At 47.9% G+C, this 288,358-nt stretch overlaps 2 protein-coding genes and 1 long non-coding RNA gene across 11 annotated transcripts in view; 1 reads left to right on the top strand and 2 right to left on the bottom strand.

The window, feature by feature from the left end:
- LOC132653156 (uncharacterized) overlaps positions 1 to 6,831 on the top strand; it is a 22,374-nt gene extending 15,543 nt beyond the window's left edge. The window contains exon 4 of the long non-coding RNA XR_009590892.1: positions 6,363 to 6,831. This is a non-coding gene — a long non-coding RNA (uncharacterized LOC132653156). The remainder of the gene's footprint in view (positions 1 to 6,362) is intronic.
- Positions 6,832 to 16,969: 10,138 nt separating this feature from the next.
- Svil (supervillin) lies at positions 16,970 to 202,397 on the bottom strand. 9 transcript variants are annotated; one of them, XM_060380646.1, is made up of 39 exons: positions 202,259 to 202,397; positions 154,394 to 154,477; positions 92,573 to 92,630; positions 90,188 to 90,279; positions 84,721 to 84,778; positions 84,470 to 84,621; positions 81,918 to 82,512; positions 77,100 to 77,180; positions 74,311 to 75,174; positions 73,646 to 73,819; positions 72,971 to 73,005; positions 72,380 to 72,441; positions 71,656 to 71,795; positions 68,568 to 68,811; positions 67,557 to 68,142; positions 66,684 to 66,903; positions 59,157 to 59,274; positions 55,324 to 55,371; positions 50,194 to 50,341; positions 46,725 to 46,814; positions 46,554 to 46,640; positions 44,516 to 44,693; positions 42,823 to 42,995; positions 41,064 to 41,219; positions 39,464 to 39,600; positions 38,701 to 38,848; positions 38,453 to 38,598; positions 36,361 to 36,536; positions 34,839 to 34,983; positions 33,625 to 33,901; positions 28,502 to 28,653; positions 26,494 to 26,599; positions 25,553 to 25,760; positions 23,951 to 24,084; positions 22,401 to 22,556; positions 21,159 to 21,302; positions 20,322 to 20,446; positions 18,104 to 18,259; positions 16,970 to 17,998 (listed from the first exon to the last, which is right to left on the bottom strand). In XM_060380646.1, exons 5-39 carry the CDS (start codon positions 84,726 to 84,728, stop codon positions 17,912 to 17,914), a joined length of 6,456 nt encoding a protein of 2,151 aa, XP_060236629.1. In that variant the 5' UTR covers positions 84,729 to 84,778; positions 90,188 to 90,279; positions 92,573 to 92,630; positions 154,394 to 154,477; positions 202,259 to 202,397; the 3' UTR covers positions 16,970 to 17,911. The 9 variants fall into 9 exon arrangements, with proteins under 9 accessions (XP_060236629.1, XP_060236626.1, XP_060236632.1 ...); XM_060380643.1 differs by having other exon boundaries at positions 154,389 to 154,477; XM_060380649.1 differs by having other exon boundaries at positions 202,226 to 202,339.
- LOC110554706 (large ribosomal subunit protein eL43-like) lies at positions 161,904 to 162,273 on the bottom strand. Its single transcript, XM_021647513.2, has one exon. The coding sequence runs from the start codon at positions 162,259 to 162,261 to the stop codon at positions 161,953 to 161,955; it is 309 nt and encodes a 102-aa protein (XP_021503188.1). The 5' UTR covers positions 162,262 to 162,273; the 3' UTR covers positions 161,904 to 161,952.
- Positions 202,398 to 288,358: the final 85,961 nt, after the last annotated feature.

A 288,358-nucleotide genomic window follows, 5' to 3' on the forward strand; every position in this document is an offset into this window, starting at 1 on the left:
AAACAAACCCTGAGCAGCGCTGACCCTCATTCCTTTCTCAGGGGATGAAGTAAACACGGCAGACCTTGGCTTGCAGGGACGAGGGCTCCATCTCCCAGGAGGGGTCCCTGCTGGTCCTGGAGAAGGAAGCTCTCTCAGCAGCTGGGCCCAGCCAGGCCAGAGCAGGGGGGCAGAGTCTGTGTGCACAGGCTGGGGGGTCAGGGTGTGTGCACAGGCTGGGAGCCCTCACATGGCCCCTGACGCTGAGCACGGCCCGAAAACCCTAATCGGTAGTTGTGTGACTGTTGTCCCCTCTCAGGAGTTGGGGCCACACCCAGAAGCCGGCTGCTGGGGAGACTAAAGGAACAGATCTGTGGGCAATCTATGGACGATCAAGAGCCAGGGAGTGAACTCTGCCAATCCCGGTGACCTCAGTTTGATTCCTGGAACTCACAACTTGTCCTCTGAACCCCAGATGCACCAAGGCAGGCGGGTAGTTTGCACTTATGTGCAACTGTAACAAAAAAAAAATGTTTCTTAAAGTTGCAAGTCAAATTCTCACCCTAAGGGATGTGTTAGTTTCTACATCTGCACCCAGAGCTCACGGGCTCACAGAGGAGAACTCCTAACTCAGGCAGGACACACTAGTTACAGACCGTGGTGGCTCGCGGGGCTGGCATGGGTGCCTCTCAGCCTCCAGAGGGCTGCCCGTCACAGCAAGGCACCTGAGTGCAGCCGCGCCCCGTTTTGGCTGTGGCCCCATGGGTGAGTGTTGCCAGAGTTTCCCGATGAATTGCACATGTTTGGGGCGCAGAGCGTCCAGTGCACAGCTCACCCTGGTTTTATTCCGTTGCTTTTTTTCTGCTTCTCCACACAGAGCCTACCCCAGGCTTTAGGTCACTCGGGCCTCCAGCTTCTGGTCTTCCCTATGCGACCACACCCAGGCCGTCCTGCCTCTTCCGGTCTCTCCAGCTCTCCCTTGCTGGAGCTTGGATCGTTTTCAGTGGGTCCGCTGGTATGACGGGATCACTAGTGCGGCACTGGGAACATTCCTTCCGCTGCCCGAAAGGCTGGGGGCGCTGCCAGGACTAGACAGAAGACAGAAAGGCCATGACCCTCACCTGTCACACGGGGGTTGAGGGTAAACACTGAGGGGTGGGTGGCAGAGGCCTCAGCGTCCTTGTGTAAACAGAGGTCTGTGTGGAGAACTGGGTGACGAGGAGGATCACCAGCCAGAAGCAGAGGAAAACTCAGGGAGGATGTGGGCCTGCTGGTCCAGAGCCGGGGGGGGGGGGGGAAGCAGGGACCCTCTGAATGCCAGGACTAAGGGTCCCAGGAAACGAGCCAGGAGGGTCACTGCCATGCAGTCTAAACATGACAGCTTTGTGCTGGACCCAATGCTCTTCATACCGGGAAGGGTACGCTGTCTGAGACCCCATACAGAACAGGAATCCCGGGTGTTGGTGGGTTAAGAGAGGGGTGTGGGGAGCCTGTCGCCGTATTTACTTTACCTTGAGGAGGAATGGCAAGGGAGCAGAGCTGTAAGACAGACATGGAGAGAGAGAGTGGCAGGCACTCGCCGAGCCTGGCCTTCACTTGCCTGTAAGCACATGGCCAGCCTGGATTTCCGGAGAGCCTGGCGGGAGAAGGCAGTTCAGGTGGGCGTATAATCGCCATGGAGAACTTTAGGCTGCAGGCAGCCTCAGGCCCTGGCATAGCTGAGGGGTAGGCTGGATCTCTGTGGAGCCCAAAACAGCAAAATAGAGGCCCAGAGGCCAGAGGCCAGCCACCCCGGGGCCACATGCCTCAAACTAGACTCTGCGCCCTCCGAGCCAGATGCAGGAGTGGGCCGAAGGGCGGTCTCCAGCAGCCCGCAGACTGCTACAGAAACCTCTGTATCCCTTAGCAGAGGAAGAGGCGGGAAGGATACTGAATTCCTGACGCTTTGTTCCTTGGTGCTCCTCCGCCCAGCTTCCATTCTCCATAGGTCACAGACCGTTTTATGAATGCTAAATGAGGGATGGTGTTTTCACATAATGTTGTTTTAGTCAGAAAAGATGCAGCCAGCAGTAAGCCCAGCCTTCTGCTGTGGTGGAGAGCACAGAGACCATTTTGTGTTCAACCATGACTGAAGGGCCGACGAGGTCCTAGCTGAGGTGGTTGTGAGCGTAAGCAGTCAGGACCTGGTGGTGGCTGGGCCAGGTTTGGAAGATGGCCAGGCTGAGTGCTGTCTTGTGAGGCCCCCTAACAGGTACCCTGATGCCCTGGGTAGAAAGGGTAAGGCTCTGCCTCTGTTCCCCAGACAAGCCATGGGGGGTGCCCCCAGCTTGTCTTCAGGAGCGCTGGGCCAGAACTTGTGCTCCGTCTCCAGGAGTCACCCATTTGTCCTGAAGAAGGCAGGCCTCACTGATGAAAAGTCTCAGTGCAAGGCCCCGCGCCGAGCCAGGAAGATGAGGGCTGCTTTTCTGCATGGTGTGGGGATGGGTAGGGGCGACTGTCAGAGCAGATTTCTGTCCCAGCGTTCCTGGGATCTGTGTCAGGAGATCTCAGGGCACGAGAAGCCGAGGGCTGCCCTCTGGGGCCAGATAACACAGGCTTCTGCCAGTCAGGTTTAATCGTCTCCAGCTGTCACACCCCCCAGGCTCGCAGCCCCTGGAGGACTCCCAGCCCTGCTGAGAACCCCAGCCTTGTCCTCACCAGCTCTTTGCCCTATGTCAAATAGCTCCTGCCCCTGAACCCTGGCACAGAACTGTCCGAAGACAGCAGACTACGGCTGCTTCACCCTGCTTATTCAATATGCAATTTCATTCTGAATCGCCAAGGGGCAGCCTGATAGAGGAAAGGTGGGGGTTTCCAGAGGCCCGACGCACTCTGCCAACCTTGGCAGGCCTTGGCGCGTCTTGGATGCACCGTTAGGAAAAGGGCTGCCCACCTGCCAGCCAGCGCTCGCTTCTTCTTCTCGCTGCTCTGTGGGCATTGCTAGCATGTTCCATTGGCTGTTAACAGGTGGCTCCTGGGCAAGCAGGGCTCAGGCCCAAGGGCTTTCTGATGAACTTGGTTCAGTCTGTTGACCCCGGGCTCTCTGACACCGGTAACCTTTCTCCCGCTGGTGGGCTGGCTCCCTGGCTGGGCCTGGAGTGCCCTCTGCTGGCAGCGTGCATCCACTGCATCCTATAGAGGCCCCAGTCGGGGTAGCCATTCAGCACCTTACCCAGTCACTTTCCCTCAGCTCTCTAAAAGGAGTTCAGAAACAGACAACTCATCAATGCAGCGCCTTCCACATCGATTCTTTTCTTCTTGAGACATTTTGTTTCCAGGTGACCCGGGCTGAGCCGCTTCAGCCTCCTTACCTCCAGGATTACGGGTATGGCCGGCCTCTCTGAATTTGAATCATTTCATACTGAACCGTCTGGATTTGGGGCATGGTGGCAGTGGAGGCGGGCGCTGATAACACAGGTAACACATGGGGATTTAGCTCAGTGGTAGAGTGCTTGCCTAGCAAGCACAAGGCCCTGGGTTCTATCCTCAGCTCTGGAAAACAAAACAAAAACAAAAACAAACAAAAAAAAAAAAAACAAAAAAACAAAACTAACAAAGTAAACAAACAAACACAGGTAACACAGGTCAGAATCCCATTAGCAGGTAGGAGCGCCTGGCTGTGCTCTGCTCGTCTCGCCTTTGTCATTGTTATCTTCGATCCAGCAGGAGCCTGGAGTTGAGAGCACAGCCATTGCTCCGTGTTTCTGGGGGAAAGTGGGGAACATTTGCTATCACCGCCTAGAAGATCTGTCCATTTATTATCTCAAAGCTCCTGGTGGGGGGGAGGGTTGGCAATTTCTTTCTAAACCTGTGCGACCTTGTCCCTCACTTTGACACCAGATCCGATCACCAGATCGTCCAAGCTGCAGTCTGGGTACAGCCTCCTACACACAGGTACTGTAGACCTCCTCACAGGCAGTGACTCACACTAGGTAGAACCAGAACACCCAGTGCCTCTGCCTTGCAGTGTTTGGTTGTCTCCAGAGCCAGGCTTCCTGGGGTGTGGGAGTGAGAAGGCTCTGAGCCATTTTCATTTTCGCTTGGCTGGTGAGAACAATGCCTAAGCGGTAATTAGCCATCTTCAGGGGAAATCTTCTAAGTCAGCAATGAACTTAGAGCCCAGACTGGGCTCCCTCCCTGTGGGGGCCTACAGCTGTCCCTGTACTCTTGATTCCAACTGGCTTTTTATCCCTACGAGGCCAGCTTTTTGCAGGCCAGGTGTCAGAAGTTGGAGCCGGAGGAGGGCCCACCTTCCTGTCAGGGGACTGCTGTTTCAGCTGAGTCATACCTGTTAGGAAGGTTCCTTTCCACCTCCTCATGGGTGGGGACCATCCCTGGCCAGCCCTCTGAGCCTGACTCTTGTGTCAGATTCAAAATCCACCCCAGTGGTTCCCTGGGACCTATGACCTCTCTCCCGTGCCCTGTCCAATCCTTCTACTTTGTCGTGACAGCACAGCCTCTGTCCCTGCTCTTCTCAAAGCATCTCTAAGTATCCTGTCCTGACTGAGCTTGCAGGATGGCGTTCCCGTGCGCCCTTTTTACCCGATGATGCCCCAGCTCTGACAGCTGACCTTACTGGATATTTCCAACCTGTGGTCTTTACTAGACCTGTGATGTCAAAAATCTCAAAATATCCAAGGAGGAATCAAGGCCACAGTATTTTAACTCCCATGTTTATCCATTCATTCATGAAATCAATATTCGTCATGAAAACCCTACTAATTGGACAATGTGTTGGTGCCGAATAATGAGCAGAGAAATCAATCAGGGAGCCTCGCTGGTCATGTGCCTTTGCAGACTGAGATGCCCAGTCCTGGGAAGGAGAGGAAAAGGTTAAAGGTTTATGCTATAACGGAGCCGTCTAGACTGAGCGATCAGAAAAGGCTTTTAGCAAAATGAGTCTAGAGCCAAAGCCAAGCTCCAAGCCTCCTGCTAGATAAAGGTATTTGTGGTGGCATTTGATCATCTAGATGGTGGCAGCAGCTAAGCCCATTTGGGAACCTCTAGAGTACGCAGGACTGAAAGGAGCCAGAGTGGCAAAGCACGGAGAACAAAGGCCATCTTCACAGGAACCTTGGAGGCTGATTGGAGAATTGGTATTTATTTTAAGAGCAATAGAAGCTGTCGGAGAGCTTTAAACAGAACTATAGGGATCAGATACGTACTTTAGAAACAATAATCAGAGAGAGTATGCGAGGACCAGGTTGAAAGAGAATCCAACCTGATCTGTGAGACCACTGCTCTGGCCTGGCAAGAGGCAAGCACAGCCTAGACTAAGACAGCAGCAGAGACGGTGAAGGCTGGCTGGAATTAGGAGCCTTTTAGGAGCGACTGTGGTTAGTGCTTTGGAGATGGGTTGCTTTGTGTGGCATGAATAAGGCAGCGGTAGGATTATTCAGTTTTCCTCTTTGAGCAGCCTCAACGGTAAGTGCTGATGTAGAGCCCCGGAAGCCGGCCCATGAGGCTGGCAGAGAGGGGTGGGTAAAGCACAAATTAACTTTTGGACTTGGTGGGTTTGAGGTTGGGATTGCCTGGCTGCGGCAAGGGTGGGTGCAGATAGAAGAGGCCAATGGGCACACTGCAGCACCAGGCTGGCAAGCCTTTGAGAGCGTCTGCCCTCCGTAGCGCTTTCCCTTTTCTGATGGCTCTTCCAGGTGCTGAGGGTTGGGAGGTGGTCTCCCGCGTCAAGCAGCGAGGGAGGCGGAGTCGCCCCCGCGTGAGCAGAGCAAGAGGCAGGAAGAGCCCCTGTTTAGATACAGCTTCAAGAACAGGGAAGTAGCTGTGCTGGTACTTGCCTGGAGCGTGAAAAGCCCTGGCCCAGTTGGCAGCATCGTGCAGAGATGAGCGTGGCGGCACGTGCTGGTCCAGCACTCAGTTGACACCGGAGAATCAGAAGTTCAATGTTCTCTTATGCTACAAAGACAGCTTGAGGCTAGCCTCGGATCCATGAGAATGCCGTCTCAAAAGCAGATATTTAAAAATAAAGATATCTTCAAAACATAGTGATAGCATGCTCTTTAAAAACCCAGGCTAATATTATAGCATGTAGATAACTTAGGGTTGTTTAATGACCTGGCAATATTGATGAACTAGGGATTAAACTCTTTAACGGAATACAGTGCTACAAGCCTATAATCTCAACCACTCGAGAGGCAGAGGCAGTAGGTACCCTGGAACCCAGAGTTCAAGGTTAGCCTGGGCAACATAGGGAGGCTGCTTCTTAAAAACAAACAGAAAAACAAAGGTAGCAATCCCTTCAGTGTCTTTAGCTGAAGAGACTTGTGAGCCAGAGGGACACAATTCTGTCCTTGGAACAACTCTGTCTCCTTTATTCAAATCTGCAGGTGCTCGGACACCATGGCCCCTGCAAGCTGCCCTCGGCACCTCATTCCGTCCTGGGAACTGCTTTCAGACTTCCTGGTTGCATCCTCAGCTTTTCTGAACACTCATGCTGAAGCTCATGAGGGGGAAGCTGAGTGAGGCCTGCAGCCTCTCGGCTCCGTTAGGTTCCCACTTCCCTTCTCAGACTCGTGGACAGCCTCACTGCTATTTAATGTGCACATGCCACGCTGTGATCTCCCCTTAAAGACGTGCATTTCAGAGGCACGTTTCCATGTATGGACACGGGCAGCGTGCCCGCCTATTCCAACGGCTCTGCAGTGGTCTGGCATGGGAACAGCTCCGGCCGCGCTTAGTAATTGTAGGATCGCTGTGTCTGGGTGGTGGCCAGCACCTGGCTATCAAGCCCAGCGCCGCTGCTGCCTCCTCTAGGTGGCGTTTCCACTGGCAGCTGCTTTGCTGCTCCAGGGTTTCCAGGGGACAGTCTCTCCTCGCTGATGGCAGAGGCAGGATGTAACGGGGGGGGGGGGGGGGGGGGAGAGGGCGGCGTGGTGCGGGGGGGGGGTTGTTTTCTCCTCGCTTCCCACAGGGGTGCTGAGGCCAGGAAAGAGCTTTATGAGGAAACTAGCCAGACACTACAGGCCCAGCTCGGCTCAGAGGCACAGGATAAGCGATAGGCACCCCACATCTCACTGCTCCAGTGAGCAGAGCTGTCCTACGCCAGAGGGACCACACTCTCAAGGAGGGAGGCTGAGGCTGGCCGGCTTCTCTCGCTATGTAGCGTGGTCAGAACACTCCCGGGGGCAGCCCTTTGCAGAATGGCATGCCTGAAGGGTGTTCAGGTGCCTTTGTGTTAATTCCAGGCAGAAGGCCAGCCCAGGGAGCCTGCATCTCTCTCCTGAAATCGGTGTGTCTGGGACAGCCTCTCTGTTGCGCTCATGACCACATTTCCATCCAGGCTCTCGGGAGGTCCCAGATGGAATATTCAAAATAGAAGACAGGCTCATCCTCTGACTCACCCAAAGGAGGGGAAGGCAAGGCAGGAAGGACGTGGAATTCCACTCTACACTTGAAGTATTTTAGTGGAAGGAAACTGCAGATGCGGCCCCACTAAAGAAGCTTTGAGGGCCAGCATCAAATGTCTCTGCGGTGACAAGAGCTGGCAGCGTGACAGCCGGAAAGAAGAAAGGACAGAGCTGGGGCTGGCTCTTTCTGAAAATTCCACCGAAAACTGGCTGGCCAGGCACGGCCTGGGCAGCTGCAGTCGCTGAATTGGTCCTCTGTCATCACCCGTCAGTCCCAGAGGAGAAGGGCACACAGCCTCTGTGCTCTCCACTCCCTCAGCCAGCCGGATCCTAACCACCACTTCCCAAGCAAGGAGGACCGGGAGACGCCAGGGCTAACGAAGCATGGCATGTGACACCTGCTTTAACCACCTCGCTTCAGACGGGTGCCAAGCAGGTTTCCCATTTTATAGACGAGGCTGCTGAGGTCAGAGAAGCCAAAAGGCAGTTCAGTGGCGAGCCTAAGGCCACATGACCCATAAGCTACCTGCTGGGCTTTCCTAGACGACACACCTAGGCGAGCCCTGCAAGACAGCCATCCGTGGTCAACTGACTTGTTAGGCAGCGCCATTTTTCCTTCTGGGAAAACCGCACTCTCATTTTACCCAAGAGTGAAAGGGCCGTAGAAGAATGAGAAGGGAGGGAAATGAAAACATCTGTTTTTATTCCCCCCCCAGAAAGAACACAGAATCAACGCTTTGCTTTATTAAGGTAATCTTTTTATGCACGTACTTTTTACATAATTATGCTCATTTACATAACTTTTTATAGACTCCTCTTTCTCGCTGAGCACTGCACACGATCCCTCTAGTCATTAAGAGAGCCTTATAAATGTGTGTTTCCATAGAATCACATCTATTTTGTTGCTACCATACCTAACTTAGAGGAATTTGTCTTTGGGCTGGAGACATGGCTCAGTCAGTAAAGTGTCAGCCGCACAGGCGTGAGAACCCTGGGTCCCCAGCACACCAGCAACCCCAGCAATGGAGAGGCCAGGGACAGAGGATGGCCAACCAGCCTCGTCAAATAATGGCCTCCAGCTTCAGGGAGAGGGCCAACCTCGAAAAGGAAAGTGGAGAGCGGACCTTCTGTTGTTGACCTCTGACCTTCACCCATGCACACGTGTGTGTGCTGGCACCCACATGGCACCTGTACATACACCCACATGAACATATATATCACACATACACATACATTCTCTCTCTCTCCTGAGGTGGCCAGTTCCAGTTTCCTGCTGTTGTGCATGACGTTGGGGGAGCGAAGCTGTCTGCGTAGTCTTGAGCTTCTACCGTGCAGATCCCTGAGAAGTGAGTGATTAGATGAATGACGTGAGCGTTTCCAAGTCCCTGGTAAATTTTACCCAAATACTCTTAAAGACACAGAAATTGTTTCATACAGCTACCAACAGCCCCTTCTCTTGGAACGCTCTCTAGTTCGAGGGGCAGTTAAAGAGTGAAGCAGCTTAATAAAATGATTACACCGACATCTTTAGTCATATTTCCTGTTTGGCTTCCAGTTCTGTTGGTCATTCCTGACTCTGTTTCCTACCCACCAGGCCTCTGTGCCAAGCACCCTCATGCACATCTCATTTAACCTCTCCAGCAGCCCTGGGCCAGTCTTAGGATTACCTCTGCTTTGAAAAATCTGAGACACAGAGAGGTTGAGTGAGTTTCCCAAAGCACACAGCAAGCGAGTGCCGAGGATTCAGAGCGGTAGAGGCTGAGCCTGTCCCTGGGGTGACCCCCGCTTTCATCCTGGATATTACCATTGACCTGGACTGCTGTTTTCTGAGGTTGGGTGGGAAACCCACTAGGAACTTCTCGCTGAGCTGGGATAAGTCACCGGCAGGATGGTGAAGTTGGGGTTGAAACCGGTCTGGAAATCAACAAAAGCAGCCAGAGCTTTCTGCTCCGTGAGCACACTCACCTCCTCACACGACTGAGTGGAGCTGGCCTCTCTGGGTACAGGAAAGTCTGGCATGTAGTCAATGCTCAGTATGTATTTACTGAATGAACGCAGGAGTTGAGTTTACTTTGGTGCCAACAGCTCTCTATCAGCAGATTCGTGTGTGTATGCCCCACGGCACAGGACATTTCTTCCCAAATGCCGTAGCCCATGGGAGACATTTTTATTCAAGCCACCACAGTCTCTGTGTGTGTGTGCTCGAGCATGTATGTTTGTTCTTTTGGCACAGGATCTAGCCGTGTTACCCAGGCTGATCTTGAAATCACAGGGCTGGAAGATGGCTCAGCAGGCAAAGGAATTTGCTGCCAAATCTCATAATTAGAGCTAAATCCCAGGACTACATGGTGGAAAGAACCAACTATGATAAATTGTCCTCTGAGCTCCACTCCCAAGGTGTGGCATGAGTGTGTGTGTGTGTGTGTGTGTGTATGTACATACATACATACATACATACATACACACACAAATATGCGCATACATACAATACATACCAACAACAATGGATTCCTGGCTTAAGCGATTCCCTCAGCTGTGTTTTCTGAATGCCTGGGATTACAGGTATGCCCCACTGAACTGGGTTCTTTCATAAATATGTTGACCTTTTTTTTTTTTTCATATCAAACATCAATGATACCTTTATTTTGGGGGAAAATCCAAATTCCTGAGCAAGGCTCTCAAGGGAGTTCAGTCTTTAATCTGCTGTCCTTAGCTGGCCCAGGGTTTCTCCAATTCCAGGTCCAATCTGTCTTGTCCCCTGCTATCAGCAGTGGGGTCTAGGGAGGTCCCCTTGCCCTCCTGTCTCCTGCCCAATCTGCTTTCACTTAGTCCCTCAACCTGTGAAGCGGCTGACCTGTGGCTGCCTCGTGCCCCTGATATGGGCTGACCCTGGTATAACGTTTACCACCTAATATTTTCAATAGTTTTCTCCTGTGTCTCTGTTCCCCTAGACCATGAGCTTCCAAAGGAAGGGTTAGTTATCCAGAACTTGGAGGGGTGGTCCAAAAATGCCTGGGTGCATCCTACCACAGCACATACACTGAGTAGCTCATGTTCTAGGGAATATGGCCATGTCTGACCTACAGTTTACCAATGACGAGGTCCAGACTCTACAGTTATGCCTACCCCAGTACAGTGGTTTGGATGATACGGATCCCTACAGGGCTCATGTATTTGAACTTTTGGTTCCTAGTTGGTGACACTGTTTGGGGGAGGTCTCGGAGGTGTGGCCTCATTGGAGGAAGCGCGTCATTGGAAGAAGGCTTGGCGAGTTCAGAAGCCCTGCCGTTCCCGGCTCACTCTCTCTGCTTCACACTGTGGCTCAGGCTGTGTGTGAGCCCTCAGCTTGCCGCTCCAGTTGCCATGTCTGCCTGCTGCCGTGTCTTCCTGCCATGGTGGTGACGGGCTCTTATTCCTCTGTGAGCCCGAATCAACCCTTTCCTCCTTCAGTTGCCTTGGTCATGATGTTTTATCACAGCGGGAAAGCGATAAGCTGCAAGGCAGGTCCACAGACAGGGAGGGAAGGCCTCATATGTGATTGCTCTGTCACCTTGAAGGATGTTAATCAATTTGGATGAACATTGGTAGCTTCATTCCATTCTTTCATTTCACCATTCTCCCTCATATTTGTCTGTGTATCTATAATCTGCCCTCCCGCCTCTTCTGAACTGTCATTTACACTCCTGCAATTCCATCCTTAGCACTGTAGTAGCTAAGGTAAATGATCATGAGGCAGCCGTGGAAGCTAGGCTGCTCAGCAACCCTGAGGAAGACCCAGTCTGGGCCCTGGGACCAACCAGCAGCTTCTAGGTGTGATGTTTCTGGACCTAGCGCAGAGTTCTTGTCAAGGTCAAGACCGCTAGAGACAGAGACCAGCTGGGTACTCAGGCTTGGTCATTCCTGCCCAATGATCACTGCTCTCAGGCTCAGTGAGTAGAGGAAGTCCTCCTCAGCTGCTTCTCCCTCAGCTCTAGGCCAGAGTCCTGCCCTCTGCAGCCTCCTGCTGCCTCCTTTAGCTCCCTGGCTCCTCCCCAGTAAATGCTCCTCTTGATGGAGGTCCTGCACACTCAGCCGGTGAGGCTGCTGCTCAGATGAGCAAAAATGGCACCAGATCTGTCTGCAAAGAACTTTGCTTTTAACTTTTGAATATTTTTCCTTGCCAGAAAGTCAAAGATAATAGTCTGTGCCAGTTTGGCATACACATCTACCAAAGCATTTGTGTCAATGTGCTCATAAATATTCCTGGACTGATGGATGATGGTGAGCAACAAACCCACTTTGCTGCTGGAGGTTTGAGTTCAGGTGTAATACTGCCCTTCTGGCGTGTGCCAGCCCACATGTAAGGGTCTCCCTTCAGCGCAACTGGAAACTCAAGAGTCATGGCGAACCCTGAGCTGATACGAAAAAGCTCGTGCTCCCATTTTCTCTGTGGAAGCTTTCGGGTTTGGGATTCATTAAAGCAGTTTTTACGTCACCGGTAGACTGCAGACAGCAGCAGGGTGGGGCCCCTCTTTACATCTTTCACAGGGAAGTGTGTGAGAAGGGCACTGGAAGATTTCTTTTTTGGTCTGCACTGACTGTGTGAATGCTCAGTTAAAGAATATTAGGTGGTGGAAAAGTTCATTCCTGGGCAGCCATTAATGGGGGTCTCTGGGGCAGGAAGGCAGTCTACAGAAAATAGCCACTGTAGGGCTAGTGACCAAATCATGGCAGTCCAACCATAACGGAAGACTTGTACAGGGCCCTGGCTATCAGCCTGATTCTTCCTCACCACCAGGGAAGACTCACCACCAGGAGTGAGGACCACAGGAAGTGATGGGAGCAGCCTAAGCGGGAGAGAGGAGAGGAAGCTTGGGGTTGCTAAGCCTCTTCCTGTGCTCCCACCTCCCGGAAGCGGCTGCTCTTCCAGTTGATCCCAGGTCAGGCTAGGGGGAGGGGATGGGTGGCAGAGGTCAGCTGACCAAGAAGGGCGCCTGTTCCATGGAAATATGCTGACAGTCCTGACAGAGGCCACATGTGGGAAAACCTGCATTTGAAATCGCCTATGTGACTCTGCCCTGTATCTTTTCTCCGTTACTCAGAGATAGTTATGAATCATTCCCAAGTGAGGCTAGATAGTTGATAAACAGAACTCTGGGATTTCACACATAAAGCTTTTCTGACATTAATGAACTGAGATTAGCAAGGTGATAACCTTATCTTATAGAGATAAACCAAAGGGTTTATATAGAAAACCAAAGGGTTTTTACAGTGTGTGTGTGTGTGTGTGTGTGTCTGTGTGTCTGTGTCTGTGTGTTTATATGATGCAGGAACCCCAAGAGCAAGATGAGGTAGTCCCCTACTTTGTGGGACGTCTCTCTTAATCTAGCAAGGAAGCAAGGTTTCCACCAGAGCCATGCAGCTATGATTTTGGAGATTTTCCCTGGAGTGCCAGCAAGAATGAACTGAAGGAGGCTACAAGACTGTTTTGCCTTTGGCAAAATTCTTAGTGAGATTCAAGTTTCCCGTGCTAGAAACAAATCAACTAGAGAGGCACTGACTGACCAGGGTCTTAGGAGGAAGGCCTCACCCCACCATAATGGCCTGCAATTTCCTTTGGAAATGGTGTTTCTGGTTTGTGATGCTTGGGCGGTTGCCGACCAGCCACAGTGCCACCTGCTGGTCATCCAGCCCTTAGCCCTGCAGACTCCAGGCTCAAAGTCAATTTTCCTCTTGTCTCTTCAGTATTTCTTTTTTCCCTGCAGGTCCCAACTGGGCTCTTTGCTTCTCCAGAACAACAGCTGATAGGTTATATATATATATAAAGATTTATATATGGGGGCTATTTCCACAAACACCTCCTCCTATTCTTGTCCCCTGTGGATTAAAATCTAAGCCTTGACTGGACTGTGGGAGCAAGAAGTCTACAGAATAAGCAGAGTAATTTCTGTCCTGGCGGTTGTTGGCAGGGGATGTGTCTGAAATCTTTTTGCACAAGCAGCCATTCAGGCCCCTCTCTGAGGCAGTGCTTGTTCAGGGTGATTGAGGGAAGGAAGGGCTGATGAAGATCTTAGGGCAGACACAGCCACTATTCTCGTTTGTCGATCCTATATCTCCTTCCAGGGCTGCAGGGTTATTTTTTGTTGTCGTGACAAAATACCAGAGAAAACAAGATAGGAAATTTTATTTTGGCTCATGGGCTCAGGGGTCCGGAGTCACTTGGCTCTATGCACATGTGCCCATGGGTAATGAGGAGGAATATCACAATAGAAAATCAGAGCTGAGGAAAGCTATCCACCTCACAGCAGTCATCAGGATACCCAGCATTCCGGCTAGCCAGCAAGCCAGCAACAGCAAACACAGCCGCCTTTCTCCTCTGACTGTGTCCTAGAATTGTTTTGTTGTTGTTGCTGTTCTCTCTCTCTCATTTTCTCTCTGGGCTCTGGTATTTGTACCCTCTTAGAGTCTTCGGACTGCAGTTAGAATTCCACTAACTGCAGCTGGCAAAGACCACACCCCTCTCTGAGCTGCACGAGACACTTACTAGCTGTGGATAAATTAAGGCAGCCCCATATCGCACACTTGGGATTAAAACAAAAACATATTTACATAACATAACTGAGTTTAAAAAAATAATTTTATTTAATTTATTTAATTTTATATGCATTAGTGTGAAGGTGTCAGATCCCTAGGAATTGGCTTTACATACAGTTCTGAACTGCCATGTGGGTGCTGGGAATTGAACCCAGGTCCTTTGAAAGAGCAGGCGGTGCTTTTAACCACTGAGCCATCTTTCCAGCCCCATAACTGAATTTTTAAGGAGACAAAACTCCCGCTACGGTAGCCCCTGTGCACGTGGCCACTGGGATCGAAGAAGGCAGGCAGGCAGAGTCCTTAGCAGCCGGACATCGGCAGAATGCAGCGTGCTCCAGTGCTGGGGATAGGGAAAGGCTTCCCTTGCTCCACCAGCCTCGGGAGGATGACTCTGCAGCCAGTTGTCCTAGGCTGCTACAGCCCTGCCCAGGCCCCGCCTCCCTCTCCCACCTCACACATGGCCAGGCCATCCTCTAGGCATAGCCAAACTGTGGCAATGTGTCAGCGAAGCACAGGCTTGAGGCCTGCAGGTAAGGCCAGCGGTGCACATCTGTGGAGGAACGCACAATGCCAGAGCGCCAGCTGAGGTCCTGCCTTGATCAACTTTCACATACTCCCTGCTGGTAGGGTCCAGCCGCAGCCAGAGTCCTTAGGAGAGCTGACCATCTGGGGAGACTGTCAGCAGGCTCCCTGCCTTCTCCTGTGACCCAAGTCCCTAAACGATCCAGTTTAAGTGGGCAAAGCATTTCTAAGATTGTGCCCTTCCCGCATTCTTCAAGAGCCACTCCTGTGTCCCAGCACAGGGCTTTGCAACATGTGGTCTTTCAGCCTCGCGCAGTGCTGGCGCTGGTTTTTACCAACCCGTGTTGTAGACCTGACTGAGGCAGAGGAGCGGGGAAGTAAATGCTAAGATGATATCAGACGACAAAGCTGGACTTACGGTAATTCCCAGATCAAACAAGTCAGTTCTAACATTGTCCACAGGGACTCCCGAAGCCCATGGCATACAACTTCAAGAATGTTTTACACAACTCTCCTAAGACCGTGAAGGGATATCAAGGCTGGGTGTATTGGGCACTGCCTTCCATTAGATGACATCGCATCCATTCTGGGTCCCCTGAGTCAGGGTCCTTCCATGTGTGTCAGGCTGGCCTTGAACTCATGATGCTTCTGCCTCCAACTTCCAAGTGCTGAGACCACGAGCCCCCACTACCAAGTCTGCCTTTGGAGGTTTCCTTTTCATCCTAGCAGCGTGGCAGAGAAGCTCACTATTAGATACGAGGGTGCTGGACTGGCACCCTTCCTTCTCCGTCAGTCCCCAAGGATGAGCCGCGCTTAGCTGTTTGAACTCAGAACGTATAAACCCGTGAGGGGCTGTTCCAGACAACACAGCTGTTAACACGGCTCTTTCTCAGCCTTAGGTATTATAAGTCATCTCGAGATGAATTAAGCTAAATGGAAGCTATGAGAGGACCTGAAAATTCTGGCCCAGAAGGCTCTCGTTCTGGAAGTAGGGAAGAGACGAACAGCGAGCGGGGACCCAGGGCGGTGTCCATCAGAGGACATCAGGCTGGCTGCTCACGACTGTGGGACAGTGTTTGGTACAAGTGTGGGTGCAAGAGTTCAGAGCACCCCGGAGCAACCTGGCTTTGAGGGCTGATGACAGAGACATGAATTACGCCTCCTTGGAGGTTCCTCTAGCCACTGCTGTTACTAACCCGGCTGGGCTGACTTTGTGCCACAAAGATGTTTGCAGAGGAGAAAAGCGTATGTCTGAGTGCGGATGGTCTGCAGGGGGAGCAGCTAAAAGATAGACCAAGGTGAGCTCCGCTCTCCCTCAGGCAGCAGGAACACTGCTCCTATGTGACGTGGCCAGGTTTGGTGCTCTCTGGGCTCTGGCGCGTACATGTCGTCCCGAGATCTCAGGCCTTAACCTTGAGCTGACACACTTTTCCCAAGCTCCAAGGCCCAGGCTCAGGCAGCTAAGCAGTAGTTCTGCGGGGGCTGCAGGCTGGACGGTTGGGACAGTCAGTCTTCCCAGTCACGGGGTCTATCCCCTGTTTCCCATCCACGCATGCACGATGCAGCTACCTCTACAGACAGCTGGTTCTGTCCGGAGTACCCCGACTGGAGCCCTGTGTCTGAGATCCCAGTTGGCTTTCTGAGCTGGCTGCAGATCTGTCTCTCTATGACATCTTCAGGTCACTCTACTGCTTAGAGGCCCTAGCCCATGCCTTTGCTGCTGTTTGAGGGATGCACTTTGAGCCCCCCCCCCCGTTTGCCATCATTTCTGGGTGCATAGCCCCATCCTTTCACTATAACTCTGTACTCTCCCATTTCAGCTCCTGTCACACAGCATCAGCACCAGATGGGCCACCGCCCCGGGCAGTGTTCAAAGCCCACCTCCTCGACCCCTGCCCAGAGCTCTGTGACGCTGGAGAGGGCTGTTATTGTCTCATCTCTTAAGAAAGGAAGGCAGGGAGGTTTGGTGACTGGACAATGTCGCATAATCCACGAGCAGCTGACAGGCTCCAGGGCCTGGTAGAGTCCCACAGTGGGGCATGGGAGAGGGCTAGAAGGTTTAAGACAGACGGGTTAAACTAGACGGAGCAGTGCGTGAGGGGAAGAGTTTTAACGACTTACAGCCCATCTGAAGAACGTGCTCAGATCACAGTTTTGGCTTTTTTCCATTTCCGGCAGTGCTGGGCATTGAACCCACACAGGGAAGGCGAGCACTCTCCCACGAGCTATATGCTGCAGTCGCACAGCGTGTATTTGAACGCCTTCTACATCGTTCGTATTTTGAGAGAAGGCCCTGAGGTCCCGAGTGGAGAAGCAGCTCTGCCGTGCTTAGAGCAACCCTATGGCTCAAACGCCTGCTTATTCTATTTAATCTTCCACCCTCACCCGGGATCCTCGCCCTGTGTGAAGTCCAGAGTTACAGCAGCCCGTGCTCGAGAGGCAGCTACGTAGTTCTTTCCACACAAAGGAACAGGTCGATGTGAACTGATCAATGAATTGTGATTATTCTGAGCTTTTATTTTGGGGTCCTGTGTCACAGAACGACATGTGCACTGTTCACAATGGATACAAGGAACTGAGATGTTTTTATTTCTACTATCTGAGAATAAAATGGTAGATAATATTCCAAACCAGCATCAAAAAAAAAAAAAAAAAAAAAAAAAGCAGAGCGAACTTTTCTGTATATAAACTGTACATAAAAGAAGGCACTATACATTTCTCGGGGAGATCTTAAGGTAGAAAGGTTGATTCTCATAGATTCTTCAGAGTCCACACTGGGAAGCACTGAGGCTTTGCTTGTTTTAGCACCGGAAGCACAACTCAGCACAAGCCAGACCTAAGGCTGAAGGAGGCACTCCTGAGCACGGAGGTGGGGGCGGACAGACGGACGGGGGTGGGGTAAGGGCAGACTGGTGGCAGGCCTAACTCAACAGAGGTGACGCCGTCTAGTCTACCTTATAATATTGTTTTGACACCAAAGAAAAGAACTGAAGGTGGATGAATACATATTGCTTTGTTAAATACATATTTGATTTATATGATGTTTATATAAATATATATATATATATATATTTAGAATCCACAAACTATCAAAATAACACTTTATAAAGAGAATTGCTTTAAAAAAGGCAATGCCGAGCCGGAACAGGAGGGCCGGGCTGCAGCGGCCACTGAGGCAGCGCTCAGCTGAGGGAACGGAAAAGACGCTTTTCTTTCAGTTTACCTGAACCGTGAAAAAGAACGATTCCAAGATTCCAAGAGTTCTCCTACACATTTACAAAATGCTCGGCTCCAGAGCAAGCCACAGAGTTCATAAGGTCAGGTTCTGAAATACTCTGATTCAAAAATACTTTCTTCTTTGACAGAAAAAAAAATACCATGTTCTGGTCTAGCGGCCTTGAACGTGGCCTCCCTGTCGCTCTGTCATACTGCTCTCAGAACAGGCCCTTGGCTTTCTTCAGGTTCACTTGCTTCCAGGTGGGCAGTGCGTTGAATTCGTCTCTGCTCATGTCAAGCGCAAACTGGAAGAAACGTGGGAGACGCCTGGTGAGTGGCTGAGGGAAAGGCACCCTCACCAGTGCGCCATCACCCTCACCAGTGTGCCATCACGGTCCGGGCCCACTCACCTCAAAGTCTTCATCGGTGAGATAAATCTCAAGCTTTAGCGGGTCTACGCCCTCTGGGAGTGGCCTGGCCAGCAGATCCGCCAGCGGGTAGATGGTTTTACACAGCTTGGCCAAGACATCTTCCACCAGGGTGATCTGGTTGGAAACCGCAGTGTCCTGGAGAGAGGGAGCAGAGAACATTTGAGCAGATACGTGTCGTCTATGGAGAGCTACAGACCCCCACGCCTGCCCCACCTCTCCCTCCGCCGCCCAGTGAGCTGCACTGAAGGTAGAAATCTGAGGCAACCTCTGTCCCCGGCTCAGTCTATGAGGCAGCGGCCATGCTGTGATCCTTGGAGCCATGGCCTGAGACCCACACATAGTCCAGGGGGGATCAGAATGCATACGCTCCTTCCCTACATGGATGATAACTGTTTAAAGGTAGGTTAGAGGGCTGAGGCTGCCGCACACACGAGGCCCTGCGGTCCTAGCACTGCCGAGGTCAGCTGAGCAGACACACGTGTGCATTACACAAGATCTCGACTGCTACACAGCAGCAGATAGTTTTACTTGTTTGTGTGTTCAAAATTATGTATAAAATGGATCCAGGCCTACCGACACTGACACCTGTTCACACACACGCATGTATACGTTATAGGTTAGGACCTGCATATTAGGGGGAATCTATTTTCTGAATTTGGGTTGACTTTGATTCATAGTATTTGTCCACGTCCGTCTGTCTTCCTGCAATTTTTGTGATTCCATTTTTCTTCCCAGCTGAATGCTACCCATTGTGTATCTGTGCCGCATCTTCACCATCTGTTCGCCTTTTGATGGGCGCCCAGGCTGGCTCCATTTCTTAGCTACGGAAAACAGAGCGTCAGGGAACATGGATGTGCATTAGCTCTGTGGTGTGACGTGCAGTTTTGGGGTACATGGCCAGCAGTGGTAGATCTGGGTCATATGGTAGGGTCTGTCTTTACTTTCCTGAGGAAGTGCCTGCTGACTTCCATAATGCTACGGTATCTCCACTCCGACCAGCAGCAGATCGGGGTCCCTCTTCTCCCACATCCCCTCCAACACCTGTGCTCAGATTTCTCCTCCCTCCCTCCCTCCCTCCCTTCCTTTTTCTTTCACAAAACTAAATAAGGGTTTTATTTATTCATTTAATTAAAATGTTTTTATGGTTTGAGGATTTCACACCATAGATTTTGGGCACATTCTTTCCCGAAGACAGTCATTTTGACTGGGGCGAGGGGATGTCTCAAATTAGTTAGTTTGCATCTCTCTGATAACTTTAAAAAAAACTTATTGGTCATCTTTTGAGAGCCATCTGCTCATGCCAGTAGCCTGTGTGCTGATCGGTAGCTTTGTTTCTTGGACATTTAATTTCTGAAGCTGTAGATTCTGGATATCAGGTTTGCTTCCTTCCTGGCACCCCCACAAAAGCCGCTCTCTCTTACAGAGTAACAAAATCAAACTGGGAAAAAATTCCTACCTTCCACTACTAAATCAAAACAACCCTTGGAATTCCTGTTGCCAGCAAAGTTAACTCACAGGCTACGCAATTCTACACAGTAACACCAAGCCTCCTGGGGGTTAGGGGAAACAAAATGTGTGTGTTCTCTGGGCAAAGAAATGAGCATTTCCTTCCATAACCCCATGGTACTCCACAGTTGCATGAGCTCCATGGTGGGGCCACAATGCTCCCTCGCTTAGCTACCCAAGCACACACTTGCACCACAGTCTCTCTCTTCTACACGAGCTTAGCTTGGACATGAGAGGGCACGGCTATGCATGCCACACACCTTGAGAAGCAGTGGGCTTGGTGCTGGTAGAATGAAGTGATGCTGGCTTTTATTTGTAGCCCTTGCTTGTATTTAAGATCTAAAATTATGTGTAGAAAATTATCCAACTACTTCAACTGATTTCCCACAAGGCTTCTCCTAAGCCAGGTCCATGCAGCCTGGGCAGCATACTTCAGGGGTAGGGCCCCATTCTATTTACTTATCAATTTTTTTGAAGGAGGGTCTTGGCACATAGCCCAGACTAGCCTAGAGCTTGCTATAAAGCACAGGCTAGCCATCAAGTGCTAGGATTACAGGTGTATGCCACCACACCTCGCTGTCTGGCCATTCTGAGACTGCTGTTTGACGTGTCTCTCTCTCTCTCTCTCTCTCTCCCGGGAGTACAGGAGTACAGAGGCTGGTGGAGGCCTGGGTTGGGGGCGGGGCCTTACCATTTCTGTGATCTCAGCAATGTCTTCTCTGTGTTCCCAGCTGGGAAACATGTTGGTGAACGTGAGGGGCTCTAGCCCGGCGTGGATAAGGTAAGACTTGGGGGGCGGCTTTTTGAGGTTCTTTCCTGTAGGGACGCAGAATGTGCGGGTCAGTGACCAAGGAGCATGTCCTCGCTGCCTTTTCTTGGGCTCTTCCACTATCCTCAGAAAGCTTGGCTTTCGTGTTTAAGATGTGGGTTGTGAGCCGCTCCTAATGATGCAGGGCTCTTTACCGAAAGACGACTCTTACATTCACCCCTAACACAGACGTGGCATCAACCTTACCACCCACTTCCTGAACATGAAAAAACGTTTCTGGACCCCTGTGGGGACAGAAGGCTCCCCTGGCAACTGCCATCAGGCATGGCTGCTTCCCTCTCCTTTGCCTGTGGAGGTTTTCCCTGGATGCCCTGAAGCAGGGACACGCTTCAACAGCACATGAGAAACAATGGCGGCATCAGAAGAAATGCTAGCACTGGCTTTTAGCAGTTTGGGCACATCTCTCTTCTGTAATGCAGGTGCTGCCTGAAGAGAAGTGTGCCAAGGCCGCTCAGCCACTCACCCATGTTCAGGGTGGGTGTCAGTACAGGAGGCTCCACAGTCTACCACATGGGTGGCCTCGCCGTGTGAAAGAGAAAGATGGCCTCTCCTTTGTCCTGATTCCCAGAGAAGGTATTGATCCTAAGATCGACAAGCCTCTAGAGTGACAGAAGGGGAGTGCTTGGCGCCTTCTCAAGGCTGAAGACATCACAGAGGGGCATGGCTGGGCCTGAGGCGGCTCCCCACCCCCCTCCTCACCTCGGCAGTACTGCAGGACTGTCTCCATCGCACTCTTCCGATCCGAGGCCCAGCGAATTCGGGCAGAGCCGGTTATCTTGTTCTCAGTGGGCCACCAGCCTTGCCAGAGGTAGACCTCGTGGTGATTGTCAACAAGGAAGAGAGCTGTGAAGGGCAAGGAAGAGCAAGGCCATGAGGTACTCCTGCAATGCCCAGCAGAAGCCCTCGCTCTGCCAGCTGCCCCCACAGCCCTGTCCCCAAGGTACACAGCCATGAGTCAGTGGGGTCACCTCCATACTCAGCCCTCTGAGATTAAACCATGAAGGTGCCTAGCAGGGTGAGGAAGTGCCCCGAGAAACGCCTCCTTGTTTCTTTCCCTTCCCCAGCTCATCCACAGTTTGCTGGTGGCCTTTTCAGATGTCTCCAGGGCTGTGCTGGAAGCCATCTCCAGGCTCCAAAGGGCTCCCATCTGGCTTGCCCTCAGACCCCACAATACTCTGAGCAGTGACGGGTTTCTCACAGGGAAGGGAACTGTAGACAGAATCCTCCCGCCTCTTCCTCCTCCTCTTCAAGCCTCCACCTGACTCTTGTTCTGTGTGGCACGTTCTCTCCAACTTGCCAGCTCAGTGGCCCCAAGGTCCCTCCGAACGTACATTTTGGGATTGCTCTAAAAGCCAGTGGTTGTCCACGATCTAGCCAGAGCCCAGGAACGGCAGGGCGCAGAGCAGCCTCTTCCTGTAGCTACTCGCAGCTGCTGCCCTAGAATCATGTCTGCATCTGCTCTGCTGAGAGCTTTCCCATGCCCCTTTCCCTAGCCTCTTGCTTTCCCAGGCTCCTTTGCAGCTGGAGTGGCCCCCTGACATCTGGGCAGCGGCATGAAGAAAAGTCTACGGGAGCAAGAGGGGCATAAGAAAGCGCCACTTTCCCCTTTCCTCAGTTTGGAATACAAATATGAGGAAAGGAGCAAGAGCAGCTCACAAGGGACCATGGAGCAGGAAGACGGAGAGGAAGGCCAGGAGAAGGGCAGGGATGCCATGGGGTACTGTCAGCTGTCTCTTTGGATGTAAGAAGTCACTGAATTCAGCTCCTGACACAAAGCTACACGCTGATTTTCCTGTTTTCTTTGGCGGTGGGTTGGTGAGGTGGGCCATGAATGGTGAGATGAATGGTGACGTCTCAGGTGTGCTGGTTGTGCACTTGTCAGATGGGGGCTGCTGACAGAGAAGGGGAAGGAGGCTGGCGGAAGGGGCTCCCAGGCCTCACCTGGCTGCGGTGCGCTGTACAGGTCTTCCTGCAGGAAGGGCATGGAGCTGACGGCAGAGGGCGCCCGCGCGGGGTACACGAACTCCGTGGCCGAGAAGTCCCCCGAGGAGCTGCTGAGGATGAACAGGCGGGGCGCGAAGTTAAAACTCCCAGGATCTTCCAAAGAAAAGAGAACAAAGCTAAGGACACCGTGTGAACCAGCTTCTGGGAGGGCCGGATGTCGAACACGAAGCAACTCAGTGAACAGGCAGGGTTCGGTTTATATTCGCTTTCTGAGAGGGAAGTCTGGTGTTAGTCATTTTTGCAGTGATGGGCATCAGCCACAGGCTGACAGTGAGCGGCGACTAAAAGTGTGTGTATAAAGATATACACACCAGTCACACATACACACACACACACACACACACACACACACACACACACACACACAGTAAGCATAAAAGTTCACCCCAGCATTCCTAGCCACTAAATTGTACAGAAACAGTGCTTTTCCCAGTTTTTCTGGGTCTGGGAGGATACTGTGCTCTGTTTATGAGTGTTGAGAACTACTTCCTTTTGTTAATATCTGCTAAGAAAGGAAGTTGGCCTGATGTCCTGGGGAACACTGGTTGACAGAGTCCCACAGGTAGGAATTTAACTTAATCATGGATAAATAACTATTGTTAAGGGTACAATAGAGGAAACATTGGACTTTATTCCCCAGCGATGGGAGGAGGGCAAGCAGATTGGAATATATTACGATGCCCTGATGTCACCAACATCTCGGTGGCAGCAAGGGGGCACTGAGGCAATAAAGGGAGAGGACAGTCACCCTGATCGTCCCTTTATGGAGAAGTGGGTGAAAGCACAGGAGCGCGTGAGTTCTGCTTATCCCTGAGACCTGTGAGTTGCTGAACCAACACTGCTTCTCATCAGAGATGATTAATGGGAGAAAGTTTGTTTTACGGTTTTTATGATTATAATAATGTATGTTTAAAGGAGAGACAGGAAGACACACGCTCATGCCTTAACTTTGCTCTGGCGAATGAGGATAGCTATTCCTACTGTTTTTGTTAAATCATGCCAGCCTCAGAGGTGCCAGGCAAACATGGCTTCCCACGGGGCACGCGTGAGTTTCCTGGTGGGAAAAACCCCATTCTCACTCTTGATTACACATCTCTCTTATTCGCATGAAAATGAAAGTGCAGATCGGCTTCCTTTTGAGAATCGGCCCTCTGTTTTATTCGCTGTGTGTTGTACATAGCATATGCTCAGTAAACCTTTGTAGGGGTGTGTGTGTGCACGGTATACATGACACACGTGAATGCATGCATGAGGAGCCAGCGCTCACCAGTTAGGCTGGCTCTCAAGTCCCAGGAACCCTCCTGCACCTCTCCCCGAGTTCTAGGATCTCAAGGGTACGCCACTTGACCCTACATTTTCACATGTTTCCTGGATATTCAACTTGGCTCTTCAAGCTTGCAAGGCAAGCGCTCTCTGCTGGTGGAACCCGGACCTTGATAAATCTCCAGTGAGGAAAATCAGTGAGTGAATGGAGACCGTGGTGTTACCTTGGAGCATGCAGTCGTAGGCCTTCCTGTCCCTCCTCCCCAGGGCATCCCAGAATCCCAGGGGCTCGGATCCTTCATCACACTCATGGATAGTCACATTGCTGCTGCTGTGGAGCCCTGCTTCCAGGGGACATCTGCATGGGAGGCAAGCGGAAGGTTACAGACACCCAGGAGAGTCCACAGCCGAGACTCAAGACCTCGCCCACAGACGACTTCATTCTGCTCAAGACCACACCCAAGGTGACATCATACTATTTGGTAAAAATTTTTACCAGCGCCTGTGCTGGAAGGAGATGGGCCAGTGTGCTCCAGGGAAGCTTGTACAGCTATACATGTCATTAAGACCATGTGCATTTCATACGAAACATGTATGTGTTTCATACGAAACACAGCATTTGTCTGTTCATTGTCCTCTCTTGCTACAACACTAATTTCATTAGGAGAAAAATGTGTTTATTCACTGCTGACTCTCTGGTCCCTTGTTTGGTACCAAGTAGTTGCTTAGTAAGTGTTTTCCAAACGAGTAAATGAAGGAATTCACTTATTTGTTCTTAGTGGCCCAAGTGAGAAGCCTCTTGAGGCATGAATGCTATTGGATTTCTCACAAAACATCTCTTAAATCCCCCACCTCCACCGACCACTGAAGGATGTTCTGGTAGCCTGGTTTTTCTGCCAGCTGGAAGGTCACTTGTCTTCCTCCCATCTGCCCTTACTACGGAGCACGGACCTTCAGAGGAGTCGGGAGGAAAGCAGCTCCCATCGTCCCATCTCAGGGCCCACAGAACGGGCCCTCTGCTGGGATGTGATGCAACACTCCATTTTTTAGGAAGGAACCCAGCTGTTGTCAGGGAACTGAGACTGCCCAGGCCGCTGGTAAGAGCAGAGACACAGTGGCAGGCCCTCTCTGACTATGCTGCTCCTCCTAAGAACCTAGCCCGCCAGGAAGACCCCAGGAGAAAACCCCAGCACTGCTGTGCCCCAGTGGCGGACCAGTGGTGGGGGGCGGCGGGAGGGGGTCTGAGGACTCACTGCTGGCTTCTCACTTGCAGTGGGGTGCCCCTGCTTTCTAAAGAAAGGACATGTTGTGGTCCCCCACTGGCCATTCCGCCATTCTACTACAAGACACTCAGACCCCTACGAGACAGGGGCACGGGCCCTCTGTAACCGCGGAGGCTGCGGGCTCGGGAGCAAGTGGCGGCTCGGGAAGAAGCCAAAGTGTGACTGTGCTTGCTTGGGACATCTGCCTTGCTGTTGCTCTCTCTCTCTCTCTCTCTCCCCCCTCCTTCCCCCTCCTTTCTCTCTCCCTCCTTCCCCCTCCTCTCTCCTCTTCTATCCTATATCTTTTAAATGAGATTTTACTATATAACCCAGGCTGGCCCTGATCTCTGGGGCTGCAAGGCTACACCTCAGCGCCTGGCTCCATTGCCTTTTACAGAGGCAGACATGTCCTCAGAAAGCTGGAAGAGCACCTATGACAGAGCCCTGGCTGTCACTCTAAGCATATGGGACATCCTTTGTTGGGGGATCCCTTCCTGCCTCAGCCTGCCTGCATCCCTCCAGGAATCCCCTGGGTGTAGAGCCGGCCAGAGGACCAACACTCACTGTTCCTTGATTTTATTCGCTGCAGTCCTTCCAACCTCCTTCGTATGGCCTTGAGCTTTACATCCATGCCACAGGTAAATGAGGGCCTTGTTTATGTTCAGAGCAACCATGGAAGTCCTGGACCTCAGGCTGCTACAGTGACAGGCCACCTCCAGCAAGTTCCCTTCCATGGGCACCTCTCCTCGCACACAATACAGCCTCCATTCACCTGCAGGGGAAGCAGCGGCGCACAGTTACGGAGGAGCCACGGAGGAGTGGCCCTTCAGGCTCCCTGGATGCCATCAAAGACATACATGTAGGGACTGCAAGACCCGTGGCTGAAGACTGCCAAGCAGGGGCAGCAGTGGGTTGTCGGGTGCGATAAATAGGTTGCCAAAAGTTCACATGGTAGGAAAAAAAAAAATCCAAGATTTACATAAAATAACTAAAGAGAGAAATCCTAAGGATTTAGTGGTAGGGTGCTGGCCAATGAAAAGATTATAATAGAAAATCCACTGGCTTTTAATTTTCTTGAGAAGTGTAGATAGTTACTGAGAATTCCGTTCAAGGCAATGAATGCTCCTAGCCTCACTTACGGAAGGACAGATCAGGAAGGAAGTGCTCTGCAGGGTTGGGGTCCCCAGGATGCTGTACCAGGCCAGCATTAGTGGGAAAGATACAGCTATATAACGTCAGACTTACTTTAAGGTTTTATTTTTTATTATATACAAATTTCATTATGTATAAATATACTTTAATTATATATATTTAATTAATATAGACACGGGGGGGGGCATTGCACTCATGAGTGCAGTGCTTGTGGATGCCAGAAGGGGGCATCAGATTACCCCTGGAGCTGGGGTTACAAGTGGGCCAGCCTCTGGATTCCTTTAAAGCCCTCCTACCAAAAACCTCCAGGGAGAAGAGACAAAAGCTGAATGCTAACACTAGAAATAACTTACTTTGCACATTTTCTTCTTCCTCTTCCCTTCGTCCAGAGTGCACCACCATCCCTCCCTGGAAACACTGAAGGAAACAGGGGGGCTCCTTTCCCTGCAGAACCTGGACCTTTAGATTTAAGCATGGGAAAACAGGTCAGAGGAAGGGGCTGCCAGAGGCCTGAAAACAATACTTGCCTGTCTCAGGGAGTCTGGCCCGCACCGAGAGGTTGTATCCCCACTGCCATCTGAAGGTAAGCAGGACTGGAAGTGCAAGGCAAAGGCTTGCTTTCAGAGTACTTTTAAGTATGTTTTTCCTGTGATAACAAAACAGGAATGTTGTTCTCTGCTACCTTCTTTCCTCACTAACTTTGGCGTTCTCATGGTATTTTATGTATGGCCATGACATGATGGATTAAATGTGTTTAAAGAGGTCTACCTCTTAGTGTGAAGATCATGAATTGCTGACTTCGTGAATCTGGGGTTAGAAGGATGCCCTTCCTGTAGCATCTGTGGTAGGTTAGGTCTTAAATTCCCCTCTGAGCCATGCCCTCAAGGCTCAGCTCCCCCAGGAAGTGCACGGACAGTCTGTGGTACCTAAGAGGTGGGTGGGGCCTCATGGGAAGTCTTGAGGTCACTGGGAATACATCCCTGAAGGGTGTAGGAGACCCTTGCTTCTTCCTCTTCATCTCTTTCACTTTCTGGCTTTCTGGAAAGGAGCCAAGTGGTTTCACTGACATGTGTTTCTGCCATGACATGTTGCCTCCCTACAAGCCTAGAACCAACATGGCAGAGAACCAACTATGCAGAAAACCAAAAGAAACAGTTCTCTATCTATCACTTGGGGTGTTTTTCAGAGGGACAGGAAACTGACTCTGTGTCTCTGTGGTCTCCTGTGGGGTGGCATGGCTCGCTCTCGTGTTCTCTCAGCAGGCCTAGTAGCAGCGCTTGCTCTCACTTTGGCAGATGCTAGATAACTCCCCTTACAGAAGGGATGTTGATCTGAAGGTCCAGGTTCTGAGCCTTTGCACATCTGGCATCCAGAAAGGTAGAGGTATTTCTACATTTCTGCCATAAGCTACCTTATGAAACTCAGGTCTGCTCAGCACAGGCACGTGGCATTTCATGGCACTGTCTTATGTGCCTATCATAATTTTCCATGTGTTGGATTAGAAAAATAAAAAAAAGGGAGGGATTAACCTCAGACTCCAGGTGTGCTCTGAACACAGGGTTAAAACATATTCATTAGTGGTTTTTATAAAAACAGGCAGCTGAAATCACCCACTGTTCAGAATAAGTTACAATGCCATTGTTGCTAAGGTCTACCTCTAAAACAAAATTTATAGTAGAAAATATTCATTCTGTCTTAAAATTATTTTTAGGGAATGTAATTAGTTCTGAGGACGGACTGCAGAAAGCTTAATGAGCATGGCTCCATTTCTAGAAAAAGTTTCTCTGCTCTCATCCCTCATGGTCTTGCCAATTAATCATTCATTCAAGATGGTGAAAATACTTGCCCATAGTGTCAAACTACAAACTCCAGAGCCAGGCACAGATCATCCAAACATTAAAAAGACACATTTGGGGCCATGCAGCTCAGTTGGCTTAAAGCACCTGCCTAGCACACACAATGACCTGAATTTGATTCCCCAGTGCCAATGCCACAAGGCCCTACAAAACAGCTTATAAAGTCTTAAAGTTCTTGGACTTGGTACTAGCCTGCCAGGCACAATGCAGGCTCCAAGGTCACAAACCTGTGAGTTGGGGTGTCTTTCTTGGTCACTGGAAACAATAGTAATAAATAAGTAAACAAAGCAGCAGTGTGGTTTTAAGCCATGGAAACAGAAGGCACAGTTAAGGGGCCCAGGGAAGGGAGAGGGAAGAGGGGCTTGCAGGAAACAGGAGGGGACAGCTGAACAGAAGTGTGATTGGCTGCAGGGGAAGAAGCAGGGCACCCATGCTTTGGAGGATGCTGTGCTCAGAGGCCAGGCCCATCATCACAGTCCCTGAGCAATGGCTCCCTAGAGCTTACCTGGGCCCCCCTCTCTTCATCCAGCTCCACTGTCATCAGAGCTGATGTCCCCTTCTCACTCACGGTTGAGTGCCGGCCTTGCCAGAAGAAATAGACACACTTCTCTTTGCCGGCCACTCTCACCGGATGCTCTCCCTTTTGTCGGCTTCCCACTGCAGAAACAATGGCAGAGGGTGAAGTGAGCTGGGACACCAGCGGGGAAGCAGATGAATGCCTGGCCTTCTTTCCCCAGAGTCTGTGAGGGCCAGATATTAAAAAAATAAAAATAAAAAGGGGGTGGAGCCAAAATGGGGTACCTTCTTTCTTCTCAGCTGACTGAGGGGTCTTCTCAGAACCCCAAGGAAAACTCACATCATCTTAGGCAGAGGCAGAGGCCCTCTGATCCCAGTGCGTGAGCAGGGAACACAGGGACTGAGAGCAGGAGCAGGCTCGCATAGACTCACTTTCTTACATTCTACCACTCTTGGAAGAAGATAAGCAGACGGACAAATGACATCACCAACAGCAGGAGGAGCTTCCAGAGCAAAGGAAAAAGAATGGACCATTAAAAGTAATGGTGAGGGCCTAAGCGTCTCCCTTTTCATGTCCCAGCCATGAGACATGGAGCTTGTGCCAACGAAGTCCTCTGTGCAGGTGTGCTGTGTGGGCTCAAAGGCGCACAGTAACAGTCATAAGCTAGCATCTCCAAAAGCGAGAGATAAAACAAGCCTTCTCTTTAAAAAGCGGTTGTTCTAGGAATTTCATTACAGTAACAGATAATAAGGGGTCAAACAATGAGCCCCTGCAAACACACATACTTAAAAGTTAAGGCTGAAGCTGGGAGGGCATTGAGCATCTATAACGCCAGGGCTGGTGTGTGGGGAACAGGCAGATCCCTGGATGCTCATTGGCTGGTGTGTGGGGAACAGGCAGATCCCTGGATGCTCATTGGCTGGTGTGTGGGGAACAGGCAGATCCCTGGATGCTCATTGGCTAGCCAGTGTAGCTGAATCCATGAGCACCAAGGTCAGTGGGAGACCTTGCCTCAAAAAAAAAAAAAAAAAAAAAAACAAAAAAAAAACAAACAAAAAAAACCCCCAAAAAAACGAAACAAAAAAACTGAGGAGAATGATTAAGGAATACACACCTTCACACACCCACAGGTATGTGTATGCCCAATGGCACAAACACACTCACACATACATACATTGCCTCCAAATATACAAAATACACATACAATACAGTTACATATAAAAGAAAATGAATGATGCCCCATCACATCTGTCGTCTGGCCGCCACAGGTTGAAGAATGCCTGCGAGCTGTACATGAGCCTGGGCTATCTACCAGGACCAGACTCAGGGGGAGTTCCCATTGGGCTGCACTGCCTCATTTGCCCTTTACTCCAGTCTGCTGATGAAATTGCCACTGCTTTAAGACCCAAACGTGAGAAGAAGCTCACTTAAGTTATTTAGAGGTCAGGACATCTTTACCTGTTTTGGACCCTTCTTTGCTTAGCAAAATAGTCCCATGTATTTAAAGTGAGTGGTTCGAGGATTCTAATGATTTCTCCAACTAATTGCCTCAGGCTGGACTTGAGTGCCGTCCACTGTGGGTCTGAAATGGTTGTGTCTGCACCATCTCGCGAGGATAAGATGTAAGTACGAACCACCCAAGAATCATTTACAGACAGCCATAGCTGATTTAGATAGAAGCAAAGCCCCTGTCCAGTCTAACAAAAAGCCATGCTGTTACTGAGGTTCCTGGAGAAAGCTATGCTTAAAGCGATCATGAAGTCACACACCCCTTGGACCGAGCCCTCCCATCCTCCGTGTGAATAGTGTCAACAGGCAACTTTTCACCCTGGCATCATAAAGCAGGTGCCGGTGTATATGCCCAAGATACACCCTAGTTCCTAAAGCATACGTTGTGACTAACGTCCGTAATGGTTTCCTCGGTATGCCAAACCCAATCCTACATACAATAACTTCATTGTCAATATATTTGCTTTTAACTTTAGTAATGTAAAGGTTTATTAGGAGGTATACTAGAATATCGTCATTACAACTCAGATCCCTAAATTAAAGTGTTGATACTTCACACCATCAAAGAATTTTCTTCCTTCCTTTCCTTTACTTTCCTTCTTTCCTTCTTTCCTTCTTTCCTTCTTTCCTTCCTTCCTTCCTTCCTTCCTTCCTTCCTTCCTTCCTTCCCTCCCTCATCTTCTCCTGGTCCCTCCTTTCCTCCCTCCTCCCCCTGTCCCCCCCCTGGCATCTGTTAATAAAAGAACTTTCAAGAATAAGTCTATTTCTGGGCTGTGGAAATAGCTCAGTTGAAGGAACCACGTCCCATCCTTAGAACTCATGCTAAAAGAGATAATAATAATAATAATAATAATAATAATAATAATAATAATGCCCCATGTGGTCACCTGGGGAGATGAAGACAGGTGGATCCTTGGAGCTTGCTGGCCAGAAGGCTTAGCCCACTTATGAGCCCCAGGACGGTGATGGTGAACGGTGCTGAGAACAGGGCCCTTTGGCCTCCATGTGTCATGTACTGGCACATACAGATATGCACAAAAGAGCAATGTTGGTACCAGTGCTTCTATATAGCAGTCACAATCACTCTCAACTGAGAGAAGAGAACTGCTCCAACTTCCTGTCAACCTCCAAAGCAGCCTGACCCTGCCTCTGGGGCCTTCACCCACAGGGTGTATGGCACCCATGATCCTCCAGGGCACAGACCATGCTGCACCCTGCAAGCAGTTTCTGTGCAGGACACTGATCCAAGTAGGCTGGGGGTGTGTGTGTGTGTCATTTTGCTGCCAGTGAGGTACCACTGTGCTCCCTGGGAAAACATGCATCACAGGAGGGGTTGCCTGCCCACATCACTGCTGCTCAGAGGCCTCCAGTTTATAGAGGCTTCGGACACCTTGGATCCTTTTTCTAGTCACTTTCTTCCTTCATCATGATTCCTTTTGTCTCATAGCTAGAAGCAGGTATGAAGATGTCTAAATATATTACATTATCCCTTTATGCCATTTCCTTTCTACATTATGGATGTGTTTGTCCCCTACTCTTGGGAAGTGTCATTACTTTGGCTAGTTCCAAGTCATTTCCAAACTGTGTGGTGATTTTGCTGTTTCTGATGAAACTTTCCATGGAGGAGTCTCTCAACACTGACAGTATGGACAGGTGCCAGGCACCACACATACACAGTACACAGCCCTGCTTCAAATGTTCTCTGGGCCCGGCACTGCCTTTGTAAGGAGGAACCAAACTGAAGCCATTTTGAATACAACTTTCATTTTGAATATGGGTCAAATAAAGTGTACATCTCCAAGACTTCCCTGGGTAACTGCTGTCCTGGGTGGCAATTTCAGACATGAATGCTAGTCAAGTTGGCCCCGACACAGTTGATAACCCAACCAATGGGAACAGGATACGTGTACCACAAAGACACATTCCTAAAGACGTCCCCATCCCTAAATCCTGACTGGTGGAAAATGTAAGTGTAACTTGGCACAGATGTTTGTGGTTTCCAAGCTTCAAAGCTCTGTAACATTCTGGATCCTGGCCTGGGGGTTGGAGGTGTCACAGTTCAGGTCTCAAGTCTTCTCTGTGGCCCTGATCAATCAGTAGTGGCTTGATGACAACAAATCTTTGTTGTGCTTTGACCTAGTGTTTGAGCTGGATCTAATCAGATCCCATAACACCCTCCCTGTTTCCTAAGAGAGAAGGCCAGCGCTAAGGGAGGTTGAGCATCTTTACCCAGCATGCTCAGCTGGTAAGCAAGGCTTCCTACTCCAGCTATAGGTTCAGACACCCGTGGCCTCTTTAGGGAAGGGACAGGGCCAGCTCTGATGTCTGCAGGATGAGCAGCACAGAGGGGTCACAGCATCGCTGGCTCTAAGAGGCCAGGTCAGACATCAGTCTGTTGCTCTGCTGTCTACAAACCACGTGGTTGTCCTGCTCTTCCTCTGAGAAGTCAGAATAATGACCTCTGTTGTGGGGAGCAGGGCAAAGGCCACAGCATCTCACCAGGGGAGGTGTCTGTGAGTGCTCACCACACAAACCAGGACCTCACAGCCACCCTAATCATGTGGTGGCTACCCAGGCTTGTTTTCTCACTGACTGCAGGCCCAAGGTCACGGTGACCAGCTCCCCTAGTCCAATGGCCTCATGCTGCTCTTGTCTTACTCTCCTTCCTGCCATGTACTTCCCAGAGAGTCTGCTACTCAGCCCTTCTGACAGCACCATGCACAGGGCAGGTAGGCATGAAACACTGCCATTGCGAGCTGAAGTGGCACTGTCTGCTTTCTATGAAGACTGGGTTTTGTCATGTGTTGTTTTGCCCAGGTTGGTTTGTGAGAGGGCATGTGATGTTCTGCTGTGATCCCTCACGTGTAAGGGGCGTGACTTTGGCCAGCTGAGAACATCCGTGGGTCAGAGGTAAGTCCCGTGTCTTTCTCTGTCACTGTCCACCTTACTTTTAGAGACAGGGCCTCTCACTGAACCCCGAGCTCACTGGTTGGATACACTGGGAGGCCAGTGAGCTGTGGGCCAGAGAGCTGTGGGCATCTGCCTGTTTCAGCCTTCCCAGTGCTCGGGATACCATCACCACATCCAGCTTTAATGTGAACGCTGGAGATCCAAACTCAGATTCCCACATTCGTGTGGCGGGAGCTTTACCCACCGAGCTCTCTCCCTGGCCCCAAGAGTTTATTTTTATTGAGGATAAAACCCAGAACCCTGAATATGCTAAAGCAAATATTCCAGCACCTCTACATTTCTAGAAATACATCTTTTGTTGTACATTTACTACCAAGCTGAAGCACCATTTAGCTTCAGTTTAAATGGCTCTCATGTGCTGCACTCAATGACTTGTTCAAGCAGCACACAGGCCACATGGCAGTACCACGTGGAAGCAAATCATGACTTTTCCAGAAACCATTCCAGGGCAGTGCAAGCACGGGGAGTGTTTCAGCACTTATTACTATCATTATTTTTAACGGAAGTGAGTGTCAGTGTCCTGGCCAGGCCGGCTGCCAGGAGTCCCACTGTTCTTGTCTCCTGGCCCTTACCTGCACTTGGCAGACGGCACCACGCACGGCAGGGGTGAGGGAACACGCGTGCTCACTAACCTGCTGTGCTCGCCATGTATTTCCACTTGACCACATAGGTGTCCCCCTCGTGGAACTGCCCGATGCTCTGCCTGGGGAGCCGGCTGTAGTCAAATTCCAGGATGTGCCACACGTCCACAGAGACGGTAGCAATCTCAATCTGCCTCCCGTCGTCTCCTTCCACCAGGCCATAGCCCCGGCCCACATTCACCCCGTCCAGGATGGTGCCGGCTGTCATCTGGGGCAGTGCCACCATCCGTGTCACATCGTAGGGCTTGACGTCAGCCCTAGGATCGTCCTACAAGGGAGCAGAGATGTTCGGTATCCCCCTTGCTACAGACGTCTCTTGTCATACCCAGTGCGGTTTGGATTGTGTAGTGAGACTTTTGGCGTCTGTAATAGCCCAGCTGTTATGTAAACATGCTTTTGTTTTAATCCCAGGAGTGGGGTGTGGGGCTGCTTCAGACTGTCCACAGCAGCAGGCTGTGCGTGCTCTGGCAGGGGCGTGGTTCTGCTGGCTGAAGATAGTTTAATTCTGGGGACTCTAAAGAGGGCATGACAAGGTCAGAACCCCAAGAGTAGGCGTGGCTGTTCCTCCTGCTGGTTCCTGATCCTGCTGCTGCTGGTCTGTCAAGTGGTCAAGAGAAAAGAGACCGTAAGAAGAAACTGGAGATATCCTGATGAGAGGAAGATTGGACTTGTCCCAAGGAATTAACATCCCTAATCAACAGGAAGTAGTCTAAAAAAGATCTCAGCACTACCTCTCTCCAGTAACCTTCTGTCTCTCCTACCTGCTGTTCAGTGTTGGAAGGGACTGGGGTGGAAAAGGATAGTAGATACATGAATCCAAATAAAATAGCTAATAATAATAATAAACCAATAGGATTGCTTTTCTTTTTCCTTTTCGGTGGTGCTGGGGGTGGACCCCAGGGCTTGGTTGCCAGCCATACCACAATTCTACTATAGGACTATATCCTCAGCCCTATTTTAGCTGATAACGGGACAGTGCAGAAATACAGCTTTCTTGGCATCTCAGGGTCTCTGACAGTACTTAGAAGATGCTATGTCTGTGTTAGAACCTGGGGAACCGGGTTACCCACTGCCACACAGTGAAGGTGAGAATGGAATCGAAAACCACTTTGCTGTGTCACTAGTGTAGCTGGAACCTTTCTACCATCATGGCTATTTCTGCTGATCTCCACAGCAGGCCCGCTCTCCCGCCTCGATCACTGTACCTTCTGCTGGACAACTTCCCCGGAGTTCCTCTCTGTGGGCCTCTTCAGTTCTGTCCAGTCGAGGAACTTCTCTTTGAACAGAATGGTCTCATTGTGCTCCGTAACTCTCCCAAATATTGCCCAGTCGGGTCGCCCCTGTCCTTTCCTGCAGCGTGGGGGCAGACAAGAAGAGGGTCCAGATTCAGCCATGTACTGCTGGAACAGCAACCACAACAAGCCCTCACCCTCACTGAGCCTCAGACAGCTGCTCTGCAACGTTCCTCTGCAGACTTCTCTAGATGTCTAGAGAAGCAGGTTCAGCCAGCTTTGGAAATCTGCCTCATACATGCTGTGAAAACGGAGTAGGAGACACAAGAGCTTTGGTGAGGGCCTTAGGAGCAGGGCCTCGGCTGCTCGATCTACTTCCTCTTGTGACTTACACGACGGTCAGGGCCTAGCCATTTCAACTTGGTGGTGTCAGCTGCTTGTGTGTTAGGAGGGGCCGGGTGACAATCGTGGCTGCAACTTCTCATCCCCAGGACACGCTGACACATAAGCCATCCTGTTCCAGCTGTAACCCCAGGGGCCGTGCCTGGCAGGAGCACGTTTGTGAAGCTCCTTCCATGCATGACTCTGTGGCACAGATAGCGGAAGCCAGCGGGGCAGGTGCTTGGTCAAATAGGCATGTCACAGCTAGGTATAAATCAGCCATGATAGCGCTTCTATGCTCCAGCATGAGAGAGTACTCCTGGCTTTGTCTCAGGCCTTCGCAGTCCTGCTTCTTACAGTATTAATGCACATTTGCTTAAAGATTTAATTTTTTTTCAATACATTGATAAAATATCTAATTTATGTTCTTTTCTTGCTTTTTCCAGACAGGATTTCTCTTACTCTTTAACTCAGGTTGGCCAGGGACTCATGTAGCCCAGGATGGCCTTAATCTCATGAGTGAGCCTTGTGCCTCAGTTTCCTGAGTGCTGGGATTGCAGGGCTGGCTTTTAGTTACTGAAACCAACTACCAACAAAACCAGTTCTAAAAACCAGATTTTAAAGGCAGAAACTATGCAGGAAACTCAAAATCTGTACATTGTCTTATGCTGTTTCATGACAAATACATGACCCACACAGTTGTAAAGCATTTTGGAGGGTCTGGTAGTTAAAAAACCATGGTTTTTAGAGTGTGCCTGCTCTGACAATTTACCCAAGTAGTCTTTAAAAATCTCAATCATTCTCTCAATATAGTACCCTCCTCCTTTCCTCTACCCCAAAACCCACTAAGAGGGCAGCACAAAGTGCCCAGCACTCAGGGCAGGAGGACACCTTAGATGCCCAGGAGATACTGACTTAACACAACAGGAGCAGAGATGTTGGGGTAGGGAGAGGCCGTGTTCTTAGAATTACAGCCTTCATCCTCATTAGCTGGCTGAGAGCCAAGGGAAGGTCTGTCATGGGGCCCTTCCAGCCCAGCCCTGGTGTGAGGAGGGATGCTGGGAGCCTGTGGGAAGAGCAGGCCAGCGCACCACCCACAGGGCAGCAGGGGCACCTGGGAATGAGCGGGTTGCACTCCCCCGGGTCCAGCGGGTTGATGTCACAGTTCTCGTAGTCAAAGGTCCCGTTCCATAAGTGCTTGGCCAGCTGGAACGCCACTTTCCGTTGTGCTAGGCTGACTTCCTTCCCATGCCACACGTAAACTTCACTGCCAAAGTCAAACACCAGGACCTGGAGCAGCACAGGAAGGACAGGTGAGCACCACGGGTGGACTCGGGGGCTCGGCCTCTGCTGACGAGCTGGAGCTTCTGAACACTCTCACCACCAAAGCCTTAAATAAAGTTATGTAAGTACCCCCATCTTCTTCCCTCCTCTCTTCCTTGCTTCTCCCTCCAACACTCACACACACACTCACTCACTCACTCATTTAACATGCAGAGCAGGTGCTGAGCGGCCATTGCTGTCTCTCCTGTGTACAGGTCTAAGACCTCTCGGGCAGAGGTGCGTAAGACCACGCTTGCATTAGGGGCTTAGAGCTAAGTGTTTGCTGAATGAACACAGGAATGGATTGCTGCCTGTTGCTCCTGCCTTCATTTCCAGCACTCTAAATTCTGCTTTAACTCTCAGCGAGGCTCCATTTCATTTCTTCTTAAAATTATTTCCTTTTCTGTGACTTTCCACTTAAATGTACACATAAATCGTATCCTCAATCTAGCTTTGGATGACACTTTTCCTCAGTTTACTCTTAGAACATATTATTATATATTTGAATGTTTCCATAACACGTACAGCAGGACAGGCAGTAAGGGGGTGCACCAGCGCAGTGATGGACACAGCCCCTTATCTGTCCTTCACTTCTTCTGCTGTCTTAGTGGCCAGAGCAGCTAAAACCTTATCAGATACCTCGAACAGCTGTGCCCTCACACCTGCTGCCCTCTGACCCTCCTCCCCTGGCCTTTCCTCCCCCAGGCCTGGCCCTGGAAGCTTCTGTTTGCTTTTCTGTCTCTGTATAACTGACTTTATTTCCTTTAGGGGTAAGGCATATTCCACATATAGGTGATATCACACAGTATTTTCCTTTCCATGCGTGACTTATTGCACTTATTCTAGAAGCTGTAAGGGTTGCTTTCTTTATATGTATTAGAAGCTTTAAAATTACAATATTTTCTGTATGTGCATGAAATATAAATGAACAAGCTCTCTGCTCAAAAGACAGAGTGGCTGGAGGGGTCACTTAAAAAAAATGGGGCTAGAGATGTGGCTCTGCTCTTCTAGAGGACCCATGTTCGAATCCCAGCACCTACATGGTAGCTCACAATGCCAGAGGATCTGATGCCCTCTCTTGACCTCTGTGGGCAGTGCATGCATTTGGTATAGAGACGTGCAGGCAAGCAAAACACTTATACACATAAAAATAAAATTAAAAAGAAAATCCTGTGACTTTTAGAATGAACATCATCTATCTCTATCTACCTACCTATCCATCTATCTATCTATCTATCTATCTATCTATCTATCTATCTATCTATCTATCTATCTATCTATCTGTTCATAGGAAGTCAGAGAATATATCTAAGGAGTTGGTCTTCTCTGTCCACCATGTGGGACCTGGAAACTGAACTCTAGCCTTAAGGGCTGGCAGTAAATGCCTTTACTTGTGAGCCATTGTGCTGGCCCTGAATTTCTAAAATGCTTCTACCCAGTGCAGTGTAAAGGCTTTGTGTGTTTCCCCTTTTCTCTCAACAATTATGACATTAAACAGCACTGGAAATACATGCAGTTAATTCATAGTTACTGGGGTGACTGAAAGAGATACTTGACAAATCTGTAAATTGTATCAAATATATGTAATTAAATATACTCACATTAATTATTCTTGAAACTATAGGTCTAACTAAAATTTACTTTAATCTTACATAACCTGAGACAGACGGATAATATTTGCATCTTACATAAAATATAAAAGCATTCAATGATCCACACCACTTCTGAAAAAAATCTTCTGAACTTTGTTAGTACTTTAGATCGCAGTAATGTTTTGAAATAGCCAATAAGCATTCTTTAGCAAATGCTGTGTTCGATCGTCAGTACGGAGCCGGTTACAGCCCTCTGCCCAGGGCAGGGCGCTATACCCTCGAAGCTGGTACCTCTTTGGACTGCAGAAGGGAGCACTTGGGAATCTTTCCCCAGTAGTCATCATCAGGAACCAGTTTGTCGTCAATCAGACGGTAGACACAGTTTGTTTCGATGATGGCTGTCTCATACAGCTCATCTTCCTTTGGGTCTCCGGCAGCTTTAGGGGAAGACAGGACATTAGAAAGTAGTTGGCTGAAGAGGACCAGTTAGGAGACGGGGTGTTCAGGCCCCCTCACTCGGAAACGTTGCAAACTCTTACACTGGTAGCAGGTCTTGCCACCCAGGAGCTTCCAGAAGTCCTTGGCTGCGTGAGTATGTGTGTTAATGCCTTCCTCAATGGTCTGGACGTATGTAGCTCTACAACCAAGCTCCCTCTTTGTCTGAATTAATGTTGCAAGTTCAGAAGCCTGGAAAAGAAAAGGACAATGAGCCAGGAAGCAAAACCAGCATGCACAAAGGGGCACACGCTGCCCTCAGAGGGGAATGGATGCATCGGGAAGGACTCAGGCGCAGGCTGGCGGGCATCGCTACCTCACCCGAGGAAACGCAACTGTGGGAACGGAAGTATCAAGTCTTTGGAGCAATAACCCTCAGCCCCGTGGATTGGACACTATCCTTTGTCTGCGGCTGCATGAGTATGCATGCTAATTCCTTCCTGAATGGTCTGGATGTGGGAAGCTCTACCACCAATCTCAGTGTGGGAGATCAACAGATAACTCATGCACTTTGAACACTATCCTGGGGCTTCCCTCACAAGGTTCCCATGAAAGAGCAACAGCAGCACTTCACAGAAATGTTAGTTACTTAGCAGTCAGCTTAGACCCATGGCCTTCAAGCTGGCCTTCACTCCAACACCTCATGGAAGCTTCTTCAGAGACACTGACAAAGGAAATGCTACCCGCCCCTTCCTGCTTGAATGAGACACGGGGTATCTGAGAAGCTTGGCATGGGCCAGCTGGTAGAAAACCCAGGACTGTATAAAGGACACAATAACGGAGGCATTTTATCACTGGGATACGCACCTTTGCATTCTCGATGACGTTGGAGAACTCTCCGACCCACAGGAAGCAGTACTGAGGGGACAGCAGAAGGAAGCAGTCCCCACTGTTGAGTGAAGAGGCTCGAGGCTCCACCAGCCTTGTCTGCACGTGTCTTCTTCCTGTGGACAAGCCCCAGAGTCCTTTACCCACCACGAACACACCTCAGCCACACACGTCCCGTTCTAGAGACTCCTGGCTACCAGTTCCCAGGACCAGCGGGATGTAGAAGTCAGGACGGCCCACATGACAGGAACATCTCAGCTGGTGTGGCTGCTTGCCTTCAGGTCTCCATGCTTCTTAGTCTCGGCCTCTGAGCCTTGGCTTTTAGCATGTCTGTGGAGGCAGTGAGGCTCTCCCGTGGCAAGGACACCCTGCCCCCTCTTTCACACTCATGCTGCCTTTTCTTGACCCTGCCTGCTCCCTGTGCCGAACACCTAGCCTTGGTGCGGGCACGGCACGCCTCCCCGCAGGCTCTTCCTCCACAGGCACAGTAACTCCCAGAGCAGCCGGGTGGGGCCGGCTGGGGGGCAGCACTGCCTGTGACAGGGTCAACCCCTTCTCAGAGACTTCCTGAGCAGGAGCAGCCCATGACTGCACGTGGAGTGTAACTTCCACATCAGAGGTCCTCTTGTGTATGTGTGTCGCGCACAAGTATGTGCAAGTGTGCACACACATGCTTATGTGGGGATCACAGGAGGACTCCAGTAGTTTTCCTCCCTTGAGCTTGAACCTAGACTGGCTGGCCGGTAAGCTCTTGGGACCTGCCTGTCTCTGCCCTACAGTGCTGGGGTTCCAGGCGCATACACCCACGCCTGGCTTTTCTGTGGGCATCAAGGGCTTCAAGCATGGGCTTTTATGCTTACATAAGAAATAGTCTTACTCACTGAGCCACCTCCCCACTCTTCATTCATCTTTTAAATACAGCTAAAAGAATATGGCTTTGTGGAAACCTGCCCCAGAATCCTTGGTGGAGGCAGAAGCTACTCCATCCATTCTCGCCTTGATCCAGCTACACAGGAGTCACCTCTGAAGAGGAGCCGCCCTCCCTCCTCACAGCCCTAGCTTCCTGCTGCGCTTCCAAGTCTCAGGTGTCATAGACATAAGGGGCAGGGGAGTGGAATCCGGATGGGTGAGGCTCATTTACTCCTGCCTTCCCTTCATTCCTTCCCCAGGGATGTTTTCTTACTCTGGCTGACATGGTCATGGCTTATCCTAGGAGGGAGAGCCAAGAAGGGCGTGCAGGCCCCCGCTGGAGACTTAGGGCATATGTGGTAACACACGATGATGTTAGAGGATGGGCAACCAGGCCAGAGGAAGCAGGAGCAAAAGCTGAGGTTCTGGAAGGGTAAAGAGCTGAGTCCAGCTCAGGTCGACCCACTCAGCAGCTGGCACGTGTTCATTCACACATTCCCAGCCTCACGGACGCTGTGATGCCACAGTGAGGGAGGCAGTGTGCACCCAGCGAGGGAGACTCATAGAATGCCTGTCCCCCTTCCCAGACAACAGCAGATGCTTGCGGAGTGCTACATGGCCACAGAAGCCACAGGCTGCCGCCGACCCTCCGGACCGCTCCGGAGACTACCTTTGATCTGCAACAGCATGAGCTTCTTGTAGGGCACGGCGCTGTTGTTGGAGTTCTGCTCCGTCAGGTTGACGCTCCGCAGGCTGATGCCGCTGAAGTTCTCCCTGCTGGCCAGGCCCGCCAGCGTCACGGCGGAGAAGTTGGAATTGGAGGACACTGTGGAGAGAGGGTGCACAGCTGAGAGGCAGTGTTTCCAATCACAGACCACTCCTACCCAGCAGGACCCAAGCCTGCGGGGCTGCACAGCTTGAGGCCCGGTCGCCGTGTACAGGACTGAATGCCGTACGGAACACACCAGCTGCTGCTGACAAGTGTCACAGGAGGCCAGGTCACTGACACAGACCGGAACCACCTAGCCAGCTGACAGCCACATGCTACCAAAGGTGCTCACAGCTCCTAACCCCGGGGAGGCTGCAGGCATTTCTCGCCAGGTCTTCACAGGTAGAAAGGAGACGCCCTGTAGGGGGTGATTTAGGGCGAAGAGACCAATCTGTGTATCTTGAGGTCCTCTGCCCTCAGACCTAAGGCTGTGGTCACAAGATGCTGGGTTTCCAGTGTGGACCGAAAGCACAAGCCAAGCCCTGAAACCCACAGAAGTACAGGCTGTGGAGAGATACATGGAAATTGTGCCAATAAACTTTTCTTTCTCCCCAGCTTATTGTTTTAAAAATGCTAATGCTGGGGCAAAATTCAGTCAGTGAACTCAACCAGGACCAGATGCTAACACTAAAATCAGAACCCTGATGCCACTTGGTACTTCAGACAGCTCCGGCCTTTTGGGAAGCATTTCTCAGTCAACCCAGTTAGAATACAAAGACAACTACTTCTTCTAAATTCTCCCCCTTTCTCCTTTTCTCTTCTCTTTCCTTCCTTCCTTCCTTCCTTCCTTCCTTCCTTCCTTCCTTCCTTCCTTCCTTCTTTCCTTCCTTCCTTCCCTCTCTCCCTCACTCCTTCCATCCCTCCCTCCCTCCCTCCTTTCCGTTCCTTAATTTTGGAGATAGGGTTTTACTGTGTAGTCCAGGCTAGCCTGGAACTTGGGGCTCTCCTGTGTTTATACCCTGAGTGCTGGGATTACAGGCATGCATCGCCACTAAACTCTTAAAACAAAACAAAACAAAACAAAAACATTTGGCAAATTAATTTATGAATGCTAAAAGGAAAATAAAAACTACAGCAAAAAAACTATTTAAATATCAAGACTATTACTGCCATGAAAATCACTGTTTTACAGTAATGGAACCCACATTCTGGGCTAGATAAAAGCCAAGACATGAAGCTCAGGGTTGGGGTACAGTCAGGGACCAACCTCTCTCTCCATTCCAAGCTGCCCCACTCCCACCCATCTAACCTCACCCTATGCAGCCCCGGGACCTCTCTCAGAACAATCTGAAAACCTTGGTTTAAAACTCTGGGGCAAGGAAAGAAGTGAGTTTGGACACCGCAGGAAATCTCCTAAATCACTCTTGACTGAGATTTCAGTGGAGAATTGCTGTGCTTGGGTTTGCCAGAGGCGAAAATTGGTGGAATTACAAAACCCAGAAACACTTCCATCTAAAGACCCAATTCAGCAAAACAGCATCATTTAAACAGCAATTCAGTGAGAAATCTTTAAATGCTAGGCAGGCATACCCATGAATGTGTGAATTCACTCTTGTTAATGAGTGCTCTCTGAACACCCACTGACCCCACAAGGCAGATTAAAAGGAAATGGCACGGCAGTGCTCAGACCTGGAAGCAGGTGGCAGCTCCCCACACTCACTCTTTTCCACTTTCATCCTCTTGGATTCCATGAAGGCAACGTTGAGCCTTTGCTCCGTGTATTCCTGAAGGAGGTCATCTCTTGCTGCCAGCAATTTGAGAGGGTTCTTGGAGGCCTGGACCCGGCGCTTGGGCCTGACTGAGCGTTTATGCTCTGCCACCGAAGAAGTCAACCTGTGGGCAAAGCAGACGTGGCTCAGGCTGTCACCTTACCCTGTGGACCCAGGACGACAGACTCCACGGTTTTACTTCCTGGTTTCTTCTGGGCTAGAGAGCCTGTGACATTCAGCACACACATGTCTACTGCTGCTGTCACCGCCAAGTTCGCAGGGACTCTGCAGATGGCCTTGAAGCCTCTTTGCCCCAGACTAAATTTTCTCTTCAGGTATAGCTTTTCTTTCACACGGAGTTAATCCCAAGCTGCCAGCTCGCCGAGGAAAATAACCACACTTGTGAAGAATATACTAGAATGAAACAGGCCTTCAGTGTCATCTCTGGTCCTCAAGACCGTCCCAAATCTGGGTCGAGCAGCCTGGGGAAGGGATGTGTCAATGATATGATCTCCCGGGAGACTCCTGTGGTGATACTCAACTGCCGAGTGTTTAGGTCTCTGTGCCAGGAAGCCTTTGTATACCAACACTGTCCATGTGAGCACACACGCACATTTGTTTAACTGCTGCATGTCACAACTCTCTATAACAACTTCAGCAGTGACAGCTGGACGGGGAAGAGGCGAATTGAACAGAAATGTGCAAAGGAGTACTTTGCCTCAGGAGTAGTTTATGGAAACTTTTACCTCGAATAAACTCACCCTTGGAAGACATGGTTGCTCTGTTTAGGGAAGACGAGCAATGTGTGCTGGGTGGCTGTGTGCACTTTCTCAGACAAGTGCCCCTACTGCTGGTCACGTTACAGGGGGCTTCCTCTGGGTCGCATCACACCCCGCTGGTTGGCGGACATTCTGTCCCCTTGACTACACCAATGGTTTAGGGATGAGCTTATGACCCAGGCTGGAACAAGGAAGACCACACCTGGATTGGAGGATCTATTAGATCTATCTGGGCCTGACTGAGTAGCCTGTCAATTTAGTGAGAGAGGTGTTCTTTCTTTACGGTTGCAGTTTGACTCGGCGGGAAGCCAGCCTTCAGAGAGGCCAAGCTGCAACTGCCTCTGTACACTCAGCATGCACCTGATCTGAACTGAATTCCTCCGAAGCTGTTGTTGTGGTTGTTTTTATCTGATCTCAGTTCACATGCATTTACCTGGCATCTGCCATGGAAGGAATCCTAACACATAATCACTTTTTATAATGTTCCTCTGACAGAAAGCCCATGGATATGCTAATTTTATACACTGCCGAAAGCAAAGAAACTATGGCTCCCGATTTTCTAATCAATTGTGCTACCCTGAGCTCACGTCATCCAAATACCTAGTTATGAGTAAGCTCAGCATTGTCCTGTGGGGCAGTTGTGGGGTCTGCTAAGCGCAGCGCCTCAAGTGTGAAATCCAGTCACGGCCTTCAAGGCTGCACAGACATCCAGGACACAGGAAGTCCACCTGCCAGGACAGCAGGCTGACCACGTGTGTGCTCTCTGCCCCAGGCAACATGCATCTTGGGCCAGAGCCAATACCTACGGAGATGTTTCTGCTCACCAGACTTGGGAGCATGTGAAGGGAGCTGCTCTCAAACTCACTTGGGAGCGTAAGGGTCAAAAATGACATCAAAGTCCTCCTCCAGCTCCACAGGACTTCTGGGTATGTTGTAATCCACGCTGCGGTAGAATTTGGCAAAGGTCTCATCATCATCCAACTTCATCACCTCCTTGACAGATTTGCCAGTGACCGTGAGAACGGTTTCCTGCATCCCAGCAACTAACAACGGTGGGAACAGAAACACCGTGAGGTTTAGAGAAGCGATTGCTGTGACCTTCCTTTGCAATGCTTGGCTTCCCTCTCCAAGTTCCCAGAGTGGGGGAGGTGCAATGAGGTTCAAAGCCCTCCTCCTCTGTAACCCTTGTACCCCAGTTCTCTGTTTACTCTACTCCCCTGTGCAGTGATGGTTAGGATGAGAAGCAGGCTGACCCTGCCCACATAAGCACGTTTGTGAACCTGACCCATTTCTACTAGAGGGAAATTAACATTAGCCCTGTTTCATATTAAGGTTCTACAAACCCTTTTCTTTAACGAACTAGGAAGCACTTGGGACTTCTTTGGGGGAGAGTACATAGCTTATGATGCAATGCCTCAATCCTGCTGTTAGAGTGCAAAAGCAGCTATGAATGGCAGGTCAACGAAAGGACATAGCTGTGTTCCAATAAAACTTTATTTTCAAGAACAGGTAGAACACTGGAGTGGTCATGGCCACTGCCAGCTGACCGCAGGCTCCATCACTGTTACGGCATCATGTTGGCTAGTTCTATGTCATCTTGATACAGGCTGCAGTCATTTGGGAAAAGAGAGTACCAACTGAGAAAATGTCCCCACTAGACTGGACATTTTCTTGGTTAGTGATTGATGCGGAAGGCCAGCCCACTCTGAGTAGTGCTTCCCCCGAGAAGGCAGTCCTTGGTGCTATGAGAAATCAGCTGAACGGGCCACGAGGAGCATGGCAGTAAGCAGCACCCCTCGTGACCTTTACATCTGCTCCCACTTCCAGGTTCCAACCTTATCTGAGTTCTTGCCCTACTTCCCTGGATGATGGACGACAAGCTATAAGAAACAAAAACAAACAAACAAAAAACAAAAAAACAACCCTTTCCTCTCCAAGTTGCTTTTGGTCATGTTACTTACCAAAGCCATAGAAACCCTAAGACAATGGTGTAACAGATTTCATTGTTAATATATCTTACCCAGTCACATTAACTATTATATTAGTCTTTATAGTTCTGGTTTTCAGTATTTGTGTAACTTTCAGCCATTAGGGGTAACTGTCAACAGCAAGGGCTCCTGGTATCTGATACTAGACGAATAAGATATCTTTTATCAAGCCAGAAAAGGCTATTTCCGCATACTGCCTTTAAAGTGTTTATTGCATTACCTTTTTAATAAAATTTTCTTTTAGAAATTATTTGGGATTATAAGAAAGAAAATACCTTTTGCCTTAACAGAAACGATGCCTACAATTCAAAGCTCATCCAAAAGTAGGTTGATTTTTGTACTTGCATAGTGACTGCTCTATAGCATAAAGGAAAAATCACTGAGTTGTCCTTGGATAGGATGGCACCCCAAGATCTGGAGTCATTAGCAAGTGTGCTCACTATTGGGTATCCCAAATTCAGGACATTATTGAGTGGATCCAATTTAGAACTCTAATTAGTACCGACAACAATTTCATTTTTTGAAGAATAACAACAGATTTTAAGGGTGTGTGTGTGTGTGTGTGTGTGTGTGTGTCTAAATTGCTGAAAGGAGTGAAATTGACTGAAGAGAGAAAGTAATCAGAAATAGGATTTGAAGAGCTAGCTACAGTGGTGCATGGCTGTCACTCAGCACCTGGCGGGAGAAAATCAGGAGTTCAAAGTTGGCTATGAAGTAAGTTCAAGCCTAGCCTGGTCTACATGAGACCTTGCTTCAAACAACAAAACAACAGTAATAACAAAAACAGCTGCAAAACAAAACAAAACCCCCAAAGTTGAGAAGCTGAAAGTTGGGACTTGGAGGTTCTGGGACAGCAGGGACCACGGCGTGCTGAGGCAGAACAAGCTGCAGTGCCCCTCTGGCTTTGGCACGAACCTTTGTTGTTCAGTCTCCTTAGGAAGGTTTCCAGCTTGTCCAACTTCAGGTCCGATTCCAGCTGCATATCTGGTCTAGCTTCGATATCTAAACAAGTAGAAACCATCAGCGAGCAACCACCCCAAGAGTCCCCGTGCACACGCTCACGTCACAGTGGACAAGGCAACATACCTTCCAAGGGCTTAGAAACCGGAGTTGTGCCCCTTGACCTGTTGCACAGAGGGGATGAGACTGGAGTTATGGCTGTGGGTGATGCCAGACCTGCAGATCACACCAGGAGACAGGTTAGGATCTCCAAGATGCTGGAAGTTCACAGACGCCGGTGAACCTGTACTTGTCCCTACAGTGTGAGCTTACACAGGCGTGCACAGGGTGGCCACCAAATGCAGCCATACCTAGGGTTTTCCTATTCCCAGCTGGCAAGCCGACACTCCAAAATGAACAGTGAAGGCATGAGAAAACATATCCACGGTGTGTAAATGGACTGAGAGTGTACGGGCTTCTAGAAGACACTGGGATAAGTGGGATTTGAGGGCTTTTGGGTTGGTGGGGTCCACGGAGGAAGAAGCGAATTTGTACGCTCTCCCACAGAAGAGGTAAGAAGTAAGCTGCCTCGTCCCAGGCAGCAAGGCCCTGGGCACCAGCATTCTCTCCCGTCTGTGAGGAGGCACTGACAATGTGATCTTACGGTGCTGTATAAAGAATAACGAAGAAGGTCTGACCTTTCAGAAGAGAGACAGGCAAACACACATCACACCCATGTGGGACTGTGGGCGGGACACACTCACACAGCTCACGTGTGCTGGAAATGATCACATGTTCCTTGATGCACAGAGTGGGAAATGCTTGCTCAAGCAAAGCCCGAGGGACACATGAAAAGTAAGATGGGGACTTTGCGTGCAGAGAGGGAACTCGGCTGAAACAGGAAACTTAGATGCCCTCCGCCATCTAAGTAGAAGAGACTGGGGAGGGAAATAAGTGGAGTGTCTGTAAAGAATGGGATGAGCTGCTCCTGTTCTCTGTATCCTTTACAGTGTGTGTGTGTGTGCATTTGTGTGCATGTGCGCTTGTGTGAGTGTCTGTGTGTGCACATGTGTGCATGTGTGCGTGTGCTCTTGTGTGAGTGTGCGTTTAAGAGGACACAGCCCTCTCCTGGGACGTACTCTCCTGGAACAGCTGGAGAACAATCCTATGAGCTGGACAGGCAAATAGAGCATAAAAATGCAGGAAAAAGGCAGCAACTGCAGGAGGCTGGAAACACAGCTCAGTCTTCATTTCCATATATATTTGCAAACAAACATGCATAAATTCTGAAACTCATTTCTACTACCAGGTCAGCATCAAGCTCGTGTCCACGAGAAAGTAAGATTTCTTGAAATACAGTGCTGTAAATAAAACCGGGTATCACAAAATCAGACAGATCAAGCCATTACCTTGTAAAGGGGTGACTGAGAGTTTTCAGAAGAGTCCACTGGCTCTAAAGCCAATAAGCTGGACTCACTCAGCAGGCTGATGGTCCCAAAGCAAGTACCCAAATCTGCCCTTCTACATGGACACTGAACAAATCCTACTACCATCGCTGCCAGTCAGGTTTCCTGGAAATGGACTATTGCATCCCCAGCTAGAGACATTAAGGATTCCCCCATAAAGCAATAGGGAATATAGGGTGAAGTTTCAAAGTACTGAAACAATCAAAGCTCTCCCCACAGCTCTTTTCAGTGAATTCTAGCAGCAACAAACAAGGACCTCCTCTCTGGGGACATTTTCACACCTTTCATTTGCAGCATGCTCTGAGTGCTTTTCCTCCCATGTTAGAGTACTAGTGAGACCTTGTGGTGTGGTGATTGTTAGAGTATAAGAACACAGAAGGAGAGAATGTCCAGAGGAAACCAGGAGCGCTCAGAGCCTCCTGGGGAGAAACAATGAAACCCCGAAACTGTGTGAGTGTGCCTTGGAACTGAAATGAGAACCTTTGTGGCTGTTGGGTTGAGTAGGGCCAGGGACTGCTGTGTTCTTCAGTCAACAAAAACCGGACGCCATGTAATTGCACATCAAAAAGAACTAATAGTTCAAAAATGGACGTGGTCTTTTATATTAGATTAAAAGCAAGAAAATTATTACCCCCGGGAAGATTTATGACTTACAAGAAAATACACAGCTTGTGCAGGGAAATAGGAATGAACATTCTCACTGTGGGGTAACTGCTCCGTATCCAACCCGGCAGTGTAGGCCAGGACACAAGGGCAGGGGTAGGTGGGAAGACCCCAGTTAGGACTCTTCAGAGGAGATGGCAAAATAAATTAAAATGACAACTGAGCAAATTGCCATCAGGATACAAGTGGGAGCCAGCAGCAGAAGACTTGAGCTCTGTCAGTTTCTGGTTGCCTTTAACTGATTTGTGCCTGGACCCCGCCTTCTGTTAACACAGGGGGAGGGGTGAAGGGTGAAGGGTGAAGGGTGAAGGGTGAAGGGCGAGGGGCTGGGCTCAAGATTACACCTGACCAAACAGTTCTATGATTCCATGAAGAAAAGCCAGGACCTGCCTCATCCAATGAGCGTAAATGATCTTCTGGTGTCCTTGTTTGTTTCAAAGGCTTCTTCCAATAAGATTCAAGTAAACACTCTCCCAGATTTGCCCTCTTTCCCCTTCCCTCCTCCATTCTGCAAATAGCTCTCGAATGCCAGGAACCAGTTAGGCTCTATTCAGAATGGAAGGGTTGAGGAGAAGGAATGCTCAGCTTAGGAAGTGGATGGCAGAACGCAAAGACTGGGGGTATGTGGAGGCTTCTGCCAGTAACAGGAAGTCTGCTTTTAGATATAATAGCTCGAGAAATGGGGCTACTGCGTATGTATTTAACCATGTGCCACCGGACACAAATTAAAGCCCCAAACACCCTCAAACTCTTTGGAGGGCTCTCTGGAGGACCACTGACCAGGCTGGCATGCGACTCAGTGCTCGGCTTGCAGTGTCTCTGAGTTTAGCCTCATAGCAGTTCTGGCAAACCTGAAGCACTAAGTGATCTGCACCGTGCGTGGCTTCCTGGAATTCAGAACACCTTTCATACACGTGTTACATGCCTGCATACTGACCTTTTTGAGCCAGAGCTCACAAAGCTAGGGCCAAAGGGACATAAAAGTTGACTTAAAGAACAAGAGGGACGCCATGCTAAAATGCCTTTGTTACCAAAGGCTTCCTTGGCCGTGGTGAGATGATGGGAAGGTGTGTCTGGAGGTGTGTCAGGCAGTAAGAAGATGGAAACAATGTAAAGAGAGCTATGGAAAATAACTGGTTAAAATGGAGTCTCTTTCTTTTTTGTTTCTTTGTTTTTGTTTTTGTTAGTTTGTTTGTCTGGCAGAGCTGCAGTTGCTTCTGAAACCTACGGTTGCATTCAGTTTCCAAACAGGTGAGTTCTGAAATCGTGACAGACTGAATCAGGCTTCCTACTCGGAAGAGGGCAGGGTCTGCAGTGTCTGCAGCAGAAACACCCCACACAACCATCAAAACCCCTCACCCAACACCACGGCAGTGTGAGGCACAAAGACCAGGCCTTCCCCCTTTCTGCTGAGCTGTCATGTACCATTCTACCTCCACTGATGCATGTGTGCACAGACGCATGCACGCGCACACAAGGCCTCTGACCTTTCTTCACCATTCTTCCTGCCACGGTGAACTGGGTGGAATCGTTGGCCGCGCCCCTGCCCTTCGCCTTCCATGCCTCCTCGCGAACAGTGATGAGGTGCTTCCGCTCTTCAATCGTCATCTGGCACTCTCGACTTTCCGAGACCCGCTGTTTACGACATGCACAGAAGGGAGGAGAGGAGACTGATGGAGCTGTAAACTTCAGCCCGGCAGCGCCCCCCAAGAGAAGAAACAATCACAGGTTATCCCCGTCTCCCGACGGCTGGGTGAGTGAATGTGTAATCCATCCCGTGCCCACCAGGATAGCACTAGTCTAGCATTTCATCCAAGTCAACTCCCCAAGAGTTTCAGTGACCAAGCAGGAAAGCTGGCTAGAAGGAATGTGAGTTGTAAGATTCCTCAGGACCGGTGGGCCTTCTGGGCACCTGGGGACTCAGGTAGCCAAGAAGCCCTGGAGGTGGCTTGAGATCATAGCAGAGCTGACACAAGAGTTCACCTGCGGTGGACACAACCCACACAGAGAACAACAGTTCTCAGCATGTGAGCCGCTAACGTGGGTGATTTCAGTGGCCAGCTTTCCTGTCATCTGACCCACGAATCTTCCTTGCACACGATCCCTCAGCACACCCTCATGGCCAGAAGTGATGCTGATGTCCTTGGTACTTCGGATGACTAGGACAGCTAAGTGCAATGCATGATCCTAGCGTGGGACTGGGGTAGGCCTACTGCGAATATGATTGGAGAAAACTGACACAACTCAAACGCAGATGTGGGCTTGGCAAACGTGATGCCAATGTTAAGTCTCTTGGCATGGCATCACTCCACTGTGACCTAGGGAAGTACTTTCTGAAGTACTGATGGTGCGCTCACGGCCTCTCCAAAGCACAGGGTGTGGTTAATGACTCAGAAAAGACTTTCCTCCAGTCAGCAGCTGAGCGCCCCGGAAGCACCTCAAATGTTCTCATGGAAGGATGAAGGTTCTGAGCTTGGCATAAAGCAATCAACCCAAAGCTTCCATTGTCTCCACAGAAAGAATCTTTTACTTCCTTCCAAATGCAAGTATTAAACATAGAACTTTTTCTGTCTCAGGAAATTTTTATATAACTTGGTTATTTGGCATGTTTGGCCTGGGAAACCCCCAGTAGGCTCCCCTTGACCTTACAAGCTCTAGATATGTAGTTGTGTATTCTCAGAAAAGCCTATAAAATCTACCCTAATGTATAAAATCTCTCAAAGTGTGAAAAAATTTTTGTTTGTCCCTTTCTTTTTTGTCTGTGCAGATTTTTCTTTTCTTGTTTGGTTCTGATAAGTTCCGTGTCCTGTGCTATGGCAGATGGATGCTCAGCTGCCTGGAATAGTGAGAGGAGAGGCAGAAGAGGAAGAAGACCTACCCAGCTGTAAGTCCTTCTTTTCAACACAGACGCCATCAAAATGGCGGAGAGAAGCACGGTGGGGGGATGAAGAGAGGATGGGGAGCCAGGGTAGGAGACAGTGACACAGTGGGGGAGACAGGAGGACTAGAAGCAGCTTCGGGACAGCCCACGTTACCAGGATGCTGTGATGGCCTGGTTCTTCTCCTAACGTACTGAGAACTCACAGCAAATCTCCACATTCTACCCTCAGGGATAAGATAGGACAGGAGAGTGTAGTCAGGTAGCATAAGGATCAGCAGCAAATTAAGAGACAAAATCCCTCCGCAGTTAACAAGTTTCACAGGAAGAACTATTGTGATCTGGCTTGTAAGTCTTCACCTTACATTGAATAAAATTCAACAGCAGACATGATAGGAACATATGCTAAGTAAGTAACGGAGATAAGGCCAAACCATGAAATTCGGCGAAATGGTAAAGAATTGAGCTTTGCCTTCCCCTGAACAAAGATTCTGATCCATGTTCACATGCAGTGTCAAGAGACTTGAAACTGGAGACAGTGATGAAGAAGCCCTGTGCTCTGAATTTAAGATTTCAGTCTGATCCTGTTGTCAGCTTCTGATGGACGATGCACCTCACTCTGAGCAGCCTCAGGGCAGGAGAGGAACCAGCACCTCACTCTAGCAGCCTCAGGGAGGAGCCAGCACCTCACTCTAACAGCCTCGGGCAGGAGAGGAACCAGCACCTCACTCTGCGGCCTCAGGGCAGGAGAGCGCCTCACTCTAAAAGCCTTGGGGAGGCAAAGAAGCAGAGGGCCCACGCCTCAAGGAGTTTCTGCCCTGTTTTAAACAGCCTGTTTCCTTCTCTGTGCACGCTATCATGAAACACCAACACGCCGCCACTTCTGGGGCAAAGCAAAGGACTTCCTTGATCACTGAGAACACTGAGAAATGCCACCATGTTAGCACGTTTATCTGGTTAAACTGTTAAGAAGTAAAAACACATGCTGAACATGTCCTAAAGTTTGAGGTCATAAAAACTTAAAAGAAATTCTGAACTTGAATGTACATGGAGAAGCAAAAGCCTGTGACAGCCCACAGAAACTGAAGAAGAATGACGGGAGAAGATTCAATTTTAAGACTCATAAAGATATAGAAGTTAGGACAGTATGGCACTGACTATATCAGCATAACAGAATAGAAGCCTAGACCCATACACCTACAGTGACTGAGCCTTGAGCAGAAAAGGGATAAAAGCAATACAGTGGAGAAAAGAGTATTAGTAAGAAGTCGTGTGCTGCAATGTTTGTAAAACAAAAACGAACCTAGATTAGATCATATATAACTCACAAAAACTAAGTGGCTCGTAGACTTAACTGTGACATATAAGACTATAAAACTCCTAGAAGATAACAGGAGAAAATTTAGACACGAACTTAATCACACTCACATACACACCGCTCCACTACTGAGATCAGATCTACGGCCTCAAGCATGTTATTTTTCCCAGGCTGGTATGATCACCTTTTAGGTAGAATACCAAAGGCACAGTTCATAAGAGAACTAGTTGGCAAGTTGGGTTTCACTGAGATTAATAAACTGCTTGGTGAAAGGCTTTGCCAGAAGAATGAAAGGATAAACCACAGGGTGGGAAGAAATATCTGCAAAACTTATTTAACACAGGACTGTTATCCAAGACACACAAAGAATTCTTCAAACTCGGTGACCAGGAAACAAACGAACAAAGCCTCTGTGTAGGTACGTCACCAAGAAGATACACACACAGAAAATAAGCACACGACCATCCATTCAACACCACTGTGAGGACTCACATATTAAAATGAGCTTCTGGGATGTGCCTTTTGGAATGGCCATAATCCAAGACACTGACACGAGGTGCTGTTCTAAACGCTGAGCAGCCTGACCATTCTCTGGGTGTTGAGGAATGCGTGACCATACAGCCACTGTGAGCGGCAGCTGGGAGCTGCGAGCGTGCTCTTCCTGTGCAACTCCTCAGTCAGGTCCGTTAATATCTGGACAGTGAGGCTTCTGTCTTAACAAAAATTGCACGAGGGCTTTTGCTTATAGCTGCTCTACCCACAATTGCCAAAACTTGAAAATAACCAAGGTGCCACCAAGCACGTGAATGGCTTGGTCCATTCAGACCCATTTCTCCTCCCCAGCACTGAGGAGAAATGAGCTGTGAAGGAACAGGGCCAAATGAATTCCCTGTTTGCAGCTCTAGCAGGTGGGAAAAATCAGGGAGGCAAGAATGGTGGTTAAGGGACACAATCCTGTATGGTAGCTTAATGGTGGACAACGTGGATCAGAGCTGAGTGAGGGCTCACCAACAGTGAGCTGGGCAAGAACACCCTTCCTAATCCTGCCTTAGGACTGAAAAGTTGGAGACTTTAACCGTCCTCATGACTGTGAGGGGAATCCACACTACTGAATCCACCTAAAAATTTGGAATGAAGGATGGGGTGTGGGTTGACCTACTTTGAAAAATATGAAAAAGTTAAACACATGCATGATAACATACGTACACACAATCGCGCCCTTTCTCTGCACACACAGTGAAATGCCACAGATTGCTGCTTAGTCCCCAAATAAAGCCTTCTCTACCGCCCAGGAACTGCAATGAGGCTTAACATGTTACAGGCATTTCCTCACCTGATTAACAGATAGGAAAGACAGGTGTTTATGGGCAGCAGGCATAGCAGGAGAATAAGTAGAAGCAAATACAGGTTCCTATAGGGCAAAGCAAGAGGATTAGAGGGAAAACCAGAAGAAGGGCAAGGGCAGGAGTGGGCGAGGGAGCAGGGGAGAACCCAGAGAAACAACACATTTTCTGCCAGGCTTAATTTTCTCATTGCAGTTTTGGTTCTTCCTTAGAACCTTCCTTTGAATGTCAGTGCTGAATGACATTCATCCCACACTGCCCGGTCCATGCACCTGAGGCAGGGTTGAGACTGAACAAGCTAATGGCAGACGACTGCAGTTCCTGTGTAAGTACGTATGGATACTTACTTAGGGACAAGACCGGGCTTTTCACCAATAGTTTAAACACTTAACGTAAATGATTAGTTTCTTTATAGAATTTTCATTATGTGATTTAAAAATAGTTTAAGGACACAGGATCAGCTTCCATATTGGATACAAAAACAGGGATGGACTGGGGCAAGAAGCCATGTTAGCTCCCTTAGGGACATTTACGTACAACTACATGAGCAGAAAGCCTCTGCCCCTCCGAGTGACTGGCAGGCACTGCTCCTTCAAAGCTGGTTGCTTTGGTTTTCATGTTTCAGATAAGGTTTTCATAGAGCTTTACAGGGAGCCAGCCAAAATTACAAAATTACTGCGACACTGTCCAGATGGCCTGCGTTTACCTGAGATGCTCCCTTGACATTAAAAAAACAACACGCTATGTAGGACCATGAACGGAGTACTCAGGATGTGTTAGCTGCTTCTATGTAACAAGTTTTTTCCTATACTATGTATGTGTGTATGAGTGTGTGTGTATGTATAACACATATATACACATAAATATGTGAGTTTTCCCCCTAAAATTCCCCGTTTTTTTGTTTTGTTTTGTTTTGTTTTTTCCCCAGAAGCATGGCTCTGAGGATTCTTTGTAGTGTTCTCAATGTAGAACCCTCTCTTTGCTCTTCTGCCTCCTCGCTGTGTGTCTAAGCTTTGGTCCACCAGGGGAACCCACTGTGTTGGTCTTGGAAGGACACCTGCATTAGAGTCAGGCTTACCCAAAGCAGATTAGAAATGGCATTATCATCTGTAAATCCTCCTTCTTCCTATAGGTTAAAACAAATAGGAGACATTGTAGAAGCCCGAAAGAGTAGAGTCTGTGGGCGTGACCACTCTGCCTGGGTTCAGTCAGTCAGAAGCATGCATGTGCTCGCATTCCGGGGCTGTGAACAGCAGGCAAACTCTCTCCTCGGGGACAGGACGATGACCATGAGCAGACATCGCCCAAAGCTCGCTCTGCCTTCTATTCTCCCCCATCCACCTGCTTTCTCCTCAGCCGTGACAGACAATTCCAGCATGAATGTGGCAGGGCTTCCTTCCTTGACTCCCAGGCCTTTTTGGTGATATCTGGGATCTCAACCTTAGCTGACCTCATTAGAGCAGCAGCAGAAACGGCAGCCCATTCCCACCCGGGACTCATACAAATACAGAGCTGAAAACAGACAATTCTCTAATGGGTTTTGACTTCCTGGGAAAAGTCCCAGACACTGGATGACCGCACATGCCACAACAGTGACCAGGCCAAGCAGGGCTGGGATTTACTCATGATTTGCTAGAAAGAAAGAAGATGCCTGGCAGGCTGCTCTTGAGGACCTTGTTTTGTTTTCCTCTCTCTGGATGGACATGGAAACAAATCCTGCTCAAGCACACACATGTCCCTTGAAGTGTGACCTGGTCTGTGCCACGGCTCTGTGGCTTTGGACCCTTACTGCTAGTATATATGCCATATCACCCAGACTTACGCTAACTGTCGTCCAGGGGCCAGGCATGGGCTGTGAGGGGCAGAGGAGGAGAATGGCCTGGCTCATTTCCATGGGAAGCGAGGCCAGCTAGGGATAATTGTGCTCTTAAGAGTCATTTCATTAACCTTCATTTGGAGGAACACAATTAAAAGGCAAACAACTGCTCCCTAGGGCTGATATTTGAGAACAAAAAGGGAAATCCTCACTTTCTTCATGAGCCCAAATAGGACCATATTATCATATAGGACCCAAATGAGGCCTGGGTGGGAGCACCCTGCTTTCTTTGGGGACAGCCCCCTTTGACAGAGGAAGTAATTACAGATCGTCAAGGCACTTACTTATTTTGTTCTTGTTTCTTTGAGGAACAAAGAATCATTCTGTAGCCTGGGAAGGCCTGAAACTCACTATGTAGCCTAGGTTAGCCTTAAACACACAGAAATTCTCCTGTCTCAGCCCCGAGTGCTGGAATTATAGGTGTGTGCCAACAGGCCCACTTCAGCCCCTAACGTGTGTGTGTGTGTGTGTGTGTGTGTTTAAAATAATTTCATCTTGTTTTTTTGTATATGGGTGTTTGCTTGCATGTACACATCTATGCACTGAGCGCATGCCTGATGCCCACAGAAAGCCAGAAGAGGGCGTCAAATACTCTGGAGCTGGAGTTACAGACTGTTGTGAGCCTCCATGTGGGTGCCAGGAATTGACTATGCAGTCCCTGAAAGAGCAGCCCATTCTGTTAACCACTGAGCCATCTCTTCAGCCTGCTAGTGTCTTCTCTAGAGTCTTACCAAATCCTCAAAGTTTTAAATGATCAATATGGTATTAACATAAATAGGAATTGATTTTGCTTTTATGGTGTGTGTGTGTGCACACAGAGGCCAGAGGTCAATATTGGGTGTCTTTCTCCATTGTTTTCCACCTTTTATTCTGAGAGTATGAATCACTGAACCTAAAGCTCGATGCTTTGAACACTACATGATCAGCAAGTGGGGTGACAAGCACAGGCCAGCAGGAGTGACAGGCACCCACACCTGGCTTTTATGAGAGCGCTGTGGATCCACAGTCAGGTCTGAATGCTTATGTGATGAGTAGGTACTGACAGTGCCAACTCTCAACCCCTATTTTTCTTTTTATTATTTTTTAAATGAAGTCTCACTCTGTAGCCAAGGCTGGCCTGAAACCCACTATGAGGCTTAAGTTACCCTTGACCTAAAGCAAGCCTCCTGTCCCAGCTTCCAGAGTGGAAGTGCTGGGACTCCAGGTATGTGTCACCATGCTGGAGTGTGCTCTTCTCTTATGATGGCTGCTGGGACATTTAAATCCCCATGTGGCTTCCATAACATGCTTTGTTCATGGGAGAGATGAGACCTCCCTCATGTCTTGCCTGTTGTATGTCTCTGGAGCGGCAACCCGTATCTGTGCACCAAATACCATGAGCTAGAAAACATTTGCTAATACGTGCTATTTGATGGATTGAGAACTGGGGTGTGAGTGACCGGGAGCTTCTCTGTGCCTGGCTGCAAAACTGGACAGCTGTAGGACCTGGCCCCCTGCCAGCCACCCATGGGCAAGCTAAATCTCGCTTTAGGAAACAGGCTGCCTTCTGCATGCTCATGCCACCCATGTCCTCCCTTCTCCAGGGTGGCTTTCAGACAGGCACTTGGAATAACTGTTCACGCATGCCTAGGTGGGCACCTCAAGAATCACCAGCTTGAAGGCACTTTGCCCACCTCATCTGAGCACCATCAAGTACTGCACTTAAGTACACTGCCAGCCCCCGGGAAGAAATGAGCCCGCCTGCTGTCTGAGGCACCACTTGACCTTAACAGAACTTGAGACTTCCCCTGCAAGGGACAAGAGCTGAAAATAGACTGGCTTAGCGTAACTTCAAAGAGTTTATTGTCTAAGCCAAAGTGAAGTAGGCCAGCGAGGAGCCTAGGAACAGCGAGTTCACCATGGCTGCAGAGGCAGGGGCCCAGAGAGCCCTGGGTGGCCCCAGCACATGCAGGTGTAGGCTGCACCCAAACCCTTGATGTTTCCAGCATTGGGTTTTCCATCCCAAGAGTGAATGCAGGGGAAGCCCAAGTCTCTCGCCTATGGGAGCTCAGCCAAGTGTCTGGGCCATTCAGACCCACCATGCTCCGGAAATAACATGAGCCCTCACTCTCATACGTGTTTGAAACACTTCTGCGCCACCATAGGGAATCCATCTCACTCTGAGCTTCGTGCCTGTTGTCACCTGACTGAACGGGTCTGCGTCTTTCAGAACAGCTGCCTGGGAAGTCCCATCGTGCGCAGTGGGAAGCTCTGCGACTCAGGTGTGTTCTCTGTCTGAAGACTTTCGAAGATTCTAGAAGTTGGATGGGTGGGTGTGGCTCAAGTGCGTCATTCTGCCTCAGCCGGCAAGCACATGTGTACCCACAGAGCCAGTCAGGGGACAGGACATCGTGGCTGAAGCTTGGAGAACCAGGCCAAGGATGATGACCACTCCGTTTGTGATTCAACAGTTCACTGATAGGCCCACACATGACATGCTCGCACATGCGACTTAATTGATATTCACGTATAGGTCTTCAATAAAAGCCTTACCTCATCATCACGAAATAGGTTTAAAATTAGGCAGAAAGTTCTCATGGACCAAAGTTACGCCCTTCATTTTTGTAACTAGGTCTTAAATTTCTGCATAAGAAATTTAAGTCCGTGTTTGATAGGTATCTTATAAGCCGTGTGTGAGAAGTTGTCTCATTTGAAAGACTTTACTCACGTCCTAACATCAGACTTTATTTAAAATTCAATAGTGCACCACACTTGGAAGCTTAGACATTTGTTTGCTGAGTGTGGAGCTGGTATGAGGCCTCGGGCCCCAGCCTGGACCTCAGGGTTAGTTCTAGCAGCATTGTGACAAACTGTTTCCTAAAGGCAAGCATCACTAGTGCCGTGAAACAGGCATCCTTATGCCACACTTGGTTCCTGAGACACACGGGCATGTTAGTGAGGTAGGCAAGGACATGCTAGTGCCGTAGAGCAGGAGGTCCTTAAGCCACACATGGCTCCTGAGACACACATGCATATTAGTGAGGTGGACAGGGTACCTTCCTCAGAGACTGCTCCTCCTGCATGTGCAGGCCGCTGGCGGCTTTGCCGTATTCCTGCTTCCGAAGCAGCCTGTTCTTCCAGTCTTCCTCACCACTCTTCTTCAACAGCGCCAGCCTGGAAGGACGACACACCAATGGAGAATTCACGTTCTCAGAACTTACAAGAAAACTCCTTTCCAAGACGGTCCCCAAATTTCTTAGTTGGCCGGGAAGAAAAGCTGAAACTGACTTGCCAGGTAAGAGACGTCAGGGAAGAGACATACCGTCATCCCAGCAAGAGGAGAGACAACGCTGCCTTCCTCGTGCCCTGGGGCGAGAGAGAGCAAGGCCAGAGGTAAAAATAACTATCCTGGTAGTGAACCGCCTTTCAGCGACGCCTTCTGGCCGCCTCAGGAAATAACACCTGAAGCTGAAAGCTGCAGTTCTTTGCAGACAACATTGATTAAAACATGAAGAACGGGAATGAGTAAGGGCAGAAGTTATTGCCAAACAAAGTGAATTATACTCAGGTGTGGAAATTTCAATATGAGACTCTGCTTTGAACAATAAATATACACTAATCAAAGCATAAAGATAGGGTATGTCGGTATCACACTTCAACAAAAATGTCATCAGCTGTCTTCTGGTCTCAGCTCTGGTCTTTCCCCTAGATTAACTTTGTCTCTACAATGTATCCTCACACAAAAACACTTTCTAAAAACCCACTTTGAAAAATTATCAGTTCAAGGGAAAAAAATCTAGCAAAAAAAAGAATCTTATTAACGGAGACTTTAGCTCAGACACGGCAAGACTCTGCCTAAAGCTGCTGGCACATTTTGTTTTCTCTGCAGAGTCATTTTCCAGAACAAGAGGCTATTTTAGACATCTCAGCCATTTAAATTCAACAGAGTGGGAGAGGCAAAGGGCAAAACGGGGCCTAGGAGACTCACTGAGGCTGTTCAGGGAACCTGAAACCTACGGGGAACAAGCGAGGTGGTGAGCTCCTGCCCCCATGCTTTCTGACAGGGTACACCTGTGACCACACATATGACCTGCAACAGTGGCTGCCAGGAGCCAACGAGCTGTGCTCTGGGTTTGAATTGGTGTGACGGGGCACGAAATATCCCCACCCACATGAGCTCGGCCCTTGGCTGGTGCTGCTGTTTGAGGAGGTTGTGGAACCCTTCGGATCTGGGGCTCAGCCGCCTGAGTAGAGCTGTAGGGGCAGGACTTGGGGTTTGTAGCCTGACCCCAGTACTGGCTAACGCGTTCTGCTTTCTCTGAAACATGAGCAAGCTATGGCACAAGCCCTAGTCGCTGTGGACGGCAGCTCCCTCTGTGTGTGTCCCCCACAGTGGACTCTACCCTCCCCTCCTCCATCTTCCCGGTGGCTTCTTATCAGGTATTCAGTCCCACCCATAAGAACAGTGGTTACTTTAGCTGTCACGATCTCCCCTCAGGCACCTTGTCTTCCCTGCCTTGTTTGTCATGCATGACCGGGATAAGGGGCTCTTCGAGACCCCAAGTGCTAAATTTCCTGATTCTATCCAGTAACTGAACTGGAGGCGGGATGCCCTACACTCTGATAAACGCTTGTTCGCTCATTTGCTGGTGTTTCTTGGATGGAATCCAGGGTCTCAAACCTGTCAGGCAAGTGCCCAGCTGCTGAACTACATATGATAAAAAAGGTCTGCTGGGCAAATAAGCAACCAAATTCTCTATTGAACAAGAATCCATCATATTTGTGCATCATCATCTTTTAGACTTTCTGTCTCTCTATCAAATAATGTAAAGAAGCTCTGAAGAACTCCCTGAGGGACACAGAACTTTGCCCGTTGGGTCTACCTCTCTTCAGGCTCTTCCTTCTTTCGTCATCTCTCAGTCCAATGTGGCAGCAAAATAAGACCGCCTTACTGATCTAATATGTAATCAGGTTCATATAGCTCCAGGTATCAGTTAATCTTAACTTCCATGGTTCTACAATGCTAGCATGGCTACTTCATGTATTTGAACACAAAATCTGAATTTCTTCACGTCTTAACTTTAGTTCTTATCAAATGACTATTATTTATTCTGCCCCCGTTAGTCTAAATGTGCCTATTTGAGTGCAATAAGGACCTTGAAAAAAATCAGATTATTAAAAGAAATAATCACATCTGTGAAATCTGAAAGTGCCAGGGAACGTCTTCCAGCTAGTTAGTGTACTGGGCCTTCATACACAAAGAGGGGTATGCCCAAGCATCGCCTGCAGGAGGCACCCACACTCCCACGCACCCTGCAAACTGCTCTAAGAACCAGCCACCCTCACGTTACCTCTGACTCAGAGCAGGCGTTCTCGGGCTTCACCAAACTGGATTTATAGAGTCCAAACCCTTACCCTCAGGAGCGAGGACCATTGCAGACAATGTAGCCCACAAACGCTCCTCAACAGAAGCATGGCTTACCCTGATGCTCCTCTGACGGACAGGAGACTAATTCACAAAAAAGCAAACTGTACAATCTAGAATCGCTGTCGCCTTCCTCATAATCCCCTGATGTGCACAGACATCTCTGAGAACCGCATGTGTGTTCTCATCACACAGAGTCTGAAAGCAGCTGCAGACAGGTCAAGGTCCCACTGAGCCAGGGTCCACTGCATGCTCTTGGGAGAGGTGGTGTGATTCCAAATCTTGCCCCTCAAAGTCCCGGCTGTTTCCTCCCACGAGAAGTGGCGCTGAGCAGACACACAGTGCTTACCTCTGTCTGGAAAAGCAGAGCTTTCCACGTTTCTTGTAATGTTCTCCCTCGCCCCATCACTTCCTCAGAACCATCCAGATGCCATTCTAAGGCCCTGGTAATTTGCTTCTCAATATGTTGGCTCCTTCCACATTAGAAACTTTCAGGGACCCCAGAGCAAGCAAAATAATAAGGGAGAAGCTGCTTCAGCTGAGCCCACACAGTCCTTGGCCCGGCCCTCTCAGAGGGCAAATGATGAATAACCTCATAATAATACACAGTGAATCTGCGTGTGTTATGCCGTCCCCTCTCATTTCCTACTTAGTGTTCAACAAGCTGGGGAGGGTAGCAGGTATGTCTAATCTTGTTCTCTGCTATGGCAATCTCACAGTCCCTCCTTCATCACCACTGCAGAGGGCTAAGGTCTGGGCCGACATGTGATGTAAATCCCCTTGTGCCGTGCCAACAACTGTCGGCGCTTTTAACCTCTGCCAAGTCTGAGGGCTGTTTGTGGGCTGTGATATGGAGGGCTGGGGCATCTGCTTAGTCTGCGGCTCCGTACCCCACGAGTGGCATAGCATTAGCCTGCTAACATGCCTGCCTGGCCCGGGGCCAATGGGACATGTGCTCACCAGGCTGCCGTGGGAATGTCTACAGCCCCTGCTCTTCAGCCTGCTGGATGAGGACAAGTTTTTCCAGGCTCATAACTGTCAGGGCTGGGTCAAGCAGGGGACAGGCAGACCACGTGACCCTAATATCAACTAAGGTATCTGCATTTCCTCTTGAGACATTTCAGAGAAACAGAAGCATCGTGGACCTGGGCTGAGCAGCACTGATGAGATTCTGGTCTTTGCTAATGAGGAAGTCAGAAGAGTTAACTACTAATAACAAGCTTTTGGTCCACATTTGGTTCTTATCTGGAGCTGAAGACGGAACCCAGAACCTTATACATCTAAACATGTGCTCCACGCTGAGTCCTGGTTCCAGCCTCTAGTTATGATTCTTTTTCTTCTTTTTTTCCTCCTTCCTTTCTCTTTCTTTTCTTCCGATGTTATGCAGTATGCATGAGTGTGTGTGTGTGTGTGTGTATGTGTGTGTGTGTGTGTGTGTGAGCTCTGACATCTGCCTGCCTTCACCTGTAAGCACTGGGGTCACAGATGTGTGCCCCATGCCCAGCTTCTACCTTCATGCCAGGGATTCAAACTGAGTTCCCTGGCTTTGAGCAGCAAGCACTTCGCCTGCCGAGCCGTGCAGCCAAGCCCTTGCTGTCCATGTATCTGAACGTCTCTGGTGCTGAAGACCCAGGCTGGAGCTTGTAGCTGCTAGGCGTGCGCTCTACACCGAACCAGCCCCAGCCCTTCTTGTCTAGTCAGTGTGAGACTGCTCTGGTTTGAGCACAGTGCGCTTTCTCGTGTTAACTGTCCATACAGCGGTATCTTGCGTGGACCTGCAGGGGATGAAGAGACTTAAAACGGATGGCTGCCTTTTTCTTGGGAGTGAGTTTATGCTCTGAACTCCGGATCGGTGATCAAAGAGCTGGCTCTCTGGCTTGTGGCCCCTGCACAGGTGTTTTGGCTTTGTAAAGCTCAGGCATGAAGCACCCTTTAAAAGGTCTGCTGTTGAAGGCCTGGTCCCTAGCTGGAGTCAGTCCTGGAGAGTTGGTGGGAGCACTAGGAGCCAGCCTCCCTCACTACATGAACTCACCCCCTGGCGATTCAGGATTTAATGGCATTTTTAGGAGGTGGTAGTCATTTCTAGATGTGTGGGGTCCAGTGGGAGAAAGCAGTGGCAATGTTCCTACAGGTGCTATCTTGTCCCTGGCGCACTTCCGTTGGCTCTCTAGCCAACCAGAAACTGAAGTCTTTGAGACAGACAACGTAAATCTCTTCTCCGTCAGATCAGGCCTCCCAGGCAGCTGTCACAGGGAGGAAAGGTCTGACTCAGTCAGCCCCAACTTCCCTGCATGTCCAAAGGTGGCAAGAGGCCCTGGTGTGGCTGCTGATGTTCGTCTTTGATTTCAGCAACTGTGAGCCAAGCACATTGTTTTGCTTTCCACAGTATTCAACCCCAGATACTCCTTGAAGCATCAGAACTGACAGCTGAATCAGGACAGATAAATAAAGGTGGGACCTCTCTCTGTTCTACACCAGCATGAGGACTTGCTGGGAGCTAAAAGCTTCCATCTCAAAGTGGGGTGCAGAAGAGCAACAGAGGGGCTCAGGGACTCTAGCTAACCCACAGCAGGAAAGGTGGCTCTCCTCACCTTTTGGTCATCTTCTCCCCAGAGTGGAAAAGGGCAGATGAGGTGGATTTGCAAAGGCCTGATGGACTTCATAAGTGTCCTTCTCTAGCTTATAGAGTTATTTGGTTCATAATGCTGTTTTAAAAAGTCTTTACAAAGGCCATTTGGTTAATCCACTGGAAAAAGTATCCCAGATTTCACTCTGGCAATGGTTCAAACTGGACGCTCTGGACATTGTCGTTGCTTTTCTCATTGCTGTAACAAAGATACCCAATGGGGGCTACCTACAGGAGCACTGATCTCGGCTGATGGTTTGCGAGGGAAACAACCTGTCATGGTGGGGGCAGAGCTCATGGCAGGGAGTGTGTGGCCGGGGCTCCTCACACCTCAGCAGACCAGGGCACGGGATGGGACTAGGCACGCAGCTGGGTTGCAATCTTCAAAGTCTTCCTCTAATGACTTACCTCTGTCAGCCAAGCCTCCTGCCCAACAAATTCCCTGAACAGTGTCACTAGCCAGGGACCACGTGCCCAAACTCATATGTATATGGGGGCACTTCAGACTCACACCCTAAACCCCCCAATGTCAGAAAGATGAAGAGAGGAAAGGAACCTGGGCACATGCTTCCCTATGCATCAAACACATTCTTTAAAATGAGCCCAGGGGTTGTGATCTTGCCCAGCGTATTGAGTACTCAGTGCTGAGGGTGCTGGGACTCAGTCCTTCCTGTGTCGTAGGAATGAAAACGGCCTCCACAGGGAGTAGCACTATTAGGAGGTGCGGCCCTGTTGGAGTAGGTGTGGCCTTATTGCAGGAAGTGTGTCCCTGGTGGTGGGCTTTGAGGTTTCAGATGCTCAAGTCAGGCCCAGCGTTTCTTTCTCTTTCTGCTGTCTGCTGATCCAGATGCAGAGCCCTTGGCTGCCTCTCCAAAATCATGTCTCCCTACATGCCACCGTACTTCCTGCCATGGTGACAAACGGACTAAACCTCTGAACTGTAAGCCAGCCCCAGTTAAATGCTTTCCTTTATAAAATTTGCCATAATCAGAGTATCTCTTTATAGAGATGGAAATCCTAACTTAGATGCCTCCTTTGGTAACTCGCGGCATCAGAATAGCTGGACTAAGGAAGGTTTGAAGGCTCTAGAAGTTTATATGTCACCCTGGGAAAGGAAAGCAAAGCCCCAATAAATGTTTGAACAACACCCTTATTCTCAATAGGTCAAACTTCACATTTAACAAAGAGAAGGGTCAGAGGCACACTCAGGGGACCTCCTCACCTGAATGGTAAAGATAGACACATGGGTATTTTCAGTGATGTACACACAAAAGCACCATCAAAGCCTGGGGAGGGAGTAGGAAGGGGGTGTCATGGGTGACATATTTCCTATTGACATAGTTTCTGATAGCCAACATAACTGCTAAATAAGGGGACCTTGACCTTTTAAAAAGCATATGCTAACAATGAAACAAAGTAGCTGAATATTTGGCAAGTATTCCTAACAGGATTCAGGATTCCTGACTTGGGTCAGAGATCTGTCTGAGGGGCTAGGCAACAGCTGCAGAAACCCATAGACTGTGTCTGGACTCACTTCCAGGCAGGTCACAGAAGCACAGTATCACCTTCTAACCCGCCCACAAAGTGTGGTGAAGAAGCCATATTCTACAGGAGCTCAACTTTAAACAGAAGAGTTCCCCCAGGGTGAAACTCACAGAAAGATACAAATCAGCCAGAGTTTACTGAAAACACACAGGTGAATCAAGAAATCTCACAGCTGCTGCCTAATATACAGTTTTAGGGCCGGAGCTGGAGCTCGGTGGTAAAGGGCACAAGGCTCTGGGTGGCATCACCAGCATGTGGTGGGGTAGGGGAGGGAAGAGGAAGGAAGGAGGGGTAGGAAAGAAGAGAGGGAGAGAGGAGACGGAGGATGAGTGAAGAAGTTAGCAAAAGAGGAAGGGACAGAGGGATAGAGAGGAAAGGAGGGAGGTAAAGAGGGAGGAAAGGAGGGAAAAGAGAAAATTTCTAAGTGTTCAGAACAGTCATCCATCTTTGGCTGGTGAGATGGCTCAGCACACCAAGATCCACAACCTGAGGTTGATCCCAGAACCCATGTAATGGAAGGAAAGAAGTGGTTTCTGCATTTCTGCAAGTTGTCCACTGACCTCCACATATTCTGTACCACACGTGTGAGTACACACAAACACACAAATAAATAAATACAATAAAATTTAGAAAAAAGCAATTCATCTTAATTCCTATAAAATATACCAAATAGATTCTAATCTCAAAGACACTGACCCTCTATGTGACTTTATCTGTCTTCACCCTGTATTTATTTTACCAGACAATCAGAGGGTGATTGTACCTGCAGACTGATGTTTCTGCAGGAAAACGAGGCTGGATCTCGGTTCCCAGAGAAGTGGACACGGAATAGAAACACAGGCCATGGACAAATAAGGCGCCCCAGCCTCTGGACTACTAAGCTAGGTGCAGCTCATGTCCATACGGCCTGGCCTCCTAGGGTTATTTTAGCATCATGGCACAGCCCCTCCCAATTCTACCTGCCAGTCACCAGAGGGGCCTGCCTACCTTTCTTTGATTGACATGGTTTTGCTGGGTGAATCCAGGACAGTCTCGCCTGCCGGCACTTTGACTTCTCCGGCGGCAAACATGGCAGAGGGGTTCTTGAAGAGCTTCTCCGCTATCTGCTCGGAAGGATCCTGCTGCTTCCAGGACCCCAGCGTTGCCATCTGAATGGAGGCTTTCCCGGCAGCCGGTGCCGCCTGCTCAGAAGCAGGCTCTCCAAACTCTGAGGATGAGAGGGAGTCAGAATTGCCCCCCCCAAACCCCGCCCCGGAATCTTCCCAGTTGTACCCCTCCCCACAGTGCGGCACCAGAGCCTGGCTGTGGGCACAGGGCAGCTTCCCCAGGCTTTCTATGCAGAACCGCAGTGCAGCCCACTGAGAGAAACAGCCTGAGCCAGCTGGGCTGCCGACGCTTCTCTTGAACAGCGCACCCTCATTTCTAGTGAGCTGAACTCACAGCCCAAGCCTGTCTCAATTGACAACTCTCAGTGTGTGCAAATGGAAGCAGCTTGGTGTCTGCGCAGACAGTGCACTAAACTGTATGATCAGGAAGCACGAAGAGTTTGGAAACCTGGCCGGTTCAAGTCCTTATTCTCTGTGCTTGCTGAGCGCAGGAATTTCGTGCCGTCGGTTTTAATAAAAGGAGTCACCACAGCTCGGCGCTCGGAAGGCTACCGTGCACGTTAATGTCACTGGTCACCTGAAACCCTCACCAAGGGCTGTTAAGAGCTGCAGCCACTTTTGCTGACACCATCAGTTCACTGACCTGTCAGATTCGAGGGGAAGAGGGATCTGGGGAAAGGACTAGGCTCACTCAAGTCCTAATTCACGAGTCTGCCAGACAGCAAAGCCTCAGAGAGCCTGGGAGCTGCCTTACCTTTGAGCGAGAACTTCCTCGTGACATTCCCCACATCCAAGCTCTCCTCCAAGGCCCGCTTATCCTCCTGGTCCAGGTTCTCCTGCCAACTGCCTCTAGCAGTGGAAGATCCCTTCAGCTCATCACCCAGGTGGGCGACAGGAGGAGGACCAAGCTCCGTGCTTCCTCTCCTCAGGATGGTGTGTTTCAGCTCCTTCTGCCCAGCACCACCGGCGACTCTGCCAGGGATGGGGTAGGAGGGCCCTGCCTCCTCCTCCGAGGCCCCGAGTGTTTGGACATCACTGTCTCCCGCGGTCAGAGCGTTGCTGCTCTCCAGCTCTGCACACTCCCCCAGCATTCCTTCGCTCCCACGGCGCTCTGCGCGAGGCCGCCAGGCTTGTGGCTTGAGAATGCTTCTAACCGGAGAGTCCAACGTCTCCTCGGAAGGGGGGGACTTATAGTCAGGGGCGGCCACACTGTCTTCAGCAGCCGGCTTCGTGCGAAGGTCCCCGGCATACGTGGGGGCAGCTGCAGGCGTGCTCACAGCTGTGCTCACAGATGTGCTTACAGTGGGGGAGAAGGAGATGAGCTTCCCGCTGCTCTGCACCTGGGGGGACACGGTTTACCAACACCGTGGCGGGCACAGCTGGGCACCGCACACCTGTACTTCCACCTGCAGGCCCACCATCCCGGAAGGCCAGCCTGCACGCTGGCGGGGCACGCGGGACACAGCAAGAGCCAACCTTCCGAGGAAGCGGCTTGCCTCTGCCGTCACCCACTCCCGAAGCGGACTCATCTCAAGGGAGCTATGAAAACGGCTGAAGAAAAGCGAACCCGGGTGAGGCTCTTCCTTAGAGATGAGGAGATGAGGCCGCTTACAAGCCTGTTGACCCTGTCCTGTGTCACGAACCCAAGAGCAACACTGTGCAGCTGTATTCAGAGCACATCCCCACCCCAACACATACATGCACAGATACTCCACACACCCACTCACACACACATACACTCTGGAGTCACATCGCATGAACTCACCTGCTCCACCTCTCCGAGTGTGACCGGCTGAGTCTGATACCTGGCATTCAGCCTCCTCTGCCGCACGGCTATTCTGTTTCTGGTAGAAATGGCTTTGGAGACTGGCTGGGACAGTTTGTTAAACAAGGCCAGCTTCTCGGCTAAGCTCAAGGAGGAGGAATCGGGTTCGCCCGGCTCAGCAGACTCTCTGCCCTCGTTTGCCTGGCCCCTGGTTAAAGCCTTGTGGTGAGCTGAAGCCTGCAACCTGGAAGGGAGGAGGGAGAGGCAGCCCTAAGAGAAAGGCAAGCGGAAGCCCACTGCCAGGTCACATGTTCATTCTCCTACCTATGTCACTTATTTTGTCAAGGGTTGGTCCTGCCCCCGTAGATCTGGGAGAGGGCAGGCAGCTGTTTACCGACTGAAGGAGACAGAGAGCAGGGCCAGCAGCTCTGGAACCGGCTGACTCTTAACTGTGAACCCTTTCTATGACGGAAATTTCCTGCAGAAGCCACCAGTGCCAGCCTGGACCTACCTTCCTAGAGGGAAAAGCCCGGGTGGCTCCCACCACAGGGACGACACATAAAGGCAGAAAATCACACACCCTCCCCCACCCCCGGGGCAGACATCCTCTATGGATGCAGCTGGGGGAGGTGCTGTCTTCATTTTGAGTGGTTAGGGGAAATATGGTCTCCCGCCAATGACAGATCCTGTGAAGCAGCTTTTTCTCTGTCAAACACGTGGTTTTTAAATATACTTTTCCCCCAGGTTTCTACCAGTTTCAAAAGTTACTTAAATCTCATTCTCCGTAGCTTGAAAGGTGAAGAAAATTTCAGGTGGTTAAACCTCCCCCAACCCACGCTGGGCACGTGCAGGCCAAGGAGCTGCAGTAGACCTCCTACATGGGCAAAGCCTGCAGGGGCGCGATGCTCAGAGCTAGAAAACAACAACAATAATAATAGCTCCCACAGCAGGGAGAGGAGGAGGCTTCCAGCCCAGGAGGTCAGAGCCGCCTTGGAGACAACGCTGCCTCTGCCCCGGCAACACTCTCGTAGGATATTCTGCCTTTGCTGTTACTGAGCACTGATCCACAGGCAGTCCTAGACCAGAGGCAGTCTCCGTGTCCAGATATGTCACCAGGACAGCGGGCAAGTGAGGACACCTGAGATTAGAGCCTTCTGGGGTCCAAGAGTGCAAACTAGAAGGGCAAAAATCATCTTTCCCCAGACAGCCCTGCTTCTGGATAAGGCTGGTTATCTATTATCTATTATTCTAGTTCTGTCATTTTACATCTCTGTCTTTTTTTTTAGCTTTTTGTGTTTTGGCTCAACACAGTTAAGACAAAGGGGATATTTATATGGTTTATGAGCATAATTTTAAAACACCACAATTTAAAACTGAATCCTATAATATCTATAGCCAATCTTAAAACCTAATGGCATCATCTCCTTTCTCTAAATTAGAAAACAGGAGTATCTGGCTTAGGTCTAGATTTGCGTATACACATATTTTAAAAATAACTACACCTTACCAACACTTCAATATTCATGCTAATGCTCCACTTTTAAATTAGTCTTGACCCGTTAGTATTTTAAATGAAAAATAAGTTTTTGAAGAATGACCATTTTTATGGAAAAAAAAAAGTGTTAAGTGAGTTAGTGTGATCCTAGCATCAACACAGGAAGCAGGCAGATGAAGTATGGTTCTCACACAGCCATGACGTTAATGGCACCTTGCACGGTATAAAACATTTTGGGACCACTCACTGCACTGACTTGTCAAACACATGAAAGTCACTCAAGGCTCCAGATGCACCCGCTGCCCAGCACCTCGGCACTGCGTGCTACATGCAGCTACGTGTGTCCAGTACCTGGCAGGCTGCCCAGGGCTTCTAGCTACAGTGGGGCTAGGAAGTCTCGCCATTACAGGATGGGTGACCCCCGGGCAGGAAGCAGGGATAGGTTCACTTTAAAAGCAATGGCCAAAGGAGGAGCATTCATGAGGAGAGAGAAGAAAAGAAGCATTAAGGAAAGCATAGCTATAAATCCAGAAATGCAAACAGCAAATATTTCACCAAAAATATTTGTTAAACACCTTTGAGGGAAAACGAGTCACAGAAGAACTTGGGAAAGGAATACAGACGGAGGGAAGAGGAGGCACAGGCTGTCCAGAGGAAATTGGGACAAGCAGAGGCATAAGCTTAAAGGGTCAGCTTACAACAAACTGCCTCGTTTTAAGAAGTCATTTAAAACTGTGTCCACCACAGCTGGTCAGGAGAGCCCAGCCACAGCCTACAGTGTTCTTCGCAGTGAAGCTCTTACAAGTGTCTGCTGCTACAGCATTTACCAGCCAGTCAAGGGAATTGTTTTGTAAACTAATGGATATGCTGAGAGTTGCTGTAAGCGCACAGATGTGCACATCCACACATCAAGGTGCCTAGCCTGGGGTGCAGCTCAGTGGTAGAGCACTTGCCCAGCATGCACAGCGTGGGTGAACCCCAGGAAGGCTGCTGACCTCACAGCAGGTTCCAGCAGCAAACCTGCAGAGCCAGGTTCTCAGGGATGCCGCCCCTCCGCGGAAATGACTGTTTTTAAACTAACAGATCCTCAGTTGATTTTGAATGCAGCAGTCACAGCGATCCGATCTGAGCGCACCTGAGCAGATGGCCCCGGTGCAGGCCTCTCGTTTGAAAAGTGCCTACCTGCCAGTTACCTCTTAGACACTTTGACGATGGCTTAACAACAAAATATAGGCTTATCTCTGAGAGGCGTGTACTAGAATATTTAAGGATCAAATGTCCATGCTGTGACTGAAAATAACAGATGTGGAGAGTGACGGCCTAGGAGCCAATAACTGCCGTAGGTCAGGCCCACTGCGGTTCATCTGCTTTCATGTTTGGTATTTTCATTGTGAAAGATAAAACACGAGGATTAAAATGTTTCAAAGGTAACCTATAACATGTACATCCCAGAAAAACCAAAGCAAAAATGAGTGTGAGATGAGTGCCTCTCTATGGCTTCTAGTGAAACTGCCTCATTCTTATAGAGCGTTCTTGAATGTCCCTGTGGGGATGACAGCACAGGCCAGGCTAAGAACACCCCCAGAAACGCACGTGGCTGCAATGACCACTTCCTCTGTGGTGATGGGCTGAGTGTGTGAGCGGTCCTGCAGGCGACGCAGCCTTTGCTCCACGGCTGCATTTCTCGAATGCCTCTTTGGTACGCTGTGCTCATCGAATGATCTCTCCATTTCCTGCAGTTAGAAAACATTGTGCAATCTGCATGAATTCAAAGAAAAAAACGGCGCTGGCAGGTGTGCGTCTGCCGCTATTCTGAAGGAGCCACGGGAGGGGACACCAGCGCCATCAGAAGGGAACACTCCAGACAGCTGGGTGGCCTGAACCAGCCAAACAGGTTGTGATTCCAGAATGCCAACTGATGCTGCCATCGGTCCCACCCAGGTACTTCGGAAAGTGAGAGGTGGGGCTGGGCGTCAGGACATCTCCCAGCCCTCAGAGAAGGTTCTAGAATTCTGTCTCTTCCTCCTTCTCATCCCTGCCTCCAGGTGGTGAGCGGCTTCCTCCGCCACCTGCTCCTGTCACAGAGGGCTACCCCATCCCAGGCCCAAAGCCAGATGCTCACAGAGTAGAACCTCTGAAGCAGTGTGCTGAAATGTGACAGATGTGCTCACCTCGCCCTCTGCTACAGTAAAGGGCCCCGACTGACTCAGCCTGGGAAGAGAGCAGGTGCTACAGGCAAGGGGAGCCCTGAAGCTCCGGGAAGGGTGGGAGGTACCAGGGCTACAGTGTCTAAGCAAAACCATTTGGCATGCCTTACCCTGAAAAGCAGCCTCTTGGCAGCAACACTCAGCTTGGCCCGTTCATCCACCTTTTCTTCATCTGTAAAAGCCACGAAATAAGAATGGAACATGATTAGAAAGCATACGCTTAGCCTCCGAAATGCTTTTCAAGACTGACTGGGCAATCGCTTGAATCCAAGAGGAGGTGAGCTGACATTACAGCTGGGCTCTCCCATGTAGAGAGGAGCCTATGCTGTCTCTTCAGGGACTAACACTAACACCCATCGCAATTCAAACTGTGTACCGGCAGCCATGTTTACTCTAATAGTCTGTCTAAGAACAGACCCTAGGAATAGACTGCCTTGCTGGATAAGGTGCCAGTCACCAGTAAAACCTGCTTCTTTAGTCACAACGGCTGTTCCATACTGCTCACTGAACAAGCCTCTTAAATTCTATCAAAAGCTAAGGGAAGGCTTATCTGAGAATTTCAGCAAGGGTTCACAGCAAGGCAACTTGAAAGAAAGCAAGAAACGGATAGGCTTCAGGCTTCCTCTCCCACAAAGCCCCAAATCTTGTCTTACATCATCTGGACGAGATATGAAAGAATAAAAACAAAAAGAGATACTCGCCGTCAGCCACCGGCATGTCTGAACCCGAAGGGTACCTAGGAGAGACAGGGACAGAGAATGACAGTGATTAGTGGTGGACACCCAAGCTGCCCGTGAAACATAACGCTGAATGGAAAACAGATGCAAGCGAACCATCCTCAAGATTTAAACCACACACTGGCTGTGGAACTGCCAAACAAGTGTGAGCTGACACTGTGGAGCGTGCACACACAACCCCGGCCTGGTGCACACCTTGGGGAGAGAAAGTAGCACTGACAAGGAGCTATTGTGTGGGACTAGGGGCACGTTCCTGTGGACTTCACAGTTTCTACACATTAGCTTATGATCATGTCATACAAAAATGTGAACATAAAAAGTAAGCTGTTTATATGAAGAATACGAAATCCCTTATCTCGGTGGAAGATGCTCAGTCCAGACACCAGTTTGATAAAAGCATTCAAAGAACCAAAAGCCCAAAGGAGAGCTTCTTCTCCCCCGATCTGTGGGCAGTTTAGAACTGTAGAGTGGTGCTAGTTAGACAAAGCAACATTCTCTGGAAATATATTGCATTAGCAAAATAAGTTTTCCTCCCAGCTGATACGGAGTAATCCTGGAATCCTATGCAAATAGCATGGGGCCAGCCAGGGTAGTGGGCTCTTCATGTTTGAACTGCTAATAGTACACACATGTGCCTACCTATCAGATTCCTTCCGCTCGGCTGACGTTATAGGTTGAGTTCTAAATCGTTCAGAAGTTTTTCTATTTTCACCGGGAGAAAGATAGCGTCTTGGTTTCCGAGACCCTCTCTCCCGTTCCATGGGCAAGCCAATTCCTTCAGCTGACCTCTCAACCCGGGATTGGCTTTTAGGACTACAGGGCAGTGAATATAATACAGGGAGAGGGAGAGGGAGGGGGAGAGGAGAAGGAGGGGGAGAAGGCAGGGAGAGGGAGAGGAGAAGGCAGGGAGAGGGAGGGGGAGAAGGCAGGGAGAAAAAGGGGAGAAGGCAGGGAGAAGGAGGGGAGAAGGCAGGGAGAGGGAGAGGAGAAGGCAGGGAGAGAGAGAGAGAGAGAGAGAGAGACAGAGAAAGGAGAGGTTTATGCATTTCCGTGAGTCACGACAGAGTGCTCGGGTCTACATGCTACCACCATGCACATTTCCACGTGACGTTCTACAGACCCGCTCCTCCAGACCCCCGTTAGTAGGCAGAAGCAGAATGGTAGTGTATGAGCCATTTCTTGTACACTCTGCCCTGCACACAGTTGTGAGCTAAGCTAACAGGACACACCACAGGTGAAGAAGTGACTTGTCTGCCAAGGACGTGCAAGTGACATATTGGAAGGCCGTCGGGAACGTAACCTACAGTTCAGGTCTCTTGCTGGCTCTGGCCGACTCCAGAAACACATTTCTGAGCTGGGCGACAGACACTCTGGTGTCCAGCACACCGGCTTCTGCACCAGGCCCCTCTGCCCTGGAACTCCGCAGCTCCAGCTCTTGCTTTGTGGCTGCATCCCTGTGTCGGGGGGCCTGGAGCTGAGGGGGACCCGTGTAATCTGACAGGGAGCGGGCCAGGACCTTACGCTTCTTTGGAGAGGCCTCCTTTGTGTGACTGGTGAGTGTGGCATCCTGGGACACAGGACCACTCTGGACATACAGAACCATTTCACTCCGGCCAGATCTCTGAGTGGGCGGATGGTGAACTTGCTGCTCTCTCTCAGGTCCTACGGCGATGGAGCGAGCCGTGGGCTTATCTAAATCTTCAGAATGGTCTTCGTGGCCTCTCACAAGCCTGTCATCTTCGGAGGTCAAGAGTGATTTGGGGCTCCTCTCCAGGGTTTCAGGGGAGAGCACATCTCCTGATTTAGATTCACAGATATGGAGGACGGGAGCATCCCTTGAACCACCTTCTAGAATCTTCAAGGTGGTAGATTTTATGACATTTGGGGTGGCTGGTCCCACCCAGCTGCATTCGGATGCACTTTCTGGGGTGTCCTTGGTCACCAGCTTGATGGCATGAACAGGGTCAGCTGGCAGGACACAGCTCTGGCTTGGCCGCAGCGAGCTCACGGCTTTGCTGGTGACCCTGTGAAAGGCGGAGCTTTCTGACTGGATAGACAGGAAATGCGCTGGTACTGGCTGCTGTCTCCTTTGAGTTAAGGACTCTGAAGTGAGTTCGGGGCTGCTGCGAGCACTCTCCTCCTTGACCAATTTTTCTCTAACTTTAACTCTTAAGAAAAAAATAGGATTTATGTTTTGATGTGCAGTAATCAACAGAGGGGAGCAAGCATGCACAGACCACAGACTCTGGAACCAACTCGGAGAGAAGTGTGAGAACACTTTTGGGCACTGAACACAGACACCTAGCACTTGCCAGTGAAATGGAGGGAAATCTCCAAATTTGCACTCATATTCTAGTGTGGCCCAAAAGTTCCATTCCCTACAGAGCTGAGGGTCGCATGCTCTCCTGGGGAGAACGGGTTTACTCTAAGGAAACACCTCACAGCCCTAGGAGGCATCACTCATATGTGCCACTGAAAGCGTGAGGATCAAGGATGCTGTGCACAGGCCTAGACCCAGGCGTGGGCTGTGGGTGGCTGGCTGCTACGAGGTAACTTACGCTCTTGGAATAGACACAGCCACGTCACTGGCCACTGGACACACGTGGGCGCTTCTGCTTTCTACTGAACAAGCATCACCTCCTGTGAAGCGCTGAGCACACACTCACAGGCTTTGGCTGCTAAGGCGACTACATCATCTGACCCCGAGACAGGGCCCATTTGGACACCGTACCTCACAGCAACATCAGGAAGAAGTACTTCAGAGAATCCTGGGCCCTCATCTCCCTCCCGTTGCTGTTACACCCTAATTAAAAAACAACCTAAGGAGGGATTGTTTGATGTTTTCTAAGTTTTAGACATTTGAGAACAAAACAGAAGTTATTTCAAAAGCTCTGCAGAGGCCCAGAACCATGGCTGGGCCCCACCTGCCCTCTCAGCTCAGGGTTTCACCTTTACAGTGGAAACAGTGGGCACTATGGGACATTGCTGCCCGTGTGTGAGGCCTTGTATTTGGTCTCTACCACAGGGAAAGAAAGGACTAGTGCCACAAGCAATGAGGCTTCTGCGGGACAGGAGACTTCCTACATAGCAAAGATGACACATTCCCCAGATGAGCACCCCGTCCGGTTCTTTTTGAAATGCCAGCCTGTACCGTGCGAAAGGGCAAGCCATTTGACCCGAGGTGGACTGCTGACTAGATAGACACAACTTTCAAAAGGTACACAGACCTCTTGGGAAAACATAAAACTTTCATTTCCCTTGGAGGAGTGAGCAAAGGTGATTGCTTACAATATACACATTTTAGAATTGCCTTGCTTAGGCCTAGGTTGCCCTATCACATTCATGAAACATGCTCTGCTTTCAAATAGGGCATCATCGGTAGACTTCCCCGAGGAAACATTAAAGACACACATAAAGGTAGTCACTAAGCTCGGGGAAGCGCTCTGAGCCACCGCTGTCTGAGAAGAGGCAGCCTTGGAGGGCACTGGCCAGGACAGCGAGCTGCAGGCAGGCTCCCTGGAGAATGCGTGGTCCTTGTCTGAGGGGATCTCAGGAGAACAAAGTCACTGTCAAACTCAGTACACAGGACCTTTGTCTGGCCAGTGACTTGTTCATTCTTAATTCTTCCGCCTCTCTCCATCGTGAAATGATTGGAGTGTTTGTCTGGGCTTAGGCCGCAGGCCCTAAATTTAACTACTGAAAACTAGCTACTGGTTTAGGAACAAGGAAACTGAAGCTGGTGCAGAAAAGGGGTGTGGGCAGGGTAGAATGGCCCCGGAGGAGGGGTTCTTTACTGCCCTCTGTTGGCCAGTTCCGTAGCGGGTTGGTGAGAAAGTGAGCAAGCAAGGAAGTGTGTATTAAGTTAGAGACAAATGAACCAGGGAGGAGAATACTGTCAGTGCGGACAGGGCAGTCCAGGAACGCGCGTGATTAGGAGGCACATGCGTTCTTTTTGAACAGGTGATTTTTCAGAGGTGTTACAAAGAGGGAAGAGCAGCACTAGCGTTGGTTAAGTGTGGCAGGGCAAGGAGGGGCGACAGGAGCAGGAGAGCACCGCCGTGCGTCAGCCACACACTTCCAACCTGGGATGTACCTGGAAGGCCAGTTGATAAGTGAAGGTGTATCCCCTTCGGAATCTTTCTGCAGAAACCACTCATGCGTGGGCTTCCCTGTACTGCCATGCACAAGAAACGAAACTTTAGCACACTGCTAGTTCAAATGGCAATGCTCACGCCCACATCATTTTACTGTAAGCAACACCGGAAGGTTGCTTTTAGGTAATAGATATTCAAGCAGGCTTCTAAAAAGACATTAAGTACAAGGTGCTTTAGAGTTTAAATTCACTTTTTGGAATTTTTTTTTTTTTTTTTTTTTTTTTTGTCATTTGACTCTCTACAAAAAAACAAGAAGGGAAAGTAAATAAATCCAAGGCCACCAGAAAAAAAAATGGGTTTTACTCACAGAAGAGTCTGTTACAGTCACGCTGTGTTTCCACTTGTGAGAAGTTGGAAATAAAATTTATGGCAACTTAACGTCCATAAGTTTCATCGAGGTACACAGATAAACAGACAAATCTAAAAAGTGTCCATGCGAAAGGATACATGCCAAACAAAGGAAGTAAATAAAAAGAAACTTGGTGAAAGTGAATCTCTTTTATATATTTACCTTTCATTTTCTTTTTTATCAGTTACAAATGTCAATTTGCAACCTGGGTCACTCAGACAAAGGTCTACTTAACTCCTATTAGGTACAAAGTGCAGCAGGGTGGAGAGGGTTCATGCTCACCAGGAACAAGTCCCATATCCCTTAGGAAAGCATCTGGCTTACACATTTGTCCCTTAACTCAGTCAGATGCAATGCAAGGTGGAATGTGCCAGAGTCCTTAAGGCCAGGCTGAGATGCTTCTGATAAAAGCAACAGGCAAGGAAAACCTGTTGATGTAAAATAGCCACAGGGGGAACAACACACCACAGAGTGTATCTCCTTATTAACGATTTACAAGGGAAACACAGAGAGCCACTGCTGAATCCGTGCAGTGACCCCGGGTGTACCCAAATGGCTGTTATTCCTGCCTCAACCTCCCCGGTTCTAGGATTTACAGGCATGAACCAGCACAGCACAAACCATAAGTAATGGTTCCTGCAGTGCCAGGGATTGAACCTGGGGCATCGTGCATATCAGATAAGCACTCTACCAACTGAGCTACATTCTCCAGCCTTAAGATTCACTAGGGACTCTCGGGAGTGAGCCTCAATTCTGTTGTACAGTGCAGGGTCCAGAGGCAGAAGAAGGAAGCAGAAACTCCAGGTGACTGGATTGGCTTTTGATGTGTGATTGGCCAGTGGAGAACTGGGTTCCCAGGAAGTAGAATTCCCCCTCTGTAGCTAGCTAGAGCTACCCAGTGAGACCCTGCTTCAAAAGTAAAGGAAAACAAGTAAACAAAACCTCTGTGGCAGCCTCTCACGGAAGGCAGCTGATTCCAGGAGGGTGGGATTCTAGCGCGTCATTCAGTTCACTCACTAGTGAGAGTCCTGTGTGGGAGATTGTGGCTCTGAACACCAGTGTGGTTTCAGTGATGGCCAAAACCCTAGACACGGTTTTCACTGAAATCTCACATGCACATATCAGCTGCTATATATTACAGGCTGGCATTTTAGGAAACACATTCATACTTAACTCAACAGAACTGCCATTTGCCAGTAAAGATACAATGAACCGAAGAAAGGAACGAATTAACCACGTATCAGCAGCCAAAGTTGGTGGGTAAGGCTGAACCACAGATATAGAAAGACATGAGCATGCGCTCCCTCATAACAGAACGAATCTGTGAGGAATGGCAGGACACTCCTCCTTCGAGAACAGATCTGAGACCTGCTTACAATGCTCTGCCCTGTACACACACACACACACACACACACACACACACACACACAGAGTTATGTTATACATACTGTTATGTTGCTGAATTCACAAGCAACATTTCTCAGGAACAATGTGTGTGTGTGTGACATACGATTTATTAAGCTTCTGGTATATACAGGATACGAAGCCAGATTAGCTCTGAGAAATAACAAAGACAAGCCAGGCCATCAAAATCTTACCACGGCAGGTAAGAGAGTACGGCTGTAATCCCAGCACTACAGAGAAAGACATGGGTAGATGTCAGTAAGGGTCTAGCTCATCTCTATAGACTAGCCTGATCTGTATAAGGCGTTTCAGAGCAGCCAGGGCTATAAAGTGTTATCTTGTCTCAGGGAAGGGCGTATGATTTACTTGTGCCCAGGTACCCAAGACAGGCCCTGTTCAGGCCATAACCCACCAAGGGCAATGGTTCTAAGGTCAGGTGTCAGCCCTGCTCTCCATGGCATCTTCACTGTCAGGTTCCAGCCACTCAGGACACAGTCTGGGAGGAGCAGGGCTGGGGAAGGACTAAAGTGTAAGAATGAAAAGGTAACAAACAAGGTGTGTCTAGAGAGTTGGCTCTCAGAACAGGGTGTCCAGCTGAGTTTCATTCTCCTCCCTTTAGTCATATGACATGCTGAGAATCCACAGGCCCACAGCAGCTGGGGACCCCGGGTAGACAGTGTCTGTGTTTCCCCTCACAGAATAACGATTATGTGCTTCTGTCTGCCTGTCTCTCAACAGGGAGATAAAAGATGCATAGAGGATTGAACAAGAGTTTGAAGTTGCATAAAGGGTTAAGCAAGAGTTCGGGATTCAGGACTTTGGTAGGAGAAGGTGCTCATATTTTGTAAGCCTGACTAATCCACAAGATTACCCGACACACTGATAATAATACAGTATTGTTGGTTAAAAAGTATTGACACTTTTGTATCTACACTCAACCTTGCTGAATTCACCCAGGAACAGGAACAGGAACAGCCTTCTCCAGATGATGCCAAACTTGCATTTCCAAGGGTTTGAAAGCATCCAAAAAGTGGGGCTGGGCCTGCCTTATGTCCCCCATTTCCTTAGAATGTGTACTCTTCACAATAAAATGTACGACAGTTCCCAGGCACGTGCTAGGATGAGCTAAGGCCTCTACACCAGCCATCCCTCTATCCAACATTTAACTTAAAAGCCTTCTCAATCATTTTATGCAATAATAAATAATTCCCAAACAAATTCATCACATAGGTAAATACTGCCCTAAAACTGTTATCGAGAGCATTTTTCACACAAGGACGTGACAGCAAACAGTTGCCATAGGAAAATCTGAGATTAGGGTCTTCATTGTTTAGATGGATGTGTGTTTTTCTAAGTTGGCATCTGTTGGGTTTCTTTGCTCTCTGTACGAAACATCTGGAGGGGGCTAGCTGGCAACTCAGCACAGCAGGTAAAGGTGCTTGCTACCAAACTTGCTGACCTGAGTTTGATCACCAGGACCCATATGATGGAAGGAGAAAACAGACTCCGGCAGGCTGTCCTTTGACTTTTACAAGCACAACAGGTCACAGTACAAACCCACATGTTCGCATATGAACATGGACAAAATAAATGAGATGTAATAATAATAATAATAATAATAATAATAATAATACGTTCAGGATTTCCTTTTACAGAACTAGCTAAATTAAGCACTGCACTCTACTATGAAATGTGTGCCTCAAGGCAAGGTACCCCCTCTACAAAATACGTGGGAATGGGTCCCTCCGTTTCTCAGTATTTAAGTCCCAATGTTGAACAAAGGCCCTCAAAACACCTCTTTGGACTTACAGACTCTGATTATCTTAGCGGCTGGTAGCTAAGCATCTGAGCCTGCATCACTCCACCCATGATGACGGGCACAGGGCCTACAGGACTTCAGCACTTAGAATGCCTGCCTCAGGCTCATCACTGCCGTGTAAGAGGGAGCGGGTGTGTACACTGTGCCCCAGTGAAACCAACCAGGGATGCTTCCAACACGTCCTCAAAATGAACGCAATAAACATTTGTCCACACATGTGTGTGTTCATACAGATGTACATATATCTGTGTGTTACGTGCAATTTTTTCCCCCCAGAATAAATTTGCTTGACTCCAGGTTCTCAGCCCTTCTCATGTCATCCACAAAGCCGTTGCTTGTTCGAACTGAAAAGGGTGTTTAGGAATCTACCCTTTAAGCCAGGTATTTAAGCAACCAGCGTTTTAACATGAATAACAATTTTTTTTCAACGTAAGTTTGGAAACAAACACTAATTCTCTCCTGTTATCTGACTCCTGGGGTTTATATTTGACTTCTTTAATCTTCCCGCACAGGAACTATTGCTGTGTTTGGCCGGTCCTTTTATCCAGGGCTATCTCTCATGTGGCTCTCCTTACTACATATATACAGTACATACATATACATATTTACACATACATACATTCACAATATATACGTAAGTGCCCATACATACATACATACATACATGTATGTATGAATATATATATGTTATATGTATGAATATATATATGTTGTATGTGTGTTTGTATATATATATGTTGTATGTGTGTTTGTGTGTGTGTGTGTAGCAATGCCTTACTGGACCTTCACTGTATATCAGTTAGACTCTACACCATAAACAGAGACCCCACTCCTGCTACTGTGTCTCTTCCTGCCTTGTGCTTCTAGGCATCAACTACCAAATGCATCCCCTCAAAACTGAAGTCTTGGGCATAACCACAAAGCAAACAATAGGATAAATTAGGTTGGGTCAGAAACATAGAAAGATTTTGGGGCTTTTGTGTAAAGTGTCCCCACGATACCTGCTTAGTTTGCTTGAAAGAGAACTTAAGGCAGTGAAAGAGGAGAGAGGGGAGACAGAGGACTTGGAGACCACTTCTAGCTCCGGTAGGACCTGCTGGGATACTGCAGAGATTACGAAATATCTCTGCAGTGGATGGAGGGACATCTGTGACAGCCACGGAAGAACAGGCGCTGGGTGCTTACCTGGCTCGGGCCTCTGTGGGCAGTGGCAGGTCACCAGGGTAGCTCGGGGAGGCTGGCTGCTGCAGCGGTGAGCTAGGCATCTGCTTTGGGGATCTTGGCACTTCCGGAAAGGAAAAGAAGGCAGGGGAACCATCTTCGGCCATGGGTGTCTCTTGGGCTCTTCTCTTGTTCTCCACATTGAGCAGCCGCTCATGGTCTGACACACGGGGGCTTCCCACGGGAGCACAGTCCTGGGACTCCACCACGCTGGTCCTAGGCCCTGGCTCAGTCCTGGAGTGCTGGGAACTGGTATCCTTGCTCTGTTCTTCCTGCCTGTCACTTTTTCGTCTCTCAGCTGCATCCAGGTCCTTCCGAGGCTTGGTATATCGAGACAAGTATTCAGAGTCGACTTCGGGGTCTAGAGTTAGCCCGTACTTTTCCGCCAGCTGCCGCCTCCTCTCTGCTTTATACCTTGCGATCCTTTCTGCTTTGGACTCTAGGCTGTGGCTGTCCATGGAGCTGGAACTATGGATGCCCGAGGTTTCTGTGCAGTATTTAGATGGAGTTTGCTTTTCTAGGGAAGACGCGGGAGTGTCTTCCTCTTCATTGGATCGCCCTACAAGAAGAGCACAGGATAGAACACAGGAGGCCAGGCAGAACCCTCCACACTGCCCTGCCCTCACAGAGCGCCCAGTCTGAAGGCCCTGCATCACCTGGGTTCACTGTCAGAAAGAACCTGGGGTCTTCCAGGAAAAGCGCAAAAGCAGAGAGCCACCTGCTCTCACACCCAGCACTCCCAGGGGCCTTCCGCCTTGCTCAGCATTTATTCCCCTTTATTGTTATGCTCTGGTTTTGAGTTCATTATTTTACATAGGGCCAAAGGGCAAGTTCAGGTTCTTCTGGAAAAGACAGCAGACACCTAACTTTCTGTGATTGAACAAGAGATGGGCTGTGGTTCCAGACTACCCAGTGTGGTAGCTGCTCTTATAGCTGTGGCTTTTCCCACTTGCCCCCCCCCCCACACACACACGCAAACACACACACACATCAAAACACTGAATTATTTATGAGAACATTTGAGGCCTTTAAGTCACTTGCTAGGCTGTGAAATTAATACACTGCTCTAAGTAATACTGACTCATTCACGACTTGGAGATTTCTTCAACTGTTCCTCTTCAGTCCACTTGAAAGAAGTGCATGCCTACGCTTTCAAGCTTCCCATGACGTCTTCTGACTTGTAATGAGACTAACTAGAATTTACTTTGGGGTGTGTATGAAATGGAAGGAGGACTGGGCTCTTTCCTCAACTCTTGGCTAACTCAGTTCCCAATATCTTATTAAATAACTCTTTCTGGGTTGGACATGTCTATAATACAGCACATGGCCGAAGCAAAAAAAGAGCAAGTTTAATCCAGCCTTGGCTACATAACTTATGCCTAAAAAAAAAAAAAAAAAAAAAAAAAGCAAACCCTCACTTACTCACTACATCTGATGTTTAAGTTATGTATTGTATGGATGAAGACATTATGCACGCAGATGTTTGTTTCTGGGTTAAGATCCTGGTAGATTTATCTATTCTTGGCTCTTCATGTAGTTCCCTATCAAAAACCACAGATGCTATCAAACTGTAGCATCGTGCCATGAGATCTCCGGCTACCTCTGAAGAGGAGACTGGTAAACAGTGGCTGAAGGAAGCACCTCAGGGCCTGATCCTAGGGCTGAGCCGGGAAGCTCAGCGCTGAGAGTACTGTGCTCTCTGAGGTCAGGTGTGACGACCAATGTCCATAGCTGTGAGTGGGCACGATGTAGGAAAAGCCAAGTCATGCTCAGCATGTTGAAAATCAATATGCAATACATTTACACAGATGAAAATGGAAGGCCTTTGCTGCATGAATCCTGAGGTACTAACTGCAATCATCCAGAGCCCAGCTTTCTCTTCACATTTCCTGTTCACGTACATTTCCTGGGCTTTTAGTGTAACCTACGATGCACGTATCTCAATCCTTCCTTTACAGACAGACAACTGCCAAGTTTCTGACAGCAGATTCTGGGCTGAGTCATGAGGGTATACAGAGAGGCGGGCACGTACCCCTGATGAGTCCCTGTCTAGAGAGGTCTGATGGCCAGAATACTTAAGAAGCTGTAATATACATGTGCTGTGGTTGGATATGATGGTTAACACTCATCACCACCTTGACTGGATTGAGAGTCATTTCCAGAGAGGTTTAACCTAGAGGAAAACACCAACTCTGATGTGGGTGGTACCACCATGGAGGCTGGGATCCCTCACCGAACAAAAAGCTGAAAAAGAACAAAGTCAGGGGAGCAGTACCAGCTCCCATCCCCTGACTCCAGACTGTGAGTGTATGTGACCAGCTTCCTCCCTCCCTAACCCCAATGCCAGGCCTTCACTGTGGAGATGGTCCCCTCAAACTGGGAGCCAAGATAAGCTTTTCCTTCCTGGCACGGCTTTGGTATTTTCTATTGGGGTATCAGCTTCTCATTCTCCAGCACCAAAGGACCATCAGGGTCATGCTGTGGCCCGGCAAGCACCTGGCAGGGTCACTACTCACCAGTGTGAGGGCTGGCGGGGTCTGTGGCACGCATGTATCTGGGCGTGTCTTCCTCCAGCAGCCGATGAGTCACCAACCCTGTGCAGCTCTGCAACAGGATGGGCTGGGGATCATTCTCGATTCCTTCCAGGCGCCTGGCAATTCTTTCTTTTCTGCACGGCAGACCAAGGGAAAGCACAGCGTGGGCAGAAGAGCCAACACTGCCGCGGTAAACGCCTCCCCCCACCAGCGGCCCGCCACAACTTCGTTACCTTTTCATTTCTAAAAAGTCTTTCCTCTTTGGTTCGAAGATTTTTCTTAATTCTGCAACTACAGCACAGCAGAAAAAGAACGAAAAACAGTGTACTGGTTAGTGGCTCTGCGTCGGTTTCATTCACTCGTGCGACATAACCACACAGGACTCAAGTGCCTGCTCTCCGCTTCCACACAACACTGCCAGCTTCCTGCTCTCCTATAGTTTGTTTTCAGGTAGGAGGGGAGGCACTAAATAAGTAGATGTGAGCACAGCCCCCTCCCCCCTCCTCCCTCTCCCACTCTGAGCTAGCAGGCAAACTCACACAGGTGAAAACAGTGAGTCTTATTTTCTTATTTCATTCAGGGTCACAGAATTGCTTAGCTTGCAATAAATACCTCTTTAGCAAGGCGGGGTTTTGTTTGTTTGTTTGTTTGTTTGTTCTGCTTGTCAGAAATCTCAGTATCTATCTCTTTTAGATTTTTTTATATTTACTGATGTATCTGAAGCTTTTGGCTTGGAAAACATTTGCAAAGAATATGCCATGGGCTCCCGGCAGGCCACGGGCAAGCTCCTAGCATGCACACACAGCCACCCCTACTTCACCCTGCCATTTAATGTGTAAGCATCTGTTAGCTCGTGAGTGTGCTCCCTTTCACCACAGTTGGGATCAAGTCCCGAGCCTCTGCTGAGGCTTCACCGGAAGGAAGTGGTGACATTTGCTTCTACGAGGGGGATAGAATCCTCCTAGAGTCACTGGAGACCCAGGAAGAGTGCTTTGCTGTGACCAAGGGTTCTAGCAGGACACACTACGGGGCAGACGGAGATGACAAGCAACCGCTTCTTTGGAAAGATGGCCAGTGATGGCAGAGAATGGCTCTTAACTTGTCTCCATGTTCACTGCATCAATTCTTAAGAGCACCTAAAGGCATGGAGTTAGCAGAAAAAGAGGGAGGGGCCAATGGGACAGAAGGAGGAGCTATCAAGGCAAGGGGAAAAGTTGGCAGGACAGGGTGGGGGTGGGGAGGAAGGAGTTAGCAGGAAAGGAGAGAGAGTGATAGTTTACGGCCAATATTCTGAAAGGCTGACTCATAGGAGACATGCTATGAAGGGAAAATAAAGACATGACATTTCACAAGGGCTGGGCCTAGGCCACCCACACACAAGTAGCAGATGTGTAGCTTCGTCATCATGTGGGTCCCCTAACGATTGGAGGAGGGGCTGTCTGACTGTGCTTCCTGCCTTTGGATCCCTTTCCCCTGGCTGGGCTGCCTTGTCAGGCCTCAGTGGGAGAGGATGCTTTTAGTCCTGCTCTGACTTGATGTGCCAGGGTGGCTTGGTACCCATGGGGGGAGCTTCCCTTCAAGTAGAGGAGGAGGAAATGGAGAGGGGTTTGTGTGCTAGTAGGACTGGGAAGAGAGGAGGGAGGGGCCTGCGACCAAACTGTAAAGTGATCAAATAAATTAGTGAATGAAAAGAGAGACTGAGAGAGGCACTAAAAAAAGGACATGACATTTAATTAATTAGCAACAACTGTTGCTCTGCTAGGGCCTGAACCCATGACTTCATGCATGCTCGTCAAATTACCCTAGCCCAAAGTGACTGCTTGAGTTTCTGCTGTTGCTTTTTAGTGGCCATTTTAAGAAAGAGTCAAAACCGCACAGAGATGAATGTGATTTTCACACTGGCCTTTGTGCTCAGAGACTGAAGCCTACTGCTTATTTTTAAGTGGCATCTGCCTGAAAGCTCTTGCTGCTGGGGATGGAGGCACGGCTCAGCAGCACTGCAATTCTTGCAGAGGACCCAAGTTCTATTCCCAGCACCTACACGGAGGCGCACGACCTTCAGTAAGCCCAGCTCCTGTGATCCTGATGCCCTCATCTGACCTCTGCCTGCTTGGGGCACATGTGCACATATATATATACATGCAGAATAATCAGTGATAACCCCAACCCTAAGCCTTTAAATTCTTTAAACAGTTTTTGTGTGACTTCAGACTTTGAAGTTCTCCAAGGCACACTTCCTGACAAGCTAACTAACATTTTACTATTTTATTCCTTTTACCTTTCTGGGGATACTTTCATTATACCCTCAAACCACTTAAGAGTAAGCCAGGGTATATACCTCTACATCCTAAGATCCTTCAACTCCCCAAGAAACACCTGATAAACGTGTATCTTAAGGTTAAAGCCAACATCCATGATTCAGTTCATGATGTTGTGAATGTTGTGTCGTAACCGAAGCCCCAAATGGTTCAGGTTCCACACACTAGCCAACTTATCCTGCAGATATTAGAGAGCACAGATGGCCTAATTTCTACAGAGGGAATTCTTCTATTTGTTTTCAAATACATTCAGATGTTGATGAAGCTAAGTTATCCATTTTACAGCTGCTGCCATGGGCTATTCTGGGTAATTCTGAGTGGTCCTTTTGCAGCCTTGAGTCTTTTTGCCATTTCTGGCAAGAGTTTGTGGGTCAGTTTCACAGAAGGCCTTTAAGGGAACTTGAGAGTGTGCTCTCACATTCATGCACCTATTTGCCAAGCATTCTTCATAAAAAGAATATTAACACCAATGATCAGGATAATTTGGTCACCAAGCGCTGTTCTTGGGAAATGCGGTTAGTTCTTTAACCATGTCTAAGAGACTAGAATTCTGGAAGGACAGGGTTGAAATTAGCCATCCACCTCAAGTATAGCAGGAGCTTCGATAGAAACAACAGCAGTAGGGTATCCCTAGGACTTCCTTCCTCCCTGTCATGTGACAGCCTGAGAGAACAGGCCAGACTGGAGGTGCTCTAAACACTGGTTTGACTTCCAAAGGGGTCAACACAAAGCCAAGCAGCTCCCTGCTTTCTAGTGCCTGGCTCTGGTACTCAGCTGTGTTCTCAAAGCACCAGCGCAGTCCTTAGTCTCTACACACAGTTAGGCTTCACATCGCCTAACTCTCAGTGTGGCACATTGACCATCTCTTGCTGTGCCTAACCTATAAATTAAATTAGATCATATGCATGCCTGCGCAGGCAAGAGAGCAGCACCGTGTGTCAGCACTCTCCTAGGTTCAGACACCTGCTGGGAACCTTGGGGCACATTTATCCCAGATTTTTTTTTTTTCGGGGGATGCTATGAATCTAGCCTTTCTTCGTATGAAATCTTAGCTATCTTCTTGTAACTCTCCACGCTGCTTCTCTGCTACAGCACACAGTGAAGCACGTATTTTGCCTGACCACTGTCTGGGTCCTGAAACATTGCAGCACGGCCCTGCTCCGGCCTCCCTCGCAGGCCAGGCTCTGTAGCCTTTTCAGGTGCCCATCCTCACGAGACTGTCTGGACAGATCGTCTGCCTAGCTCCTTGGGAAACATTCCAGGCTGTCCGTGTGCCTTGTGCCTTTGAAACTGGATTTGGTTTCTATTAAAAGAAAATGTCTTCTGATCTAATTTCTTTTAAACTTTTTCTCCCTTTGAGCAGATTAAAAAAAAATAATAATGAAAAAGCCTGTCTTTCCCCCAGCCTGCTTTTTCTAAGGAAGAGCTCTGTAGCTCTGTTCAGGTGCAGACATTTTGGATCCAAGAGCTCCTTCCCCCAAGCTGCTGTTGGGGAAATACTGACCAGGCAACATTTGCATCCTGTCAGAGGCAGAAGCAAAGGAACCCAGTTCTGAACAGGCACAGGGAGCTCTCTGCATGTGCACCTATTGCCAGTGGAAAGAGTAACCCAGAAAAAGTGATGGCTGAGGCCACTCAGGTGGTTCAGTGGGTGAGGATTCAACCCCCAAGGCCTGCACAGTTAATCACATGGTTAAAGGAAAGAACTAAATTCACTTACACAGAGCTGTCCCTTGACTTCCAAACGTATTCTCTGGAACATATGTGCTGACACATATACACACAAATGCAATAAAATATTTTAAAATTCAAAAGATGACTAGGATATAGGCTCCCTCAGCTCTGTGTTGCTTACAAAAAGTCAGGCCAGGTATGCCTTTAGTCACAGCACTTGGGAGGCAAAAGCAGGTGGATCTCTGTGAGTTCAAGGGCAGCCAGGGCTGAGAGAGAGAGAAAGAGAGAGCAAAAGAAAGAAAGAAAGGAAGAAAGAAAGAAAGAAATAAGGAAGAGAGAAAGAAAGAAAAAATAAAGAAGAGAGAAAGAGAGAAAGAGAAAGAAAGAGAGAGAAAGAGCAAAAGAGAATGAAAGGAAGGATGGAAAGAAAGAGAAAGAAAGAAAGGAAGAAAAAAGAAAGAAAGAAAGAAGGCAGAGAGAGAAAGAAAGAGAGAGAAAGAGAATGGAAGGAAGGAAAAAAGAGAGAAAGAGAATGGAAGGAAGGAAGGAAAGAAAGAAAGAGAGAGAAAGAGAATGGAAGGAAGGAAAGAAAGAGAGAGAAAGAGAATGGAAGGAAGGAAGGAAAGAAAGAAAGAGAGAAGGAAGGAAGGAAGGAAGGAAGGAAGGAAGGAAGGGAAGGAAATTCCATGAGCTCTTGCATAAGTCTCCTAGTTGGGAAGGAGCAGAGGTAAAGCAGGCAGAACCGGGGGTGGGGTCAAGGAATGGGAAGTAGGCAGATGGACAGTAATGGGAGCTTAGAACACCAGCTGCCTTCAGGGAAAGTTCATTTCAATTTAAAAATTATTTTATTTCATATTTTTCTCTTTTTGGGGGGAGGGGAGTTGAGACAGGGTTTCTCTGCGTAGCCTTGGCTGTTCTGGACACACTTTGTAGACCAGGGTGGCCTGGAATTCACAAAGATCCCACCTGCCTCTGCCTCCCCGAGTGCTGGGATTACAGGGGTGCACCACCACGCCCGGCTTATTTCATATTTTCCATATAATACAGTTTGATCATGTCTCTCCCTCCCCCAACCTTCCCAGCTCCTCCTCACTTCCCTACCCTCCCAACTGTATGCTCTTTCTCTCTCTCTTTTTTTAAGCATATGAATGTTTTGCCCAAATGCATGTGTGTACCACGTTGATGCCTGGTGCCTGCTGGGTCCTCGAAACTGGAATCATGTGGTTGTGAGCCACCACATGGTGCTGAGAACCTAACCCAGGCCCTCTGCCAGACCAGTGCTGCCAACCACTGTGCAGGCATCTCTCTAGAGCCCTAACAATTGGGTTTTTGTTTTGTTTTTTTCTAGAGGTAGAATTTATGTTTCCCCTCCTGGCTCCCTCACAAATCCTGGCCTTACAGCTTCAGCCACCAAGCTTTGTTTGCATGGTGCTGGGCATCAAAGCCAGGTCTCCTGCATGCAAGGCGAGCACCCCACCAACTGAGCTACAGCCCCCATCCCCTGTTAATGGGAGAACGAGGACCCTGAGGGAAGAATAAGCAGAAGAACAAGGTGCAAAATTCAGGAAAGGCCCCTAATAATCTAGTGCTCCAAGGAAGAAGGACGAGACACGGAGGAGACCACAGGCTGGGGGCTAGTGAGCATCCTTCAGCAAGTGTCCCGGAGAGCTGCACCCGGTGCTGGCAGGCCATTTAGAGAAGCTCTTACCTTTAGGGAGGGCAGCTAAACACTTGGCATCAAGGCCTCTCCGGAGGCTGGCAGGCTCTTCCTTCTCGTCAAAGGGAAACTCTTTCTGAAAGCTAAAAGTTAGCCCATTAATGCAGTCTTGAATTAGATGCAGACTGAATACTGCATGACAAACACTAAGCACAAAACCCACAGTGCCATCACACGCAAGTATGTGTCTTTTACTGGTGACTTTCTTCATTTGTTTACATTTGTCTTAATATGATAATTTGTGCATGTGTGCGCAAGTATGTAATTACGCCGGCATTAACAGCAGCGTGGTATGTGTGTGGTGGAGAAAACACTGATGAACCTGTGAGTTCTATTTCTTTATTCGGCCTGACAATACCCTCTTGATCCCAGAATAGTGGAGTATGTTGGGCTAGCCCACCCAATCATCCTAGGCTCCACAGTTTCTTCCTCAGAAGGTAAGCAACATAAATTAAGGCAGTCTTAAATTATATTAGTATAAAAGTATTTAAGGCTTTTTCCAGTCTGAAGTTATATTAGTATCACACATGCCTTCAAATCACTAAACAACAGGATAGGCAAAAGGGAGGAATGGCCCATGAAGACTTGTAAATACAAGAGGAAGCGAAAGAGAGACGAATAAAGGAATGGAGCACATCCTATCACATATACTGACCCTAATTCAAGCCTCGGTCCCCATTATCTCCACAAGACTCCATGTACACACAACTTGGAGGCATCTAAATGGCCAGTAACTGGCCCACCTGCTTTGCTGTTGTTGCTGTGCCTTGAATATTTCCACCAGGGCTGGATTCTTGCTAATCACCAAAAGGTAGACGAGAAGGTGAAACCCCATTGCCTCATAATTTGGGCTTTCTTTGCTGGTGTGTTTCTTGTATGCACACAGATCCTTATGCCGGTGGCACCTTTTAAACTTGGCGTTCTGCCAGGTAGGCCACTATAGTCAGAGGACATGAAGTCACAGCCATGGCTTCTCAAGTCTAGTGCCCCATGGAGCCAAGGTCACTAAAGTGTTTGACTTCCACATTCTACATTTTCCTATCCTTGAATAAGTAATGCCTCCCTCTCTCCTTTCTTTTTCTTATTGATTAGCTTCGTTACCGTTAAGATTATCTGCTGGGGAAACATTAGGGAATGTGCCCAAGGTGACATTAAAACCCGCCATAGACATGAACGGCTATCCCAAGCCGTGGTTCTAATTGACTTTATTCTTAGATATGCACGGACTATACCAGAGACTTTCCCAAGTGGTGTGTTTATAAGGTCCGCTCTCCAAGTTGAAACCCAGAGTCAGACAACTCATTGTTACAATGTGAAGGAATCACGTCCTTCATAGGAAAGTGTTAGGGCCGCAGTTGATGGGGAACAAGGGCATCTGAGGGGAAGGGAGGCTGGCACAGGGCTGGGCTCCTCCTAGCACACGGATGCATCGGGACGACGGTGCACCTATAGTCAGTACTGTCCGACTGCGCCACGGGCAGTGGCCTAAGGACTCGGAGCAGCTGCCTGGTGCGACACACGCTTTTGCTTTTACACCGTTTCACATGAGCAACATGTATTAGGGGCTGGGAACAGAAGGTAGATTAGATCAGCACCCATAATGCCCCAAGGGGAAGGCACCTGTAAGTGCAGTGAGACAGAGATATAAGGCTGGACAACAAGAACCCACAAGGACGGGGCTGACAGACAGGAAAGGAAGATGGGTGGAAATGAAAAAAGGACAGAAGGGACAAGGCTGAACTCTTTCTTAGAAAAACCAAAAGATCCCTGATGAACAGAGTCATAAGCTTAGAGGCAGATGAGAGAAAAGAGCACTGGGACCTCCTAAGATGGCAATTAATTACAAATGGCATCAGCACACATTCTAGGCCCCAGCTGGTTCCCAGAACCAGCACAGAGTACAGAAGAGTCAATATTGCCTAGAAATACTGTTAAGTCAGCCTCCTTCACGTCCATCCATCCATCCATCCATCCATCCATCCAACCAGACACACATACACATATATAAGTGTGCTTTGGAACTGAACTTGGTAGTTTGCACAGGCTAAGTAGGAACTGTGCCACTGAGCCACACCACTAGCTCATATATATGTGTGCATATATGTGTGTGCATGCATGCATGCTTATATGCACATATGTATGAATGTAGAGATAACTAAATAACACCCCAAGATAAACATACTGCCAAACAAACTCATAGGTTAGAAATCTAAGTGCCTGGAGGGTCGGGCATGCAGTTCACTGGAGAGCATTTGCCTAGCATGTGTGAGGCCCCAAGTTCTATTCCCAGCTCTGAAGAAGAAAAGGGGGGATTTAGGGGATCATCTTTAAGGCACCATACATCTCCAAAGAGCCCTTGAACAGAGGCTATGTTACCTTGCAGCTTTTCTTTGATGCGGGAATCCAAGAAAGCCTAAGTTTTTCTTGTTGAAATCTAAGGGAAAAGAAAGAACACGGAGTTAAAATAGCTGCAAGCCACTTAAGACATTCCAATAGGGGGGAACAAAGACATTAATAACCAAATAAAACTGATACCTTCTGAGAAACTCAACACAGGAATCCCACACACAAAGCTCTGGTCTGCACAGATCATGTGTTAAACATACTTTGACATCCATCAAAGCCATGTCAATTGTTACAGGAAAAAAGGAGAACTTGAAACAATTAAATACCAAGTAACAGTTATATACTGAGGAGAGGAAAGAAAACAATGAAGCCATTTGGACAAGAGAGTCACAGATAATGATGCAGTCCACTTGGTACAATTGAGATGCCTTTAGAGAGGGTGGGGAGGTGAGAGGGGCATGAAGAGCAAGGGGAGCCTTGGCTCTGTCTCTTCTGCCTTGTTAAAATCTAGACAACAGCACACACACACACACACACACACACACACACACCACACACACACACACACGAGCGTGGGCACGCTTGTGCCACGGTATGATTGTGGAGGTAAAAGGACAACCTGTTCTTTCTACCATCCTTGGACTAAAGCTCACGCCATTGAACTTGGCAGCAAGCGCTGCCTGCTAAGCCATCCCACTGGACAGACTCTTGTAGTTTTGAAGATAGGATATATGATGTAAAGACAGCTGGTAACAATTCCGTACAGGAAAATCACACATCCAGGGTGAATGTGTTAATAAAAACCAGGCAGAGACAGGATTTATAACTGGTCTCACAGCCAGCAATCTGCTTTGCAGCTTTAGGCACAGTGACCAAACACAAGCAGAGCCCGAACAGAAACGCCTTCCCCCAAGGATGTTCCCTCATGGTTTCCTACTGAGAATCAGAGCTTGGAGTGGGAAACGTACAAGCTATAGCAGATGCCAACACTTCTTTATCCATCAGAACGCATCTCAAGTCCTAGAAGTTAGGGCCATCAGGAAGGCACAGGAAAATAAGGCCAGTTAGATACCCAGGCTTTCATTCTAGGCACACAAGCATCCCGGCATAACTATCTAAAGAAAGATAATTCTGATCAAAGAGCTATCAGATGTTACCAAAGGAAGTTCCGAATTGTTCTAGTCTGGTCCAAGAGAGCACGTGTGCTATGAAATATTCTGCATAGATAATGGCTGGGTTTCTAATCAGTGTTTAAAGTACCCGCAGCATCTCACTTCTGTCCGGTACCACACTGACTATGGAACAGCGCTACAGCAATCAGGTGGGAAACACTTCTCTTTCTCTGGGCTGGAAAGGAAGCCACTGCAGAGGCAGTGTTTTCTCCAAACTGTGTCACAGGAAGAATTAAGAAAAAGCGACTCACCCACCACTGCCTGCTGGAAATAAATTCGTACATAAAACATGAAGTTTCAGAAAATATTTTAGGTACAATTCAGCATATCCAGATTTGATCCAAAGTTTAGCAACTTTTGCTGTATAAAAGCTTTTGTGGTTTAGCAACAGAAATATAAAAGACATTTTCAGCAATTACAAGCTATCGTTAGGAACTCTGATAGTTAAAGCATCCTTTCAGACAGCTGCAGGACTAGAGCTGGGTGCTGGAGAATACTAGATCCCACAGCAAAGACATTAGAAAATGGATACAGAAATGCATTTTCCATATTTCCCCTGCCTTACCTTGTTTCTCAGAAAATCTGAAGGCTCCCAGGCAGCTGGAAAGCCCTGGGCTTCTGAACATGGCTGCACACAGATGGTGGACTCCAGCAGCCTGATCTGACAGCTAATTTCCAACCAGCAATTGCCTTGAGTCCGTCTAAGCAAAACTGGGTTGCGAGTTTCCGGAGTGCAGGGCTAGCATGAGCAACCGAGCATGCCTGTCTATGAGCTTACAACGAACACAGAGCAAAAGGCTGCAACAAATCAAAACCCTTCTTCAGACTGCAAGAATCAGAGCTGGAGACACGGCTGCAGACAGGGTTCTGGTGAGGGCCATTTCGGATTATGCCACAGCAAGGCCACGGGGTACCACAGAGAGCACCTTGCCCAAAAAGATGAGGCTGAGACCTTACTACAGTGCCAGTGTTGAAAAGCACTCTCCCCCTTTGCCTGAAAACAAATAGCCCCAAAGAAGAAACTCCGCAGAGGGAACCTGTTGGGGCACAGTGGGGTGGCGTAGTACTCCCAGGCTGCCCTAAGCTTGGCTTTGGCTTTTACTAAATAAAATATTTCACTTAACTGGGAGCCAAAAAATTCATACTTAAGAGTTAAGATTTATAAGCAACATATGAGCAAAACTGTGGAAAAAGAAAAGACAGATATTACCAGGGGAGTCAAACATTTTAATTTGAGACAGAAGCTGCTAAGCTTCAGCAGTGAGCTGCTGCCTGCTGTTCCCACTGCAGCTCGGAACTGGTGGGCTCGGATGCAGAAAACGAGTTTGAAAAAGCAATCGACAACAATTAGAAATGGGTTGGTTTTTCTCTAGGGGCGTTAAGGAAACTCACAAGAAACAGGTTCCATTACAGGGTAAGGAAACAGGGCTGAAGAGGGAAGCTGCTTCTAGGAGACAACTGGTAGACATGGGGCCAGGGGTTAACAGGTCAAGAGCATTACTTGTCCCAACTCTGTGTGGTGGCAGGGACCCTGAGTCTGTCTGCCTTTGAAGCTTTGGTCCTGAACATGTATTTGTACTGTAGTAGGCCTGCAGTAAATATGTGCAGAATGACCATAGGAAATATGAAATAAGGAAATGTTTGGTTTTTTTTCCCTAAGAGTTAAACAGCTGCTTTGGTCTTTAGAGCCTATCATCAAACCAGATCAGCTAAGACACAAATACACTTCAGCTGAAAATCAGATCCAGTGTACGGATGGACAAATGGATGGACCAGTGTGTTACTCTTTGGAACTAAAATGTTCTCTGCCCTCTCGTGTATAGGAACGCTTGGTCGCTGTCTGGGGAGGTTATGGATCGTTTAAGGAAGAAAGCATGGCTGGCAGAGGTGGGATGTTGGGACAGGCTGGCGGGGGTTACTGCCTGAGCTCTCTGCTCCTTACTCCACTGAGACATGAGCAGTCTCAGGTAACAAGCCACAGCAGTGGAACCCACTGTGCCTTCTAGTCAAGATGAACTGTATTCTCTTGAGCCATGAGCCAATATAAATCCTTTCTCTCTTAAGTTGCCTCTGTCAGGTATTTTACAGGGATAAGAGGAGCTAAGACAATGTGATACTGTAAAATGCCAATGACAGGGGCCTTTTGGGGTTTTTCTCTATACGCTTAGTTACCTCTTATAAGCCCAGGAAGAAATATGATAGATAGGGCTGTTAAAAATAAAACTTTAAAAAATAAAACCCATGGAGGAACACTGTAAGTATTGTGAATACAGTTGACTATGAGGGAAACTGCTGAAAGCTCATGGCCTGGACACGGAATGGATGTCACATAAACTCTGCAGACTATGGGAAACAATGCCTGGAATAAAACCAGAAGAAAGAGATTGCAAAATTGACTAGATTTTTTGGCCTTGCCTATTAGCCCTGACACAAAGCAGACGGACTTCATGGAAGGAAGGGAAAAAATTCTTTATGAAACAATGGGTAGAAACATTAATTACTAAATATTCTATGTGTAGGAAACCAAGTAAGATCAAAGAAACCTACATTTCATGTCAAAAGAAAGCATCCATGAGGGCCTGGGGAGATGGTTTAATGGGTAAGGAATATTTGCTGTGAGAGATGACTAAGGGCAGAGGTGTTAGCTCCCAGGGACAGGACAGCACAGCACAGCACAGCACAGCACAGCACAGCACAGCACAGCACAGCACAGCACAGCACAGCACAGCTCACTGCTGTAACTCAGACTATGAGGGCCTGTAGGCATAAGGTTATTGTGTAATTCAAACGCTGAGTTCTGTAGCCTCCATATCTGGCCGTAATCCTTGTTCTTAGAATCTCCCGTCTCAATGTTGTACAAACACTGCTCCCCAATTGTTCCCTGATATGCCAATAAAACAGCTTATAGCCAATTGCTGAGCAGGGGCGAAAATAGGACTGGACTTCCTGCCAGCCAGGGGAGGAGAAGTTAGAGGAGAAAGTAGGGGATTCGGACACAGGAGAGGTTCAAAGGGCATCAGAAAGAGGAGCTGAACAAGAAAGCTACAAAATGCAAGTATCTCTGGGATGTAGGCTGGGAGGAAACCAGATCAGCTTAGACGGTTAGAAACAGAGTTAATATTGCTCAGGATTGTGCTGTGAAGCTTGTTAAAATAATACAGTAGAGTCTCAATTATCTATGTGGTAGCCAGGTTAAGAGAGAAACTGAGAAACAAACCAGTTTTATAAAAATAACCTTAAGGGGGGCCCTTGCCATACAAGAGACAGCTGTCCTTGTAGAGGTGCCTATGATGGAGAAATGAAAATGGGGCCAACCAGGAAGGAGATGAGCAACCCCTAACTGATAAGTGGCTTTGTGATGATGTGAAGACCTGAATCCATCAGGTCCTTGCTTCCATGCTTGATGCTTGCTTCCTAGACCCACTGTAACTCCCAAAGCCTGCCAGGGAGGGTCTATGCTCTGGCATATGCAGGCAGGTGCCATAACCCCATTTGCAGACAAGAAAGCTGAGGCGGATGGTACGGGGACATTTCTGGGTAGATACCGTAGCCAGTGAGAGATGGGCACACCAAAGAGAAGACTGCCCCCGAGGGCACTGTGGTATATCAGTGGGTTGACCGGCTCCTGCACAGGGAGTCTGGGGGAGGGGTTACCCACAGGGTATCAGTGACACCAAGGAAGCTGCAGTCCCTGGAAGTTATCTACCAAAGAATCCCTCAGTCAATGTTCATCTACCACATAACCCAGAGAGGGGCCTTGTGAGGGTCCTCATAAGGGAGTGTTAACAGGCATGGTATCCTGAGAGTCTCCTGCTGGGGATCATAGATGCTCTGATTCAAAATGGCCATGGTTATGTCTAGCACAGAGGAACTAACTACATGACAGGTATAATATATACACACCCATAGATGGGTGACTTAGAAAACGTCCTTCCTTCATTTTTGCTTTATTTTCCTCCCTCCCTGCCTCCCACCCTCTCCTCTGAGACAGGGTCTTAGGTATTTCAGGCTGGCCTCAGACTCACTCTGTAGCCCAAAGGCTGAAACTGAACTTTGAAGTCTTCCCACTCTACCTCTGTCGTGCTGGGATTACAGGCAGGTACCACAGCTTTGTCCAGTTTATACAACACTTGGGGTTGAACCCAGGGCTTCAGGCATTCCAACCGAGATACATCCCCAGTCCTGAAAATGTGTTTCTAAAAGCCAAATTCTCTGGAGAGACTAAAGAAAGCAAGAGAGGGGAACGACAGTGAGGTAGAATCAGCAAAGACATATGTGGCCTCACTCTTAAGCAGAAGCGCATCACTGACCCCACATGGAAACTACACACACACACATTGTGGAGACCTGGTGCACATTTGGCTCCTGTGCCAGCTTGCACATCCCAATGAGGACAAAAGCACTTCCAGCCTTCAAGAAAACTGAGTGAACAGAAATGGACAACACTGTCCAGATATATACTACTGTGAGCTAGGGACAATTTCTAAAATCAAGATGTGCCACAGAAACGATTTTACCAAATGCTCGCATATGCTTCTAGGAATGATGGCTGGCTTGAAATTCCAAGGCTGAAGATAGAGTTTTATTGTCTCACAAAGGAGTACGCTGCATGCCAGAACAGCGATAAATGGTAGTCTCATGTTCTTGGGGGGGATTTTATTTATGTGCTTAATCTGAGGTATAAAGGCCTGACTTGAGGTAGTCCCAACAGAGGGAGCCCATTTAGGCTCTTTCATTTCCCTTTTATCACATACGAGCTCTTCACACATTCCACATTCCTCATTCTAGTCTAATTTCCCCACTGTGTGCTTTCTGCGGATTCTGTTTCATGCTAATATTTCGAACAAGCTGCAAATAAAATTTTACCTTCCACAATGACATAACGTAATTTAAAACAGGCTGTGTCTACAGGGATGAAAGGGCAGAAATACTTTCAACAATAAGATATATTACAACTCACAGCTACTTCTTTATCAGATGTGTTGAAAGAAAACCATGCCAGCCTTTTTATATGGCAGGGTTCCTTTTTTGATGCAAAGGCTTACTGAAACCTTCTGAAAGAGTTATTAGTGTCTTTGAAATAAAACTTCAAATGAATAGTGTCAACAATTGTCACGAAAATTAATCATATAGACTTCGAGTTGAATTATGGTCTCTTTCTAATGACTCTTGGGAAAAAAGGTTCAGGTCCCTCAGCAAATGGACAAGGGATTCCTGGAGTGAAAGCAGAGGAGCAACAGGAGGTCCATGTTTAAAAAGCACCATGGGAATGAGGGCACAGTTCAACAATGCATGTATCCACCCAGAATGCACCAGGCCCTCAGTGAACTTGCCTGCCAGTTTCACAACGTGAACAGCTGGGCAAAAAGGTAAAATGAAACTGAAATATGCATACAGTGAAACATGAGGAATGGTGTTCTGACACATGCTACATGCGTGAAACCAAGGTTATTACACTAACTGAAACGGACCAGCCAAATACTGCCTGACACCATTTTTCTGGGGTCCCTCCAAAAGTCAAATACAGGGTTAGGGAGGGAAGAAGTCCAGGAAGAGGAGATGATGTCTGAGGCATGCCCAGAGTGTCGGAGAGCAGCACTTACGGGCCAGTGTGACATGTGTGAAACATCAACCCACAAAGGTTCCGCCACAGGACTTAGCCAAAAAGTCCCAGCATTTACTGTGCAGAATATGAAGTACCGTGGGGATAGCATGCGGCAGGAGTGGAGGACGGTTCCTGCCAACACCCACCCCTCCGTACTCACTCCTTGATGGCTTTTACATGAACAAATGCAAGGAAACACCAAATTACCAGGAGGGCTTTTTACGAGGCTCCCAGTGCATGGTGAGCACAATACCTGATGGATCGCAGATGTTCCAGAACTATAGGAGAGTGAGCAGAGGAAGCTTTAACCGTCCCTGGGCCCCTTGAAGGGCATCTTAACAACAGTGGCAACGACCCACATTCTGCCATCCAGAGGCTGCCAATGCTTCCCACTGACGTCATTAGTTGGTACCCAGTATGCACCCCAATCCCTCAGAGGAGGTTCCCAGGACATTTGCTAACTGTGAAGGAATGCTGGGGAAAGATGAATGCTCCAGTGTGTCGCTTTGCTCAGGTGTCGCTGGCACAGGAAAGCAGATCAAGGTTAGACTGTACAGGAAAATGGAAGACCCAGTCCTTGCTGGGTTGAAATGGCTAGACATGTTATACAAACAAGACTGTTCAGTCCCTGGTATATAAGGCAAATGGTATCAAGCCACATTCTTGTCAGGCATGAAAGCCTCCCCAGCCCAATGGGATTACAGCAGGGCCCAAAGCTGAAATATCACTGTAAAAGCTGTGTGATGCCCAACTCAGATGACACGGGGTCAGAAAGGGAACGCTGCCTGGAAAAAGTGCTGCTGAGGGAGCTTATCTACGAAGGAGGTGGACTGACTGGAGCAAAGGTGTAAATGGATCCTGCCAAACCAATAGGCGGCAGGAAGGGAGGCCTTGGGCAGTCTCTGCCAGCACCAAAACTATCTCCAAAGTTCAGCATAAGAAACCACACCTGACCTCCAGATTCTCATCATATGTTGAGCTAAAATATATCGCAGCGTGTTTTAGGACAGGTAGAAATACCTAGGAATAGAGATGCGGTATCCCAGCATTTCCTCATATGTGGCCTCAAGGACCACAGACAGTGAGATGGAAAGGCATATAAAACTATCTATCTATCTATCTATCTATCTATCTATCTATCTATCTATCTATCTATCTATCTACCTATCTACCCATTCATCCATCCATTATCTATCTCCCCTCCCCCTTTCTTTTCTTTCTTTCTTTCTTTCTTTCTTTCTTTCTTTCTTTTTCTTTCTTTCTTTCTTTTTCTTTCTCTCTCTCTCTCTTTCTCTCTCTCTCTTTCTTTCTTTCTTCCCTCATCAATCATATTCTTGTCTGTCTGCCTCTCTCTCTTGCTTTCCACAGGTACTCATAATCCCACGGTCTCGATTTCCATTTCCACATATAACCCAACAGCCACCATATCACTGTCCATCTGAAGCTCATGCAAGAAAGGGCTGCCCAGGATGTACAGAGCATTCAGCATTGTGAGATTAAGGTGTGAACTGGAGGCTAGTGTCCCATTATTGGTAGAATTCTCCCAGTTCAGCTGGCACCTCATCCCCATTGGGACACAGCTCAGTGGGAGAGCACTTGCTTGGCACGTCTGAGGTCTGGCTTCAATCCCCCAAGCTGCTTTATTCTTATAGCCCTTGACCTTTCCTGACTTCTGCAGTGTACACAGTCAGTTCTCCATACCCCTGGACCAAAGACGCAGTTAAATCTATGATGACATCTGTGCCTGTTTGCAATGACCACCTGTTTCTGGCTAGTCTTACGTCAACTTGACACAAGCTAGAGTTATCTGAAAGGAGGGACCCGCAATTGAGAAAATGCCTCCATAAGATCTGGCCATAAGGCATTTTCTTAATGGTCAATGCGGGAAGGCCCAGCCCATTGTGGGTGGTGTCACCTCTGGGCTGGTGATCCCGGGTTCTGTAAGAAAGCAGGCTGAGCAAGCCACAAGGAGCAAGCCAGTAAGCAGCACCCCTCCATGGCCTCTGCATCAGCTCCTGCCTCCAGGTTCTGTGTCAACTTCCTTCAGTGATGGTCAGTGCTGTGGGAGCATGAGCTGAATAAACTCTTTCCTCCCCAACTTGCTCTTTGGTCATACTGTTTTATTGCAGCACTAGAAGCCCTAACAATACAGTGTAACAGGTGGTTATATCTAGAGATGGTTTAGAGGAGGGTGTGTTTATATCACATGTGAATACCATGAAATGCTGTGCAAAGTGCCTTAGCACCCTTGGGCTTGAGTCTCCTCTGGGAGTCCTGGAAACCAATGCCTGAAGGACACTGGACACTATGCGACCAAATGAGTTCCTTCCTTCCTTTAGTGAGTTTCCAGACTAAAAAAAAAAAAAAGACAAGCCAAAGATGCATTTTTAAATAAAGTACCAAAGCCCTCAAACCACCAGTTACCCACTGATTCTTTTGAAGCATTGTTCTTGCTTCCTGTGGGCCAATCAACCACTCAAAGGCAGTTCTCTCTAGGTAGAATGAAGAGACAAGTCCTTGAAACCTAAGACCCACCCAGGACCGCAAAGAAAGAAAAGCTAGAGGGTCACTGTGAGGATCTGAATCCTGGAAGCTGAACTGAAGTGGTGCTGTCCTACACAAAAGGATGTTTAATATTATTGTTGTTGCTGTTCCAGTGTAGCTTGTCACTTCACAGCAGTTAAGACACTTAAGCACAATTAAACAAAGCAACATAAATCACAGAGTCAGTGATTCACTGTCTTACCCTTGAAAAGGCAAAACATGGGCTCATGCAACGCTGGAGCCCTGAGTTCTATCCCAGTACCCCAAATGAAAACAAGACAAAAAAAGCAAAACATGTGAACATGCATGCATGCATGAGAGTGGCTGTTCCTTAACATCAAATCTTTTCTTTTAAAATTCATTTCAATGTCCCTCCAGCATTAAAAAGTTTATTCATCATCATCATCATTCATGTGTATGTCTGAGCTCAAGCGCCAAGACAATTGTGCAGAAGTCAGAGGACAACTCTGTGGAGTCAGTTCTTCCCATCCACCTTTGTGGGAGTATGAACATGGGGTAGAAGTCAGAGCCCCAGGCAGGAACATTGAGCCACCCCCTCACCCCATCGACCTCTGTCCTTTGTCACTGAGTGTCTGCCTAGCGTGCTTGAGGTCCTAGGTTTTATAGTACACCTCCATCCCAGCCCCCAAAGGGAAAAAGACATTTCTGATAAAGTTCACAGAGTAAATCAGTACAAGCTGCACAGTAGAAAGAGCCCCAGGAAAACCATACCATAAAGCATGCCTGCCAACGAGCCCACATATTCCTGTCATTGCAGAGGGCTATAATTAACTGAACGGTACTAGGCCATGTCTCCAGGGCATGTCTCTCCTGCTCCTCACAGAATCTGAGTCCACTGCAGCAGGCCCTGCCAGCCTGTCCTCAGACACCAGCCTCCTGGGGCTGCCTAATAAGGTCATCTGCAAGTTAACTGGCTAGCTTATAGGTCATCCACTATTTACCCTGCAAACTGGCTGGCAGGGAGAGCAGGAGCCTACCTTTAGCAGACAAAGGGTTACCCTTTGCCAAAACCTCTGAAAGGGCTACACTGAGGTCCACTGACAGAATAGAAAGTCCTGCCAGCAGAGAGGCCAGACACTACTGAAGGGGTCTAAGGGCTGAAGTAAAGGCCCCTTCCCCAGTGGCCTGGAAACTGCCCTTTCTCCTGGACTTCTCCCAGCCTTTTTGAAGGTTCATCAGAGAACTAAGAACTTACTTAGCACATGTCTCCAGGCAGTTCCCTGCCTTCAAAATAGCAACCAACTGTGGCAAATGCACACATGTCCTAGCTGCTCTACAACTAATTCCCTGGGCCAGGTGCAGCCAACAGGCTACAGCATTCCAGAAAATAAGCTGACAGCCACAAAAAAAAAAAAAAAAAAAAAAAATTCCATGTCTGTATTTTCGGGGAAGGAAGCTGGGGTGTTGATCAAACTATACTTAGATACAAACGTTCATTATTCTGATTCTATTAAGATTCAGCTCAGAGACTCTAGGCCCCAAGGCCCTTGTGCTTCTATATAAGGAGAAGAAGTAGGACTGTGCTGCCTGCTCAGGCATTCTCTAGGCTCCAGCCATCTGCCCCTTTGTCATTCAGTGGGCATTCCACTCTCGGCAGGGTTCACCGGGATTCTTACATGCTCCCCAGTTTTAAATATGAACTTCTAAACTTGCAACAGGGTCTCACAGGAGCTCGGAAACTGGGGCAAAGCTGGGAAGGGCAGGTGAAGGAGATAGAAACACATTCGGGGGCAGAATTCAAGGGAACTGGAATTCAGAGTTGCACAGGGCCAATGTGTGGCCAAACCCCGACAGCTCCATTGTCGCACTCTGCCTTCCATTACTGTGTCCAACGTGAGCAGTTTTGCACTGGCACAGCACCTCTGTAATTTCTTGGTTAACAGGGGGCAGACATTCTATGCTTCTGTGGGGAACAGAGTTTGTGGGGCTTGAGCCAAGAACCAGGAAAAACAGAGGGCTATCCCAGGCTAACGTGTTACCGGTGGGGATGCCACGTCAGCTTCTAGTTGTCCTTAATCTAAGGGGATTCTGTGGTGGAGGTGACTGGAAGTTCCTGCCACAGAGATCTCAACATCACAAGTCTATCCCTGAGCACTGCTCAGTGCAAAGCATGGCTTCTTCAGCTCACAGCCTTGACCCTGGAGGTATCTGCTTTGGCTTTTCTAAATTAGGTAAACCAGGCAATTCCCACATCTTCCAAGAGGTGTGCTTCAGTCTTCTTTCAGGCATTTACGGTCTGTTAATGAACTCCAGTGTCCTGGAAACACTAGGAAAGGAAACATCAGCTTAGACACTCCTTAGGATTTAAGTTTCCACAGAAAAAGATGAAGGTATCTGGGTTTTGTTGAGGCCGATGAAGAGAGAGCTGCTTCTTCCAGGTCAAAAGAACAGAATCTATATTCTACCTAGCCGTGGGGACTTGGCTTTCTAAACTACCCAAAACATTATACAAGTTTGCCTCCTCCACTTAACAGAAAATACAGCTGGGCCTGCCGATCCCCTAGCCAGCGGTCTGCCCCACAGGAAAACAATTCACTGGAGGCCACCTCAAGGAGATGGGAGGAATAATTACCCCTTGACTGAGGCATTCTCCAGACTGAGGCTTGCAGGCCTCCACCATGCAGCACTATGGCCTGTCCAGGTTTAGCAGAACGTTTCCTTTTCTTTCAGATACTGGCCAAAGCCTGGGCAGGCTTTCCTAGACACACTGGACTTTCTCCGTGGGTTTCTGAAGCGCTTGGCCTGCAGCCTTCCACTATGTGTTTGTTGGCTCACCATGCAACCCCACAGCTGAGCCTGCCGGCTTTCTTGGATTTTTACTCAAAAAGCACAGCTTTCTCTTCTCCATTTCCTTCCTCCCAAGACTATTGAGGTTGATTATCCAGTATTGTTTTATTTTTTCTCAAAACTCTAATAAAACCCTTCTTGGGCTTCCTTTTGAACCTGTTTCTAAATTCTTTTTTATTAGCAAGATGAAGAATCCAGGCAGGGACTCCAGTTTCCCAGATGACAGTCTGAGGATACACACGGAGTTACCCAAAAGTCCACATTTAACCCAGCGCTGTTGAGAAGGGACGCAGGAGGGTCACGGGGGCCTTTAGGGCAGCCAGTCCAGCCCAAACAGTGAGCTCCAGATTTGGTGAGAAAGCCTGTCCAAACAGAATAAAGTGCAGAGGGACAAAGCAGCACACCAACTGTCCTTGTCTGGCCTCCACAGGTGTAAGAGCATGAACATTAGTGCCCGCACACATAGATGCACGTGTGTCATATATATGTGCATATATGTGTCTATGTATGTATATACATGCGCGTACCACATTCATTACACACATTAAATAAAGCCTCTGCCTCTGCCCTTAACAACAAGGACCCTGCCAGCCCCCTCGCCCATGTAGAGCCAGGCACCTAGATAGCCCCCCACCCCCTCCAGCTAGCTATTCACACACCTGTCCATCCTAGGCTGCCACCTGGCCCTGGGGTTGCAGACCCTGGTCCCATGTTGAAACCACGCAGAACAAGGGGCTTTGTCAGGACCTTTTCCTGTTAGGAGGAAAGGGTGCTTCTCCAGTTCAACTTGTACATTTTAACTTTTGTCTTTAGAGCAAATATAGTTTAATAGGTGCTAGGAAATGTTCTTAAAATCATTAAAGACGAAATCAGGGCTCAGTATACCACTTGCCCAGCATGTACACACACACACACACACACACACACACACACACACACACACACACAGGCCAACTCATTGTTTGCTCTCTATTTATAAGACGTTATTTTTAAACACATTATCAGGCTATTTTCATGGATGTATTTTTAACTGAGACACATGCTTACCCTGTGCTAAGTTTAAAATGTAAGATTCCTTCCACAGCGCTAAGTAACTCAGTCCCCTTAGACCCAGCTAAGACAATCCGCTAAAAGTACTGGCTTTGCCTTTGTAAAGAAGTCCTTAAAAAACAAAACCATTCCCCTCGCTGCACTATGCTGACCCCTAGTGGTGGGAAGAAATTGGTGCTTTTATTTTATTTTATTTTATTTTATTTTATTTTATTATTTTTTATTTTTTCCATTTTCCAAAGGGAAGAAATTGGTGCTTTTATTTTATTTTATTATTTTTTATTTTTTCCATTTTCCAAAGGGAAGAAATTGGTGCTTTTATTTTATTTATATTTTATTTTTTATTTTTTCCATTTTCCAAAGGTTGACAAATCATTAACAAATCTGGAGGGGAAGATATTTTTGTTTGAAACCGTTTGGATGTCTCCAAGATACGTACAAAGTTGAAAGTTAGAAACTTTGCTCAGTTACTTATTCAACAAACATTCCCAGCGCACTCTCTTAGGTGTCCTGGGCTGTGACACAGCAATAGGCTCCCAAATCAAATGCCTAATATAATGCAACCCCGTGGGCCGCGTGTTCACATCCTGGGCAGTAGATTTTGCCTATGAGAACCATCGAACACCCAGCCCTGTGACTGCCTAGTATCGTGTCCTTTCTTCAGCACCCCGCTTTCTTCCACCGTTTCCCACCACACCCTCCTCCAGCGTCTTGTGTGCTGGGGGATCCAACTGCAATCCTAACCAAGGGGTTTTCTCGCCAAGTAAATGGGCGTTGTCGTGTTTAACTGTCCATTATAAACTGAAACATTTACAGTTATAAAAGTGAAGCAGTCTCATAAAAACCAGTTAATAGGTCTCACTATAAAAACGGATGTACGGTAATAAAGGTTTTGTATGTAAACATTACAACTGTGTGAACACTGTGTTCCGGAGCCTCACGTCTGACACCCAAACTGCAGGGCCCTGACTCTGTCTCCTTGCCCAGAACCTTGGCATTTGGGGTTTTAAAAGCAGGATGGGATGACAGTGGTCCTGACTGTGTGAGTCCTCATGGTGGGGACACTTCAGCTGTTAAAGCGGAGAGGGCCCTGGATGAGGTCACGTGGCAGCCTCCAGCAGGCTCTGGGGGCGACAGTGTGTACCCATGGGCTCTGCCGATTGCTGACACCCATTCTGAGTGCTGGAGGGGGTGCAGCAGGCTGGGATTGTGGCCCCTGATATGGAACCTAGAACCTACGTGTACATTCACCGCATGTTAAAAACACGGCAGTTTTCACGTGCTTATTGAAATATGCACATTCTATTTGTCAGCCTAGTACCTATTTTCAAGTAAAATAAGGTCACTGCGATTCCCTGACAAGAGGCCGAGCATGATGGCACAGGCCTTTAATCCCAGCCCCCGGAAGGCAGGAGCATGTGGCTCTCTGTGAGTTCGAGGCCAGACAGGTCTACACAGTCAACGTTCCAAACCAGCACCAGTGAGAGCTACGTAGCAGAACACGTCAAAGAAACAAACAGACAAAACCAAACAAACCCCCGAATGCTGAATATGTGTAAGTTGACAACTCTGTTCAAAACACCATCGCACCTTGTTGCTAAGACCCTCTGGCTGACAGTGGGGACCCATAACGGGCCTTCAACTAACAAGGGGCCACAGCGAAGAACCTCATGGCCATAGAGGAAAGAGAGAGCATTCTACAAGTCCTATTCTGTGACCCTTCGCAATTGTCAGCACCTGCAGCCATGCTAAACACGGCAGGGAACAGTCTTTTGAGAGGAAAAACAAAAAGACAGTTGACCATCGGGCAAATTTTGTGCAATTATTACGCGCTGTGTCTCAACGCAGTTCAAATTATTCATCTAAACGTAAGGCCTTGTTCACATCCTCCGACACAACACTTAGCTTTTAGGACGGGAAAGAGAGATGGTGGAGACAGATTCAAATCCCACTCACTTTCAGAACTCGGGGGAAAGGAACTCTTAGGCTCTAACTTACTGCTGTTTAACAGTTTTACTCGGAGGTAAAGCTCAGGCCAAACTTGGTGATCCAGCTGTTGGTGATCTTGGTGATCCAGATGTTGGTGTTGCCAAGACCACAGCCCTAATCTCAGCAGCGGACCTACCACGTTCTGACAGCAGCCATGTTGATATTTACACAGTTAAGAGAACATGCGTGAAAACAATTCTTTAGTTACATATTAAATTATATTAACGTTTTTGCATTATTTAAGAAAAGGCTGCTCAGGGTAGAACTGAGACCACCCAGGACTCTCAAGACAGCTCGGCTCTGCTGTGGAGGAGTCCTGGCAGGACAGTAAGGTGCGGAGGGGCTGCTCATGTAAGATAGCGGCCGGATGTCAGCCCCAGACTGCAACGGCAGTGAGAGTCAGCAAGATTGAAAGGCACGAACACACAGGCAATCGCTGTCTGTTCCCCTCAGCTCACTGCCCAGTTCCCCAGTGGAGAGAGATCAATGACAAATGCAAAAATCAAATCCAAAAAGACTTGTGGGATGCTTTACAATCACCTTCTTGGGTGAAAATGCACACTGCACAGGTTCTGTTGCTCTTTCCAGCCCACTGAGGGTCATACACGGTACCTCTGCCACCTCACAGCTCTCTGCCATCATGCTGTGTCCTCGGTTCATCACTCCAGAGTGACAGCAGATTCGTGAGCACTTGTGGGGACTCTGCCTGCATGCCACACTCACCATTCAGCCCTTCCTCTGCCTTTAGCTGAGGGGGGTGTCACAGCGCTCAGGGAGCCTGGGACATCGTGTCACTCCCAGGATCCTCTGTGCACAGAGGAAAACCTCAGGATACAGGCCCCAGACCCCCTCTTCTGTACCGCGAACCTTTTGGTGGCTGCGGTCATGTGGTGACGCCAACTGTGTGCATGCCAGCAGGCGCCACACATGAGAGCAGACAGGCCATGTGCCTGTCCTCTTCCATGGATGCTCTTTCTCAGTGAGGACCCTCCCATGCTTGGTGGCCCCTGCAGAGTGTGGCCTTCGGCACCTCGGCTTCCTAAGATTCTTTTCCCTGTGTGCACCAATTCTGGGGAAGCCGCATGTTATACTGCTGTTATATTGCCGGGAAGATGTGGGATTAAGGGTGATGCCAACTAGAGATGCCATGTGCAGCTCCTGGATACCCAGCCGGAGGTCCCCAACGCCTGCCTGCACCATCCTATGAACCCAGCTTCTCTTGATGGAAATCAAAACTCTCAGCCTGTGCCTTCTACAGGATTCTTGCCAGGTGGATATCAATTAAGACACAGCTGCAGCCCGCATATTTAACGCACCATGTGCTTTCTTTCAATTGCCCGCTTCACATCCATGTTACAAAAATGGACACCAGAAAACTACATTTCATAATTTATAACGTGCTGGGTCAGCATGGCTTCACTGATTGCCTCAATGTCACGGGCTTCAATTCACAGATGAAACAATGGGACCTCCAGGAGGTTGACACACAGGGCTGGTGACAGGAATGAAGCAGTGTGTGAGGAGGCACCAGAGCAGCCCTGTTCCGGCCGTATTCATCATGCATAGTAGGGAGCAACCCAAGCGTTCAACAAAGAAAGAGTAAACAAAGTGTCAAGGTGTGTGCATCCGAAGAAATAGGATTCGGCCTTCAAAAAGAGAAAGACGGCAGGCTGAGGAGATGGGTAAAGTGCATCCTGGATGCAGGGATTAAGTGTGTGCGTCATCACCTCCTGTCACCATACACACTTTTTTTTTTTTTTTTTTTAAATGAGGGCAGTTCCAATGTACGTCACAACATACATGAAAACTGACAACGTTACGCCAGGTCTAACAAGCCAGACAGAAAGACATCCTCACATTAGAGGCCTGGGAAGAACGAAAGTTGAGATGGAGACGTGCGCACGTGGAACAGGGGAGCTGAAGCTCTATTATATAGTAGATGCAACAAAAGTTTTTCAAGATGAAGAGAGTCCCACAGGTGGTGGTGGTGACCACAGCACTTTACAAATGAGTTTAATACCTCTGAATTATACATTTCACGTGTTTAAGATGGTGAATTTTGCATCAGATATATTTTGTTATAGTATAAAAAGCTGGGAATAAAACAACTCCAGGGGACTGTTGAGAGCTGCAGAAAACACAAAGGGTAAACGGGTTAATTCTGAGCCAAGGGGGTGGGACTGAGAAAGGGCTGTGAGTCCCTGACAGCTGCAGATGATCTGTGAGCCCCTGGGGGCGAATCCATAGACAGAAGGGGCCCAAATGCAAAGGCAAGCAAGCCTTCAAGACCTGTCTCTGCTGTGCCGGGTTCTGTAGGGAAGTGGGAACACAGGACAGGACGCTCCCATGTTCTAAAAAAGTCACAATCATTAGTTCTGGGTGGGCGAGCCTGGAGATGTAGATGGGGTCAACAAAGCAACCAGCTGTGTGAACAGCCTGCTTGACTTTAGTCTAAACTGCTAGTCTCAAACCTTGGCAATGGAGCCATGGAGGTGCTAGACTGGAATGATAGATCCGTGACTAGGAGCACTTGCTGCTCTTGCAGAGGACCTGGGTTCAGATCCCAGCACCCATATTGGATAGCAGCTCACAGATGTCTGTAACACAAGATCCAGAGATCTGGCTCCCCCTCCTGGTCTCTGTGGGCACCCACAGGCATGTGCACATACACATAATAAAATATACTCATACACATCAATAAAAAAAGGAGTGTGAGAGAAAGAAAAAAGGTTGCATTCTTCTGGCGATAAATTTGGAACACAAGCTCATGTACTCAGGAGCCAAAGTTGAACAGAAACAGTGTTAGGCACAGCTGCCTCTGGCATCTTTCTCAGCACACAACAACCTCTCACCACTGTTTTCCAGCAGCCACTTCATGGATTCTTAATGGAGGAGGGGCTTTGGGTGATCTTTGCCAGCCACTAGGTCATCTTGTTTAGAGTGAGAGATACTTGATCGTGACTTGGCAAAGAAAAAGGGTTTTCTGTCACAGCAGCTCTTCATCTCTGCAGAAACTCGCCCGAGCAAGTCAGACAAAGACAGTGAGGGCAGGTCCTCTGCACACACCCACACAACATCCGCCTCCCCCGCCTGCTGTGACCTTCCCTGGAACTCAAAGAAAACAGTCTGGAGCACAAGCCAAGCTCTCAGTGTGGTTTTCCCCTGTGGCACTGGGGCTGGAACCCAGGGCCTCAGGACATCAGGTTAGGGGACCTGGCAGTGTCCTCTGTTTGCTCTTCAGTGTCTTGTTTCCAAACATGCGGTCCTCCATGCAGAAGATGGAAACCAGTTTTCCAGAACTCATCAGTCCGGATTTGGGTGGCCACCACCGATCCCACCTCAGGCGAGAAGCGAAGTTCCTGCTGCTTCTTACAGAAGGTGGTGAGCAGTGCATGGCTAGAGATTCCCTCCGATGCAAACTACTGACGCCGGCCTCCTGAGGGCTGCCCTTTCAGTTTTATTTTATTTCTTTCTGTGAATGTGTGTCAGTCCTGAGGGAAACCTGCAGAAGTTGCCTTTTTCTTCCACCGTGTGGGCCCTGGGGATGGAACTCAGGTGTTTAGGCTTGGCAACAGGCCAGTTCATCTGCCCAGGCACCTCCTGGTCCATGTGCACTCTCTCTTTACAGTCAGCTTTCCTGGCCCCACTCCTCCCCATCGAGGATGCACGTAGCTCATGTGCTAACTCGAAAGGCTCAAGTTTTTGTTGCGGTTTTCATCCTCTGTTTCTCAGAAACATGTTACAACAATTGTAGCCATTTTTTTCACCCAAGAAAAACAGCTAACAATAGCAGCAAAAAAACATGTTCTCCCACAAAGGCAGGGGGAATACGTTTCCTACCTGCCACAGTTCATCTGTGCACAGCATTTTTCAAATCGCCACACACCAGGCTGTCTCATCTTAACCAACAGACACGTCAGGTTTAGGAAAAACGCAACAGATGAAAGCATTGCTGCTGCAGACAGGAGCGGCGCCACTCTGACCCTAGCCATTCCTTCTCTTACTCTATCTTTTTGGGCCCTTGATTCAGGGGAGCCTTATGCTTGGGGTGTAGAATACAGGGTTGTTCTTGCCACTGGCCTACTGCACGATGGAACCTGTGACAGCCCACTCTGATGGAAGCAGTCAATTCCCGGCATGATGTAGGTAATACTTAATGAAATGGGTATCCTGATTGGAGCACAGTTCAGGGTGGGGCATTAGGCCCTGAGTCCCATCCTCAGCAATAGAGCAGGGAGAAAACTCAACAAAGCATGCACACGCACACACAAACACACACACCACAGCAGCCAGTTGATAGAAAGCACGGAGTCCTAGGCCAGATGTGAGTCCAAGCTCAGGTTCAGAAGAGCTCCAGCTGTGTCAGGCCAGTTTGTACTGGAAACATTCAGAGCTGTAACAGGGCTGAGCTTAACTGCTGGCTTTGGTCAATGGCGTCTCTGTGCCCATCGCCTTCTTCCTGTCCCTTCTCTTTCCTGCTGCACTTCATGGGCACACACACACACACACACACACACACACACACACACAGCCTTTCTAATAAATCAGGATCCATACACACTTGATGTTTGCCAGTTTTCCCTTCTGCTAGTCCACTGTTTGTTGGTTTCATTATAAATTTAGGTTATCCAAACTTAGAGATAGCATTTGGGATATCTGTTGATAGCTCTTTCAAACCCTGGCACCCTGGTCATTACTCCTATTGCTGTCTGTTCAGCCTTACCAATGTACAGACCAATGTATTAACAACCCTAAGTGCCATCTGATAGAGCTTAGATTATTTTGCAATAACTTAACAAGGGGGATATTTCTGGATGTTTCTTTATGTGTTCTCTGCACTGGGACCTCCCCTACAGCCCGCCAGGCAGCTGAGCTCCCCAACACAGACACCACAGCACTGAGCTCATCCACAAAGCACTGGTGAGTGAAACACTCACCACCAGGGAGGGAGCTTTGAGGAAGATGGGAGGTGGTTTCCAGCCATGAGTACAGATGCTGAGCGGGTAGGGGCTCCCAAGGAAGAGCTACCAGGCTGCTTTAAGGAGTGTCCGATACGGCAAATATGCAAGATGCAGAGCACAATAAGACCAGACGTAATTGTTAAAGAATGGGGAGGTGGCTCCGTGGGTAAAGTGCCTGTGTGCAGGCATGGGGCTTGCATGCAAATCCCTGGCACAGACACACACCACACACACGGAGAAATGCAATAATTAAAACCCTTTCACTTCTGTTGAGAGCGTCCTGCAGGACTTCTTAGCCTCCAAATGGAACCTCCAAATGGAACAGTACTCGAGTGGGCTGGCCACGCAAACTCTGCCCTCCCCCCTCTATGCCTTACAAGAGCCATCAACTGCAAGTTCAAGTGTGTCCGATGATTTCCTCCTTATAAAGAAGGGAAAGAAGGCGGATGAGAAGTTCCCAACCTTGTTTCTTAAAAGACTAAAACTCTTTGTTTCCAAATGAGAGTTTGGGGTTGGGACAGGGTGTGAAGTAAGAACTCTAGGAGGAGGCGTTAATACACATTTTAAACACAAATGGAAAAGCATTCAGCATGCAGCTGCTGGAACTTAGGCCTCAGACAGTGAAACAGTGCTGGCTCCAGGCTACAAAACACTCCTAAGAGCCATGATATAATTTATGGGCAGACAGTTCATCTGATTCTTTCCCAGTTGGTGAAAGCATGCTTGATGCTCATATTGAATAGAGTGGCTGGTGGGACCAGGAAGGAGATGATGGAATGTGGAGCTTTCTCCCTCAGCAGTCACAATCTCTAGCTTAATTGAGGGACCATCCTGGGCTGGCAGGCATGCTGTGCACAAAACACACATTGAGGCAAACATTTCACCAGTACCTACACGTATGTTTTCAAATGACCTAACTGTTATTTTTGGAACTTTATTCAGCTTTATATAAAAATGAACCACTAATGTATGTCACATAAAGCCAACCAGCAAAGATGCCTCTTATGAACCTGAAGGTTCTCACGGATGAACTGCAGTCCTCGCTCACTCTCTTGCTCATATGAGTTTCCTCCATGTCTTCACATAGTTCCTTCATACAATTTAATTAAGACACTCATTTTCCTTTTCACATACAAGTAGTGGAGTGCCGGGCGTCCTCAGAGATGTGCCGGGGCGGCCTTCGGAACAGGTAAACAGGAAACTTCCTCCCTTCCCAGGGCTGCAGACCATTCCGCTGCAGGCAGTTTGCTAGCTCACCTCCTTCAAGGGGAGATGAAGGTTCCCAACCTCGTGTGACTTCTCAAGGGGCTGCAGTGCGTGACTCCAACTATAATGGCATCTGAAAGAATCCTGAACGGAAACTGCCAAGCTGTGCTTCCACAAGTATCGTGCCATCTTGCATTCCCATCAGATGAAGTTTCCCACAGCCTCCCCAATCCGAGTGTCTGATCAAAGGCTAGAGGCTCGCTGGTCTGAGGCAGCCCAGGCACCCGGCGTTTTCCCTCACTCGTGGAGCTGAGAGTCTGCTCATGTCTCAGCACATTTGAAGGTCATTTCTCCTTGCTGTGCTCCGTCCGTCCAGATCCTATGCCTACTTCAGGCATTTTTGTGTTAGTATACTTGCCTATCAATGATCTGTGACAAGAGTTGCAAACAATCTAATTATTTCTCTCTTTGATGAAAAAACACTTTAAAATCATACTTTTAGCTACTTTTTATGGCTTTTGCATTTGAAACCAGCTGGAAAGTTCTGCCAAATCCATAGCTATGAGGAATTTCCCCTGTTGAATCAGGGTACCTAGTTGTTTTAATTTTGAACAACAGTAAGTCTATACAAAGTCAAACACCACTACAATGAACCCCTATATACCCAACTCCCCACAGTCACTGATTCATTCTTACTGTCCGCCTCCCCAGCTTTTGGGACAAATCTAAGACAGCATGTTGTTATCAGCCTGATGTCCTTCCACACAACTTAAAAGATTGCTGACATTTCCTTCTAGAGCTATGGACACAAAATCTAAAGTACTGTTGTTATCTAAACTTGACTGACCTTTGGTTTTCTCCAGTGTTTTAGCTACAGCATAACCAAAAGGCAAGGGAGGGAGACAAGGGCTTACGCAGCCTACACTTCCACACTGATGTTCACCATCAAAGCATCCATTGTTCCGGTAAAACAAAGGTTTGATTTTAGTGGCTGCAGTCTCTTGTTAATCACAGCCAGTTCATCAGCTCCAGCTGACCAGACACCACAAACTCTCCACACAATGGCCCAGGAGAGTCTCTGCTTCCCTCTGGAACCTCACAAGCCAGGCCTCCATTGTCTGCACTGCCCTCAACATTCTCATCTTCCAAGCTCCTACAGAACAGCTCACTGAGCCCTCAACTTCTCCAGCCCAAAGTTCCAGAGCACTTCCACAGTCCTCCCCAAGACAACATGGTCAGGCTGGGCACAGCAGTACCCCACTATCCTGATACCGATTTCTCTTGGTTAGGGTTACTATTGCCGTGATAAAAAAAAAAAAAAAACATGACCAAAAGCAAACTGGGGAGGGAAAGGCTTACACCTCCACATCACTGTTCATTATCAAAGGAAGTCAGGGTTGGAACTCAAACAGGGTAGGAACCTGGAAGCAGGAGCTGATGCAGAGGCTGTGGAGAGGTGCTGCTTACTGGCTCGCTTCCCGTGGCTTATTCAGCCTGCTTTCTGTTAGAACCCAGGAGCACCAGTCCTGGTGTGGTTTCACCCACGATGGGTTGGGTCCTCCCTCATCAATCACCACTTAAGAAGATGCCCTGCAGGCTTACCCACAGCCTGATCTTACGGAGGTTATTTTCTCAGTTGCGGTTCCCTCCTCATGAACGACTTTAGTTCCTGTCAAGTTGACATAAACCTATCCAGAGACCTCAAAAACGTCTTCTGTACTCGGCTTGTTCACACAAACGTGAATCTTCCTCTCTTCTAACATTTGGCCCTTCATGTATTGGACCTGTCAGAAATGTATTCTGGTGTGCAGTGTGTCTTGGCTTTTACTTCCTCCAGTTACGGTTGTCCTACCAATTACTGGGCCTCTCCAATCTGCCCCACTGCCCCTATAGCCAGTACCATGCTGTTCCCATACATTCCATGGGTAACTTCTTGTGGTGGTCTGAGTGAAAATGGTGTCCATAGGCTCAGCCACTTAGGAGGTGTGGCCTTACTGGAGTAGGCGTGGCCTTGTTGGAGGAAGTGTGTCACTGAAGTGTGGACTTTGAGGTTTTAGATGCTCAAGCCAGGCCCAGTGGTTCGCTCTTTCTTCCTGCTGCCTGTGGATCCAGCTGTAGAACTCTCAGCTCCTTCTCCAGTACCATGTCTGCCTGCACATTGCCATGCTTCTTGCCATGATGATAATGGACTAAACCTGTGCAACTGTGAGCCAGCACCAACTAAACGCTTTCCTTATAAGAGTTGCCATGGTCATGGTGTCTCTCCACAGCAATAAAACCCTAACTAAGACACTTATAAAATCTCTTGTTTATCTTACCAAATGAATGTTAGGGTCAACTTTTGATAGTTTTTAATGACTGACATTTAATCGTGACATGTTCAATTTAATAAATTGAGAAGCATGATTTTTCTTTTGTTATCTTGAGTTTTTCTGCAGTATAACATGGTCCTTAGAAGATCTTTTTGTAGTCTACTGATTTTTTAAGCTAGCATACTGTATATGGTATCTGTGTGTGTATGTGTGTGTATGCATAGGCACACACGTGGAGGCCAGAGGCTAATGCTGGAAGCCTTCCTCAGCTGATCTCCAGGTTAGCTTTGGAGACAGAGTGTCTCACTCCAGAGCTGACTGATGCGAGACTGGCTGAGCCACCAAGCTATGGGGATGCACCCACCACACATCCAGCACCAGGGATGCGGACTCGTGTGCCCACCCTCGTTCACACTGGGGGCCCACACTCAGGCCCTTACCTCGCCAGCTGAGCCATCTCCCCAGCCCCTTCTTTTGTATTCTTTGGGAGTGTCCAGTGGGTTTTGATTTAAGTACCTCACGCCAAGCTTGTTTCCGGTATATGACCTACTTGTCACTGCAGCACAAAAGAGCTTTTACTCCCCAAAGCCTTGGAATCGACTGTGGCGGGTGGCTGCAGCTTTCCATAGGGTCAAGTTCCTGCTCTACCTCCAAAGATGCTCAGAGGCCCTGCTCACCTGCACTGTGACAGCCTGGGCACATCCTGCCACAGCTAGCAGCAGGTCCAGGAGTCTGGGGTAGAAGGGGAGACGGGAGCCAACTCTCAGGAAAAGCATGCTACCTACTGTGAGATCCTATCTAAAATACAGTACTTTGTTAGGTGGTTAAGCACACCGTGAAACATGTCTGCTGGAGAGTTCTGCCGAATGGGGCCTTTTACAAAGGCAGAGGCGGCAGCTCCATGACAGCTGTGGCCACCCCTCTGAGCAGTGGATTTCCATCTGCCTCCTTGCACCTGAGGCTTCTCTCCTCACTCTGTTTCCTGTCACGCATGGCTTCCCATCTGACATCAGCTGGGTCAGGAAGTCCCCCTCCTCTGAGACAAGAGGGGTATCATGGCAATGGAGGCAGGCTGGCCATTAGTGCCCTGCTGCCGTCCACCTGCCGTTATCAGGCTGGACTGCTGAAGACCAAACAAGTTGGTCCCTCTCCTTTCCTCGTTTCTTTTTCATTCTTCTGTAGATTACTTATGTTTTACGCGCATGAGTGCTCTGAATGCATGTATTACGTCCACCACTTGCCCACTTGGTACCTGTAGAGGTCGGAAGAGGGTGTCAAAACTCCTGAAACTAGAGTTGCAGATGGTGGTGAGCCATCACGGAGGTGCTGAGAACTGAACCCAGGTTCAGTTTGCCTGAATTCTTAATATTCAGGGGTGCACTAGTTAATCCATTTCCCCACCGATTCCCTCATTTCTGGCCTGTGTCACTGTGTGGGTCTGCCTGCCTCTTGTCTCTCTGGTTGCTACACAGCTCTGTATTCAGCCCCTCCCTCACGATAGGCACCTCCTCCCTCAGCCTTCTCTGCCCCTTCCTGTTACGTCCTGCTACCACCATCTTGGTTGAAGACCTGAACAACCACAAGGCCTCCCTGCTATCTCCAGACACCTCTTGCTCCGCTAGCCTAAATGAAGATTTTTTTCATCATTCCATGTGCCTGCCTCAAGGGCAGGTACTGTGTTCCCAGGCACTGGTACACCTGACCCCCCTCCCCCCCCAGCAAACTGATGTCTCATCTGTTATTATCATTCACATCTTACAGAGGAGGACATCGAGGCAGGGGTTAACAAGGCATGGCAAGTTCCAGGCAGGCCTGCAGCCAGACAGTGCCCTATGGAAGCTTGTAGCATAAATGACAGCATATCAAGAAGCAGATGCAACAGTGGCCGTTTTGGAAAGCGGTGACACCTGCATAGAGACTGAGCACACCTGGCCTGTTTTGCCAGGAATTAAACCAACAATTTTCTCGACATCCGTCACCCCGTTTGTGAACCTGAACGTTTGCCACCTGTTTAAATCTCCTAACTTCCCCAGCTCGCTCTTCAAACTCAGTGGTGCGGCAGCCAGTCCATTTCCACCCCCACACAGACTGATTCAGCGACAGATTGACTTCGGCTTCATTATCAACACCCTCTATGTTTAATTACCCAATTTGTTAACAGCTTGTCATCTGCAGTGTAAGAATGGAACTGCCTGCAACAAACACATTCCATTTCTCTCCTTCTGGAGAGGTTTGAATGAATCAGGAGCGTTGCAAAGTAAATTTTCAGTGGGGGCTTCAGTAGTCATAAAAAAATCAAACAGGCATTCAGCATTTACACTTTCAGCTCATTCACACACATCCCATTCATTAATTTCTTTATTCCACAAATGTTTATCAAGTACTTGCTGTCTGCCAAGCACTGGGCAGCAACAGACACCCGCTACACTTGACCTGTCACATATAGTAGGAAAACCGTTTTGTGGTGCTGGGAATCAAACTCCGGGCTTCGCGCAGAGAGACAAGTGCTCTACCACTGAGAGGTCTGTCCAGCCCTGAGAACATTAGGCTCTGTGTGGATTGCTTGAAGGCATATGTCCATTTAAATATCCTATTTGCACAACATTTGCAAGCTCACCAGACTTCAAATGAACGGCCACCCTAACCTCACTTGAAACGGGAGTTGCTGCTTTTCCTGTGCAACTTGCGATACCATTTGACACCGTGTATCTAAATGCTATGCTTCTAAGGATGAGCAAATTCAGTTTCAAGTAAATATTTACCAATGTGGTTATTTCAGCACACAGCGGTGGCTTATTAAATAAACCCCTACCAATTTGAGCAAACTGTATTTGCAGCTTTAAGACAAAACTATTCCATAACGCTGAGGTTAGTCAATTCAATGTTCAAATCGCTCCAAAATCAACTAAAGCATAAAAAAACATTGATATAAAAGACAGATTGCAGAGAAGTGAAGCTCACATTAAAAACTTTCTCATATCAGATTATGATTTACTGGACTGCACTCATTTCTGAAAAATCGGGGAGGTTTTGTGTGTGTGTGTGTGTGTGTGTGTGTGTGTGTGTGTGTTGTATGCACTTGTTATTGTGTTGACACACGTGAGCAAGTGCATATATGTGTGCTGGTGTGTGTGAAGTCTGAGGTTGACATCAGCGTCTTTCTTCAGTCATTCTTCACCTTTCCTTCTGACCCAGTGTCTTTTGCTAAACCTGAAGCTCATTGATTTAGCTAGACTGATTGCCGATGGGCTTCAGCTGCCCACCTATCTCCATGCCACCAGCGCTGGGGTTATGGGATGTGCCTGACCTTTCCACAGAGCTTCCAGTGAGCCGGACTCTGACCTTTACCTGCAGAACACATACTCTCCCTGAGGACACCATCGCCCTGGTCCAGCATCTCGATGTTATGTAACATATGATGACGTCCCAAACAGACCACTCTGCTACAGTCTGAAATGTCAATGTGTTAATGGTGTGTCCCCCAAATACTAAAATTACGGCTGGCAAAACCCTTAAGAGGTGGAACCTAAGGGTTGGAGAGATGGCTCACTGGTTAAGAGCACTGGTGTTCTTCCGGAGGACCTGGGTTCAATTCCCAGTGTCCACAGAGTGGCTCACTGTCTGACTACAGCTCCAAGGGATATGATGCCCTCTTCTGGCCTCCAAAGGCACCAAGCACGCATGTGATGCACAGATGTATACACTCAGGCAAAATAATCATACACATAAGATAAACTTTAAATTAAAAACACATGGAAACCTAGTGGGTGGTGATAGGTTATTAGGGGTGTCACCTCAATGCAAATTATGATCCTACAATTTCTTCCCTTTCTTTTACCTCTCTAGGGCAAAATGAGCAGCCCTGGCCCAGGAGAAGCAACCTAGCCAACTGACCACGGGCTACAACTCCTGACCTGCGAGCCATGACAAACCTTTGCTCTCTGTCAGCGTGTTATCCCAGACATTTCTTTTGAAGTAACAGAAAGTTAACTATATGGCACTAGCATGTGGACTATTTTGAGCTAAAGGCAACCAAGAACCAGGAGCTGTGGGGAGCTTACTTTTCTTTCTTCCTTCCTTCCTTCCTTCCTTTTTTTCTTTCTTTCCTTCTTTCTTTCCTTCGTTTTTTCTTTCTTTCTTTCTTTTCTTTCTCTCTCTCTCTCTTTCTTTCTTTCCTCCTTCTTTCCCTCCTTCCTTCCTTTCAATTAAAGAGCAATATATGGTGGACGTGCCACACACACGTACTCAGAGAGAAGAAACTGATGAGCACACACCTCACTAAAGGCAGAGTGGTACACACCTTTAACCCAGCACTCAGGAGGCAGAGGCAAGGGCATCCCTATGAGTTTGAGGTCAGCTTGGCCTTATAGTGAGTTCCAGGATAACCAGAGCTACGTAGAGAGCCTGTCTCAAAGACAAGGAGAAAAGAAGACACCAACTCTTAACTAGAGATGGAGAATTGGCTCAGGGTCAGTTGACATGAGCAAGCCTCAGCAACAGAATCCTCATCTTTCACTAGCTTCCTCCATTCATCCCATCATGATGTAACAGTCACTCCTCATAGCCCAGGCTCTCCTTTGACCTCTGCTGCTCTTCTAGGAATTCTGTGCACATAAACTATTAGTAAGATTTATACCCTTTTTCTTGTTAATCTAACTTTGTATTTTATTATACTCAACTATACAGTATGTCATTATATATTATATTCAGTTATATTCACATGTTCTCCTTCATGTGATCATGAAGGGAAAGAATTCTCCCTCCTTGGCAAATACACGATGGCTCATACATCTCTCTTAAAAGCAACAGGCTTTACTCTAAATTTCAAATATGTTATTCAAGTCTTTTACTCAGTCCTAAAATGCTAGAATAGAGAGTGTACCCACGCAACACTGCTGTTCTGTCTGTTCAGGCCCACACACAGGCCAAGTCACTGCCTCTAGAGTAGTCTCTCATGTTAGGGCCCTCAATGGCTGCACATGTGGAACACATATGATAGTCTCCATGACACTGCCTGGCTGTTTAGATGGAAGTCAACCAGACACATGAACAATTCACATTAAGAAGTTCTGGCCAGACATGGTGGCTGCATGTTTTTAATCCCAGCACTCAGGAGGCAGAGGTAGGAATCTCTGTGAGTTCTAGGCCAGCAAGAACTCCACACATTGAGTTCTGGGACAGCCAGGGCTATAGAGAGACCTTGTCTAGATAGATAGATAGATAGATAGATAGATAGGAAAGAAATTCTGTCTTAGCTAGCATATGATCATAAATCATAAAGTGGAGGGAAATAAACTATCTTTGGAGAATATTTTGATCATGGGGTTTCTCTGCATCCTCCCTGGCACACAGGCTACCTGCTGCTGGTGGGCTCTGTGCCGACACTAGGTATTAGGTTTTTCTCACATCCAGCTCTGTGTGGCTCCCTACAAAACTGACAGGAGAGGCTGGACAAGCGGAGCCTAAATTGTCAACAATATCTACCTACTTAGAAACTGTGCCTGTATAGATAGTGTCAAATGTGGATAAGTTACAAGCCCTGAAACACAAACTGTCAATAAATATCTGGTCACATAAAAATGTCTTGCTAACCTCAGATCAGTGACAAAATGGTCACAGATGCAAGAGGCTGCTTCTGAGGGCTCGCCCTGACACAAAGCAGAGAGGAATGTTCTTGCCCTACTGGCTCATCCAGGCCTCTTCAGGATAGGAGAATGCTTCATGCCTTTGACTTTCCTCAATGCTTTATAAGGAGCCAAAAAAGCCCAGCAGCTGCACACAGCTCCAGTGAGGCCTCAAGACCTCGACTCATAATTCCTAGGGAAGGGATTTATGAGAGGTTGTCTTACTCAAGTTTGACTTCATGTCGTAAAGCCTTATGAAGGAAAACAGTCTTCCAAGACTACATCGGGCTGTTCACAGCTCCCTGACAGCTGGAGACGTTACTGCAGACACAGGCACAGCCTCACCGCCTCAGGCAGGATTTCTTTGTGGATTAGAGACTGCACAAAGAAAAAGTCAATGAGGGGTCAAACCCAAACTTTCCCTCAGCTTCTCACAGCCTTGCAATGGCCAGCCCTGGCAGGACCCTCTCTAGCAAATCCTGTATGACATCTCGCTACTCATATGTCTGAAAAGATAAACCTGAACTGCTGTGCCTTTTCACAACACAAGGCTTCGCCCAAACCCTACACTGCCCTTCTCCTTCTGGGCATGACCCCTTCACACTGCTGTGGGTAGAACCTTTGGCTCCATGTATGATAAGCAAGAGCTTTCTGCAGTTCCACTGAGCCATGCCCCAACCCACACATAAGCTCTGACATGCCATAGATGCTTGCATTCCAAGAACAAGGATGGTCATGCAGGCCCTAAGTTTCCAGAGTACAACAGAAGGGACTTCACACTAAAAGGGGCAACTTAATACCCTGGTAGCTCTTGCCACCACCTCCATGGCCCAGAATAGGTCTTTCTGTTTGCACAGCTGGCACTCTCATCCACAGAGCCATCTCCCGGAGCCCCTTAATCTAGATACTCAAGCAATCAAGGACCCTCCAGGCAGTGACAGAAGACAATGTACATATTTACACATAGTTCATGTTTTGTACCCATGTTTATATGCTTCATTTGTTGAAGAATGCATGTCTTAGGGCATTTCCAACCCGATGGAAGAAGTGTTTCCAGTGACTCAGAAAAGTCACAGCCGACGCCTGCGTGAGAAAAAAAACGAGGGGTGCGAAGTTCAGGATTTTGGGTAATTTGTTGGGTTGTCAAACCTTAAGGACTCTTCTGCCAAAATGATTTTGTTCAGTTAAAAGCTAAACTAACCAGATGTAGGACAAATGTTTAGAGACTGGGTCAAGAGTGTTTACTCTTCGGCAGTTAGCTTTTAAAACAAACGAGCTCTGACCAAAGATGAACTGAAGGCAGCTGCCACTGGTACCGAGCGCTGTTGGGAGAGCTGAACTCACAGCCCTTGTCTGACAGGCTGTGGTTCACCTCTGCAGCAATCAGCCAGAAATATAGATGAGGAGGCCTTTCTTTCTTCGATGAGACCTATTTTTAAAGCCAGAGTGCACACACATAGAATACGATATGGTTTACCCTTAGAAAGTCTGAACTGCCAAATTATTACCACATTTCTAATTTTAAGTTTGAGTTAATGAATACCGAAGAACCTGAGGCTCATTTTAAATTTTGCTTGACTAAAATTAAACTAGAATGTCACAATCTTTTCTCTTTAGTACCCAGAACAAACTACATTATTTCAAAAATGTTAGTACATACATCTCTCATTAGTATTTATCAGTAGGCACACAAACATGAAATGTTTACACACACACGCACACACAATTATCAATTTAACAACAACAACAACAAAAATAGCTTCTCTCCATAAAACATGATGATCTCTAGAATTCAGATTCCATGTTTTAGCACCTAAGAATTTCTTCCTGATCATTACAGAATTAGCATTGCTATAAAAGCTACTGGCCTTGTGGTTGTGTCCAACCTTTGGCACCACAATGAACACAACATTGTGATCTACAAAGTCCACACTTAAGAACCACAAAAATCAAGTTACCAAAAAAAAAAAAAAGAAAAGATTTAGAATATTTCCTATAAGTTTATAGTTTTGTGTTGGGCCACATTCACAACTATCCTGTGGTCCATGAGTATGCCACAGGGAAAACAAGCCTGAAAGGTAGACTTTGACAAATCAGTGCCTTAAAAATTATCTTGGTATCCATGGCAACCAGGAGGACTTACAGATATCCATGGCTGTGAAGTTATGTCTTGACCTGCTAGCTGCAGATGAGGAGAATGGGCAGCAGAAGAGAAGAGAATATGAAAAGAGAAAGAAAAAGAAAGACAGGAAGAAACAGAAAGGGAGGCAAAGAGAGGGAAGAAGGAGAAGAGGAGGAGAGAGAGGAGGAGGAGGAGGAAGGAGAAGAGGGAACCGAAGAGGAGGGAGACAAAGAGGAGGGTTCTCCTTACGTTGTCCCTAAATATTCACCACCCTTTTGACAAACCAAATAAGGCCAAGTGGCAACTCGGATAGTCAACTGTGTTGGTTATTTTAAAAAGTCCATCAGCTCAACAGCTGGGATGGAGTGCTTGTGATACCAGTCACTAATCCATTTAAATCCCTGTATTCATCGACTCTGGATGCAAGGGTTAAATGGAGGAAGGGAGGAATTATCCCTACCTTTTTATTTCATGCACTTAATAACAGAGAGCTGCATTCTTTCTTTTTAAGGAACAGAAAAGTCCTGTATTTGGGGAAATGCCTCTGAGCTAGTTTGATTTTAGTTGAAAAGAAATGGCAGCAGAAACTTATTACAGGCCCTGTGGGGCCATGCTGGTCAGGGCAAGGCTTCAGGAGAGGGGACCCTTCCGCGGAAGGCAACAAGTTCACAGCAAAGCTGGGTAGACAAAGGTGAGCTATTCAGACTGAGGGGCAGAGCTCAGCGGCAGGGACCTTGTTGAGCAGGTATGAGGCCTCCTCAGGTCCCCAGAACTGCAAAACAGAACAAAAGAGCAGGGTGAGGCGAAAGACATTACTCAAACCGGGAGCTGCCAGCACAGTCCATGCCGGGTGAGGGAAGCAGCTGCTTGCAAGAGAGCACACACAGAGAGCAGAGAAAAGCCTATCACCTCGTCGGTTTAGTCTAATACGAAAGAACAGCTGCTTCCCACAAAAATATGAGGCCTCGATATTGTATGTCCACCAGGCTTCTAAAGGACACCATGATAGCCCCTGGTCCACAGCCTCTGACAGGGTTGAAGGTCAAGTCCTTGGAGTTTGGCTGCATAGCTAGCCTGGACCCTTCCAGATCTTATGCGGACCTCAGCCCTACATTCCTACACTGCCCAAGAGTCGTTCTGTCCTTCTCTGTGGTAGGCTCACTTTTATAATTACGATCACAAGTAAAAACTAAGCTCCCTTCCTCACTGCCTCCCTCCCTCTGTCCATCCCTCCTCCACCTTTCTGCCTCTTTGCTCCTGGGAAGCAGCAATGATGTGCACCAAAACCTCATTTCCAGTTGTGGGAACTCTCTAAGCCACATTGTATCTGTACAGGTCGTCAGGCTTTCTGACTCTGCATACATCTGCCAGTGTTGTGAGCTGCCTACCTTTACAGGAAAATAACCACACCACCATCACCACCACCACCTCCACCACCATCACCATCTCTACCATCACTATCACCTCCACCACCACCACCATCACCTCCACCACCATCACCTTTTGGTAAAACCCAGATGAACCCAGCAAGGCAGGCAAGCACACACCACTCCATCCATCCCCAGGGTAACCCATGACACCTGTAGGGACCATGACAGCAGAAGAATGTGACGCTAGAACCCTATTACTGCTCAGGCCACACACCTGCAGCAGCCTTCCCTTTACACAGACACCAGCAGGCAATCTGCTAGCTAAGAGACTTCCAGGTGTCCGGGGTTCTGACCTGGGAAAGCGAGTTTAAATCAGAGGAAACATGGGTGGCCATCCATCCTGCTCCCCATTTCCCTGCCACTTGTGAGGGAATCAGAGAACACGGGCCACGGGATTATGCTGTGAGAGCACCCCATCCTCCCAATGGCATAAAAAAGAGAGCCCACTTCTGCTATGGAGGCTCTGAGTCCCCTCTCCAGAAATCCCACCACGCTGCCGGTCTCCTGTGCTGGAGCCTGATCCCTCCTCAGGGCCTCTGTCATGCTGTTGTCTAGTGGTCTGTACATGGCCATCTCTTCTAACGGCCATCTTTTTCCCCGCTAGCCATCTCAGTGTCCCCTTGAACCTCAATCTGAGATCTTCCCAAGGCAGTGCGCCCAAACAGCTGGACTGAGAAATGAGTGCTCAGCAGGGCTGCCTCAGGCTGACATCAACACAGAGGAGCACCTCATCATTCATATCACAGCCCAGCTTCCCCCAGACACCCCCTGCCTATAGCCATCCATAGGTGAAAAGTTCACGGCAGAAACAAACTGAATGCCATTTCAACCAATTTTTCCACCGCCTCCAAACAAGAAACTAGACAAAGCACATGCTGCAGCCATCTCAGAGACTGCAGCTTCCCTTGTCCCCATGTCCAGCCATGCTTCTCAGGAAGCAGGGCCCTGCAAGGCTGGCTTGAAAGCTTCAGCCCAAATGAGACCTAAGAGCAGACCTTTGCATGCATAATTCAGAATGTGGAAACGAACATTTAATGTGTTCAGGGCCTCAAAGAACCTACCAAAGTGTATTCAGTTGGGCCATGTGTGGATTAGTGGGAAGACGGGGGATCCCCCAAAATCTTCCTCTGACATGGTAAGCGTCAGTTTCTTCTGGAAACACACTACTTTAGATATCTCCTCTACAAAGCCGGAATCACAAATTACACAGGCCCACAGATGGCGCACCACGGCGCCTTCATTTATGCAGGCAGACAGTTAAAGCACGTTGCAACTTTCTCTCCCCCCATAGGAGCCCCTGTGGCCAGAGGCCACAGCACAGACCAGCATTAGCCATTACCATCAAGACAAATTAGTTCTACGGAACACGGCTGAGTGACTCACGGGGCCCTAACCTGGACTAGGTGGTTGGGTGTGCCCAGGGAAGAGCTGTGGGGTGCAGCTGGGTGCTGTGTAGACCATCAGCCACCCCAGCCACAGCCCCTTTTGGAAAAGTGATACAAAGAGTGGGTTCTCCCACTACTCATGACATGAGCTTCTGGAAACAGGAGAGCTTTGCACAGTCCACGGGGTATTTTAACTTTCCACCCTCTGTCCTTGGCCTCAATTTACTCAAAAATCGTCACTTGTGCTGGTCATGTGAGACGCAGCTCCCTTGCTCCAGGTGAGCTGCCTTTGTTTAAAAAGCTGACCTCATGCACAGTGGACACCCCCTGCAATGAGCTCTCCTGCCAGCCGGTTAGATGGTGTGTGCGTGGCAATGTGCTGGGAGAACGGGAAATTTGTTCTCCATACCTTAGAGCATCCATTCGCTAGCTGACTCACCCTTTCATCTGCGTGTCTAAATAAACTGTAATTTACTTCTAATGAAATAATTATCTGGTGAAGGACAAATGATGAAATGTTTATAACCCCGCTAGCCATGAGCCAAACAGGACCTTTCACCATGTGCAAAATTAGAGGCAGCCCGATGTAGGCAGGCAGGGAGAGATGGGCTGGTTTGTGTAAGACCAGTGATGGGGGTGGCCAAAAGGATTACCTTACAAAGAAAAACGTGAGAAAGCCTGCAAATCCAAAGCTTCCGACGACGCAAACCGAGCTTGATCCTCATCTATGTCATGTGACCGAACTCTTTCTAAAATCACTTCTAAATCCTCAGGCAAGCACAGCCTTAAGCAAACCTATAATCTAGTTACTCGAGAAATCTGAGGCAGAAGGATCAAAAGTTCAAGACTTGCCAGAGCTATGAAGTAAATACAGTTGAAAAACACTGAAAAAAAAAAAAAAGCATTACAATTATTTATTCTCGGGGGAGGAGGGTGGGATGCAGATAGGGGAGGGGCAGACCGCCACAGACACATGTGGAGACTAGAGAACAACTTTGGGAAGTCAGTTCTCTTCTGCCACCGCATAGGCCTGAGGGATTGAACCTAGATCAATCAGGCCTGGTGGCAAGTAACCTTACCCTCTGAGCCACTTTGCCAGCACCAAGCTGGGCAGTCTAAAACTAAAAGCAAAAGAGGCAGCTGGGACATAGCTCCCCAGCATAACGTAAGTCTTTCACGCAAGGGGAGTTAAGTGCAATCCCCAAGACTGCAGCAAGTAAATAATAAAACTAAGACCTTCAGGCAAAGCTATTTTCACTTTTAATGTTGGGGACACTTCATGAAGCTTTGGAATAAAGCCAGGAAGATGTAGAGTCAATGGCTTATCACACCCCTGTCGGGTGACTCTCCTGTCAACCTTTGTTTGATAATGAATCATCGCTTAGGGATGGAACTTTACGACAGTGAGAGAACATGGATTAAAACACTCAGAAAGGGGCATCTGACTAGCTCTTGACTGCACAAAGCACGTTTTTAAAGAAGCTTGAATACAGTGTGTCTAAGCTGTAAGGAAACTAAATTACAGAGGACAGAAAATGCAAGCTGTGAAGAAGTGACAGCCCGGCACATGCAGCAAAGATCCGTGATGCAATGCTTTGGGATAAAGTGACAGAAATAGCACAGAGGAGTAGCTGGCTGATAGGTAGGGGACATGGGGTGCAAACTACAGCTCCAGATGAGCCCACACCACATCCCAGGAGACCTAACACCTGCATGGTCCACGGTACAGAAGCCTGGCAGTGCGTGAGCGTCGCTCAGAACACTGCTCCTTTCCCACAGGACTAGCCCTCACACTCTAAGTACTCAGGAAGCACAGATTTATGGTGAGTGGCCCCAGGCACTGAGCTACTAAGCCTAAAAGGGCAGAGGCAGCAGAGCCACCATCCATGCTGAGAACAGAGCATTCTGTCTGTCCCTGCTGCCCCTGAGGGGTTAGATGGCCACAGCAGTCCTAAGGAAAGGAGGGAAGAAGTCCATTAGGGGAAAGAAAACTTGAGTATTTAAATATGTACAGAGGGAGCGGTGACAGCTTGATCTGGAGATTGGGAAGAGAGTCCCCAACATAAAGGCCTGGAGAGGAGGGGGGTGACAGGCCAATAGGCAAGAGATGGAGACACCCTGAAGCAGACTCAGCCCAGCACAAGAAGACCTAAGAAAAACCTCCCTCCAGCCATTTCTCACTTCCTCCTGCATCTCTTCTTGAACGGTCTTTCTTTCCTAGGAGTGACGACCACTTTCGGCCTCTGAGAGTTCTATATCACAGAACTCAAACATGGACAAGGGACCTCAGAAGTCTTTTTGTGTGACCCTTGTTCACCAGAAAGATGCCACCAAGGCCCAGAGGACAAAGAACCTCCTAAGGTCACATGGGCTCCCTCTCCTCCAGCCATGGCTCTAGGCAGTCTTGGAGGCCAAACACTTCCAATTTCAGACATCTCTTCCAGGAGCAGGAAACAAACTCACTTCTTGGGAGTAGCCAGGGAGCCCCAAGGGAGCCCCCCCCATCCTTGGCCTCCACACCTTGTTCCCCATCCCACCTTCTCCCCAGCTGCAGCTCCAAGAAGCCTCTGGGGAAGAAGTGATAACGAATTCACACAAATCAGCTTTGCCAGCAAGAGCCTGCTTAGAAAGAATAAAGACAGACGACACATGCTCCAAGATAAAGAAACTAAGGCTCTTGCACAGTGACAGCCTCCTCTGTAGGTAAAGCTGTCTCACAAAGTTCAGCCATCCTCCTCCCTACCACCACATTCCTAATCTAACTGAAGAAGTTTTAAATATTCATCACTTTCAATAAAAAAATGTATGAAATCATAAAGCCAAATGGCAGTTGTTTCTTTGGCTAAAATGAATGTCTGGTAGAAATTAAGACTACAGGCATACTTAAACAGAACAACTCAGAGTTTTGAATTTTAAATTTTCTCTCTCATTTTTCTTTCTTTGTTCTTCCACAATCCAGAGCCTTGTTCATGCAGGCAGGTAGCTCCACCACCAAGCTACACCCCTTCCTGCCCGAGTCCTTTTTTTTGTTGTTGTTTGGGCTGCCTTAAATTTATACAATTACCTGACTGAGAATCGAAAACAATATCTGCAAACAATCAAGCTGCCATTTTGTGTTTCCTAACAGCAACTGGTATGAGCCAGACACAACGCAGATGAACACAGCTGGACTTCATGACCACCTTGTAAAACACGATTAGCTTACGTTCAACAGCACTGAAATTCTAAGAATGTGTGTATACAAAAAAAAAAAAAAAAACACTAAAACTTTCCAAAGGTGATGTCTCCCCTACAGCGACTTCTTAATTCAATACATTTGAAGCTTAAAAGCCACCGCTTTCCTTCTTCACTGCGAACCAGAGCGTTTTGCCTTTGTGGAGTATATAACACATGTACAAATACAACAAGCGAATGCTTTTTATTTTTAGAAAGACGGAGTAAAATTCTACATAATGTTTCAGAATGCAACATTCACCTAAAGTAGCCAAACCTCTGAAATCCTAATGTCACTGAAGATGTACATAGACTTTCTGTTCTGTGACTATGTAGCTGAGCCCAGGAGACCAGAGAGTCGGAATGCTTAGAGCAGAAGTAAGATCTCATCAAGAAAGCCTCCAGTGAACCAAAACACTGAGCAGTCAGTGTGGGGCTGGGAGAAATGGCTCCATTGGTACAGCACTTCCTGCATAGGCTTGAAGACATGGGTCCAGATGTGATCTCTGCACTGGGCGGTGGGCACGGTGGCCCTGGAGGTCCCCGACCAGTGAGTCTTCAGGATGAGCTCCAGGCTCAGCGCGTGACCAACCGTGCCTCAGAACTTCAGAGGGAGAGCAATTGAGAAGAGCACTCCAAGTTGGCCTGTGGTAGAACTACACACAAGTGCACACATGTGTACTGCACACAGGAACTTGCACACCTGCCCCTGTACTTACGTGCACAGTGGACATACAGACTAAAAAAAGCCTCACACAACTAATGAGGACACACTGTTAATCAGAGTGAAAAGCTAAGAATCGTACATCCCACCTAACATGGACAGGTCCTGGAGCGCAACAACTACTGTGTCCCGAGTGGACCAAAGGAAAGAACAGGCAAGTGCAGAAACAGCAAATAACTAAAGGGGCGGGGAAAGCCTGAAAATAGAAATGTGACTACCAGAGACTGGAGAGCAGGAGAGGGTGGGTAAGGAGGGAGGCTGGGTGTGCACTCTGTACGCAAGAATGGAAATAGCACACACATGTCTTTAACGTGATATGTGTTTTAAACTGAAAAAAAAAAATGGAAACACAACAAAATAAGAATGATAAGGCCCACAGTAGAGCTCAAGAGCACAGCACAGAGAAGGGCATTTACTCCTCTGGCCCAGGCCTGAGATGGGCTCCCTACAGAGTGGTCAGAACATTTGGAGGCCTCACCAGGCTGGACAGGCAGGAGGAGGCAGAAGGGCTTGAGTGGGCACTGGGAGCGACTGGCAGGGGAAAAGGGAGTGTGGGCTGGAGGTCAAGGGAGCTTTATTTAGTCTGGAAGAAACCTGAGTATGTTTTCCACACAGAGAGGGAGCCAGGGAGGAGACAGGAGTTCAAAGTCAGAGAGACGGGGAGAAGCATGACTTGACGGTAAAGACAGGGAAGGACAGCACTAAAGATGGAAGGTGTTCGCTGGAGCAGGAAGTGAGCCTCGGGGAAGCCTGCTTCAACGAGAGCCCATTAGGAAGCTTCTATCAGTGCCCACAGGAAGGTCCTCTGGGCCCCAGAGCAGAGGACAAAGCAGTCTGTAAGCTCACTCTCACGCTCTCTGTCTCTGTCTCTCTCCCCCTCTTTCTTTCTTTCTTTCTTTCTTTCTTTCTTTCTTTCTTTCTTTCTTTCTTTCTTTCTCTCTCTCTCTCTCTCTTTCTTTCTCTCTCTCTCTCTCTTCTTTCCTCCTTTCCTTTATGTCCTGCAGCACACTAGCTCTCAGCAACTGGCTCTCAGCACGCGAGGCTCCATGATGCCTTGGGACCCCCCAGAGGTCCCCACAGTGTCGCTCCTTACCTGATACAGCCGCCAACATGGACTGTAAAAAATTATATTCTTTTTCTTTATAAATTACCCAGCCTCAGAATATGGACTAAGTCAGCTGGCAATTTCTATTACAGTTTAAGCTCCTGGGCATTGGGAGTTATATATATGTGAGGTGACATCACATAGAACTGCATTCAAATCCAGTTCCCCCTCCCCTGTTCCATGGTATGTGTCCCCGGACAAGGCTGTCTGAGCTTCAGGTCTCCCCTTGGTAGAATGGACACATCAAGCGAAATACGCCTCAGGAGCTCTGGGTGGGTGGAAAGGGCCCTCACGAGGGTTTGCACAGCAACCCTCAACCAATGTGCCAGTATGCATTTATTTTTTCTTTTGACCATGTGGAACTTGCAGCATGGCCAGCACAGGGACTTCATTCTGCTTCTCTCTGCGCCTCTGCAAGAAATGCCATCACCAGGGACAGGCACATTCTGTAGCCTTCTGCACCTCTAAGCATTGAGTCCAGAGCTCGGCCCAAGGGAAATACCCAGGAAATGGGAGAAATGAGCAAACCTACCCGGGTAATGGGAAAAGCACTGATCCCAAGGCAGAGAGCGAACTGTGCCCTTCACTGTATGTACAAAACCCAGCAAGGTCTGGATTAGAAACTTCTTTGGGACTAGTGGATCGACTTTCAGGAGACGGTGAGCAAGCTGTGATCCAAGTACATGCTTCCTTCAGAACCACCCACCACAGGAGTGTCAATGGGGGCAGAGACATTTCTAAACCACATCAAGGTGCTGCTGTCCCCAAGGCCAACACTTTAAGTCCCTCCCAGGACATGCTACTTGAGATGACGCCTAGCCCATGGGAAAAGTACTCAAGTCAAATACCCAGGTGATTTTTTTTCATCTCAGGCACAGCTCCAATCCTGAAGAGGCCGTCTTTGCCAAATGCACCTCAATTTCCTGTGTTGGCAAAAGTGTGCATTTAGAAACCTTGTGAGACTTGTAACAGGAAGGCATCTTTCTGCACGCATATTTAGATTTGAGGAAAAAAAAAAAAAAGACATCCATCTTGCAGGGAGCAGCAGCTTCCACAGTGAACACTGCAGGAAAGAACCTGAGCGTTTAACAGAACAAAGCTAAATCATGACCTGACAGAGGCACACACCACTACAACTCAGTCCAATCCAAACAACTCACATTTGTGGAGTGGTCACTGGGTAAGATGAGGTCAAGGGTACTGAGGCCCAATGCCCGTGTGCCACCAGGAGCACTACCACACAGGCTGAAGTCAAGACCCTTGGAGCCAAGGCAGGCAGCAAGAGGACACTCTGGCCATGTCATGTGATATCATCTCCCAGGCAGGCAAGGGGGGACACAGAGCACTTTGAAGGGGATGGCCTTCAAAGGTCTGGTGGCCTTCAAAGGATCTGAGAGAGAGGCTGAAGGGTAAGGCCGGTAGCACAGGGTGGTGAGGCCTGACACGGTCAAAGGGACCCACTTAGGGCAAAACAGTAGCACAGGCTGGAGTCAAGGCTGGCAAGGAAGTGGCAGGCCACATCAGCGACGGACACAGAGGCCCAGGGAATCTGTACCGAGGGTAGCTAAGGGTACCCGGTCAAAGGCAATATGGTTCTTGTTCAGTTACAAGCAAAGCTGCCTGGAGAGTCTAGGAAATTCTGTCTGGGGAGATATCCCTCATCCTGGGAAGACACTCCCCACCCTTACGCTTTAACACAATTACAGGATCATCCTAAAGGGTCCAGACAGCCAGACTCTGGGGACATGACTTCCTGTTCATCACGCCAAGTTCCTACAATCAAGGTGGTTTCCACTGGCTACCAGCCCATGGCCTGTGCCCCTGCCTGCTGCAGCTCAGGGGCCTCCTTGCAAAATCCAAAGGTTCTTGCCTGTGCTTGCAAGTCTTCTGTTATAGAGCATTAAAGGTCCCCAGGTGTGGTCAAAGGTGTGCATTAGGGACTACAGCTCAGTCTTCCAGATGTCTCAAAAGTGCAAAGATAACCAAGTGTCTTTCAGATGACAGGAGATGTCCACAGAGGGTCAGAATTTACCAAACTGTAAAGATTATGCTCTGGGTACCAGCCCACCTGATCTGTTAACAGCTTGTTCCCGTAGGAATAATGTCAGTCACAAACGCCTCTCTTTAGCACATAGGTCACTGCTACTCACCTTCAGAGGGTGACACAAGCCCTATTTCTAGCAGGGCCTTCAGTTGCTACACTTGTGTGAGAGCTCTCCTGGCTTAGAGAGAAGAGGCACTCCCACCCTTGCCACCACTCCTGGGTACGTATGTGTGTGTGTATATGTGTGTATGAGTGTGTGTGTCTGCATGTATGTATATGTGTGTGTGCATGTATACATGCATGTGTGTGTCATACTACAGTTCTTCTCAGCCAGAGGTGCCACCCGTGGCCAGAGTACCAGCACATGCACCTCCACACAGCACACACATTGAGCAGGGCCCCCCCATAGCAGCAGGCACATGTAGTAAAAATCTATTTCACCAGCAGTACAACCTCCAGTGGAGAAGCACGGCAGGCATTCCAATGATGTTTCTCACCACAGATAATCTATTTTCTACCTGACACAATGTCATACCTTACTACAAAATATTTTTTTTTTCCTTCAGGGGCATATGTCAAATCCATCATCTATAGTTTCCATCTCCAAATCACCAAATTAAAAGGCAGAGTCCAGTGCTCTCTCCCCAGGGATTAAAAAGACATGATAACACTCCTCACTGGAGAATTTTTAAATGAACTACGAGAAAATTTTAGACCCTTATGTCAGAATTCTGGGTTTGTTTGTTTTGCTTTTTTTGTATTTTTTTGCAGGGTGGGGGGTGGGGGAAGGAGGTTTCATGATAGGGTTTCTCTGTGTAGCCTTGGCTGTCCTGGACTCACTTTGTAGACTTCGATTTTACAGAGATCTGCCTGCCTCTGCCTCCCCGAGTGCTGGGATTATAGGCCCTTCAGAGTTTTTCAGATTATGGCCCTGAGCTGTTCTACATGTCGGACTTAAAGAATCTGAGCAGCATTGGCAGAAGCCTGGAAGCAAAGAGTAGGCACACACAAGATTCATAGGCAGTTGGCAGTGTCACATGAATCAATAACACAAGGGAGAACTGGGGGTGTAGCCCAGTGGTAGAACAAGAGCTGAGCATTCCTGACAGGCTGGGGTTTGATTCTCAGCACCACAATAAATGACAGAATAGATAAGTAGATGATAGATAGATAGACAGACAGACAGACAGACAGACAGATAGATAGATAAGATGATAGATAGATACATGAGAGAGGGGGCTGAAATAAAACAATGCCTTGTATTGGGGAAAAAAAAAAGTATAATTCAAACCAAAATCCAAATTCAATGCTAAATTGTAGCCAGGATGTACTTACGAAGCTACATTAAGCAAGTTGTCAGTAATAAACCTCTCCATGTTATAAGTAGTTCCTTTTGTTTGCAAGAGAATCTAATCTTCCCAAACCCCTAAACTGCGCCCCAGGGGCAACTGCAGGAACTCAGTACTGCCAGGAAGCTGCAGAGCTCGGAATCGCCAGCTCACCAGGAAGCATGCTCCCAGGAAGGCTCCTGCAGATAAGCAGCTGCATGTACACACAGAGTTTCACTTACTTCAAATTTCTCTGTAATCCTTGTTCCTCTAAGTGAAAAGAGCGGGGACCGCACTGCAGTTCCTTATCGCTCTAAAGCCCAGCTACGTCCTCTCTTTCAGCCTTGGGTATTCTTGAGTGGAGTCTCTTCAATGAATGCTATCTTAAAGTCTAAACAAAAAGCAAAAATCTCCCAAGTTAGGCCAGCGGCACTGCATAAAATCAGCGGTCAACAACGCAGGCAACAGCCTCTATCAGTGAGATGATTCACAGCAGGGTATATTTAGAACGGTGCTTTCCAGAGGGCGTTGAGATGCCAGATTCGGGAAATAGGTAAGGGCTACATCCCAAGACTTTCTCTGAAGAAAGAACACCAAAATATGAATAAAAAGAGTTTCCTCTTTGAAGTCCCCAGGCCCCCGGTGTCTTCGAGGCTGCACTTGCCTAGCCTGGCCTTGGTGGAGTCATCCATTACTGGGTAAATCCACATGAAACCTGAGGACGCTTCCGTGGAGGGCACGGTCGGAGGCAATGTGGCAGCTCCACATGGGACCAGCCTTTTATGGCCTGAACTAGAGAGGCCTGATAGCAGCTAATGGACCAGAAATAGCTCTTGACACCAAGAGAGCCCATCAGCTGTTGCAAGCAGCCTGGCCAGCAGCCACTTTGAAAACAACTCAGTTGGCCGCATTGTTTCTTGCTTGTTTTATGGAGAAATCAAGAAGGTACCCTGGCTGCTAAGCAGCTGAAAATACAGAATTAGATGAGTAAACATGCCTCTAAGTGCTAGGACTTAGACTAAAAAAAAAAAAAAAAAAAAAGATCAGGATGCCATGGATAAAACCCAGATCCCAAACACCACAGAAAGAAAGACACGCAGAGAGACTAGTTCACAGGTGACAGGGCACACACAGTAGCACAAGCCTTCACAGACTGGTAGCCCGGTAGCCCCCTCTACACTGCTTACGTCACTCCCCGGGGAGGATTGCCAGGCTACGTTCTGAAAAGCTACCTAAACATTTTGCTTACAACCCTGATTTATCCTCCCAGTCAACAAGACCTGGCTACCATCACCGTTTCTCTTCAAAATCGCACAGACCTTAAGTACTAAAAACAACAACAACAAAAACAATCGCAACCACTTCTTAAAAGGCCACTTGCACTTTTAAACAAACACTGAAACTGAACATCACAGCTCCCGTTTACAAAGGTACTTACCAGGGCAAGCACCCCTGCTGTGAACAAGCCCAAGAGTCCTAATTGTCTTCCATAGCTTTGATGTAAATCGGGAAGCTCATTAAGTCTTGGGCCAGGGAGCAGAGCTGTGTGCTATGTGGGCCTCTGGCTGGTATGCCTCTGACTGTCACGTTCCCAGACCACCAGCTGCATCGGCCAGGAGTGGGGAGGGTTCACAACAAGGGTCAGAATTCCTGTCACTAGTTAACCCTACAGGACAATACGATCCTGGAAAAAAAAGTAACCCTTGGCCAGGTGAAAGTATTGTACTGTGTGGTTCAAAATACTGAAGGAATGCTGCAGCCATGAGAAAAGAAGAATGTCTGCGGTGATGGAGAAGCTAAGCATTGTGACTCCATCCATGGATCAAAACACCATATGGCCTTACAAGTGTGTACCATGGCCTTACAAATAAGTACTTTTTTTTCTGAATTTACATTTTTTTTAATTCTTTATTAATTACACTTTATTCACTTTGTATCCCCCCTGTGGTTCCCTCCCTCCTCCCCTCCCAATCCCTCCTTTCCTCTTCCCTCTGCACGCATGCCCCTCCCCAAGTCCACTGATAGGGGAGGACTTCTTTTCCTTCCTTCTGATCCTAGTCTATTAGGTCTCATCAGGAGTGGCTGCATTGTCTTCTTCTGTGGCCTGGTAAAGCTGCTCCCCCCTCAGGGGGGAGGTGATTAAAGAGCAGGCAAATCAGTTCATGTCAGAGACAGTCCCTGTTCCTATTACTATGGAACCCACTTGGACACTGAACTACCATGGGCTACATCTGTGCACGGGTCCTAAGTTATCTCCATGCATGGTCCTTGGCTGGAGTATCAGTCTCAGGAAAGACCCCTGTGCTCAGATTTTTTGGTTCTGTTGCTCTCCTTGTGGAGTCCCTGTCCTCTCCAGATCTTACTGTTTCCCACTTCTTTCCTAAGATTCCCTGCACTCTGCCCAAAGATTGCCCATAAGTCTCAGCATCTGCTTTGATACTCTGCAGGGCAGAGCCTTTCAGAGGCCCTCTGTGTCAGGCTCCTGACTTGTTTCCTCTTTTCTCCTTCTGATGTCCATCCTCTTTTCCTTTCTGGATAGGGATTGAACATTTTAGCCAGAGTCCTCCCTCTTGATTAGTTTCTTTAGGTGTACAGATTTTAGCAGGTTTATCCTATATTATATGTCTATATGAGTGAGTATATACCATGTGTGTCTTCTGCTTCTGGGATAGCTCACTCAGGATGATATTTTTAAATGCTGATTTAAAATGTGGACAGTAGATAATCTGGAGAAGGTGTGACAATTGGACACCAGCTTCAGACTGTTTTGTTCAAGGCTTAAAACAGTTTGTCAAGCTAATTTTTATTTATTTATTTATTTTTCCGGAGCTGAGGACTGAACCCAGGGCCTAGTGCTGGCTAGCAAGGACCCTACCACTGAGCTAAATCCCTAACCCCTTTCAAGCTATTTTTTAATCCTCTTCCAGATGACAATCATACAAAAATTTCCAGCATAACTTCGGCATCTAATTTGAGTTGTGATCCCCATCTCATTTTCTCTCTTACAAATTTAGCGTTTCCCCGGTCTTTCGGTTTATCTTGTTGAGGCCCTTGTTGATACTGTGTGTGCGGTGGTGTGTGCCTGCCTGTGTGTGCACAGGTGTATGTACATGCATTTGCATACTGAGGCCAGCGGAGGACATGGGTGCCTTCCTGTAGGGCTCTCCACCTGTCTGCCATGAGGCAGCTGGGTTCTCTCACTAAACCTGACCATTAGACTCTTTCAGGTTGGTTGCCTGTCCCGTGAACCCCCTGGATCTGCCTGTCTCCATCTCCTCAACACTGAGATAGGGGACCCCAAAGTCATATAAAGTGCTGAAGAGTCTGAGGTCCTCCTGCTTGCACCACAAATGCTCCACCCCCACCCCAGAAGCTATCTTCCAACTCTGTTTTGTTTTTGTTTGTTTGTTCTGTTTTTGAGACAGGCTCTCACTAGGTAGCCAAGGGTAGCAGAGAACTCACTATGAAACCCAGGCTGGCTTGAACTCACAAACTTGCTGCCTGGGGCTCCTGAACGCTGGGATGAGAGACATACAACTATGTCCATCTCGCTTTATGTATTTATACAAGGAATTTTGCTCTGCAGCCAAGCAGGGTCAAAATAAATAAAATTCTCTGAAAAACAAAACAGAAACAGTCAACTATGAGAAAAATGGGAGAAGAAAATTGGACCGCTTCTGCGGTTTGTTTTCCCAAAAAAAGATCCAACGTCTCTGGACAGACACAGAGCACCATGTGCCTGATCTACACATGGCTGACCCAACGTCTCTAACTGATGTGATCTGGATCAGGCAGGCTGAGCCCCCAGTCTCTTCCTTATCCTTTCCAACTTCGATTATCTCAATCCCAGTGAATTCTAATCATACAATCTACTTAAACAAGGTCCTCAAGTTTTGGGTTAAGTCAGAAAAATGCCCGCCAGACCCAGAATTCCAAAAAAAAACATTGTAAAATGTAAAATTCAAGTAAGTTAAAATTAGTGCTGAGAACTTAGACTCATTTGTATAATGAGTATAACCCAATGTCGTTGACAAGAAACTATTTCTCACATGCTATTCTCAACCACTAGTACTTTGACAATACTGACTATCAATAACTGTCACATCAAGCTGGCCTTGGTGGTGTACACCATTAATCCCAGCACTGAGATGGAAAACCTCTGGGTTCAAAACCAGCCTGGTCTACAGAGTAAGCTCCAAAACAGCCATGGCTACACAGAGAAACCTTGTTTAAAAAAAATATAATCAATCAATCAATAAACTGTAATATTAATTTTATTATGAATTCTAATCTGTCATGGAATAATGTAAGGACCACAACCATTGATGATGATACAGTTTCTAAGAAAAATGCACTCTCTTATACTAATCTTATATTAAGAATGAACATACAGAAAAGTAAAATACAACTTTCCATCATCCCAAAAAAAGGCAAAATATTGACATGTAAACCAGTGCTAAAGCCACAAAATGCTGATGAAAAACACCCAGAATGATTTCAACATATCATGTACTATGTTCATGGACCAGAGAAGTCGACATAATAACGATATCAAGGCCAAAATGACTTGCAAGCATTATATCAGAACCACGAAAGAATCTTTTTGCTTATTCTAAAATTCATATTTAAGAGCTCATGCTCTAAGCTAATGAAAATAATCTTGACAGGGAAAAATATGACACTGATGGTAAAGAGACATGCCTTGACGTGGAGAGATCCACGGTTGTCCTGGGCAATCCCTTGGGAAGAGGGAGTCTCTTCAGATCTGACTGGCTGTAGCCCTGTTGGTAGGGAACAGTCTTGACGGCTGGCTGATGTGGAAGGTCCCAGTCCACAGTGGCCAGTACCACGCTGGGCACGTAGTCCCGTGTATAGAGGAAAACTGCCTGAGCATGAGCCAGAGAACAGGCCAGTAGGCTGCCTTCCTCCAGTTTCTGCTTCAGTTCTTGCAATAGCTTCCCTTGGGGTTAGATTGTGACCTGGAAATGTATGACAAATAAAACATCTCCTCCCCAAGTTACCTTTATTCATGATGTTTAACACAGCAACAGAAAACCAAACTAGACAGTGGTGCAGAATAAGGAGCTCAGTAATTGGCCTACAGCAAATATGGCCAGCTGTTAAGAGCTCCTGGGCAGCAGCAAACAAACAAACAAGCATTCTTCACTGTGGTGTATCCACACCGCTGAATATGACTATGGAATAAAATAACCAATTATTGACACATGTAATGACCTGGAAAAATGTTCCAGGAATCAAGCTGAGCAAAAGAAGGCCAAACCCAGACTGCTAAGGTATAGACTCATTTCTGTAACTTTCCATAGTAACAGGAGCAGGCAGTGATGACCCCGGCTAAGGATGCAGTGAGCAGGCTACAGAGGGAACCATGGGAGGCGCTTGTCACATGACTCTGTTCAACTGCTGAATCAGTGTCAGTGTCCTTGTTGGAATCCCTCTTCATAGTCTGCAAGATGTTCCCACTGGAATATTGGCTGAGGAGATACGATCTCTTTATATGACATTGCCAATGGGAACACTAGCTGAGAAGATGTGACCCCTCTGTATTAATTCTTTTTAGTTTTTGCTTACTCTGTGAATGTACATACTTGTGTGCACATATATGCATGTGTTGCTTGTCTGTACCCATGAGAACACACAGAGGTCAGAGGAGGGCTTCGGCTGTTCTTTCTCCCCTGTCACTCTCTACCTTACTCCCTCGAGGAAAGGTCTCTCACTGAACCTAAAACTTAGTTTTGTTTTGCTGGCTAGGCTGGCAGCCAACAAACTCCAGCAATCTCCCTGTCTCCACCCCTGGTCCTGGGGCTACAGGGGCATGTGCTTGCTTTTCATACGGGTGCTGAGCACGCCATCACCACTGAGCCATCTCCCCAGCCTCCCAGGATATCTCCCAGGACCGGGAAACTCAAGACAAATAACGTCACACGCATCTGCTCCAACTGGGGAAATTCATCCTGCTTTCCTAACCGACTGCCCTTCAACCCTGCATCTTGGTCCCCTAAGCCGGGAGCCAGGTGCAGCCCTAACCTCAGAACCTTTCTGGGAGAGCCTCAGACTTCTTGTCTGCTTCCGCTCACAGTCAAGCCAGGCCTGCTCCAGGAGTCCCCAAGCTCTTTTCTCCCTCATAGCCACCGCTCACACCATCCAGCCCGCTGCTTCCCTGCCCCGGCTTCCGCCCAGCAATTTCTTTTCAGTGTGGCCCCATGCGGAGCTGTCTCTATCGGACAGCTACTCTACTGGACAGTTACTCTTCGCCTTGCTTGCCAAGCTTTACCATTAAATTGGCTAAATATTTAATAATAGTCCTTTATAAATACATGAGAAATTACACTTAGCCTGGAGGTCACCTCATTTCTGGCCAGGAACTGATTTTCTCTTAGAGCTTTGGCAATTTCTCCAGGTACCATCTGGCACAGCACTATTGGCAGAACACAGAATGTACAGGGTACACTGCATGACCCCTCATGGCTCTTGAGTGGCATGCCACGTCACTGCCACCCCATCAAGTCAACCACAAGAAGCCACACAAGCCATACTGCCATAGTAAGGCACTCCTGTCTCCAGTGAATGCCTGTCCCTCTCCTCCTCACTCAGGAAAGTCCTCACCACCCTTAAAATTCCACTAAACCCTTCCCTGGCCCTGAAAGGGCAGAGGACCTGTGATTTCTTTATTTCTGAGGAACATGAGTCAGTCAGCCACTCCATAAAGGTAATAAATGTTTGTGATGTGAAATCCACAAGCACTTATGGGTAGATTCATTCGTTCATTCATTCATTCATTCATTCATTCATTCTTCCTCCCCTTCCTCCCTTCCCTTCTCTCTTCCTTTCTTTCTCCCAGCTCCTTTTCTTTGCTTTCTTTTGTTTAATATGTGTGTGGATGTGTGTGCACTGTGTTTGTATATGCATTTGGTGGCCAGAGGTCAACCTTGGGTGTCACCTGTATGAGGTATTGTTTCTTTAGAGACAGCGTCTCCCTAAGACCTAGAACTGCTGAGTAGATGCAGCTGAGTGGCCAGTGCACTCCAGAGATGCTCTTGGTTCCCCTTTCCCAGCGCTAGGATTTTAAGTGTATGCTTCATTGTCTAGGTTCTGGGGACAGCACATTTCCAAGCCCTAGGTGTTTTAATGCAGTTACAAGACTTTCTGCTTTTTCTCAGGATCATGAATCAATGCATAATTCAGAAAGCAAGCTAGGTAGGGCTTACCAAGGGTTTCTGGGTAGCTGCCTTGGTCTCATTATGTCCCTTCTTGTTCTAAAATAATCATGACATCGGAGCCTGACCAGGACAGGGAAAGCAAGGCCACAATACTCTTAAGGCTTCTGCCTTCTGAAGAGTCCTGCCTTTTAATGGCAATGAACTTGGGCAGTTACTGAACATCTTTTTAAAGCTTCTCGTTTCCAGGAGATGGAAGACTACAGAGTCAGGGCCTGTGTACTAACTATCCTGATCCCTGCTATGGCAGGACAAGACTTGGATTCATTCACAGGGTCCTAACAAGGCTGTGCATAGTCTCCTAATCTCCACGCATAAGGGTGGGCCTAACACTGTGGCCATCTATCCCATACTCACTTTGCTTGTATGCCGCTTTATTTAAAAGACAAATATCTTCAGTAATGATGATTTCTAGTCAATCCCTTGCTTTCTTGGTCATTCAGGTAATCTGTGGAGTCTGTCTGTCTGTACTCTCTTTCTGAAAGCTTCTGGCAAACTCAACTGGCTTCAGATGAAGATCTTTTGAGCTCTGGGGTTATTTGTAAGTCAGTGGGTTGAACAAATGACGCAGCTGATTCTCCCTAGTGGCAACCCCAGAGCCATGGCTGCACTACAAAGTTCAGCCCAGACATGCTGGCCTCGGGATCAAAACAAAACAGGAGTTTGCCAGGGGTGAGCCTGGTCCAGACTCCAGGGACACAGCCTCGGTTTCAGCTTGACCAACATCACATTCCTGGACACCAGGGTAAGAGTGCTACGAGTAAGCAGAGATGTCCAAAGTGTGACATGCTCCAGTCAGACTGTTAGACATCTAAAAATAGGGACGTTCTGTCTCCTTGGAGCAGCAGATATGCTATGGCAGAACCCCAGAGACTCTTCTCCAGCGAGGCAACGTTGACGGACAAACCCAGATGAGTGAGGACTTCCTGCACCAGCCAAGATGCGCCGGCCTTCTCCTCTCCACACAGGCGCACCGTCATCAGGCCCAGCACCACTGTGATTCCTCCACTGGCCTAGACACCAACAGAGAACTGCCCACCCCGAGTCCCGAGTGAAGAGCATGCCGAACCTCTTTCTTCCCAAGGATTGCCAGAAAAAAATGTAAGCCCTGTGCTACTGCCAGGAATCCAGGAGCATTCTATCCACTGGAATCGGGGGTGAGGTGGCCCGGAAGAGCATGCCCTCAAAGGTGTGCACCACCCAGCTGGTAGCACACGCCTGCAGCCTGGGAGGGTTCTAGCTTATCCTGTCCAGAAACACGTGATGGCTGCATCATGGCAATTCCAGAGCCTAATGAACTTACAATGAGGGGAACCAACAGTACATTAAGTCCATCGAGCTAGACCCTCCATAGTGAAATAATCCCACAGCACTTGACGCTCTACGGTACAGCCATTCCACAGCAGTGGGCCACGCATGGCACAGACATTCTACATCGCTGGGCTCTCCACAGCGTGCCACTCTACAGCACTGGACAATGTACAACACTCTTATGCTACAGCATTGGATCCTGCAGGCTAGAGTCACCCAGTAACACGGGGCACACAGTGGGATGATAATTCTACAGCAAGGACCCCATACTGGAAGTCATCATAGAACCCTGAGCGTACAATTCCATATACGCAATTCCATATAGGCAATTCCATATCCTAGCACCATCCATGGTACAGTGAGCCTACAGCTCCTTACAGTCATTCTACGGCACTGGACACTCAAAGGTGACACAACCCACATCCCAAAAATTCTACAGGCATATGCAGTACAACATTTCTACTGTGCTAGATGTACGTGGCAGCATCATTCTACACTGCTGGACTTGTGACAGTGCGGTCATTCCCCGGGGGCAGACACTTCAAGGCACAGTCATTCTGTGACACCGGACCCTGCACATTACACTTCTGCTACAGCAATGGACCCTTCACAGTACAACCGTTCTATAGCCCTGAGTACAGCCATCTCACAGCAGTGGACCCTTCACAGTACAACCGTTCTATAGCCCTGAGTACAGCCATCTCACAGCAGTGGACCCTTCACAGTACAACCGTTCTATAGCCCTGAGTACAGCCATCTCACAGCAGTGGACCCTTCACAGTACAACCGTTCTATAGCCCTGAGTACAGCCATCTCACAGCAGTGGACCCTTCACAGTACAACCGTTCTATAGCCCTGAGTACAGCCATCTCACAGCAGTGGACCCTTCACAGTACAACCGTTCTATAGCACCGGAACCTACACAGAGTTAACGTGATGGGCTCTACTGTACAGTCATGCCACAGTGTTGGACCCTCCACCGAGCAGTCATTCTGCAGTCAGAATCTGCAGGAATACTGTCACCATAGACAACTGGACCCTCCCCAGTACCAGCGTCCTGCAGAGCTGGACTCTCCGCAACGGAGTTACAAGCAACTCTATGGCCGTTCTACAAAGCTGGATCCACACACGGTACTCTCGTTCTCCCGAGTGCATCCTGCATGACACATTCATTCTAAATTGCTAGACACTCCACGATATAGCCATTCTACAGCCTGGGACCATGGAAGACACAGTCATTGTGTAGTGCTAGAGCCTCCACTATGCAGTCCTCCCATAGCCTTGGTCAGTCCACCGTACAGTCACTCCTCAACAGTGGACACTCCACAGTACAGTAATTCTGCAGTGCTCAATGGTCTACGGTAGAGTCCTCTAAAGTGCTGAGTCCTCTACTGCACAGGAACCCTACAGCAATGGTCACTCTACAGAACAGTAATTCTTCAACCCTGGACACTCCATGGTATAGTAATCCTAAGTGCTGGACTCTCCCCAGTTCAGCTATTCTCCAGAGATGAACTCTCTCCAGTCAAGTCATTCGAGAGAGCTGTACTCGCGTGGTACAGACTTCCAAGCTTGGGACTCTCCATGGTACAGCCATTCTACAGTGCCGGACTCTTTACGGTACGGTCATCCTACACCACAACTGGACTCACCATTGCATAGTCATTCTACAGCACTGTAGCCTCCACGGTACAGTTGTTCCTAGCACTGCACTCTCCACATTATAGCAATCATACGATGATGGACATCTCATGGCTCAGTCACCGCGCAGCGCGGGACACGACACAGTACAGTCTTCTATGGCGCTGACTCCCTCCACTGTCGGCACGTTACACGTCTGGACCCTCCAGTGCACACTGTATGTACCATGTCACTTGCCTGTGTACGTCGCTTCAACTTGGCATTGGGAACACAGGTCCCCAACAGTACAAGTTGAGGAAAAATAAGCAATGGAAGGATTCAGAAGGCAGCTGAATCCATCAAACATGCATTTCAGTTTCTTAATGTTCTCATTTCCCTGCCATTAGGGAAGATTTGATTTGTGTCCAGGCACTGAAAATCACTGGCCTGGGCCAAGTGTCCCTCTGTAGCTACATTCGGTTCTACAAGAACCAAGACTCTGTCACTCCCTGACAAAGCACCATCTCAAATTACAAAGCAGAAGCACAACAGCTTCCAGGGGAAGGGTGAGGGACCATAGGGGACCAAGAAAGAAAGGGGGCAGAGAGAGATGGAATCCATGAGTCAAGAAGGAAGAAAGAAGACTCGATAGATGGGGAGGGAGGGGGGACGACAAGAATAAGACATACCTCAGCCTCTCTCTCCCAAGGACAGTACAGCAGACCATCCCTTCAAAGATCTGAGTCCTGAGGCCAAGTGACTTACCCATGCCTCCTCACAAAGAGCAGAGTTAGGCTGGAAAATACACTCGATCCATGTTGCAGTAGAATAGGAAGATCCATTGTGTGGGAGGAAGGAAGTGCATACATTTGCATAACCGAAGTTCCTCCCTACAATTCCCCTCATGGCTCCACAGAGACCCAGGATCATGAAACATGACCTTTGTGAGGACAGACATTCTGTCTGCTTTGTGGCCTGTTTGGTGCCAAAACCTAGAACAGTGCCTAGGAGATCGGCTCAATAAATAGTTGCTGAAAGATTGCAATAGTGTTAGTTCTAGGGCTGGGGAGACTGCATGGTTGATAAAGTGCTTGCTATGCAAGCATGAGGACCTGTGTTTGATTCCCCAGCAAGCTAGGGGAAGCTTGTAACCCCAGAACGGGGAGGCAAGGACAGAAGGATCTCTGGAGCTCACCAGCCAGTCGGTCTAGAGGAGTGAGCAAGCTGCAGTTTCAGGGAGAGACCTTATTTCAAAAACTAAGGAGGAGAGTGACTGAGGAAGACACCCCCCCACACACACACATACCCACTCACACAGAGAAGGGGGGGGAGAGAAAAAGGGAGGTCCCAAAGAAAAACTACCAGAGTTAAGAGTATTTTACAGGTAGAGTTGACCCTTGGGGTACCCTTGCCTCACCTTACCCCAGGCTGGTTCTGGGCTGATGATCCCACATGCCTGAATTAGTCTGTCTCCTTCCAAAGTGCCTCTTTGGGAAAGAGTTCTCTCATTAAACAGTCTGATGTCAGTATGGAGCTCCCTGGCTTTCTCCATGCATTCTTATCCTACAGGCTTGGCATCAGTTAAACAAGGAGGGAGGCACAGCATCCTTCATGGACAGCTATCTGAAGTCCTGAAGGAAGGATCGCTTTTCAGAGGGGCCCTGTCTGATGAGTGCAGATGATGGCCAAGCAGGCAAGTTTATTCCTTTCTCCCCAGAAACACAAGAATGCTTCCTGTACCAACAAAGTATTAATTGAAACCCCTAGTGAGCCATCCAGGATATGAAAATTACAGTAATCTAATCTTGTAAAGGAAGAAGTACAAATCACAGTTACACAGTCTGACAAAGAGAAAGTGATTAATGCCAGGCCGCCTCAAGGTTAGGGCCCATGGTGACCGCTCCCTGAGAACCACAGCCCGAATAAAGAGACCCACCAGGCGAACACCAGAATCAACATCCTGGTTTTCATACTTAGGCTGGGGTTGGGGAGGGCTGCCTCGTTCTCAGGACAACACTCAGAGGACTTCTCGGGCTGGGCAATGATCCCAGGGCCTCAGGAGAAGAGGGAAACCCTTTCGGTTCTTGTGACTCTGGGGCTGCCTGTAGGCTCCGAGGTTCCTTTACCAGGGACTGCAAGTGCTGTGGACTCAGGGTGTCTAACAAAACCACCTAGAAACCCCAATCCTCTGCAGGAAGGACCACGGCCTGTGCAGGGGACAGTCAAGACGAGGATTGTGACTGCACCCCACCCAGCAACAGCACAGCTCTGAGGAAGTCCTGGCCCATCCCTGAAGCTGCTCCCTGCATCCCATTTCCTAGAGGCCACAACCCAAGTGCCCTGGGAAAGCTGGTCAGGATGCCTGCAGCCTGGAACCAGTGCTTGCTCGTCTCTCTCTCTTTCTCTCTCTCTCTCTCTCTCTTTTGCACAGCTGTATTCAATTTTCTGTCCTTGGGGTTTTTAAGGAACATTTATTCCAGGGCCAGGATTCTCAAGTTTTATGGTTATACAACTCCCTCCCAGGGCCAAAGAATGTTTGAAAAGTCTTAAGTCCAGAGATGGGAATTAGTGAAACAATCCAAAGAAACTGAAACGAGAAACACTAAGACCTGTTCCAATTTAGAGTCGGCCTCTTACCTTACTGTGGCGCATGCCCTGTTTGCCCTTCAAGGCTGTTCCACCTTATTTTTCATGCAATTACAGGCTGGATGCATGTTCGGGGTGCATGTATGGGGAAGATGGAGAACGGGAGAGTACACAGGTAGGAGAGGCATGCAGAGGTACAAAGGTCTGCTGCAGCCATTGTTCCTCCTTCCTGTCCCACAGTAAATGTTATTATAAATTAGGCCTAGAGATTAATTAGATTTAATAAAAGACTTTTAAGAGAAAGTGATTCCTTTAGAAAGGCTATATTCTGGTTAATTATGCCTGATAGAGAGTTGGATACCCTTGGTATTTTGGGTAGCTGGCAGCAGAGAAAAGGAGAAAGGAAAAAAAAATGGGGAGAGAAAGAAGGGAAGGAGGAAAGGAGGGAGGGAGAGGAAAGAAAGAACTCAGGAGGGGAAGACACATACAATTTTACTTAGAATTTTCATGGGATGTTTAATTGACTGTCCGGAAGTCAATTTCATCATCAATATCTAGCCATCCCTGCCAGGTATAAGAACAGCGACAACAGAAGACAGCCCCCGCCCATGGAGTGCCAAGCAACTGTCTAAACGCAACTCCACGGCCCTGCTTAGGAAGGCCCCAGTTCCCTCACCTGGCCTCTTCTGCCATCTCCTCACTAGCTCACCCCACCATAGCCATCTGTCCACCCAGGTGTGAGCGCATTCCTTCACTCTACCCTGAAGTCTCCCACAGGCTTGAGGCTGGCTCCACAGGAGCATCTGAGCCAACAGCAAGGCAAGACTCAGGCTCCGGGGCCTGAAGTTTATGACACAGCACACACCACCCACATTAGAGACCTGGCTACTGCCCAAGACAAATGAGATGTTTCTGAGAAACAAAGCAATTTGCACAGATCCACCGGAAGCACATGGAATCGGAACTCCTCCTTGTCAGCAGCACCTGCTACCCACAGCAGATCCGAGAAGAACCAGACAACGAGCACACTGACCTGGCCTGGCCCTGGCCATGGTGAGGCCTGCTGCAGCCTAGCTGCAAGGCTGAGTCCCCAGCAGAGGCTTCCAACCCTTCTTCTCTGCAGCTCTTTCTCTCACTCTTCACAAATCAAGCCATGGAAAGTATCCCTTAGCATGCAGCTAAGGATCAAAGGTCAATCATTTCTTCCTAGATAACCACTCAGTGTGCAGTGACTGGAAGTTGACAGATGCTAAAGTCCGAAGCCGGATGAAAACAAAATTCAAAAAAAGATACCTTTTCTGGAATAGCAACATTTTAAAGAAAGTAATACTGGAAACTTTTTTTCCACAAAACCCTCAATACATAATTCCCACATGTACAATAAAATATAGTAAAGCAACTCCCAACTCATGGGGTCAAAAATAACACACACACACACACACACACACACACACATACACACACACACTTGGCAGGAAGAAAAATACTGCTCAGACTGATCACAATGAGCCCTGAACTCATTTGCTCAAACCATGATATTTGCTCAAAACTTAGCACTAGGGCTTTCCAGTCTGAGGAGCAACCTGTCCGGGAGGAACAGGTTCCCAAGAGGAGGGACGGCTGGGCTGTCGCTTGAAGGAACATGCATCTCAAAATGCAATTTTCAATCATCTAAATTATTAAAGAAGTCCAGTAGTGATGGGGGCACACTAACAGAGGTGGCAAAAGCCAGTCAGCATCTTTGACATTTCCAAAAAGCACACCCTAAGTCAATCAGTCTCAGTCTCTCTATATCTCTCTCTCTCTCCCTCTGTCCCCTTTACCTTAACATTGGGGCCTGCCTCCATACTCCAGTCATATAAACACAAACAGCAAAGCACTTGCTGTCAGGACCCTACAGCGTCTAAGAGCATAGTGTCCTCTCTAACTTTCCTCCCAATCACAGTTTGGGAGGAACAAATCGCCTGAAGTGCCTTGGCGGTAAAGCTCATGGTTAGCATGTGCCCAGGCTTTGGGCTCAACCCCTAGCACAATACACAGCAAAACAACAAAACACAGTCACAACCACCGGAGAACAGAGAGCACCATGGCAGTTTTTCCAGGACCTCGGCTCTGCAAAGCCCTCCTGTGTGCCTACTCGGTCTGCAGGTTCTCAGGCACTGCTACATGTGTGATCATTAACCATAGGAGCATTAGGCCTTCCAACCCAACAGCCATCCCTGCAATGACCTTCAGCAGAGCAGGAAGTGATGCTGTCTGTTTTACAGCATCAAACAGCTGTCTCCCTCTGCCTGCCTTCTCACTCACCACACTGCCTTGGCACACTCCGACTTTGTGTCACCAAGGCTGAGCCATTCCTGAGGAGGTTGTGGACAACATCCATCTCTACGCTTCTGAAAAATAGTCCTCTCACTGAGAGCTCCGGGGTAATTCTTGACTCTGTGGACCCTCTCTCTGTGCAAGTCAACTTACATCAGGGGCCTCTCTCAGGCCACAGCTCTGCTGACCCAGGTTCTTCTGTGGCTCTGTGACTCTAACCTACCTCATACTAACCTCAGTGACCACTGGTTGTAGGTTTGCCTGTCATGGTGTTTCACCTCCTCTCTGGACTGTACCTCAGAGTTCAACACTCATCGCCACATTTGCACCCCCAGCCTCGTGTATCCACAGAACTCAGCAGCATAGGAAAGCCCACACCCCTCCGTTCTCACCAGTACCCGTCACACCCATCCTTACACGTCTTCCACACCAGGGATGACATGGTGCCTGATTGCCCTAGGAAACAATGATGCTAAAAGCTTTCTCCTGCCCTTCTTCACCATTACCACATCTTCTCTGAAAAACATCTATCCATGCTTCTACCCAGTCTTAATTGTTTTTGTAAGTCATAAAAGCCCTAACATGTTCTAAATATAGCCCCATACCACACATATGACTTGAAACTGTTTTTGTTTTGTTAGTTTTCTCTCAGTATGTACAGGTGCATGCCCGAGAGTGTCCACTGTCTTTTTCTATCACGCTCACCACTGTTTCTTATTTAAGGCAGGGCCTCTTGTTGAACCAGGATCTTGCATCTCTCAGCGAGGCTGACAGCCAGCATGACCCAGAGTCATGCTGTTTTATCTGCCCCCTCAGTGCTGGGATTACAAGCATGCACAGAACTGCATCTCGCATTTTTTTTTCCTACGTGGGTGCTGGGGTCTAAGCTCTGGTCCTTATGATTGCACAGAAGAAGTTCCTGACCTCTGAGCCGCCTCTCCAGCCCTTTCATTTTCTTGTCCCTGCACTTTGATAAACAGAACTCTTTAATCCTAACGACCGTCACTTCAGTTTCTCTCTTGTCATTTGTGCTTTCCATGTTGTATCTTAAAAGCCACATCCTGTTGAAAATCATTAAATTTATGTTTTCTTCTAGTTTCTTCCAAGTTTCCTATCACTTTTAAAGCTGTAGCTCTCACAGTAGGCTTTTGATTAGTCTTGAATTAACTTTTGTGATATGGTGTGGGGAAGGGCCTCAGTCTCATCCTTCTGCACATGGACAGCCCGTCACCAGAGACACTGTGCCACAGACACTCAGCATTCTTTCCTCTTGGAATTGTTTTCCTAAATTTCCAGAAATCAACCAACCACAGGTGTGTGGATTTATTTCTAGACCCTCGAGTTTATCCTATGTGTCTGCATTTCCAACCTGATGCCCAGGCTGGGTTTGGAAGTAATTTTAAACCGGGAGGGGGAGTTTTCTGTTTTGTTCCCTTTCAGCCTGTTGTGGACATCCTGGCTCCACTGATATGCCTCTTCAGTCATGGGTTAACTGCAAAAGGATTCAGCTGAAGTTTTATAGAGACTGAATCGAATTAGTGGATAAATTTGGCAAGTAGTGAATTTGTTGTTGTTGTTACGAGACAAGGTGTCAATGTGAGGCTCAGCCTGGCCTCAAAGCCAGCCTCTTTCTACCTTCGCCTTCTGCATGCTGGCTCTACAGCATGTGCCATTGTGCCCTGCTAAGCGTACAGAGTTTTTGATGATGCTAGCTATACTGATTTATGAATATGACATGTTTTCACATTTATTTGTTATTTATTTATTTATTTATTTCAATGATGTCTCATAGTTAACAGTGTTCTCTTCGACATCTGCCAAATTTATTTCTATTCTTGTCATGCCACTACATGGAAAAAGCTTGTTATATTATTCATTTAAAGTTTACAAAATACAACTGATCTTTTCACATGTTTTATATCCTATAACCTTGTGATCTTATTCATTTTCTCTCACACTAATGGATTCTTAAGGATTTTCTTTACATAAAATAGTGTCATCTGCACACAAAGATAGTTCTGTCCTTTCCTTTCTAATCTGAAAGTCTCACATTTCACTTTCTTGCATAACTGCCCTGGCTACAACCTCTAGAAAATACCATATTAGCTTTCTAACCTTCATTAGTTTTGAGAGTTTCCAGGTTTACCAAAGAAATGGAACCAGGAAGAAGGACAAACTAAATGATGGACAAATGGTGGATGGGTGGGTGGGTGGGTGGGTGGATGGATGGATGGATCGATGTGTGGATGGAAGGGTGGATCGATGTGTGGATGGAAGGGTGGATGGATGGGTTAGAGGTGAGTTATTTGGGGTTCTGGGTTTTTTGATAACGAAGACTAAGTCCACAGTGGGCCACCTACAGGCTAGAGATACCAAAGGATGTCTGAGCATGGCTCAGGCCAAGTCCAAAGTCCTCAGAACTGAGAAGGCAATGCCAGACCTGTTGGTCCAGTTGGGCAGAAAGCCTGAGAACTTTCAGGGCTATGGTGTGAGACAGGAGTCCAAAGTCTCTAGAATTCTTGGTAATGTCCAATGACTGAAAATAAGGATACTCCAGCTCTAGGAGAAAGACACAATCAACATCTTCTTGGTCTTTTCCATATATCTGACGTGCTGGCTGACTGGGTGGTGTTCGCACGTGGCGAGCAGATCTTCCCCATGCATTCTACTGACTCACAATCTCCTCCCCAAATGCCCTACACACACACACACACACACACACACACACACACACACACACAGCTTGACCAGTTCTTTAGCGCTGTAGTCCCTTTCATCTAGTCAAGCCCACATATTTAAATTAACCAGCACAAATACTAAAGGGCAGTGGTGGGGTGAGCATCCTCTTCTCATCTCTGACATCAGAAGAAAGCTTTCTGCCCATTCCGAACGGGCTTGCACAGATGTCCTTTTCAGGTGACAGCCTGACTTCCTGAGTGTCGTTGAACACAAGAAAGCATGGGACTCAATCAGTGACTTCCCCGAACCTTTGCTCCCTTTCCCCCACACCCTCTGCCTACCTTCAGCTTAGCTTACCATTGCTCACATGCATTAAGTCTGTACTGCAAGTCATCCCATCTCTCCACCTTCAACCTGAGCCAGAGGGTTCAGCTATTTTCACTGTATGAACAGATCTGATGGCATCTGTATACAATGTAGTCCTGCCAGCATTCATAATTTCCGTCCTTGTAACAACCGCTCCTATGAGGCCGATATACAAGGAGACAGAGGCTACATGCCCTTCTACCATGAGGAAGATACAAACGGTCAGATTCAGTATGAAAGGCAGGCCACCCAGCTCTAGGGAATCATTCTATTAAGCCTTTGTGTCTTAGTGATTCCTTTTGTCCCATGTAGTATTCACACTCTGCATATAAGCACTGCCAATCCCGTCGATAGCTGCATCCTTGGTGTCTGCACCACTGTGGCTGATGTTCAGAAGATACCTGATTCCCAAGTGGAATGCTGCTCACAAGCCACAGTTTGCACAGGATCAAGGCCAGCACTGCTGACTACACACAGCCATGGAGACTTGTAAGGTCCATCAGTTCTTAGACCAGTTAGTTGATGCAACCTTTCCCAGTCACTTGACCGCACCACCATGCCCACTGCGTCAACAGCCTGGAAGCTGCGCTCCAGGAAACGCTCGGAGAAATATTGTCCCGAGGTAGGCTCATAACAGTCCCCCGCAGTAAGCCTCTGCCTCCCTTTCTGTGCCAGCTCTGTTCCTTTATAAAAAGTCTAAAGTAAGGTGAGCAAGGTAAAATGTGCCCGTAATCCTAGCACTCAAGACACTGAGGCAGGAGAATCATGAGCCTGGGCTATAAGTTTGTCTAAAAACCCAAAAAGTTTAAGTTAGAGCCGGTCAGAGCTCTTTCAGGACCACGATTCAGTTCAGGAAGAAACGTTCACATTTCCTTTAACCTCCCTGTCCTGCCAGTCCCTATCACAGGACGGCTGAGAACTCCACGTCCCTATAAGCTGGGAACACATGCTCATCCCAGGAACAGCTTACACTTCTCAGGGCTCTGTTCGGCTGTGTGTTAGGTAGACAGGACCACCCTTCACTGCGTGCCTTCACCTGCACTCAGAAAACAGGCTAGCACTGTGCTCTGCTGTCTCCAAAATGTGTGTGCCCTCCACAAAGACTCACCTTACCAGTTAAACCACGCCTTCAGATGCAGACACCCTCCTCATCGCCTCTTCAGCTTTCCAGACTTCCAAGTTATCTGGCTGAACTCTCTGGGAAGGAGGGAGAGAGAAGGCAAGCTCTTACTTTGAGGTCTGAGAAAGACAACAACTAATGATACAGCATACCACCCCATGCCCAACCCTTGACGGCAGTGACAGGCGTAGAAGCGGAACACCTCGCTCCCTAGACTTTCTCACAAACACAGAGAGTTGTGGAAGCCAGAGGGCAGAAGGCCTCCTCTGGGAGTTAGATTCCACCTCCAGGAGGCATTGGCAATGCTGGATCCCTTAGAGAAAGAGGTGCTGGGTACTCAGAGGCAAGAGCAGACACCCAGAGGGAACTGTCTCTGAACACTGGGTCCAGGGTGGGACCATCTTGAAAGCTTACTTTTCTTGAAAGCTGGGGATTATGGGACCAGTGTGCCTGCCCTCGAAGGTGCTGGAGGAGAATGCTCATCAACAAATAGGCCTCCATGTATCTTGTGTAGCAAGGTGTTGTGTTCAATGAGGGACGGCCGGACTGGGAGAACCATGGCTCAGCCGGACTGGGAGAACCATGGCTCACATTGGAAATGGGTGAGTGCCTGTGAGGCACTCTGCTGGCCCAGCAGTGGGAGGTGCTGACACAGCAAGGCTCCTGCCCCAAGATGCAGAGAAAAGCAAAGCTCCATGACGGTGAGTAGTGTCTGGGGCAATCTTTTGTACAGGCTGCCGAGCTATTTCCACCCATTTCCTGACAAGCTTCTTCATCACTTCCTTTATCAGCCTGTTAGACTGTTAGGGAGGAGCTCACTTGAGTGCCAAGTGTCCTGCAGTGGGCAGCAGGCTAAAGATGCCCCATCCGTGTGGAGGACAGGACTGGTTCCAACCTGTGGCAGAAGCGTGATCTAGCTGGCTTCCAGAGAATGGGGCTCATTTCCAGACCCAGAAGCAGATACAACACATGAAGGAGCCACCTTTCCTGGGTAAAGGGGTGGCGGTCCATGTGACCTTTCCACAAGGCAAAATGAACCACATGGTGAAATTCAGACAGCCATTGACTCATTACCTGAAACCACAAAGACAGCTGTGGTGCATAAAAACCCCAGGGTCAAACAGACCATCATCTGTTTGTGTACATAAAAAAAATCATGTTCTTTCTTTCCCCACAAATCTGTGTATTACTAAAATGCTTTGGAGGCCTTATAAAGTGAGCTAGGCCAATTAGAGATTGCCTTTCCCCCTAGGGCTCCTCTCCTGTACCCTAAACTATGGAGGAATGTGGCTCCTTCAGAAGAGGAGAAATACCAAAGATGGGAAAGACCAAGAGAGCCATAAAAACGAAGGGAAAGGAAAGAAACAAGCCACAGGCAGGAGATAGGGCTTCTCCTCTCTGCCCAGGTGGCAAGTCTGCATCTGGCCACCTACCTCCAGAGAGAACAAGGGCCTCTAAACTTGATGTGTACAAGACACTGTGAGCTACAGAAATGTAGGCCGAGGTAGAAGGAATTCCTCAGTGGAGATCGGTAGCCCAAGTACCAGGAAGGACTCCGAAAGCTGACAAGCCACTCTCCTAGGAATGCAGTTTGCTCAAAGGCAAAAGGCAGATGTGACCCTAGACAAAGAAGTCTCCTCAGCACCTGTGGCACCTTCACAGGGCAGTGTGTGGTGGGGGACCAGCTCACTGAGGTCAGGATAATGTGAGAGAAAGAAAAACCAATTTAAGTTTAGTGACAGGTTGAAACTAAAAAGTCTAGTCAAACTGAAGTGGGAGAAAAAAGTGTGGAAGAACAAAACCAAACAAAAATGGAACACTGAGGAGTGAATTCCCAATGCGGTTTACAAAAAGGAAGGAGGCGTCCGAGGAGCTAGCTGAGGTTAAGGGCACTTGCTGTCCTTGCAGAAGACTGGGATTCCTTTCCCAGCACCTTGTCAGGTGGCTCATAAGCACCCATAACTCCAGTTCCAGGGGATCTGACACCTTGAGCTCTGGGGGTGCTAGGCACACCAGAAGGATACATGTAGGCACTCATAATAAAAAAAGAAAATGAGAAGACACAGAGTTGAACGTTGGGGCCAAGTGGAAGCTCTTGCCTGCCTCTCTGGGTATTCCTCCCACTTTCCCATGGTCTCAGTCTGTGCAAAAGTCCTGACCTGACTTAGAGGCCCTTCCTACACTAAGCACAGCTGGAGGGAAGGGAGGCCTAACTTGTTGGGTTGACAGAGGCAGTTGCTCATAGCGTACAGATGCTTCCAGTGTGTTGTTCATGCACTTCTCAATTACCCCAGGGGTAGCTACCTCTCACGAGCAGGGTCTGGGACCCTTTAGTCATAAATGGTCCCTGTTCTAGAGATGAGCAAGGTCCCCTGTTTTGGGACCTAGTTTCTAAACTCTGGGTATTTCTCAATCTCCTCACAGGATGCCTGGAAGCAGGGAGAGCAGGTTCTTAGAAAGTTTCATAGAGCCTCAGGCATTTCCTTCAGATGCCTTTCAATTTTCTTCCCAAGGAGACTTTCCCAGACTGCCTTGCTTCCTGCTCAGGGACCTCTCTCCTGATTCATATATTGATCAGTCAATGAACAGGACAGGGGCAGCCGGGCCATTCTCAGGAGATTGGTTCCATGTTGCCTGTGGACAGCCAAATGCCCAGATGCTCAAGTTCCTTAGCAGAGCCATGGAATATTTAAGTAACCTACCCAAGGCCTCCACAGAGCTGCCCATCATTTCCAGATGACCTGTGATCGCTAACAAGCCATGGAAATCACTGTTGCACTGCACAGCTTTCAGAACAACACTGAGGAGTCAGTGTGTGTTCAATACAGGGGTTTTCTCGTTCTAAACATGCCTGGTCTGCACAGGCTGAGGAATCTGTGGGCTCAGGAGGCTGACCTTTAATCTCAGCCTTAGGGTGGCCTCAGCCACAGCGACAACGACCATCACCAGAACTACAGAATAATCATCAATCAACAACTGACTGTGTCCAAAAATTAAATGCCTCCTGTAGAAAACTGTCAAAACAGTATCAGTCAATCAATCAATGACTCCAAGTGGAAAATAAACCAAAAGGAAACAACTTCCTCTGAAGGGCCTCCATCGGTAGGAACTGTAGAGGTCACCATTGCCTACCAGTGAACGGGAATGGTCCAGCTCCTCGCACACACACTTAAAAGACTGGCACTTTTAACTTCTCATCCTGTTAGCACTAAATCTAGACCCGAACCAGTCGAAAGAAAACCATTACGAAGAAACTAGCTTGTCAGTGAAAGAGACTAGCCTAGAAGCAAAATGCAGTAACAAACAAAAAGGTGCTACACAGAGACAGCCGGCAGAGGCAAGGTGGAGGAGAGGCTCCCGTCAAAACTCTTCAGGCCTAGCGCAATCCCTTTAGAAAGCAGAAAGGACAGTTCTCGTGGCACACTGGGGTTTCTGTGCTCCTTCTTGACGTGTATGTGTGTGAGGGGGGGCATGTGTGTGTGTGTGTGTGTGTGTGTGTGTGTGTGTGTTATTGGTCAGACAGACATATGTGTGTGTGTTATTGGTTATTGTGTTATGACCCAAGACTCACAATATGAACATTAGAACAATATCCATAGCACAGTGGATGTTTTCATAAATTCTGGATTATTAGTTAGGTAACTGTTGGTGGCTTTCACTAAGTACATATTAAAGTTGGCTCTTCATCAACAGTCCTCATCTTTCACATGCGTCTGCTCCTCTAAAGCAGCCTGCATGTTTTGATAAACCAGATTCTTCTCTGATATCGTATGTCTCCAATGCTTCACGGGCATTGGTCTAGTGCCCAGTGGACACTGACAGGGAACCGGGGACGGCCACTGGTCACAAGGTACACACGGTCAAAATAGCAACTGACACAGAAGACATGCAAAGCAGAGGGAGCCAAAATAAGTACACAGTCCTCTCAGCAAGGCCAGAACTGCCAGAACTCTAGCACACCTCTGTCCTTGGGGGCAGGCAGCTTTATGCACGGCAAGCTCCCCACTTAGTGAGCATTAGCTAGTACTGTTACATATGTGCATACACATGTACACTTGCATATACCGGCACATGCACACATACAAACACATATGCACACACTTTTTCTAAAGCTTTTGGTAGAGCTTGAACGGAAAGCTCCGTAATAGAGTGTTTCAGGTACATACAAAGTGCTGGGTTCAACCCTCAGCACTACAAACAAACAAAAAAATATGGTGACATCTACTCTCTACCTTTAAATGAATAAATGAGAGGTTTGAAGAAAATCTCTTCTTGACACAAGACAGGCCTGTGCTTGTGAAAATGCACTTATATTACCTATAGCATCAGAATATAAAATCCAACCTCATAATTTAAAAATTAGGATTATAACAATAATGGTCACAATTATAATTGAACACACATAGTTTCTATTACAGATGATGGTGAACAAACAGAATACAACACTTCATCTCAGCAGACGCCTCACACAACATCACACCTCACTCCAAGGACCTGGGCACATCTGTGAGCATGTGAGAAAGTGTTACAGACAGTCTGGACCGTCTCTGCATTAGCCAGCACAGCAGGGGGCGGGGGGACTGTTCCACAGTGGAAGGCTTCGGAGTGAGAGTGACATGTGTTTTGAGTTGTCCTGACCCTTCTCTGGATTCCTGAGACCAGTGAGACCCGCTCACAGCCTCGATCCTGGGGAAGGCAAGGGTTTTCCTCTCCTAGATTTGAGTGCGCATGTTTTCACAAAAATAAGATTACAGCTGCCAGATTCTAGTTTTTGCTTCCTAGGCAAACAAACAGCACATTTAAAAGCTTGCTGCTCTGCACACTGGTTTTGATACAAAAATACACACTAAGGGCTTGTGATGATTAGCTACACAAGCTAGAGCCATCTGCAAAGAGGGATGCTTTGCAGAGGGCCTGCCTTTACCAGACAGCCTGTAGCCGAGCCACAGAGGCACTTCTTGATCGATATGGCTAGTGCCACATCCCTGGGCATGTGGTCTTGGGCTGTATATTGAAATAAGCTGAGCAAGCCATTAAGAGCAAGCCAGTCAGCAGCACTGCCCCTCTGCTTCAGCTCCGGCCTCCAGGTTCTTCCTGACTTCCCTTCATGATAGACGGAAACCTGTGAGGTGAAGCAAACCCTTTCTTCCCCAAGTTGTTTTCGGTTCATGTTTAAAACAGGAATAGAAAACCAAATTAGGACAGGCTTGGGTTCCCTGTGCATACCCAGCCCACATACTTTCAGAGAGTACAGTAGGGAGGTGAAGGACACGGGCCGAGTCCGGATAACCTTCACCTTTTCTCTCCCCGCATCTAAGGAAGACCCCTTGTTACCATCTTACCAAGGTAAGTCTTAAGAGCTTCCCATATGAGCAGCCACATGTGCCAGAGGATGAACTTTTAATAGCATGTAGAATGCCAGGAGCCTACAGTGAATTCTCTAACTCTCTAAGTCACAATCTATAGCCCACAGACCAACATTTAGCACCACCCAAATTCTTTGTTCCCATTGAGGGATCTCTGAAACCAAGAGTGAAGCCAGGCTGCATCCAAGAGTACAACCAGTGTGTACTCATGGACAGAACCAGTACAGTCCAATTCCTGGTGGGTGGGTGGCCACGGATGGATCCTGTGAATCCCACTCATGGCCTCTGTGTATGCTCACTGGTCCCTAAGATCAAGCCGAAGCTCAAGCCCAATGACAAGGACTCCAAATGCAAAGCCAAGTTGACTGGCTTCCTTCCAAATAAGGCCAGCTTTGTTTGCTAACAAATGGTCAGGACACTAGTTTCTTAGTGATGAGGACCAGTAGGTGTCCAAACTGCAGATAGTGTCAAATTCTGACAACCTAGACACCTACTAAGTAACCAACAGGAGGGAAATTTATACTATCTGGGTATGCTAGGCAAAGGATGATTCGCATTCATACAGCATACAATTTAAAATATCACTTACTTCTGGAAATGCCTATTTCATATTTCTGGGTCACACTGGCTGTGTGTTCCTTTAACCATAAAAAGTGAAAACTGCTTTTTGAGGAGATGTCAAGGATAAAGGGAAATGGTGCTAAAAGAAACAATTTTTGGGTGGAAATAGCAATAAAAAAGAAAAAAAAATCTTGTGTCAAAAGTTCCAACCAGAGAGTGTAGGGGCAAGAAGATCTTGAATTGGAGGCCAGTCTGGGCTAGTCAGTGTGAGAGCTGGTCAAACAAGCAACACAGAAAAGAAGAAACAAAAACACCCCAAACTTCTAGCTCTAATGTATTAGTCCAGATCGAAACCCAACCCTTCAAATGGAGAAAAGCAGATGAGAGAGAAGGACAGGGCATCTCAGAACCCAGAGTACCCAAAGAATTCCTACACCTGCACCTAAGAAATAAGTAAGCGGCATCAAAGACATGATGCCTTTAAAAACATGTGACCTGAGTCAACAGATGGAAATATAAACAGACTCTTCTGAAGGTGCTGGCCACTAGAGGCTAGCCCAGGACTATCAAACCTATTTCTTGTCGAATGAACAGGAACCATTCCTCTTTTGAACTGGTCTCTACCCTTGGTCTCAAAGGGCAGTGAAGGAAGCGAACAGGTGTCCAGCTCCCACACTGCAGTGTGACAACAAGAAAAACAGGTTCTTAGGTGCTCAGGGCACTGCTGGAGACAGTGACCACAGCAGCTGCTCTCAAAGCCGCATTGGTGTTAACAACCAGTCCTCGCTCCAGCCGTCAAAGCCCCTTTCTGTTGATGAGGGAGCGGAGGCACAGGTTTAAGCCGGAAGGAGGATGAGGGACCTGTAAGCAGACAGATACCCATGTTTGGATTATGTGGCAGTCACATAATTATATACGTTTACAACACAGCAGCACACTAAAAGGGGGAGAATTGTACTATATTTAAATTATGCAGCAAGGAATCTGAATGAAAAGCAGCTCAGCAAGAACACCAAGATGATTGTCTACAAGATCCGACAACCATGAAGCCCATTTGTTTTGAAGAGCGATGCTTCCATTTTCCTGACTCTCTATTTACAGGAAGATTACCGGTAGGGATGACCACAGCCGTAGGAAATGAAAGCGCCTTCACCCTAGGACATTTCCTGAATACCTAGGAATGTAGACAGCCTGGGGCTCTTGCGTGTAGTCCCTCTTAGTCTTAGTTCTGCCCTCTACAAATGTTAATTGAGCAATTCCAGAACAAATTTCTTGGGTTACACGCCATTCTGAGCCATGTGAGAAAATTCCACCCAGTCCAGCACTCCCTCATCCAGACTGTCTACGTTTGGCGTAGCCACCTCAGCAAAGAAAATGTCAGGGCATCCCCAGTTCTTGTGCTCAAGCAACCCTCATTTTACTTAATCGTGGTCCCACCTACAGCAGTATCAACACTGGTAATAGGGGAAGAAGTGAAGCAAGAAGCTAAAAAAAAATGCTTCCTTTAAGTGAGAGCACAAAAGCACAACAGGATAACAAGAAAACCACATTCTTTTTTTTTTTTTTTTTTTTTACGTAAATTAACCCATTTATTGCAGACTAGGCAAGTCTAAACAGCAGTGCATCTACTGGTCCTTCAGTTCCTTGAGTCTTCTGATGGCGGACTTCACTGTGACGGCAGAAGTAGTGTTGTAGGTCCAAGCCCCACCAGCCACTGTTTTCATGCAGGATCCACAGTGCCAGATGCCAACGGCTCGTCTCTTCATCTTGGTCTTGCCACAGAAGGAGCAAGTGTACTTGGCATGCTGGCTGATTTCAATCTTCTTCACCATCTTCCGGAGGGAGGCGCCATAGCGGGTCCCGTATTTCCCAACGATCCCAACCTTCTTGGTGCGTTTAGCCATGTTACCGGAACCGAAGAGCGAAAACCACATTCTAACAAGTAACAGAATGTTGTTATAACTGGTTTATTGTGTTACTAGTTACTCACTGCACAGAATTATACGCTGAACACATCATAAGCATAGGGGAAAAACTGTTTGTATAGGGTTTGCTAATAGCCATGGTTCGATGACACAGCCATGGTTTCAGATACGCCGCAGGACACCGTGGCTAACCTCATGGCTAAGTGGGAACAACTGTATTACGATAGATGAGCATGAGTCTTTCTCCTTATGCTTATATGTGCCAGGTGATCCCGGGGGAAGGATGAGCAGTGAGAAGCGAGCATACAACAGCACCGTCCGCACTGGCCGTCACTGTGGACCTGCTGATTCACATCTTCCGGTGTTGCCACACGTACTGAGCTAAGCTGCAAATCAATGAAAAGTTGCTCCTGAAGACTTCACCAAGAAGTAAAACAAGATAATTCGTGGCTGTGGATTGGCAAGCCTTGAGTGATATAGAAAACAGCTTTTTGACGAAAACTCACAGCACTGTTGAAAAACTTAACTGCAATATAATTTAGTTTGGAGACTCAGACGCCAATGTCAATCCTGCTTTTAATTCAACACTCAACAGTGCTGATGGTCCATGTGCACCCAGTAACACAGAGCCAATGATCGCCCTCGTCACCAAGGACACATTCTGAAAGTAACCAGGACGAAGAGGCAAATACATGAACGGCCAAAGAACCAACCGCTCCACACGCACAGCACACGTGTAAAAAAAGCACAAGGAAAAGTCACGGTAGGTGTGAAGAGCTTCTGTTTTAGATTTCATCATGCTCAGGTGTGTTTGAGAAAGGAACACTGGAGTGGAGGCTTGGGGGAGTTCAGAGAAAGGCCTGCAGGTATCAGTGATGAGCACATTCTGGTGAGGAAGGATCAAGGCCCAACTCCTAGCTCTTGAGATGAGAGTGGGAGATGGATGTTCAAGAGACAAGCAGTGTGGTCAGTCTGGCTGGAAAAAGAGTGAAAAAGAATGAAAACTCAAGTAACCAGTAAGACAGGGTAGATGGAAAGAGCTGAGGGCAAATACCACTCACGGATTTGTAACTGTAAGGACAGAAGTTTATTAGTTTTAAAAAGTCAAGCTAGTTACTCCAAAGAAAATAGACTTTGAGAACAAGTAGGGAGGTGGGCCAAAGGAAGTGGGAGTTTGACAGTAGGATAGTACACTTATGATGGGGTCCAGAGAATTGGTTACTTTGACTCAAACAGCATGACATTTAAGACTCTTAAAAGTTTTACAGCGGAAGTTAGTTGACTTAGGACCAGTGTTGATATTAATCTGCTCTTGCAATGCTATCTCCACTGGCTAGGCTTTGGCTACACACTGTAAACAGATTCTGGGTGCTGCAGGGATTGGGTCGGTTGGTGAAATGTTTACCTCACAAGCTTGAGGACCTGAGTTCAGATCCCAAGTAGCTACTGAAAGAGCTGAGCATGTCAGCACGCACCTGCAAATCCCAGCACCAGGGAGGCAGAGACAGGAGGAACACTGGACTTGATGGCCAACAGTTAGTTAGCCGTAGGCTCAGTGAGAAGACCCATCTCAAAATAAGGTGGAGATTGAAAAAGACACCTGATGTTGACCATTTGGCCTCGGTATGCCCACACATACATGTACACACACACACACACACACACACACACACACACACACACAAGCATACCTGAGAGGGAAGGGGAGGAAGAGGAAGAGAGAAGCTATGCACTTCCTGTACCTGGCTTGAGTAAGTGTATCCTAAAGGCGCATACATTAAAGGTTTGCTCCCCAGCCTGCAGTGACACTAGGAGGTGATAGAGCCTATTAAGAGGTAGGGCCTAGTGGGTGCTGTTCAGGTCAGTCGCAGTGTGCCTTCAAAGGGGCTTGGGGACCCCAGGATCTTCTTCTCTTCCTTCTGTCTTGAAGCGGTTGTGTCCCATCACATGCTTCAACACTACCACTCCACAGCCCCAAAGCAGTGGGGCCACCGATTCTCCTCAAACTATGAGCCAAGTTAACTCTGTCTAGGTCGAAGTTATCTCTGGTATGTGCCGTAACGATGGAAAGCTAACACCTCATTAGAGCACTTTCCAGAAACACAGAATTCCAGCGAAGCGAGTAAAAGCTTCAAGGCTTTATGAGACAGAGCCAGGGTGTTTCTGAAGACCTCTGATTTAATCCTCAGGGAACCAGGAGCATGTGAACAAGATGATAAGGTGACTTGCCTTTACCATTCTCCCTGCATTAAAAAGCTTTGTCCAACTGATCGATGGTAGCACAAGCCTTTAACTGGGTGGCAGAGAAAGGATGTCTGTGAGTTTGAGTTTGAGGCCAGCCTGGTCTGTAGCCAAGGCTACAAAAACAAAACAAAACAAACCAACTTTGTCCACGGGGGTGGGGGACTCAACTTACAGCCATGTTCACTTGGTCTATGATCCAAAGTCTTTCAGGTAAATACCCATACTAAGGATTAGTCCTTCAGCAGCCTAAAATTCTTACAAGAAAAAATTCTGAGTTTTGTGAAGCTGTAGCTAGCCCTAAACAGGCAAGAAACAATCTACAAATGGCAGCTCCCTCAAGAGAGTGAGACGCAGTGGCTGGTGAGCCAGCGAGGCTCAGGCTGCACGGGACAGGACACGGTACGTGTCCCCATGCATTACAGCTAAGACAGCATCTTCCTCCAAGATCTGAAACCCAAGACAAGATTTAAACTGTTTTTGCTTAGAATAACTGCAGCCTTCTACCAGAGTATCTTCCAGGAAGCTCTCAACTCTCACACTTCCATCTTTTCCTCCCTTTCACCTTTAAGGCAACAGCCCAGAGCCTGCTGGGAAGCCAAATCAAATACACCACACAGTGCCAGGCCCAAGGTCTCCAGAGAACACACGCTTCACTTTTCATCTGTTCCTAGAGAAGATGGTTCAGGCCACTCATCTGACACATCATCCACTTCTCCTTTCTTACGTTTTACTCAAAAAAAAAAAAAAGTTTTCCAAAGTCATTAACTTCTCCATTATCAACCAAGAAAGAGACACCTGTGGTCGCATAAGGCTAGCAGGTGACTCAGACCTCTGCATGTCTCCCTGGGGTGACATTCTGGAAGTCCTTTAATGTCCGGCCATACCACAGATTTTAGAATGTGCCCCTGGAAAGACCCATCCTTTCAAAACTGTACTGTTTTGCTCTGAATAATTACTCAGACCTTTGAGTGCAGTGACTTTTCCCACAGACTCTGCTATTAAAGACAGATTTTCCTGGCTTACTGCTCTAAGATGTCAAAATACATTCTTCTTCCTAATCTGCACTTGGGACTTCCTTCCACACACCCTTCCTTTTATGCTAACCAGCTGCTCCTGGCTTCTTCCTTGCTCCAGGCTTCCCACAGGTCACCCCTCAGCCAGCCACCACAATCCTTCTTCGCAACAACTCCAAACCAAACATCTCCATTCTTACTTTTCAAAACCCTTAGCGTTAAACACACACACACACACACACACACACACACACACTCACTCCCTCAATGTCAAGCCCTCAGCTGAGACCAGACCGGATTAGTGTGGTTTTTTTCTCCTTGGATTCCTGTGCTATAGTGACCTAACGAGGGATTAGATCTGGAATCTCAGAGGCCTGTTAAATATTAACCATGATGTGAAATGCTGGAGAACTGGGTCACTCTGAGTCTCAATTATGACTCCATAGTGCCATCATTTCCTTGTGTGGTTCAAAAAGACTCTCAGAAACTCACACAACGGCCAGGTATCACTGGTTCACCTGATAGGCTACTGAAACCTACACGCTTACTCTGGGGAAGACTCTAAACAATGATACTTATCTTACACTAGCTGTTCTAAAAGAGGATTCAGCAAGCTGCAGCTGCCAGGGCCAGACTCATCTGCCTGCTCTTTTTTGTCAATAAAGTTTTATTGGGACACAATCATGTTTATTCATTTTCCTATTACTTGTTTTGTTTTTCCCCAATGTTACAATGGCAGAACTGGATAAGAATGACAGATAGAGCCAGGCAGTGGTGGCACATGCCTTTAATCCCAGCACTTGGGAGGCAGAGGCAGGAGGATCTCCTATGTGTTCAAGGCCAACCTAGTCTACAGAGCCAGTTCTAGGACAGCCAAGGCCACACAGGGAAACCCTGCTTTGAAAAACAAAACTACAAAAAAGACAGAGCCTTTAAAATGTGAAACATTCACTCTCTGGTTCTTCATGAAAAGGTGTGCTCTAGAGCCTGAAAACCAGTGATACCTAAGCCACAGCATATACAAGCTCATAATCTATAATATTGGGTTACATGAGAGAAAAATTAATGAAAAAAATGACCACGAAGTAGGCCACAGGAACAGGCTCACAAACTCTGACAGGCGTATGAAAAGGGTCCCCTTCTCTATCTATCAACATCCATCCCTCGGTGTCTGAGCACTTGGTCTCTGGGGCCCCTTTCCTAAGCACCATGCTGCCTGGGGAGCTGACAGGGGCTCCTCTCGGAACCAAGGTCATCTAACACCAGCTGTTTCCTGTTTGTCTCACTTGCTCCCTTGTCTGTCTTCCCACCTAGGACGTTCTCTGGGGAAGATAAGCTCTTTCCTTTTGTCTCCTAGGACCAGCTGCGTTCAAATATTTCAGCAAAGATGGGGTCAGAGGATGAGTGGAGGAATAGCTAACACTAGAAACAGACTTGATTCTAGAAGATGCTATGCCAACCACTTCAGGAATATATTAGTAAATAACACCAGAATTTCCCAAACCAAGTTACACACACACACACACACACACACACACACACACACAAAACCAAAAAACAAAACAAAACAAAAAAATACAAAACAAACAAACAAAAAAACCGGACTATTTTGAGGGTATCTTAGATACTAAGAAGTTTTAACGAGGCAGGCATAGTAGCTCACACTGTTAATCCTAGTACTGGATAGTACGGGAGGCAGAGACAGGAAGATTCTGTGAGTTCAAGGCCAATCTAGTCTACACAGGGAGTTTCAGGTCAGTAAGAGCTTTATAGTGAAACCCTCTCTCAAGAAGTAGTAGAGGAGGAAGAGGAGCAAGAGGAAGAGGAGTAAAAGGAAGAAGAGGAAGGGAAAGAAAAAGCATAGCAAAAAGGCAGGCAAAAGGCAGGATACTATGGCAACTACATATAGCTACGGAGAATTTCCAGTGGCAGGAAGTACAGGAAGGGGTCCCTCACCCAAGATGATGAGGATGATTCCAAATATCAGGCATGTTTCAGAGTCTGGGATCCCTGTATGTACACGCTGAAGTACCTTGAGGTTGGGGCTTGGATCTAACCCCATGCGCTCCTCCTAGATCTGAATGAAAATTTCAGCATTCTGCCCATGTTTTCACCATCACATGAGGAAAGACAGGCAATGTTTGACTTCAAACATGTCAGATTTAGAAACCTCTGGGACCTTAGTTTTCAGGTTAGGATAACTCAGATTAAACTATGACTTTTATTTCAACTCAACCCAGGTTCTAACCAAGACTCTCATCTCCAAATGAAAACATAATGTATGAGTATCTATGCAATCCAGTAACGGCCATGGGCCTCAACTAACAATGCTTCCCTGGAGTAGTAGCTGGGTTTTTGTTTGCTTGTTTGTTCTTTCTTATTTTGTTAAGGCATTTATGTATTGGAGGTGAGAACTTGATGGTAAAGAAATACAATCCATCAAGGTGTGGTGGCTCACAGGGTAATCCTGGCATTCGGGAGGCTTAGGCAAGAATATCCAGGTCAACTTTAGACTAGGGAGGGAGGAAGAGAGTGGGGAAAAGAGGAAGGAGGCAGTAGGGATGGGGGAGAAAGAGAAACAGAGAGAGGGGAACGAGGGAGGGAAGAAAAAGGAGTCACCTCTGCCCTTCCTCTAGCAAAACTGGCTTAGAAAAATACCAGAGTTAATTCTGACAGGATTTTTCAAGTTATTTATATTCCATAAATTTTCCGTGTGTGTGTGTGTGTGTGTGTGTGTGTGTGTGTGTGTGTGTGTGTGTGTGTTTTCTGTTTCCAAAACAGAGACAAATATCACATCACATTTGGTACTCCAAGGAACAAACTGCCACTCAGTTCTCAGTTTACAACAATACACACTTATAATGTCAGACTTCCAGAAGTTGGGTCTGAAATAGGCTCCTTGGGCAGTGAAGTCTTGCTCAAGTGAGGCCACTGTCCTCCTAGACCCATAGAGGAGAATCCATTTCCGTTGTGCACATTCTGGGGACCTCCTGGACTCCCTTGCCTTCAGCCTTTCCACCCCTTCCTGACCCAGGCAGCACTGAACACAGGGCTCACCCCAGGGAATGGCTCTGATCCCCTTGATTTCCTTTTTCACTTCAGGAGCCGCAGGACCCGGCTAGATTCCCATGGAGGATCACTCAAGGACCACCAACTAACTCACATCCTCGGTTCAGTTTCCATGTAACAACATATTGCGGATTAGGACATGGCAGTGTTTGGAGTGGAATGAGATAGATTTGTAGAAATCAGGCCAGGCATCCCAAGTGACATGTATGACCCTCGGGGGAAAGGTGGCGCCACCATATGACCCCTCAGCTGCCGCTCCATGTGCTGGGAACTATGTCTGCCCACTGCAGCCCACAGTGCTCACTCACACTGCCTCCCAGGGCGCACGCCTTCTCCTCTTCCCCCTCCCTAGAGCAAGCGCTGTTTCCCAATGTCTCCTCACCCTCACACTGTTCCAAGTTGAAAACCCATTTTTTTCCCCAGATATCTACCCATTCTATTCTGAGGGGTCTCTTACTCAAGCATTATAGAAAAAGTCGTGTAATTTGGTAGCGGCGATGTCCTTGTTTTGTGACCCATTTCTATGTCTGTGTCACCAAACCATCCATGAAGTCACACAATCTCCTTTTCTTAAGTTCAAGGGATGAGAGTATGCGTGCACATGACATAAACTCCTTGAGAGAGCTGGTCCTGGTGGTGCATGCCTTTGATCCCAGCTCTCTGGGAGGCAGAGGCAGGCGGATCTCTGGGAGTTTGAGGCCAGCCTGATCTACAAAGTGGAGTCCAGGACAGCTAAAGCAGAGAAACGCTATCTCAAACAAAACAAAACAAAACATAACAAAACCAAATAAAATAAACTTGAGAGAAAACTCTGTGTGTGTGTGTGTGTGTGTGTGTGTGTGTGTATGTTGGTTGGTTTTGTCTTCTGGTGTTGAAGAGTCAAGCCAGAGCCTAATGTTAAGTACATGCTGTTCTGCTAGCGATGCCATCATCACTAAAAGCAAAGCTTGTGTAACTTGTTTCACAGGGATCCTTGGTAACTGCAGTGCACAGCAGGTGTAGTGGTCCTACACAATGAAGACAAAGCAAGGAACATTCTGGGACTGTGAACAAGGATTCACAGGTTTCCTCTGGTTGGAGGTAAGCAAAGAGATCTGCAAGGCTGTGGCTGGCCCAGCAAACAGGGCAGCGGAGGTCATTCTGGCCCCAAGATATCACCTCAAGGGGCCCCGAACAGCTGGCTCTTGGAGCACTAGGCTGGATTTTGGTTCAGGGAATTGGAGCCAGGTCGTCTGTTTTTGACAACAGCCTGTGGCCACACTAGGGCAGCATTTCAGCTGGCACTGGCCTGGGATGCAACAACCTCCCATTTGGCCATATGGAAAGGATTTTCCAGCTCTCGGCTTCTGCTGGAATGTTTTCCTGACCCTTGGGCTTGGAAGCATCTACCAACAACTAACCCCAGCAACAAGAGTTCCTCTCAGGTCACCAGAACCTGTCTGCCCACTGGGCCATCTTCACCTCAGAAACACCTCAAAACTAAGCTGAACGAAGCACCTCGATCAAGCGTTTACTCATTGGCAAGATGGCTCAGTAAGAGCAGGAGGACCAAAGTTTGGATCTCAGCACCTACAGATATTGTGGGCGTGGCCATGTGCACACCTGTAACTCCAGTTCTGTAGTACCAGGATGGTGGAGAGAGAGGGCTTGCTGGGCTTACTGGCTGCAGCCTAGCTGCAGAGGGATAGAGGAGGACACCTCACACCCCATCTGTGTAAACCCATGGGCTTGCACAGCTGAGAGCACCCACACACTCATGTACACCTATATCACACACATATGCATACATGCACACACGAGAGAGAACTATTACCACATTAAAAGTTAGGATTAGAAAGATGTGAACTTAAGGAAAGAGTAGCCCACAGACTCACCTCAGTGTCCCAGATACTTGAGCCTCTTCTGTACACTCTCCTATAAATGGGTCCCAAGGTTGGCCTCCACCCTGTACTTGGGAACTCAAATGTCACAAAAAAAAAAAAAATGAGTCATTGGCTTTCCACCCCAGGTAATGCCTTCAGGAAAGCACCTGGGAAGCTTTCCACTCATCCTGCTCATTCATCTAGTTTGGGGCTTTGGCAAGATCCCCGAGGCAAAGAAAAATGTTATCGGGAGCATCAGGTCTGGGCTCGGTGTTTGCCAGCACCACGTCAACGGCTGCCTCAGCCTCCCCACCCTGCAGGGAAAGCAGTAGAGCAGTGCTTTCCCCAGGATACTGCCATTCGCCCTAACGGGGAAACACAGGCAGCTTCACGTTGTACCCTGCCAGTCACAGCTGATGGCCCACCTTCTGCTCAGAGAGCCCAAGTGTTCAAGCAAGATTCCCTCAGGCCATGATGCCTAGGCACTTTCATCTAGGTGAAGACACTGTGTAGGATACTGTGTAATGTCCTTTGCCTTCTTCTTAAAATGGACACTCTCCTGGCTGGTTTTACCTCAAGTGGACATGAGCTAGACTCATCTGAAAGGAGGAAACATCAATGAGAAAATGCCTCTGTTAAGACCCAACTGGAGGGCATTTTCTTAATTAGTGATTGATGGGGGAGGACCCTGCCCGTTTTGGACAGCACCATCCCTGGGCTGGTGGTCCTGTATTCTGTAAGAAAGCAGACTGAGAAAGCCATGGAGAGCAAGCCAGGAAGCAGCACCCTCTACGGCCTCTGCATTGGCTCCTGCCTCCAGGTTCCTGTCCTGTTTGAGTTCCTGTCCTGGCTTCCTGCAGTAATGGGATATAATATGGAAGTGTAAGCCAAATAAACCCTTTCCTCCCCAAATTTGGTCATGGTGTTTCATCACAGCAAAGTAAAACCTAATTAAGACAGACACCAACGGAGTTGAGGCCTAGACTCTCACTAGAACCCTGAGTTTATGAAGAAGGCTCCACAAGGCACCTAGAGGTCACCACCTGGAGGAGTTAAGGTCTTCCCAGTCAGAAATGAAGCATGAGTGTGCTGAAGACACGATCATGGACCATGGCAGAGGTTAGGGCATCCTGGAGGCCCAGGTTCCCACAGCCTCCCTCTGTAGCCCCTCATACACAGCCGCATGATCCAGGCTGCGGGTCTGGCCATCCTCTGGCTTTGGCTTTCTTCTGACAGTGCATATTATGTATAGGCAATGGAGGAATAAGTTCCTCCAACGACTTCAAAAGTTCTCACGTGGGATAAGAAATCCACCTGCAAAGTCTTCGAGGGACTAGAAACTGCGGCAGTTGGTGACTGAAGTCACTGACGCCACAGGCACAGAGTCTACAGGATCTCTGGTCTGAAGGCTCTAGTCAACAGAAAGGACTTGGTGAGTGGCTGACATACACATCCCGTGGGCGTGTACATGTCTGCATGTGTGTAGTACATAGGCACATGAGTGTCTCTGCACATGGAGAGCAGAGGTTGCCAGGAATCTTCTCGCTAGCTCTCCACCTTATTTCTGAAGCAGTTTTTCTCACTGAACTTGGAGCTCCGGCTCGGCCAATGAGCTTCGGGGGTCTGCCTGCCTCTGAGCACCCCAGGGCTGGTGTTGTAGATCAGTGCCACCATGCTTAGCTTTTTTTAATGTGAGTGCTGGAGATAAGAGCGGCTCCTCATGCTTGTGTGGCAGGGACTTTCATGACTGAGCTATCTCCTAGAGCTTGTACCCCTTTATTAAATATCGTTAGCTAAGCAACTGCCTAAAACAAAAAGCACCGAGTATGGATTTGAAGACCTTAGACGAAAGGTGAAAAGGCCAGACACTAATAAATGCCTATGAATTTACAAGGAGTCAGGAGAGATCCAGTCCTATCTTGACAGGGGAACTTGGCTGAAGACAGCCTCCAAAGCAGTGGTTCTCAGCCTGTGGGTCGTGATCCATCTGGGGGTCGAACCCTTTCGCAGGGTCGCATTATCAGATATCCTGCACATCAGACATCTACACTAGGATTCATAACAGCAGCAAAATTACAGTTACGAAGTAGCAACAAAATAATTGCATAGCTGGGGGTCACCACAGCATGAGAAACTGTGTTAAAGAGTCACAGCACTAAGGTTGAGAGTCAGTGCTCCAATCATGAGACATACTCTAGGTTCTGCCCACTCTCCCCAGCCCTGCATGGAGCAGCTGATACAGCTGGCTTCCCAGAAGAGGCAGAGGCGTGGCACCTTTAGTGGTCATCGGATTTAACAGGTTGAGATGGAAGCAGACAGACACCCCAGCTAGAAGGAGCACGTGTCAAGCTGTGTAGTTTAGATTGAGCCTGGTACTTCCAGAGTTGGGGCCTACACATATGCCCACAGTGAGACACCTAGGCAACATGGGAGTCTGGAAACTTGCACCAGAAAGGCCTCTTGTGCCATACTTCAGCCCTGGACTTAAGCTCTGGGGCCACAGACAAAGATTTACACTGTGAAAGCTTGGGGTGTCTGGAAGAAAGGTGGAGTTGGTGTCAATCCTGAGTGGCCCAGAAAGGGGTGACAGTAACCAGGATATGTGGGAGCTGCCTGTGGGACTAGCCTTGGGGGCAGGCAGTCAGCACAGGGCAGAGTGTAGGACAGAAGGAGGAGAGCTCTCCTGTGACAGGCTGGGGAGCCACCCCACAGGTGCTCCTCTTCAGCTGGCTCTGGTGGGGGCCACAGGCACGATGGGAAGGGGTTCTCTCCGTGGGGCGGTGAGATCGGGAGCTAATCAAAACAGGGTGAGGATCAAAGCAGTAGAGAGGAAAGACTGGTAAGTGGGCACTGGGCAGCCCAGGAGTTGCTAAAGAGGGCATGAAGGCTTCCAACGCTGGTGGGGTGGAGAGTAAGGAGAAGCAAGGGGGGAAGCCGAGGAATGTCACAGCTCTGTTAAAGCGACATCCCCCTGACTGTCGAAAGATTATTTATCAGCCAACAGGAAGGCAACTAACAGCCTTGAAGTCCTCCTACCTACAATTCCCTTACATGAGGATGATGTAAGCATGGAGCTGTGAGGAAGCTTGCCTCCCTCCCTCCTCTTAATCACCTGGTAAGGAAGAGGAAGCTACAGGGCAAAACCAGAAGGCACTGCTACATCTTCAGACCTACCCCGGCCTCCTCCATCAGCTGCATTTCTTAACTGCTGGCCAACAGGAGCCAGCATCATCCCTGAACTGCAGCACAGGGATGCTAAGACACAGAGGGAGGAAACGCAGAAGGTCCACCTCAACCCTCCACCCAGAGACAGTTCACCTTCCTGTGACTCACTGCAGGCATCAAATGAGACCCAGCCCAGAGGAAATCTCAGTGGCAACACATAGCCACGCCCTTCCTGCTCTCCCCTCCCCCAGACTGCAGCCCATCAGAACTTTTCCTGGGAGAGGCTGGCAAGAACAGCCTCAAAAAGGGGCCCAGTGAACACACAGATGCTAGCTAGCTCTTGCTTCTGCTTCTCTTCCATCTGATGTCTTCATCAGAAAGGCCCTTGCTACCCTAGACTCTGTGAAAGCAGAGTGGGTAAAGAGTTCAGTGCCAGTGCAAGGTAGCCAAGAATGGGGCAGAAAAGGAAGTGGCTGTAACCAGAATACGTGGGTGCTCTTTGTAGGGTTGACCTTGGGGACAGAAGATGGTCAGGGCACTGAGTATAGGACAGAAAGAGGCGAGAACATTCAGACAGTTTTGAGTACCCAGCTGTTCCCACAGAATAGGAAATGGGGAACCTGAGGGTACAAAGCAAAAACCATGAGCTTGCAGGGGCAGAGTGGGTAGGTTCAACAGTCATGATAAGATCTTCCCAACTGCCACATTTATAATCAGCTCCTAGCAATAGTCTCCCAAGCCAGAGCAAGCTGGCAAATCCTCCCCAGAAGGTTCAAGTGTGACACACGGGGAATGAGCAGTGCTGTGGGGAAGTAGTCGTGTAATTCAACAGCACAAAGCACATGGCAAGGTGAGGCATTTCAGAGGATTTTAATATTGAAGATTCTAAAAGATACCAAAGAGAAATGACCATAGCCTTGGGTGTTTCTGTTAACCCTGCCCATCTTTATGAGTGATAGTCATGCCAGGTGTGGTGGGGATGGGACTAGAAGGCCAGGTGTGATGGCGGACACCTATTCTCTCAGCTCTTGGGAACTGGAGGCAAGAGCCCCAGGTTAGAAATGAGCCTCAGTTACATAGCAAGACTGTCTCAGCAAACAAACACATAATGACAACTAGGCAAGAGGACACCGGTAGACAAACAAACAAAAAACACTGCAATGTAACAGCTGTACTAAGAGCTGAAGAAAACTAAATTCATATTGACCTCACAGTTTAGCAAAATTGTCCCTAAGGCCAATAGCTAGAAAACTGTTTTTAAATGGGACTGGACAGATGGTTCAGCAAGTAAAGTATTTGTTGTGCAAGCTCGATATCCTTAGACTCTGTAAATAAAAGCCCACAGCCCAACTATAATCGTAGCAGAGAAGGGGGACCCTCTGGAGCAAGCTGGCTAGTTAGATTAGCCAAATGAGTGACTTCCAGGTTCAAATGAGATACCTGTCTCAATAAACACATAGGTAACAAGAAAGACAACCAGTGCCAACCTCTATACTACACATACACACATATGCATACACAGAAGCAAAGCACATCTGAATTCAGCATGTTTTGTCTCAAACTCAGACAGACGGCTGAGGTGCATTTTAACATATCAAACTGGACCTGGCCAGCAGGGTCTCCCAGTATCCCTCAGTCCTTACCTGTTACAGGCTATGGCTGGCACACTCCGCCTCCTACCCTAAGCTTCTTCAGCCCAGGTGTTGGGCTGGGCTGCCCTTTCTCCAGCTGCCCTTCCCTATATAATCCAACCATTTTGGCTACCTGGTCTCTTTCTCACCCCCGCCCCTGTCTACTCTTTACCCTCTTGACCTCTTGGTCTGGCTCGCCCTTCTCCTCACATGACTCAGGATCATGTCCACTTTGGACTCTCCCAGATGTCCTTGCTTCTGGCTATGCTCCCTCTTTTATCGGTAATAAACCACCTCTACCATATCTAGGAATCATCATGTCCTTCCTTTTTTATTTCCTTTTTTTCATTCACAGCATAGGAAAACTTTCGGTGTTATTGTTTTGTCTTGTTTGGGGGTAATGTTTGTTTGCTGGTTTGTGTATTTGTTTGTTTCATGACAGAGTTTCTCTGTGTAGGGACTGTGCTGGAAATCACCCCTAGACCAGGCTGGTCTTGAACTCAAGACCCGCATGCCTCTGCCTCCAGAGTGCTGGGATTAAAGGCATGCACCACCACCACCCAGTGGGGAGTTTTTAAAGTGTCCAAAAAATACGCTGCATGAAAACAATGAACCCTCGATATCTGCAGTGCTCACTCTGAGAGCTGGCTGTGCTCTCCTTCCAGAGCCCAGGCTCCGGACTCACATCTGCACCTGCAACAATAATTGCCTGCATTTTTAAAATATGAACTAAAAGAAAATTATTTTCAAATTTTTCATTTTAGTTTTCGAGACAACGCCTAAAGTCGTTTTTTCCCCTCCAACGTATTGTGAAATCTTGGTCCCCATTTAAGTCGGTCACCGGTGGCCCCCTTCTGGTTTTAATTATCCTCAGATAACAAGGACATGCTGTAGAGGCACTAGAAAGAATTTTTTAAAGTATAAATCAGTACTTTGGGCTGTATTTATATCATTTTGAGCCAAGTACACATTTCAGAAACAGAGCGCCGCCCCAGAGCATGCTGTAAGCACAGGGAACACCGTGTTTTACTCTGTCCCTGACATCAGAAATTATGTGTTTTAGCTGATACAAAATAAAAAAAAAAATAAATAAAAATAATAACAGCACAAATGACGGCTCAATTCTTCTACAAAGTGTCAACGTATAAAATGTTTACACAATGTTGAGTTCTCAGCTGTGACATCCAACTGTATTTGAACAAAGTTCTTCCTCTGACTCTGAGTAGTCCCTGCCTTAAGTTCTGGGACCTTCCCTGTGTGTTAACAGTCCGTGGTTTATTTTAGGCTCCTGTGTGTTAGCAATCTCTCATTTAAATTCTGGGACCTTCTCTCTGTGTTAATAACAATAACTAGTTTGGTTTGGTTTTGCTTTTCGAGACAGGGTCTCTCTGTGTGGCTTATTTTCTTTGTCAATAGTTGCTGATTTAAGCACTGAGATCTTCCTTGTTAGTTAGTCCCTGGTTTAAGGTTGGAACCTTCATGTTTGTTGATAGTCTCAGTTTGGCATACCATCCTTAGCCTCATTACTTGAATCAGTGTGATTTCTGGTCTGAACTTCACCTGGAATAATCAAATTCACTGAGTTTTCCTGTATGCAAAATGTTTATTATAATAGAAATTGTTAATATTCAGAGCAATCCAGCAGTCATTTGGATAATTGAACCAAAACTGCAAGACTTCATTGTAGAAGCATTAGTTACTCAGGGGACACTTTCTTCCAGAAGAGGAGGAGTAAGAGAATAGTTTTCCTGTTAAATAAAACTGCAGCATTCCACGGCAAGGAGGTCACTTCTTGTCCATTTCAATCTGCACCAGAATCAGGACTCTCCACAACTAACCACAATTTGCCTTAAAGGAGACAACAAATGATGTCGTCTAAAGATCCATCAACAAATGACGTCTAAAGATTCATCTGGCGTAGATTCTCTAGAGTTTCTGTGACTGAAATAATAAACAAGTTTTGACTGAACTGTTCATCTCATCTCAGTGATCAAGACCAAAGTAATTCAGAAAAGAGATGTCCAGGTAACTTCAGAACCCATAAGAAACACATGAACAAAGCTGTGAACTTGGTTCTTCCTTTGGGCAAATTTACAAGCAGGCACATTAAAACCACCTCTAAATGGTGACATATTCCTCAACTCATCACACTGCACAGGGGATGTGGCACCGTGGCTAATTTCTTCCTTTGGCTATGCTGGGCAGTGGCCACGTGCCACCCTGGAGGCACAGCACAGACTGTCACTCTCTACCTGGGATAAACTTTCAAACCCTCTTCAAGCCCCTTTCCTCTTCAATAAAACAGACATAGAAGCAAAGTCATAGGGTTTTTTTTTTTATCAACATCTATGAATTACACATAATAATTGGGTTCACTGTGACATTTTCACGTATGTGCATGACATACTTCAGTTAAATTCACCTCCATTCACCTCTCTTATCCCTTCTGCTCCCCTTCCTCTTCCTAATTGGTCCTCCTTCTATTTCCACAGCCTTTTGTGGGTGGGTGCAACCCAGTAAGCTTCCTTAGGGTTGCCTAGAGCTCATTCATGGGAGCCTGGGACCTTTCCAATGGCCACACCACTCAAGGAAGTGTCTCTCCATCCTCCAACCCCCAGCAATGATGACCTGCTTGAGGATTTCCTGCAGGAGAGGAAGGGCCACCCTCACCTCTCCATCCTTTAACTGCTATTAGCTGACTATAACTCCTTAGGGACCAGAAAAGTCTTGTGAGCCATTCCTCTCTATCTCAGAACGCTAAGGCATCCCGAGACTCCTAAAGATGCTGTCAGCAGCATCCCCACCCTGACCCCACGGCGAGATATCTCAGAACCGTACTGCGTGACCACGGGCACCTGGTAAAATAACATCGAACATGAGAGTGCTCAAAATAGTTGGGCAGAGTGAGCCTGCTCCACTGGCACAACCAAAGCAGAAAGAAGAGTCTGGAACTTACCGATCTGGGGGTGAGAGATGAACCACCTCATGAACCACAGAGCCTACTGGGTAGAGTCAAAAGAAAACTGTTGTTTGTGCCACACACTCCTCCCACATAGAGCCCATTCCTGCACACATAATGCACCTCCTGGCACTTCTTAGGGCAGAAGGTAAGATTCCCTGGTAAATCAGTTCTCCAGGAGCAGACAGAACAATCTTTCAGGAGGTCAAGAGATGTGAGGAGCCACAGCCATGGAGACAGACTAGGAATGAAGACAGCACTGCAGCATAGGCTCCAGAAGCCTGAACCACAGCAGTGCAAAGGCATACCCAGCAGAGCTGTGTGTGGAGGGACATCCCTGCAATCCCAGCACGTAGAGACTGAAGGAGGAGGATCGTGAGTTCAAGGCCAGTCTGGCCTCAAAGCAAGAAATGTGCACATCCACGCACTAAAATGTTGATCTGAGGTTCTGAAAGCTGAGAGACCTCCTAAGAGGACACTGCTGCCTAAATGATCTCACTGGGGAGAAAGCAAAGCTTGAAAGAAAACGGATCACATATTTCACATTTGCAAAGTGCAGGTGGCTAGCTGCACCAGCAGGACGGGAGGGACACACACACCAACCGATTTGCTGAACTTATCAATCGCGCTTCCGAAAGCCTTCCACACCAGGGAGCCTCTCCAGGAGACTCAGGCGAATGCAAATGCAGTAGCCAATGACATAAAACAAGCAAGCAAGCAAGCAAACAAACAAACAAACAAACAAAACCCTGTGGAGCTTAATGTGCTGCAGACAATCTGAACAAATGTTGGATGGGCCAGATCTACCCAAACCTCTCCTTTCTCTAAAGGCTGAATAAGGGGATAGATTTTAATAGTTCAACAACTGCTGTTGGGTAACTTTGACTTAAAAAAGCCCAGGACACACTGGAGCCAACTAAATGATTTGGGTGATTTGCTAATCTGATGAGCAGGATTTGGTCAAGAACCAGATGAGGCTGAAAAGTACACAGGCAGAATGCCCATCCAGGTTTCAGCCACTGAAATGCCTCAGCCTCCCCACACAGCCCTGGGTCATTCCTGGGGACTGTGGAAATATTTAATTAGGATGAAATCCAACATAGCAGAGAGTCTGCATTCTCTATTTTCTGACAGCATCATGAGGACTGAAGGTGAGTTTAAAAGCTCTGACAGTCCTGCCCTCCCAGACTCAGGTAGCGCTCTCTGTCTTTCGGAAGTGAGAGGAAAGCTCAAGCAGCAGGGAAGCCACAGGTGAGGCAAAAAAAGCAATAGCAGCCAAGGACCGAGGACACAGCGGCCTCCCACAGCAGACGCAGCCAAGACTGAGCATGTGTGGTGGATCCACAGGCAAACCTCCCTCATTGGGCAGTTCAGAAGCTTGAGTTGGGTGAAGGTGATCCTGGAAACCAAGAGCCTCTGGCAACACTTTCATAAAGAATGCCACCAGCCACACTCTTCACTGAGTCACCTGTTCTCGGCGATGGCATACGCCCTTTCCAAGCCAACCCCAAGCCATAGTTCGGGAATATCACGAGGCACACTTGTGCAATCTAAGATGGCCACGTCACTAGGTGACACATGTGGTGTGTTCTTGTGTGTCATGTAGCACAAGATATATTTCTACACACATGCTCTACTACCAAGTGGTCCAGGAGCACAGTACCCGCTCACCAGGAAGATGCACTCACTGGATCCCCTTTCACCCAGTGTCCTTCCAGGAGCCGACACTGTCACAGGAAGGTCTGAATGCTCTCAGGGAATCCCTTCCCATGGCTTACAATGCTCTGAAGAAATGCTTTCAGGACTCGGTCTTCCTGTGGGACAGCACTGGGTTGCCTGTACCCACCTACAAACCCCAAGTTCATCCTGCCAGGTTATCTGAGTACTTAACTTGGTTGCATTTGAGAAGCACAGTACTTGGGCACAGTACTTGAGTCTGGTTCAAGGCTCACCAGACTGTGTCTGGAAGGAGGGAGGACACAAGCTGTGGACACTGCTGGCCCCAGTCACTCCAGTCCTTCGGCCTGCCATTCTCACTGAGGCAGGGCTGCAGTAACATGGATTCACCTCTGCATCCAAGGAAAGGTGGGTCACTACTGCTGGCAGTATGCCTCTCTCCACCAGCCTGCCCTGTCCAGCCCTCTCCTCCATCCACAACCATGTGCTTGGGAGCCAGACTGAAGGGTTTCCTTCCTCAACACTTAACTTCACAAGAACCTTTCTTTCTTTCTTTCTTTCTTTCTTTCTTTCTTTCTTTCTTTCTTTCTTTCTTTCTTTCCTTCTTTCCTTCTTTCCTTCTTTCCTTCTGTCTTTTTTTTCTTCTTTCTTCCTTTCTTTCCTTCTTTCTTCTGCCAAACAAGCATAAATAATCCTGCCAGTTCCAACCACTTTTAGTTATTTTCTTTCAGTTGCCTTTAAGTCTCTAATTTAGGAGGTCAGGGAGCTGAGCTCTAATTATCAGTCACCCACCAGCAGCCTCTGGCTCACAGTCCTAACGTGTGGGTCCCGTGACAACGGTTGCCTAGGTTACTTTTCAGACACTTGAAGGCCTCTTTTGTTGAAACCACTGATGCTTCATTTAGCCCTCTGCAGGTGCTGCAGGGAGTGACCTTCTGACACCAGAGAGCCCAAACTCTCCCCTCGACTCATCTCATGAACCCCGTACCCCATCTCATGAACACTACATACCCTGAAGCAAAGAATCAGATTACTCAGGCTTCTGGCCACTGTATTTCCAAATGCGTTTTCCCAGGCCTTAAACCAGCCTGCTTCTCTGCCCCATAAACATGGCCAAATCCTACCCTCAGAGACACAAGCCTGTGAACCTGTTCTCCCTGAGCTTACTGCTCGGCCACCTAACGAATAAGCTCTTGCCTTTCGGGAACATCAGCATTCCATGCAGCACACTGGAAGGAGCAAAACCCAACCAAAGCTGGCACAGGCCTGCAATCCCAGCTACTCAGGACACTGGCACAGGATTACTATGGACCATTTAAAGCCAACCTGGCTAAAGAGTCAGTTCAAGATCAGCCTTAATAACTCGATTTGACCTTTTCACTAAAGTAAAAAGCAGGCAAAGAATGATATAGTTTGGTTTAGAGTGTTTGTCTATGATTTGAGGTCGTGGGTTCAATCCCTGGTAAGAGGGGGAGAAAAAGAAGCAGCAGCAGAAGCCATAAAGCTGGTGGCCATCCTTCAGGTCATCTAATGCACTGAAGTCCAAACCCAGGGACCTCTGGTTCCCAACTAAAGCTGGCTTCATCCTGGGGCTTTCCTGTCAGATCTATCAACCAACTCCCTTCCTTAAAGTAATGGATTTACCAGGGCGCTGTGGCACACGCCTGTAATTCCAGCACTTAGAGAGGCAGAGGCAGGCAGATCGATGTGAGTTCAAGGCCAGCCTGGTCTACAAAGCGAACCCAGGACAGCCAAGGCTACACAGAGAAACCCTGTCTTGAAAAACCACAAAAAACAATAGTGTCTCTGGGAGGCGAGAGATATGCAGAGGTCAAGCTTCTTCAACAAGGTAAAGAGGGTAATTTTAAAGAGAGGCCAGTGATACACGCATGCACGCACAAACACACGCACGTGTGCACACACACACAATCTACTGATACACCAAAAAAGGTATCTAATAATATACTTCCTATAAAAAAAAAATCCTCATTTGTACAGGAAATAATTCAGCATAAGTACCTTTATGAAACAATTACACTTTCAGGAAGTCATTCTAACTTGATACTGGTAAATTTTAAGTATTACTGTTACCGTTATTACTGACTGTCATCACCAAATATCATAATCACATGTTAACTGCTATGGCTGACATTCTTAAAAAAAAAAAAAAAGAAGACGAAATGTTTCTTTCTTTGAGACAGGTCCTTGCTGTGTCTTAGACTAGCCCTGAACTCCTGCTTTAGGTTCCTGAATGGCACGATGATAGGCCTGTGTCACCACACTTGGAAAATCAAGTATCTTTTTTAACGACTGTTCTAACCTCAGGCAGGACAGAGTAGCCTGTTGAAAGCAACGGAGAATGGAGGTGTTTCCCAGCGGGAGCCTCCTGCTAATACCTCATAAGGATTTCTGCAGAGCATAACCTGCTTCTGAATAACCGGTCTGTCTAGATGAGAAGAACTGGTGGGGAGATCATCACTCAGCGATGGTGCCTGCCCTGCTTGTACAAGGCCCTAGGTCACAATCCCCAGTACTGCAAACAAGACAAAGCAAAACGAAGGGAGAGACAACTCCATAACCCAGAGTACAGCCAGAGGTCTTTTTGCACTGCTTATTTCACCCCTGGAATCCAAGGGAGCCATAAAGTTCACCTAACTGCTGAAGAAAGCAGCAGGCTCACGGCACAGCCACACAGCGCAGGCTCCACCCCTGGACTCAGGCCCTGGACACTGAAAAGACAGCGGTGTGGCCAGAACATAAGCTCACACCAGGGGTGACAGGGCTTTTCAGAAATTCTCAGTAAAGTCACCCCTTGTCAGAACTAAGGCCAGCTCTGGGCTGCCCCTGAGTCTGGCAAGCACAAGAACCTGAGTTCAGGTCCCAGCACCCGCATTAGAAACCCAGGCACGATCACAAAGGGTCACACAGCCACCCTGGCCGTTGGGTTCAGTGAGAGACCTGTCTCAAGAGCTAAGACGCCAAGCCCAGGCTGGACATGTACATAGAACACACGGAGAGGAGGACAAGCTCACTGTGGTGACCCTGAATGAACCCATGGCCTTTGGCCTGGGGTGACTTTGGACTATCTGCTCCCAGGCAGGCTCCGCTCACAGCTGTTCTCTGGGCTACAGACGGCAACACAGGCCCCTGGATGCGGCACCTGCATTTCCACACGTCTGTTTTCTGAGACAGACTATAACTCCCAGAAGTGGACAGCGTTTTTTTCCTCCTGGTCTGAGCATAAGTGGAACGGGACAGGCTGTTTAGCAAGTACATGCTCGTTAAATGACCGAACCTTGCTTTCACTCTGCTGTGAAAACAAATGAAGAACCCACTTGGAAAGCAGTCGATATACACCAGCACTCAAAGCCTAATGTAGGTTGAGGTGACACAGAAAACAGCCCAGGCACTTTACTTCTAATATAGGAAAAAGCAGAAATGTCAGTTTTTTTTAGAGTAAATTTAAAAAAAATTTTTTTTCAAAGTTTGAGACAGGCTCCAGGTTGCTCCCGCAGTTGTGGCCACGCAGTGGCACAGAGATGTGTTTCCAAGTATATCATGCATGCCGGCTCCCTTTCTAGACTAAAGCTCCCTGAGGACGGGGATGACTCTCTGTGTCCCTTGAACCTCACACATGGTAGGCTGTGCATGTGAGCAAATAAACACCCCAAAGAATGCCTGGCATGGCCAATCCCACCACCATAATGAAGAGGAGGACATCTGAGAACTGGCCTAACTGCTGAGCCACTTCATGGAATAAATGTTCGCCCACGGGCACAGAGAAGCAGATTTGAGGGGTTCACCTCACATTCCCAGCACTGTGGACTCAGGGACTGGAGGATTTCCATTAGAGGCCAACCAAGGACTACAAAGCAAGTCCCCAGACCTCTAGGAAGACTCTGTTATAAACAGCATCTTTTAAAGATTATTTCCCCTCTGCCAGTTTCCCACTGATATTTACCCTGCCTCCTCATTCAGCTGTCCCTCTTCACACTGACTTGGAGGGCAGCTTGGTCAGCTTTGGGTCAATGGTAAGCACTTAGCTGGTATGAGCATCCCTTCTCCTGGCAAGCTGGAATCAGCTTCTATCTGATACCATCGTCTATAGCTACAGCCAGAAGGCTCTTCCCTGAAGGCTGTATCTTTCACCCCAAGCACTCGCTGCCTCCCTGTTTATGCTCTGCTCATTCACCAAGATGGAAGCAGGGAGAACACAGGGAGAACACAGGTGCCTCTGTCAGGCAGGGGCAGCCGCAGGGCTCCCTGCCCTAACAAAGGGCTCAACGTGGAGCCAGTGGGACACAGTCACATGAAATGCCTCGGTCAGCCATTGACATCAGTGGCCTCAGAGGCGGGGCGGAGCAGGGAGAGGAGTGTTTTCAGAAGATCCTGGCTCTGTCTGTAGGAGCAGTACCTTGAAGCTTGGGGCGTTTCTCATCCTATGTACAAGTCCTAGGTGACCAAATAGCTGTGCAAGGTGAAGCGGTGGTGACGGCAAAGGCTTCTTTCCCAGGCAGCTGTCTGGTTGGTCCTGAACGGCCCCGGGCAGGAATGCAAAAGCACTCGACAACCCCTTCAGGAGAGGCTCTACCAGACTCACAGTGGCCCCTCTAAGTGCCAGATCTGTGACGTCCAGGTTTGAAGGAGTACATGGCCTCTCCCCAGGACCACAGACATGAAGAGGCCCTCCAGAAGAACCAGGCTAGAGGCTCTTCACCGCCAATACTCCAAGCACAACACATGAATGTAACTGTGTTTCCAAGTATATCATGCATGCCGGCTCCCTTTCTAGACTAAAGCTCCCTGAGGACGGGGATGGCTCTCTGCGTCCCTTGCACCTCACACATGGTAGGCTGTGCATGTGAGCAAATACACCCCAAAGAATGCCTGGCATGGCCAATCCCACCACCATAATGAAGAGGAGGACATCTGAGAACTGGCCTAACTGCTAAGCCACTTCATGGAATAAATGTTCGCCCACGGGCACAGAGAAGCAGATTTGAGGGGTTCACCTTCCTCTTTTGCTCCTGCTAATTCAAAATGAGCATCACTGCTCCCCCAAAGCGTTGCTGTCAAAATATCTACCGTGGTGCTCAGTATGCAGTGTGCTAAAGTGGTTCTGTTCATTCTCCCAGGACTTGTGAATATACATACATATGCATGTGAGCACATGTGTGTACACAGAGAGAGAGAGAGAGAGAATATAAAATCCTGTGGAACACAACCTAATGGAGCCATGTTCCCAATAGGGATTGGATCTGATGGGGGCTGGAAAGCGAAGCTGAAGCTGGGAAGTAAGCAGCAGAAGCTGGGACTGGGAACCACTGTATCCTGTGCCGAAGCTGTGTTCGCTGAGCTAGTTCATTTCACTGCTCCCTCTGTCATCCTACCCTCAATAAAGATAACCCAGATCATCTCCAGACCTCAGCTCCCACACCAAAAGATGTGGGCAGACGGTTCCCAGAAGCCCTGGGCTGGAAAGAAACATTGGCTTTTAACAGTTAAAGAAAATTTCACAAGCTCACCTATGCTTAAGCACTAGAGCCAAATGCTAACAGAACTGCTTAAGCTAGGTAAAGTGTGTGGCGGACTTAAGGGAGCTATTTGCAACAGCTATTTGAAAAGTAAGAATGAGAGTTTTATTAATGAACACGTGCACTGTCAATCATGAGGTGCAAGAAGTTCTCCAGTTTTGAACATTGATAAATTAATGAAATTTTGAGGGAGTATTTCTCTATCTGTACCTCTCCAAAGGGTGTTTGTGTGTGTAAGGACTGATCAAAGGCATGCACAAGCTAGGCAAAGACAATCCCACTAAACTGAAATCTTAGCTCCTTTAGGAATCTTTTCACACAGTCAGAATTAAGGTAAGCCACATAAATATTCAGTCTGAAAAAAAGGATCTGTGATGGAGCAATCTGTGCAGGCTTTGGCCGGCAGCTCCACGGGGAAGATACTACAGGCCACGGGTATTAGTGAGTGTGAGCTGGAAGATAATCCTGGATTATGACAGTAGACCTCACACAACCCCCAGTGTCCTGCCCAGGGACACGGCTATACGCTGTTCTTTCTGTTTTTTCTATAGGTTTAAATACTTTCAAACTCAAAAATTGCCAGAAAAATTGCAAGGGTAGAAATACAAAATGTCTCTGAATCATACCATTGATTTCACCTTAGGCTAACCCCCTAGTTCCTATATCTGCTTGTCTTAAGCTCCTTACGGCAGCAATAATACTGACAACAACAGCACAAATAGAAAAATAAAAATAAAAACCAAGCACAGTACTTGACAGATTAGAAGGTCTGTCAGAGCAATAGCAGGTGGGTGGGTGTGGCTATTGCCTGTCACCCTAACCCTCAGGAAGCTAAGGCAGAAGAATGCTGAGTTCCAGGCCAGACTGAGCCTAACAGAGGCTATTTCAAAAATAAGCAAAGAAATAGCTAAATGCATTATCAGTTTTAAGATCTATCTCTCTCTTTCTTTGTCTGTCTGTCTGTCTGTCTGTCTGTCTCTCTCTCTCTCTCTGTGTGTGTGTACATTCCACTTATCCCAACAGAGTCAAAAAGAAAACACAAAACTGACAGGAGTATTGGAACGCTCTGCCTCTGGAGCGTCACTGCTTTTCTAGTGGATGAACCCTACTTCAAATGTGTTCATGAATCTGATTGACCATGGTGATCAGGAGTCAGCACACGTTTACAATCACCCAAGTGCTAAGTATTTTAGGTATTGCAGGACATAGGGGGCCGGTGTAGTTTCCCAACCCCACCACCGTAGCTTGAACAGATAAATGAATGGTCAGGCTGTGTGCCAATAAAATTTCACTTACACAAACAGGTGTCATGCCATATTTGACAGACAAGTTAGTCCAGCACACCCCCAACTGCATAGGACAAGATAGTCCAATGCCTTTAAGGGTTCTCCTCAAACTGCCGGTGGTTCATCTTCAAATAGTTCAGGAAAAGCTAGACTTTATAGTGCCAAGCAGATTCTTTACATCATGGCCTCTTTGCAGCACTTAATGTGCTGGAGCTTCTGGACAGCCCAAATGCCCAAGGTATACAGGGCACAACCTTCTCCAGACAGCAGAGTGCACCGGGGAAAAGTGAACTAGTAACACTTCCATTTGGGGAGGTTAACTGGGTCACAGTGTTACAGAGGATTCCTACACTGAGCAGCCAGTAAAGGCCAAAGTCTGCCAAGCTGCTCACCCAAGACAACTCTGCAGAGGGTGTCAGAAGGACCAGCAGAGTAGAAACCAAAAGGTTGGCTCCCTCCCAGCAGGGAGCACCAGGCTTCCTCCCCACACAGCTGTCATCAGCCACCTCTCCTGAGGACTTTCAGGGACACACTTGGACATGATGTGAAGTGATCAACAGGCTAGGGAGTCTGCACTTCCTTTTTTGTTTTGTTTTGTTGAAAGAACAGATAGCATGCAACTGATCAGATACCATCAGAGTGTGTCCGTTCCAAATCCCCAAAGCAGGAACACAGGAGAAAATGACCTTCCCAAGTCTCTAGGATTACTAAGATTGCCAAACAGACTTTTATTCTCTGTCAGCTCAGCTCTGCCTGAGCAATCAGCAGCAGATAAGGCATGGGGCAAGAAGCTGGGAAACAAAGGGCCACTGGTGGGGCTGGTGACTGACTCGGTGGGTAAAGGGCTTGCCACACAAGCCTGAGGACCTGTGTTCAAGTCCCCAACACCCACATAAAACCTGGACTTAGTGACCATAACCCCAGCACTTGGGATGGGGCAATGCAGAGGTGGGGGCATCCCTGCTCACCAGCCAGCCGGTCTAGCTGAATGGCTGAGCACCAGGGGAACAAGAAAGAGTAAAGAGTAACTGAGGAAGACACCTGACACTGACCTCTCTACCCCCCCCCACACATATGCACACTCACAAACACACTAACGATAACAGATAAAATAAAAAGCTTGGGACCCTTAAGAGCTAAGTGGGCATCCCCCACCTCAGGTAAAATTCATACTTTAACATCTAAAGCAAAGCAGCATATTCCCAAATAAAGCAATTTTCTAATAAAAGCTGAATTTCTGAGCTGAGAGGAGAGGGGATGGGGTGGGGACAGGGTCCGGACAAGATGAATTGAACCAGAACTCATTTACCTGTGCTGGTTCATACAGTGGTTTGTGAATTTTAGGATAACCTACTACATTGTTTTCTTTTCAACACACTAATAGACCATCCATTCCCCCACTTACAGGTGCACTTTCACAGTGTAGTTATGAGTGGAGGTGAAGACATGAAAACTCCCATAGCCAGCTGGGCCAGAGGTAGCTTTCCCCAACTACCCTCATGCTTGGGGGCAAAAGTAGTGGGTAAAGAAATAGCCTTTTGGCTGACAGGACTCTCACCCAGGAAGTGCTGGCTGCCAAAGTCATTGCAAAAGCAACTGTGGTGGGCTGATACACCCTCACTGGCCTGTTCAGAAGGTTCAGCCTCCTCAGGTCTGCAGACTGGCCAGAGGTCCAAAGTTGACCTAATGATCCTGGCAGTGGGCAGCTGCCCAGCCCTGGGGCAACAGTCAGGAGCCCAGTCAGACACCGCCTGCTTCCTCTGCTCTCCCAAACACCATTGCTTTCTGAACAGATAAGACAGAAGCAGCTGCAGGGCCAGAGAAGGCTGTCTGGGTTCTGGCAGAGGTCCCAGAGGTTTAAGACCCAAAGGCCCTGTGGCGAGCTAGACTGAGGGGCTGAGTGCTGTCCTTCAGTCAACAGGAATCTCCTTCAGAACTGAAGCACTGTGGGCTGTTTTTCCTTTAAGCATGAACTCACTGTTCTGGGAGGAGCTGGCTTCAAAGTTACCAGTCGGTTTGCGAGCCCTCCTCTGATCTGCTCCGAGCTGGCAATGGGTCAGATGGAGGCAGTTTTGTCCTCCATGCTGCGTAGCACTCTGTGCACCCACCTGAACATTTTGCACAGCTACGGTGGTAATTATGTAAACCATGATTGGTAGTTACATGGAAAAACCTGCTATACAATAAGACAAAAATAACAACAAAGTATAACTACAGTGTTTCTAAAGTTGATAAGAAAAATGGCTACATTTTCACACTTAACACAATACTGATACCAAACTGAATGAAGACGGATGTTAATGTTGTGATCGAAAAGCAAAGGTGAAAAGAGTAGTTTAAAAAAACCCACCCTAAAAAAAATAAATTACTATAGCCAACAGCAGCTGTGAGGACTGGAAAAGCAAAGTGGACAAGCTGTGCAATTTATCACAGCTGGAAGCTGAGAGCTGGAGGGCTCACATCTCATGTCATAGACAGGAAGAGAGGAGAGAGCACACTGGAAATGGCATCAGTCTTTAAACTCTCATACATGATAAATTCAAAGACCGGTTGGATGGCTCAGTGGGTAAAGGCGTCAAGTCTGATGACCTGAGTTCGGTCTGAGACCCACATGATGGAAAGAGGGCACTGACTTCTCAAGCTATGCTCTGACAGTCACATGCATAGCCACTCACACATCATTTTCTTCCTCCTCCTCCTCCTCCTCCTCCTCTTTTCCTAAGGGGCTGGAGACATGGCTTAGTGGTTAAGGGCACGTACTGCTCTTGCAAAGGACCAGAGTTCACTTCCCAGCACCCATGTACCCAGTACCCAGCAACTCATGACCACCCACAACTCCAGCTCTGGGTCACCTAACACACCCTCTCTCTCCTCTAAGCTCATACGGGTCAGACACAAATAAAAACAAATCTTTAAAAAATTCTCACCAAAAAAAAAAAAAAAAAAAAACAAAAACAACCCTAAGATTAAAAATTAAATCATAGGCCACGGAGATGCCGGAGTTGATTGAAAGGCCGGGTTTACTCACTTACTGACCTAGAAATGACATTAACTCTTCAACTAGATTATAGCTCCAAGGCGTGGTGCTGCATTCCCTTAATCCCAGCACTCAGAGGTAGAGGCAGGCAGGTCTCTGTGAGTTCAAGGCCAGCCTGGTCTATCTACACAGTGAACTATGGTACAAAAGCGCGGCTATGGTGTAGCACATGCTCACAGATACTGGTCTGGGCCCACACGTATTCATTCTTCGACCATGAGCTTCTCTCGGGCAGAGCTCAGCCCTCCGTCTTTGTGACTTCTCTGCTGCTATAAGACACCACAACCAAGGCAACTTAGAGAGCGAAGGGTTTATTTGGTGCTTATGGTTCCAGGAGGTTAGTGCCCACAACGGCCAAGTGCAGGCAGCAGCCGGAAGATGGAGCTGGAAGCTGAGAGCTGGAGGGCTCACATCTCATGTCATAGACAGGAAGAGAGGAGAGAGCACACTGGAAATGGCATCAGTCTTTAAACTCTCAAAGCCCACTTCCAGTGACGAGCCTCTAAGGCCACACCTCATCAAACAGTGCCTCCAACTGGGGATCAAGTTTTCAAATGCCAGAGACTATAGGAAGATATAAAAGAAACGTTTATTCTCCTGAGGTAATTGTCCTCTTGGAGGCCCACTGTCTGCTAACCTAGGCCTAGTCCTGGAGGCTTCCAGCCTCCATACAATCTAACCCAGGCCTAGAATATTTTCCGCCTCTGAGACTTTCTGCTTAATAAGCTCACCCTTTCTTGTTCTTACTGAGCTCTGGGCTGGCTCAAACTCCTCTCCCAACTGACTTATTCAATCTTGCTTTTCTCTCGGCCTCTGACTTGCTCTGCTTGGCCTTAAACTAACTGCAGCAGTCTTTTCTAGTTTTCTGGCTCCTTCTCATTCTCTGGCTCATTCTGCCTTCACCTGTGTCTAGCTTGTTCTCTCATTCAACCTCTCTCTGTAAAACTCTCCAGGTAAAACTGCCTCCTCTCTCTCTCTCTCTCACTTTCTCTCTCTCTCTCCGAATTGCCCCTTTAGAGGTTTCCCTTTCTTCTGTCTTCTTGTGAGACTTGGGTGTATTTTACTCTGTCAAATCTTTTCTGATTTGTCATTTTTTTTCTGCCATTAAATTAGATATCACTTTCAAACATGGGTGCTTCCTTCTACAAACTAATTTACCTTCATTGTTTGGGATTAAAGGCATGTACCACCACACATGGACCTAAGCTTTTTATTACCTGATAGTTGCTCTATACCAGGCTGGCCTTGAACTCAGATCTGCTTGCCTCTGGCTCCTGGATTAAAGGCGTGTCTGTATTCTAGCTGGATCACACAGACCTAGAAGGTCTTTGGATGTGATCTCTTGCCAGAACAGCCATGTTCTGATTTAAAATTTCCCTACAGGGATACAGTTATTGTTCAGACATCACCACTAAAGATATCACAAGAAGATAATGAAAAAAATGCCAGCAGACTTCCTTGCACATAAATGTGTTCAGTGACTAAACCTAAATTTCAAGAAGGATATCAGATTTAAACGTGATCATTTCAAAAGAGAAGTAAGAGAACAAAGCCTCCACACATGAAACTTGTTCTGATCTTTTCAGTTGTCTTGGCGCGTCTTCCTATGTTGAATTATATAGAACGCCTAGTTGACAGACAGGCCCATGTTCATATATGCTTGGTGATGGTAACTCACCAAGTTACCAAGGCCTAGCTGCAATCGGGTGACAGTGCCTGCTGTCACAGCTCATTAATTTGCTCATTTGTCCCCAGAATTCAAAACAGTGGGAAGACCATTCCGAGAAGATGAAACAAAGCAGCCATTGTTAGATAAACTATTAGCAACCCATGTGAATTTGGCAAAGAGGACAGAGAACTTGAGAGGACAGCCAGGGAGATGACCCGGTAGGTAAAGACACTTGCCTCCAGGCCTGACAACCTGAGTTCAGTCCCAAGACCCACACAGTAAAAGCTGAGAACCAGTTCCCACAGGCTGTCCTCGGACTCCAACACAGGCTCTGTGGCGGCTGCATAACCTCCTCACCCATACGCACCACAAATAAATAAACTGTTTTAAAAAGTTCTTTTAAGGAGAGAGACTGAGTAAAGATTATATAAACAGCACCACACTTAGTCAGGCCTTCCTGTAGCTCAGTGATCTCAACCTTCCTAACACTGCAACCCTTTAATGCAGTTTCCCCGTGCTGTGGTGTCCCCCAACCAGAAAGCTATTTTCTTGTTACTTCATAACTGTAATGTTGCCACTATTATGAATCATCATGTAAATATCTGATAGGCAGGATATCTGACATATGATCTGTGACCCCCAAAACGGTCACAACCCACAGGTTGTCAACCTTGTGAACCACTGGTCTAGCTGAACTGTGCACTGGAGCCCACACGTCTAGAGAAAACTCTGGAGTACACAGTAAGTTTTCAGAATTTTTTTAAGGTGTGTGTGTATGTGTGTGTGTGTGTATGACTGTGTATATGTGTGTTACTGTGTGTGTCTGTGTGTTTGGGGGTTAGTTACTTTTCTGTTGCTGTGATAAAATATCATGACCAAAAGAGACTTATAGAAGAGAGAGAGTTTGTTTTGGCTCATGGTCCCAGAGGGGTAAGAGTCCACGATGGCAGAGATGCAATGGCAGCAGTGGCAAGCATGTTGGCAGGAGCAGGAAGCTGAGATATCACATCTTTAGGTGTTAAAAACAAAGCAAAGAGCTGACCTGAAGTGGGACAAGGCGGTGAATTCTCAAAGCCCACCCTCAATGACCTATTTCCTCCAGCAACACCTCCAAACCCTCTCCAAACAGTGCTGCTCCGTGGGGACTAAGTGCTTAGATTCCTGAGCCTGGGGGTTGGGGGTTGCTTCAGAGGTCTACCTAAGATGGAAGCAATTTTCACAAGGAAGAAAATAAAGTATTTCCTCCAGCATTCTAGGAACCAAAACCAGGAAAAGCTCCATGTGGTAAAAGCTTTCAGTTAAAAAAAAAAAAAAAAAAAAAAAAAAGATGAAGTTTTGCTAATTTTTTTTTAAAAAAAAACACAGAGATGTTAGGTTTACATAAATAATCAACCAAAACATTTACAACCATGCAATTTTCTTGTCAAGCTTATGTTTTTCTTTTTCCTGGAAAATCCATGTCACAAATATACTGTGATGACTGGTTTAAAAAAAAAAAGATTAAATAATTCTGGGTCCAGTTTGAAGTGTGGGAGAGAGAGAGAGAGAGAGAGGACTTCATTTGAAAAGTCTCCTACCAAGTTTGTTTTTAGAAACTGAGTGGAGACAGCCTACCACTGCTTGGAGGATGCTCCCTCTAAACTCGTTCTTGAGTTCTTGTGGTCAGATCTCACTTTTTTCCAGGAGTGTAAATCTTTAGTTCTATATGCAAAAATTTTAGACTTGAAATCCATGGACTATAAGAGCTATGCGGTCTTTGAAAAACGGCACGTTAACCTCCAAATTCTCAACTGTGGCTTTTCCTCTTAGAATGCACCCCCATTCACATCCCAACCAAGAGCTACATCTTACACAGGACATACTGTTCTGGCAGCAAGGACCAGCCATCCACACGCCTTCATCAGTGTGCACAGGCGCATGCTGGCCTGAAGTGCTCACGTGAAACCTGTACTGGTGTGAACACACGTGTCCTGCACTGGTGTGCACTTGGGAATTCTGTACTGAGATGCACACATGTGACCTATTCTGGCATGCACATTCGTGCTGATGTATGTTCTGTTCAGCAAAGGGCCCACGACACAGCAGAGACCCTCAGTGTGGAAGTCCCCGAGGCAGAAACTAGAGGTGCCTGGTTGTTGTGAGCAGCAAACAGAAAAGAGGCAAAGAGGTGTGAGCTGCCCTCTGTCCTGGGAGGCGGGAAAGCGGCAGTGTGCTGTGGCGGCACTCGGCAAGGGGAAAGAAAGTCTCTTCACAATGTGTTGGCAGAAAACTGAACACAGAGAACACTCTGAGGACATATGTAATTACAGACTCCGCCAGACAGATCCCATGTTGTGCCCCTTACGCGGCAGGGAGGGGCCCACTAAATCACCACTGAAGACCCGTCACACAATGGCTCCCGACCTACATCATCCTTCACTACAAACAGCTACAGGGGAGGGGGCAAAGCGGGACACGTACACAGGAGAGTACCCTGATGCAGCCCGCAATTTACCACAAGCAGCTCATGACCTTGGATCTGGGTTCAAACCAAGATTGTCTTCTCGTTTCATCTCTTCAGAGCCACTGGGCCACAGAGGCTGGTGCTCAGAGCGAGCAAGCGTGCAAGCCCTCAGCCAAGCCTCAGCTCAGCATGCATCATCCCACCCAGCATGCTCCCTGCCTGTTACCCTCCCAGGACCTGCGCTGCCTCCACACAGGAGCCGTGACCCAAAGTTCTGTGAAGGGAGGCTTCACACTGAGCTGCTTTCTCTACACCAGGAAAGCACAACGGGACACACACAATCGTGCACACATAAATGTCAAGAGAGTGCATGCACACACACACACACACACACACACACACATGCAGGAACACATGCATGAGAACACACACATGTACATTTGCACATATGGACTGACAAATGTAAGCCAAAGAATGAATGTTTAGTCTGTTTGATTCCTCTAACATCTTCTCCCAAAATAAAGAATCCTTGGTCTGGGTGCCTTATGCTTGCTCTATACGATCTCCTGTTCCAGGAATGTCAACAGAATCCCATAAAAGTGGGTAAAAAAAACTGTGCTCTATTTTAATTAAAATGTTAAAAAAAATCACACACACCCCCATCCACACTGCACACATATTTCCGAACAAACACTTTTCGGACAGTGAGGGCATTTCAGGTGGGAGCCCTGGCAGCCGTAATCATAGGGCAGGGCAAGGATGTCCAACAGCCAGCACTCCGTTCCCAAGACGCCTTCATCAGGATTGGCCTGATAAGGGGAAGACACACTGTAGCACATGCTCTTGGCCTCATAACAAGAGCTCAGAAATAACCAAGAAGTCACTGAACAAAGGGCCCCAGGACAGCCATATGTGATTTCCACACAACCCAGACAGCAATGAAGCAAAAACTGTGGCAAAAGATTCTCCAGCAATAGAATCTGAAAAGCAGTGGGGGCGGGCACAAATTGATCCTCCTCTGCATGTACAATTTCCATTTGCAAAAGAAAGGGTTATCCAAAACAATCATACATTTCAATTGTTCTCAGGTGGAAGGAAAGCCAAAATAAATTCCAAACAATCTTCCTCAGAGTTCAAGCTTTTACGTGGCCTGACCTGACCAGTTTTGTAACTGGTCTTTCCATACTTCGATTCCCAAGAACTCCTAGAGGCAGAAGTTGCCAGGAAACAAAAACTTTTAATGGTGCCCTCAAAGCCAAGTACCAGGCTAGAGTGAAGGGACAGCCAAACGGAACTTACTCAGGACAAGGGGTTAAGTCTGCAAATTTTGGGAAAGACAAAGAGAAAAGAATTAAGAGGTGGTAGCTAAGAGGGCTAAGGAAGAGGGTAAGAGCAAGCAGCCTGGAGGACATGAAGCCCTGGACTGGCAAACCCAGAGAAACCAGAGATGAAGGGCTAGGAAACCACAGAGGATGCTGCTGGATCGGGGTGAGGGGAGCTTACCCCAGTCAGAGCAGGCTGGAGAGTGGGGGGATGCAATCAAACACCAATGACAGGTGGCTGAGGGCATCCAAGGCAAGGCTTCCCTGTGACACTTGAAACCCTGAGCTGCCAGGAGGTGGCCAGTCGGGTGATAGCAGCAGACCAGAACAGGGTGGGCAGAATGTCAGTGAGGAAACAAGGGTCCATCCAGGGATGAGGGAGAGAAGGGAAGGTGTGTGTGCAAAGAGCACTCAAATGTACATACCCATACAACACACACACACACACAAAAAAAAAAAAAAAAATTAAAATTAAATCTTTAAAACAATTACTTTGAAAAAAAAAAAGGTTGTGACATTTGCTTTTGAGTCTTGTCTTGACAAACTCTAAGCTGCCTGGAATACCCTTCCCCAGGGTACTCGGGAAGTATTGAGCCAAAGGGTGCCCTCTGTGCCTGCACCTTAAAGCTTGTCACCTTCTACCTACAGGAAAAGAAAGGAGTGTTGTTTCCAACTACTGAGCAGCATGGGGGTAGAGGGTAAAGCATATGACTCAGGAAGAAACAGGCTTACTTTCCAACCATCCTTCTATGGAAAGGATGGGCTGGGTTAATTCTGTTGTTGTTGCTGATATGTTTTTTTTTAAGATTTATGTTTATTATTTTTAATTACATGTAGGGGTGTGTGTGTGTGTGTGTGTGCATGTGAGTACAAGTTCCAGCAGAAGCCAGAGGCACTGGAATCTCAGGAGATGGAGTCTAAAAACAGTGGCGAACTACTGACAGGGTGCTAGAAGCAAGCTCAGGTCTGCTGGAAGAGGAGAGAGGGGCTCCTCACCACTGAGCCATCCCTCTAGCAGAGGCCAGGTTAATTCTGGCCTCCTGCCTATTTCTAATACCATCAGGAAATATGCAGCATCCAAACCATTGCACAGAAATTAACCATTTGGTGCTATAAATGTGATGTCATTTCTGAAGGATGTTGGAGTGGGTAAGAAAAGAAAATGGGTCCAGTAGGCGCAATGGGTCTCTGTGTGCATGCAAGCATACACACATGTAACCGAAAGGAGGGCTGTGTGTATTAGACAGGGTCACTGTGGCCAGGATAAGCACAAGGCTCAGAGCAGGAACCTGATTAAAGTTCTGAGGAGTTGATCCTTCCAACCCCTCGCTAGGGAGGGGCTGGATATGGAGTCAGGTTCTTGCAGTCCTGCCCTAGCTGGTTATCACATGCAAAAGCCTCAGTTTCTTCTGTGAAATGAGACCTGTCCTCATCAGCCCCTAGGACCAGGCTGGGCACTCTTAACAACCTCAAGTACAAATGACAAGACAACCAACTAAAAATGGCTGCAGGACTAAAAACCACAACCTCACGGGACCAGATAAAGTGAAGCTGTGTGGACGTGTTCAGGCGGCCATGGAGGGGTGGCTGGAAAAGCTGACAACTGAAGGGTTTAACTCAGTGACAACAGACAAGAGCTCTAGAAGTGAGACCCGGAATTAGGGGGCTCGGGGTACATCCATTTTATAACTTCTCACAGAACGAAAGCGATGAAGGCCAACTGCAGTCCCACAGGAGACTGTGACTGAGACTGGAGTATTGAAAGGTCCTTAACTCACAGTTCATATTAACAAAGATGGATAACCGCTAGCTGGCACGGGGGCTCAGATGGTGACAAGTGTCTCCTCACTGAAAACAGGCCTTCCCTTATTAGTACATGGTTTCTTTGTCAAAATACAATAGGTCTATCAATTCCATGAGAACTACACACAATGAATATTAACCTACTCCTCCACTCCTCCCAAGAGTGGTCCTCAACCTGTGCATGTCAACCCTTTAGGATCGGAAAAACAGATATCCTCTATATCAGATATTTATGTTAAGATTTGTAACAGAAGCAAAATCATAGTTACTAAATAGCAAAGAAAATAATTTTATGGTTGGGGTCACCACAACATGAAGACCTTTATTAAAGGGCTGCAGCATTAGGAAGGCTGAGAACCACTGCCCTGGGCCAAAGTATAGAGTTAAGCCAGATTTTTTTTTTAAATGGCAAGTTTAAACAAACAAACATGTAATTCTAATGCTAGATCTAGTGTCTTATTTATCAACGATATATAAATCAGACTATGTTTTAAACACTGAAACACTAGACATACCAGTTATCCTTTAAAACTAATTTGAAGGGCTGGAGGGATGGCTCAGCAGATAGAGAAGAAAGGACCCCAGTTTGGTTCTCAGCACCTATGTTAGGGACCTCAAGATCACTTGTTAACTCCAGCTCCAGGGGATCTGATGCCTCTATTGGCCTCTGGGAGCACCTACATGCCTATATAGACACACACACACACACACACAATTTAAAAAATTAAATCTTTACAACTTACTTTGACCAAAAAACAAAACAAAACAAACAAAAAGATGTGACATTTGTTTTTAAGACTTACCCAGACAGATCCTAAGACAGTGAACCTAAGACTCTTCTGGCTTCCTTGGGCTCTTGCACTCAAATGTACATACCCATACAACACACACACACACACAAAAAAAAAAAAAAAAAATTAAAATTAAATCTTTAAAACAATTACTTTGAAAAAAAAAAAAGGTTGTGACATTTGCTTTTGAGTCTTGTCTTGACAAACTCTAAGCTGCCTGGAATACCCTGATGTTACAGAAACATGCGAGGCTATTTAAAAGGCTGCGTACTGACAACGGTCCTCTCCGTTAGCGGACAAAAGCAGTAAGGGGAACCTCAGTGTCCCGGCAGCTGGCAAGCTCTCTCCCTTATGCGCAGATGTGGTGGAGCAGCTGGGGAATGCAAGAGGCTTTGGAACAGGCTGCTATGTGATCCAGAATAACACTGCCTGTTCATCCTCCCCACAAAGGAAGCAGCAGCCCTGCACAGGCCTGGCGCATGCCCTGGGCGAAGGGAGGGGGCCCTCCTTCTAACCTTTATACCCCTCAGCCCGCTCCAGGGACCGCTCACTTTCCAGTGTGGGAGAGAGCTACATTTCTTGTCCAAATGTGGAACCCGCACAGTGGCAGCCCCCCCCCATCTACACCACAGACAGGAGATTCCGGCTGTGAATGACTTGACAGGCTTCTGTCCTCTCAGCGTTTGAGAGATGAAGGTGTAGCACGCAGAACACAGGGGCCGGAAGAGGAGAGCAGGACAGACCGTTTCTCCACTTAGTTCTATGAAGCTGAGAGCGTTCCCAGTGTTTCCTCATGTGCAAGAAACACCTTGGCTGCTCCGTGTTTGTTCAGCTTCACCCCTGCATGCCTTTTTCCCCAGCAGCTTCTCAAAGCACAGCCATGTTCAGGTTATGCAGTCTACCACACTTGAGGAAGCATGGCTGACAGGAGAGCTCAGGCTCCCCTTTCTCCACATCAACACACTAAAAGACTCAGAAAAAAAAAAAAAAAACACCTCTTCCAAATAAAATGGTCCCTCTTTTCAAGACTGGGACAGCACAATTTTCAACGAAGCAGCTTTTTTTCTTTAGTATTATAGATGGCTCATTAAATGGTCAAAAGAACACGTACTTCCTTTTCTCAGTTCAGTTTTAAGTTGTTTGGGGTTTTTTTTCTCTAAAGTCTTGTCTTGTTGGTAATTTGGACACTGGCTTTAAGTTTAAAGGAAAGGGAAATGACTGGAAAGCTAGCCACAAAATTACACAGCAGCACAGCCAGGAGGAAAGCCTCATAGTTCCGGAGGCCCTTGCAAATTCCTCCTGCCAGTGGACAAAGTTTCCATCACCAGCAGCCTTCCCCACCCTTAGCTTGCTGACAAAGAAGACAAATCCTTCACTGCTCAATACTGAAGAACTGACAGAAAGGGGAGGGGAGAGGTTGAGCAAGCTATTGACTGTGGCCTTCTTTACCTATCTAGATGACACACAACCAGAAGGCAGTAGAATGCTGTTCTTACATCTCACTGGTTGGTTGAGTAGCTACTATGTGCTGGGCACCGTGCCAAGATATAGATAGATAGATAGATAGATAGATAGATAGATAGATAGATCTATATGATCTCGTTTTTTATCCCTGTTGCTGGAAATCAGGCTAGACTACTATTATCCCCACCTTAAAGGAAGACAAGGAACCTCAGAGGGGCTGAGCAGTTGGCTAAGGCAGCATCAGCAGTGAATGCAGCCTGAGGCCAGCCCCTGTGACTCCACACCCTAGGCCTTCACTCATTACCCAGGGGGGTCCCCAAGGCTGGCACAGCACCAAGACATCCCGAGCCCAAGAGCGTCACTCTAGATTCACTCTCTTTTTAAAGCCGTACATTCTAAGTAGCATTCTAAGTCCTGTATCTTAACATGAGTTTGGAGTTAGAAGACAATGCGGACAGCATATCCTTAGGTTTGTAAAGGAAACTCAGGAGAAAGGAGTGTGTTACAAAAAAAAAAAAAAAAAATCAGTCAGGAAAAGCAACTTCCAAAGCGCCTCTCACTTAATTGAACACACTCAGGCCTGTGGCCATGTCATGCAGGGAGGGGCTGAGGGCTCTGCACCAGGGAGAATTACTGGCCCCAGGTCCACCCGGTAAGATGCCATAGAGGCAGTGACTCCTGGTCCTCTAACGGGACTGTCCTGTACTTCCACAGGTTTGCTTGTTTTTCGAGATTTAATTTCCTGCAGCATTCCTTACGCTTTACAAAAAGTTGGTGTCGCTGAGGTGGTGCATTGGTGGAAGAAGTTTAACCTCTAAAAAGATCAAACGTGACCAGGATGACAGCATGGATTTATCGGCTTCCGAAAACCTCCTTAGCTGAACCCCTAGCCGTCAGGAGGCGGAGACCGGGACTGTGGTGAGCTCTGCCAGCCTGAGATACAGCTGAAACCCTGGCTCAAAACAACAAAACCGGAGCAAGCAGAGCTGCCTCAGAAACGGCCTTTCAGACAACAGCGAGCCCTCAACACCCCTCACAGAGCAGGACCCACCTGCCTTAACCTGTTGACCCCTCAGCCTCTTAAACCTTCAGTTCTCAAAAGCCACCTTCTGAAGGAGGCAGTGGGGAGATGCCAGGATCAGCACAGGCTGAAAGTATCACGCAGGTCCTCAAAGACAGCCCCGCCCTTCCAACAGCAGACTGAGCTCACGCTGAGTGATGTGAAAGGAGACGGAGGCACTGACCCCGGGGGCCGAGCACAGTGTGACTGCTTTTTCTTCAGCAACACTTCCTCCCTTCAGGTCCGGGTCCTAAGACACACAGGACCTCCTCCGACATCTAAGCTAGCTGCAATGACTGCCTGTGCTAGGGTCTTCAGAGTGACCCTGGTCACTGAGAGAGCGATGGGATGGTGGGAACCAAGTGGCAACCGTGGTAAGCTGACTTCATCAAGTCCTACACAAATTTCTTAACCCTGCGCCGGACCACACTGTGGCCCGGGTCTGGAACCTCTCCTCCCATGGCTCCAGTAACACAATGCCCACTTTCTGGGACTCCACTCTCTAGGTGCTTGGTGGGGAGGACGGCTGAGGGGGAGGCACCGCCGTCCTGTCCCGCCCCGGTGGAGCCCGCACAGGCGCAGACTCCTGAGGGAGGGGCGTGGGCAGGCGGAGGCAGGGCGCGCTTAGCGCCTGGTTCAAACCCTCCCAGGTCCTGCCAAGGCGCGGCCCAGGGCTCGGGAGCCTGGGCAGTCCTCAGCCGCCTGGGAGAGGGAGGAGATCGCCAAGTTGGAAGTGTGTTAGCTCGTGCGCCCTGGCCTCGGAGCACTCTTCCCCGCCTTTCCTCTCACCTAACTTCCCCGAAACTCGGAAATCCAAAATCCAAACAGGGCCGGCCTTCCCCGCTCGGTAGCGGGGACGGAAGTGGGTGGGATAGGCGGCCGCACGGTGCCTTTGTTACCCGCCCGGGACCTCATGAGCTAAAACAACACCGGGTGGTAGCGGCCTGGGGACCCGCCGCCCCTCCGGGCCAGCGCCTTCCGGGTTCCCGCCTCGCCCCCGCAGGACCGCCGGCCGCCGGGAAACCCACCCCGGGTCCCGCCTGGGGGGGGGGGGGCGGCGGCATCCCGAGGACTGCGCTCCTTGGCTGGGGGCTGCTTCCCCCGCGCCCGGCCACTCCTCACCTTGCCAAGTTCTCCCCGAGCCTCCCAGGCAGGATCGCGACTTCCCGCAGGCCGGCAGCCCCACCGTCCCGACCAGCGGCTCTTTGCCAGGAGCCTGGCTCACCCACCCCACCCCCGCCTGGGGATGATTCACTTCGCTCCTTACCTGGAGGCTCGCAGATCCCCTCCCCTCCCCTGGCCCGGGCGGTGATCGGGAGCTGGCGCCCTCTGCCGGGCCGAGGAGGGGACAGTGTGGGGCGCAACTCAAAGCAGGGACACCCCTTCCTGAGCAGGAGCCAGGCCGTAGGGGCGGACTGGGCCAGATCCTAAAAGCTGTGCCTGCGCCCAGAACAGGCACGCAAGGCCAGAGCTGCCCCCTCTGCGGGCCGTGAGGCCCAGTCCTGTCACCAACCGCTGTCCCCCCCCTCCAACAGTGCCCCGAAAAAAACCACGATGCGTCCACAACACACACGTGCAGCTTTAAAACACCGAAGAGCAGCGTTTACGGCGTTCAAAGTAAGTTTGTGCCCGCGTCTCAGTGGCTCTTGTCTACCTAAATTAAAGGAACGGAAGGAAGGGGCGGGAGCCTGTCACACGCCGGGTCCGGGCAGGCTCCAGGTGCACTGGCAGCCAGCGGTGCAGGGGCGCCGGGTGGGGGAGTGGCCAGGACCTGCATCTCTCTCTCGCCGCGGTAAACACACTTCAGCAGCTGAACTCTCAGTCCCCCCGCAGGGCCAGAGTGAAACTCAGGGGTCCAGTCGAGAGAACGGCTCAGAGAGAAGGCCTGTCTCAGACCCGGACGACACCCCCGCCAAGAGACCCCTACTTTCCGACCCCACTCACCCTCCCGCGCTCCGGCGCAGTCGCCTTGCCCACCTGCCGCCCCAGCGCCTGCGACGAGGTCCGCGCTGGCCCTCGGGGTCCGCAGCACCGTCCTCGGTCCCGGCTCGCTCTCCAGGAGCGCGCGGGCAGAGTCTGCGCCGCTCCGGGTGGGCGCAGCGTCTGGGGCAGAGCGGTCTGCGGGCTTGGAGCTGACCTGGCGCCTCCTTCCCGAACAGCCGGTGCGCGAATCCCCGCGCGGCGGGCGGGCGCCGGGTATTAATTGTGGGGCCCCCGGGTGTCCGCCGCCGGGCGCTCTGAGTGGCTCAGATGGCGCGCCAGGCCAGCGCAGCCGGTGCGAGCGACCCACCCCCTGGGCGCGCTCCCGCCCAGGCCGGGCCGGGGACGCGCTCCGCGCACGCGCCCCGCTGCTCCGGGGCTCCTCGGCCCTGGGCTCTGTTACCCGAAGCTTCCGGGAGCCAGAGACACTACTCAGCTCCGAGTCCCGGAGCGGCAGGCTTGAGCTTCCAGCGATTCTAGGGGTAAGACCTGACAGCCCAAGCGAGCGCTGCAGCCTGTAGCTCTCCGGGCTGGTTGCCAAGGAGACCGACCTTGCTAGGCCTTTCACATCTGTGCAAAGTCCAGTCACACCGGTGCCACCGCCGCCACGACCACCACCACTGGACTCCAGGAAGACTCACTACCTCACTGGCTGAGCTCTCCAACCGATTAGCCCAAGACTGCAGCCCTTCGCCTCCCCATCCATTGGGTTGCTGATTCGCCCCGTCTTTAGGCGGGGCCAGCCAATTTGCATTTCTCACAAGCTCCCAGGTGATGCTGAGTTAGTTTGTGAAAACGCTGAGTGAAGAGCAGAGCGATAGATAAATTTAAATGTGGAAATTACGTTGCATTTCTGTTTGAGCAGACAATGTTAGAATTGAACTTCCTTCCAATCCCTGCTCGCTTCCTCTGGGTGTTAAGTTCTCTCTCTCTCTCTCTCTCTCTCTCTCTCTCTCTCTCTCTCTCTCTCTCCAGAGTTTGCTCCTAGCTCACAGGGAACAGCCCCAATAAGGGCAAAAGAAAGTAAATGTATTTGTTTGTTTAGGGCTGCCTATCTAGATATCACAAACTCGGGGCTTCACGGAGTATTTATTACCGTGCAGTTCCGGGGGTCAGGTGTCCAAGATCAAGGTGTAGGCAAGCCTGGTTTCTCCTAAGGCTTCTGTCCCCCTTCCCCGTGCCTACAGAAGGTCTTGCCTCTGACTCTCAGTGTCCAGATCGCTTACGGGAACTTATGGCCTGGTTGCAGCGTAATCACCCCTTTAAATACAGTGTCGCAGATGCAGTAACATTCCGAGATACTTAGGGTTGGGATCTCCACGGACCAGGTGGGAGGGACATGGGCCATAGCTGTGAACTTCAATGCTGTCATGCTAGAGAAGACATGGAGGGTTTTCCTTCCCAAGGCCCTGTTCCGCCCCTCCATCTAGACTGACCTGTGAACCTGGCTCACACATCCCAAAGCGATGAGATCTCCTTACACTGGAAAGCCTGAAAATGCAGTAAAGAAACAGCCTAGTCAAGTCCATGTATTTGCAGGAGATGAGCATGTGAGTCTGCGAGGGTGGGGTGCCTTGCCTAATAAGCAATTCCAAATGGGCCCTTTCAGCTCCTCCTTACATACTCTAGACACCTTGCCCTTCTCTCTGCCTCGCCTTTGTGCAGTGTGCTCTCTGCCTGGAACCTGTGTCACCCCAACAGGCCCTGGCTCTGTTGACTGAGCAGAGGGAAGCTTCTTTCCTGCTTGGATATGAGAGTGCCTGTGGAATCTGGGGTTGGTGTAAACAGGAGAGGAGGGGGGAGGGTTGAGCACGGGCCAGGTTAAGCAGAGGCTTGTCTTCAGCAAAGTCAGAGGGAGACCATCCCAAGGCCTCTGCTCCAGACTACTGCCTCCATTCCATATCTTTCTTTGTGGTTTCATCTAACCCTTTCCTTTTCAAGCCAGGTTCCTCCTCATGTTTCAGGTCTGTGCTGGTTAGTTTCTGCCACCTTGACATGAGCTACAGTCTTAGCCTCAACTCAGAAAACGCCTCCGGAAGACCAGACTGCAGGCAAGCCTGTAGGGCATTTTCTTAATCAGTAATTCATGTGGGAGGGCCCAGCCCATTGTGAGTGGTGCCACACCTGGGCTGGGGGTCCTGGGTGCTATAAGAAAGCAGGCTGAGCAAGCCCAGAGGAGCAAGCCAGTAAGCAGCGCCCCGCGTGGCCTCTGTATCAGCTCCCGCCTCCGGGAGCTCTGCTTGAGTTCTGTCCTGACTTCCTTTACTGGTAAACTACATGTGGAAGTGTTCGCCAAATAGGTCTTTCTGTCCCTAACTTGCTTTTTGCCATGGTGTTTCATCATAGCAGTAGTAACCCAAAGACAGCATGGGGGGAGGGGCTTGGATCACAGTGCCCTCTACACTCAGTATGGGAAGTACACCCCCACCGGAGTGCAATGCAAACCCGCTCCAGACATAACCTCTGCGCCTCGCTGTCTTCAAGCTACCAGCTGCCATCCCTTTTCTGCGCTCCCTCCACTGTTGCTGCCATTCAAGTCATTTGCACTATCCAGGTTTTAGCAGTCTCCTAGCAAGACCCCTACCCTACAATGGCTTTCCAGCCGACACCCTCCCCATTCCGCCTTCAGTGGTGTTGCAAATAAGCCCTGTTGTCCCGATTTAAGCCCCTTCCTGGGGAGACACCCTCCCCATTCCGCCTTCAGTGGTGTTGCAAATAAGCCCTGTTGTCCCGATTTAAGCCCCTTCCTGGGTTCCCCCTGGGGCTTCTGGACGCTAGCCTGCTAGCCCTAGCCTGCTGGATTGCTCTGTCTGCCCTGGCATCAAAACGTGTGACTCCTTGTGTGTCCAAGGGCACCATGTCCCCAAGCTCCAGAACAGGCATGCTTGTACCTTTCTAGACGTGAGTCAGCACGGTCAGGAAGCCCCCCTCCCTTTCCAGACTGAGGGTCTCCACTATCTCCCACAGCTCTGGACATGAGCCCTGTCACACTTGCACAACACGGGCCAGCCTGCGTTCACAGCTCACTCTTCTGTGTCCTCCACTAAGTTTACTGTGAACACCCAGAGAACAAGAACTTTGTCCACTCTGAGAAATCTGAAACTTATACGAGATGCTTCAAAAATGTGGATATATACAAATATATATATATGTATTATTAAATTGATGCATATACTATATGAACACATTAAAGAATGGATCAAGGCTTGAAGATCCAGAGTAGCTGGTAAAGTTTAGCACTTACTTACAGATTTCCTATTTAGAGCAGTCCCCATTTTTATAATAACATTTGGGGAAGTCCTCCCCTAAGTCACCTCCTATTGTCTTTTGGTCTTTGGCTTCTGTGGCCTCTGGGTTCCTGAGACAGAGTGTTTTAATCTACTGGTCCTAAAATCTGTGTTATGGCTACACACTACCTCTTCCTTCCTCCTTTAGTTTTTTTTTTTCTTTTTAATTTTATTAATCTATCTATAGGTCTACGCACAGAAAGGCAGCTGTGCCACAGTGTACTCGTGGGTCAGAGAACAAGCTTCTCCAGTCTGTTCCCTCCCCTCCGCTCAGCGGAGTCTGGAGACAGAACTCAAGCCGTCAGGTTTGACAGTGGGTGGCTTTACCTGCTGAGCCACCTGCGACACCCATTTTTAGTTATTTGAGAGAAGGTTTCGTGTACCTCAGGCTGGCCTAAAATTCACTACAAAGCTGAGGATAACCTTAAACTACTAGCTTCCTGAGTGACGGGAATACAGGCATGAACCACCATGCCTGGCCCGTTATTTATCTTATTTTATTTATCTTATTTCTTATGAAGCAAAATTAGAAATAAAAACATTAAAGTGCATCCTGAATAAAGTATTTGAGTTTATGATGTTTTCAAGAGGGTGTAAGTGACCGTGTGTGTGTGTGTGTGTGTGTGTGTGTGTGTGTGTGTTTACTTAGGTCATCAAATGAGCTTCTTTTTGTGGATCATGGTTAAAAAGCCTGAGTGTCCCTGCTGTAAGCAGCTAGAGAATGTGTACTTAAGAACACCCAGACCAAACACAAAGGATATATGTAAGCATATAAGCATAGAACATTCTGGAAAGAGATGGCCTGGGACAAACTTTTAATCAAGGAATGGCAGAGAGGACACTAAAACACCGTGTTCCCTATACAAACGGGAGGTTGGCCCCATGGTGCTTCTGCAGACTGAAGACAGATGCAAGTGTGTAAGAAGGGAGTGAGCCTGTTGAGGAGCGAGAAGATACAAAACTCAGAAAAGCAGAGGGAGGGGCCCAGTTCACTGCCAGAAGGAGCTAGTGTTGACTGAGGTTCCCAGACGTGGGTGAGAAGTGCAGTGCCTGGGGGCTCCCTAAGCCAGTTTCCATCCTGAACAGTCCAAGGCTTCAAGTGTGTTACTAAACTATGTATGCTTCCCAGAAATAAAGGAAGCGCTTGCTCCTTTATTTATCTGCATAAAAAGCCCAGAGCCATCTGTGGTGCTCAAAGTACTGTTCACTGTCCCAGCTTTGATAATGCCTAGGCTAGAAGGCCAGGGTCAGGAGCAGAGTGAGATAGGATTATGTAACAAGGGGACATAACAAGTGGGCCTTGGAAACTACAACCTTGATAGTCATGCCAAGTATTTTCAGCATCTTAGATGCCTTTAAATGGGGAAGAAAGACCCAGCCCACGGGTGTCCAGAAGGCAATGTTCTTCCTCCCCAGCCTGAAGTTCAGAGTCTGTTGAAGAACGTTGCCATGTAAATAAAGGTTACATATTATTGCTGTGATAGTTTTTCATTGCACTGGTTATTCTGGTCTGGACAGACTATAAGAACTGAAACTTGGACCCCAGGATGAATGTGGATGAAGAATTTTAAAAGGAAGACAAATAAGGTGAACTGAAAACAACCAACATTATAAGAGAAAAATCTTTAAAAGACAGCTGCTATCGTCTTGCTTTTCAAGAGACACATACTTGGTCATGAATGTCACTGTGTTGGTATGTTTTGTTTTTGTAAGAGGGGTAGAATCTGAAAGAAATCAGGCTGGGACAAGCATGAGTTCCATCAAAACTTAAAAATGGGTTCCAGACTCTTTCTTCCTCAGATTTGGAGGCAGGATCAGGAGGAGTTGAGCAAAATAAAATGTGGTTGTGAAAACTTCCTGTATGCCAAACTATTCTTTGATGTTATTATTCGAATTGAGCCTGTCTCAGCCATTGAAACTCAGCCAGGTGGGTGTCGGCTGGATTTTCTTTTTAATCCCTACATGCAAGGAAGACTCCTCTGTTCCATTTTATTTTCCACTCCCTGCATTAACTTTATTATCAACAATATTTACACAATTAGCAGGAGCCTGGCTACTAAGAGAGACATACAATGAAATGGACTGTGTATGTTAGCTTGAAGAGAAAGGATCTCACTATGCAACCCAAACTGGCCTGGAGTTCCTGAGCTCCGGTGACCTTCCTGCTGTAGCCTCTGGTGAAGGTGGGATGTGGCTGGGATACAGCATTGTGCTTGCCATTAACCAAACATTATTAAGGTTGATAAAGGACTCTTGCCCTCAGGGACTGGCTGACTGGCTCACTGTCCACAGAAGAATGCCACATCTGGTCAAAGGGGTTATGAAAAAGCATACTCCAAGTTACACTACTCTCTTTGGGTATCTAAAGTGGCCCAAACAGCGCACAAGATAGCAACTGTGTGATGGTAAAAATGCCACCCTACTCGCAGTAGCATCGGTATAAAACCCACTATTTCCAACTGTCCAACACAAAAGAAAGCTAATCTATGGCTTCCCACTGAGCCCACACTAACACACCTGCCACAGCCCCAGACACTGTGATTGACAGTGGTCCATGTGGTCTTAAAGTTTCCTGAACATCTTTGAGGACAAAGCCCCTGGCACCAATGATGCTGTTTCTTCCAGAGATCTCCCTGCAAGGAAGAAGAAAGCTGGTACCCAGGGTAACAATGCTTAAAAACCCAGAAAATAGCACACAGCCACAGGTCTGCAGGGTTTTCTTTCTCTGGGATGCTGAGTAAGGGGTCCACTCTGCCCCTAACCTGATACTCTTCAAATCAGATGATGGAGGAAGATGCCAACAGGCTTGCTTATTGTGCAGTCAAGGCCCCCTGGTCATGCCTAGACATGGCCTTCGGGCAGCAGCTAGGATGGTGCCACCAAGAGGAAGCTTGCACTAAAGTGGCAGGAATATGCCAAAATATTGTCCTTAAAGCTTACAGTTAAACCCAACAGGAGCATTCCTCCAGGTTGCTCAAAGGGGACCAGCAGAAAAGCTGTGCAGGAGATCAAAATCTGTGGTAATCACCACGGCTAGGGGCAGGGCTTTCCTGGGAGACCACACTTCAGCCAGCAAAGTGTCCCTGGGCCAGGGCTTAAGGCTCAAGGTTTTTGTTCAGGGGTAGGAAGTGAATAAGTTTGCTGTTGTTATACCTTAGGGCATCATGAAGACTTCCAAATTGGTCCATCTATAGGGTTTTATAAACATGTGAGACAACTGTCCCCAGACTGCCATTCTATCACTCCACACTGCCAGTCTTTGCCAAGGTCATCAGGAAAGGGATTAGTATTAGTTAGGCCACTTTCAGCTAACATAACAAAATCCTCTTCATCCTGGCTGAAAGAGTGAAGGGCAGTATTAGGAAGTCTTGGTGGTTGTATTAGTCAGGCTTCTCTCTCTCTCTCTCTCTCTCTCTCTCTCTATATATATATATATATATATATATATATATATATATATGTGTGTGTGTGTGTGTGTGTGTGTGTGTGTGTGTGTGTGTTTGTGTAGATAGATAGATAGAGATATGAAGATTTACTAAAATGGCTTATATAGGCCATGGTCCAGCTAGTCCAACAATGGCTCTCTACCAATGGAAGGTCCAAGAGTCCAATAGTTTAGTCCTTTAGCCTGGGTGTCTCAACTGGTCTTCAGTGTATGTCAGAATCCCAAAGAAGTAGGCTCTAACACCAGTGAAGGAATGGACTTGGCAGCAAGATCAACAGCAAGCAAGGCAAAGAGAGCAGGTGTCCTTCTTCTTCTGTATTCTTTCTGTAGACTGCCAGCTGGAGGTGTGGCCCAGAGGAAGGGTGGATCTTCCTAGCTCAGAGATCCAGATGAGAAGTGGGTCTTCCCACTTGAAACGTTGTAATTAAGAAAAAAAGAAATCCCTCACAGGTGTGCCCAGCATTTGAGGTTTAGTTAATTCCAGATGTAGTTGAGTTGACAATCAAGGACAGCCATCATGGGAGGTGGGGTGGGGGGGATTAACACTGCCTTGGTCTGGTGGCTCTGTTTCTCTGTGTCATCCTCAGGCCAGTGGCAGGTATAGTTGCTCTGGTTCCAGGCTTTGGACACTGTCCACAAGAAGGAAAAACATCACATCTGCCAGCCCTTTGGGGAGACAGTCATAAATCACCACTAAAGCCCCCAAGAGCACCTGCCACAGTCCCAGAATACCTGTCTCCGAACCAGACCAGCAGGGAGGCAGCAGGGGCCCGGTCACTCAGGCCTATGCAAGGCCACATGAAGGGTGCTGACCACGCTTCCCTGGGGTTGGCAATGGTGTGTGGGGTGAACCCTGAACAACGTTAAGGTTTTGTTACCAGAGAAAGAAAAGGAAGGAGAGAGGAGAAGAGGTGGAGGTAGGAGGACCGGGGAAGATTTGGGGTAATGTCCTCTGGCAAAGGATGTGTCCCCAAATGTCCCATCTCTCTGTCTTTGGGGCACATGGTACCACTGTACTCTTGGCTCCCTGGTGGGGCCATGTGACAGCCTCTGCTTACAGTTTTTAGGAGAGGTGAGACATTTGTGAGTGCTGGCTCAAGTGTTGATGGCCAGGGCTAGTTTCTACAAAGTCCTTTGTGTCGGTCATGAAGGCCAACAACTCTCCAACAGTGTGCACCTGTCAGCCTTGACCCTGGAACCTCCGGGCCACCAACAGTGACAAACAGTGGAGGAAGGAGGAAAACAATCACACTTGGATATAGAGATAGTTTACTACTGCCAGGAAAGGCTGTTTGTTTTGACTGGCACAATAGTTCACACCTACTGCATGTCTGCAGTGTTCTGGGCATGTGGTGACACATTATTACTTATCACTGCAAGAGTGAGAAATCCAAAGTGGCACAGAATACCTCCATCAGCTCACAACCTACCACCACCACCAAATGACTTAAACCCAGGTATGTGTTCTAGTTTGCTTTTCTGTTCCTGTGATAAAAACACCAAAACCAACTTGGGAGGGTAAGGGGTGTTACAGCCAAGAGCTTACGGTCCGTCCAGGGAAGCCTGCTCAAGCAGGAACCGCAGAGGAAGGCTGCTTACCAGCTCATTTTCCCTGGCTTGCTCAGCTGCCTTCTTATGAAAATCAGGACCCTCCCACATCAATCATTAACCAAGAAAATGCCCCACAGATATGCCGCAGACAGTCTGGTGCAGGCAATACCTCAGTGAGGTTCCCTCTTTCCCAGTGACTCGTGTGTGTGTGTGTGTGTGTGTGTGTGTGTGTGTGTGTCCAAGAGTAGTCAGCAAATAGGCATCATCCCAGGGATGTGTTAATGTAGGTTACCTGGATGAACATTACTGTAGGTTACCTCAGGCAAGTGGGTTGTGTGCCCTTGCGTACGGGAGTCTTCAGAAAGTCCTTTGTACAGGAGCCATCAAAAGAGGAACTGTGAGGGAAGCACAGAAAGGCTTTGAGAAGGAGGAAGGAAATATGATGGAGAGAGCTTCCCCTCCCCTTCTCCTTCTGTTTCTGCCTGCCCTGTGGCCAGCTGCCCTCTATTCTACATTTTCTGTCCCAAGACACTTGAACAGGAGATAGGTAGCCTTGGCAGGTAGACTGTGATCCTCTAAAGAACAGGCTTGAGTCTTGTTCCGGAGATGAGTCCTCCTGGGAGCCAAAGCCAGGCATCCTTTCTGTCCCGTGTGACAGAAAGTCTCTGGCAGAGCCCAGCAAGCAGCTTGGTGTCCCGTACAAAAGATCTGAGTTCCTCATGGTGGAAGTCTCCCTGCTCATGTGTACCAGTCATCTCTGTGGGAACAGATGAGTGTGATGCAGAAATTCAGACACTCTGCTTGATCCTGGGGCTCATCCTTCCAATGCTGTGAAGAGGTTTTCTTCCCAAGAAACCAGGACAGAGGAAGTGGGGAGATTAAAAGGCTATTCCTCATTCAAAGGACAGTGTGTTTAAAGGCCTTGTGGCAAATTGATTTTGAGAGCAACAGAAAGAAACGGGATCAAATGAGTAGACAATATATGTAATGATAGAAAGGTGAAATCGCACTAGTCCGCAGTGGTATTAGATGGGTGAATAACATGAAGGAAACAGCATCAACTGAATTTCAGTGAATTACTGGAGGCTCGTGAGAGAAATAGAAAACCAACATTTGGCAGTACCAGCGATGATTATTGCATGTGAGGATTATTAACTGCTGCTAAAATTAGTGCCATGTATAATGAGAGAAAGAATGATTATACAGACCCAAAATATCTCTCTCCCACCAAAAGAGAGGGCAAGGCTCGCAAGATGCTTCTCCAGCAATGGTTCAATGTCAGCATCACCAGTGACCGCACAGTTGGTAACTGCTCCCCTGTTACAATGTACTCAAGAGGCCACTTCTGAGACATCCTTGCCAAAATCTGTTTCCTGAACTCCAAAACAAGAAAACACCAGATTAAACCCAAGCTGGGAAGTGTGCTGTTAGGTAACTCCCTGCATTCGTGCACACTGCCATGGTTGGGTGCAGTTCAAGGGGTGCTCTAGGCTGGGAGGTCCTGACACGGGACCACGGATGTGAGCAGATGAGTGAGTAGTACACCTTAGGGTGTGAACTTCCTGGTTCTGGTTGCTGCACCATGCTTATGTAAGATGCTCACACTTGGGGAAGTTGGCCTAAGGGCATGCAGGAAACCTCTGCGTCCTTTTTGCAACATTTTTGTATGTCTGAAATTATTTCAAAATAAAATGTTTGGGTTTGTTTTTTTGTTTGTTTGTTTGTTTGTTTAAAGGAGGAGAAAGAAAAGGAGCCGGTATGGCTGGAATGTAGAAACTGAGGGTGGGGGGGAAAAAAACACTGGCAAGGCAGCCGGAGACCACGGTAGGGTGGGGAAGACGTTGGGGACCGGGGTCTTTATTCCAAGAGTAAAGGGAGACTTTGGGTGTGTGTGTGTGTGTGTGTGAGTGTGTGTGTGCATGTATGTATAGGCAGGCCACAGTCCCTGCTGACTGCAGGTGAGGAGGTCACTGAGGGATGCAGTAGACTGGGTGCTGCAAGCTCGGCACTGGGGAGTGATAGCAGAAGAGACGAGCACTGGGAGCTTCTGGAAACAGAGGAAGTGAAATCATTGAGTGACGTGGGCGTGGAGAATGGCAGGGATGTGGGGCAAGGATGACTGTGCACTCCTGGCTTTTTCTTTTTTTAAACTTTTATTAATTACACTTTATTCACTTTGTATCCCCCCATAAGCCCCTCCCGATCCCACCCTCTCACCCTCTTCTTCACGCATGCCTCTCCCCAAGTCCACTGATAGGGGAGGTCCCCCTCTCCTTCTTTCTGATCTTAGTCTATCAGATCACATCAGGAGTGGCTGCATTGTCATCTTCTGTGGCCTGTAAGGCTGCTCCCCCCCAGGGGGAGGTGATCAAAGAGCAGCCATTCAGATTATGTCAGAGGCAGTCCCTCTTCCCATTACTATGAAACCCACTTGGACACTGAACTGCCATGGGCTACATCTGTGCAGGGGTTCTAGGTTATCTCCATGCATGGTACTTGGTTGGAGTATGAGTCTCTGGAAAGACCCCTGTATTCAAATTTTCTGATTCTGTTGCTCTCCTTGTGGGGTTCCTGTCCTCTCCTGATCTTACTATTTCCCACTTCTTGCATAAGATTCCATGCACTCTGCCCAACAGTTGTCCATAAGTCTCAGCATCTGCTTTGATAGTCTGCAGGGCAGAGCCTTTCAGAGGCCCTCCGTGGCAGATTTCTAGCTTGTTTCCTGTTTTCTTCTTCTTCTGATGTCAAAAAGGCCAAGAAGAAAAACTCGAGTGACAACACAATGCTGGAGAGGCTGTGAAGAAAGGGAAACCCTCCTCCACTGCTGGTGGGAATGTAAACTTGTACAACCACTCTGGAAATCAATCTGGCACTTTCTCAGACAACTAGGAATAGCACTGCCTCAAGATCCAGCCATACCACTCCTAGGCATATACCCAAAAGAGGTTCAAGTACACAAGGACATTTGCTCAACCATGTTTGTGGCAGCCTTATTTGTAATAGCCAGAAGCTGGAAACAGCCCAGATGCCCTCAACTGAAGAATGGATGCAGAAATTTTGGTACATCTACACAATGGAATATTACTCAGCAATGAAAAATAAGGAAATCATGAAATTTGCAGGTAAATGGTAGGACTTGGAAAGGATCGTCCTGAGTGAGCTGTCCCAGAATCAGAAAGACACACATGGTATATACTCACTCATATCAACATGTAATATAGGATAAACCTACTAAAATCTGTACATCTAAAGAAACTGATCAAGAGAGAGAACCCTGACTAAAATGCTCAATCCACTTCTGGCTTTTTCAACTCAAGAAAACAGGGAATGAATTCATCCCAACAAAGTAGACAAGGAAAATCATGAGAGGTTGTGAGCTCGGCCTTGGGAACATCACTGCTGAGTTTTTTTCTGAGACTCAAATAGTGACAGCAGAAAAGTTGGGTCCATTTTAGAAGCTCAGAGATAAAATCAAAGGAGGAATTGGAAAATGTTAAGTGAAGTAAATTGTCCTCAGAAAGGCAGGAGAAGGAAAAGACATGGGAACATGGGAGACTTATGGTTTACCACAGAAAGTACAGTTTTTAAGCTATAAATAAAGTCCTGCATTAACAGGGAAAAGAGGAGCTGCAAGCCCAGTCATCGACTGGTCTCAGGAGAAAATCTACTGGAGATGAGCTAAGAAGCCTGGGGGACAGTTTAATGGACTAACGTGGACATGCATGGAGGTTCCAGAGTGTGCTGGCCAGTTTTTCTGAACTGGACACAAACCTAGACCTATCTGGGAAGAAGAAATTTCAACTGAAGAATTGCCTCTATCAGAATGGCCTATAGTTGAGTCTGTGTGGCGGTTTCTTGATTAGTGTTTGATGTGGAAAGGCCTACCTCACTTTGGGCTACAGCCACTGAAAGCGAAGTAGATGGAACACCATGCGATGTTAGCTGGACAGCAGGTCCAGCCTCAGGTCCAGCTGACATGTGGCAGTGACTCTTGATCCGTTGTCTGGACTCTGATCTATCTAACTCAGTGCCAGTGCCACCATGAGTGGACAGGAAGCAGCAAGCCTCGATTCTCCGGGTGGTCCTGGTTCATCCTTGTTCTTATCAGGTCTATAAGAACTCGACAACAAGGCTGGGTGGCTTAGCACAACATAAGATTATTTGTACCTTATATCATATTCTGGTGTTGTTGGTAGATGGCAGGCGGAGGGGTGTTCTACTCCAGACATTGGGGGCCAGGAAGATGGCTCCTCATTTTTCTTGTGGTAGTACACACCGCCTCCGAGTTCTCTGAGGCTGGGTAACAGAGCACGGACGTTCTGTGGTGATTCTGCTACATCAAGCAGCATTTCTTTGACCTCAAGTGAGGTTGTAACATATAGTAGCTGAAAAACAGATGATTATCTTCTATTTGGGCTTGTTGTGTTACACTATTCCTAGGCAGACATGAACAAATGTCTACTCATGCCAGATAGGGAACCGGTGACAAACCAAAGTTCAGTTTGGTGAACCAGTGAGTTTTATTGGGGTTACTTAGAATAGTATAGGCGAGAGAGTTGCTCTCCGGAGCAGAGATGAGTCAGAGCTGCATCACGAAAGCCCTACCTCAGCAAGGGTGACAGCTCTCGAAAGCACACTGTGGGACTCAGGGGCAACTGGACAGCTCTGAGAGTGTCTCAGAAGTCCTCACTGTTTATATAATCTCGGGGAAGGGGGGGTGTCCTAGAATGTCTGGTCGATTTTAGGGTGTTCTTAAATCTCCTGTGTGGGAACACCCTTGCCTGGAAGGCTTTATCTGGAGGAAATCACTATACAGCATGGACTGAAAGAGTGGACAAGGTGTTGCTTACTGCCTGAAAAAAAAGTGTGCGTGTGGTCACAATGAAATGTGTGTGTGGGGGGGGGTATTGAAATGAAGTGCTCTGGGGAAACCACGTTTATGATGAAGAACTGATTAATGTCATGATTGTGGAAGGCGGGAGTCTGCATAGTGAGAGCCGAGAATTAGTCTGGGCTCACTTTAGTCCCCTCTACAACCATTTACTGTTAACATCTGCATCTGACCTCACATCTTTGTAACTGTTAAGTAAAGGTTTTGGAATAAGTAAGAATTCTCCTAGTGCTGGGCATGGTAGTGCATGCCTGTAATCTCAGAACTGAGGGAGGCGGAGGCAGGCAGATCTCTGTGAGTTAGAGGCCAGCCTAGTCTACAAAGTGAGTCCAGGATAGTCAAGGCTACACAGAGAAACCCTATCTAGAAAAAAAAACAAAAAACAAAAACAAAAACAAAACGTAAACCAAAACAACAACAACAAAATTACCAAAAAAAAAAAAAAAACTTCCACTAACCTTAAGGCCAAGAATATTCCAGGATATCCGAAGCCCAGAGAAGAGAGCTGTCACCACGACTCTGCTGCCACCATCTACCTTGTCATTCACAAGAGCTTGAATCCATACTCTTGGTTACTCGTTCGTGGCTCAGAATAAGCACCTTTATTTTCTTTGGGGCAAGACCACGTTTTGTGCTGACGCGGGTACGTGGGTGTGTTCAATGTGGGGCTTCCACAAGGGGAAAGGGGCGCACAGTTGCTTGCAGGAGCCTGGTTTTCCAGGGTGAGGGTAGGCTAGGGGAACAGATCAGGAGTGCTCAGTGCTTTAGAGCATGTTGCGAACAAAGCGAAGAAAGGAGGAAGTGCAGGCTGCCCTGCACTCCAAAAGTTATCTTCCTTGACCTTCTTGACCCAGCGGTCTGAGGATTACCAGGGTCCCAATTTCTCCTTCAATCATTCATTTTTCTTGCATTAACTAACTTGCAAAACCCACCACCATTGTGGAAGTCCCTCCTCTACACCAGGCCAGTGTTTGTTTCTCCATATGTGCTTGGGATCCTCTGGAAAATTAAAAGGGAGCTGGCAGGTTGGGTCTAAACTTTCCCAGCATGCACCAGGCAGCCCTTCTATGAACGGTGTTCAGGAATTTGCATTTTTTCATACAGATATCTCGTGAATTTGAGTCTGAAAACACATACAGCCTTCTCACCAGACTTCTCTTTCAGCGATGGGAATCTTGGGGGGTGGGTGTAGACTGAGCTCTTTGAGTGTCAGGAAAGGATACATGAGGAGGAAGAAACACCAGGCCCCAGTGGGACCTTCCTGTACCTGGCATCAAACGGTGGGTTCCGCTTCCCTGGCTGGGGACTACTGGCTCCTTTGCTTCCTTTATCTAAGTGATTGGTCTCTGAATTGAAATGTTACCTTGTCAACTTATTACCCACCTATATAGAACTTTGTGGCCAGAACCTGGTGGTTTGAAAGCCATGAAAATGCAAACAAGTAAACATCAAAAATAGAATTAAAAAAAAAAAATTTGCTAACTAGAGAACATTTTTGAAATGAGAAGTTAACATGACAGTATTTTCTCCTGCTAGGGTTAATTTTGAAGAGAGCTCAGGAACAAACAATTCCAGTCATAATCCCCCAGGCACGTGACACATGAAACCATGGGCATCCAGGCCTTGCAACGAGGCAATGGCTAATTCACAAACAGGAAATAAGAGCGCTGCTCCAGTGTGCCCCACTGCTCTCTGCTGTGGCTCTCATGAACCCATCTTTAAACTTGATTTTGCTCTGTTCCACTGTGCATAAGCCTCCAGGGAGCACAGCGCACCACTGGGGACCAGACTCAGACTCTCAATGCTTGCGCTGTCCACAAAGGCATCTCCCCAGCCAGCACCTGGACCGAAGAGATGGCTCAGCAGTTCAGAGGTTAAGAGCACATGCTGTTCTTACTGAGGATCTGAGTTTGGGTCAGAGCACATACAGAGAGCAGCTCACAACTGCCTAGAATTCCACCTCCAGGAGGGCTGATACCCGTATGCCCTCTCTGGACAATTGCACATATACATATCCACATAAACACACACAGAGAATTGAAACTGAAACAATAAGGATGCATCCTTTAAAAGTTACAGATACTAGCCAGCTGTGGTTACACATACTTGCACTTGGGAGGCGGAAACAGGAGGACCCTGAGTTTGAGGCCAGCCTGGGCTATATAAGGCTACCCTGTCTCAAAAAAATTACTAATGTATTACATGAGTTTTTAAAACCTTCAAACAGAAGAACTGATTTGTCTTATGCCACCTGCAATGGTTTGGTTTAATAGCCAACCCGACACTACCTATAATTGCCTGAGGGGGATTTCAGTTGAAGGGTTGCCTGTACCGGGCTGGCCTGTGGACATACTTACGTGGCCATATCGACATTGTTAATTGATGTAAGTGAGTCCACCCGTGTGGGCAGCCCCATTCCCTAGGCCGGAGGCCCAGAGCTGTGTGAAGTAGAGAAGAACAAGATCAGAGAAAGCAAACCAGGAGCCATTTCTTTTTCTGCCCTTTTGACTGTCAATGTGATGAAATAGCTCTTTGAGTTCCTGCCTTAATTTCCCCAAATGAAGGACTATAACTTGGGATTGTAAGCCGAAACAAACAAACAAACAAACAAAAAACCGTTTTCTCTAAATTTCATTTTGTAAGGACATTTGTCGTTGCAACAGAAGTAAGAGTAGAACAGTGCCTGTCTTAGGCTTCTATTGCTGTAATACAACACTATGACCAAAAGCAACTAGGGAAGGGAATGGTTTATTTCATCTTACAGATCACATCTTTTATCAACGCAGGAACCTGGAGGCTGGAACTGAAGTAGAGCCCATAGAACTTTTCCCTTGTGGCACGCTCAGTCTACGTTCTTATACAATGCAGGGCCCCTGCCTGGGAATGGCACCACCCACAGATGTCTGGGCCCTCCACAGCAGCCATCAATCGAGAAAGTACCAAACTATGCGATAAAAGCAATGCCTCAGCTGAGATTCCTTCTTCCCAGATATGTCCAGGTTTGTGTCGAGCTGATAAAACCAACCAGCCCACACACCGTACAACCAGAAGGTAACCACTAGGAATACTTTCTTACACACCCTTCCAGAGTTTTTCCATGAATACCAACATTGAGGATACATATTTCCACAAATTTTATATATATTAAACACTACTTTATAAACATTAAACTTAACGTAATACATATTATTATATATTTAGTAACCATTTATATTGTATTTTATTTAACCATACACAAGTTTAGTTTATTTTTAATAGGTCTTTTCAGCAACATACTTTATAACCCATTCCTTATTGATGTAGGCATCGTGTTCATTTAAGTTATATTCATTTTTTAATTACAATGCTATAGGAAAAAGTCTCTTTTGGGTATAATTGTACTCTTGTACAAGTATGTCTGTAGGATTTATTCCTAGAAGTAAAGTCGCCAAATCAAAGCGTATGCACCAGTTTTGTTTGTTTGTCTGTTGTTTTTCCTTTTTTAGACATTACTGATTGTTCTTCACAGAACTATTTGGAATATTTGGCCACTTCTCTACATGCCCATACGATCTACATTGTGCTGAATTGTTCAGTCTTTCAAGCTGGTATGTAAAGGAGCAAAAGGCTTTTGTTTTAATTTGCCTTCCTTCCATAAAGATTCTATTTTCAAACCTTTAGAAAAATGCAAAACACTTGCATTGTGATGATTTAGCCAAATCAACTGAAGAGAAGGAAGACACTTGGGTTTGGTCACGTCTTGCACGAAGCACCTCTTAATTTTTAGTCCTGTCATGAGCTAGGTGGCTTTGGAGCAGGCGCAATGCTGTAACACGAGGGATGTCTCACCTGCCAGCGTGGGGCCAACACCAGGCCTCATTCTTCTGCTGCCACTGCTGTGGCCCGCACATCCTGGGAGCCGTGGGCAGCAGCTTGTGGTCCCCACACAGACCTGACGCTGGTCCCTGAGCACGGTCAGGCTCTGGCGACACACACAGAATGCCAGCAGGGCAGCCCTCTGCTTGCTCTCTGGGAGCTGCTCAGAGGCTCACAGATAACACGTGGTTTCATCTTCAGCTCATCTTCCTTATCTCTAGTCTGTCCCTTAAGTGAACTATTGAGTGTCACAGCAGTGTGGAGTTAGCAGATCTAGGGATAGGCTGCCAGGCTGTCAATCTATGCAGTTTTCCTGCTATCCCTCATCCTTTGGTTCTTGTTAGTGGCTTTATTTACCTCTACCAACATGACAGAGAATACAAGCTCATCTCATGCCTCTAGCTGTGCCCAGGCAGCCTTTATTCATCATGTGTTCATTTATTTTGAAGTGCTAGAGATCACACTAGGGCCTTGCACATGCTCGGTAAACACTCCCTGGGCAGTTTAAAGGTAGCCATCGGGGGGGGGGGGGTCTCAAAGAACACTGGGCTGTGCCACCAATCAGCAGGCACAGTGGGTACAGGAGCAGGTCAGTGGCATCCCTTTACTTTCTGTACTTCCACTGGCCTTACGGCATGGTTTCTGTGTCTTGAAGTCACTTCTTGCTCCACGTCGGGCCCAGTGTGTCTGGCTTGCCGCCGGCCATTTTTCAGGAGCAGACCCACTCTTCAGTGGCGGGACTCGGAAGGGCTAAGTTACACAGCACGCCGAGGGCAGTGTACACTCAAGGGCACAGCTACTGCAGAGGCACATGCACAGCATACTGATGTGGCTTCCTTAGATTGCCAGCAGACGTGGCTGTGGAAGAAGGGTGGCCATACCCGTGAGCAGCCTGGGGCTGGTGATAGCTAGCTGTGAGAACACAGTGTGAGGGAAACACGATGCAGGATCAGATTGGGAGAATCGGGGAGACTTTTCTCTGGGCTCTAATATTCTAGCCCGGGCAAGCTGTAAGTGTCCGTCTGTGTCTGTGTAAGGGGGGAGACAGGAAGAATAAACACTGCATTCCAGTGATTCCTGTGGCGCTCCTCAGGGCCTAGATGGTTTATGTCTAACAGAGACCTTCCATTTGGGCCATTAATCTGCTCCAGAGGCAGGTAAGGACAAAGACAATGCGTATGCTCAACAAATAACAAATTATAAATCCAAAAATGTCACGGAATCCAATGGTGTGGATTTCTACACTGTTGAGGTGGGGTTCCCTGCTGAAGAAACAACAAAGTTCAAGACTGTCGAAGGGTAAAGAGTGTGTGTGCCACAGACTTAGTTGATAGGAAGCAGGGTAGATGGAGAAGCTGAAAGACACCAAGATAAATACATTCAGACACTCCTCATACAGAATGTTCTGCAAGAAGGCGAATCCAGGCTCTTAAAGGAGAAAACGGGACAGCAAGTTTTGTGCAAACTTGGAACTAGGCCTGTGTTCAAAGGGTGAAGAGACAGCCGCAAGAGACGCTTGAAGTCTAGAGAGACCCAGCGTGGACTGGTTCCCCAGTGATACCATCACTAGCCTTTCTAGACATGACGATGGCAATGTGGTCATTGGGAGGAAGTTGTGTCTCAGGAAGACGTGTGCTAAAGTAATTAGGAATAAAGCACTTAGCTGGGTGTGACTCACTGAGAATTTTCAGGGAGAGAAAAATTTGTTATAAGTTGTGGAATCTTAGTGGAGCTGGTGGTTCTGTGATGAATCTGGGTGGAAACATCTAAGAGTTGTGTCGCTCTTGTGTCTTGGTTTCCATCGGCCAGCGTAACTGTGCCCAGAGACAGAGTCCTCCACATCAAGCGAGGAGATCTTTCAGCAGAATGAATGATATCATTCTGAACACAAGGGCAGATTCCTTGGGCGGAGACAGGAGAGTATTCCTTGTGGCAGAATTCATGTTGTTCCACTTGATTGCAGAGAACCCTTCAGCCAGCTGCAGGCAGCTCACGTACAGCAAAGCCAAAGCTTAGTGCAGACAGCCCAGTGGGTCCACCGCAGAGGAAGCCAGCACCGAGGCCCTGTGGGAAGAAGAGAGGAATGGTGACTTTCAGGCTTTAACAGCCCATAAAATATTGATTAGAAAGGGGGAATGCCGAGAATGGGGAACGCTTGCTCACTGTTGCTGAGCATGTTAGTCACTTTCCTCACTGCTGAAACAAAGTCCCTGTCAAAAGCAACTCAAGGAAGTGAGGGTGTGCTCTGCTCACAGTTTGAGGGTGTAGCCCATGGTGTGAGAGAGCAAGCACCATTACCCTCGAGCTAGCTCACTGGCCCCAAGCGTGCGTGTTTATTTTTTTATTTTTTTAATAATTTATTTAATTTTTATTTTATGTGCATTAGGGTAAAGGTATCATATCTGTTACAGACAGTTGTGAGCTGCCTTGTGGGTACTGGGAATTGAACCCAGGTCCTTTAGGAAGAGCAGACAGTGTTCTTAACCACTGAGCCAGCTCTCCAGCCCCAAGCATGCGTGTTTATTGAGTTACACTATTCAGTGTGTTGAATACAGTCAATACTTGACTGTGTTGAGTTTCACAGTCTCTCAAGGGTGGGTCTTGACTGTTTGCATCATGGATGATGTCAGATGTTTTAGGCAGTGGGTTGGTCGCCTTGAGCTGATCATTCCACATCGTATTAAGAAACAATGCATTTCCTGGAGTCCATTAATATGTATACCTACAACTTGTCAATGCATAACTCTTAAATGGAGGGTGGAATGTTGGTTGCTTTTCTGTTGCTGCAACAGAATACCCAAGAAACACGATTTAAGGAAGGAAGGGCTTATGCTGACTCAGAGTTCAAGGGCACAGCCATCACTGCGGAGGAGTCACGGTGGCAGGAGCTTGAGGGAGGCAGTCATGATGCCTTCACAGTCAGGGAATATCACTCACAGCTGGAGAGAGATGAATGGGGGTGTGTAGCTCACATCCTCCTTTTCGTGCAGTTCAGGACCCCAGGCCAGAACGATGCTACCCACATCTACAGTAGCTTGTTCTACCTCAGTAAATATCATCTAGACAATACCTCCTAGGCGCGCCCAAAAGAGTGCCTCTTTGGTGATTCTCAATCTTGTCAATTTGGCAATCAACATTGACTAACCCAGGAAGGGAAGATAGAAGAGCAATGATTTTCATTAAGGAGAGAAACAGAGCTACCAGCTGCTGTTACTAGGAGCCCATGAAGTAAAATACACTTTAATTCCAAACACGTAGGAAGAGCATGAACATAAAACCACCGTGCCAATGAACAGAACACTGGGCTGAAAGGAGTCATATGAAATAACATGATAGCAGCTCAGCAAAGAGACACCTAAGAGGTCAAGGGGAGAATGATATACTGTCAAGATCTGGATGCTGACCTCTCTGGCATCTTCTTGGCTTACGTGTTCAAGATTCACTCTACAATAGAAAAGAATTCTATTCTGAGATTCCCATAACAACCCAGGATGGATAAGTTGTTTTCTACTGTTTACACTGCTGTTTAGTTCCTTGCTCTATCCAAGCCCTCGTACAGCAGCAGGAGGCTGTCACAACCATCTGGTCCTCCAGTTTTTCCCTCTACACCTGAACCTGAGCTTCCCAGATGGACTCATGTTGAGTCAGCAAAATTATTTGTCAACAGACTATCAGCTTGTAAATTGATCTTTATCTGAGCCTTCAAAGTTGCAGGGGATTGAGAAAGTCCAGACTTTATAAACCTCAGTCACCTCCAGACGCTTTCAAATTCCAGAGGTTCCTTCCAAGCAAAAACACATGAATTTCAAACAAAATGTTCTAGAAGCAATAGTGAGAATGGTGTGGGCTAACTCCAGAGAAGAGTATTCATGAATATAAAAAGCCCCTGTACAGTGACGTGGTCACCCCAGGCTTTGAGTTTTTAGAAAACTGAATGGATCTCACATTCAATTGAATTGAACTGATTCTCACATTTTCAGAGAGGACAAAAAAAAAGACAAGACAAGGAAAGATCAAAGCAAAGGGACCCACAGCTCAGTGCTTGGCTTCACCGTAGCCTAAGATCCACCTAGGATCAGATGGGATCATCTGGGACCAACCACCATTGACCCACAGCAGGACTTCAGGGGAGGAAGCACAACTCCTGGTGATCCACAGAGGAGCATCAGTCAGAGGCAGTGCCTCACGTTAGGTACAAGGACATCTAAGAGCTGAAACCCCACACTATCTGGGAGCCAATCCAGAACTCATGCTCCTGGCTTTGTGATGTTTTGCCCACATCTGAAGGTAGATCTGAAAGATTCAGTATTAAGAATGACTCACCAGCGGCCTCCATCTTGCTTTAGCTTGGGTCCTCTGGAATCTAGACAAAAGACAGCAACTTCAGAATAAATTTTTATTGAGGAAAGGAAGAAGAGACCAGTGGAGAGTGGGGAATGAAAGGGGAGAGTGAGTGTGTTCCTGGGCCTGCAATGCCTGTGAGCTATTGATTGAGCACACCGCTGCCGCAGACCCCGGGAGCCAGTGTGGCACACAGACCCAAGGGCATGGAGCAGGCTGTATTGGTCCATCAGCTGGTGCTGGTGGGCATTAGCGAGTGCTGAGCAGCCCTCCAACACTGTCCTGGTTGTCCTCATTAAAGAGGCAGAGACGGGGCTGGAGGAGTCCGTGAGTGTGATGGAGGGCTAGGTCAGGGATCCCATCAAGCAGGCCACTCATCGTGTCCCCTCTCAAGATGCTGTGACCCAGCAGATTCCTGCAGAAACTATGGTAGCTTCAATTTTTCTATAAATTGATAACTCATGGTGAGAATTCCTGTCTGTGCATACATCGTCTCAACTCCCTGTGAATACCCTCTGACATCTTTGCAACACTGGACTTGAAAAACAGGAGAACATAAAGGCGTTAAACTCAGAATACTTTGATGTTATAAAATTTGTGGTTTTTTTTTTAATCTTATAACAAGGACACCTCTTTAAAAAGCTGCAATAATTTCAGGAGTCAGGTAAATCTTACCAGTTATTGAATTGTGGAGGCGAGTAATTATTCAATCAGGCTGACTAGATTTAACCAGGAAGGAAGCAGAGGTAACAGGCACATCAGAATTAGATGCGGCAGGAGGCCCTCAGCTTCAGTCCCAGTAAATGACACCCCAACAGTCCAGGCATCGCAGTCCAGGGTTGGGAAGTCTGAGCCACGCTGCACCAGTGAGGGATACTTGGGAAGGTGTAACGCAAGTGTGGATGCCCCTCCTGGTGTGCATTTACCTTATCGCATCATAAACACGCTTTTCTAAACAAACGCTGAGAGAAGGCAGGACCATAAGCCATGCCTGCTGCGAAACACACAGGGCAAGTCGCCAGGATGAGGCAGGGGTCAGAGGGCTTCAAGGACAGGGTTCCCACGAGCTTTCTCAAGCAGGCGATAGATGAAGGTCTCCATGGCTTCTGTCCAGTGTCCCGAATGCAAGTCTTGTTCTTCACAGTTACAGGAACACATCCCTTGTTCTTCAGGTAAGGGAGCTCCCTGACTCACTCTTGCTTATGAGTTGGTGTAGCCTGCGCTCACGCTGCTGCCCTCTCAGTCTGTGATGTTCTCTGCTGGCCAGGGCCTTGACTCTGTCCTCTTTTGTGATTTCATGAGTGTGTCTCTACAGCTCCTCAGACTCTCACTGTGTTTACATTAAAAAAAAATAAAAAACACAACAAAACCTTTTAAACCTTTAGACAAGCAAATACTCAAAAATTGTATAAAAGTTTCCAATTAAGTAAGTGAGTACTCAGAAACAAGCAGGATTCTTGTAAACACTTTTGTGAGCCAAAAACAAGGCTTGGAAATAGGTGTAGAAACTCCAAACTTTATTTTAAAGAGATGAAGCAAACGGGTGGTTTGAAATGTGCAGAATTCTTTTGGAGAATGGCTACCCAGAGGCTATGTTCTGTGGGGGCCATGGCCCTGGGAATAACAGCATCAAGTCCTACCTGGGCCTTGGCGTGCTCTTCACGCACAAACGAGAACGTTACTAGTTTCTCCTCCGCATGTTTGTTCAAGATGCCAAAGGTAGAGTGTGCAGGGCTCAGTTACCATGGGCTATTTCGCTATTATTTAGTCAGCTATTTAGTTAATTAGTGATTGTTAACAGAACTGCGTTTACTCCACTAAGTCGAAGGTTAGAATCAAAATCTAAGAGCTCAAGCGTGCAAACCAAAAGCCAAGACTGTGACGCTACCGGGCCTGCCTGGTTCTGAAGGGGCTGCTGTGCATGACAAATGGTGAGTCAGTTCTGGTGATGACAAAAAAACCAAACCAAACCAAACCAAACCAAAACCCGGGAGGTCCCAGAGCCTTTGTGTCCCCACTCAACTCCTTGGCTGTTGAATAAACCCCGCCCCCTTCTCAACAGAGGGTTGAGGAAATGGCGTACAGATCCTTGGCTGATGATGGAGGATTCGGACGGTGGCACAGACTGCCTTGGTTTGGGGCACCCCTTGGGCTGCTGCCCTGAAGGGTTGGTTTAGATATTTAGCCACTGGATGAGACTTTCGGTTGTGCTAACAAATACCTGAGAAAGGGAGGAAGGCTTCACTTGGTTCAGTTTCTGTCCACAGCCAGCTGGCTCTGTGGTTTCTGTGCTGTGAGGCACAGTGTCACAGTGGGCATGTGTTGAAGAGTGGCCAGAAAACAGAATGACCGGAAGGGATCAGGCACAAGGTACTCCTTTCTAAGGCATGGCCCCAACGGTCTGCTTCCTCCTGCTGCTTTCCACTCTTCCCAATAATATTTTGAATCCACATCAGATCCACTCTCTTATGATCACCAGGTGGGGACCAAACCCTCACTGCATGAACCATTTTGTGGGAGACCCCCACAGGCAGGCTTTCGCTTTGAAAGCACCTTTATATAAGTTTATAGGCAGCATTTGCCACTGTTGCAGGAGGGTAGTGGGCTGTGCAATATATTCCTACCTAAGTTCATGCTCACCTGGAGCCTCAGAGTGTGACCTTGTCTGGAAAGAAGGTAATTGCAAGTGTTTAGGATTCTGTGATGAAATCGCCCCAACTTGGGGCCACCCATAAATCTAAGGCTTTAGGCCCTTATAGAAGGGGAGAGGCCACAGTGAAGCATGAAGAAAAGAAGTAAATGAAGATCGAGGCCACAAGAAAAGTAACCTGGGGTTACCAGCAGCTTGAAGTAGACAGACAGACAGACAGACAGACACACACACACACACACACACACACACACAAGATCTCCATAGAGCTTCAGCAAGAGCAAGGTCTTGGTGATATATCTGGATTTTTCTATTTCTGGCTTCTAGAACCACCAGAGAAGAAATTTCTGCTTGTTCGAGTCACCCATTTTTTTGTGCTTTTTCTTTTTTTTTTTTATGACAACAATCATATACTGGCATAACCTGAAGAATGCAGCCTGTTCTCACATTTTCAAAAGGGGAGACACAGTGAAAATGTTTTGCTTCCTCTGTTTGGCATGTGTGTCTGCTTTATGTGTCTACACAGCATGAAAAATTATCCCCAACATGGCCACCACTTACTGGCTTCTGTCCGTCAGAGTGTTCACACCTGGAGCCATGGCTACTGTGTCCATCAGAGTGTGCACACCTAGGGCCACAGCTGCCGTACAGGAGATGCCCACTCAATATTTTTACAAGTAAATGAAGAGCATGAGACTGGATCAAGTCCTGGAGATTGTCCAATACAACTTTCCATGCAGGGGACAGAAGTGCAAAGGACTCCCACCTTCCAGGAACAAGGATAACGAAGGTCCACAATGGCCGGGAGCAGAAGGCACACAGCTGCTTGGGTAATGGCCCAGAGTTCAGGTTTTAATAGTGTTAATGGTCCACTTGACAAATCCAGCATCACCTAAGAGCTAGGCCTTCCCTGCACACCTGTAGGAATTATCTCGGCTAGAACTTCCTTGGGCGGGCCTGGGGACAGTTGTCTTGGCTCACTCAATTCACAGTGGGGAGCCCTGCCCACTGTGGGTGGCACCATTCCTTAGCTGAAGTCCCAGGTTGTTTAAAATGCAGAAAGTGAGCTGAGTGCTCGGATTTTGTTCATTGATCTGCTTCCCAGCTGTGAGCAGTTGCTTCAAGTTCTACCGCCTTAGCTTCCCCACCATAACAAATGCCACCCTCGGACTATGAACCACAATTAACCATTTTTCTTCTAAGTTGCTGTCGTATTTCATCCCAGCAACAGAGGGGAAACCAAGACAGGTGGGAAGAACAAGGGCTTGCACAATGGATTGGGCACGGAGCATAAAGACGCAGTTGGCAATGACTTTCCGCTGATCTTGAGCAAAAGAAAGAAGGCCATGGATTTGGTTAAAACAACAGACTTGAGAAGACTGCAGGAGTCGTGGTGTCAGTGACCGATCCACGAGGTAAGAGATGTCTGTCGGGAAGGGGAAGTGAAGGGCAGGAGGCCCAGGGAAAGCCGCTGGGCTCCCAAGCGCCTGATGATATGTGTGTAAAAGGGTCAAAGCAGCACAGGCCTGGTGCTCAGCCTGCAGCACTGAATGTCGCCGGCACCGTGAGGCGGTCACTCTGGGAAGGCCCTTGAAGGATGTACTGGGATCCCACGCATTCCTCTCTGGAAGCTTCTTTCGTTTTCTGTCAGAATGTAACATAGAGGGTGCTACTGAGGAGCAGCTTGGTACATACGGCACAGCAGGGTATGAGACAGAGGATACATGCCTGGTGCAGCAAAGTGTAAGCTGTGGTGATTTGAATAAGATGCCCTCCAACCGTCTTGGGCATTTGCATACATGGTCCTCGGGTGGGGGCCATGTATGTATGGGTGTTTTAAAGTGGGGGACCAGGAGGTGTGGCCCTGCTGGAAGAAGCATGTCACTGGGAATGGGCTTTGAGGTTTCAAACTGTCCTCATTTTGAATGTACTCTCCATTTCCTGTTTGCGGAAGATGTGAGCTCTCAATGCTGGTCCAATCACCTGCCTCCGGCTACCTCTGCTCTGCTACAAGGACTATAATCCTTCTGGAACCAGAAGCCAAATAAATGCTTTCTTCTATAATTTGTCTTGGCCATGGTGTTTCATCACATAAACAGGAAAATAACTAATATTGGACCATTCCAGCAGTCATTTGGCGTCGGTTGGTCAGAAGGGTCAGAAGAAAGGCAAAAATGGTGGTGTCCAGATAGAAATGAAGAAACCTAAGGATAGAGCTCTGGGAACAGGAAGGAGAGACTGCTACTGCGAGCACTGGAGACCCCACTGTGCAACGGAAGGCGAGTTCACAGTGCCTGGGTCCCCTAGGGAGGGGCTCTCTTTCACACTAAACCATAATACTTCTAGCGAATTTGATTATGGGTCTTTTAAAAAGTGCATATGCAATAAACGGAGATTACTAACATGAACACAATGGGTTCCAGCACTCAGAGCAGAGCACTCATCAGAAGGAGACGCACTCGGTGCTCCAAAGTAAACACAGGAAGCCGGGAGATGGGCTGCAGATTGGACCTAGGAAGCAAACAGGGCTTCCTGTTAGTCAGAGCATCAAAAGGAACCCCTGGGTGTTTTAAAATAGCCTCCATCCTGTACAAACCCCATGGGTTCAGTGTGAGGGCTATTTCTTCTTTTCTGATTACTGTGGGGTGGGAGATCTTTTTCCTTTCTACCAGGGTCCTTTCGTGGCCCTGAAGCCAGAATACAAAACAGCAACTTCACTTCTGTGAAAAGCTGTGCGCTGGTTGCATTTCAGGACTCAGAGGAAGACTCCCTGCAATAAGCTTGTGCTTCTGGGCATCCTCAACACAAGCGAAACCCTGACAATGAGAACAGAGCCTCGAGGCCCAGGATTGGATGTGAAGGTGCTGCCAAGAGCTGCAGGATGAACCAGAACAACAGAGACGCTTCCCAACGTTTCCCCAAGTTCCCTGTGGACCACAGTTGCAGTTAGGAGTCTGGTTAGGACTTCCGGTCCATCCCTGTGCCCAAGGCCCTTAAATCCCTTCATTGCCAGCCTTGAGAGAGAAAAGCTTGACTACCCCTACTTGCATGTTGACCTACAATAAAGTTTGTGAAAATCTGTGCCACTGGTTCCTGCACAGGCTGGACAGCAAATTCTTACTCCGTATCAATACTGGAATGAGTTCTCTCTTGTTAATGGCCTCTGGGTCGCCGTTCCTTAGAAGGGACTAGATGCAAAGAAGAAAGGAGCTGCAGAGGTGGGAGAGGAGACAAGAACGGGAGGAGGTGAGGGTAATCAAGGAAGTTAAATGCAGGTACCAGCGTGTCAAGGTAAAACCACTTTTTCTTTTTTACTACTTTTCTTTCTTTCTTTTCTTTTTTCTTTTTCTTTTTCTTTCTTTTTTTTTTAAATTAATACAAGTTGATTTTAAAAATTTTCTAGTTGAAGAGAGTCCTCTAAGTGGAGACTCATGAAATGACTATTGTAAGATGGCAACTGTTTAGGACAGGCGGTCAGTCCATTTCTCTTTTCAGATCCAGTGCTCAGTCTGTGCTCTCCTGGAACTCAGGAACAATGATGTTCACGCACCTGGTACCTGTCTGCCCCAGCCCAGGGGCCTTCCTTGACCTGGCAGGTAGACAGACAGCCTTGGCCTTAGCCCTTGAAGAGAGCTAAAAATTAGGAGAGAGAAAAATCCAGGAGAGAGAAAAATTAGGACATTTTTCTTCAGGGAGAGGAGGCAGGAGAACTGAGAAAATGGAGGCAGCTGTGAGCTTGGGGCAGAGAAGCATCCACACCAGTAGAGAGGAGCAGGTACTTAAAAGTCAGCTGCGGCCCTCTTTCTACTCCAGCTTTCTGTGCGGCAGAAGCCTCCTGATGGCTCCCCATCTGCAGATGATGGTGTGGCTAGGAGAACCCCGTGGGACTTTGCTGGTAGGACCATCATATCTCTTGACAACCAAACCCAGCCAGGAAGAGAGATGCACCCAAGCATGCTTGGTTACGGAACCAGTAGGGATCTCTTCAAAAGCAAGACACTATTTGCCAAGGGGACAACTATGCACTGTCATGCATGACAGACATTGCTCCTTCATCTATTTATTTTGTGTCATTGGCTTGGAACTCAGAACCCAGTGCGTGACAGCTAAATGATCTACCACTGAGCAACGTTTCCAGCCCTCCTTTTCATTTTCAGTCACAGAAAATTTTGGAAAAACAAAACACACAAGTAAGGAATGGTCTGTAGGATTTGCCCAGGCCCAGTACTCTCCTCCATCAGCTGGAGGCACCTTTCCAAGCTACTTTGTTTGTGCTCCCTCACACCCACTTTCCCCTTTTCCTTTTTGTATTCTCTTCCTCTGTAATACTCTAAAGCATGTCTCAGGTAGGATATTGTTTCCATGATCTCATCGCCCCACCCAAGAACATTATTCTAAAGAAGTTTATTTCATTGAATAAATAGCAACTTGCACAACAAGATTACAAACACCAGTTTTTAAGCCCATAAAAACACTGAGGCCCAAAGACCAAAGCACTGCTCACCCAGACCTAAGAACTGGATTCCCTGCAGAGGCCATTGCCTCCAAACTGCAGAAGAAATAGGGTTTAAAGCCACAGGCAACATTCAGCTGTTGGTGCTCAGCAGGTCCGCCATCGCAGCTGCAGCCCTTTGTTCTATGTTAGAGATGTTTTCATTTCTGACCAGCATTAACTCAGGTTGTTTGTTGCGGATGGAACCTTCAGTCCCTGCTGCTTCCTTCTGTGCAGCCAGACCGCATGCTGGGGCAGTTTGAGAGCCTCAGAAGGGATCAATCAGGCTGGCAACGTTTACGGGACATAGAAGGACTCTGTGTGGTGTCCCTTGGATCTCAGGGACTCTCATCTGTTCAGTAATAGCATGAAGGCTGGGATTCACCCTCTCAGTTCCCAGAAGTCTGTTGGAAGGCTGCCAGAGGAAAGGGGGCCTGTGGAGAAAATAAGAGGGAAGATTCACATCTTCCAAACGTTCCCCGGGGAGCGTCAAGACCTGAGCTGACTGCCGACATCCCAGGTACTGTGTTAATGGCTCATCAGATCCTGTTGTCTGGTCGAAGCGCCCAGCTCTGTACGTAAGCTCTGCTCTGTGTGTACCTGCTGCAGTTCTCTTTGAACTAGACGGCTGTGGGAGGCTTCCTCCAGACAACTGACTTTTGCTAAAATAGCAGAAAATTAGGTGGTGACTAGATCGTGCTGCACAGAGAGTGAGAATGCTTCCGGAGAGGAACAAAAGGCAGGCACAGGAGAGAGGGGTGGGGGAATGGGAGGGGGCATGGGGCCAGCCCATGTGCCTGTGGGATGCTCAGCTTGGAAGTGTGTTTATTTTAGTTTCCTGAGTCATCAGCTTCCCAGGCTTGCTGCTGCAAGGCTGTGTCTCTCCTGGTGGTGACATGTGGCACTTAGGCAGGAAATGTCACAACGGAGGAAAGGTGGTTTTCAAATAACAACAATGGCCAACTGTGGTAACTACATCACAGGGTCAAGATTCAGCTACCCACAGATCCCAGAACAAAGGACACTGCTGAGTCCTTGTAAGTACAGCCAAACTCAGCTTATCGAAGTTCTTGCCAGAGAAGGCAAGCCAACATGCTCTTGCCTTTTATTTTCAGTTAAATCAATACCTAATTTTTTACATTTATGTATGTATTTTATTTCATGTGGTGTGTACACATACCATGGCATGAGTGTGGTGGTCAGAGGACAATTTGGTGGTCAGAAGATAACTTAAAGAGCTGGTCCTGGAGACTGAACCCGGGTCTTCAGGCTTGGCAGCAGATGTCTTTACCCACTGGGCCAATTTGATGGCCCTAATTTTAGTTCTTTTCAATTAATATTTAAAACACAACATTTAGAAATTTTATAAAGGTACACATTGTACAGATGTCTATCTCCTCAACCACTCTTGCTCGCTCTCTCTCTCTCTCTCTCTCTCTCTCTCTCTCTGAGACAGGATCTTACTGTGTGACTATGTAGCTCAGACTGACCTCAGATTCACAGAGGTCCACCTTTCCTCTACCTCCCCTGGGATTAAAGTCCTGAGCCACCATTCCTAGTATCTTTAGCCTTTCTTTATGCTGGAAATATTCACACTTTCTTCTAATGTTTTGAAGACATGGAAATAACTGTTTCACTATGGTCATACAAGTGCATAATGGCACACTAGATCTTGTTACTTCATCTAACTTTAACTTAGTGCCTACTGATAGAAAAACCATCAACAGTTCATTACCAGATATCGAACATTTTACCAGATCCGGGCTGTAGCTCAGCAGTACAGTGCTTGTCTAGAATGTACAAGGCTCTGGTTCAGTTTCAGCACATTAGCATCAATGTAATAACAATAAATGTAGTAGATCAAGCATTCATGAGCTATTCTTAACATCAATATGTACATATTACATATATTCATCTGTATTATTTTACTTGTATGAAATATTATACAAAATATTGTGGCCTGAAGAGGTGGCTCTCAGTTAAGAGCACTCGTTGCGCTTCCACAGGATTCAAGTTCAGTTACAACTGTCTATAATTCCACTTCCAGAGGATCTGATGCTGTCTTCTGGCCTCCACTGCCATCAGGCTTGTATGTGTCACACAGAAATACATGCAAGCAAAATGCGTATACACATCAAAATAATTAACACGATGTTTTAAAATATTATATATTTCTGGGAAAGCATCACTTTTCATTTCTCCCACATGTCCAGTTGAGCATTGTGATGATTTGAATGAGAATGGCTCCCATAGGCTCATATATATGCTTGGTCCCCAGTTGGTAGAACTGTTTGGGAAGGATTAGGAGGTGTAGCCTTTTTGGAAAGGGTGTGGCCTCATTGGAGGAGGTGTGTCATGGGAGTGGGCTTTGAGGTTTCAAAAGCTTATGTCAGTCTCTCTCTCTGTCTCTCTGTCTCGCTCCCCTCTCCCCCCCGCCCAGCTGCCTACAGATCAGGACAAACAGCTCTGAGCTTCTGCCCCAGCACCAAGCCTGCCTGTTTTTGCCATGATGATCATGAACTAACATTCTAAAACTGTAAGTAAGCAAGTATCAACTAGATGTTTTCTTTTATAAGAGTTGCTTTGGTCACAGTGTCTCTTCACAGCAATAGAAGAGTGACTAAGACAAACACCTTAGATGCTACGTACAGAACAAACAGAAGAACACGGGAATAGGCTGTGGACTGCAGAAGAACATGGGAATACAGAAGAACATGGGAATGAGCTCTTTCTGTGTCTGTCATGTCTGGCAGACTGTAGTTCCAGGGCCTGTAGTTAGAAGATGTTGATAAGCAGAGACAAGGGATGCCTAGCAAGAGCATACTCTCCAGCACTGGCCAGAGGACTGAGAAGAGCTGGCCTTACACACGGAAGAGCTTCAGAGAGCAACAAATACCACAGAGAAATCTGTCATCCAGTCCCATCCATGCCAACCAGATGGAGAGCCTGGCTTCCCACCCCATCTCCCCTCCCCTGCCCTGCCGGGGTGCTCTGAGCAGAGACCTAAGGAAAAGTGGGCCTATCTCTTCTGCCCTGGGGTGGCAATGCCACCAGGCTGCAGAATCAAAAAGGATCACACAGAGAGAAGCAATGTGGGACCCAGCTCTCAGCAGGGGGACACCCTTGCAGGGCTTGTGGGGACTGTAACCCCAATATATACTTGCTAAGACTGACAAGCCCATTCTCCTCATTTTGGGCATAAAACAAACAAACAAACAAACAAACAAAAAGAATGCTAGCTGGGTGTTGTAGCTTCATTTCTATTGATGCAATAAAAACACTTTGACAACTTAGGAGAGAAGAAGTTTTATTCTAGGTTACAGGCCATCATACAAGGAAAATCAAAGTGGCAGGAGCACAAAGCAGCTAATCAAATTGTACCCACAGTCAAGAACAGAGAGAAATAAATAACACTGGGGAGCCCCAGTCAGGAATGAGGCAGTGCCCATAGCCCCCAGGCTGTCAGAGAAACTCAGCTGACACAGATGGGTAGCACACCCTAAACCCACATTTAGAAGGAGGTCACTTTTCATATTCAGATGAGGGATGTCATAAACTGAACGAAGAAAAACAGTCAGTAGGTAACAACATGAAAATGGCCAAGATGCTGGACACACCTACAGGTTCTAATGCAGCCAGGTAAAGGGGCCCAGTGTGTAGCTTGGCGGCACAGCCCTTGGCCAGCAGTCACAAGGCCTTAGCTTTGATCTCCAGCACTGAGAGAAGAAAAGGAAGTAGTTGTCTTTTAAAAATGTCCCAGGAGTAATTACAGGCATGTTAGAAACAAACAAAACATGAAACAAAAGAAAACTAACAAGGGAATATAGAACTTTCAACAAAGAAATAGAAGACACAACTTAAAAAACAAAACAAAACAGGAAAACTTATAATTGACGCAAATAATCAAAAATTTAAAAATTAGTGACTAGGCTTCGTGGCAGAGTGGAAGGAAATGAAGAAAGAACCAGTGAAATTGAAGGTGGAGCAGTAGAAACCATGCAAAATTAACAACAGAGAAACAACCCCCAAACCACTGCCAGAACCCTAGGCCTCAAAGGCCTAACAAATCAAAAGAAAGGTTGAAGATGCAGTAGAAAGAATGATGGCTAAAAATGCTCCAAATTTGACAGTAGACATGAAACTATGGAGCTAAGAGCCTAGGTGGACCACACAAACGCCTACTCAGGAAAGATCCAATGGACCTGTTATTATTAAACCTCTAAAAATGAAAAGTTCTTTACAGCAGAAAAATGGAACAGCAGCTTGTATACAGAAGATAATTCTAATGACAGTGGCTTCTCATAAGAGACCACTGGGACCAGAAAAAAAATATCTCACGCTTTAAATGCAGAAGTCAAAACTAAACAGATACTGGAGAAGTGGTTCAGCCCTTAGAACATTTGCTACCCTTCTGGAAGACCCAGGGTGGGTTCCTCTGTGCCAGGGGCCTCACAACCTTTCATAACTCCAATACCAGGGCATCTTTTGGTCTCTGGGGCACCAGGCACTCCCATGATGCACAGGGATATGCAGGCCAACCCTCATGTACACAAAATAAGATAAATTAAGCTTTACAGTTGTCCAGAATCATCTATGCAGAATTCTCACGTCCAACAGAAATCTGCTTCAGGAATGAGAAGGAATAAGAAATCCTCAGATGGAGAAAAGCTAAGAAAAATCTTCCCCACGAGGGGTGCCCAGACAGAATGGCTAAGGAGACCATGGACAGAAAATCCCAAGAATGAAAAGGAACCTGGGACAAGGGTAAAAAGGACATTTTTCTTGAGTTTTTAAAACTATGTTCAATAATTGAACCAAAAAATGCATTTGTTTTTGCTGATGTGAATATAAATATACGTCAAGGAAATGACTTAGTTATAGATTAGGAGAGTAAAGGGCTCAAAGGAAGGAAAGGTCCTATGTGTCATTCCAACTGGCAACATGAGAACATCATGCTGACTATTTTATACAGGTTAATATGTGTGCAATGTCATTTAGTGCGACTACTAGGAAAACCCATGGCAGAGACACATTCCAAAACATTAAACAGAAATCACACCAAAATGGGATCCTAAAAATGCTAAAGTAGCTCACAGGATGAAAGGAAAAATAGAAAGAATGATAAAATAAAAGTGCTCACCTACTCTTAATGTGTCAACGACTACTGAATGCCAATGGGCTACATACAGTAATTTAAAGGCAGAGATCCGTGGGGTGGACTTAAATGAGACATGATCCAGCTATATGCTGTCTGTAAGAAAGTCATCTTAGGGCTAAGGCGATGTCAGTAATGTGTAAGCGTGAGGCCCAAGTCCAGTTCCTGAGCAATCATGGGAGAAGCTGAGTGCAGCAGCCTGAGTCTCTAACCTCAGTTCTGGAAAGGCAGGGACAGGTGGATCCTGGGAACGAATCACCAGCCAGTCTGCCTGAATCTGAGAAATCCCAAAGTTGAGAGACCCTCCGTGAAAAAAACTAGGGAGAAGATAAATTAGGGAAGACTTTTGAGGTCAACAGTGACCCACACACACTTGCCTACCTACATGCACACACACACACATAAGCACACACACACACACACACCACTCACAAAAATGAAACAAAGTCACCTTAGATAGAGACAGATTACAAAGGATGTGGAAGAAGCCAGGTGTGGTTCATGCCTGTAACCTCAGCACTTAGGAGGCTAAATTGAGAGGGTTTTGAGTTTGAAGCTAGCCTGATTTAGATAGTAGAGAGAGACAGACAGAGAAAAAAAAAAGAGAGAGATGATGATGGTGGTAGTGGTGGCGGTGGTGATGAATGATGATGATGCAACAGCAGATAGAAAGAAGAGGAGGAGGAGGGGGAGGGAGAAGAAAAAAGGGAAGAGGATAGGGAAGAGAGGAGGAGAGAGACGAAGGAAAATGTAGCTCTATTGATACCACCCAAAGCGATTTGAAGCAAAGCAAAGTAAATTGAAAGGGTGGGTCTACCACGGCAGTTCATCACATGCATGTTCAAAACAGCAAAGCTTAAGAACCAGCAAGCACATCTAACAGGAGGAAGACAGAGAATTTCACATCAGTGTCTCCAAGCTCCTTCCTCAATAACAGACTCGCTGGCTAGAGGAAGAATAAACAGGGGCTGGTAAGAGACCCGGCGTCTGACCTGACAGCATCCAGTAGGGCATCTAGACCCAGCCAGTTCTTTTCATTACCAGTTCTTTTCAAGTGGCAATGGAGCATACCCAAAGGGGAAGCCGTTATCTGGCCAGGAAACAAACCTGAACATATTTGAAAGAATCAAGTGCCATGGAATGCGCATAGAAAGGAGAATAAACTCAGGAGGCGCTAACAGGAGGACAGTGGGACAGACTCTTGACAAGTTGGACACTCAGCAGTACAGTTCAAAATGACGCAGGAGCTGGAGAAGAAATCTGAAGGGAAGTTTAAGAAGGCACTGAACCGCACGAACTGAAAGTTCAGCATTTGTGATTTAGAACACGTTAGAGCAGCATGGGAAGGGAAAGTTTTAAAACTAAAGTTTACCTCTGATCACTCATCTACCCTCTCATGCTAAGAATCTAGAGGAAGAGAGTGATGCCTAACACAAGCATATGCCCTTCTACAGTTTAAGGGCTAAGCAAACCACTGAATCCATTTTGTGGAATATTATGTGATAATTAAAAAGTGTCAAGTTTTCGGCATTTACAATAATCTGAAAGAACACACAGAGGACTTTGTGGACTGAAGAAAACAATGTAAAAGGTTATGTGCTCCACAGTTACAGTTATCTAAACATTACTATAAAAGACTAAATTACAGGGGGAAGGAACACGTTAGGTTAGTGGTTGCTGGAGCTTATCAGGTAGCAGGGGAAGGGAAGTAGGCGTGGCCGGGAAAGGGCAACAAGAGGTTTTCATGTGATAATGAAACCGTTCTGCCTCCTCTTTGGCTCAAATTCATTTTATTATTATTATTATTTAAACATTTTTTTTTATGTGGGGGCAGTACCAGTGGAGGCCGGGAGAGGACCTCAGATCCCCTGGAGCTACAATTACAGGTGGCTGTGGGGTACCCGATGTGGGTGCTGCAGACTGAACTCAGGTCCCCTGGGAGCAGCAAAGATTCAGCCACTGAACCAGCTCTCCAGGCCTCCTGTTCTACGCCTTGGCTGCATCACTATCAGATCCCAGTAAGGACTCTGCAATAGTTTGGTGAGATGTTAATCACTGGGCAAAACTAAATAATGGTCCTAGGCAATCTCTCTACAGCAGTGCTTACAAGTATATATAGAACTGAAATTGTATCAAAAAAAGCACACTAAGTAAGTATTTGTAAGAAGAAAGACTCCCCAGGGTTCTGAGGGTTCAAAAACACTGCTCCTTTCTCCTGTGATCCCTGCAAACGTCCAGGGAAAGGATGTGGACGTCATATTCCCCATTGATTAATTCTCTTGTAGAATAATGATACCCCCCAATAACCCAGCAGATCACAGTCCTGCCTGCAGCACTGGAATCCCCTGCAGCATCTACACTCTACACGTGGGTGTCATTGTCCCTCCCTCATCCAGGACACTGTTCATTGCTCAAGTGACAATACCTCCAGATCTCTTCAAAGCTACGTAAATGTAGAGAGAAACAAGCCAGGGAACACCATGGCTGTGCCCAGGGAAGATTCCCTTTTGGGGTCTTCCGGGATAAAATCATTTAAACACAGATTCATCGGGAAGCTCCAGGACGATTCAGTTAGAGACTGGGCACAAACAACAGTACAGGCAAGAAGAAAATCCTGGCAGCTGCCCGGAGGAGGGGAGCCAGAGAAAGTCTTCTAAGTGAGGCATGGAGATCCAAGAAAGAGCTCAGAAGCCCACGGTGCTGGGCAAAGCAGCTTAGGAATTCAGGGTCGATGATTTAAGTTCAGAGGGCGTTAGACCTCAGGCTTTTGTGTTCCAAGGCTGCACCAGAGGCACAATTAGGAATAGAAACAGATGGTTTACTAAGAAAGGAACAGGACTCCCAAGAATGGAGGCAGGCTCCTGAGCTGTAGAAAGAGCTCCCAAAAGCAAGCGGCCACAGCCAGGGGGTGATGTCCCCTGCTCTCACGTTTTATTTTCTGGGCTCCCCCACCTCCCACACAGGCTCCCTTTGCTACAGAAGCCTGGGTGGGGAATGAATGGCTTACAGGCTTCTTCCACAAACTGGCTTATTTCGTAAATCTTTCCCCACACACATTGTTTCTTCTCTGGGCTTTATACAGCATCACGATTGGAGCACACTAAGAGAAGAACATTTCTGATCATTTCGAGAATTGTTCTAGGATTCCCAGTTTTCTTATGGCTTTATTTGAAGCAAGTAAAATGAATTAAGTACTTCTTAATTTCTTAACATTTATTTTACTCTTTTTGAGAGGTTCATACGTGAGCGCTGAATTTACAGCATTTCTGCTCTGCCCCTCTGGCTTGTCTCAAGTCTCTCCCTTCCTTGGCCCCTTCTTTAATTATAATTATTATTGTGGTGCACACTCACGCACACACATTGTTAGTATACATATGTGTTTAGGGCTGACCATTTGGGATTGGTTAACCAACCCATTGGGGGGGGTTATGCCTGGAGAAGACTGGTTCTTATCTCTTGGCAGCCATTAATGGTCTGTAGCTCTTTATCAGGAGTGAGACCTTGTGAGAATTTCCCCATCCACACTGGGATGTTAGCTGGTATCTCTGTGCAGTCTTGTTTAGGTGACCCGGTTGATGAGATTTCACGGCACAGCTTCCTGCACACATTAACCTTGGTGTTTCAGCCTCTAGTCCCCACTGCTCTGCCACATGGTCACTGTTCAAGCTCAGCCATCGCCATTCCTCAAGCGTGTTAGCTCTCTTTCCACCACATTGTTGTTTTTGTTTGTTTGGTTCGTTGGCTGGTTGGTTGATTTTTTGTTTTGCTTTGTTTTTGTGTTTTTGGTGGCTAAGAGTATTCCAAAACAAACCTCTCCCACGCATGGTATCATTTTGAGTCTGATACTTTGTACGTATCTCCAACAGACAAGAGCTCTGCTTGTGTGTGTACGTGTGTGTGTGCATGTGTGTGTGTACCTGTATGCACTCACACACACTACTGCTGGTACACTAGAAGATAATCATACTTCTAAATAAGTTAGCTGCACTTGTCCAGAGACAGGCTCAAAAATTTCTTTTAAATTTGGGGTTAAAGGGATTTATTGGTCAGGGGAAAGGCTGACAGGGGAGGAGGGAGGTGAGAGAAGGTTGGAGGGAGAGAGTAATGGGACTGCAGTATACAAACATCACATTGTCAAACAACTGAACTCCACAACAAAGAAAAACGGATTGTTAAGAACTCCCCGCCAAGGTTATCACTGGCAGAAGATTTGAATAAGACTGGTTTCCCCAACATCCTGTTGGGGAATGAGGTGAAGCCTATCCCTCCCTGGGACTCTGTAAAGAGTTAATGATTTCTGGGAGCGACATTTTCTTCAGTGGTGCAACTACTGGGAGGGTGCCTATGCTCCCATAAATAACCCCTGGCTCATGTTGCTCTGTGTGAAAGTAGAAGAAGAAGGGGATTTCTTACAAAGAGAAAGGTATCCAATGGGAGTAGTAGGTGGACAAGAGAGGGCAACAAGCAGGTGAATATGATCAAAATACATTGTAGGTGTGTATGGGAACATCAAAAGGAAACCTGTCACTATGTGTAGTTAATATAGGCTAGTGAAAAATGTACATTTATAACCGAGCTGGTTAACTGGTTCTGAATCACGGTCCAGACGAGATCCTTTTGGGAGAGGACCTTGCTAAGGCTCTTCGTGCCTGAAGAGCCTTTCTCTCCACTTCCCATTCATGTCTGGAAGAGATGCTGTCACCGTTTCACAGCCTCTTCCATCTTCTGAATTTCTCTTCTGCTTTCATGTGACATTTTCAAAACTCCTCAAGTTATTCTAATAGGCAGCCACCACTGGGATCTGGTGGTCTAATATCCACTCTACATCTGAAGGCCCCAAAACAAAGGTCTGAAGAGCTGGCGAGACTTCCTCCGGTCTCAGAGGCCTTATGGGTTTGATTCAGTAAGTTCTCCTAGGTCACAAGCCAATGGTTTCCTTTCCCCCCTGAGCTTTGCTGCTAAGAGATGGATGTGGCTCGTTCACTCATTCCAAAAGCATCTGCCAGACACTGGACTGCAGCAGTGAAGAGATGAGTGTGGCTCTGCCAATTGGTCATGATTTTCCAGCACAAATTCCCAGCACTACTCCACATACAAATTTTTCTGGGAACTGAGACAAATTGCACCAAGTAGCTGCTGGGATCTTGGGTTCAGTATGTTCTTAATGCCTGCTGCTCTCTCTAACACACTGATCTCTGCCCCCCCCCATGAGAGGGTCCTACCCGCTGGCCCTGGCACCACCATGTGGACACACCTGCTTCATTCACTCCTTCAGAGTTTTGCGCTTGCTCTTCTCACTCAGAAGGGCTGCTCAATTCTTGCTGCAGAAGAGTCAGCGCCCCTAGATCAGGCATCTCTCTGAAGCTGCCCGTGCGGTGCTAACTCTTCCGGCCGCCTTTGCTGCTGTGAAAGAACAGGACCCTGGTCTCTGCGCCATGATGCCTGCAGCCGCTGTTTGAGGGGTTCTCCTGCTGCACGTGGAGCAGCCACCATGAGTCTTGCAGAAGGTCTCAAAATATGTTTCCTGTTGGGCATCAGGTAGAGACTTAGGGTCTCATCCTCCAGACAGTGCTGATGCAGGGTGAGGTTTTACACTCACTTCATGTAATGCCTTTGCCTTTATGGGTACTCCATTTAAATGACATAATCTGATTGGCCTGTACTTTGATCACCCCCCCACCCCCCGAGGGGAGAGCAGCCTTACCAGGCCACAGAAGATGACAGTGCAGCCACTCCTGATGAGATTTGATAGACTAAGATCAGAAGGAAGGAGAGGAAGACCTCCCCTATCAGTGGACTTGGGGAGGGGCATTCATGAAGAAAAGGGTGGGAGGGAAGGTGGGATTGGGAGGGGAGGAGCGAGGGGCTTATGGGGGGATACAAAGTGAATAAAGTATAATTAAAAAAAGAAAAAAGAAAGATTGAAAAAAAAAAACCAACAAAAAACAGTGGTTAGTTACCTGAACCAAACAGAGTCATCTTCCCTCTAGATCAGTGGCTCTCAGCCTTTCTGATGCTGCCACCCTTCACCACAGCTCCTCATGTTATCGTGACCCCAACCATAAAATGATCTCGTTGCTACTTCACGGCTGTAATTTTGCTGCTGTTATGAATTGTCACATATACCTGACAGGCGGGCCCTGGAGGGGGTCGTGACCCACAGATTGAGAACTTCTGGTCTAGAGGCAAACTGCAGGTGTGATGGTTTTATCTCTCCCTACCTCTAGAGTCGAGAGTCCCAGGCAGAACAAGGCTCTTACTGAAATCCCTTCCAGGAGTATTATCTTGACTGGCAGATGATAGCTGGCACCCCCTCCTCATGCCGACTGTGATCCCTTTAGCAGTCACCTTACTCAACACTATGAAACCTGAGCCTCAGCCTCTGGCTGGCAGCTGGTGAGTGCTGCCCATTCTTTCCATTCTCTTGAGCTGTGTCACTCCCATGATTCACTTCTTTCAGATTGATGGCTGTTCCGAGAGATAATCACTCTGAAATGTTTCTGTGGTTTGTTTCCCTTGGGACCGAGGTCTGCTTGGTGTTCTTTCTTCGGAAGGAAAAAAAAAAAAAAGTCTTTCTCTTCTTGCCCGAAGCCCAGTATATTTTGTTTCTGAAGAGCTGCTGGAATCTGCTGCGCTTGAGGAGACTGCCCGCTGTTCTTCTTGGAGCCCTCAGCCTTATTTGGTTTAGTTTTCTGGTACCCAGTTAGGAACGGAGCTGTTTCTGTGGGCCGATTTCTTCTCCCCAGTTCCTAGTGTGAGCTCTTTTGGCTTCTTCCTTCCTTCCTGGCCAACAGCCGGCTCCCTGGTTCTGGCTCTCTCTTAACCTTCTGCTCTGTGGGTCTGCTCAGAAAAGGGGCCTTGCCTGTGTCAACATCACCATCCTTATTACGGGGTGAGCTTACATTTCCTGGAGGTAGAAACTGGAACTCGACTTGGTGGGAAATCTTGCTTTTTGAATTGGTATCTGCTCCTGAGACAGCTGAATGACCATTATATCTTGGGGCAATTGTTACTGGAATCTTGCTAGACTCCCTGGGATGTTTCTCTCTCTCTCTTTCTCTCTCTCTCACACACACACACACAAACACACACACACACACACACGTTGATATATGTGCTTATGTCTGGACTTTTTGCTAACTAGGATTCTGACAGTGGCCCATAGATAGAGAGGCATTTCAGCCAGGCTGTTTTTAAGGTTGTAATTTATTTAAGATACTTGGAAAATGACGGAGATCGATGCTGAAACTCCTTGGGACAGATATTGAGACTTCCTAAGGAGTAATGATGTTGGCAACACAAAGGAAATGTGTTGTAGTAAATGAAAATAAACACTGAACTATATATTATTTATTGTTAGTCCTAAGATTATTGTGGTGGTATTATCTAACCCGCTATCACAAATAATAAGACATAGGCACCTGTTAGATTTTATAATTGCCTTATTACCTTGGGCCGGCAGGTATTTCTACCTGTCTCAATAACCTCACCATCCACCATCCAATGCTATCTACCTTAATCATTCATAATCCCAAGATACTTGTTTGTATTTTCCATCTGGGCTTTTTCACACCATTATTGGAGTCCTTCTTCCCAGCCCACATTTTTAGTTTTTCTCCATACTAAGTACCCATCGTTTGTTGAGTCCTCCTTCCTTCCCTCTTCCTGTCTGTCTCCTTCCCATGATTATCCTGTCTTCAAAAGCCTGGAACCTTAGCCATGCCTACCCAATTTTGCCCTGCCAAGGTATAGGCCATTTATTCAACCAAACAGGTAGGTTTACACAACAAGGATAGGTGTGTCCAGGCAGTAACCAGATCTTGATACCAGTAACTAGATTCAATATACAAGCACCAGTCCAACCAGCAACAGAAACATTAGTGCTGACTTTTCAGTTATAAAATGGCAGGTAAAGGTCCCCTGCACATCTTTGAAATTATCACTATATCAAATTCTTTTCATATGGAAAATAACTAACAATATTATTAAAATAATTTCTGGAAAATAAAGGTTTTTGTTTCCAAATGCATTTTATTGGATAAAATGGCTCATCATCTAACACATTTTATTGGCTACATAGGATATATTTCTACAGAGGTCAATCTTATTCACTGCTATAATGAACATGAGTCTTGATTCAGTTACAGGGGATATTAGGAAATAAGGTGGGACTTATAATTCTGGGGAATTAATTAAGAGCCATAATGGACATGGCCTGCTTGTAGGGATAAGGGGATCTTAAGCCAGGAGAGGTGGAGGTTTTGTGACTGAGCTTCTGCTGAGTCAGTAACCATGATTGCTTCTTTCCTAGGACCTGGGGTTCAGGAATCCTCACCTCAGAATTTAACTCTAGAGCTGAATGGAACATCACTCACATCCATTTATCTTATCTCTGAGGTGAAACTAATACTATAATTGCCCTCCTTCAGGATCTCAGACAGGGCACGACCAGCTGCCATGTTGGGGTTCTCCACGTGGTTGTTCAGCATTTAGAGCAGTGGTTCTCCATCTTCCTAATGCGGGACCCGCATTGCTGCTTCATAACTGGATTCTGCTACTGTTATGAATCCTAATGTAAATAGCTGATATGGTAGATATGTGATGTGCAATCCTTAAAGGGGTCGAGACTCACAAGTTGAGAACCGGTAACTTTAGAGGCCTCTTAGTGAAACACATTTCCATGCAAGACTTACTTTTATCATGCATAACCAAGAATTTCGTAACCATATAATCTCAAACATACCCTCGATTTCTTGAAATTCAGCGCCTGATTTCTAGAAGGCTTTTGTGTGAGTTCAGGACAAGATGAGTTTTTAACAAACAAAGAAACCAGAAGAGCAACAACAACAAACCCACAACACTCTCACAGAGACCATCTCTTCTGTTATATGTGCAGGCAGAAACTAGAAAAGAAAAGGTGACAGAGGTTTCCAGTGGTCCCCATCCCTACATAAACCTTACATGTTTCAAGTCTAGGGATGCAACAGTTTGCCAGGTTTAAGAGTTTCCCAGTGAAACTCTACCTTTGCCCCCCTCCGGGGCTTTTGCTGATGGGATTGGGCTTTTGGGAGAGCTGCTGCATCTATAAGTGTGTTTCCAAACTACCAGCAGCCTTCAAACAGACTTCAATCATACCAATGATGCCTTTACTTCCAAAGTCACTCCTCTTAAGCAGACTCATGGATCACCAAGAGAAGACATGGCCTGCTTGTCACCGTCTTCACCGAATTGCAGAAATGAACGGAAAGTAACAGGAGCAACTGAAGCTGGGTAACAGTAGCAGGATACTATAAAAAGAGCACAGTGGGCTGTGGAGAAGACTTGGTGCGTCAGAGTGGCCTGAGCAAAAATCCCCAGAACTCACACACAAGGCCAGGCACCACTATCCAGTGACCTGCAACCCCAGGATGGTGGAACAGAAGCAGGACAGTGGCTGGCACTGCCTGACAACCAGCCTAACAGGGAGAGACACCATCTCAAGAGATTAAGGCAAAGAGGAATAGAACAGACTGTTGGATGTCTTTCTCTGGCCTCTCTACACCTATCCCCCGGTCACACACACAGCAAAACAATAACAACCCAGACAAATACTGGGATGGTTAACTGGCAAAATTAGAATGGCTCTCAAGATTAGTGGTGACAGAGTGTATTTGTGTATGTTTGTGTATTTAAAGAATTCCTTGGATTTTAGTGACAGTTAGCAGTGACAAATGAATCACTGTTCATTTCTGGATGGGTGGCTATAGACTGATTTGTAGGAGACCCTTCTTGTTTTTATTTATGGGTGGTAGGCATGACATGAGAAACTTATTTATTAGAGAGAGAGAGAGAGAGAGAGAGAGAGAGAGAGAGAGAGAGAGAGAGAGAAAGTGTGTGTGTTTAAAGAATGCATTGCATGTTAGGGAGTAGGCAAAGGTTTTGCTTTGTTTTGTTTCTATGTTCAGTGGCTCTGGGGCAGCAGCTTTTGCTGGTGAGTCTGGTTGGTGGCTTGGTGTGGCTAAGTTAGACAGTGTTCAGAAGCTGAGCTCGGGATGGAAACTGAGAAGTAAATGTGAAAACAGCCCATCGCTGTGGGCATTATCAGCTTATTCAAAAGGAATCTCATGTGGGTTGTTATTTCAAACCAGGGACAGGGTCAGAAATCATGGAGTAGGCGAGCCCTGGCTCCCACACTGCAGACAAGCGACAGCTCACTAACAATGTCTTCTCTGGGGAGAGAGTGGCAGGGGTGGGTGAGGGTGGGACTGGGGAGGAGGGGCGTCATCCTTTGAAATCTGTTCTTTCACTCACTTTTCCTAATAAGGCTGTCCAGTCACAGACAGAATCCGTCACATAATGCCGTTTGAGTTCTCTGCACACAGCCAGCCCAGCAGGCATCTATTTATGTTCGGTGATAATGATGTTTGCCCAGTCAGTCATTCCTCTCACATGGCATAAACAAGGCTGTGCCTTGGGTGATGATCCTGACTTCAGCCCTCAACAGCCGATATGGAAGACCGGCTCTGAAGCCTTCCAAAATTCTCTGTTTTTGCCATGTTCACCAATACTAATGGTTAATTTGTGAATCACAACCTGGAGGTGGTGACAGCAAGAAAATGAGCTGAATTTGGCCAAGGGCCTAGAACCCAGACTCTTTCCTTTGTTGAGTGGCATGTTATGCTTGAGGTAAATTCTCTCCACTGCTTTGTCCCAAAGTAAATTGGAAATGGAATGCGCTCTCGCACAAACAGAACCCGGCCTGACGGTAACAGTGGGGCCAGCCGTGCTGGTAACTCACTGGGCGGCTGCTGCCAGAGATCTTTCTGGAGAAGGAGAAGAAGTGCCAGAGTCTTCAGAAGCCTAAAAACCGGGGGTTGACCCAGCCCACAAACCCATACCTTCCCATCCCATGGCAATGAGCTCTTTTAAGTCTACAGCCAGGGCCTGTGAGCTCCTAGAAGAGGTGGTGCTTGCAGGCAGACTTAAAAAACAAAGCTCAGAGAGAACCCATAGATCACAAGAGACAAGACAAGGCCGAGGACAGGAAGACAGAAGACAAAGAGACAGATTTCTAAGGGAGAGCAGGTAGGCAGTGGCAGGTATTGTGACAGGTATTGGTGGGTTGATGGGATGGATGAAAAAGAGAAGAATTTTATCTATCTATCTATCTATCTATCTATCTATCTATCTATCTATCTATCTACCTATCTATCTACCTATCTATCTAGTTCATGGCTTCAGAGACCTTGATCCAGGATCACTTCGCTCTGTGTTTCTGGGCCCTTGGAGAGAGGCTGAGCATCATGGAGGTCAGATTCTGGCCGAGGGGAAGACCCAGCACAGCAAAGAAGAGGTTCCTCATCTGCGCAGGCTGCTCACTGACCATGCTGGCTGGCTGCTGGGATGTGGAAGGGAGGGGCCTCTCCCCACCCCCCACAAACCCAACTGAAGCCCTAGGCATGGAATAAAAGCCAGCCCTTGCTTCCACACGGTGGGCTCAGAGACCTCACCCTCAACTGACATTACCGGGATGATGGCAATGGTGGTGTTGCTCCTATTAGCCCTCGGTGGACACGTACTGCGCATGCGCACACGTGTGCCTGTGTGCGCTCACACGTTAAGAAGAATGTAGCTTTGTAGGTCAGAAGACACTTGTGAATACAGCATTGATATCTGGTCAAGCCATTGGGGCGCCTCCTCTTGAGGCTGGTCGGTCTACTTGAGAAGGAAAGCTTTAGTCTCCATGCATTTCCCAAGGACCCCCACGTGTGCCGACAAAGACCCTGAGTGTCTGAAGACAAATGCACTTCCTCCGTCATTTGTCTTCGCCCAGTTGCCAGCAAACAGCTTTGGAATTCCACAGAGTGCAAGATGAGGAGATTGTTAACCATGGCAAGGGTGTGCTCACAGCACACAGGCAAAGTTGTAGGAAGTCAGCTGTGACAGCATAAATCACGGTCCTTTTCTCTTTCTGCCTGAAGACTTAAAAACAGGATTTTAATATTCTTTTCTCTCTCCCCTACAGTCCTAGGGGTCAAACCTAAAGCCTCATGCGTGCTAGGCAAGGGGCTCCACCCTGAGCCGTGCCCCTTCTCCTATGATTTACTCTAGTGTAGTTTGCCCAGACTGGCTTTGAACTTGCTCTGTAGTGCAGGCAGACTTTGATTTTGCGGTTCTCTTTCCCCAGCCTTCCCACTACAGGAATTACAGGCCCGCACCCCCATACTCTGATTTCATTTCATTAATTTATTTTTACAAAAATTGTACTTGTGACTATGGTGTGTGTGTGTGTGAGTGTATGTATATGGATGTGAGTGTGTGTGAGTGAGTGATGTGTATATTCAAGGGCATGAGTGTGTGAGTGATGTGTGTGTGTGAATGATGTGTGTGTATGCGTGTGTGTGTGTGTGTGTGTGTGTGTGTCTGGCTTTCGGAGGGAAACCCCGGGGGCCTCCTTCTCATTCCCACCAGAAGACACACAAGGGGAGTCGCTGAGCAAACCCCATGCTTGCAACTATTCCCCTAATTGTCTCTGCATGTCTTTCTGGAGAGATGGACATTTTCTGAGACAGAAGAGTCACGAACATTGCTGGCAGACAGGATCCATCTGGAGAAGAATAAAACAACCACATTTCAGTCCTGTGGGGGGTGGCCAGCCCCACTTTCTCCTGTGTGAGAGCAGGCCTCAGGGAGGTCCAGATGCTGGCTCTGGGTGGTTCCAGGGCATCATGCCCGTGGGCCTGCCTCGGGGTCCGCCCAGCGTCCCCCAGCAGCGCATGGGAGCTCTGCTCAGTAAACAGCAGGGAATTGTCTGAAGGAATTGTCCCCTACAGCAATAATTTTTTTTCAGCCCAAAATATCTTCTATTTCTTCTTTTAAAAAGTAACCTCATGAGAGTCCGAGCCGTTCAGTGACAGGAAATGGAGGGCAAGAGACACACAGGTGAGCCCAGTAAGGGAGGCGCTAGAGTTATTGTGTGGTGCTTTACAAAGGCCGCTGCATGGTTCTGGGCGAGCCCTGGCCATTCCTGGCATACTTCCGGAGGGTGGAGGCTTGGGGTTGGGGAGCACCGGCCCCAGGTGGAGCACTCCCTTTGAAGAGCCTTCTTTTCTTCTCAGTGTGAACTAAATCCTCCAGAGCTCACCAGTCACTGCCTTTCTGCCATTGGCTTTCTAGACAATGCACACAGTCCCTGATAGGGGCGAGCACCCATGTGAGTGTGTGTGCGCACATGTGTAAATGGTGATTGCAGACGTGGGTAATGACATGGTCAGAGGAAGGGGCCAGTCACAGGCCAGTGTACACCAGCGTGATGTCCCTGGGGACACAAACACGCTGAGCGCAGGGCTGGGCTGGGCTTCCAGCTGTGGTCTTTGTTTCTTCTCAAGCCTGATGCTTTCACAGGCCCTTTCCTTCTGACCCGCTGTGTGCTCATCCAAGCTTGTGTGGTTCCGCACAGTCTTTTAAGAGGCGGTCTGGAGCAAGACTGCATGGGATTACGCAAACGAATATCTGGCTGGGTTCTGTAGGCACAACAGGAAAGCAAACGAGATAGGAAGAACAGAGAAGGGGGCAGAGGGAGGGAGGAGCGGGGTCCGGTGGGGAAGGAAGATTCGAGACCTGGGTGGGGTAGATACTGGTTGAGCAGTGCTCTGTGATGTGTGACACGTCACATCTGAACATATGGACCCCCACACTGAGATTGGTGGCTTCTTTCCAGACGCGCTTCCCAGGTCTTCACGGAGGCCTCCACAGCACGTAAGTTTCTGGGGAGGGGCAACACTCCCGTGGGCCCAGGCAGCTGCTGTTGGCAAAGGACACACAGGCTGTGGTGGCTGCTGTTCCACAGAAGCGCTTCTTACCAGGGAACCTGGAAGTCAGGTCCCCATAAGTTATCGATGGAGGTTGTTGGAGCAGAGTTTCACAGTGTCCGGCTGGGGCCTAGAACAACTCCAAAGACAGATGCTGGAAGCTCCATGTGGGACAACCTGTGACCTCACCGCTATCCGGAGGTGAGGCGCCCTGTTTGGATTCTGTGACTTGGACAGCCTGACCAGTGGGTCCGGCTCCTCTGGGGTCCAGAACATTCTCAGATGGGAGCTGGTTATCTCCGAGCTTCCACTGTCTCTAAGGAGAGACAGGCAGTGCCTGGATGGAGACTGTGAGTCTGCGGCACTGTGGCGATGACGGGAGGCAGATGTGGTTCCCATACAGTTCCCACTTGGCTGGTGGGCATCATGCAGACTCCAACCTCTGTGCTCCCTCTGGCCCAGTGTCCACGGAGGGAAGAGTGGCCAAGACAGCGCAAGCCTCAGCTCCTGCCCATGTCCCTTCTCATCTGTGATAGGCTGGGACTCTGATGGTTGCACATATGTGTCAAGTATCTGAGGAGCACATCTTCAGTAAAGAGTAGCGGGGGTCAGGCTGTAGGAGTCTCAGGGGCAGTCCTGGCCAGCCCCTCAGGGACACTCCTGTGAAAACGCTGTACCAAGGCAGGCCTGCTGGGGCTTGGGTAGAGCTCAGTGGGAGGGTGTGTTTTCAGCACGAGTAAGGGTTTGTGTTCTACTTCTAGCATCTCACACATGCACACACATACATGCACACATGCACATGCTCCTCCCCCAAGACCATCCACCCTGTGGATGTGGGCCTCCTTGGAAAGGAGAGTCCAAGCTGAGTGGCCCCTGAAAGATCTGGCAGGCTCGTGTTTAGCCAGCATCCCCCATGGCAGAGAAACAAGCCTGCTATTAAAGATGACTGGGACACAGGCTCACGACACTCATGGCAAGCCCGGCCTTTAGTAACTGAATGTTTTTTTTCTCCAAGACTTTTTTGACATTAAGTTTAGTCAAGAGTTCCATGATAGCCAGGCCATGGTGCCACACGCCTTCTATCTCAGTACTCCGGAGGCAGAGGCAGGAGGTTATCTGTGAACTCAAGGCCAGCCTGGTCTGCAAAGTGAGTCCAGAACAGCCAAGGCTACACAGAGAAACCCTGTCTCAAACAAACAAACAACAACAAAAACAACAACAACAAAATTCCCATGATAAAAGACAGAAAGTCACTGGCTGTTCTTACAGAGTACCCAGGTCCCCAGCACCTACCTGTTAGCTCACAACTCTCTGTAACTCCAGATCCAGGGGATTCTGCACCCTCTTCTGGCCTCCTTGAGCAACACCAATACACACAGTACACGTACATACACGCAAGCAAATCACTAAAATAAATGCATCTTAAAAAAAAAAAAAAAGAGAGAATTCCATCGTAGTATCAAGAAATATATTCAGTCTGCTATCAGTGCTTTAGAATTTGGACCCTTCCAGGAAGGCCTCATCACGGTAGTCAGAGGAAGCCCCTTTAGCCCCAACCCTTCTCAAGTGGGACCCCTGAATGGTCATAGTGGCAGAGGTGTGCTTTGGGATGGCCAGAAAGTGCCAGCAGAAACGGGGCCTGCTAGGTGTGCCGGCACCGTCTCTCACAAAGGTTCCTCGAGGAGTCCACCTCAGGAAGAACATCAGCTCCGCCGCCTGCACACAGCTGGGACTGGGCCTGGTGCTGAGGGATGCCAGGTAGGAGGCCAGGCTACAGTTTGTGTGTAACTGGGGCGAGCCTCGTCTTTAGTCCTATTGCACATGGGCTCTAGTCGTGGTCTGTACCACGCAGATGACCTGTGCCTCAGTTTACCCACCTGTGACAAGGCCTGGTAATATTTGCTTCACAAGGTACCCATCAGGATCAACACAGGCAGCTCACTAGTGGAGCAGCCAAATGGCCACATGCCCAGGAGAACTCAGGCGATGTGGCTCTTAGGAGGTGATGGGGTACAAGGATCCAGGGAGCTCAGGGTCGTGCGAGTGACTCCCACACAGAGCCACTGCCTCAGATGAGCTGTGGGCACCCGGTCACAAGCTTTGAGAACCTTTCCAAGGCTCCGATGCCTCTTTTATTCAGACAGAAGTGATATGTAGGCTTCCTCCCATGCACAGAGCGACGTCTGAAGGCTGTTGTCCCAGATGCTACGGAAAAGCAAAGGATGACACAGTCGTTGCATCCCAGCTTCCAATTTCAGAAACTTGCAGAACTCTCAAAGCTATTGTTCCGTATGGTTATGGAAAGGCTCCACCTAACAATGTTTATTTTAAAATATTTAATAAGCCAGTTTGAGTTTTTAAGACCCAAAACCCCAGAGAACACAGCACAGCTTCCAAGCCAAAGGCTGCTCAGTAGAGTCCAGCATGGCTCTGGTCCTGGCTGTTCCTCATACCAGCTAGGTGATCTTGGGTGAGACACTGAGCTTCTCTGAGCCTCAGTTTGTCTCAAATATGCTGTGGAGATGATAGTAAATAGCTTGTGCTGAGACCGGCTAGGACCGTATCCGCTAAGTCGGTGAACCCTTAGTCACAAACAATATCACTACAGTAGAGAGCAGAGTAAAATGAATGTGAGGCATGGAAAGGAAAGACACTCTGCTTGTCCCATTGCTGTGTCAAGCAGGCCTGGGCTGCAGTGACAGAACCCCTCCTTCTCAGTGAGAAAGGGAGGGCCAATTGCTTTGACTGAGGGTTCTCTTCCGAGGCGGCAGGTAGAGAAACACAGGACATTTTCTCAGCCGTAACTAGTCACGTGGCCTGATTAAACTTAGGGTTTTTGCCACGTTCATTTCTGTATCGCCAGGGAGCACCTGGCCAGAAAGACGTGCCCCCCCTTTGCCGTGAGGCTCCCCAGGCTCTTCTGCACTTTAGGGGATGACAGGAATTTGCTCCTCAAAGGAGCTACAGTGGGTGAGCTCAGGGACTTCCTGCCTGACCAGCATCTATATGGCCCTGCAAGGATTTTTCAGTAATCAAGGATGGTCTTGAACTTCCTGTCCTCCTGCCTCCACCTCCTGAGTGCTAGGTTACAGGGGTGGGCTGCCACGTTCAGCATAGGTAGCCGGTAGGCAGGCGCTTTACTCAAAGCGATGACGTTCTTGGACCCCGCGTCTTTACTCTAACTTTGACTGACACATGGTCCTTCGTGTCGGAATCCATAAGAGAAGGAGCTGTGGTGCAGCCCACTGACCCATGCAGCAGAAGGAGGGCAGTGACTGCTGAACCCCTTCCTCTGCCTCCCACAGAAGCACCATGGTACGTGTGCACACCCGTACCCCACGCACACACCACAAAACTCACAAACCAAAATCTTTTAATTCGTAAAGGAAACAATGAGAACTTTACCAGCAATATCTAACAACATTTAAAGCCAAGTGTGAAGCTGAGTGCTTGAAAAAATCAGCTTTCGCCAGGATTCTCACTTTATGATTGCATGCGCGTGTATGAGTTATGTGTGTCTGCATGCTGGTGGGGGCACACATGTAGGGACGGCAAACACATATCTGCACATGTGTGGGGAGGCCAGCTGCTGCTGGCTGTCTTCATTGATCTCTCTCCACCTTGTTTACAGGCTGCGGCTTGAGAGCTGAACTCCCAGGTCTGTCTAGTCTGGCCAGCCAGCTTGCCTCAGGAACACTCCTGTCTCCAGACCTCTTGAGCCCTAAGATCACTGGTGGTTTCCACACCTACCTGACTTTCGTTGTGTGGATGTTAGGAATCCAGGCTACAGTTTGTGGGCTGACTTAGCAAATGCTTCACCCACCAAGCCAGCAACATGTTTGGTTTTTTTTTTTTCCTTTTTAAAGATCCATTACAAAATCCTTTCAATGGTGTCTTTTTCTTCTATGATGAAAATGTCAAAACTAAGTGAAGCAGACATGATGGCACAGAAGGACCTTTAGCATAGAGATCAGGTACTGTTTTATGACCACATTCTTTCATATATATCTCCCCAAAATAGACTATTTAATCTTAACCATGATACTGTTACCACACAACAATCCTTGCTGTCAGGGGCTGGCATGTAGCTCAGTGGTAGAGTGCTTTCCCAGCATGCATTAGACCCTGGGTTCCACCTGCTTCCTCCTAGTCTCAGAAAACCCACCCACCTTGCTGCTAACTGTTTTCTACAGCTGACATGTATTTGGGCAACATCGGTTTTTCCATCAAACAAGGCCACAGGAGCCACCAGAATCTCGCAGAGGCACACATGAGAGCACAGGGAACAGATTCTCCTAGATGTCACTCCCCGTGGAGCCAAACACGTCTCGCAGCACAGGCAGGAGAAGCGTTGCCTCATGGGGAATACCATCACTGTTCTCGCTGCTAGGACAATATGCCTGACAGCACCAATTTAAGAAAGGCCTGATTTTTGGCTCGGATACAGCCCATCATAGCAGAGAATCATGGGAGTACAAGCTGCTGGTCACACTGTGTCTGCAGTCAGGAAGCAGGGTGATGAATGCTGCTTCTCAGCTAAATTTCCCTTCTCTTCCTTTTTATTCAGCCCAGGAGCCCCAGCTGCTCACACTCAGGCCTGGTCTTCCTGGTCAGTTAGACCTTACCAGAAATGCACTCACGTACGTACCCAGCAGTGTGTCTCCTAGGAGGTTCTAACTCTAGTCAAGTTAAGAGCGAGGACTAATGAACCATCAGTTTGGCCAAAGAGCAATGAGGCCATGCTAGCTGATGTCTCACTCGGGGCAAAGGGCATGTGGAGTAGGGTGCAGACACATTCAAGCGTGTGCACACCTGTTCCATAAGCCGTTAGGAATGAGAAAGTTTTGCGGTGAATCTTGCATCCTCTCTCAAATACAGCGTTGGAAAAGAAGTCTGAGCTGCATTTCTCAAACACAAGCACGTTAGGACAGCTGCTCCCTGCTGAAACACATTCTGGCGAGCCTTTATTTATGCATAACCTTGCTTTGTGTCTATTAAAATCAACAGAGTGATTATTTCAGTTTGAGGGTCATGCTGGAAGCTAATTTGCAAAATGTCCTCTCTGCTTCAGTGCATTGGTCAGAAAGCCACCCCTCCCCCAGAGGACCAATAAAAACTATGTAATTCTTGGAGTAGCTCTGTTTCCAGCTGAAAGACAGACAGAGAGAGAGAGAGAGAGAGAGAGAGAGAGAGAGAATATGCAGTGGAGGTCAAAGCTTAGGCTCAGTCAGATGTCTGAGGTTGAATCCCTGCAGCTTACTACTGTGCCATTTTACATACATTTGTGACATCTGCTTTCATCCCGTGTCATCCTTAACTGTGTTAAATGTTCCATTTTGAATTTGTTTTGTTTTAAGTGGGAGCCAGATGAGATCGCTTTTGGCTCCTGTGTCTCTGGATTCTCTTAAACTAGAGATGTCCCATTTCTCCTGTGAACCACTAGTTGATGCAGAAGCTGGCTCTTTTTTCCCTTGGAGGTTGTCCTGTGCTCCGGATAGGTGTGCCTCTTTCCCCAGGACATTATTTACTCTTTTCTTTTGATTCCTATTCTTGTGGATGGAGCTTGAGCTCATGAGGATCATTTTAAAGTCAGCTGTTCCAGTGAGGAAGAGTCCAGAGAGGTGGGAGACCTTTCCTCTCCTGCCCCATGATAAATGCTATCAGACTGAGCACACAGCATGCTGCCCAGTCAGGCTGCTTTCAGGGAGAGGAGGCCAGCTCCCAAGCTTCCCCTGCATAGCCCAGAAGGATTTCATGGAGCCTTTCCATCATCTCCCTCTTAGGTAAGGTTCTGGGTAAGGTTCTGATTAAAAGTACAAGGTCCTTCCCCATGCACAAAGCTAGGTTTTCTCTACGAAGTGAAGCTTGCCTCATCAAGGAGGGCTGCTGTGCGCAGGTAAGGCCACACATAGTTTCTTAATGCTGTTTTAACTGCTTGCTTCCAAAGTAAGAACCGAGTGCTCTGCCATAGCCAATTGCAGAGTTTGGATAGTTTCCTGGAGATGGGATTTTCAAATGATGGTGATGATGACTTCGATGTCAAGGATAATGATCGTAAAGTCTTGGGCTTCAGTGTAACAAGCAATTGTATTTTGATCAAGTCCAATCCATCCGTGACCCATGGAAGTCCTCTTATATGGGCTCTATTGACTTTTTCACATGGTCCTTTGCCTTTAATGGCTTTCTTTTGCACTTGGCCTAATAAGATACCACAGTGTCACTTTATATTCTCTGTCCCAGATTCGAAAGTTAAAGTCATTTATCCAAGTATCTCGGCTCCATTCTGTGGTATATGCAGATTAAAATTTTAAAGCGTGAAAAACATGTCTCTTTATGTCTGTTGGACTAGACATGATTGATAATCTATTTCTGTCACTCCCAAAGCCACAAAACAGTGATCTGTCTATTCCAAAGGAAAGAATAGATGGTGCTCCATGGTCTCCTCATAAAGATGTGGGCATGCCAAATGTGTAAATAGTTTTATTCTTGAATCCACTAATGCAGCTGGGAATCTGAGACCTGATAGACACAGTGAGACAGAAACCAAGGCATATGGTAAGCAGGAAGGATACAGAACACAGTGGCAGGCTGTTGGAGATCCAGGAAGCTGAAAGACTCACAAGAAGACACCAAAATCTGGTGGCAGGAACTCCAGCCCTGGTCACGTGTAAGCCTGGGCACCCTCTTCTTTCCCCTGGAAATGTCACCTTCTCGGAAGGAGAATACAGCTTGCTGAAAGATTCCCAGGAATTAAAGAGGGAGGGAGGGAGGGAGGGAGGGGACCCCTAACAGAGATCAGCTGAGGACATCCCAGTCACCAGGGAGGGGACAGACACAGGCAAATCCTCTCCTGCCTGTGACAGGTCTGTGAGAGGTCTGTGAGAGGTCTGCTCAGGCACGAGCTGGTGTGATGAATGAGCGAGGGAGTGTTCAGATCCAGTTCCCTTGACCTGAGCAAAGAGAAATTTGTGCAGCACATAAATGTCGACAAACCAATTGCCAGTTGAGACCTTGGCTCGCTTGGGCTGAATCCAAAGGCGAGACCGTCCAAGGTGAGGCGTTGACTGTGTGGATGGACACGTTGCGTATCTGTCATTTTTACAAGGCAGAGTAGAAGTAAAGGGGAAGGATTCATCTTGGCTGATGGTTCATGATTGCTCAGTCCAGTTGGTTCTGGCCAGGGCCAGGCAGAGAGGACATGAATACAGTAGGGCTTTGTCGTGGCTGGAGAATGAAAGAGTCGGGAGACAGATGTTCTTCAATGACATGATCCCACGGACCAACTCCAACGAGGCATACCTGACCTTATTTCTTCTATCCCCTCCTAATAGTGTCACCAGACTTTGAGCCCATTAATGGATCAATCCTTCAGGGTCCACTTTAGATTTACAAGTCATAACGGTGGACAGGACAAGACTGGTTTTGATTTCTGCAGTGAGGTCCCCAGTTGGCAAAGCAGATAACTGTTAGATAAGCCATTCTCTGTTCTTTACCTTTGTATTGGGTTGGGAAAGAGCCCTTCCCTGTGAGCTGGGGACTAGCAGAGCCTAAGGACTGAGACTGGCCAAAACTGTTCTCTGGGCTCCCGTCCATCTGCTGAGCAACACTGTTCAGTTAGCAGCCTCCTCTGTAAACCATGTGGTCCACATGCACTCGGAGTCCCTGCCATCCAAATAATTTGTATCTGGGTAGTTGCTGCCCGGAGTCCTGCAAGTCATTTCCCTTGCTCCGGACCATACAAGGTTAGGGTTTGTGCGTCTACTTCTCTGCGGGGTTCAGAGCACTTGGCCCCACAGTCCTTCTCATGTAATTCAAAGGCACCCGGGGGAAGAAACGTGGGGAAATAAAACCCACACTGAATGAGTAGAGGAGACTGATGGGGGAGGGGGGTCTCTGGGTTAGCTCATGGAGTTTATCCAGGTGGGTCTGATGACATACTGTGTTCCCAAAGCCTGTGTTCAGGCAAAGCCTCAATATATCAAACAGACAGGGAGCTGGCACAGGTCCCTCTGTATGACCTGTTGGTGTCAGTCCATGCCTGTCGTGACAGTGTTTCCCCGGGGCACAAAAACAAGTGAGAGATGGATTTAGCGATAAGCGTGCTCGGGATGTGCTGGCTCCTGAGCACTGTGTTTGGAATCGTGTTGCCCGCGAGGGTTAGGCACCCCAGAAAAAGCTGACTGCTGGGTGTGGGGGTGATTCGGGCAGTTTTTTCCCCGTCTCCTGCACCTCTCTCTTCTTAGTTTTTCCTCCCACCACAATAATCCACGCAGTGATGGAGACAGCTTAGCAGCTTGCTGGTGTGTGTGTGTGTGTGTGTGTGTGTGTGTGTGTGTGTGTGAATGGTCTCTTCAGGGAAGAGAGCCAATCTCTGTCTTTCTCCCATCAGAAGCGTATAACTTCTGTTTGTTTGTTTGCAGTTTCACTATGTACACATGATAGTCTTGGGCTTCCAATCCTCCTGCCTCAGCTTTTCCAATGCCAGATCACAGGTATGGGCCACTATCCTGAACTCTGAAATAGATTACCTTTGTAGAGTACTGAAAAAGGTTCTTTACTGTAAAAGTCAGAGTGCAGCTGACAAAGGCTTCCCCTCCAGAACTGGGAGGAACAAAAGCATAGGAAAGCGTCTGAAAGCAGCTTCCCATGCTTGACAGTTAGGCCTTTCTGGGTCTTCACAAAGGAGCGGGCCCTGTTGCAGCAGGCAACACCAGCCTCCCTTGCAAATACTCTTGAGACCATTGAGCTATATTCTCAATGCCTCTGGCTCCATTCATGTCCCAGGGAAATTTACAAAGTAGCACAGGCTAAGAAAATGCCTTCATATGTCCCAAGAACTGACCCCTGGCTCCTCTGTGCCTGTGCTCTGGCCTCTTCAGGAAGAGGAATCAAAACCTGGCAGTCTGTCAGGCTATGGTGGTGCATGCCTCTAATCTTGGTACTGTGGAGGCAGAGGCAGGATGATCCTTTTGCATTGGAGGCCAGTCTAGCAAGTTCTAGCCAGGGTTAGTGAGACCCTGTTGTTGTTTTTGCCTTTGTCTTTGTTTTTGAGGGGGGTGTTTGTTTTAAATCAGGCAGCCATCAGCTCATCTGCATCTCAGGGCTGTCAACCTGCAATTCCCAATAGGGGACTGGGCTGGTGGCATCGAGCCACAGGAGGCAAGGCCGGCTGTCAGAGCTGCTCACTCCCTCGAAGCCAGGCACAATGTCATTTCCCCTGTGGGGACTGCTGCCTCCCAGACCTCCCCACCTGCTGTCCTTCCTCAGCCCATGGCTGCCATTGTTATATCTTGCCTCTTCCCTTTCCTGCTCCCCGCTGCTCTTCTCTCTCTTCCTCTGTCTGCTGGCAAGCTTTTCAAGCACTACTTCTGGGCAACTTGATCAGTCAACTCACAGAGCACCTACTGTGCCCCAGCTCTGTTCCTGATCGTGGGGCTGGGAAGGGGGACCTGAGCAGAGAACTGGCAGCCCCACAAACTGGTGAGCTAGGGAGGCGCTGGTGCTACTAAAAGAAGTGAAGAAGTAGATGTGATGGTTTGCATGAGAGCAGCCCTTGTAAGCTCATATATCTAAACACTTGGTCCCTAGTTGGTGGAACTGTTTATGAAGGAATAAGGGGTGTGGCCTTGTTGGAGGAGGAGCCTTACATGGGCAATGTTTGAGGTTTCAGAAGCCTCCTGCCATCCCCAGGGTTCCCTCTCTGCCTCCTACTTGTGGGTCAAGATGTGAGCTTTCAGACGATCCTGTCACCATACCTTTTCTCCACCATCATAGCCTCTAACCCTCTGAAACCATAAGCCTAGTAAATGCCTTCTTTTATAAGTTGTTTTGGCCATATTGTTCTGCTACCCCAATAGACACTTAACTAATGCAGTAGATATGGTCATTTCAGGAGGTCACAGGTGCCATAAAGAAGGTAAATGGAGAAACCAAGCAATAAGTGATAGTTTTGACTAGTTTGGTCAAGAAGGGTTATTGAGGGGGGGGTGTTGTAGACATTAGACTAGCATGTTGGGTTTGAGGTGGCCATGCAAAGAATGGGGGGTGCAAATTAAAAGGTCCCAAGTCAGCAGAGAGATGGTGCGTCTAAGACAGGAGGTTACTGTGATGGAAGTCTAAGTAGGAGAGCCTGGCAAAATAAAGCACGGCTAGAGTCCCAGAACTCATGCAGTGGAGGCAGAGGATGAGGAGTTCAAGGTTATCCTTGGCTACATCATAATTTAGAGACCAGCCTGGACTATGTAAGATCTTGTGTGAAAACAATAACAAAGCCAAGCAAACAAAAACAACAGCGGCCAAGTAAAATTTGAGATCTGGACGCTGGAAGTGGTTTTGGCTGAGAGAAGACTCTCGGGTCCTTCAGTAGGTACAGAGATTGCACACGCCTCAGGAAGCATCTTGTGTGTGAAACGGTGGAGGCAGACAGTGCTGAGGAGACCAGTTGGGGCTTGCAGGGGACCAGAGGCAATGTCCCTTAGATGGTCAATGTGGCAGAAGGGAGAGAGAAGATGTAGGAAGCCTCTGAGGATGATGGCAGGTGAATCAAACACACCAAGGAGAGAGACTTGTTCCCACACTCCCCTTTCTTCCCCTCCTTTCCTTTCCCTTTTCTTCATGCTCCTCTTCCTTCTTCCCAGCCATCTTGCCTTCCCTTATTACTTCTCAATGGAATAGTGCCATATACAAGGAGCAGTAGGTTTAGGAGAAAATCAAGAGTTGTGCTTAGCCAGGGCCACAATAAACCTGTAAGTCACATTTCTGGAAACAAGGACAGACGCTACCTTTAGAGAATGCTCTCATTGCACAGTGTGAATGAAGCCCCACTCCGAGAGACAGCCAACTCAACAGTGGCCAGATTTCAGACCCTCTGGTGCTCTTGGCTGGCTGGTTTGGGGCAATGCTCAAGTCAGACAGTAGCACACAGTGAACCCACCCTGCACCAGGATTCTTGTTAGGCAGCCCAAGTGGGCACCCACAGATAGCTGTGTCTACGGATCTGAATTCCAGGGAGAAAGCAAGGCTAGAGAGAAACCAGAGGCTGATAGCAGAGAGTATTTCAAATTAGCTAACTGCCCCGGGATGTACAAAAAGCAGATGGAAGTATAAAAGTCACAGGGGTGGATCCTGGGACATGTCAGGCTTAGCGACAGAAAGAGGAACAAAAGCATAAGAAGGTCCTCAAAGAGCTACTGGAAGATGGGAGGTGATTGTGTGAGAAAGAGCCCTGTCTCAAGGTTGGAAGCAACTATTTAATGGAGTGGGATGAACCGCAGAGTGCAGCCAAGAGCCCGAGGTGAGCAATGGATTGGCATGGAGGATGGAGGCTGTGGGGTTCAGGACACTGGTGATGCAGGAGGAAGGCTGAGCTGAGTGACTGGACAGAGAGGGGGCAGGATGGGAAAAGGGAAAAAGAGAAAGGGAAGGGGAGGAAAGGGGGGAGGGAGAGAAGGAGGGGAAAAGGAAAGGAGAAAGAGAGGGAGAGAGGGAGGGAGACAGAAGGCAGAAGAACCACTGAAATTTTTTTTTTTAAAGAGTCACAGATGAAAGGAGTAGACATGCACAGGCTCCTTAAAGTTGGATGTTTCCTGGGCAGGAGTGATAGGGAAAGAGGGAAGAATAGCCAGGAGAGAGGGGACAAGGCTTCTAGTGAGAAAGAAACAAGCATGGCAACTGTCAAAGCCAGGCAGTCTAACACAGATGAGAGAGGGTGGGACACAGTGGGCGTATACTCCCATCGTGGCTCTGAGTTAAGAAGGAGATTGAAGCCACGTGTGATGGCACATGCCTTTAATCACAGCGCTCATAGAGGCAGAGGCAGGCAGATGGCTGAGAGTTCAAGGCCAGCCTGGTCTACAAAGTGAGTCCAGGACAGCCAAGGCTACACAGAAAAAAAAATAAATAAATAAATAAATCCTGTCTTGAAAAGAGAAAAGAAAGAAAAGAAGGACACTGGGAAGAAGTTGCAGGTTCAAGGAGAGGAATGGAGAAGGCAAAGTAGGAAACAGAAATTCCAGGGCGTGGGGTGGAAAATACAGTGGCATCCCTGGAGCCCACACAGGCGCAGTGCAGATTCGGGTATCTTTGTTCCAGGCCACCATAGCTGAGTACACAGAGGGTGGAGCAGGCAGAGGGGTTAACTAGAGAGAGAAAGGAAGAGAAGGGAAGAAAGGAGGGAGGGAGGCTGGCAGGGGCGGGTGATGAAGCAAGCATGGAATGTTGTGATGATCTTTAGGGAAAAAGATAAACCTGTCTTAGCTCAGGAAAGAAAGTGATGGGATCTCTCTCTCTCTTACACACACATGCACACGCTCACACACATACACACACATACACACACTGCCTATAAACCGGTAAGAGAAAGAGAAGCAAGGAGCTGCAGACAGACTGCTCCCAAGAAGATAGTACACAGTTAATATCCCTCACTGCTAAGACATTAGAAATGCAAATTATAACAACAGCAACATCCAATTGGCTTAGAAAAGGTTTGTAATACAGTGGAAGTAGCTGTGGGCCAAAAAGGCTGTCAGAATTGAAATCAGCACAACTTTCTACTGGGTAATTTGAGGTTGTCTCTTGATACCCACTAATTCCTATTGAGATTGATTTTATGCAAAGCAAACATGCAAAGACATATGCTCTCTCTCTCTCTCTCTCTCTCTCTCTCTCTCTCTCTCTGTCTCTCTCTCGTGTGTGTGTGTGTGTGTGTGCAAGCATGTGGTATCCCGGGAGGCCTGAAGAGAGGGTTGAATCCCCTGGTGTTGGAGTTACAGGCAGATGGGAGCTGACTGTCATGAGTGCTAGCAATTAAACTTAGGAACTCTGCAAGAGAAGCATGCATTCCTAATCCCCTAGACCCATCTAGCCCTCCATTCTTTGTTTCAAACATTCTTTGTCCTGATGTTCACTAGTATAGAAGTGGTGATGTAAATTATGGTAAGAAATGAAATAAATTAAATATGGTAAAACATTGAGACACAGAGGTTGCTGTGGTCTAGATGTTTTCTGTGCTGCTACATTTTAATTAGCAATGGAGTAGTGCTGAGAGGCAGCACCTTCAGCCCTTCTCATCTCTCAGAAGGACTGGAAAGAGCTAGAGAGTCCCCTTTGCTGGTCAGTCCCTTGGCTTTGAGAAGACACAGAACTCAAGGTGCCAGTCTTGGAGGCAGAGCCCTGACCTTAACCAGACACCAAACCCCTCAGCATCTTGACCTAGGGTATTCCAGCCTCCAGAGCTGTGGGAGATACATTTCTATTGTATATGCATTAACCAGCCTCTAGTAGATTTGTTATAAGGCAGGAGTAGAGAATTAAACAGGAAAAGAATCTAGTGAGCAAAGGACATTTATTCAGCACATGGTCTATGATTCTGTTCGGTCTTTTGTGTATAGACAGATCTCTGCATATAAAGTTTCTAAGATAATATATGCAGATCACTTTGGCTCTCAAGATGGGTGCTTTCACTTGTCTTTTTGTGTCACGGCCTTAGTAAAGATGAAAGGTTGGCTAGCACATCTGCATATCCCCCTCCTCCCTCCCACCACTCCTGTTGCGTGATCCACACTGTCTCTGCACTGCCTTACCTGAATGAGCAAGATGAATGAGTTGACATGCTCACAGGAGCACCCTGGGCACCTGGGAGTCTTTGGCTGAGTCGTTCATTCACCTGGTGCTGAGCGTGGAAGTCACACTATCCATACTCAATAACTCTTGGTTACATTAACCAGTGAATAAATGAGTGAAGATCGATGTTTTATAGAAAAACGTATTTGATGAAATGATCTTCCTTTAAAATAAACATTTCCAGACCGTGAGAGCTCATAGTGACCACTCAGTGTGGTCTGGGGGCCGGTGCTTCCACACTGTGTGGGAGATCACTGGGGCACACACCCTTACCACTGACTGATGTGCCCATCTGCATTTCACGTGCCAGCTGGTAACACCCAGCACACTGAAGGCTGAAGACCCTCTGGAGGGTAAGGGTTTGGCTCCTGGGTTTTTATCTTTTATGTTTTTGTCTATCTTTTTCTGTGTTTAATATCCTTCTTACTTCATTGGTATCTGCTTATAGGATTTAAAAATGTTTCATGAGAACAGACCAAAAGAGTTGGTGCCAGTCACCTGCCTTGCCAGCCAGAACAGATTTTTCAGAAGAGTTTTTAAAAGTGGAGTAGGCATAAGATTATGGTATAGTTCAAATGCTGATTTCTGTACCCCTCATATCTGGTTGCAGTCCTTGTTCTGAGAATCTCCTGTCTCAATGTTGTGTTAACACTGCTCCCCAGTGGTCCCCTGGTGTGCCAATAACGCAGCTTGCAGCCAACCGCTGAGCAGGGGAGAGAATAGGGCTTGATTTCCTGCCAGCCAGGGGAGGAGGAGTTAGAAGAGGAAGTAGGGGGTTCAGCTTCAAGAGAGGTCCAAGAGACCACAAGAGGAGCCGGGACAGGAAAGCTACAAAGTGCAAGTATCTCTGGATGTACACTGGGAGGAAACCAGATTAGCTTAGAGGGTTAAGAACAGAGCAATAACTGCTCAGTTATTGTGTTGTGAAGCTTGTTATTAAACAAATATAAGTCTCAGTTATTTGTGTGATAGCCAGGTTTAAAGAGAAACGGAAACAGGCACATTTTCAAAAAAATTAACTTTAACTGTGTTTGTTATATGTGTACATAATGTGTGTGTATTGTGTGTGTCCAATGTGTATGCATAATGCATGTGTGTAATGTGTATCATGTGTTCATGTCTGAGCACAGGCATGCACATGCCGTGATGTCTGGGGGTGGACCAGTGGACAACTTCTAGGGTCACTTCTTCCTTTCACCTTGTTTGCAGCTGTGTGCTCCAGGCTAGATGGCCTAAGAGTTCCTGAGGAGTCTCTTGCCTCTGTCCCCCTCTCACTATAGGGCCAATGGGATTACAGAGATGTGCCACCCTGTGCAGATGTATGTGGGTTTCACAGATCTGAACTCAGCTCTTCTCACCTGCTAGGCAAGTACTGGGCCATTCCCCCAGGATAAACTCTTTGAATTCTGGTGCTGTGGCTGGCCCTCCACGCTGCTAGCAGTTTTGCGTGACTTGGTGCCTTGACTGATCAGGATGAAGGCCTGCAGGCCCCTGCTCGGGAGGCTCATCAGGCTGGCTCAGTGGCCTCCGCACCCTGCACCTGAAACAAGACTGGGTGGCCCTACAAAACACTGGGAGAGAAAGTCCATCTGGGAAGTAGCTCAGTGCTCAGTGCAGCTGCCAAGGACGAAAGGAAAAAAATAAAAAATAAAGGCAGCAGTCTGGCTCTCTGCTCTGCTGGCCTGCATCTCTAAAGCCCCATGAAATCAGGCCCTGCCAGCCAGCACCTCACAGGCAGGCCAGGGCTGCCTCTGCAGGGCTGTCTGGGATTATGATTGAGGAGCTCTGGCAGGGAGCAATGGAAAACAGGCCCTCAATTCCAAGCCCAAGTCACGGTTGGGAGGTTCCAGCAGTGCCGACACAGGCTGTCCTCAGACCCCATTCTGAGGCTGGCCTTCATCCCTTTGAGCAAGCCCGGGGCAGCTTGTGCTTGGGGTGACAGGGAGGCAAGATGCTCTGGAGGAAGGGCTGGTCTGTAATGGGCCAGAGATGCCCTGGCTCTGTCCTGTGAGGAGCACGGGGAGAGAGCAGCTCTTCTTTGCCACCCATGCCCTTGCCTACCCCTAGACTCTTATCATTCTTCCACCCCTTAGTCTAAAACAGATCCAAGCTGCGTTATGATTTTTCTGTCTAGCAGCAGAACTTCAAGTTAATGACTGGTACAGACAGTGCTGTCAGGATGAGGTACCAAAGAGGCAGCCTCCCCACGCTCTTGAACTTGTCCAGTGGACCTCTGCCAGTCTGTCTGGAACAACAGAGATAAGTATAAACCCATGTTAATTGGATCCAAGGTTGCTGGATAAAACTGAAATTTGATGAAGAGGTAAAATGCTATTACAGCATGGAAAAGCTGATGGTTCAGGAATGTGTTGTAAATACATCAGATGCAAATTCTAGCTGCTTTCTTAATCAAATGGTTCAGGTACGGACCAAGATGACCTCATGGGACCTGCAGCTGCAGCCTGGAGCTGCTAATGGTTCAGCCTGTGACCTTTCCCTCATTTATCTGCTGGCAGATACTGGTAATGGGCAAAGCTTCAATTCAACTCTTCTACGGAGCCAAGCCATGACTGTTGCTCTCCTTGATGTAAAGGAGACAATTTCCATCAGCAGTAACAAACATTTGCTCTCTTCTTACTTTGCAAACAGTGAAAGAAGGGGTTTTCCGTGTATTCCTGGGGAAAAAAGAAAAAGGCTCCGGCCAGCAGGCGTGCTGAGAGGGCCACGGGACGGGGCAGGACATAGGGGCGTCGGACAGAATACACCAGCTCAATTGCCTATAAGCTGTGATATCTTGTGCTCAAATTACACCTTTTGAGCCTCAGTTTCTCTAGCTGTCAAATGGGAATGGCCATGTGTGTTAGTCAGTTTTATATCTCTGTGACAAAATGCCTGAAAGGACCAAAATACCCAAATAAGAAAGGCCCTAGGTTCCTTCAAAGACTGAAGACAGCAGGAGCAGAAGACTGCCTTCAGTGACTGTGAAATTTAGATTGACAAACATGGCAGTCTCAGAACTAGAACTAATGAAAGGACTAATGAAAGATTTCCTGAACCATGGACTTAAAAAAATGTTTGATTGAATTTAGTGTGTGTACGTGTGTGTGCTCATTGCAGTGTGCACATGGAGGTCAAAGGACAACCTTCGAGAACTGGTTCTCTGAGCCATCTCCGAGGTCTGACAGGTTGAGTGCACAGAGCCAGACAATGTTGAGCAAGGCCCTACTCTATTAGGTGACTAGAGAAGAGCTAAATGAACCCAACAAATAAGCACAAAAGAAGGCTCACAAGAGAGGGTCGCACGTGGTTTTCCCCATCCTTTCGAAAGAAAAGGAATTTCTATAAAGCAATCGTGTTTACTACACATCTGCTCTCAGACCCACTCACAGTTGCTGTAAAAAGGCTATTTATGGCCCAATAGCTCCCCTTGTTTACTGCACAGATGACTTCATCCTGCCATATTGTTCTACTAAATCACGTTTGCCCCACTTTATTGCATTTGTTATCAAACCCGTGGCCCAGGGAAAAATGTCCTATATAAAGCAGCCCAGGAGGTAATAAATAATGTGAAACTGCAGCCTCCTCTGGGCTCGAAGGTCTTTTTCCAGCTGGTTCCACCCTTGGCTCAGAGGAGAAGCCCTGTTGCCTCTGATGTTCTTCATAGAAGCATCTGTCCTGCAGAAGAGGGTAAATATTGCTATTGATACAGAGCCTTGTGGGAGCAGAGAGTCCTTTGTGTTAGTTTACTTTCCAAGGCTATAATGAAATACCCGAGGCTGGGTACCTTATTAAAGAAAAGGGATTCATTTAACTCCCAGTCTTAGAGGACCAAGGACATTGACAGACTTCTGCTTGGTTTTGGTGAAGTCCTCATGGTAGATGAGAATGATCAGAATGGTGGCATCACAAGTCAGAGGGAGAGAGCACATGGTGAGACAGGATGTCGCAGAAAGTGAGTGGACAGCCTTTTCTGTGATGGCCATCTTGTAAGACCCAATCAGGGTCTCATGAGAAGTACATTAATTCCTTCTGAGGGTGGTGGTGTACATTAACGACTTCCTGTGAGGCCCCATCTCTTATATGTCCTACTGCCTCTTGACAGGACTACACAGGAGACCAAATGCACAAGATATAAACCTCTAGGGGACCACATCCAAACCCAGCAGGGAGAGGCTGGACTAGATGGAGCAAGGCCACTGTTCTCGTGTTTCCCAGCGTGCACTGAACCTTTTTTAGGGATGGTATTTTGCCTTGGGGGAAGGAGGCAGGAAAATTGCTCCCTATAAGACTGCTATTCATGGCACTGTGTATCCCTCTAGTTAAAGAATATCATTGACACAGCTAATCAAAGAGCTCTTCAGAATGCAGCCTCATCTCTGGGGTCTGTATCACAAGCCCTCCTTGTATCTGGGAAGAATAGTGCTGAAAAGACAGGGCAATTGGTGGTTTACTAGTCTAAGTGGTGGTACTTGGATAAGCCTTTTCCAACCTCCCAAGGTCCACAAAAGGTCTGCCTCTAAAATTCCACACGTTCCAGCAGGCACTTCCCATAAGTCCCCTTCATGGTGACCTGACTTCATGTTTTGTGTTGCTTGCCATCAAGCTGCACTCTGTTGCTATGTGACCTTGGGTTCCTCATACCTCTCACCCCTAAACACACAGGACACATCTGTGTTTAGGGGTGAGAGTTTAGTGTGTCTAGTGGTTCCTGTGGAACCAGCCCATGAGCTGATACATATCAAGTCCCCATTCTGAAGGGAGACATAGATGAGGTTGACATGTTCCTCAGGCCTTCCAGAGCCTCTACACAGGTGGTGTCACATATGAGCAGAATTCACCTTCGAGAAGAGCACTGCCCACCACAGCAGCTCCTGTGTGAGTATACTCTGCCACTGAAAAAGGAACTCATCAGCAGGGAAAGTGTTCCCTCTTTCCTGTGGAAGGATTCAAGGTGAACCTTCAGTTGGCCTGTGAATTTCCTCATATCGTGGCTTTCCTTCCCCTTCCCAGCTGGTGCCTAGGCAAAAACGGTGCCCTGTGATCCCTTTGACAGAAGCAGGATGTCCCTCAGTTGCCCATCTCGTTCAGTTCTCAGCAGCTCGAGGAAGCAACAAGAAAGAGAGCTGCAGGATATTCCCCAGGGCGTGCTGTCTTTAGAGAATCTCTGTGTGGGTCTGGGAGAGGGCTTGGTAAAGATAAGACTCACAACAGAGTCTAGAAAGCTGAGCTGCAGCATCTTACTGTGCATCTGCTCTGACCAGATGCAGCTTTGTGGAGGAAAGGGTTTATTTGGCTTCCCACGCCAGGCTACAGTACATCCCTGAGGGAAGCTGCCAAGGAAAGAGCTTGAGGAAGCTAGTCCTGTCATATCCACAGCCACGTCCAAGCACAGAGGGAAGAAAAGATGTCCATGTTGCTTGTTTGCTTTCTTTTTGCTGTGTCATACAGTTCTCTCTCCCAACACACACGCGTGCGTGCACACACACACACACACACACACACACACACGTGCACACTGAGCATCACGTGTCCATGAGATTATGTCACTGTGTTGTCACCTTTCCATAGGAAAGCTGGGAAGGAGAAAGTATGAGGAGAAGATTTAAAGTCTGAACTTTAAAAATGCAGTTCAGAGTGCTGTCTCTAGGTACAAAATGCCAAAACAGCTGATAGGGCTAAAAAATAAGAGGCTATCACTGTCCTTGAAAAGGCCCACAGAACAACATGGTTAGTGCTGGCTCATCTCTTAGTTACTGTTGTGCTTCTAGGAACATGGGTGGTCAAAAGCCTGGTTCTCCTCAGCTGTGGCAGCAGCAGCTGGTGAGCAGGTGCCACAAGCTACATGGAATGCCAAAATCCAAGTCAGGAAAATGGATCAGACCACGATGTCTGCTTGAAGACCTCCCGAAACTGCAGGAGAAGCGCGGGGAAAGAATCTCCATATTTCTCTACCTTCCCAGAGCTTCTGGGAGGTTTAGAGTGATATTGTCCTGGCTCAAGATCTTACTCATATGTGGCCTGGCTTCTTCAGCTCTTCATGTTGTGAGAGGGACAGCTGAAGCACCAAACTGCTGGGAGAATGACTCGGCCAGACCCACGCTGTGAGGTGTTTCAGCTGAGACCCTAGACAGGAGCACTGGAGGCAAATGGCTCCCCCTGCAGCGCACACATTCCTTAGCTTCGTTTTGAGAAATGTGTCTTTCTACATTGTTAATTTTGGGCCTGCCTCCTTATATAACGTGAAGCAGAAGGTCTAACACGTCGATCTGGGGAGCGAGAATGGGGAGTGTTTACTAATTCCTACCACTTGAAATCTCAAGAGAAAGGAACACAAATAACATTCCACTTTGACAGCCTGTTTTGAGGTGACCTGGGGAAATGGGGAGGCAGTGCTCTGTTAAGCTTTAGCAGCCTGTCTCAACAGACAGGGCCTTTCGGTAGGAGCTTCTTAAAACAACAATCTTACAGTTAGCCAGAGGCACACACCTGGCGTTGCTAGGCCTGAGGCAGGCGCACAGAGAGCCTTGGACACCACATGTCTCAATATTTACAGGCCATAAGTCAGGCAAACAACCTGCTGAATAAAACGTGTTCCCGCTTGCTGCTCGGAGGAAAGCACCCCTGAATAGACACCCTGAGGTTGGGGTTTAGATGTGGAATCCTCAGCTCTTGAGCTTGCCACACTGGAATCCAGCCTCGAGACACCTGGCCTTGCCTTCTGCCTTTGCTTGGAGTTTGTTCTTTGTCCACAGCTGGTGCCAGGAGCCTTGGTTTCGCACAGTTCGTGTTCATATGCTAGCACACATATTCGGGCTCTGCCCACCTGTGCCCTCCGGAGCATGCGCAGGCGTCTGAGATGTGAACCCCCCTTAGCTCTGGGGACTTAATTACTTCAAGAAGAGAGCTGAAACTGGACAAGGAAGACATTTACCTCCTAAGCCAAGGAGCTGAAGAGGATTTGGGCAAAATATGGAGAACACAGAATTGTCCTTAGTTCAGATAACAATGGTACAAGTCACAGGCACCATTCTTCCTTTAAGTAATTCTTTAAAATGACTCATAAAACTCACAAGAATGTTATCTGTACAATTATAGATTTTTTTAAAAAAAATAGGTGAGGTTTATAAAATAAAATTAATATCTCCCATTCAGTTTCTTCCTTCCAGCCACAACACCCACGGAGTCATGCCATTTTGGGGAAGGCTTTCTGGAGCTGTGGCTGTCTAGTTTTAACTGGGGCTCTGTTACACAGCACCCATGTGAGTGACCTTTGTTCTCCAGCCTCTTGAGGCATCAGCTAAGGCCCCCAGAGGCCTGGTGTGTCTCAGAGCCCAACCACAGGTCCACTGTTAAACCACATAATTGCTAAAACCCCCAAGGAAGCAAGTAAATCTCTCACCAGGAAGGGTATTCTGGGGACCCATGGCAAAGGTCACACTTCCCTTTTGTCACAGCTAAGCCTCCACTACCTCAGGCCTGCAGCTGGCCTTCCTGCTTGGATCTAGGGTGAGATTGTTCAGCACTGCCTTAGTGAGTGGGGCCATCAGTAGGAGCAGCTCTACCAAACAAGTGATGTGGCCATGTGGTGGTCTTCCTGTAGAGGCCACATCTGAAGAGCTGAGAGAGGCAGAAGGACCTTCTCAGAAAAAAGGAGAAAGATGAAAACCAGCAGGAGTTAGCTGGATGGCCTCAAATAAGATGAGGTTTGTGAGAAACACCAGCCACAGTGGCTTGGGTGGTCACAATCCAAAGAAAACCAGCAGGGGGAAAAAGGACTGCTTGGATAGGTGGTCTCCTGCTCCAGAACTTCCATGAAGTAGAAGAATCAGCTCAGCCAGTCAGAAGAGCATCAAAGCTGTGAAGAAGGTACAGCCAGGGAATGGAGAGGCTGGGGAGGGCCAGCTCAGGTTGTGCATCCCACTGAAATTCTACTGAGGATATGAAAAGAAAGGAAGGAAGAAAGAAAGCCTCTACTGTGTGTCTTGAGAGTAATACAGAGAAACAGGCTTGGAGTGACTCCTCAGGTGCATTTGTATTTGGGTCTGACTGTAGCTGTTTACTTGATGGGTTCTCTCTGTGGGTTCCTTGTTGCTCATTTGAGCTGGATCATGAAGCCAAAAGAAGCATATCATTTCTAAACAATATGCTTCTTGGAAGGAAGATTCAACATTTACAAGGATGGTGGCATAATATTACAATAAAGAATTGAGATTAACTGGACATATAATGCATATGCAAGTGCTGTAGATTGCAAGAGACTTGGCTAATCAAGAATCCAAACACTCAGAAGTACTTAGTCAACTCTAAAATCTATAAGATCTCACAATATAGTTACCCCAAACGGTAAATAGCATCACAGAACACACCGAAAGAAATCAAATGTGAAACTCCGCTGGTTAAGATTGAAGTCTGACGTGTCCAGACAGCTTCTGAGCGTGGTCTCCCTTTCTCAGCTGGGTGCCCTCTCTACCTGAACCCTTAAACCTGTAAGGATCATCACATAGCCTCAGGGACGATTATGGGCTCTACCCTTTCTTGATAGGCAACCCGCTCAGCAAGCACCTAGGGATTCCTGGAATCAGTTGTACCTGGAGATCTCCCCCCACCCATAGGGTAGTTAACTACTGTGTCTTCCTTCTTGTGATAGGACCGTGCTCCTGCGTGTCAATGAGATACTGTTGCGCTGCATGTAAATCAAGTATCCCTACCTCCTCTAGCCCCATTGACTCAGTCACCCCCCAGACCCTTCCCACTGCCCAAGGCTTATAAACCCCTGATTTCTTTCTCTTCTTTGGGCGGGGGGGGGGGGGAGGAGAGGGCGGTGTTTCAAGACAGGGTTTCTTTGTGTAGTCTTGGCTGTCCTGGAGCTTACTCTATAGACCAGGCTGGCCTCAAACTCACAGAGATCCACCTGCCTCTTCTGGGATTAAAGGTATGCACCAATTTCACATGAAATCAAAGTGATAACATTGGTTTTCCACCATGGCCGCCTAAGACCCCTAATTTATTCTGGGGAAGGGAGGGCTCTCCTCCTCCCTGGAGATCTTGGCTGCTAGCCAGGCCGGCTTGAACCTGCCTGACCTCCACCAGCTGGATGACCACCCAGGGAAGCCCCAGCCAGGCCTGGACCTGCCTTCTGGCCTGCTGGTCCTAAGCCTTGCCAGGCCTGTGTTTTGGCCGCAAGCTGACCAGGCACTGACTTTCGTCTGCACTCCTGCTGTTACTACTGTGGTTTAGCCAAAGGGATGTAGCACTTTGGTATCATCTGATACCGACGATCTCATTTAAAAGAGCTAACTAAAGCACCTGGTAGAAAACTCACTCCCACTTCTCCTGGTGAGCCCAGGTGCCCAACTAGTGCACAGGCCTCACCCTTAAGTGCCCTAGCCGTTCCTGAGAGCAACGGAACCTCAGATCTTGGGGTACCTCCATTCTTTGTCTGGAGGCCAATAGACTACTACTAGATGAAGAACAACAATCAAATAAATCTACGAAGCTCTTAGAATCTTCTCTGTTCCTCTAACAGAATACCCCATGCTAGGTGACAGATAGAGCACAGAGGTTCACTTGGCTGGCAAAGGCTAATAAGTACAAACGGCATGGTAAGGATCTGTCAAGGACCCTCCAACTGCATCAGAACATGGCTGGCTGGATGCAAGAGAGAGCAGGGAAGGGCCTGGCTTGCTACTGTAACAATGTGTTCTTGTGGGCACTGAGATCCAGTGAGAACTAGGGCATTAGTCCCTTCTCAAGGGCAGCCCTGACTTTATCACTGGCTTTCACCTCTTAAAGCCCTTAAAGCCTTCACTACCACCGCACTGGGAACAAGCATCCAGAGGGGCACTCCTATGGGACAGATCGTACCTCAACCACGTCAATCCCTACCTTGATGGACAGATATCTTCTGGAGCACTGGGCTTAGCATTTGTCCTCGAATCCAGGGAGGGGTGGTTCTAGCAAAGATGATTGTTCAAAGGGGCTCTGGGTCTTCAATGTGAAATGAGGCTTAAAAGAGACTTTGTGAATGGCCTATAAAATTTGACAGCTATCACGGGGAGAAAGATAACAGACAATTCTATGATACCCCATGCTGGAGGAAAGATTAGGAATCATGATTGTAAGTTTTATGAAGGGCTTCAACTCGACATGGGGCAGAATTTGCTAGAGTCAATGTCTTGTATAATAGTTAGCATCCCATCCCTGGAAGTGTCCATGCTGGGAGACTGCAGAGGAGGTTTTGGAATCCATGGAGATAGAGTGACTGGATACAATGGAGAATTCCTAACGGTGGAAACTTTAAGCACTGCGACAGGCTGCAGCTCATGAAATTAGACCTCGAAGGCAGCTGTCTACTGCCCCGACAGTAACGAAGGGATGGCTCTGCTCCCAGAATTAGATTACCTTCCCCCCTTCATGTGGAAGATTTGTAATAAATCAATAGCGTTGTTGTGCCTGGATAAGGTTCTGGCTTTTCACATTGGCAACAACAGTCCCTCATTTGCCTGCAATGCAACGCGAATAAAATTAACTCACTTTCCATATGTTCAGGTGTGCAGCAAGCTCATATCCTTTCTCTCTTTTTCTGGATTGGGCTGTTTCAGACGTTTCAACGCCTGCACTGTTCAGCGTCTCCTACTGATAGCTGATGAGATGTGGAGATAGCCCAGGGACTGACTTCCTACACGCACTCCTCCATAAAATCCACAGCAGCTGTGACAGCTGGCCACTCTCTGGAACCAGCACCCCCATTACACAACGTGGCACCTGCAAAGGTGCCTGTGATGGCCCTGTGGACGCTTGCCTTGGCTCCCCTTTATATCCAAAGCACATGTTTGATGAGAATCAGATGGAGTTTGAAGTCATACGTGGTAGTTTGCCAGCAAATGAGCAAAGAGCAGTTGATGCCCGTGTCTTTAGGCAAAGACAATTGTGAAATGGACACTTCCCGAGGAAACACGAGAATGTCTACATTTCCACCACTTGAGAAAACTCTTGAGTATTTGGAGGCCTGCAGGGATGGAGAAAAAATGCCAAGTGCTTACAAGACTGATTTTCCTGAGAAAGTGACTCATTTCTCCTGTGTGTGTTCATGTGTCGCGATGGCTCTGGTAGGCATATGCTACAAGGGGTCCTCCGTGGAGGTCAGAGGCACTCGGAGGTTTCCAGCCTCCACTGATGACAGAATCTGCCTTCGTTAGCTTATATTAACACATGGAAATGAGGCTTACAGGCCTCGGCAGTGTGGTAAATTATGGTTGCATTTACTCTGTGTGTGGTATGGGCTTACATGAAGAGGCTCTGCCCCTTGTTTTGCTTCAGGCAGTTTCTCACTGGATCTGAAGATCACCAGTTTGGTTAGGCTGGTTGACTAGCATGTATCTGGTATCCTCCTGCCTCTGCCTTCCCAGTGTGGAGATCGAAGGCTTTTTAAGTGAGCCTAGGGATCGGCTCTCAGGTCTTCGTGCTTCCACATCAAGCATTTTACTAGCTGAGCCACCTCCCCAGCCCCTGACTGCACTTACTCTTACTCCAGGGCCAGCTTTCCCCCAGATCCTGTTTAAGATGATTTTCCAATAAGACTTTCTAGCAGAGAAAAGAAACAAGCTCATGACTGCCAGATGCAGTGTTTTATGGAATGCATGAGTTATGGGTGGGCCTTCATCATCATTAGATCCAGTCCTCTCAAGATAAATCAATAAGGGTCTCACTGGGCCATCAAGATGGCTCAGCAAATAGAGGTAGAGACACTTGCGTACAGGCCTGACAATCTGAATTTGATCCCCAGGTCCCACAGGAGGGCAGGAGGGGACTGACTCCTGAGCGCTGTTCCCTGACTGCCCCACAGGACCCATGGCACACATGCACATGCACACACACACACACACACACACACACACACACACACTTACTCACTAGGGGGCCTTTGCTCCCATCACATCTCTTTATTGTTGGCGAACCTGTAGATGGCGTAGCTGGAGTGGATTGCATTATTACTGGACCCTGTGACAAAGAGTCATAGAAACGTCCAGCGCTCTGTGAGTGCAGACCAGCTGCACAGGTACTTGTGCCCACCTGCATACCCTGTGAAAGCCAGACATGCGTGCAAGTAGGCTTGGCACTACCTTGACAATGAGAATTAACCAAACACAAGGCATCTTGGTTCCCAAACTATACCGAATCTGAATTTAGAAGTTAAAAAGGGACTCAGACACAATCTTGCTTCAGGCTAAAGTCTGCTGGAGAGTATTGGGGCTGGGACAGCCTCCACCACTGACTGGGCTGTAGAGGCCTCTTAAACAGGGATTTCTGGATGTAGGGCCAAGGCATCTGTACTTTCTAAGCTACACTGGTAATTACCATGTACATTAAGATCAGCGAATCTCCGACTCTGGTCCAGTCCTGTTATCTTCTTGGGCCCCAGGACCAGAAATGGAGGGAGAGGACTCAGTATGACCTTTTAAGCACAGGATAAGCACCCTTAACCCAAATGCTTGAAGGCAGAAGTTTCAGATGCAGGGTTTCCCTCAAGAATAAAGCAACACCCAGGGAACAGGCCTGCGGCGTAAACACAGACTCCTTTCTGCTTTGTGTTTGCTGCCCACACATCACCTGAAGGGAACTGTCTTCAAGGTTTTAGTGTATTTTGGTCATAGTCCCTCACAGGGTGTCAAGTGACAAATTTTTCCATTGCGCCATCATGTTGGTACTCAGACACTGTCACATATTAGGTAATTTGGAATTTCAAAGCAGAAATGCTCAGCTCTTAGAAATAACTTGGAAGGGAAAAATCGTTTTTGACTGTGCATCCTTCCTCCATATTTACTGCTTTGATTGGATTCCCACTTTTAGTTGGGTCCCCACTTTTGCCCAAATCCCTGCTCCTAAGTCCTCCCAGTCCATACAACTGTAAATGGTGTATGCTTGCAATTCCAAGTATTTCTGTTAACAAGTGACTTCATCTTCCTGGGATTTCAGTTTTCTCCTCTGTAATAGAGTTGGGGGTTCAGTGGTACTGTTCTCACAATGGAAGCATGGCCCTCAGGCAAAGGGAAGAGAAGGCATTCTGATCCAAGAAAGTCTCTTTTGGTCCCGGAAGTCACTGGCAGGCAGTGCTGCCATTTAAAGTGGATGGCCCTGGAGTCAGTTTGGTCAACAGCAATGACTAGGTGTCTCTTTTGGACCATGGAGGAAGCCACACACAGGCCCTGTCTTCTGGCTGCTTCCACGCAATGGAAAGAATGGATTAAAATTTTCTTTTCTAAAAGAGAAAATTTTAAAAAAAATGGTAATAATGACTACACCAAAGAGAAAAATGAAAAAGTATAAAATATATACAGAAATATCTACCCTTAATGGGCTGACAGTCTTTAAATGCTTTCGGGAGTGTGTGTGTGTGGGGGGGTATTGTTGTGTTACAGGGATTGACAAGACACTGGGTCTAGTACATGCTGGGCAATGCGCTACTACTGAGCTGTTTCCCCAGCTCTCTCGGTTTCTTTAAAGTGTAACTTGAGAACAGCATTTTCTGTAATGATGTGTTATTCTATGATATAAGAAAATACAAATTAACAATTTGAACAAGTACATACAGGCTCTTAGAAGGAAGAGCCAGGCTGTCTGGTTGGCCAGCCCCTGGTGCCCCTAGCTATGAGCAGTTTCCCAGCAGGTACCCACTCACTGGACCCAACTTGCCTGGAGAAAGTACACCTGCTCCTGGAGGTGATATGTCAAGTACTATTCTTAGCTTGGCAGAGGGAACAGTTCTGGTAGGTGGGAGGTGACAGGTATGGGTTTCTTTTATGTCATTGACATCAGGGTTTTCTTCTACGTAGAAGAAAACAATTAGACTTTGTCTATGATTTCAGGGCATCACAACACGTTATAGCAGAGAAAGCATGGCAACACATGCCTGCGGAATGCGTGGTGGTAGCTGTTCACACGTTGGTGGATTAGGAAGTAGAAAGGCCAGGACCAAGTGCTAAGGTAGAGCCTCTAAAAGCATCTCTAGCAACCTCCTTCTTCCAGCCAAGTCCCACCTCCTGAAGAACACACAGCCTCCCAAAACCTCCTAAAAGAAAGACAACAGCCTGAGAACAAATATTCAAAACAGTAGCCCATGGCAAACAGTCTAGGTTGAAACCGGGAGACGACAGCTGGAAGAGTCTGCTCCAGAGGTAGGATGCCAGGTCCTGACTGGAACAGAGGCTCTCAGAGCTCCCGGGCTGCACAGCTTTGGGCTGCTTTGCTGATGTTTGCTCAGCCTCCCAGGTTGTGACAATCATTTACAGAATTTGGGACCTACTTGCCCATGGCATAAGGAAGTTGAGAACAGGAGTTAGTCAGAGCAGCCTCCTTGGCCCATGAAGATGGAAAGAGTAAAGCCAGAGAAATGTGAGGAATGGCAGGGTCATGTGCTCGTCCTTGCCTGATGGGGTGGTTCTCTGTGTAGACATGGCTAGAGTAAGAAGCATGGGGAGAGATTATGGACTCAAGGGTTATCTTAGTGCATAAGACATTCATTCAGTAAATATTTACTGAAACTGTACTTGAGCCAGACAGAGCCAATGCCTGGCCACGCAGTTTTATGTTAGTGCAGGACACAGACAAACAAGACTGCGATAAATAAGAAAGCTATAAGGATTGGGAAAGTGTGCTGAGTGCTAGGGAGAAGCAAGAGGTCAGGAGGTTGGGAAGATGGAGTTGAACAGATTCATTTGGGGGGTGGGGAGTCATTTTCTGGGCTTCTCCAGGTTTGGAAGAGGTTAGATGCCCTGGTTGGTCATTGGAGGAGAACGGATTCCTCTAAAGGGATGACATGGGAGCTAGGAGCTAACAGAAATGGACAGGAGTGCACCAGGAGCCTCATTCCCAGCCTGTGAGCAGCAGGATGAGGCTGACGCCCTTCTCAGCCTGGATGACCTAATAAGGCTTCTTCCATCTTGCCTGCCCAGAGAGAAGATTCTCTGTTCTCCCTGGCAGGCGCTGCCAAGTCCAGTGTTTAGGATTTCTGAGCACTTCTGAATGTTCTAGCCAAAGTCTCCATGTGACTCTCCTCTGGACATAGGGTGACACGCACCAGGGAGAGGGTGGAGGAAAGGTATGGGAGAGGTAGAGGAGAAAGGAGATACACGAGGGAGGAAGGGAGCTCAGGGAAGCAGCGGGACAGTGTTCTGTCTGTCCCTGGCATGGGGTTCTCGGGACAGACAGGAGAGGTGGTGATACAAACACTGGGTCTCTCTGTACATGGCCAGTGTTTTTCAAGCTGCTGAAGCTAAAGAGAAAGGAAGCTGAGGTGAGGGGAGCAGGGCTTTGACGCGAGGATGTTCAGAGATGGGAGCTCAGAGTGTCATATTTCTTTCCCCGCCTCCCAGGATGTCTCCATTCTACATGAAGGGGCACAGCATTGCTCTCTTTCTTCTAGATTAATAGTCTGCTGGTGTTGGAAGCTGCTAGAACAGCGAGCACATGGTCTCTGCTTTGCCTGTGATGGCTGGGGCAAGACAGGCCTCTCTGGCTTGTCAAGCCTTTGTGTTTAAATTCATGTCTAGGCTGTGGTTCCAAGTCATAACCCTGATCTGCATGACACATGCCGAAGCAGAGGGGGCCTTGTTTGCCTGTATTGTGCCGCTGAAAGGCACAGTTTGGAGACTAAGAGTCCCTCAGAGAGCGGAAAACAAAGCCAGCCAGTGACAGCTTCATTCCCTGCCATGTCTTTCTGTCTGAGTTGGCACAGGGGGGAGGCACCCATCCTGGGGCTCCCATGAAAGCGCTTTCAGAGTAAGCTATGCACACAGCAAGCAGTGCCAGAGTGAGCATCCATGGACATCTGCTGGCCCAGCAGCTGGCTGAGTCCTCAAGCAGGAGAGGCGCACTGTCCATGTCCCTGTGCTAGACTCTACTGTGCCAGGGTACGCTGGGTGGCATTGTACTGCCCACACCACGCTCCACCATGCCATGCTATGATTACATCATTCTACACTGTGCCATGATACATGTACCATGGTACAGGTCAGCATGCTACATCACAGCACGTTTTCACTCTACTGTGCTCTAAGGTGACAGACGTCAGCGACCGCAGAGAGCTTCTGCTGTTTAGAGTGTCTGGGAGGCTATGAATCAGGGTTTTCCGGGGCCTCGCTCACCAGCACGATCTCATTTCCTTATTCATTAAGCAGCCCTGAGCAGCGCCAGCCAAGATGGGCAGTACCAACTTTGCTCACTTAAGAGCTTGACAAAAAAAATGCCAAGAATTCGCAAGCAGAAAAACAGCCCTCAGCTCCTCATTTGTCTTGAGAGCAAAACAAGCTCGCTCAATGGAGCCAGTGCGTCTGATCCCTGCAGACAGCACAGCCCTCTCCAGTCCAGGGGAGCTCCACTGGAGCCTGTGCTCCTGGCCTCCAGGCCACACCTCAGCAGGTAATGCCCCAGCTAACCTCAGCTGGGCGGAGGAGAGGCAGGAAAGCAGCTGTGCAGATCTGGCCTCTGGCCTCCATGGACACAATACTTGAATTTTGTAACGTTTATAAGGAAGCTTAGGATCTGCGGCACACAGCAGGACGGAAATCCCACAAGCCCTCTTCCACCTGGTGAAGGGGGAGACTGATTTTCTGGGGGTGAACCAGATGAGCCTGAGACACTGTAGCAGGAGACACTGCGATGGGGACCAGGCAGCGCCACCAGGTCTCCCTCAGGAAGACTGCTTTCTAGGACCAACAACCGTCACCTTTCTTCCCTTGCCTTCTGTGCGAAACATGCAGGGCTGAGGCGGATCTCAGTGGCCAGTCACATGATATTCCTGGTGACATGAAGAGACAAACTGCTTTGTTTTACAGGGAAAATGCTGAGTGTGGGCATGCAAGGCCGTGTGTAGAGCAATCGCTTGGCCAGCCAGCACTGGCCTCCCTGGTGGCTTTCTGATTCTTCACTCAACGAAGTGTCTATCACACGCCCACCAAGTACCTGGCACTGATTTAGAAGCTTGAGTTACACTAGTGAACAGCAAAAACAAAAATCCCCTCCTCGGAAGAGGCCCTATTCTGTGGGCCAGGCTTCATGCCCTCACTCGTGGGAGGCGTGTTCTTTGGGAGTCTGGGAAGATGCAGGCATGGAGGTTGGCTGCGGACTACGCTGAGTCCGAGGCACTGCTCAAAGACTTCTTCTCTCTTCTTAGGTGGGATGGGTCACCTCCTGTGTCTGTTTCTTCATCGTTAGAGGGCGTGTGTGTGTGTGTGTGTGATGGTTCCTTCTACCTTGGGCTGGACGGTTGCAGGAAGGCTTGGTGTAACTCCTGGCGCAAAGCCAATGGGCAACATCGCTGTTAGTCCCGCGGGTTGCACTACAGCGGCTCCTGCTGTTGGCCCTCAGTTTGGTTGCCATGGTGCTGTGCTGGGCGCCTCTGTAGGATGTGGTGCTGCTGGTGCCCTGAGCCTTTCCTTTGTCTGGTATCCCAGTAAGGAAGGAACGGCCCTCTGCCCTCAGGTCCACCACAGAGATTTTGCCTACTCCTTGCCAGGTGGCTGAGAGCTACCGTCACTCTCGGCTGGGCCTAGTTAGGACCCTTTTGCTTTTTCTGACCTGGCTACAAACATGTTCTTGGTGAGGAGGCTCCTGGCACCCCCCAGTTTCAGGCTTCCTGAAACCTGACTATTGGGTGGCAAGGCACAGTCCTGCCTTTAACTGACTTTATGACTTGAGGCTAATTACTTAACCTCTCTGGCCTCAGGGTCTGTACCAGGAGAATATAAACAGCACTGCCTGTTGCTTAGGGATGCTATAGAGCCAGGTGAGATAGGAAGGCGAGGACTATAAGATGTAAGTCATTCCAGACCCATCGCACGGCTCTAGTCAGCCCACAACCTTGTCTGCCCAGCATGTCTGATCATGCAAACTATGTTACTATATTTGAAGTATTATAACAAAAAACACTACAAACCGAGTAGCTTGCAGAAGCATTTATTTCTCACCATTCCAAAGACGGGAAAATCAAAATTCAAGATGTGGATGAGTCTGTGTCTTGTGGGTTCTTTCGGGGGCTCACAGACGGTACCTCCTTTCTGTGTCCCCTTGCAAGGACACTGGAGTTGTTGCAAAGCTCTGTCCTCAGGACCCGCTTGCCCATCACTCTGGGATGTAAGCCTTGCTGAAGGAACCAGGGGCCAGGTGGAGCTCCACTCTGCCCGTGTGGCCATCACGTTGCACGCCAGCACTCTGGCAGCCCAGCAGCCTTCGGTCACATGGGAAGCATACACTACAGCTTCCATTTTCTGGAAGGCTGGCTTCATTCTCCAGGGCACCCCTCCCATCTCACTGACCTGTTCCTTCTGATGAATGCATCCTGACCCGGTAGGCCTGATCATCTCATGTCTCACGCAGCATTGTTCCTGGAACTGTGACTCAGAGACCAAATCCAAGACTTCCTATCTGCCAGGATTTACAAAATACACAGCACTCCCCTTTCCCCTACTTGCTCTCCAAAGTTTCAGTTACCCACAATCAACCACAGTGTGAAACATTACCTCAAAATTTCAGAAATAAATAATTGGAAGTTTTGAATTACACGTGGTTCCCAGTCCTTGGTTAAACGTGAGCTGTCTGGGCCGATCTCACCCAGGTCTGGTGCTCGGTAATGCTTGCACTATTAGGTCAGCTATTGTGATATTCTGCTTGTAAATCGGCAGGTGCAGGGACTGCCTTGCGAGCTGGGCCTCCACTTGACAGAGGTTAGCCTAGAATCTAGGAACATGGGGCTCCCACCCACAATGAGGTGCGTGCTCACTCCACTTCGAAGAATGAAATAAGTTGCTCTTCTCTTAACAATGCCTTGGTAATTCCCCTCTTGTGGTCAGTTTTTTTATCCAAGCTTATCCCAAAACATATCTGGGATCTAAAAGCAGAGGGATGATCCAGCCTGGTCCAGTTTGAATCTCAGAGGCTTCTTTCTGTTGCTGTGATATCCAAAAGCAACTTTGGAAAGGAAAGGTGTGTTCCATCTTGCAGGTTGCACTTTTTCTTGAGGTAAGCCAGGGCAGGGATCCAGAGGTTGGACATATGGAGGAACTATGCTTGTTGGCTTGCTCACAAGCCCATGCACAGCTAGCTTTCCCTTACATCACCCATGGGTACCAGAGAATGACGCCCACCACAGTATGACCCCACATCGAGTAACGATCAAGGCAATGCCCCATGTATAAGCCCACAGGCCAATCAGACAAGGACCGTTACTCAACGACAACTCTTTTAAAGGTGATTTTATGCTGTGCCAAGTTAATAGTTTCTTAACATTTATTTTTATTTTGTTTATTCACTTTACATCCCAATCTCAGCCCTTCCTTCCGCTCCTCCAGGTCCCACCCTCCCATCAAGTTAAAATTAATGCTAACTAGGATAGGGTGTGTGCACAGTAAGGCAGATTACATCCTTTGAGTGAGCTGTCAGGGAAACTCTTCCACTGTCCCTCTTATGCCCATGGCTAATTTGTTGAGCATATTATTAAAAATTAGAGGCATTGTGGAGAAGGACATGTACCATAGAGAAAAACTTACCTATCCCAAACCTGTCCATCAAACAGAGAACCGTCCATGCTACAGCCTTAACATCTAAGGAGTCCATAGAAGAAAGCACCGAACAATACCTAGGACCCTGGGGTATGTCACCTCAAGGAGCCCATGCCTCATTTGCAGTGGGTCCTCTTTCCTGTCGCTTTGCTTCTGAATAAAGCTCCTGGCCACTTTGCAATCACTGTGTGCTTATTCCATTCTCTGAAATACCAGGTCTATCCGTCCAGCCCTGGGCAACATTCGTGTTTGAGAATCTTGGCATGTATCCCCTTGGATGATGGGACCATGCATTTATTCCTTAAAATCTGAGGCTTTCCTCCCTCATGCCTCAGAGGCCCAGCTGAGAAGCTAATGCAGGGCAACTCTCGGCTTGGAACCCTGGGGAAGTTGGGGTTAGCACCTCCCGGCTGCCCTGCCACTCAAGCTGCTCAGAGCATGTGGCCCAGGTGGCTGCTAACACAGCCTCGGGTTTCCCTTACTCTGGAGTCACCAGACTGCTGTGAGCTTGCTGGCCCTTCTGCAGTCCCTAGAGGCTCTGGAGGACCTTCACAGATACGCGGTGATGTGCTGTCTGCCTGAAATTGCAGAACAGGCTGGTTAGGAAAGCCAAATGGAGGGCTCAGGAGCCTCAGGATGGACTATCCAAGACCCCAGCTTTTACCCAATTATTGCAGTGAAAGGATGAATGCATTAATAACCGGTAGAAGAAATGGTTGGGTAACAGCTCAGTTAATTACCATACTCCTCCAGTCCCTATTTTTACTGAATTCTGACTATAATCAATCATGTGATAAGAGTCAAGGATTAATGTGGACAAGGAGACCAAAAGGACAAGAATAGAGAAGATGGATGATAGTAAGAGCGAGTGAGAAAATGAAGCAAACGCCGCTGAGATGTGCTGATATCTGTGGTCCAGAGGTGGTCCGTCTCAGCACTCTGGCTTCCGCAGCCGCATCATCCATTGCTTCTGCTAGTGGACCTCAGTTTCTCCTCTGTGGTGACAGAACTGAGGAGTTCACTTGCTTAGTGACGTGTTTGGCAGTGGCGTTGCTAAAACAAGATAGTGGCTGTCAGCGAACTAGGCTTTCCAGAACTAGTCTACCCAGATTGGGTAGAACACTCCAATCTGGGTGGTTTATTTTGACCAATAAATGGCAGTGGAAGTTCCAGTGTCCTGCTTTGGATCTTATGCTTCAGCAAAGCCTTGCAGCTGATGGGCTTTTCAGTACCTTAAACTCCCCTGGAAGGAGCCCTAGGAGAATTTGGAGAGACCTCTGGAGGAGCATTTGGGGAGAGACCCAGAGATTACACCACAAAAGAAAAGTCCAGCCATCCTCACATACTAGAGGAGCCCAGCAACCAGTAGCCCATCCAGCTGAGAGTCCCCAAATAAGCACACTGGGAAGACCATCAGAACCAGTCAGAACCAGTCAGCTGGGCCCAGCCCCACCTGAAGACTCATCAGGAAAAATAGCAGAGTTGTTTCAAGCCATGTGTTGGTGTTGCTCACTGTGAAGCAATAACAACTACAACCCAATTCTCAGGACGAACACAACTATCTCTAAAGCAGACTCAAGTGAACCACCATCTGTACGCACTGGGGTCTGAAGAGAAAGAGGAAAACACCAGGATAGGTAGCTGGGTAGACTGAAGCCATTTAATTGGACCACATTACTGTGGAGAACCAGTTGAGTTCAAAGCCAAATCGCTGAGGTGACTGGACACCTCAACTTGCAGTCAACTTCAAGGTGTTTTGCTGAACCCGGAAGAAGCCACCCCTACAGACAAGCAGGGAGCATGTGAGAGAACAGGACCCAAGGAGCCACGATGTCCTGCTCAGAACTTCCGAGTGAGGGACGCCGTGAACCAGGACACCATGGCCCAGCCACATTGACACGTAGGACTAGCCATCACACCCTTCCCTGGCATAACCAGTTTCCTTGGATTTTTCTGCAGGAGAGTGATACATGTATTCTGGAGGAAGACCCAGAGTAGAAAATAAAGACGCTCAGATTTTAATCCAATTGTTTTCACTTGTGTATCAGTGAATCTGTTCATGTCTCTGAGCCTCAGTTTCCCCACAAGGCTACTTTTGCTGTCTAGGTCTGATTTTCACCCTCATACCATGGAACCAGCTTCATCCAGATTCTTATGGACAAAACTAAAATACCAAAAGCAGATCATCAGGCACCTGGGGCTTGGGCCTCACTGTTCTATGCCACTTATTTGAGGAAATACATTCTGAAAGGAGTCTAGGTCCTTTTCCCATTGGATTGGGAAAATTTATTATTATTATTATTATTATTGTTATTATTAAACAAATAAGTATGTGATTTGCTGTGCAACTATGATTTTAATGCAAAATAAAATCATCCTTAAAATAGTACAGCTATTTGTAGTGACTCATCTATAGGCAGCAGCGAATGGTCTGGGTGTCCTGGGACACTGGGTACAGTGTCTGTCCCGTTCTCTCACCCATCTCTCCATCACTGAATGAGCTACATAAACTGGAGTGGTTCACCCCATCCCAGCTCCAGGCTGGACACAACCTGTCTACCGCCTAAGGAATGATCACTCCTAGTGATGCCCTGTGAATATTGACATGGGCCCCAGGTTAGGTGTAGTCCTCTCCTCTCACCCATCTCTCCGTCACTGAATGAGCTACATAAACTGTGCAAAAACATCCTGGGTCACAGGTTTCCCCAGATTCAGAACAGAGCTGAGCGAGGCTGCTCACAGATGGACATGGAGGGTGAGTTGGCTTCCTACCACCTTCAGCTGGCTCATTTTTTGGGTTGCAAGGAATGAATCCAAGAGTGTAATCCTCCTTCCATGGATGCCTCGGCTTTTCCACAAACACCGAATGCCCCGTTACAGGGCTTCCCATAGGACATGTGCTTTAGAGACCAGGAATGTTGAGGTATAATTTACATACAACACAAGGTAAAAAGTGGATTGTTCAGGGCCAGCTACAGGGCTGGTCAGGTAAAGGCACTTGCTACCAACCTTGATGACATGAATTCAGTTCCTCAGACCCACATGGTAGAAGGTGAGAACTCACTCCTTCAAGTGATCCTCTGTCGGCACACATGTGCCCCCCGCCAATAAAAACAAACAAAAAATAAAATGTAAAGAGTACCGTTCAAATGTGTGGTGTGTGTGCAAACGTAAACACAGTCCCTGTGAGGAATATCTATCACCCCCAAACTTCACATCTCCCTTTGTCATCACCTTCCCTCACTAACACTATCTGGATGACTACTCTACTGCTCTCTCTCTCTCTCCAAACCAGCCTGACATTGTATGAACGGCCTCACAGGCCATGCTTGCAGTTTCTGTGAGATAAAGCCGGGGAGTCCCACCACTCAGGGTGGGCATCCGGAATGTGGCTTCTAGGCCAGCTTTATTTGTACTGCTCAGGTTGGAGGCAGCCCATCCTACACACCCTGTGCCTGCCTCTTCACCCTCACAACCTCATCTGAGCCTTGGGGGGCGCTGTGTCTTCACCCTCCCCCATTCCGGGAACCCAGTGTGTTTTCTTGGCATCCATCTGACAGCCGGGAGAGCAAACAAAACTGAAATCCTTGGGAAAACGATTTCGCCAAAGAGTTTGCTGATCTTCAGGGGAAAACTAGACAGGAAGCGTGTCCAGTCAGTGCATTCTGATATCCCAGAGAACGTAAACTCCCGCTGCCTCTGCAGCTGGCTCAGCATCTCCCTGACACAATCACGGCAGCGGCAGGTTCTCATTATCCCCCAGCTGGACGCCCGTGCTCTCTTCACCTTCCTTATTAGCTTTTCTCTCCTCATCTTGTTCACCTCCAGATTTAAGAGCATGTGAGAGGGAGGCTGGCTCATCTTTTAATCATTTCCTCTTCTCTCTAAGCCTGTCTGGCTCTTGGTCCATGTGCGGAACATTCTTTATAACAGGCTTCTGGATTCCAGATATCATCTGACATATTGTTGTTATTCTTAGCAAGAGCACTTCCACAAAAGAGTAACTGGTGGTAATTGACTATGTCTGCCGAGGAGGGAACATGAAATGGTGAACACGTAAGTCTGGGCATGCCCACCTTCCTCTGGTTCCTGACGGCGCCCAGACCGGCACACAGGACAGAGCTGAAGTTTTCAAATGTGGTTCTTAGACAGCTGGCATTAGTGTCACCTGATACCATTTGTCTCTTTGCTGCATAACAAGCTGTACTCAGACAAATTTGTTTGAGCTACAGGACCTAAGGATTCACCAAAGTACTAACTTCAGTACACATTGTACTTTTAATAACTATGTTAATTATTTTTCTTGTTTCTGCGACAAAATACCTGATGCAAGCAACTTGAGCGAGAAGAGACTTATTTGACTTGCAGTTTGGAGGGTACAGTTGATCATGGTGGCTGCTGCGCTGTGGTGGCTGCTGCGCTGTGGTGGCTCACAGTGCCGTGTCATACAGGAAGCACAGGGGTGGTCCTGGAGGTGGGCTGGGCTACAGCCTTCCAAGGCCAGCCCTCAGTGACCTGCCCTTGCCAGCCATGCTTCCAATCCACAGTTTAACAGTGTCCCCAGCCAGGGAGCGTGTGTCCACACACGTGAGCCTATGGGAGGCATTTCACATCCAAGCCAGGCAAAGCTCCTATAACCATCACTTCTCAATGTTTCTGTGGGTGAGGAATTTGAGAACACGTAGCTGCGTGATGATAGGGGTGGCATCTGGGGCTGCCACTGTCACGTCATGCTGGCTGCTGCCATTTGAAGGCTCCACTGGTCTACAGGATCAGGATCAAAGAGCCTGTCTTTCAGATTCAAAGGTAGGTTCTGTGTGTTCCCAGGGAAGCTAATTTCCTTTATACATTACAACTGGCCTCTCTCTATACATTTCCTCTTATATACATATCATATATACAGCTGGCCTCTCTCTCTGTATAAACCATATAGATTTCCTCTATGTATGCATATTATATGACAACTGTCGTCTATACATCCATTTCCTCTTATATGCATATTATATATACAACTGACATATATATGTATATTTCCTCTATATACACATATTATGTATACAACTGGCCTCTACCTATACAGTTCCTCTCTCTAGGTCATATCATATATATGATATGACATATATACATATATATGTATCTATATCATATATACAACTGGCTCTATATATACATTTTCTCTCTCTCTATATATATATATATACATTATATATTACAATTGGCCTTTACATTTCCTTTATATATACATATTATATGTAAAACTGGTCCTCCCTCTATATATATATTTCCTTTCTATATACATATTATATATCACAACCAGCCTCTATACATACATTTCCTTTATATACGCATATTATAAATTACAGCTCTTCTCCCCCAAAGGCACGAACCAAGGAACTGAACACAGAACCTTAAGGCCTTTCAGTACCTTGCTTTGAAATCACATGCTGTCATTCCCACTGGATAGTTA

Source organism: Meriones unguiculatus, chromosome 3 (genome assembly GCF_030254825.1).
Source record: "Meriones unguiculatus strain TT.TT164.6M chromosome 3, Bangor_MerUng_6.1, whole genome shotgun sequence".
Taxonomy (NCBI): Eukaryota; Metazoa; Chordata; class Mammalia; order Rodentia; family Muridae; genus Meriones; species Meriones unguiculatus.

Coding starts and splice junctions, on each gene's coding strand:
- Svil (XM_060380646.1), bottom strand. Junction 68,143..68,567: donor CACTCGGAGAGGTGGAGCAG/GTGAGTTCATGC, acceptor GTGTCCCCCCAG/GTGCAGAGCAGCGGGAAGCT. Junction 50,342..55,323: donor CCATTTCTAATCTGCTTTGG/GTAAGCCTGACT, acceptor TGTCGTAAACAG/CGGGTCTCGGAAAGTCGAGA.
- LOC110554706 (XM_021647513.2), bottom strand. CDS start 162,261: ATGTGGTTTTCGCTCTTCGGTTCCGGTAACATGGCTAAACGCACCAAG.